Genomic DNA, 226647 nt, shown 5'->3' with positions numbered 1-226647 from the left:
AGAGACACAGAAACATAGGCAGGGGGAGCCACACAAGCAAACAGGCTCAATAGAGTGCTTTGCTGTTAGTATTGTTGCATTAATCTGTACATTAAAGATCTTAAATCACAGTTCTTCCACAACCATCCACTTTTCAGTAAATAAATGCCCAGCGAGCAGCTATTGAACAATATCCTCTTAATTAAATGTGAAGAGCACATGTTGCTGCTGCCTTAAATCATTTCCGTTTCTAGTAAATACAGCTCACTGTTGTAGGCTGTATGAACTACTCTAAATGATTGTTGATGATGTTGCTGTGTATTAAGAGTCCATTACACAGCGCACATGGTCCTCACGTGACGACTGTATCATGTGGCCAAACTGATCATGTACTCCTTCTCCCTTCATGACAAGGCTCCCTCCTCTTTGACTTCCCCCGCTGTACTGATAATGGATTTGTTTAAGAGTCCGTTTTATTCCTTCATTTCATTGTGAGAACAGCATGTGAAAAACACAATAATGAATGAATGAAGTTGATGGTAAATCTGAAACATTGATGTTTAAGATGCTTGTTTAAGAAAGGAGATGCACTTATGACTTCTGGTGACTAGTAGTTCTGTTGAATACCTCTATGTTGAATACACTTATTGGATAAGAGCGTCTGCTAAATGACTGTAATGTAATGTAATGTAATGTAATGTTATTAAGCCATAAGCTGATTCATTTCTTTCATTTGGATCATGACTTGTTTGTTTTGTAGAAAGATACATTTTTATTCTGATTCAGTTATTTGCTATTGGTGTTAATATGTATCATTAAAACATTTTTTTAGTTGTTCATTTGTTTGTTATATTATTGATGTGTGTTTTTTTGTGAAATAGGAACCTGTTTTCTATTTTGTTTGGTCTTGAAAAGCAGTTTGGTTTTGTGGTTGGCGAATCCAGGCAACCGTATTGATCACATGAGCATGATAATTATTCCCTGTTAGTCAGCCATTTAGTGTTACCTTCAGATGTCTGCAGCAAACAACGATGCTGAAGAACAGGAGAGAAGGAACTGAACAAACAAAACTAAGACTAATGTGTACAACAGCTTTCACTTGACATTCCTGCCCATTAGAAACACAGAGGAACTATACACCTATCACACACACACAAACAAAGGAGCACACACACTGGTGCAGCTCTGGCTAATGACATGCGGGTGACTGCTATGTTCACCATATGACCAGCAGCAAGCTGAGCTTCCTCATAACAGCACAAGATTAACAATGACAACTGCTGTCAGAGAGAGATATATGTTCAGTTTGTGTCTTCAGTTGTTCACATAATCAATTCCCCAAAGCCAACAGAAAGACAAAATAAATAATACAACTAAATAATGGGTTTTCATGAGAAAACCAGTATTGTGTTCTAAATAAATGATATATCAATAAAAGAAAAGCACTAATACTACTACAACACACAATACACATTGTTATAATAAACTTAATTAACATTCAGCCATTCTATCCTACTAACAACAAAACAATGAGACATAAAGGCATCAATAAAACAAATATTAATAATGGCAGGAGGCTATTAAAGGGGGGTAGCATACTGCATATGTGAGTAAGTGTTTATGTCATTGATGTAAAGTATAATGCTGAATCACTCCAACCAATCATACCAGAGCTCCCTAGACTGTGACGAAACACTTTTCTTACAGCTTACAGAAGAACTAGAAGACTGTCAACCATGTGTGCAAGAAGGCGTCAGCAATCAACATGAGGTTTGTCTTGTAAACCTAACTTAGAAAGTGTTTTACTGTGCTGACTCCACTTTGACTATATCCATTCACCTTCACTTGTAGAAATAGAATAAGAGTAGAATGGACATTGAACTGTTATCCACTGGTCATTTGACTAGTACAAAAGAAAATGGTCAGTTTATATGGTGATAACACACATGAGGGAAGCCGTACAGTGTGGTTGCAGCTAAGAAGAGAGCGGTAACAGCTCTGGAAACGGATGGCAGGCTAGTTAGCTTGCTAGCCTGTCCTTCTCTGGAGCAGCGGTGATTGAGTGAACAAATGAAGTGAACAGTAGGACCATTTTTATCGTGGACTTCTTTACAAAGGACTTCTTTTTGCAACCAGTGGGGTCGCCCCCTGCTGGCTATTAGATATATTGCAAGTTTAATGCAATTCCGCATTGGATTCATTTTTCAGAAACAGAGGTCGCCTCTTAGAGGTTACCGCAAAACTTCACCTCAATGAGTCCACAACTTGTCGTAAGCCGGTTTAGTTTATACGGAAGCCAGCCCACTACAACGGCCGCAAAGTCAACAGTACATAAAATGGCCAGTCTGACCATCCTGCTACGTTGATTTGATCACCTGCTCGAGTCTAATCACCTGTTAAATTCAGAGTACAAGCAAAACCTCATAAATGATAAATGCCAAAAATTGTTAAGGGACTATGGTATTATGGAAAACTTGTTTACTTATCTGGCAGTAACCAACATTTATCAGTACACGTAACACATTGCCTCTCCCTGATGGTCAGGTGGCTGTGAATTGTCAAGAATCTGGCGATACGATACGTATCAGCAACAGCTGGGATTCGATACGTATCGCCAGGGGTTACGATTCAATATACTGCAATAAGGCGATATATTGTGATTTTTTTAAATCTAATGTTAGGAAAACACATAGGAACACACTGTTCCTGGGGGTCAAACTGGTCAGGGAACAGTTTATGACAACATTTTATTATCTCAGTATACAGTTGAATCTAACCTTGAAGAAAAAAATCAACCTGTCTCTTTTTTTTTATTGTTTATTTTATGCAAGGGCTAATAATCCAATCAGTAAACTAATAGAAGTTACTATGCTGGCAAACAATCAGTGCTTCGTTTCCATATAGCTGGGAACTAACTTAACTGGTCCTGACAGAAAGGAAAACGAGAATGAAGACAATCCGAGGCCTCAGGACACGGAAAAGAAACCAGTTCTCAATCAGAGAGCAAAGATAACAGTAACCCTACAGGACTATGTCCTTTAAATGGAGGTACAATCATATGAAAGAAAGAAAAGGCATGACAACCAGCACAATGAGGAGAGTCTGCTGGATCCAGGATGTGCGTAGCATGCATTGTCTGAATAACTTCCCTGAACTTCAAGTCAGCTGAAATTCTGGGGTGATTTCTCCAGAGGACAACTTGTACAATGATGATCAGTATCAGCAGGCCACACACACACACACACACACACACACACACACACACACACACACACACACACACACACACACACACACACACACACACACACACACACACACACACACACACACACACACACACACACACACACACACACACACGTACAACTAAAAACAATTAGCACATAACCACTATTCATATACACACCCATGTATGTGCTCATGAAACCTACAATGCATACACACACACACACACACACACACACACACACACACACACACACACACACACACACACACACACACACACACACACACACACACACACACACACACACACACATTCTCACTCCTCCAAGAGTGACGAAGCATTAGTTTATCAACTGCAGTTGACAGAGCATTCACTACCTCAGTACAGCTGCTGTAAGACGTTTCACACGGCTCTGAGCTGTGACACAAAAGAGCCGATCTGCTTCTATAATAAAACGAGCGAGTTTATCCACATGCCTGAGGGTTACAGCAAGAACACACAAAAACAAAACCCTATGAGCTCTCTGACAGAGGCCAGCTGAATGACTGCCGGCAGCCAAACACGCAGCAAGTATCTTACCCATTTGACGGAGTCTCTTCCTCTTCTGACATTTTCATCTGACAAAAGTGTGTGTGTGTGTGTGTGTGTGTGTGTGTGTGTGTGTGTGTGTGTGTGTGTGTGTGTGTGTGTTTGTGTGTATGAAAAGATAGTCAGGGAGAGAGCTGTAAAAATGAATGTGAGCCTGAGGCCTTTTCAGCAGTGCGATGGTCTACGTCTGTTTCTGTAGCAGCAGCAGCAACAAGAGCAGAAGCAGCAGCAGAAGGACAGTCGGTGAAAGAGAGAGAGAGAGAGAGAGAGAGAGGGAAGAATGAAAGAGATAGGGAGGGAGGGAGATAGAGAGGAGGGGGAAGGACGCAGCAGCAACAGCAGATCTTAATAAGATTGGGATGACTATACACATGAGTGTACATAACACAGTCTATCTGTGCTGCCTCTATCACACACACACACACACACACACACACACACACACACACACACACACACACACACACACACACACACACACACACACACACACACACACACGCACGCGATAACATACAAAAGGCTGGTCCCACCTCTTCCGATCTTCACCATCATGCTACACACTGCAGTCTCTGCTCCAATTGGTTATTGCAAAGTCAGAGGCGGGGCTAAAGGCCCTCGATTCATGGCCTCAAGATTTTAAATAAGATGTGAAACAACAAATGTAAGAAACATAAAGAAAGACGGCGTGTCAGCTAAAAGAGGAACTTAAGTTACATGTAATTCATTCATCCCCGACACAGAACTTCAAAAGAGTGAAAGTGAGGTTTTAAAGACAAAGAGTGCTGGTGCGTAGTGAGACTCTCAGCTGGTCCAGCATGCTGCAGTGGCACAGACTAAACACCGCAGCGACCAGAGAGTCCAGAAATAGAAGACACAGACGCAGTACCGGAGCTCATTCTGTGGACGCACAAGACCTCATGTGAAATTATGAATGAAAAATTGGCACAGCGCCAATACTTATGGTGTTTGATCCCCAAAAACTGTAGCTCACCCCTCTATCGTAAGATGCGTACGAGTGTTTGACAAAATAAGCTCTATTTTTTATTAATTTTGACAAAATTGAATAGAGTTAAACGCCATTTGGCTTGACTGTTTCAAATCTATGCCACTGATCGTTCACATAAACTTAAAAGGGATGGGGTTGTTGTTACTGGTGTGTTTCCGGCTATGACAAATCAAAATTTCTGCTGTGAAAAAAGCTCCAATATCTAGTGTCAGAAAAGTGCTGAGATCATTTATGCTTTTGGAAAAGTGGCGAACAGGATTACATACATTGCTTTGAACAAAGCATGTGTAAACAATGAGAAACAATGTGCAAATTTTAGTGTTCAATCAGCCCATTTGAGTCTTGTTTTGGGCAAAGCAAGTGTTTTGAAAATTCACACTTTGCTCAAGGGGTTTTCAAATTCTAGACAATTTTAATAGCTTTTACTCTTCTCATAAGAGTGTTTTTTTATTCGCCTCAATCTGGTAGCTGTCAATTATTTTCATAATGAATCTCTTTGTTTTCTCCAGAAAATGTCAGAAAATAGTAAAACATACATGTCTGTAAAGTCAGAGCGGATGTCTTCGAATTGCTACTTTTGTCTAACTAACAGTCCAAAAGCTAAATATATTAATGTTTACATTCACATGTAACAAAGAAAGGAAGCAAATTCTTATATCAGAGAAGCTAAAACAAGGGAATGTTTGGTATTTTTGCTTGGAAAATTACATAAATGATAAAGTGATGATAACAATTAATTTTCTATCAACTGACCAATTCATTTATCATCTAATTAATTCTTAAAACTGGCAAGCACTTTCTTAAAATCACTTGCAAGACGATAATAATCCAAAACCCTGAAATTCTCTGTTTAGTTAGAGAAAATATAATTTCCCTCTGTGGAGTCAGCGGAAAACATGAGATGTACAGTAGCATGGCTCTATAGCACATGTACACATACACACTCTATTAGTAACACTGTTAACATCAAGAGAGCATAAACATCACGCTCATGTGACTGCAAAGCAGCACAGAAACATGAAGATCTTTATAAACTGTATAAAAGAAGCTGAATTGTTACTTCCATCGCTCTCATGTGTGGGCTGTGAGGAGCGGAGCCGGTCACGGGTTAAAGTTGGAGATAATTCAATTTGAATCGCTGCTGTCGTCATGGTGGAGAATTGGATTCGAAAAACAAGGATTATGACTCCAGAAATGTTGCCGCTTCAAATAATCTAGGCTTTAATTTTTTTTTTTATGTAATAATATTTTAAACTTTACTGCACTTATGCACCACAAAATAGTAAATCATACTAAATATGTGTGGTTATAACACTTGTATCAGTACATCTGTGTTGTAATGACCATTGATAACATATTTCTTCTAATGAGGTCAAATTTATTTAAATTTTAAAATATCTACTTAAAGACATGTATTAAAGATGATATATACAAGATTTGGACCATTTCTCTTGCTTCTAAACGGCAACGGCTGAACATGCGGCTTGCAGCTAACAGTGCTAACAGCGCCAACAGTGCAAAACATTACTCCATATATATTTAATTAGCAAAAAGTTATTTGCTGTTATATTAATGCTTTGAATACTGAATATAGCCAGACCAGTATCATGTAAGTTTATGAAATCGGGATGAAATTTAATCTATTGGTTCTTGTCCAGGGACAAGACTTTTCAGCTTTTTTCGTGTCGAAAAGAACAAAAATAATTCCAATGAAGAGTCAATTAGGAGCGTTATTCGTAGTGGAGACACAAATTAAATGCATCTACATGGAAAAAGTGCACCGTAGCTGTATCTTCACATTAAACTCTCAGCAAGAAAGCCAATAAGCTAATTTCCCAAAATGTCCAACTATTGCTTTAAATAGTAAGGGATATTTCCTACTAAACTGAAAATGAACATGACACGTGGAAGTGCTACCTTTAGCACCTTTAACCTGAATTATGTTCAACAAAAAAAATGATTGTGCTGATCCTCCATGCTCTTTCTCCTTAAGTTCCCTCCCTCAGATCCAAACAGACACAACTATCCTCCCCCTCAGGCTAACAATTCATTCTTCACATGCCTTGACAGAGAAGGTCGGATTAAACTATAAACTACTAATTCACCTTCAGCTGGTCATAACGTGAGAGAGAGAGAGCTGAGAGATGATGCTCAGGTTCTCTCTGTCTGAAGTACTTATGTGTCGAACATGTCACTAATTTGTCAAAAAGCCTTTTAAGTCAGCTGTAACGTGCACTTTGTTCACAGCAGCTCACTCAAATACAGGATTTTAAAAAGGTTAACAATTACTGTGAGAACTTCTCAAGGAGATTTTTTGCAAATAGCAGGACAGCAGCAGGTTTCTCAGAGCAGGTTTTTCTATTTTCTTGCTATCTAAACTTTGCTTTATGATAAGTCTTGAGTTCACTTGCCCATTTGATGGATTTTCTGATTGCAGAGCATCTTTGTTGTCCGATAGCTGTAACCTGAAACAGAGGAACATAATACAGTTTAGAGAAAGGAGGGAAACCTAATGGGACGAAAAACCAGCTGAAAGGCCAGCTATTGTTTGAGGAACATGATCGTGAAAGCCATAGAAACAGGGACAGGGATATACGTGGACACTCCCAGCTACTTATTTCTACTTGTTGACGACATTTCTGTTGATATTAACTTGACAGTTTTGGGAAAAAATGTCTGTAAATGTCTGTGGGAGAGCTTTGAACACAAATCAAGAGTCACAGAAAGACGCAAAACAGTTACTTTAAAAAAACAAAACACTAACAGTTTAAACTGTGACCTACAATATGGTTTTATCAGATTTGTTTTCTTTGTGTCCTTCATTGGTTTTCAATTCAAAGAAACTCACCTGAAGTCTGGGATGATGGGATCCAATTCTGGACTGTTTATGACTGACAACCTAGGAGAAAAATACAAGTCAGTTTGTTTATGACAGCTGTCTGTAGGAACTACATTACCAACAACTCAAATGTATAATTACACTGTTAATAAGTGTTTTATTAGCACTGTGAGCTCACAGAGTTTGTTGTTTTGTTACTAAGAATAAATAATGATAAATAATAATATGTCTACACAAAGTGAACGTACTGGTTTGGGGAGTCCGGGCCGTCAAGGATGTCTTCTGCCTGCTTGGCATCCCTGTGAAGAGGTCAGAGGTGAGTTTAGAGAGAACGTAAGAATGGATCTCATCATGGTGAGAAGAGCAGGTGTGCAAGGATACTGGAAGTCTGATCTGAAGAACTGAGTGGACTGAAGAGTTTCGTACAGACAGTTTAAATGTAAATTGTTACCAGCTTACTGTAGGGAAGCTACACAGTATGTGATGAATAAAAAGACACAAAATGTTAGATAAAAGGTCACGATAAGGTGAAAGGGAAGCATTATTTATGCTCAATGTGGAATCAATGACACTACTAATAATCAAGCCAACAACTGGGAAGCATGTGTCCAAAGTAACATAAGAATAAATGTATTCAAGCTGTTTATTCCTCATATTCTGTTCTGTATTTCTCATTATTATTATGATTTTCAAGTACAAAATACTTCTGACAGAAGTTTAGACAATGTTTTCAAGAGGTACACTATACATTTTAAAAAAGGATAAAGGAAAAAAATAATAGAAAAGCCAAAAGGTTATCTAATTTGGTGTAGAGAAATGGAGTTATTTTCACATGGGGACCTCTTAAATCCATTGTGTGACCACTTTAGGGCTCATGAGCCACTTGATTAGATCATCACACTTCTAAAGATATTTGAAACATTGCCTTTCATCCTACTTATTTATCATGTTATATTTACTCAAAGTAGTTTGGAAAAGTTATCTTACGAAAGCAGCTTCAGAGATGGGACTATATATGACAAAAAGACAAAAACAAAACAAAACATAAATGTATTTCAGTACACTGCTACTGAGCCTGCCTGACCACATCATGAATGTAATGTTGTCTAACAGGCTGCAGACTGCCAGCAACATACGAACAAAGACTTAATGAGAGCAGATGATGGATTATGATACCAGACTTCAACAGTACAGTAATACAAGATATCCCCTTTTGACTCACAGTGGTCACAATCACTTTTATTTTTTCCTACTGAATGATTTACAGTGGCAGCTTTTATAAGAGTGAGAATCACCATGTCTGACTTTCCTACAGTATAGAAACACATGACTGAACTTCACAGATGATCATATCCCAGGAGAGTGTGTGTTTGATCTGAAGAGGATCAATGAACAATCTCACTGTGATCACAGGATAAAGTGTGATGCAAAGTCAGTGCGATTAAATTCTTCCTGTTGGCCGCACTTTGAAAACAGACATGCACCGACAGTGTCAGGACTTGCACGGATTGTCGGGAGCTCTTCCCTTCTACTCACGTTTTGCTGTCATTTTTCTTCACGGTGCGTCTCCAGTTGGTAATAAAACTCATTCCACAGCTCTGAGATCCGGCAAAAGAGCAGAATACCCCGGACAGAGCAGGTTTACGCAGCGGGCATGGATGGACAGACGGACGGGGAGAAGGGAGGAGCAGATCACGCTGAGTTCACACTGACACAGATGACGGCAGCTACTGCGCGTCTTCCTCCTTCCTGCCGTGGAAAGGTGTGTTACTGCTGTCATGGGCCATAATAATTTGACTTTCTATTATAGTGCACGGCGATGTAGCGGCTGCAGGTCCCGGCTTCATGGTCCTAAAGCCATCCAGATTACACACGCAGAGTCTTTAAAATATGCTAAAATACAAACACGTTGCTAAATATATAAAGCACGATATTATAAATAATCCCCCCCAAAAAATATAGAATTAAATGTTACTCATCATAAGACTTATAATAGGAAGTTTTCATTTTTTTTTTAAATATTATATTTATATGCTGTAATGTATTTTAATTTTTTACTTTAAAACCAGCCTGGGTGAGAAGTACAAATAAAACAATGTACAATGCCAGTAAAAGTACTGCATCAAGAATTTAAAGAATTAAAAGCAGAAGTACCTGTTTTATCAGCAAACTGTACTTTGGCCCATGAGACTGTTACATTATTATGTGTTATTGGATCATTAATACACAAGCATCATTATTTATTGTCATTATTTCAATTTTGTTGGTTAAGGTAGAGCTCACTTTTGTAACCTTTTGTACTGTTTGGTAGTTTAATCTGGGGTACAGATTAAACTACCACTGTGTTTTAGATGTTTTAGATAGTGAAAAGTACAGTATATATGTCTTAAATGTAGTGGAGTACAAGTATAGGGTAGCATTTAACTGAAACTTTTGAATGCAGGACTTTTTCTTGTAATGGAGGTTTTTTAAAAAAAAGTGGTACTGCTACTTTTATAGTAAATTAACTGAAATTGGCTGTTTAAGACATGACTTGATCCCAGTAAGAACAAACAAACTGCAAAACTACACGTTTAATATTTATTCTTTTTCAATGAAATGCATTACATTTTCTGGCCAAATAATGTTTTTTTTTTCTCTACATGTTAGAAAATACAAAATAAAATACAATTAACTTGAGTTTTAAAAAGCCTTTATGGGTAGGCCTAGAAACATAAGTGGTTCTTGATTTGCAAAAGGAGTCTGTACAATTGAAAGTAAAGTGTCAGGTGGAATTAAACTGTAGTATGACAGACGGACGACTGCTGTTCTCTTGAGTTTAGAATACACGTGTACTGAAAGTTGGAAGTGCAGCTCTAACCACGGACAGTAAACTAGATAAACATGACAAGAGGAAACTATGACGATGCTCATTTTTCTCAGTGAGACGAAATAAGTCGGAACAGGAAGTTTGGTCAGAAATTTGGAAAGAAAATGAAAACGAAAGCCTCCTGCTGTAAAACAAAGCAATCACTTGTTCAGAAAACGATCACAATTTAGCACTCAGTGTTAAGTATCTCAGTTTCTGGGATAAAACACAAAATTACCCAGCAAGAACAGGAAGAATCACTGGCCGATAAACTGCTCTGTGGGTGTGAACTGCTGTGTTGTTGTGGAAGAGCAACTGCTCCACCGAAACGCAGGGATGCTAATCAACTTTTACTGACTTTGGTTAATCCACTTAGTCTCTCAGAGAGGAAGTATCTCCTAAAAAAAAAAAAACACCTGGGAAATATCAAAAGGTCATACAAAGGCAAACAAAAGAAGCACCAACAGTGGCTCACTTCAAAATGGAACCTGGTGTGAAATGGATTACTTGAGGAAGATGGTTTTTTTCAAAATACTTCTTTTTTTGTGTCTGCTTTAGGGAGACTGCTGAGTGCCTAAGCTTTGATCAGTGAGTGTTAACAATACTATTAACACTATTCATTTAATGTATGACTTCAGAGCAGCTAAAGTGGGCATACATCTACTTTTCCACATCATTTATTTATCTATGACATCCCAGTTTCTATTTTTAAGTTTGTCGAAAACTTGTCAAATTTCAGCCAAAACAACATTCTTAAATCGGAAACATTAACAAAGGTTTCATACTAATTCAAAGATACTAAGTATTTGGTGTTGGACTCAAAAAAAAATGTTTCTCATTGTGTTCAGTCCCTTGTAGTGTGCCCTGAAATGTAATGTTAATTAATATGTTATCATTACATGTAATAGTTGTAGTTACATTCCTTTCAGTATCTCCCAAAAAATGAATTGACAGAACAGAACAGTTGCTGGGCAAAGCAACACATTACTGAAATGTAAAAGCAATTAAAGTATCGAGAAGCTGAATGTGGTAACATGTGATGTATTTGTTAAATTTTAGTATAAATCTGCACATGCGTTTCACATATCAGAGGACTGGTCACTTCCAGTTAAACAAGTAGAAATGTCACCCTGTGCTGAACAAGTACGTTTTTAAAGATAATCTCATCGGCCTTCTGCCATCATACGGAACAATATAAGTACACGATCACTCCATTTTAAAAAAGACTGACTTGCACTTAAAATATTGTTATAGTGCCTCAAAAAACACTTTTTTCCCCCGTCCCACAGTTGAAAAAGTTATGGGGGATTTTTTGGGCTCAACAAAATTAGCAAGACTATTTCTAATTAAAGAGATCTCATGATTTTCTCAATATAACTTCAGAAGCTAGCGTGAGCCGTGTTTTCAGAAAGTGTAGTGAGATCTGTTAGTGGATAAAGACAGGACTTTTGACAAGGCCATTTCAATCTAGTTGTGAGTGCATTAAATAAATTACATTCTGGAGAGTTAATGGGACATTTGTAGCAATGATGTTGAAATCAACGGAGCGATCTCTAGATCCACATTCACTGCATTTCATTTTTCAACAATCCATTCTTCAGGACATACACTCCATCTGGGTCCTCTCCTCCGAAACAAGACCAGCAGGATGGAACAAACACAATACTGCATCGCCAGTGATCGGGTGAACACAGTCTGAGGTGAGAAGGAAGAAGATTCAGAGATGGGTTTGTTCTAAGAAAGTCTCTTCATGGGGTCAGCAGGTGCTGCTGAATCAGTCCTGTACAGTCCCCACTTTGCTTTGGTGCTTTCTGTGCTGGGCCAGGCTGTGCTGTGCCGTGCCGAGCCAGGTCAGTGGATGAGGGGGAGGGGGAGGTGAGGGGAAGGGGAAGGGGACGACGAGCTCCTCAAGAGAGTTCAGACTTGCTGAGTGCGATGGCCAGCTCCAGGTCCTCTTGTTCCTGCTGGGTGAGTCTGGCAAGTCGCTCCTTTTCCTCTCGCTCGCTCTCGCGCTTTGCCCACTCTATCATGTCTTCCTCCGTTGGATACGGCTTCTTAAACACACACACACACACACACACACACACACACACACATACACACATACACACACACACACACACACACACAAGGGGGAAGGAGAAAACAAACAAATGCAAAGAAATATGGGGGGAGAGGAGGAAAAACAAAGACAAACACGTATACAGTTAACAGATTCTCAAAGATAAATTAAGAAACGTGTTCTTAGAGCTTGCTGATACTAGACTGCAATAATATAATGCATGCTATGAATATTACGCATTTTTTGCTTCATTATGTAACTTCACAGTAAACAAGGATTCAAGGATTTATTATCGTTACTATACAATACAGGATTGCACATTTAAATGAAGATGTAGCATGTAATCATGATTAGAGGAATAATATCTAAAGAGGGATTTTTTGGCAACATTTTTGAAGCCAATTTCATATATCTGATCTAAAAATCTCTCAATTTAACTCATAACATATACATAATTTTAAAAAGAATCCCAAAATTTGATAATTATTATTATCATCATCATTACCTAACTTGTAAGAGCTGTGGTGGACACACCATTTAATAGTTATGTATTTCTAAATAACCGTAAACATATTTTTAGCATTTCTGTACTGCAGTTGCAGATGTTTGCAGATGTTATTTTAAATGAGAGGTTGTTGTGCAGCAGAGTTGATCTACATAATATTCTTAAGAAAACATCTTTATTTGTACAGATTGCTGAAAAATATAATAATTTGAATATCTTTTTCAATGAAAATGAGAATAATGATGTAAAAATGATTCCCTCTAATATTGCAAAACTGCATATTTTTTCAAAAATATTCTGCCCTTATTGGGGTTTTTAATGAGCACTTCTTGGTTACCTGCTGGTAATATTTCTAATGAGGTTAAAGTAGAGTCAGAGCTCTAAATGCCCAAACTGACATTCATCATGAACTCACTGACAGCTGACCTTTCTCAAAGGGAACATGTTGACATGTTCATTTTCAGAAGAAGCACACGTGTAACTAATAAGACTAATTTGCAGTCACTTCACGTTCATCTGTGTCAGTAAATCTGGAAATCAAAAATGTCAAAAATGTTTCAGTCCCCCAACCAAAACACAATAGAACTGACAAACAAGAAGCCATTTAAATCAAACGTTCATAGATCAAAGATGACCGTGAGCAGAGTGACGTTCTTTGACGCTCAGGTGTTTTATCATTAGACATGTTGTGGAGGCATGAAATCATGGAATTAAATCTGATAAAAGCGTGAAAGATGAGATCTCTGATGATGAATAAATGCAAAACACGTGACCAAAATCAATTTTGTAGGATCACAAAGACAAAAGGCGAAGGAAGAGAACTTTTAAATACACAGAACGCTGGTTAGGACAGTTAATCATTTAGATAGGACATGCACCGTGCCAACAGGTTTATTATTCCCAATGAATGACAGACAGAAACATCCAGTGTGTATTCACCCATGCAAATGAAAGTAGGCAGCGATGACGACGTTCACTAGCATGTTATAAGCTGAGGCTTTTGGCGCAGAACATGCACGATGAGAACATTTGAGAAACATCTAATGGATTTAGTAGAGAACATGCATTTATTACTTGTCGCTGGTACATCCCACTGCTGCTTTTAAATATAAGTGAAATCAGACATTGATAAAGTACTTATGTAACAGGAGGAATGATGCGTTTTATAACCTCGACTTAAAGAAAACCTTCACATAACTGGTCCTTTTGTCTTTACTTTCAGTTATTGAAGTGATTTAGTGAGATTCTGTCAAACTGTTTTTAAGGACCATACTGGTGCTTTTGCATGTTTCATCCCATTTTGTACTAAATCTTCTAAATCTTATATCATTGCCAAACATTTACCAAAGCATGTCACTGAAGAGTATTGGTTGAATAAAAATAAAAAATCTGTTTTTTATGAGGTCACTTTAGTGAAATGTTAACTTACATGCTTACGATAAAACTACCAAGATTAATAACTGTTCGACCTTCATTATCGTGTAGAATTAACATATATGTCCATGTTTACAATTTCACAACAAAGCAGCAATGACAGAACTGACAAATAAAAGTAGGATGCTTGAAAAGTAGAAAAACTAGAAAAACTTAAATTTCAAAGCATGCTTTGGAAAATGTCAGCAGTAATGTCAAAGTACAGTCACAGCTAAATGAAGTGAAAATGAAAAATGTTGGTGTGGTCCTTTAAAAGCTCAGGCATTTGCAGGTGATCATATCATGGATGCACATAGAAGCCAGAGATGGTGCCCTTGATTCAACACTTTATTCATCTTTTCTTGACAGAGGTGTAAAGACACAGACAGAGAGAATACAGGCGATCTGTTTCTCCACAACACACTGCTGACCGGACAAGAGCTGCACTGAACTGATAAGTGAAGAGTTGGGTGGATGAACAGATACATGGAGAAATAAATAGCGGCATGTGTAGAGGAAAAAAAAAAATATGACAGATGGGAGAGGCAGTGAGTACGAGTGAATGAGAGCCAAACACACAGTTAGTGAGTGCAGGTCGGGTTCAACAACAGGGACATGCAGGTGCAGATATGTGATGGGAGAGGCGCTAGAATCAATACAGCCTTTTAATAAAAGTCATCCATCACAAATCCACAGCGTCACAGTAAATGTCTATGAGGCATCACAAGAGGAAGAGTGGAGAGGATTTAAAACATGTTCCTTATACATTAACAAGGGTCCAACCAATGTTCCTGTTGTATTTTTTGAATGTCAGATATATTACTTTTTTCACATAATTTAATGAGTTGGAGTTGGGGGAAAAGATAGGGAAAAGTAATTCCATTTTTCTTCTTGGTTAAAGTAAAATATAATTATTACAACAACCTGGCTCTTGCTTCTGAGAAGAAATGATCAAAAGCATTACTTCCCCCAAAGAAGCATCTTATGTGGAGCTTAGCTGCTACAACTTTATCCTGGAGCATTTGAAATCTATGAGTTTGTAACAACGATAGCACTTCATGATACTTTAAGTTTATAGGCTGAAACCGTATGAAATAGGATCTCACTCAAGATGCAGCGGGCAACTCGTTAGTCATGGTCACTTGATATAATGCCTTTATGCCACAATTGTGTCGAGTCAGAAACATACTGACTCTGAGCCCAGTCACTGGTCAGACCTAGAACAGGCACTTTGGACCAATGGCAATCAGAAATTTACCTTTTTTAAAATTTAGGCATTTTAAATGTAAAAAGGTGCATTTATTGAAATGTTTTGCAATAGAATATACGTTGTATTGCAGAATGAAACATGCATATGCACAGGCTGTAATCTCAGTGTGCTGAGTTGGGATGGCTAACAAAGCCAAATACAAGCAGCCTCTCATCTCTCCATTCACTGCCAACCTTAATGAGGGACTTGGTATCACAGCGATAGATGTGTATAATCAACTCATTTGTTCCAGAACTTGTGTCCGTTAAATCAAATATGTTGCAGAGTTAATATATCAGTGTTTCTATAATTGCTATGATAACATTTCTGTACATTTCCTCAAAAAGTAAGGGGCATAAATTAAGTGCAATCCCAATATAAATCAGTAACAAAAAATAATTACAAGTATTAAGAATCTTTACATGGCCAAAAAAATATTGCATTCATAATTAAGAGATAAAATATACACCAGCAGCAGACAGAATGCAAGAAAATAAACTCAATTCTAGAAGCTTTTTAGCTTATGTCAGCGTAGCTCAAGAAAAACGAGGTTATCAAATGAACAGGTATGGCATCAGGAACCTGTGCGACTATGTGACAGTTTCTATGAGCCGATTAGTTCACTTCTTTGGGACTTTTTTATGGCAGTGGATGGAGTGATTTATAAAGCTGGCCTGATTTGCTTGGTGGTTGTGACTTTATTAATTATTAGCAGGAAAAAAAAGAGAGAAGAGGGCAGTGACTAGTCAGAGTCAGGTGAAGGTGAGGGAGAGGGCGAGGTGCTCACTTTGTCAAAGCTGGCAAATCGGTCAGCTTCCCGTGCGTTGTGACGAGGAGGGGAGGAAGGGGCGAAGGGGTCGGCTAAAGGATCCTTAGCAGGCAGGGATGAGGAGGAGGAGGAGAAGTCTCCCGGAGGCTGTTGGAGGAAGGGCCCTCGTCGCTGGAAGGATTCTGACGACTCCGTCCTGGAGATGGACGATCTCTTACCTGAGGCACAGACAGGCCGACACAAGTGTTAAAACATCCTGTTAGTACATGATGAAAATGACTAATAAGAGCACCACAATTTGCCAACAATTATAGAAAGTACTGACCTGGAGGTGGAGGCGGTGGTCTGGTTGGCGTACCCGTTTTAGGGGGCAGGGCTGGGGGAACATCGGGGCCGGCTGACTGGCTCTCTTCCTGGAACAGGTTCTTATTGTTGACGCCAAACTGGTCAGCACCGTTTGACTGCAACATAACGTTCATACCCAATCAAATACATAGAGTATTATAGTACAGTATATGGTACAGTAAAATGCTCAATAATAATTACAAAGCGCGTTGCTAATTTAGATCAGAGCTGGAATCACAGAAGCCTATTTTGTGATTGGTGAGGACTGTATTCAGGGTGCCATACAGAATCTATGCATATTTGAGGTTTTGCAAAATCACTTCGATTTGAAGGCATCGTTAATCAATTTATAGAGGCAACATTCCAATAATTATGTGTTTATAAAATATGGACGTAGTCTCTGTGACGTCACCCATAGGTTTCTGAAGAGACGTTGTGAAGCTAAAAGTGGGCTTCCTGGCTGTTGCCATATTGGCAGTGAAATAATATAATTTAACCAGGAGAGATATATTTTTTTAAAAATCAGTCCCTGAGCCAGCCTTAAGTGGCCAATTGAGCGACTGCAGTTTTTGGCACTTCCAACACACTCAACAACTCACCCACAGCCTCCCTGAATGTTCTAGTTTGACAGTAGAAACGAGTTTACTGTGTCCCACAATTACCACTTCCGCCAACTTAACAAAATGATATTCTGTGTGTTTCACTACTGAGTCTTTTTCAGCACCGTGTAGGTTTACAGGATATGAACACCACCTCTTGATTACCTTTGTCAAAGCACTGAAATCTGCAAAGCCTCCACCAAACGATTCATTGCCAAACACAGCCGCAAACGGATCTGAAACACACAAGCATATAAAAGTCACTGAGCATATCAAAATGGCAACACTCATATAGACACTGTTATTAGTGTATTTTATAATTTCAACAGCTGCAATGGCCTCTGTCCCCACAGGGTGGCGCTACACCACAAGTCATACCTGGATCTGAGCTGGCGTTTACTGTAGTACCACCTGGAGCGAACGGGTCATTGGATGCTGCAGTGTCCTTCTAAAAAACAGAACATATAGTACTTAGCATATTGTACAATACACTCTGCTGTGGAAGTGAATATCCCTAAACTTAATTTGATTAACTAGAACTATAAAGTGATGAGCATTAAACAAAATAAAACTGCTGCTGATCCATTTCATCACTTTTATCCAGACTTTGATTATCATTAATTATTATCATTCATTTTTTCTTGACTGACTTGTAACACAAAACCTAACTAATTGTTAATACCACGTTCAAACAGTTCCCTTGATAACGCTTTAGATAAGGGAGACATGGCTAAGATAACAGCCTAAACCCAGATATAATGATTAAACAATACTGTATACTACTACAATACTAGAAGCACATAATATGAAAATTTGTGTTAAAAACAAGGCTTCTGTTATTACTTCTTGTCATTTAAATACCTCTGAACCTCATACCTTTTTGCTCAACTGGTTGCAGTTAAAATAATAAGCCTGGGTACCGCCTTGTTTACAAAGATTACTGATTTCAACAAACCTTTTAAAGCATCAAAAAATATTAATGATTGATATTAAAATTGTAATATTCCTTTTATCAAGAATGCATTGGGACCCGGTTGTACAGCAGGACTACTCACCACGGCCAGATCAGAGGAGGGTAGAGAGCAGCTGAAGGGATCCCCCCCGCCGTCCTGAGAACCAAATGGATCCGCCTCCCCGGTGGCATTCATTTTGCCACCAAACGGGTCAGAGCTGGCCATATTGTTTGCTGTGGAGCTGAATGGATCCTTGGCTGCCACAGCTGGATTGGTAGGTTTGGAGGCGAAGGGATCTTGACCTGCTGCTGGTCCAGCTGCTACGTCACTCGGCTTGGTTGCAAACAGGTCTGGTTCTGGGACGCCAGCAGTGGTACCAAACAGATCGGCTGAGCTGGCAGTGAACGGGTCGCCTGAGGCGAAGGGGGCGCCGGAGGCCTGGAAGAAAGAGTCTGCAGCAAAGGGGTCGGACCCTTTGAACGGATCTCCACCAAATGGATCTGGTTTAACAGAAACAGCAGCAGATACAAAGTGTGAACATTTGATAATGTAGGATTGGTTCATGCTTGTCAGATAACACATCAAAAATATATTGATGCATTTTTGGGAATTTGTTTACTGTTTACCGTCATGCACAGATCACTAAGCCAAATTATTTTTATATGTATATATCTTACTTGGCAAAAAAACGTTTCTGATTCTGATCTGATTCTGATGAAAAGGATAAGTTTGCCTGTTAATCACTTTCAAATAGAGATGGAGAACTTACCTGCAACATCTGCTTTTCCAAATGGATCATCTTTGAATGGATCGTCTATAAGGCAAAAAACCCCCAAAAAAACATAAATCTGACTACATTGAGGCTCTGGTACAAAATGTAATCATATTAAAATATAGTTAACCACCTAATTCTGCAAGTTCCGGAAACTAATCTACAATAAATACAATTAAATCTGTAAAACGAATCACTTTGAAGGAGTAGGTCGACTCTTTCCAAACATAGGGAACCTCGGTATCACAACATTTTATTTGTAAGTAACTAAACTTAAGAGGTTAGTAGGGACTCACGGTCAGTAAAGGGGTCCGAATCGAAGAAGTCCATCTCAGGCAGCGAGGGAGGGCTGGTCTGAGGCGGCATAGAGCGAGGGCCGACTTGGGGTGGTAACGAGTTGTTTGGGGCTTCTGGGGACACTGCTGGCTCCTGTTCGCTCTCTGGCTCTGGCGATGCGACCTGTTGAAACAGCAACAGGGCTCTGCTGAATGTTGTGTTTACACTACACATGATTAATGAATCCCTGAAAACCTCAGAGATACATGTTTTGAACCAAGATCTGCAGTGTTAAAAACTAATTTGGCTAAATGATTCAAGTATACCTCAGTAACTCAGGGTCCTTACCTCTGGTGAGCTCTCTTTAGGGGGTTCCTCTGCATCATTTATAAGCTCCGGGGAGACATCGGGTATAGGGCTACTGTGTTCCTGGAGACATTAGAGGACAACACGTCAATGAATAGTGTTACTTAAAGAGACTTAATTAAAAAGAAGTAAAGAAGAGAAGGTCCTATTTTGTGTAATTTTGATGTTTTCACAACAAAAAGAGAAAACAACAGTTGTAGTAGGGAGTCATAGGTAGGCTTTGTACTGGTTTCTCTCCATCTATAAAAAGTACTGATAACTAAGGCAGGTGTATTCATTACCCTTGCCGTGTTCTCCTGTGGCATAGCGAGGGTTGACCGATTATTGTACAGCTCAGAGGAGGCTAGACTAGTATAGAGATCATCCAAGGCATCATGTTTCAACTTTTCCTCCTCTGTAGTCTTTGGACTTTCTTCCTCCTTCTCTTCTTCCTCTTCTCCCACTTTCAATTCTTCGTTCTCTTTCTGATCCGACTGTTCTTTCTGCTGATAGCAGACATCTGATGGATATTCCTCCTTCAGCTCTTTAGGCTGGTCCTCCTGGAAGAGGTCCTGCTGGAAGGGGTCCCCCTGGCGCAGCTCTGCAGTGAAGCCAGTTGATCCGTTGACCATGACAGGAGAGCTGTCCTCCAGGGCTCTTTTCCAGCTAAGCTGGGCGGTTACTGACCTCTCTTCCACCTGAAGGTTGTTCAGTTTCCGCTGAACCTAGGAGAGCACAGAGGTTCAAAGAATAACATGGAGAAAGAAAAATAAATAAAACAGAGCTCCTATTTTCTGCGGAGAAAGCAGACTCATATATATTCACACAAACCAACCTGTGCGACTTGTGTAAAGGAGTCGCGGACAGACTCTTGCAGAGGTGTGAGCTGCTCCTGAGCGGCCTGGACCTTCTCCTGCAGCTTCCTGCTCTCCTCCTGCAGAGCGAGGAGCTCCTCTCGGGCCTGGACCAGCTCCTCCTCAAACTGACATATCTTCTGTTCCTGGTCCTCATGCTCCGTCTGCAGCGATGAAATCTGTGAAGGAGGTTACCATTATGAAAAAGCTTATTCATTTATACAACTGATGTAAGTGGTGGTCAGTCATTTCAGTAGTTACATAGCTTTCCAGTATTGAAATAAATACATTTATTGTAAAGAAAATACTAATAGACCTACCAGATTGGTTTCTTGGTTGGTCTGCTGGCGAATATAAGTCAGTTGCTCCTCCAGAGTTCCTTTTTGTTGGTCCAGCTCGTCCAAGGCATCTTGGACCTTCTGTCGCTGAGACTGGAGCCGCTGCAGCTCCTCGCTCTCCTTCGCCACCTCAACCTGTAAGTCCTGCAGATATCAAGTTAAAAGAGGACAGTTTTTGTGTATTCTTTCACAGGCAAACTTTTGTAGAAAAACAAATAGAACAGCATAGAGATGAAGAGGGAGCTCAAATAACATTGATTATTTAATATATGGATAATTACAACAAGGGTCAACATCCTCTTGTAACGCTTTTGTTTTTCTAATTTTATGCCAGTAATGACATTCCTGAACAATTGTTATCTCTTAGAAATAATAATAATAGAAAAAAAAAGTAGGTTGCATAATTGCATGCATTATATGTCCAAATTGCACATTTGTGTAAGTGCAAGTGGATCTGTGTCTTTAGATGGAAGACGAAAATACTCCATAAAAGATTCTGAAAACTGGGACAGAAACGGAGGCGAGAAGGAGAATAAGATGGAACAAAATGATCTGGCTGAACTCAAATCAGGAATTTATCACCAACTATTGAATGCGTCATAATCACTATTTTTTTTACAGGTCAAGACGCCCGTTTAAACATCTTATACAGACAACTTGCCCAACTTTCATACCCACCAAAAAGATATTTGGTGGTTTTGTGTGCATTATTCCCCTTTTCAAACCTTTGTTTAAATGTAGCTGAGAACTCCTGTTGATTTAGTCTTTCAGTACGGTGCTTCCAGGTGCAAATGCACAGCAAAATTTCACAATGAAGCTTAGGAAAACAATGCCGATTGCAACCGACTTTCAAGTGATGGATGTCAGATATTGACACCATCATGTGAGACCGCCACAAATAAATTCTCCCCCTTGGAGAGGCACTGCAGGGGAAAGTCTTAATTTAGAGTCTGTGCAGTGGTAGTGGTACACATCACAACAACCAAAAGCACACAATATGAGATATCCAGGATATATTTAGAAAACACAATACAATATAAATTGCCAAAAGCACTTGAGGGAACCCTACAGTGCAGCTACGAAGTTCAGCTACATCACAGTTAGACTCCCTTGAGATCCACCCTCGCACTCCAACTGAATTCCTAGAAGCGGAGCAGACTAGCCCTTTAAGCCATCAGCTCCCAAAAATAGAGCCCATCTCTCAGGCTCAGAGCACACACGCCTACACAAGGACACCAGCCTCTCCTCTCTCTCTCTCTGAGAAACATAAACTGTGTTTATGAACAAGCGTCTACACCTGCTGGCCAAATGTATTATTGATCTTCTCCTCCTGTATATATACATCACAGCAAAAGTGAACAACCGCTTTAGCACCTACTGTCTTTTACCGTCTGCTTTGTCTGACCAGGAGTTTTATCAAGCACAAATACAAACATGCTTGCACACATACACCAGCTTTGTTCCAACACTAATCCTTTGAGAGGCACTGATTAAAGAGAAATGAGAGAAAAGCAGTCTTCCTCTTAAAAAATCTAAATGACCTTGTCATATCCATAAATTCCTTTTTTCTCTTTGTGGCCACCGTACTGAGAACAGAGATGAATCACAGACAAACACAGAAAGCGAGACTTTACCTGGACTTCGTTGCTGCGTTGTCTGATGGCCTCCTCCTTCTCCCTGATCTCATCTTCCACAGTGCTCTTCTCCCTGGGGGTCCAGCACAAGAGACAGGAGTATTTAGTCACCAAGGACAAAGCGGGAAGACCCGGTAGTCCAAGCCCACCCAGCCCCATCCAGTTCTCCACTGAGCCCGCTTTAACCTGCCCCTGAACCACCACCACCTCCTCTCCCTGAGCAACCATGGTGTCCTTAAATCACAACTCCACCGTACAGAGAGAGTTGCCTGAACGTCTGCAGCTACAGCAGGCGTGTGTGTGTGTGTGTGTGTGTGTGTGTGTGTGTGTGTGTGTGTGTGTGTGTGTGTGTGCACAGCGCTGTCTGCGTGGTGAGTGTTGTAGAAAGTGAGAATGTGCTTGCTCAGTCAAATGTGTGGGAGATGAGAAGTGAGAGGCAGATGGCTGCCTTTAGGATGGAGGGAGAAAGAAGAAAAGGAGGAGGGACGAGTGATGATGAGCAGACCTACAACATCCATCATTTGCTCTGCCTGTATGTTCATCCTCTCTACTTCACTCTTTCATCCACCCGGCCAGAGAGGAAATGGAAAAGGATGGGGAGAGGAGAAGGGAGGCATATTGACTTGTGTATTCCCGGCAATTAATAAATGGGCATTTTATTTTCCGCTATTACTAAGCATAAGAAGGCTTACCAGAAAACGACTTAGTGCGTTACAGTCAAGGTGCTGATACTGTGTAAGACACCAAAATGTCAGCCCATTTTCGTCTGATGCATTAAACATTATTATTAATCATGACTGACATAAATCATTATAACACGCAGGAAGATAACTGCAATTTTTGATATTAATGAAACCTTAATATAGAGATGTGGGTTCATTTTGCACCAGATTTTGATATCCAACATTGGATTGTGTTGGATTTCATTCACATACCTATCTAATATTTCAACTCAGACTTCTTGAACATTTTAAAAACAACGACACTAAAAGTATTTTATGTATAACAAATTTATATTAAAAAAAAAGGAATCAATGCAAAAATAAGAGGCAAAGGACCGACAACATTAAAAAAAACTTGTTGCAAATATATATCCTGACCGACACTTTATTTTTTATAATATTTGATTAGGAAAGCCTGATATGAAAAAATTATAATGACATTTTCTATTATTGTTTCAGTTCTGAAAACAGTACAAGTATCCTTAGCAAAAGGTAACATTCAATATGCATTATGTGCATTTGTTGTGTAAAAGCAACACAGAGCACAACACTCATTATTCAGAATGTTCAGTAACACATTTGGATGACTGAACAAAAAAACAGGCATCAACCTCAGAAAGCACTTATCTTTGCCTTTCTTTTCAAAACCGACTAAAAATAACAGCAGCTATTTTTATATTCTCCCTCTCCTCTCACATCAAAATGCACAATTCCCTTGATAACAGAACATTCCTCTCCCAGCTAACCTAGAGTCAACTCAAGCTGAGTATCATTCCTATTCTCCTCTTACCCATGATCCTCCTCATCTTGAGCAGAAGGCTGCTGCCACATTTTGAAGCAGTCACAAATATGAATCATCTTGTTTAGCTCCTCTCGATCTGCTGTCTCTCTGAAGCTCTGATCTTCACTTAGTTTCCTTTTCTATCCATCTTGCTTACCTCTACTTCGTTCCTACAACAGCTGTCCAGTGTGTGTTTCTGTGTGTTACTGTGTGTGTGTGTGTGTGTGTGTGTGTGTGTGTGTGTGTGTGTGTGTGTGTGTGTGTGTGTGTGTGTATGTATGTATGTATCGAAAGTTGGGGGGTGGGGTGGAAGGCCAACTTTCTCACTTCTCACTCTCAGCTTTCACGAAAAGGGAAGCTGAACTCCAAAGCAACTGAGACTGTGAAACCCAAATTACATGAAATTTTTTCCACCTAAATTTAAAGTGAACAAGAACAATAGGTAATAAAACACTCATATATACATAATATAACACAGTATTTACCTTTTTTTTGTAATATCAGTTAACATTTCTCTTTGGCTAGATGTTTTAGACCAAGAATATAAAATAGTGAAAATTGTGTATATATGAAGTCTCCTACCACCTCACTGTCAAACAGCAGCTACATAACAGAACTTTAGAGCCATCTGCTGTGTTTGATAGCCTGCAGCAAAAACACAAATGTTTATCTATTTTCTTTGTCTGAGAGAGTGTGAGCGAAATAATCTTGTATACTTGAACCAGTACTGAACTCTTTCACCCAGTGTGGTTTACAGACAACAACTTTAGCTTGTTCCAGATATATAGGATTTATTTGGGCAGCCCAGTTCCCTCAGTTTGTGTGAAACACTGCATCCTGCTGGTCAGTAGAGATAACCGAAAGTCCTGGGTTTTTATCCCGATTAGACATGGACCATGGTTACATTAAATGATTTTTGCCGAAATCTTTTTCCAAGAGTAAATTTCTCACAGCTGGGCCTCATCACACTAAAAATGTATCTTTACGTTTGATAATATTTTATGCACATCACAGTCAAAAACTGTACTTAATAACTGCTTTCATAGCATATCAACTAGTTCAGATGATGGAATTTAATTAGTGCAAACTCGAAACAAGTACAGGCTATCTATAGGCTACATCCTGTCCCCACCTGCTACATAACCTGCATCATTACGACTTCAGTAAGATGGCTTTTACCATTGTTTTTATGATGAAAATTAGAACAAAAGCTTACTTTTGTAGTTCGACAATCTCGTTGCTGAGAGAGTCCAGCTCCTTGATGGCAGAGAAGTCAGCTGCCAGGTTAGCCAGGTTGTTCTGAAGAGGAAGCGAGGAGGGAAGATACCAATGATTAAAGTCATGACTGAAGGTAACACATGGAAAAGACTCCCTTTGTAACACTAGAGAGAACAGTAAAATTACTACTATGTTGATGAAAAATCCTGGATAATTGGAACATGAACATGAGAGGAAATGAACAGAAGAGCAACACTGATGGCTTTACAAATACCACACATGATGCCACTGATGGAAACACAACATGACAGGATTGGGAGGGAGACTGACTAAAGAGTAATGCAACTGGATACTATATTACATAACATTCATTTAGCTGATCAATTTGCATCTACAGACCGGATGTTTTGCTGTCGCTACATCCCAAAATACTAAAAACATTAACTTCTGCTTTATTCAGCTTAACTACTATGCATATGATGATGACCTCAGGGAGGAATACAGATGTCAAATATGGTCTAGTTTTGGTAACAGAAACACAAATGAGTGAGACAAGGCATAAAGATGACAAAGAGAAGCCGCCTGTTCAAAGTAATGAGATGCCCTCGAGTCAGTAAACTATCACACACACTCACTCAGGATCATCCCACTGCATGTGTGAAGAGGATGCAATGTAAAAATGTAAAGACAGGACAAAGAGGTAAAAGCAAAAATGTGTTATACATGTTGGAGAAAAAAAGACACAGCTGCAACCTCAGAAAAAACACAGAGAAGACAGAGAAGGAACAATATCTACAAAGAATTATTGAAAACAAGTCTCAATTTATTCATGTTAGCATGCTAAAATAATAATATAGGAAAAATAAACCTAGTAAACACTTAAAAGAAAACATACTGCCAAAGACCATCAGTCATTATTAATGATGCATCGGTTCAGATTAGGGCTGGGCAATATGGTTAAAATCTTCTATCCCAATATAGGTAATGTCATATCTCAATATCTCTATACATATCATGATGTACCATGTTTTCTGGCAATTCAATAAATAAATAATCCATGTGAAATAACCACATGGTTTATTTACTATTGTGAATTAAATAGTTGACAAATAAAAAGTTCTGATTATTTTCTCAAGTGCAAAATGATTCGATTTTTTGAGAAATCTGAGTATGTGTTTGTTATTATCAATTTAGACAACATAATTGTGTATCACCATATCTCGCTATATAGTTTCATCACAATTGAAAGTCAATCAGAGTGACTCACCTGTTTGATGTTCTGTCTGTCAGAGGGAGGGATCATCTCTGGGGAGAGACTCTGCGGAGGTTCCAGGCCTTTAGTGAGCCTCTGATTGATTAGATGAAGCGCCAGGGCAAACTGCTCTCGGGTCAGTTTCCCGATGTCTCCAATGTCACAAAGCTCCCTGAGAACACAAACAGACACAGGTTACATAAGAGAGTAACGATCTACACCTCAGGCAACGACTATTTTTGACAGCCGGACTGAACGTCATGTTTAGTGATTATTGAAGGACAACACACAGGACAATCTGAACGGGACAGAAGCTAGCCGCGGAAAGATAATAATCCATATAATGTGACGTGTCAGCACGCACTTCAGCGCTGTTATCCTCCTGCACCAATATCAACTAGGATTATTTGTTCAATGTCATTAGATTAATAACCACAGCCACTATCATTTTCTTGTTTCAACCTTTATCAACACTGACAATTTTCCATTCCAATCCTTTGTGAAATTACATTTTTAATCTAATCAACTGTGGGAACAGCATGTGTGATTTAAGATGATTTGTCCAGCTTAATACCAATAAAATGTAGTCCAGCAACTGTAAGTTTGCACGCTGTTTCACTTAAGTGTTACATTACTGTTGCTATTTTCTTCTTTTTTTAAAGGACATATTTTGCATGAAGAGGGATCCCTACTCAGTTTTGTTTTTGGAAAAAAAAAATGCATAAAGATTTCATAAAGACCAAGCAAAAAAGTCTCAAATCTATCTACAAAAATAGCTACAAGGTGAGTGTGTTTAACAGAACTAGGCTTTATATGCTCCTGAAGGAGCTGAACGGGAGTTTTGCTGTCGCTACCTACCAGATACGTGCAAGTGTGGCGGAGGGAAGCCCGGTTTTCAGGAAGATGTCTCTGACTTCAGGTCCAGACACGAGGCCGTCCATGTCCCCATCAGTCTTGCTGAATAGCTCATCATACTTTGCTTTGTCTGCTGTCGACACCACCCACTGCATCGGCAATAAAAAAATATATATGTTTAATTAGCACCATAGCTGCTTCAATATAGAATTTAAAACAACCTAAACTTACAAAATAACGCTAACTCTTAGAACTTACCTTTAGACTCCCACTCGTCTTGTTCTTTTTAAAAAAAACACATTGAACTAACCTTTTTGAAATCATTTTAAATGTTTGTTGTTGCAGCTATGTGACAATCAAAAAAAGAATACACACAAAAGCTTTTCAGGCACTGCATGCACAGGAGAGACGGGTACTATACTCACAGGGGTGGCTGCTGGTGTCGGGACAGGAGCGGGGGCAGGTTTAGGGGGGTGGGGCATGGTCTTAGAGCCAGCGTGGGAGGAGCGACTGTCTTTGACTGAGGGGGGCGAGGGTAACAGGGGCATCACGGGAGGCACCGAGGGTTTTTTCCTCTTGGAGGGTGGAACCAGGGGAGGTGGTAGGGACATGGGAACAGGCTCCCCCTCCAGGGCTCTGTACACCAGATACATGGCCTGGGAAAGGGCAACAAAAATCAATGATGACAGGCAATTACCAATGAAGTTGTTGCTTTAGTTATTGCGTCCTCGCACTTCTTCCACGTGTCTTATTTGTTCCATTGAGGGATACAGAAATGATTTTACCATTGTGTAATAGCTTGCAAGATTGTACTGTAGAATATAAGCATACACATGTATAAAAAGTGTAGAAACATATTCCTAAAATTTTCAGATAGTGAAGACTGGAGCTAGAAAAGCGTGAAATTATTTAGATGCCTGGGGGATCAATGGTGTAATAAAATGAGAGTTTAGAGTTTAATATATAATTTCAAAAACAGCCTAAACTGAAACTAACTAACTATAACTGTATACTTTGTGGTTTATTTCTATTTGTGATATTGGCTCATTGCTTACCACAGAAAATTCATCTCTGTCCAACATGCCGTCTCTGTCGATGTCACTGAGCTCCCACACCTTCAACACAACATAAATACAGACATTATTGCTGAGCATGCATCATTCCAAAACTGTATGATATATAATAACAAGTGACCCTGACTTGCTACTGATTCTCACTTCCTCTCTGAATTTATTTTCTACCCAATTTGTTAATCTACATACTTTTTTTGCATTGTGTTTTCTCATTTTTTCTCATTTAGGCTGTAACATATGGAAACCATTGTGTTATATACAATATCATGTAACAGTCAGTCATATCATATCACAAGGAAGTTTTGATTAGCAAATTTCACTTTTTCTGTTATTAAAAGCATAGTATTTCTCTCTTAAGTTTGGTCTCTTGGCATTCATGATTATTTCTAATCACTTTGTCAATAGATTGAACTACAGTAAAAGTGTCCTGTTTGGTGATCATACCCTGCCGAGGATGTCCACTGGCAGTTTGGAGTTGAGCAGGACAGGCTTGACCTTGTCTCCTGTTAGAATCCCTCCTGCAGGACCCAGGCTGTCGAAGATGGCGTCAAACTTTAACTTCTCCTCAGGCTTGGGAAAAAGAAAACAGATGTAAAATCATTAGAGACAGATGATTCAAACTTGATGTATTCCTGATGCAGCTACTGTAAACAAAAACCCACTCTTAATAAAAGCTTGCATCACAGAGGAAGGATATGGGTGCGTTTCTTTCAAATATGATGCTCAGTTGTCAATTTGTTTAATTAATTGTAAAATCACTAATATACTCTCAAAATATGCATTTTTGTTTTAGTTTTACAGCCAATCTAATTAAATATAAATTATCCAGGTAGAGGGGGCCTCAATAACATTTCAGTAGTAAGTAAGCAGGGCTTAAATTCCCCACCACATGACTATTTTTTTTACATTCGACGACCTTCATTGAGGTCCAGGTGAGTAAATGACATTATGTATTGTACTTGATCACTTTAAAGGTCAATTTAATTTGTTCAAATAACATGCACTGTCTTTTATTAAAATGACCTTAATAAATCAATAAGTATTATTCCTTGAAGAAGGCTACAGTAACATATTTCTAGGAAGTTCAACAAGCAGAAGAGAAATTCAGGTTCATCAGCTGTGAAAATAAATCATCACAACTGTTTGTCGTGTCAAGCAGCACACATGCTGTAAAATGTTATAGGCACCTCTAGTTAATGTTTATGTGCAATTTGTCATATTGAGCAGAATTGATTTATTTGACATTTTACATGAACTCAACAGAAAAGATAAGGCTCTGTGATGAATGGATTCGATATTTTACTGCTATTATATATTCTACAACCACTATATTCTACTGTGGTTCTCTTAGGAGCAAGACAAAAATATCAAGGCACATTACGATGAAACATGGATCACTATCTTACATTAAGACAAAAAGATAATAAACTTGCAAATGCCTCACCTTGACGACCCAGGGAGTGTCAACAGCCCCTCCTCCTGCTAACTGCGGGCTGCTTGTATCATGCTGGAGATAAACAAAACTGAGTTATTCTTCATCTCCTCTAATAAATGCATTATTCCAATGTTCAAATAAAAAAAAAATGAAAAAGAGTTTGTTATGCACAGTAGCAGACTTACAAATTTCGGTGGAGGAACAGCCACATGAAGGCACTTGAGCGCCACCTCCAGGCCATTTTGAGCACAGGCCACCAACCGCAACGCTATGAAGAATTGCTAATGGAGAACAGAGATGTATCATGTGACGTGAAACTAGTGATCAAATCCACGTGATTCACATAAAACAAACAAATCCATCATGATGTGACTCCGCAGTGCATGTATACCTGCTTGTTAAGAGCACCTTTACGTTCAGAGTCTGCCAAATCCCAGACCTATGGAGACGCATACACAGTTGGTACATTTATTACCATCAACATAAACAGCAAAGACAACCAAAGCGTGATGATTCTGCACAGATCAGACTCTTTGCTCACCTTCCCCAAGACCAAGTCAGCCAAGCCAGACCTCTTCAGGAACAGAGCTGCATCGGCTGCCGCCACCCGCCCACTGCCAGACGGATCAACCTGCACACAAACACCAAACACAAACAGCCGGACACATAGTCATTATAGCTTATCCCATCTCAGAAAAAAAACAGTCTGCATCTGCACTGCTGAGAAAGTCAGCTAATGTCTTATTAGCCAAAAGCATTAGTTTGTATTGGAGAAAGAGGGAGGCAAATAAAGAACAAAAGAAAACTGTGAGAATTGCCCTGTGGGATAGCAGTCTCTGAATCAATTAAATCAAATCAAAGCCATTTTCTCAGCAGTCTTTTAGCTCAGTATTGGTTCTGCTAGCAATCTTTCATGAGGCTCACTGTGAGTTCCCCTGACATGTTAGGCAAAGGGAAACATTATTAATTCATGGAGATACTTCCTTTACTGGACACGGAAACCGGAACCCATAGGAGAGAAGAGAGATCACTGCTCACTGCTATGGCACACTACAGTTTATTGAAGCAGCTAAAGCTAGTTTACAAATTAAAGGCGCTCTAAATTACTATATCAAACAATAGTAATTGGCTCAACACTTAATGATATACTGTAGGAATAAAACAATAAACACGGAGCAAACAACACCAAAGTCAAAATAAAACATATTTGTTTTATTTTTGGGAAGATATACTTGCATACCTGCCGATAGTATTTGTCATAAATGGGATTTCCACTGGAGAGCTGTAAAGAAAGGAAAAATCATGAAATACACAAATCTGAGTTTACGGAATGAATTCAACCAGTACTGACTTTTACGATATTTAAATTCACCTTTTAAAACTGTCTGCTCATGAGGCTTCTTTAAGGTTTATGCATATAATTGATCAAATACCCCAAAAATCACCCTTTAAAATAGTCTGTCATAAAATAAACTAATATTTTAAAATGCTTTCTCAATTCTACTGTTTTCTGGCTACAGCAAGAGAGTTATTGATTGAGCCAAGGAAGCTGTCAAAATGGGGAAAAAAAGCCTGATCCATTACAGATGGCCGATGCAGACACACAGACTACAAGCAATATGTTAGATCCAGCTTTATTTTTCATCACCACTAAAACAGCTGCATTATTTGTCAACGGCCCAAAGCATCTGCCGGGGGAAATGAACAGTGGCTTTGATCACTGCTCAGACAACAAGAACAAATGCAAAGTTCTTTTTTGTTCAATATGCCAAAGAAAAGCTCTCGTAAGACATATTTTACCATTAAATAAAGTAATGAAGTCTGTTCTTTTGAGATAAGAGCTGCATTAATAATTGTTTTCCTTTTCAATTAATCTTTCTATTGTTTTTTTAATTAACCGAAAAATCATGAATTATATGAAAAGCCAGAAATTTGAGAAAAAGGTCCGTCACAAGACCAACACTGCAAAACATTCCTAAACCCAGATACATTCAACTAGTAAGTGTTTGGTATGTTTGCTTGATAAATGTGCTTTAAAAAAATCTAACTATTAGCAAACTTGTCTCAGCACTAGCGAGATCCGCCTATGATTATTTGAGAGGGTTACAATTGTATGCTTCCAGGCAAAGATGAGCACATTTTCTGGAGAAATACAAACATGTGTCATACACCATACAGTGAACATCGATGAGTCACAATGATAGAGAGGATTACAAATGAATTGCAAGCAGAGAGAGTAATGACTTCAGGATACAGGCTACCCCTCCCAAGACTACTGAATAGTGATGGTCAGCAGGACAGTTTCAACAGGACGTCACTCCACAGACAACAGCTAATTTTACCTTCCGTTATATCCTCTCTAAACACCTCCCTTTCCGGTGTTAACACGACTGTCCACTGCTGGGCAAGACAGCAAAAATAATCAGCATTTCCTTCTCCATATAGCTGAAACTGACAATTTGTTGTTGTGCTTTTAAAGCAACAGGTGCAGCAATGGAGGACAGGAGTGGACAGTAACCGTCTGAGCTGTGACTTAACTGGGGAGTGGCTATTCAACCGGTGATTAAAACTGTCATCATCTTTCCACCACAGAGGAACAAATTGACATGCAAAATCATTCCATAATGTAAAACAAGAGTATAGCAAAGATCTGTCAGTCTTTCTTACAGTCTTGCCCAAATAGCTTGGGCACGGACGAAAACTTGAAAACACACAGCTTGTGATTAGCAATGTTATCTGTCTGCTTTGCCAACTGCCAATTTAAAGCGAGATATCTGTGTTCACACACACACTCATCGTACTCTGGCCAACGCAACTTATTTTCTCTGACACACAATAGTGTGCCTGGAACTGTTGGCGACTGTAAACACTGTGGTCATTGTACTGATGACTCTTTAATTGAGCATTGAAAAAAAAAAAAAAAACAGCCCTCAATCATTCCCCAGACAGCCCGTACAAAAGTGGAGCAGATAGCGAGATACATTTCAGAGCAGGAATTGACCAACAGTCTAGTTTGTTCTAGAAATTTCAATTCCCTAATTCACCCTTGAAAATGAAAACACACTAATGTCACAAGTAACACCGGAAAGTAAGTCAGTGTGAGAATGATCAGGCTGTAACGCTGACAGCACACTTTAAAACAAGCATTACTGCCTGACATGAAGTTTCACAACACAGATGTACAAGCACAGGGTTTATGAACTCATCTGTGCGAGATCATAATGTCAAAGCTGTTGTTGAAGTGACAGTGGCTCAGGTAACAAGTCTGGGACTGTAACCTACTTATTACACCTGTATGCAAAATAACTCATTTAATATATTTCTGCACAAGTTGCATCACTTAACTTGGCAAGCAGCAGTCTGAGATTTTGTGACAGAAATGCTGACTGGTGGCTACTCAAGTTCACTTCCTCTTACTTAGTTGCAAAACAACTGTTAAACATTTTTGCAACAGTTCACGTTGTCCACTTCATAAAAAGGTCATGGAGAGAAACCACCAGCCCGGACAGTGAGGCGTGTTTACCTCCAACAACAGCAATAAACAGGCTGGTTATCCAGCCCAAACACAGATGAATCATTAAGAACAACATGCAATGAATGTACCTTCACGTGTTTGTTTTGTTTGTAAAACAGTGTTAGCAGAGGCTCCACTAGCACAGATATGACAGTAATATAGTACACATGACTACCTCGTATTATCATCTATTTGAACTAGCCTGCAGCAGAAACGAGTCAGCACAAAACATGATAACATGAGGCCGAGTAACGGCACACAGCTCGTCCCAAGTCTGACAAAAGCGGCTCTGAAACAGCGCAACACTGCACACAAACTAGCTGTGAGCTAACAGGCTAGCTAGCTAGCTACGCCCTTACGCAGTCCCCGAAGAGATCAGGCAGAAACTTTTCCCAGTCACAGCGGCTCTGAACTTCTCCAAAGAGAGACGAGGCTCGAGGTGAGCTCGCGTTTCTCTCCACTTATGTCCTCTAATATTCACGAAATGTCCCCGAGCGGAGCAGACAAGCGGACACGAGACGTTTGCTGTGGTTATATGTGAGTTGTGAGTCAGTGTTACCTGAGTGAGAGACAGAGTGGCAGCCATAGTGTTTCTGTTTCCCACTGCTTTCATTCTGCGCTGCTGCCAGACACAGACTGAGGCCGCTGGGAAAACCCGGCACCGGATCTCACGGACGGGAAGGAGTTCACGCACTAGGACCGGAATGCAGACTTTTACTCATAATAATGATAATAATAATAATAACTTTATTTATATAGCACCTTTTTAAAAAAAAAACAAGGTTTACAAAGCAGCAAAACAGTGCAATAGATGAAACATTAAAAAACAATCGTTAGGATAAAACTAAACTAAGGGATACAATGAAATAATCAAGTGATAATCAAATAAACAGACAAAATGAATAAAATCAAGTGGAATAGGTTCACATAAAATAGTAAACGAATATAAGATAAAATAGTAAATTCAATTAAAACGAAATATTAAAACGACGACATCACATAAAAGCCATTCGTGCATATGTATCATGTGTTATCCCAGGAGAAAAACTATATATATATGTACAGTACCAGTCAAAAGTTTGGACACACCTTCTCATTCAACTACTTTGAAGAATGTAAAATATAAAACATTCTGGTTTGTTGAGCATTTGTTTGTTTACCACATAATTCCATTCAATTTTTAAATAAAGAAAAACCATTGAATGAGAAGGTGTGTCCACATTTTTGACTGGTACTGTATAAAGCAGAGAGCTCTACAGTAACAGAAGAAACACAACAGTCAGAGCCAAAGTCTGTCCAATGCAATGTTTTTAATTCTTTTCTGCATTTTTTTTATATTTCATGTGATAATTTGCATTAAATAATAATAATCTCGGAGATTTTCATCCAAATAAATGTCTGTTGTACATTTCGTTGTACTCTGTGCAATGACAATAAAGTTGAATCTAATCTAATCTAATCTATTGTATGTGTTGTCAATGACCCCAATCGCACTGGCAAAAATGTTAAAATACACAATTACAAGTAAAAGTCCTGCATTCAAATTACATAAGTATGCTAAAATACCCTTTTCACATGTTTACTATTATATTATTATTACAACCAGTAGATGGAGCTAATTTTAACACCTTTCCATACTATTGGGTAGTTTAATCTATTCATAATGTCAGATAATGTGCTGTGTTACATAAAATCTGATTCTGCAAAGTAACAAGTAACTAAAGCAGTCAGATAAATGTAAAAAGTCCAATTCCCTCTGAAATGTTGTGGAGTAACAATATAAAGTAGCAAAAAATGAAAATACACAAGTACCTACAAAAGTATCTGCCAATTCTTTTTATGTACTTGGTTACTCTCCACCACCGTTATAAAGCTACTATCAATCAGTTTAAGGAACAGTAAACATATGTAAATGTCGTACAGGCCTGTTCTTTCTATGTAAAGTTATGTGTTCAAAATAAAGCCACTACGATAACAAAATTGAGGAAGACGTCTGCTTATTTTCCACTGGTTGATTTTATTGGACAGAACACCTGTCTTTGTTTTTTTTAAACACAGCAACATGGAAATCTTCCCACTTCAATTACTACCATTAGTACAAAATGTGTCTTTTACAAAAGGATCATCTCTCAGACTGTTTGGGACAGTGCGTTGGGGGACAGCAGTGCAGAGGTATCAGCATCAAAATATGAGGAAAACTGGTTGTGTACACCTACTATGAGTAAACCTAAAGTGAACATGTACCAACTGAACGTAAGCTTACCTGCTACTGGAGTGCTCTCAATGTACATCTGAGTTTGAGCACACTTTATTTAGACACACAAGACTACAGAATATGCATTGAAGTGAAAAAAAGTGTTAACTATACAGTACAAAACTATGCAAGGGATTTTACCTTAAAGCACCCTGTATTCCCATCCTATGGACGACGGCTTTTTTCAACAGGTTGTCAGATATGTTGTGTCAGTCCTGATGCACCATGCCATTAACCCTTGTTCAAATCAAGACATTTAAATAAAAGCAGGTAAAATAACCTTTGTACAGATGTCTAACCCTTTCGAATTGTTTGAGATTGACAAAGCTTTTTAAAGGGGGCCATGAGACATGAGTGACATGTTTGATTGCAAAAGATTAAAAAAAACAAAAAAACATGTGACACAGATTAATAAAACTAACACATGAGGTAAACAGAACATGTTCATGGTATCACCAACATACCAAATATAGCTTTTCATGTCACCACAACATTATACTTCATAAAAACCCAGATTTTTTTAAGAACCCAAATTATACATATTTTCCTATGGGCGAAACAATTTAGCTGATTGATTTGATTTCCTGGCTTGACATTCGTGACGTCGTCCTTCTTTCTATTACTATTCCTTGTTTAATAATAATAATAATAACAATAGTAGTAGTAGTAGTAGTAGTAGCACATAGAAACGGGAAATAGAACAATAATTGCCCTTTTTTTCACCTACTCCCTTGCTTTGTAAACAAACAAATGGAAAACCCCATCCCACCCAACCCCACCCCAGGGTGTCAGTCATGAGGGTCTATCATCTTTTCAGTCTCCAGCCTGGTTCCAATGGCTCATTGACACAGACAGTTAAGTTCCTGCATGGAGTTTATAACTCGTCCTTGAGTTTAGAGTCTGTTCCTTCATCGTCCTCTTCTTCCTCCTCCTGCTCTTCCCCTTCCTCCTCTTCCTCTTCTTCATCTCCTTCCTCCTCCTCCTCCTCCTCCTCATCCTTCTCCTCTTCCTCCTTTGCCTCCTCTCCCCTCTGCTTGTCATCTTCCTCACGTTTCTTTCTCTCCTCCTCCTCTTGACTTTCCTTCATCTTTTTCTCTGCGTCCTGGAGAGGATTCACGTGACGACAACAGATTAAAAAGTGATCATTTCTTCAAATAGGGATATTACACCACACAATACCCAAATGCATAAGCAGGATACAAGCATGGCTTAAGATAAACGTTTTGGGCTCACCTTAGTTGTACCCCATGTGTCGTTGCCGACTTCCTCGGCCAGGTTTGGGTCGTTGGTGATCAGGAAGTTATCGAAGATGGTACCAGACTTGACCTAAATCAAAAAGAAGTCCACATTTCACTGTCAGGTGCTTCATGCAAACAAAGACACAAATTTCACCTTTCACAAATATTGCGTCTTGTGTGATTATAAAACAGCAGTAAGCCATATTGTGATTTCAATAACATTTTGATTAATTGTGCAGCTGTCTAGATAAGACATTCAGCTGCAGTATGTTCTTACCTGCCACAAGTCGAGTCCAATCACGCCGATGCTGTCGTATTTATAGATCTCAGAATCGGCAGTGTACTCCGGGTTGTCAATCTCAGGGTGGGTCCACTTGCCCTTGTAGGCCGGATTGATGATCTCTCTGGGCTTCCACTCACCCTATAAACACGAACACAGAGTGGTTTATGTCAGAGGAATCACAAAAGCAAAATACATCTGCATTAAGATTGGATTGATTGATTGGAATGAATAATAAATAAATAATAAAATCAAAATCAAGCTTTATAGGTGTTGAAACAGGCTGTAGCCAAAATCACATCTTTATTTACTTATACTTCACTTGCAGATTGGGTAAGTGTAATTTTCATATCTATTGAACACTGAAAAATTGCAGGGTAGTGTACTTGCTCTGGAAAATATTTTTTTTGTTACACTGCGCGAATCTTTTAAGAAACTTTATACTGAGATATTATATGGTGTAAATATAGAGTATTAGGTTATTAGCCGTCAAAGAGTTATTTTGGACACAGCAGTAGTGTACCTATTGACTGAACAATATATATTAAGCGTTAACATTTTTTTGGTGTTACCTTGTATTCAGGGTTTGCAACCATAGGCGGCTCCCACTCTCCGTCCATCTCTTCATCCCAGTCATCAGGCTTCTTAGCATCGGGATCTGGGATGTTCTCTGGTTTGTCCCAGTCCTACCAAAGACATACAGGTGAAGACATAAAAAAATCTTTAAAACAACATATGGTTTCATACAAATGAAGCAAATGCTGCAAAAATCAAATATCTATCAGTGGGAGAAAAAATGTCCCCAAAAGAATTATGAGGAATACCTCTGGTTTGTTATCGTCAGGGTCGGGGATATTCTCCCGGTCATCCCAGTCCTCTGGCTTTTTGGCTTCAGGGTCCTTCATTTTCTTGGGAGGCAGGAAGTCCCAGTCATCCTCCAGATTGCCGGACTCAACCTTCTTATTGTCAATCTTTACCTCGTAAGTGTTGTCAGGGTTGACAATCAGTGTGTACAAGTGGGTGTACTCATCATCCTGTAAGGTGTAAAACAATTGTTATTCTGTTTGTTATATATTCATGACTGATTTACATGTAAAACTTTAGAATGTGATACAAAATGCTAATGAATGGAACAAACTTTTGGCGCAATGTCTTAATGCAACAGCAAATTAAATTTTTCCCAAGTAAATGTATAAACAAAGAACCATTTATTGATACCTCACCTTGCATCTGATGTCCTTGTTGATCAGATGGTTCTTGCCTTGGTAGTTGAAGATAACATGTACCTTCTTTGTGCCGGGGCCACAAATGTCGGGACCTGAACAAGCAGTCAAAGAAATAAGTAAAAATGTGGAATCAAATCCTTCAGAGTAAACCTAGCCAACCCTTAGGGGTTAGGGGAAAAGGAATATCTTAAAGCCATCTTAAATGAAAAATAACATTCAGTACAATTTGCAAGACAAAAACTCTAGGCAGTGGGGTGTTTATTTGAAGCCTATGTATCTGTTTGTACAACAAAACTAAGAGCTGTCAAAGTTTTTTTTGTGAAACATAATGAGAAGAAAAATGCCACCAGCGAAGATCTTCCAAAATTGTCAAGGTGACTTATGGATGACTTGTACTGTTCACTGAAAGAATAAACAAAAGAGCCCGAGTCCTTTGGTCCACTGTTGAAACTATCCACACTCACCGAACATGATGTTGTAGACGGAGTCTCCGTGCATGTCCTCCTGGTTGAGGCCAGAGGGGAACAGTTTAATGTAGCCTCCACCACAGTCAATGCTCTGCTCATGTTTCACAGTGAACTGGATGACTAGAGGCTCGTCCTGGTTGCTGAAGTCATCAAAACGGTACGATGACGCGTAGAAGCGGGCGTCCTGGCTCGTCTGCAGACCTGTGGCGACAAAAAAGAAAATCTTATTGCATTAAGGGAAGATCCAGCATTAAGTTTAAATCACCAACGTGGATTTGATCATATTATTCTGATCATCTTGAATGACTGAATTTCAACAAGTCAACAGCAGAGAGACAGCCTGCTGTGATGATGTCATGTCGAGAGGCAAGTCCTGGAACAGCTCCACAAAGAGCGAATAATGGAACAACTCTGAGACACTCTGACAGCACCCAGTGTGATTTCAGCGGGATGCAAGGCCATTTTCGGATTCACTGCTAGAAGCCCTACATTCAGAGTAATCTCATTTTGGTAGAATATCCAAAACAATAATTACATACTGTGTGAGCACACAGACTCACTCACTAGTTCAGTGTCATATGGTCTAGTACATCTAGTCACTCACTTCCAGCTCTAATCTCCAGGTCAGGGAGATAGAGTTGCATTGTAGATTTAGATTTTAATTAATATTAATCAAAATTAATATTTCCACTATCAATTGTCAGTAACAACTAAGGAATAAATGGTCCTTTAAAAACCACAATAAAACTTAATTGAATCCCGCCATATCCTTGTCAGTCTTAATCAAATATCTCACTAAACCTCAACACGGTACGCAGACAAACAGGATACACACCCTCAGTCTATAAAACACACCCAGAACAATGTGGGCGTTAACCATCTTGCACAGATCCACAGTGGGTGCAATCAAGGTCTCCACTCACCTTTGTCTTTCTCTGCATCTCCGTAGAACTTCCCTGCTGTCAGGACCAGCTTGCCGTAGTCTGTCTTGTGCTTGGATTCCATCCAGCGACTATTCCAGACATCTGCACAAACAATGGTAGGTTCAGCTGCACAGCAGTCACTGTTAACACACTCACACGTTCCTGAGCTAACACTGATGATGCATCAGTGCAGGTGCACTAGGAATGTGCTTTGCTGCAGGGACATGCTTAAGTGACTGCCTTCACTATCTACACCTATTGTTTTGCTGTGAGGCTGGTGATGAGAGAAAAAGTCAGATAGGTAAAGAAGGGTAACAGTGAGTGACCATGGGAGAGATGTGCAGGAGGGGGATGGGGGAGGCAGACAGGGTTTGATGATGGCTGTGGGGGGGTAAAATGGAGAGGAGGAAGAGGAAGGGAGGGGAGACAGGTCAAAAGATGAATGGTGTCAATGTAAATTGGACTAAATGCATCTCAAACCGAACAGAAGCAGACACACATAAATGGTCATATATAAAAAAAATCAAAAAAAAAATCCTTCCAACGTCCTAACATATAGAATAACCATCACACATGCACTGATTTAAAATGGTTTATATTTATAACTAGGTTCAACAAATCTCAGCTAAACAAATGCATGATGTTGCATTAGATACAGTCAAACACAAAAAGGACCTCACCCCCATCTTCAAATTGCTCTCGCATATACACAGTGGACTCGGCCAGTGCATATGCGGCCGACACGGCCATCAAAAGCAGCGACAGAGCTGTCATTGTGACGAGCTGAAGCACCCGGCGAGTACAAATAAAACGACTATGATTACAAATGAATATATATAATCTGTCTATGCGATAGAGCGGGCGTTGTTCGTCGGTCCAGTCTCTATTACAGTATGGTTACAGTGAAAACCGCTGAGACGATGCCGCTGCTCTCCTCTTGGCTCGGAACAGATGTCTGAATCTGATTGGACGAAGGCTTTGAACCTCAATAAGGAAGCATTACTCATTTTGGCCAATCAGAAGGGAGGAAATCTGGATGGATAATTGCTGTAGCCAATGGGAGCAGACCACGCGTTTGCTTGATACACACCCAAGGAAGGAGTGATGCGCCGTAAGTGAATCATATATTTGTATGGATTCACGGGTTAAAGCAATGTTAAATCAGTTATACAAGATTTTAAATGCATTGGAAGTCAGAGAAAATGTTATAAATCGACACATACTGCCTTGAAAAAAATAAATGTGCATTCTCATATGTTGAAAACCTTTCAGATCTTGATTTGTGTGTTTTTTATTTTTACCACCTTGCATATATGTTCTTGCACTATTTAAAGAAATAGGTAGATGGTAGGCAATTTGGACACATATATCATTCAGGTTGGTTAAGTTTATTCGACAAATGCATCCCTTAAATAATTGCAATGATGAAACTTCTGTTGGTTTACTGCAGATGTTTATTTTCACAAAACCATATCTGACATTTCTTTTCATGTTCTTCTTGTGCAGTGACCCTGAGCTTTGGCACCAAAAGCACTAAAGCAGACAACCTGTGTGAGAGTATGTGAAAGTGAATGCATGAGTGGAAGTGTTAAAGCAAGTCAGTTAATAAAATATATTTGTTAACTATGCCCAAAATTAACAGTAGTATATTATGTAATGATAAAAAAAAGACATGTGAAACACTAGTAACCGACACTGAAAAGTATATTAAAAGCACTGTTGATAAACATATTTACATAAAGAAAAAAACCCTCAAACTTTCAATAGATTCATTGCTTTTGTGTACTTCCACATTTTCAGTAACAATTTCCAGTAACATTTGCATCACAGTACCATGTAAGTTAGCTGTTACACATCAACACCGTTCACACTACAGTGCCATTTAATATTTACTTATACCTTACATTTCCCAACAAATGTATATTCAAACAACTCAAAATGTTTAACTATGGCACAACTGAAGTTAATAAATAATCAGTGCTAATTTTAGCACAATATCTGACAGGCATAAACCAACACATGAAGTATGAACTTAAACTTAAAATACAGTGCAACTAAGACTTTGGCCAAGGTGAACGGACATAAATAGTGAGACTAAAAGTGGATCAGGACCTCTCCATGAGATACATTGCAAAACCATTACTACTCGTCTTGATACTGTGAGGATTCAAACCGGGCAGGTGAAGAAGAGCAGCCACATTGCACACGATGAACGTCTGGCATTACTCATGTCTGCAGGATGAGTCGAGCTGCTTTCCCCCTTTTATGCTGGATCAGTCCTGCTGTCTGGCCTTCTCTGAGGGACCTGGACAGACACGTGTTGTATCTGTGGGGGGGGAGAGTACGTAGAGCAGAGCAGAGAGGACACATCTCCTCTGTGGCTCTGTACGCAGATGGGCTGGTAAATCAATCTCACCCCTCCTCCAGGTCTCTCTGTCTGTCTGTCTGTCTCCCCTTCTAAGGGAGAAAGAAGTTGATCCGCTGGGGGATTGACTTGCATCCCTGAGCTGAGAACAGTCTCTCCTCTTTGGGAACATACAGCATCGCCTTGGCCACCTCATCCAGCGTAGCTTCATCTGCCTCCAGCCCTCGTGCTGTGTAGGCGTCCCGTGCACAGAGCTTGACATGGCGGTACTCCAGAGGCAGGAACGGCACGAAGAAGTCGATCAAGTGGCCGGACATCAGCTCACTCTGAGCGAACCCACCTGGGAAAGAGCTCCGTGCTTAGAAATATCCAAACACAATTAAAGCTCCATCAATCAATGTTTTGTATTAATGTGAGAGGGCTGCTTATCACTGATCCCCGACAAGTATCAATCACTCCAGTCTGCAGCTATATACTTGTTTTTAAACTGATTATCCTGTGTCAGTTGAGTAACTTAAACTATCACCCACCAACACGTCACATAGAAAAAGGTTTGCAGCTAACACGGTAACACAAAAATGCTTCACTTCCTGCCCAGGGTGAAATGGCAGAGAGCTGAAGTTAAAAGTCAAACCACTGCTGAGGAGAGCTGAATGTCTGGAACCCAGCTGAGAGAGCTTACCATGGGACTCCATAGTTTCAGCTCGTAGCCGATGCTCCAGGTCTTCCATACCGATGTCCTCTCGATTTTGACCGGAGTGCCAGAAGTCCAGCGCTACATCATTGATCGTAGCTCCACCAATATTACTGTAGAGACAACAGGCAAGTAGAAAAAACATGATGGAAAAACTATGAGTTTATTGACGTTTATGGAGGATTTGATTTTTCTGGTTTTGTTCGCTGCATCAGTGCAGTGATCACAGTATCACAGATAAGGGTTGGCAAATAATGAAACTTTTTGTTTGCATACCCTCTTAAAATACAACTTCATACTTAAAGGGTCAGTGATTCGGATTTGGGGGGATTTATTAGCAGAAATGTAATATAATATTAATAACTATGTTTTCATTTATGTATAAACTTTACCTAAGCTTAGAGAATGAGATCTGAAAAATAATTCTACATGATTATTTAACATGTGATATTGCATATGTTACCATAGTGTTTTAGTGATCCAAGGCCTCTCCTACATTGTGAACTAAAAAATGCATTTCTATATTAGACTGAACAGATTATCCGTCGGCAGAAATCGGACATGAGTAATTGAAAACATGAAAAATCCATAAAGGGGGCTAATGGCGACAAGAGAAGGAACATCCTTCATCGCAGGTGAGCTGCCAGAACACCAGGGACGGAGGTGCAATACATCCTGAGTTTTTTGACCGAGCTTCAACAGACAGGATGTGCCCGATATATAAACCAACCTGAGGAAGAGGAAGATGGCTCTGCGGTAGCTGACTCCATCTACGTTGTCATAGTGATCCATGTAGGGTTTGATGGCATCGATGAGGCCCGGGTGAAGCTTCTCGGCCTCGTCGAAGATGAAGAGAGTCTGAGGGCAGCGCAACACCATGTCCCGGATCGCCTCTCTCAACTGGCCCTGAAACCAGAGAGGAAAGCCGAACCACAATGACTGTTAAGGTTTTGAATCGAATACAACGTCCAGTTTAAGTGAAAGTAAAAAAAAATAATAATCTAACTTTAAGGGAAATTTGAGATTCAGACTTATGTATTTACGATCATATATACTTATATGTGAGTTATTCAAGGGGCTGAATACAAAATTCAGAGCATATCTATTGCCTGGCAGTGAAAGACACATTTTCCACTGCTTTAGTCATGAGGTACAAAAGGTAATTTAAATGTTTTATGATTTTTTTTTCTATCATTAACCACCTAATTCTTCTTTATAAGGGAGAACTTGTCGGGTCACATAGCAGAAATGTCCACACGGGCAGATTCTGCAGACTAGTTCAGGGTTTAAAGGTTATCCTGCGTACTATACCCTGTGTACAGACATTATTTTGAAATCTAATGAAGTGATTGTGTAAAAATGTGTGTAGAAGGGACCTAGTTGGCTCCTGCGACCTGCTTGGACAAACACCAGGTTCCAAATCGCCAACCTTGTCAGTACTACAAATGTTTGATTTGAAGCATCAGTCCAGACTGTGATCGTTGTCATTGATACACTGAATTACAACACGCAGACTAAACCTCTGACTAAGCAAGCAGGGGTCCCAAGAACACTGCCAGCATGCCAAACTCTGTGCCAAGTGTCACCTTGTACGTGTCCACCAGCCGGGCATGTGGGAAGTGGAACGGTGCGATGAACAGTCGGACACACTCGCTCTTCACCCCGTCACGATACAGGTTATCGGCGATGATCCGGGCCACAAAGTTCTTGCCGGTGCCAGACCAGCCGTGGAAGGAGAGAGTCAGGGGCTTGTTGGACTCTGGGTTGTTGATGAAACCCTGGATGGCTTTCAGAACCACAGACTGAACCAGGTGCTGCCCGTGGAGCTTTGTCTGAAGGTCCCTTGCCAGACCTGCATGTTTGCACAGGAGAGTGTAAAAATGGCTGTACCTGATAGAGAATTAACCCTAGTGGTGTTACAGTGCTATTAAATTTAAGGTGGGGGGGGTTCTACAAAGCGCAGCAGTGATTTCATGTATCTCAGTCCTCATCTGCATGAACATCTCTTAGCATGCTTCTGCAGTTAAGCCAAGATATTCACTGGTATTACCACTAATGTTTCAACTGAAGTATTTGTCAGACAATATTTTGTGAGAATTCTCAATGTGTTTTATTTATTGTCAAAGGGCAATGATGGCATGAAACTAAATTATTTAACTATGCAGTAGAACAGCTTCTAAACTTGCTGACCTCTTATGGGTGAAACAGGACCACTAAAGAGCAAGGTATTCTGAATCCTTTCTGCAAAAAGTAGCTTTTACTCACTTTCCTAAATGTCTACAAAAAAAGGCATTTAAATGCCACAATAAAAACATTTTGTTTGTTCTCAGGATGGAAAAGGCTCTCAAACAGAATTAAACCTATTTATTGTCAGAGAGCCTTATCTGTATATCAAAATCAGTCCCACCATTTCAACCTTATAGCTACTGTATGGACATGGCTCATATTTACCTAAAAATATATTTTAATGTAAATGTTTATTGCCATTGAAAGAGGAAAATTTGCTGCCGTTTATATTGTATAAAGTTAATATGAAGTTGCAGAATCAAAAGTAATAATATTAAAGCAACTTGTATTACTGATATCATTGTTAGATAAACTTTCAGAAGCTGTATATGTAACATTGAAAACGACAAGCTGTATATCTATAGCTATAATAAAACAGATTAAGATTAAAGGCACCATGTCCAATGATCTTTATGCAATCTGCAACAGTACACATTGAGCTACTAACCCTGTTGTAAAAACACTGAAATAAAGACAAATCTATACATAGAGTACATGTGATTTACACTAATGTTTACACATGCACCCAGCTGGAGAGAGATACCTGTGATGTTGTTGGTCATCCTGCAGTCTCCGGATTCACAGCACTGGCCCAGACTACAGTACCACTGATGCATCAGGCTCGTGTAGTCCTGAGAAATAGCTGCCCAGACGTCCCTGGAAGGAACTGCACACACCATCTCAGTCATATATCAGAAATAATGAGTCAGGATAATCAATTGCTTGCATCAAGTGGAATGTGGCGCGCCTTCCGGATATATCTCCATTTGTGGTAAATGTGGCAAAGCATTAGATAAACAGCTTGTGATGATAAAATAATTGTCCCTTTACCTTGCTGTGTAGCATCGTCCTGGTTGGGCTGACACTCCCCCTCCCATATATTGCAATAAATGTAATTAAAATAGTAAGTAGAAACATTGGAAATGCTGTCGAGCTTAAAGAAGTCGGCCTCTGCGGACAGAGCGCAGAGCGCCGGCAGCAACCAGCGCAACAACATCGGGGATGAGGAAGGTCCGGGCCGGCCGAGAGCAGACTGAACACCGCTCTGCCGTCCTCTCCGCTTTATCCAAACACTGCCTTTCACCGTCGGCCTGCACGGACAACATCTACCCCTCTCCCCGTATGGGAGGTGTATGAACAGCGCATGCGTGCACCGAAGCTCCGCCCCATCCAAGGGAAGCACTAGTCTGCCTCAGGAGCATTAATACAATTTACACTTATAACAAGTTCATAATTTAAGCTCCTGTCTTAATGCATGGAGTATAATATGACAACCTAGTATATGTTATGGTCCCAGAAATATTAATTGGCAAAGGAGGCCAACTACATCATTTCCGGTAAAGGGAAACGTCACTTCCTTAAATAAACCCTGTTCATTACATGCCAGTATTAAGAGATGTGGACATGACTCAAAATGGCTTACTTTTATTGTTGCAGATTACTTTCAGAAGGAGAAAACACACGAACAAGCATTTCTTTTGATCATTTATTGCCACATATACAGTTTCTTTAGATTGACAGGTTTGCTGCTGGCTCTCCGGTCATCATAGAGGGCTGCACGGCTTCATTCTGAGGGAAAAAAGATTTCTCATTAAAATAAAGTGGAGAAAACAGCGACACTAAACAGGGTTTTGGACCACACAGCCTCAGAAATATATGGAACGGTAGGGGTATAATCATGGGATATCATTTGGCAGAATCTTTTCATCACAGGTAGTGGGTAGTTTATGGTAAAATATAATGAGGACATGTTTCTAGATTTAATAAAAATGCTTACCATGGTCACTCTGACAGAGCCAGCTATCCTAGAGGACAGGAAAATAAAAGAATGTCATTATAAGTCAATGACTGGTTGAATAGAAGTGAATTCACTGGGTTACTCAGTAACAGAAATTATCCACATTGAAGTTCAGGTTCTCATTAAAATAAAGTAGAGGAAACAGCGACACTAAACGCATGTTTATGGACCACACAGCCTCAGAAATATATGGAACGGTAGGAGTATAATCATGAGATATCATTTGGCAGAATCTTTTCATCACAGGTAGTGGTTAGTTTATGGTAACTAATATAATGAGGACATGTTTTCTAGATTTACAAATTAAAATGCTTACCATGGTCACTCTGACAGATCCAGCTTTCCTAGAGGATGGGAAAATAAAAGAACCTCATTATAAGTCAATGACTGGTTGATTAAGAGTTAATTCACTGGGTTACTCAGTAACAGAAATTATCCACATTGAAGTTCAGGTCAGACATTTGTTAAAACATCACTGAACCCAAGTCACTAAATGTCATCTTGTGGGAGGATTTTTATTCTCACCTCAGTGGATCTTGTCTTTTCAAACCAGCCTCCAAAGTCAATGATCATAACCTGGAGAGGTGTCACATCTTGTCCTCACGACAGTCACAACTGGACTCTACCTGCAAGGAGAACAACTTTGTGTAAATGAATGTGAATAAAAAGTTCAGTTCTTATCCTAGAAAATATTCAGATCAGATTAAATTAGAACTTCCTCAACTGGATCAGAGACCTGATTCATAGTCATCATATCTGAATGATATTAGCTGCAGAGCACCATTCTGACATGACACTTACCATCAGAGGGCTGTGAAGATTCTCCAACAGCAAAGTTTTACATATCTGGATGGGATGAGAAGAGATTCTTTATTACCTTTTAGATTTAACACCTCAGGGCTAAATTACAATTGCATCTGATACATCAGCTAGGAGCGAAAGACAATAGATGAATCTTCATGGTTTAATCTGCTGAACTATGCTGTCATCATTGTATCAGGCATCATTGGCACCTTAACCCAGCAACCATTATGACATGTCATTGCAGGGGCTTATTTATTTAAACCACCAGCAGTGTTTATTACCAAACAACTAGTCAAAATGGCTGCTGTGGAAAAGTGCCGTTTAAGGATCCTTGTACTTTAGCCTTTCAACTCACCTTCACTTGGCCTTTTGGACTGCTGGTGTTGTTCCTAAAAATTGAGAGAATTTACATTATAATAAAGCCATGTAGAAATCAAGTGGCCTCAATGGTTGTCAAGGCCAACACATCAGCTAGGAGCGAAAGACAATCGGGAAATCTTCATGGTTTAATCTGCTGAACTATGCTGTCATCATTGTATCAGACCAGTTTTTTTATTATCAAGTGTACTTTAACACAAAATACTCACCATTAACTGATCGAAGTAATGTCAAGCTGGAGCCAAGTACTGAGGACCACCTGCAAGTTAACACTGACATTAGCAAAAGCTTTCATTTTCATATGAAGGCATTTCCAAAGTCTGCACCGCATCAGTAGAAAGTTGTCTTTCACTCTTTTCAGAGAGATTCCCTTTTTGTTTTTTTAAACAAGTTCATCATTGACAGTTTAAAAAAGAAAGCTGTGTAAAATGACTGCATTACCTGCTGCAATGACATGTCATTGAACGGTCAACTCAAGCCACAGCTTGGCCTTCTGGACTGGCATCAATAATGTTCCTGAAAATTGAGAATTAACATTATTAAAAAGCCATATAGAAATCAAGTGGCCTCACTGGTTGTCAAGGCCGACACATCAGCTAGGAGCGAAAGACAATAGGGAAATCTTCATGGTTTAATCTGCTGAACTATGCTGTCATCATTGTATCGGATCAGTTTTGTTTTTATGAAAAAGGTTCTCAGATTTCACTCACCATTATCCAAGTAACTTCAAACTGGAGCCAAGTATTGCGGACCACCTGCAAGTTAACACTACACATTAGTAAAAACTCCCATTTTCATATGAAGGTATTTCAGAAGTCTGCACTGCATCAGTAGAAAGTTGTCTTTCACTCTTTTCAGAGAGATTCCCTTTTTGTTTTTTTAAACAAGTTCATCATTTACAGTTTTTTTAAAGAATACTGGGATAAAAGGACTGCATTACCTGCTGCAATGACATGATGTCATTGGACGGTCAACTCAAACCATGTTTGGCACACCTGAAGGAAGACAAAAATAATGAGCATAAAAATAATAAACTTGAATCTGAAGGCAACAAGTTCTGTGCCTCAGATAAATCAACTGGTGGGTTGAGAGTATCGTCATCCATCTTGTCGAGAGTAGCAAATAAATGTCATCAGCAGCACATGAGAATGTGAAAAATAAGGCAGACAGATGCTTCTCTGGGTGTGCCAGCTTTAGAAAGGCCATTCACAGCAGAAATCTCAACTGTTTGAGCACAGAATCTGCATGCTTATGGGGCCAAAAGCAAGTGTGGCTGGTGTATATCAAATCTAATTAAAAAGATTAAATCTCATTAATACTAGTAAAACTTTTAAATAAATTAAAGTAAGGAGTGAACCTCAGAGAAGCATAAATCCATCTCAAATGCCATTTTGAGTCAAACTGAGCCTCACCTCATTTGGTCTCAACCTTGCTTCCTGCATGGCTCTCAAGGTCCAAGACACCTGTTGATAAACACCTTTTAGTACAATACAGGTCATATTGAAACAAACAGGTATAGCTTAACTGAAAGTCTCAGGGTAAAATTTCTCAGAAATCACATCTGTCCACTACTCTTAAAACATCATAGACTTCCTGGTGGATTAGCACAAGTCATTTTATTAGGAGAAAAATAAGGATCTTACCATCTTTGTACACGATGTCGTTCACAACTTGAAGACATCTTTTTCAACCTGAAGGAAAGAAACACTTTAAGTTACATGGAACCCATAAGAAAAGTTTCAAAAGCTGAAAAGTTTCTCCTTCCACATGCTGTACCCAGCTAACGTTAAGCTAGACAAAACATTTTTTTAAGCCTTTTCCCATGAAGTCAGAAATGTTGGCATTCTTCACTATTAATCAGATGTCCCTACCAACATTTATATCATCATATAGTCATGGGAATGCTGCAGCAAAGTAGTAACCATTTCTTGTTGCTTACCATCTCATTTCCAGCTTCATTTTGCAGTGATCCCGTGGTTTACAGGCCTACAACAAAAAAAAAAATTTGAATACTAAAACCATAAAATGAGGCAGCTTCTCTGCAGGTAAGTCATAGTTTAAAGCATTACATTCCTCCACATGCTGCGCACGCAGCAGGTAACCCACACTAGTAAGCTAGACTAGAGCTGATGTTAAAGCTTCTACCATGCAGTCAGAAAAGTTGGCATTCTTCACTTTTAATCAGATGTCCCTACCAACATTATTTTCATCATATAGTCATGGGATTGCAGCAGCAAAGTTACACTTATCTCATTAAAGAGGGAGATTATCTAGCTGGCTAGTTAGCATCGCAACGAGACACGTGGTGGAGGCCTGCTGCTAAAGCTAAGATTAAGTCCATCAAGGAAGCATTTAAGCCAAATAAAGCCAGTAAAGGCGCACAATAATGAACATAAATGAGTATTAAGCTGCAGTCAAAGCTAAATAACAATAGTTTGACGACATGTAACTATGACAAATAGGTTCAGTAGGTTTCTGCGTCATCTTTACCTGGAGCGGGGCCGGAGAGTGAGAACTAACAGAGGGTGCGGATCGCTTTTATAGCCGGGGTCGCAATGGCTGATGGGAAAATAAATATTTCGACAGCTAGCGCCCCTGCTGGTCATTCGTGTCATTACAAATGACAAAAAAAATGACATTTGTAATCCCAATTTGTTTACTTAACATGCTGAATCTGAATCTTACACATCATCTTTTCGTTATGCCATCCTGTTGTGTGTATTGTATATTAATGTATTGATCTGATGTTATTGATCTTACTCACATGGATTTCCAAAAAGGCCAATTTAATCAGACCTCAATGGGCCCCAAAAGCCAGACCTTCAAAGTGTGTCAATTGTTTTCTCTTAATTTACTTAAGAAAACATAACATTTTTAAGTAATTAATGCATAATGCGTTTTTCCCAGCATATAGTACTGGTTGGTTTCTGGACGATTAATAAATCTGTCATGTTGTCTTTCCTCCCTGAAGTCTGTCACCATGTTCTGAGCAATAAGGTGAGACTTGAGGCAATGCTCATCTGAAATAACCAGGACAATATCTCGCAGGAATAAACTCATGGAGATTTAATATTATGCATCAATAAACAGGAAAATCTGGTACAATCAATGGTTATGATCAAAAATTTAAATAAAAAATACATTTTGATTGCTCTCTATTAGGCGATACTGAGTGATACTGAAATGTATGGCAAGGCCTCGATTCAATATAATTTACAAACACATACCATGGAGGAAAAAACTAAATAAAAACTAACAAATTTAGCTTGGACACTGAATTTAATTTGTCTCGTTTCTAAAGGCATTTTCTTATGCTTTAGAGGATTAAATTCACCAGCTGCATCTACATGCTGCATTTAAGTGTTTCATACATACAGCACCAGGAATATATACAACAGAGTTTAATACAGAACTCTGTTGTGAGCTCTCTACAGCACTGAGAGATATTCTTGAGCATCTTCAGGAGAAAATTGTTTTTTATTTCTGACTTTCATCCAAATATCATTGCATTTATATCCAATCTGTGTAGCTGTAAATAAGAGACTGAATGATGTTTAATAAAGCAGAGGTGTACAGTAGGATAAATATTGCCCTCTATGTGGTGATCTCAAAAGTTAGTGAACAAAAACAAAAATCAAGTTGACGAGAAAACAGAACCAGTAGAACACAGTCTGGTCTCAAAGCAGCTCTATGGAACCGCAGCAGTGTTTAAAATGTCTGCACTGGTTCCTCGTTTTCACACTCCTCACCCTGTGACAACACCTGAACCATCAAGTTGATCCACTCTGACATCTGTGCGTTTAGGAGAGGAAACCAGACTCCAAAATTGAGGAACAAAAAGGGAGACTTTACAGACTCAGTCCTTGTCTTAGGTCCTCATCATGAACCAGCAATCCACAATCCACAAACATGTAAACAATCATTTGTTCATAAATGCCTTCAGGTAACATGGAAACATTTTTAGAGGATTGTTTGTTCTCTGTTCAGAGGAAAGTCCCTTTAGCCTTTTATCTAAACCTTTTTTGGCATAACGGACACCAAAATTGGTCCTTTGAACAGGCAATGTCAATGATCATCTTTATTGCATATATTCCACAAATCTATCACAACTCTCCCAATCAGTGAGTTCAGATGCTATGGCTTATGTGGGGGCTTTGCTTGTGAACAGTGTGAAGGAACAAATAGACGCAGACGTTGACCTGAAATGGGAGCGCAACACCAAAAAGGGGTAAATGGAATGATTCCTAAAGATGTAAAGCCATCAAGTTCATATCCTCAAATATTTTTACACTATTGCCAGAAAGGAAAATAAACAAAAAGAGCATTGAAAATAAAAAAAAGAATATATATTTATATATCCATCATATGTATATCTATATATATATATATATAAACAACAGTTACAACTAGTTGCAGGCTTGCGGAGGATTCCTCCGCCGCCCCTTTAAGATTCATCCCTTCCACCGTTATAAGGCTGTCAGACTCTCGGAGGGGGCAGCAGCTTTCTTTCCTCAGTCACCAGATTCCCTGAGATGTAGAGCGCCGATTTATTATTCATAAGGTTTATTTGATTTGAACACCATCAATCACACATCCCTTGCCCCCTCCCACCCCCCAAAAAAACATTTGTGTAGGGAAACGTGCTCCTCTGGCTCGTCCTGTGGAGCTGATGTAGGGTGCTGTCGTGAAGCTGACGCAGAGAATTGAGAGAGGAGATGTGCCAACCCTCCCGTCCTCACTCTGCACTGCCGAGTCTTGTCTTGTCGGGTGGTGGGTATCGGTGGAGGTGGAAGGGAAATTGCCGAAAATAAGGAGAGAGAGCTTTTACCAGTTTTCACGTTTCATCTTAGAGGCTTTTCCATTTGATTTCATTCATTTCCATATTGTTGTTTTACAGTCAAATGCAAAGCTGTGTACATATTCAATCATCAGTCATTCCAAGGCTTGGTAAAGAAGTGGTTTTGCAAAAGAGTTCTTATGAAGACTCTGCTGTGTGTGCATTTCTTTATGCATATGTATGGTGTGTGTGTATCGTAGGAGTGTGCGTAGTCTTCTCAGGGCCTCTGAGAGGCAAATCTCTTTAATAGAGGCTCGTCATAGACCCAGCACTCGCCGTCCTCGTGGAATAGCTGCAGCAAGACACAAGGAAAAACATTGCTTACAATCAAATATTTGAACTGATCGTAAAATAAAACAAAATGATCTGACATTTCTAACACAGATTTTATCAAATAAATGTGTTGAATCGGTCAAATTTCAAGTTTAGAGATAGCTGCCTTCAATTTCCTGTTATATGACAACGACACAAACTGTGTACAATCTGGTAACTTGAAAATAATTGAATGTTTCCCTTTTGCTCATGTAACCCCATGCTGTGGTAAAAATATATTGAGCTTTACAGGTAAAAAGATGCATGTCAATGTCTCTGCATTTTGTGAAGTCCATTATCACACAGGGTTCATGTTCTTTTTGGTAGATGAAGAACAGACAGTCTCACCCTGGTCTCCCACTGCTGCTCGTTCTCCTTCCTCTCTCTGGCCTCGGCTCTCTGTTTCTCCTCCAGCCGGTGTTTGGCGTCTGTTGCTGCATCGATGTCTTTCTGCTTCAGGTTCAACGTCACATCTCGCCACAACCTGGTGAATGGAAGGGGTGAAAAGACAGAGTTTGTTTCTGAGGGAGAGCCCTTTTTTCGTGATCCTAGGTAGGTCCGCCAAGGTATGCAGGAGCAGTTTCATTTCTCACCTTCGGGACTCGTAGTCGAGCTGGTCCTCCAGCTTTCTCACTTTCTTCTTAATGATGCCTATCCTCCTAGTGTCTATGAACACTGTGTTCTCCTAGAAACACACACAAAACATATAGATGAATGTATTAATGTGTTTAGTCATAGCTAAACTCTCCCCAAGTGTAAGGAATGCCTACATTTTATTTCTGTTCAACTTATAAATTATGATGAATTTGCGTTATGTAATAATTGTCTAATTCTAAAAAGCCTCCGGGCCATTAAAAAAATGATAAGAGAAATGGGAATAGGAAGAGATAAAGAAAAGACTCACTCCAGTCGCCCACTTGGCATACATCACTCCGTTCCATTCTCCTTCAATGGAGCAGAAAGACTTCTTATCATTAGGTGCACTGAAAGAGAGATAGAAAAGAATTGTGGTATATGAAGTTAAAAAAGGTCAGACTCTTTGAACTGTGAATTAAAACTGTGCTGTGCAGCCGTTTTTCCTCTTACAAAATCTCTGCGGTGATCCTGTGCTTCTTTCCTCCGTAGAAGGGTTTAGTGTGGAACACGATGTTAGCACTGTAGCCCGACTTGGAGCAGGAGATGTTGCACTCTCCACCCAGCTCCACCCACGGCACAGTCAGAATCGACCTGGACAGACAGGATGAGGTCAGTGACGCATATATTAATGTCCAGAGAGAAGTTATTCAGTGGTGACACATACAGATGCAGGAGTACAGTAACACGCACCTGCCATATCCGTTTGGGAAGGTGAGGATGTAATGTTCATCGTGCTCCAAACACGACACACAACCTGAAACAACACCAGCAAATTAGTATTACAACTACATGAGGAGGTGACAGTAAAGGGTGTAAAAAATAATAATAACATTTTGGAGTGTATGAAGCAGGGGGCTTAAGTACCTTGGCCAATATTGTGGACACCGATGGACATGCCTAAGAACTTAGACTTAGTCCAGATGTGTGCGTTGAACTGGATCTTCCTATTTAAACATTCTGCGTAGAATGCAGAAACTGCAGAAAGGAGAGAGGAAGTTTTAGAAAAGTGACAAGGTCTCAGCAATAGTCCAGAAAATGAAGCAAACATGCATTAAGCTGGAGTCTTTAAAATGTAGTCAAAATATTTTATTTACATTTTAAAGATTAAGATATCTTAATTCAACAGCCTATACACTTTGCTATATATGTTTTGGTTTTTTTACCTCTAAAAGGCAATGAGAAATAATCAAACCCACACATTTTGAATATCCTGCCATTTAAAACAAATATGTTAACAAATTCTTAAGCTTTTAATACTCAGGCAAAACTATGGCTTTAGCATAGGCAAATCTGTGAACACTGAGATACATGGGTTTATACATTTTAATTTATTTTTGCTGTTTTTAATGGGCACTTTCAGTCATAGTTCTGAATTGTTGTTTTAATAACTGCCTGTATGGGTTGTTTATAGCGATTATTTGCTTATATCTGTTTTAATGTTAGTTTCTGTATTAGATGGTTCAATTATATTTATTTTATATATAAATATATTTTTTTCTAACCAAAGACAAGGTCTGCAAATTAGCTACGGCTGGAAGTCCTATATTCACTGCATCGATTGCACTTTATTTAAATGTTACAATGTCTACATGTATTGTCCCTATCCCCCAAAAAATCATAAACTATTAGGATCCACACTTACTGGGTGGGTGGTGAGAGACCTGCTCTGCCACAAAACACACACTGTTGGATGACGACCACGGTACTGGACCTTCTGATACGGTCTCCTGGAGGGTGGAGGAGAGGAAATAAAAGAAGGAGTTTTACCAGGTTACATATACACAAAACCTGAAAAACTAATTAATTGTTGTGACTATGTAAATAATATAAAATTGAAAGGTGTTGTGTGTGTAGCAATGTACATAAAAAAGAATCAGTTTCACGAGACAAGAACAGTTTGTTCAATTTAGTGTTATTTGTATAACCAAATACAGCGTCTCAATGAGCTTAACAAGCCAACAACTACATTTTAACCAAAGAGACAGCTTGTTTAAAAAAAAAAAAAAAAAAAAAAAAAAAAAGGCATAAATATGAACTTCTGTAAAGATGTGTTAAAGTTGTTTTTGTTGCGACATTAATCTAAAGCGTAGAAGTGGTCAAGCATAAGAAAAGGCTGCAGAGGCCTGGGCTCTCACCGTGGGTTGGGAAGGCTCCTCGGTTTCGCTGGGCAGATCCCAGTGGCAGTAGAAGACTTCTCCCAGTATGGGGTTGTAAGGTTTCTTGGCCACTGAACCTTTCCTCCCTGCATGGAAAGCTGACAGGTACCACTTCACCACGTGAACCATGCGGTCCCGGGCCTCCAGCTGCTCAGCGATACTAGAAGTCACACAAATGAGTTTAACCACTTAATATTTTACAGTTTCTGAATATATTTAAAAATCTGTGTGATGCGATAGCTTGCACCAGTGAGAGAGATGATCCTTACCTTACAAATACGTCTGGATGTGCAAAGAAGTCTGCGTACATTTCTAACAAAGATCTCCTCTCTAGGATGAAAGTAGGCAGGACCACCTGAGAAATATAACAAAGGAGAATTACTGAACAACTGCTGCTGCATGGGTTGTTCAAGACAAAACAGCTTGCACATGATGTTGGTGACTAAAAGGATAAAGGGACCACTGCAGTGAGAGAAATACAGACTTAACCAACAGATATATAACTAAATAATGTTGGTCAGGGCTCTTTACCTTCGTAAGGTCCATGCCCAAACGAACTTGAGAGAGAAGATGCATGATGACGCTCTTGTGCTCCTCCACAGACTCGCCCTCACCGTCATCATCGCGGTCATCGTGGTCAAACTGGTCTGCAGACAACAGCAGAGGACAAGTCTCACTTGGCTGTAAACCATTACGTTCCCTGTCTTTTCATGTGTAAGACATCAAAAGTGACAAATACTTGAAGCTACTGGGATGGTGGCGTATTGATGGGAAAAACTAAAGCAAGGGAGTAATAACTAATACCATAACAGCTCCAGCTTAGTCTTTTTGTTGTTATACATTTGTGTGTGCGCCGTCTTGTGTGCTTTTCCTTTTTACCTGCATCTGTGGTGCCGTTGGACATGGACGAGTTCAGGGACTCGGTGGTGTTTGGTCGTTTCAACGCTGTTCCTTCATTGGCGAGAGACGAGGCAGCTTGAGGCCCTGAGGGACTGAGGAGGAGATAGAGGGAGTGGAAAGGAGACAGGAAGCAGGAGAGAGAAGGGTGAGAGGGAATTTAAGACAAACAGTGTTGGAAACCTCTCTGACTTAATGTTTATTCGCACTAGGCAGCATTTTCCCCACTTAACCTGCTAAACGCCATCATTATAGTGTTGCTTTCAAGTTAAGAAACGATAGATCCACTGGATGTGGTGTTGGCTGCGGGGAGGTCAGATTTATACTGTACTCACTCTATGCAGTGTTTGGGGGAAGTGCTGCTCTGGTAGAATTCGTCAGCATCGTAGAACTCGTCCTCGCTGGAGGAATAAGAGAAGTCTGGCACCGAGTGCAAGGGGAGGGGCATGTGACTCGGGGAGGCGAGGCCGCTGCTGGGGTCTGACGGGAGACTCCCTGATAGATGGGGGGAAAAGAAAAAAAAAGAAAAAAATCAAACATTGTATGTCATGTCAGCTCTCTCTTGCAGCATTCCCATTGCATGGATCTAATCAATAAGGCTTCCTTGTTCATACACTATAGAGGTCAGGGTCGAAATCAACATTTTGCTGTTCAACTAAACTGTTCATTTCTGACCCTGGTCCAGCTGGCTGTGTAAAGTAACATCAAGCTGTCTTTGACATAGTGACGGCTTCCTCTGCAGGGGATATCGACGGTGCTCCTGAGCTCCCAGCCTGCCTCCTCAGTGCACAGCGCAGCATTTCTAATACTGCTGCCTCAGCACAGAAGACAAACACGAACCTTGCTGTGCTTTTCTTCTTGGCTTTTTAATTTAATATGTTCGTTGACACAGCACTCAGGGTTGGAGAAGTATAGTAATAGTTCCTGTTATTATTACTTTTTGCTCTTTTTGCCTGAGTTCTTGTTACATTAGCATCCAGTGGCTTGTACATTAGAGGATCCAACAATAAATTATAATTTTCCGATAAGGACCCACACTGTTCTTTCTCAAAATTATGATACAATCATATCTCCCTTCTGTTGAATCTGTTGATGTTTAACAGGGAATGAGCAATAAAACACATATCTATGCAACTTGTAGTGCAGGTAAGAAGATTTTCATTTTTAATGTAAGACTAAATAAAACGTTTGAAGTTGAAGAAACAACGTCACCTCCACCTCCTTAGGCACTTAACGGATCTTGAAGTATTGAATGTTAATTTTTAAGCCAACATGGATGAAAAGTTCTTGAAGTGCTAAGAAAAGATCAACATTTTAACAATCTTCAATCCAAAGAAAGCTTCATCTGCTAATGAAGATCATGAAAGATCACTGAAAGCACCAAACCAGACACAAATTAGTTGTTTATGTTGTAACTATAATAATATGCCATTAGGGACTGTACAAGAGCACCAAACCAGGAAAATAACAGCAGTCCCTAATATTTAATCTGGTTTAATAATAATTAGAGGAATGTATATTTCAAATGAATGAATACTGTGACAAACTATCTTTCCTTGTTGTGGCATAGTCACTAATACTTTGATTTGTGTGAAGTGAACTTTAACCTGTGCTGTTGGGAGTTGGGGTCTGCAGACTGCCCATCACCGTGACGACGGGACCAACGGGCAACGTGGAGGGGCGTTGGTCTGATTTACACACCTGAGAACCGTCTTCAGCAAAAAGAGAAAATAGATGATTTAGCACCGAAGCCTCAAAATGAAACATCACATTAAAAACAGCAGCCTGAAATCCAGGAGGCTGAGAAAATGATCTGAGACGCTGCAGACAGAAGCCCCAGCTGTGAGGGGATTACACAGTCTAATAAGATAATGAAATTAGCATGGCCTACTTTGCATGGTTCATTTTGAGAGCAGAGCTAGTCATAGTCGCTCGACCAAAACAGCCCAAAACTTTAGTCAGACCTTAATCATGCAATTAAATTCAGTCATTTATTTACTGAATAAAAATGAATTAAAACTAAATTACACTGAAGGACAAGAATCTGCTCAAAACAGTACATCAATACGTACATTTTCAGAAAGAATAATGTATGAAAAATGAAATATCATCACATTAACGCATGTTATAACCATAATAGATATTATGCGACTGGACCATGCTGTAGATCCTCAAGGAAGTTAACTTCTATTAATTTACTTTCAAAATACTGAAAGAACATTTTGTACATTTATTAAAACCCTGAATAATATCGATGTTCCCACATGGTCTTAAATATTACACGGGAACATAAGGATTTTAAAGTGACAGATTATCGGCCCATTACAGTCTTTGCTCTTGGATCAAAATGCCCCAAAAAGTCTGTGTCAGCAGACATTTCTGCAACAACATCAAGTGCGTTACACAGAGCAGGTCCATCAGTTGAAGGAGATTAATGTGTGAACAACAGGGGGCGCTGTTGTCAGCCTCTCTGGGATTAGTTGGGTCTGTATCAGTCTACATGCACATCAAGCAAATGATAACACGTGTATATAAATGTGTAAAAGTAACGGTGAGAATGCAGATGTTTGGTACCTGTGGGTAATGTGGTTTGTGTTGGCATCGTGGTGTTGACTACAGGATTGTCCAGAGGGGGTTGGTAGATCCCATCCACTGGGTTTATGGTGCTCTGGAGGGAGGAAACAAAAAAAACAACACCAGATCAGACACTTTCTGCAACCGTAGCAAACCCACGTCACTGCCTGCTTACTAATCTAAAATGTTGTCTAACAGACAATAACCCTTAAGATTAAAATCTTGTTGTGCAAAACAGAGTTTGGCCCAACCTTTAAACTGGCTGCAGTCATACAGGTTAACACCAACTTATTTCTGCACTAGCTTTTAACCAACTAACACCCACATGTTCACCACAATGAAACACCATGTTTATCAGCATTTCGGCCTCGACTGGGCACCAGGTTCACAGCTTGTGTATCGCTTATACATCAGCCTAATGGTCTGCCTACGCGACAACAAGAATACTGAAATAAAATATACACCACCCGGCCTATGCAGATCAATTTCCTTTCACTTCATTTCCTGGCAAGAGAGTTTCCAGGTCTCATTATCTAGATCAATATGAAACCAACGACACCGATTCAAATCCAAACAGCAGAAGCTCTACACAAACAACCAGCAGCGCCTCTGGACCTCTGAGCAACCTGCCGGTCTGAAAAGGAATGAATTAACTCCACTGGGTTCGCAGTCTAAATCTGTAACATGTTTTAACTCTCTAGCTTTTGATTTCCCTGTGGTAAAAAACCAGCGTTCTTCTCTGCAGCGGCCTGCCCTCATCAGTGCCACCTTGACATCATGCGTGTATGCATTTGAACATAGGCACAAACACACAAACGCACAGACACTGGCTCGGTGTAATGGGGTCACTGGCACCAATGACCCAACTGACGGGAACACGGATGACAACACCAGTTAAAGCAAAATCCTATCGACCCTTATTCCCCACAACATACCCTTAGGGCTCTTGGTGGCACTGAAATTAGATGTAATCAATGTGATGTTATCCTATGACTCAAACCTGACCTGCAGTCAAGGGACGTTCTGATTAAGTCATTTGATATCAACAGGAACAGTGAGTCAGAACATGACCTGACAAGGCTGTGAGGGCGAAAACGGAGCAGCTGGTGTACCAGAGTTGGACTAGAATACCTGGAAGTAGACAACAGGCCGCTCCACGATCCCATGATGCAACACTGAGCATGTTAGACAGAGATACTGCCTACAGAGGAAGGCGTGCTGTTGTGTGAAGTCATGGTTGTGTCATCAAAAGGCAATTTATGATAAGAGGTAGAAAATGTCAAGCAGAGAAGCTCATTTCCATTTCTCTCTGCACTGCCCGATGCTTGCCTGGTCCACGTGCCTCCATGAAAGCAAAACCAGGGCTAATAATTATAGTCAATTCCAGAATTATTGGTCGGCCATAGTGGGACCAGCCCGTGGCTTTGCAAACAGGAGCTAGAGCCAAAGCAGTCACAGAGAAAGAGTTCTAGTTTGAGACAGCTTCAAGCACTGTGTCAGGATCAATATTACATATATATATTTTTTTTTTTTGTGAATGTAATATTAATGCAGAAGGTAGCTTGAGGAGCAGGGCAAATCTAAACCAATCATAGCACATCAATTATTTTACAGGTTTAAATGATTCCTGCGCTGCAGTACTTGACACGATGCTGGTTTTTCAAGTATTTTAAACAAAAAGGTCTACAGTTCATTTATTATTTGCTCCACATTATAGGCATTCAGGCAACGTGACAGATGTTTAGATAAGTAAGCTGCAAAGATATCTTTAGTACAAAGCTTATGACATATAAAAACAGATGTATAGATAGAGCTTATGCAGTGGTATATATACTTTGTAATGCTATACTTAATGGCTGTGAGATTAAGTCGGCCATAAGAGCATCCCAGGCCGATGAGCTCTACAGCCCCCTCTGCGATTATTGCTTTGAGGACCACACTGATATTATTCCTCGTGTTAGTCCATTACCTTCAAAACATTTCACATTAGCTACTATTTTCAAAAGCATAATAAAAGTTTTTAGATTGATTTTTTTCCCTTGCCGGTATTGGGTTTTGTTCCTTGTCGGGTGGTCTAAGCTCTACATGTTTCATTTGCCCCTTAAGACTTCACTTTTCTTTCATTTTACAGTACACCTCACTGCCTCTCTCCTTTCTAGCAGACCACTTCTCACACCTTTGCATTGGAATAAAAATAAAGTTGTACAAATACTTATATAGATATGTAGCCTATCACAGAAAGTTTGGAAAAAATGTCATTGGTTGCAGAAAGCAATGCATTCCCAAGCTGTGCTGTCTGGAAATCAAACCCACAATTGAAAATTCAAGATGATAATATATGGTTGGTTGTTACTGATTCTAAAAATGTATTGTAATCCACTCTCAAGTTACAGGGGTCAGAGTATTATTTAAAATAAAGAAGACGACGTTGCTGGATTATCAATCAATTGAATTCTTCACGATATTCACAACATCCTAAAAGGACTGGAATCAAATTGCTCCCTGTAAGAACAGAAATTAATCTTAAAACGCATATCAAATGCTTTGGAAAATAATAGTCAGTAATTCAAAGTACTTGAGATTTGTTGTAAAAACATGCAAACCTCCGGGTAAAGCGACTCACATGAAGACAGGTCTCCTGCAGAGCCAGTAAAGCTCTCTCTGGATGGCTTTCCAGCTATAAGTGCTCGATAAGCAGGCAGTGTTTACACAATGAATCAATGGTGAATGGTCGACTAATTAGTGGATGAGTGCAACATTCTCTCACATACGGGCATGCAGACACACATGTAAAGTCTACGTACACATACATATTCTGCAACAGTCTTGATTTTCTGGGTTAAAAGTTTGCACACACGTTTACACATTTTGTAAAAAGAAAAGAATAGTTCCCAACCACTGCTAAAAGAATCTTAATCTGAAATCAGGAAATCATCGACTAAATCAACAGGATAGATTTGGAAGACATGAGGGAAAGAGCTTGAGATAGAGTTTATCACCAAATTAGACGGCATGCACTAAAGATATCTGATTTATCTGGTTTTCTACAGTGGAGAGTGAATTAAGCAAGAAAAGAAAGGTTAGCAGTCTGCTTGATTTAAATTTGTTGTCATGGACGGAGAATGTCAAACTTACTATAAGTCCGTTTGCGTGTTGCTGTTCGTTACTTTGGTCCTTAAAATTTTGAGAAGACAATGTTAGACTACTTGTGTAAGAAGGTTGAAGAGTCATTTCACAAAGCATCCTGAGCATCTGCAGTGTGGAGAGCGATGAGATCCATCCCTCTCATCACATGGAGCTTCATAATAGTCCCCGACTTGCCGCATGCAGTAATCCTTTCATCACATGGTAAAATCCTCCATCATTTCCTTTCAGTATCAATAACAGGATTGCTCTACCACGTCAATCTGCAAGCTAGAGGTTTCCTCGAACCTTTTCATGAGTAAGTGTTTTACAAGTGTCAACTAACAACCACATGAAGCAGAGGTGGTTGCTCCACTTCCTGGGGAGGAAGGGCTGGATGGAACACGTGATGAAACGAGTACTGGGCTACGCCCTCATCAACCACCGACCCAGATAGCAACTGTAAGCAGGGAACTAACCCTGGAGACACACGAAAGGTAACACACAGTGAAAACTGGTGTGGTCTCACAAGAACAATGGTAACGGTGAAGTAGCAAACCAGACTACAGAGAGAAGAATCAAACATGCTGGTGTTGTGGTTACCTTGGCGATTTGCAGCAGTACGATACAGTGCTTGATGGACTCTACCATGCTCTGAAAGACAAAGACAGAAAAGGAATTTAATAACAAGGAACTGCTTGTAAACTCAGAGACGGGGAGGGAAATGTGTTAAGATCTGACTTACACAAGTGGTCTCCTTCAAAATTTCAACTTTCTGTAAAAAGGAAAAAAAACAATCTTTAAATCCAACAGTATTTAAAAAGACAAACAATAGTTTAAAAGCTTACAGTTTGAAGCACAACTGGTAGATAACATCAAGGACTATATACAAGACATTTACCCAGACTGAGGACACTGGTGAAGTCACACAAACAACTCAGTGACCAAAAGCCAGCAGTAATCTCAGAGAGGAAGTGAATCACACAGCTGCTGGTAAAAACAACAAAACCAAAGACACCCTTCCTCCAACAACAAAAAAGGATGACTTACTCTAAACTAACATTTTAAGTTACATGGAAAACTCCTTTCGTGGACTTAATGGTCTTAAAAAGCCAGACAAAAAGAAATACAACTGTATTGTTTACACTAAACCAAATATTATCTGTACTTATTACAGTTTGGTTCTAACAATGGTCCTTCAATTACATACATTTCTACATTTCTTATACAAAAGCATGGCCTCTTGCTCATGAGCTACTGTCGATACCGTAACTGTGCCATATTAAGCTTTGGTGCTACTCTTATCGTGTCATTCTGTTGCAACTATTAGTCCATTAAATCAATAGACAGATATTAACCAGTGACCATATTGAAAATCTGTTAATAATGCCATTTTTCAACTTTTTCTAGCTTGTTCTGGCTTTCTTTAAATGCCGTTTTGATCAAATGGTAAATATTTTAAACAGCTGATTAGGCAAATGAGACATCTGAAGACATCGTATTTGGGCTCTGGGAAATGATTATGGAATATGTTATCATTTTGTGACATTGTGCAAACAAAACGTTTAATCAGTATGAACACAATCAGTAGTTTAACCTTTTGTTAGCTTTTCAAATGAAAAGGCAAATTCTTAAATCATCTTCTCAATGCAGATGCTGAGGAACAGGTCATAGTGGACAGTCATGTTTGAACCAGTGCGATAACCTTTTAAAATATTCTGATGGCTTTAAAACTGACAAGCGACTGATATCAAAGGTCTGCTCTGCATTACACAGACAGCTATCAGCGCTGTGTGTGTCAGCCGGCCTCCCCTGCTGTTAGCCTCGGCTCTAATGACAGCGAGAACAGCCGACCGGAGAGCCGAGACACGAGGACGGAGCAGCGCTGCTGGTACTCACTCTGCGTGACTCATCCTCTTTGCAGTCCTTGATCTTGTCATCAAACAGCTGTGTGAGAGTGACAGAGAACAAAAGATGAAAAGGGGAAAAAGTAAGATGGATAATAGGTTAAGATGGATACAGAGTCAAATGAGTTTTAAAATAATAAGAAGGTGAATCTGTACAGATGCTGCAGCTCTAGATGAAAGAAAGCTCCTCTCAACAAGGAAGGACACTTGCAGATATTTTGCCTTTGAGAATATGTTGCGGTTTCTTTAAATACATGATTGTCTGCTTTATCTCCGTGCTACCACAAATCTTTAATAACTTCTGCTTTGTTAAAGTCAAGCGTGAGAAGAAGCTCTCAAGAAGAGAGAATAAAATGAAGAACATGACAGATTTAAATGTGAACAATGCCATGTATATGATCAATTCACAGACACAGAGTCAATTTCAGTATATCATTTGCTCTATGTGGATTTTTTATATAACCTCTAGATGTTAAGCCAAATATGTCAAAGTGAGTGTCAGATATCCCACATTTCGAAAATCAACACAAAAGTGTGAAACATTCCAGATAAAATGTCGATGTCTGTTTGGTGTTGCTCCATTGAGTCTTACCTTCAACTGATCGATCAGGATCTGTAGGTAGGCGTCAGCTTCAGCAAGCTTCTTATCAAAGTCTTGAACACTCGGAACTAATCCTGTCTCTGCCTCCTGAGGACGGAGAAACAAACACAGCAAAGCATTAGTGCAGGGCCTAACCAAATGTAAAAAAATCCCGCCAGTATTTGCATATTCAAAGTATAATACACAGGCACAACCAATAATATAAGCCACGTAATCACCATTCATAAAAATCAAACAAAATCACGTCTCTGTCAGCTCTCGGTCAGCTAAGCTTTGAAAACTGTCACACAAAATGGTGGACAGAAACATCAACAGTTCAGGGGAATCTTCCAGCACCGTACTGTACTAGGGGAGATATGAATACTATTGTTTAAAGGCTAGCCAGTATAAAAGGCCAGCAGGTCTGTCTGCCCGCCTGCCTGCCTGCGAATTTCAGGCTTCAAAAAAACTGAATCAAGGAACTCGAGGATGGAAAATTCATTGTTTGGTAATTAGCTCTCTTTAATTGCTCCATCAGAATCACAAACACAGACTCCAAAGAGACACACACACAGAGAGAGAGAGAGAGAGAGAGAGAGAGAAAATCAGGCAAAAGACAATTTCATTACATAATATCCATTAAAAGGTAATTACTAGACTATTGGCAGAACAGACGTGACCGGGCATCGGTCTCTATCTGTCTGAGCTCGCCCAACCAACAACAATCCAGCTGGCTGTGTCACAAAATCAGGAAAATGAGCAGATAAGCTTACGCACAGACAAGACATGCTTCAGAGAAAGAAAAAAAAGAAAAAAATAGAAAAAAAATAAATAAATAAATAATCACCCCATATCTAATGCTGTATCCTGTGACTAGCAAGGACACTCAGCATGTATGACAACACAACAACACCTCTGTGCCAAGACAGACGAATCAGTAAGATAACTCAACACAGCGTGTGTCAGCAGCAACTCTGACATGGAAAAACAGAGAGGGTTATAGTAACGCTGATTACGCCTGTTAGGATTAACAGATGTCCTGTTAGTAAATCAGGCTCTTATCAAACCATGTTGGGTGCTACTGCCGCTTTGGATTCGCTGCGTCGCACAGGTCCGGTGTGTGTGGTGGCTTCTCTTCCTGCTACAGCGTACCTCATAGGAAAGTGAAGAAAAGCCATGAACAGCCGAACACCGTTAGCAGCCTGAGAACTGCTAAAGTTTTAACTGTAAAAAAAACATTCTGGCTTTATAGAGAACAAAAGTCTCAACTCAGCAGTTGTGAAGCCTGCATTTTCACTTGCCCAACTTCCTCAAAGGATCAAAGGTGCTTGCAATGTTAGCCTGACTACAAAACATAGCTGTCCACATGAGTGCCTGAGCAAAAATCCCAAAACAATTCTGATGCATATACTCTATCACTTTGTATACACACACACACACACACGTGTTGAGATGTGCACAGTCATTCCAGTGGGAGCAACTTCTCCTGTCTGCTTACTTGCGACACACTGGGAAATACCTCCAGTTAAGCAGAAAAGGAAATGCCATCTTTCTGGTTAGGCATTTAGTCAAATCAATTTTACTTTTAAGCAGCCAACAAAACAACACCAAATTCAGAGCAATGCCAAAATCTACAAGTTGTTATGTAAATAGAGGGAGTGGACAACCTCTGTGAATCTCATAATCTTCTAATGTCACAGTGAAGAGCTCACATTGCCATTCCTCCACTATTTACAGTGGGATTTAACTCCAACAACGTTATACTGCAAATACCACAAACACAAATGTAACACATAGATCTTAATCAAAACCTTAATGCATCAAACAAAAGGTATTATATACTACAAGGCTTGAATATAAGCCTGCATTTACTTAAATGTAAAGGTGTTATAGGGAAGATTTCTTTTTTTCTGTTGTCTTTTTTGTTTGGTTTTAAGCAGACAGAGCAGATACGTTTAGATGCAGAAACTCAGAGGCGTGTGGTTGTGTATCACCACCTCACAGTGCTTCACCGTGACTGAAATATTCCAAAACAGCTGCACCTCCATTATTTACAGCAGCCTGTAAAGTCACACACACAAACCCACCCTTCCTTCCATCCCAGACTAGACAAACAACCCACCCCCACCCTTGTTTCTATTCGTCTCCCCACGCAGGGTGACCCACTTTAACATTCTGCTGCCCAAGCAACGCACTGCAGCCGTTTAAAGTTATCCCTGCTCTGGTGCAGTGGCGTTTTGTGTATGAGTGTGTGTTTTTACTCACTGGGTGCCTCGTTCCAATTGACATGCTGCGTTAAACCTGGTACATCTCCCCTATCAGGCAGTTTTAGCCTGACACAAGCTTGTCTCTCCCCCTTTCTCTTCCTCGGTTAACTGGTTTTCTCTCCCTACAGCAACAAACCAGCAGCTCTGGTGAAGTAAGCGTCTTTTTTTCCCCCTCCTCCTCCTCCTCCTCCTCCTCCTCCTCCTCCTCCTCCTCACAGAAACAGAAAACAACCTCCTTCCTTTTCGCTCTCCACCGCAGTCTGCCAACATAAAAAACCTCAGCAGCAGTTGGCTTTGCAGTCAGTCTGGTAGTTATCAGCTGAGCGTTTTGGTATGGAGGCAGACAGAGCAGAGTTAATCCAGGACCCTCCCCTGGCAGGAAAGGCACACTTCCTCTCACGCAGGCAAAAGAGAAAACACACAAAGCAGCAGCGAGTGCTGACAGGGACAAGCATTAAGCTGCTCTCTGGTTGGCTGAGGCAGCACGGGCAGATGTTTGGTTGATCAAGCAAGCAGGTCTTGTATTGGCTGCTGCAGGGTCACATGATGCTACGACAGCGGCGCGCTATAACTGCACGGTGTGTGTGCGCGTGTGCGTGTGTGTGTGTGTGTGTGTGTGCGTGCGTCTACCAAGCTCAAGCAGGCACACGTAGCACATCAGAGGGATTTGCCAGAGGGAGGGAAGGCAGAAGGAAAAAGAGGAAGGAGGGAGGGAGGGAGGGCAAATTAAAAGGTTGGTCATGAGGGTGAAAAGGGAGGTGGAAAGAGATGATGATGATGGGAGGATACCAAGAAGGAAGGTTTAGGAAAAAACTGGAGGGCAGGACGAGCAGTGAAAAGACCTTGCTGAGACGCACTCAGTCGCAACACTCACAATAAAGAGAGAAAAATAATCATGGACAAAACAGGCTGCCAGCAGGTCAGCAGTAAATCAAACAGTCAAAACTTATCCTGGTCCCGATGCCAATCCAAAGCAGCCACTTATTGACAAAACATCCTCCATTTATGATGACATGAATGTCACCGTTATTTCCAGTTATACAGGCGAGACACATCAGTGACTCTCAACTGCTCTGTTGAGCAAAGCAATCAGGTGTGAGCAAAAAAAAAAAAAAAAAAAAAAAAAAGTGCTGATAACAAGACCTGAGATGCAAAGTCCTTTTCAAAGTCATTATATGAGTTTTGTGGTGCAGCCCAGTACATGATTTACAAAGCATGCAATTGCATTCAACCTGAGATTCAATAAAAATCACACAGGGAAAGCTTTGATATCTAGGTAACGTATTTATCTTCACTTATTGGTTGATAGCCTGCCCACCAATCCTCTATTTTTGACTAAATACACTCACTCTTCAAGTGTTACAAAGACTAGCATGCTTGCAAATGAATAGTAATATGTAAGTTAAATACATTTAGTATAAATATTAAACTATGTACCGTAGATGCTGTCAGGAATTGGTATATACAGGCAAACAGCAACTTTTTCTTGTAATTGCAGTTGAAGGATTAGACACACAGAAAAGTAGAAACTCACACATTTGCACACAAACACATATACAAAGAAGTGCATGGCTACATACTCGGAGCTGGAGGGTGTGACGGAGGATGGTTCCCTCTAAGGCGTGGATCCACTTCTCCCGCTCATCTGCATCTCGGGCTGAGGACATAAGCACACAGACACACCCAGTGAGCCTTGGGTTTCCATACAGACAGTCGTTACATCAGTAGCCTTAACACTTGTGTCACACATTAATGAGACCAAGACTCAACACTGAAATGACTGAAATGAGAACCAGTGACGCAGAGATGGACGCTGTGTATTCCTCTAGAAATAAGTTAGTTTAGTATACCTTAGTTAAAATACCTTAATTCTGCTTAACCCCCTGTTCATATGTATAAAAGCAAAGTAACCATTTGTGTTACTTGTAGACCATTTTATATATGAGAGAGGCAAACGATCTGCTTTACAGCTGAAGGTAGCAGCTTAGAATAGCAACTACCTAACGTCAGCTGTGCTACTGTACTGCTTTTTAAATTGTTAATTCTCAATTATTCTCCTAAACGCCAGTAGGCTTACAAACAAAATGAACTGTGAAGGATCATAAAAACAACGAGTGTAACCCAGAGATATGCCCCATAGACTGTAGTAGGTGTAACCGACAAAAAGCCATAAACTAACCTCCACAATCACTAAAGGGGATTGTAATTCTCTGTAAAGTCATATGTCATATTCATGGACTACTCTATTACCTTTGTACAAGCCCTGTAAAGAAACATGTTATAGAGAAAGAAAGGTTTAATATCCTGTAAACAATTTGATTTGGTTGCCAAAATATATACTTAAATGAAGGTTTATAAAACCTCCTGTTTCTAAATAATCTCAAAACGAATCAGTGAACTATTTGTGACAGTTACAAAATTCAGAGGAGCACGATCAACCATGGCGACCACTTGCATTGAGTATGTGCACAGCACGCCGGAGTGATTACGTCATTACGACGAGTATAAACTAACAGAGCTAATGGTGTTTACCTTTGGGGGGGGACCGGACGATGGGTGCAATGCTTCTGCAACGATTACCTAGCCAGTGGGGCACATATGGGACTTGCATGGTCCAAAATGGACGCGCAACCGGTGTTGTGCCAAGTAGTCCATGCAAATCCAACATACATAAACATAGTAATTATTTATGATTTATGGCAGTCGCTAATCATCGTGTTTTTCTTCTTCACATAGAGCCTCAGGGGTCAGAGTGTGAAATGGAGCTGGGCGAGGCCGCACCCTCAGAGCAAAGACAGAACAAACAGACTGCCAGTGACATTAAACAGTGACCCGACACTGGGCCCGACACGTGCACACACACACACACACACACACACACACACACACACACACACACACACACACACACACACACACACACACACACACACACACACACACACACACACACACACACACACACACACACACACACACACACACACACACACACACACACACACACACACACACACACACACACACACACACACTTTTTTTTGGTGTCAATGGCATAAGAGATACAATATTTTGTCCTCTACCAACACGTCCAGGATTGTATCCATCTAGTCAGGTTTATATCAGGTATGCATGTGTTTGTATGTATGTATTCATAGACTGCATTTCAAAGTATTTAGGATTTTCTTTTTTCCACAGAAAGTAGGTTTACATCTGTTCTGTGCATGTGGATCATGCAACAAAGCTGTGAAAGCAGGACTTGTATTTCATTGAATTAGCTGGCAAACTATATCCTGTGTAAAAGTCATTTTTTTTATTGAGCTGGAAACAAGAAGCAGATGAAAGGCTGTGCTAGCACATAGGCTGGGCAGTGCTACAGCAAAAAAGCTTTTAAAGACATTAAAAGGCAGCGGAGGCCAATCCACTCGGACAGCGCCTCGCTGGCCTCTCACTTTACGCTCAGCCAAACAGACTCTCCAGACCAACAGATTACTGCGGTTCATGTTGTTCAGCTCTCTTCATGACAGAGGACAGGTAGTAGCAGGACCATTCAACAAAAACACATACTTTAACTGTATGAACTGTGTCTCAAGTCCAGTCTTTGTCCTAGCTTGCAGCTCACACCTACACCATGATTTGTATTCCCAGGTAGGTATGAGCAGTTAGTCAACTCAGCGAATCTACAGCCTGTCGGCCAGCAGGCCAGTCACATGAGGCAACATACTGCAAGTCATGACAGTGGCCGTCATCTGATACGAACTTCCTTTGTTATACTGCAGAGTTATATAAAGAAAAAGTTGTTTGTCCTTCAAATACTTATTAGTGTTACAGACAAAGGGACGCAGGAAAAAGCCAAAGTTGGGGGAATATTCAGGAGAGGATAAGGTCAGGGTACGATTCAAGATATCAAGAATGTGTCATTCATTTATTTTGCACTATCAAGAGATTAGACATTTTGTAGATATTTCCAAGGTTTCTGAGTTCACAATGAATAAACTTTTAAATCTTTTACAGTGAAAAGGGTGTAGAGGATTTGTTACGTGCTGTTTTACAGCCAATTCTACAAGGAACAAAAAGGGCAAAAGTCTAACTGTTACTACATTTTTTCCCTATGACAGCAAAAACCTGACATTAATAGAACAATCTTTGACTTTTATGATGGTGTTTCAACCCTGTAAAACTGTAACACAGTCTCAAAGACCCAGCTGCAGAGTAATGTCATAAGAGATGGCGGTGTGCTGACTAAACCCTATTACAGTAGGCTGTGATGCTTCTCTTCTAGAGAAAAGCAGGAAGACACAAAGACTATTAGTAGACCAAGCACATACAGGAAGGAAGTAGTTTTCCTCACACCAATAAACCCCAACCCCACCACCTACACCCACACACCTTCCTAATAATTACAGACAGACCCTGGCAGATATTGGATCAAGACCCATGATAGATACAGACATACAGAGCAAGTTGCGAGCTGCAAACTGAAAGCAGAGCAGCAGTCCTCTGTCCGGCTGCGGTTCAGTACCCTGATGTCAACAGAGGCTGTAAAGGTCACCTCATATCAAGCACGGGGGAACTGATAACAGACTACAATATTCCGATAAAGGGTATGCATCGATGTCATTTGATCACATGATGCAACCCCTCCAAGTACGATTAAATGGCAAAACAATCCAAACAAGATATGGATGATATGATGAGTAGAGCTGCGATGTCAGGAGGAAAACCAACTAATATCTTTAACAATATAAAGTGAAGGCCACCAGAATCAAAAGTTATCCGTCTGACGTTTCAACCTGACTATATACACGAATAAACTAAACCCTCATACAGAGAATATTTAAAAAGGTGATAACTCAAAAGTATCCCATACCTTACACAAAACCACAATTGGATTTCCATGTTTGGAACCAGGATTTTCAAGTGTCTCACTGAATTGCAGTCTTCTCTTTAAGATTCAGTATGCTAAAAGTTATGCATGATTCATTACTCAAACTATTCATGACGTCAAAGGCCCAACAGCTCTTTTGTTTTTCAGTGCAGTTTTCCCTTGTGAATGCAGCCGGCAGATGCTAAATATTTGTCTGTTTGCTAGTCAGGGGGAAGTGCCTAACTTCCATGTACGTTGATATCGTGTACGTGACCTCTGTAAACTTGATTGTTTTACTTTTTTCACGTTTTTTGAGTTTTTCTTTGCCATGTTTGCTTTTATTACATAAAGTAAAGTATAGAACTAGATGTAATTGAGGGGAGTCAGAACACACTTTAAACCAAGAACATTGCTGTTATGTGGGGTCTTAAACCCCTTTGCTAGCAGACAGACCCTTTAGTTTTTTTTATTCTGTAACTGCATTCAGAAAATGCAAGGAATAACACTGTTATTATATATACACAAATATATTAGCAAACTGCTGGCGTTGGCTTATATCACTACGAGAAAAGTAATGTTATTTATGGTCATTATCATTTTATGCTGATACTTGGTCAAACCACCGATCAATGTTTCTATGAATATTTTACTTCATACTACTGCCAAATTAGTCACACACTTAACTATCTCTGCCGTGGACGAGCCTGAAAAGCTACATCCTTAATACTTCTGTAAGTGTTTCTTTAGCAGGTTATTAACTAGACAACCATCTTGTGCTCCACTGATTATACGTGCCTCTGGATACTGTTGTTTCTAACTTGCATCCTGCAGACTGTACTAGAAAGACTGAATTTTGAAATTAAATGTACGTTAATAAAGCTACTTTTAGTTCCAGCCACCTAGACTGCAGAACATAGCAAACACAGATGTTGCTAATTACAATTACAAAAATTTGTGTGGTAGTAAAAGTACCACACATACAGTAAACAGTCCGATACGAGGCCCAGAAAAATTAACAGCATCAATGATTTATCTCCCATCTAAAGTGGTCAGGGTATCCAATCACAAAGACTTCCCCTCTTCAATCCTCAGCCTCTCCCCATAATGCTGCTCCTCCTTTCTTCAAAAGGCCTCTGTGAATTATTCATCCATCCTCTCTTCTCTCTCCTCCTGCCATCTTCAGATCAGCTGATGAAATATGTCGGTACAAGCTCCAGAGGGAGTGCGCAGGACTTCAACATGTCAATAAAGCGTTAGCTACCCAAATGTGGTGCCATGACAATGCACAATGTGAAAAATTGTCAGTGAAGTAGTGTTTTCTTAGTGGTATCTGTTCAGTACTTTTGTTTGTTACATTAAATCTATGACTTCGCTCTTGCTGTGACAAAAAAATGTAAAAAGAACTCATCATATAGCGTTTCGATTGACTGACTGATGCATGATCTGCAATTGGGAATATATTTTAACTAAATACACAAGTACAGATGCAGTGCTGAGGAACACAGAGTGGGAAAAAAAAAAATGATGACCAATTTGGAATAAAAGTAAAACAGTAGACAGTGCAGGTGATACTGAGGTGAGGGAGGACCCTGGAGACATGAGGGGGTCTCTCATCGTGGACTGATGGTCTGAGCAGTCAGTGCGGCCTGACAAAGAGCGAGGAGATTGATAGCTACTGTAGATAAGAGGAGCGAGCGAGAGCAGGAGAGGGAGAAAGAGGAAAAGGAAAAAGCTAAAGGGCTCTCAGGCAACTCTGATGCACCACCGGGGGAGATGGGCCGATGAATAATGGATGCTTCTCTAAATAGAAAGACAGCACAGAGCTGAATTCCGGGTTAGCAGACGGGCCGGCCGGCTCAAAACCACAATTCAACCTCTGAGCTGGACCGTCCCGTAAGAGGAAGTATCATGGCTCAACCCTGGAAATTATTTTTACACCATAATAGTCAGTCTATAGCGCCCTTCTTTGCCTCTCTTAATCTTGGGAGTGAGGCCCTACCCATCACTCAGCCCATACCTTAGCGTGGTCACGCACCAGTCCATCCATAATGTAATATATAGACGGACACATTTCAGACGCTGCCGCCCTGGGAGACCGACTGCATAACATGCTTGGACAAGATCGTTTTCCAGCAACAGAGAAATTTCCTCTTGCCCAACATCCTGTGCATCTCTTGATACCAAAGCTAACAGCTGATGTATCCAGAGTGTTGTCAAATGTGTCTCACGGTGACATTTCATTGTTTTCTCGCAAACAAAAAGATGATCATGGTGGGATCAAACTGTGCTTCCAAGATTCAGATCGTCCTGTGCAAGGATATGCTGCTTCTAAAGTCAACTTATTGCCACACTGCTGATTTAGCTGAACAAAAAATAATATAATAATCTTCAATGCTTATATCTTGTAGCATTGCATTGTGAAATTATTATACATGTTGTATTGTATTTGCCGTCTCTGCTGCCTTTTCATGCAAGCTATACTGCCTGCCAATTGGCTTCTTTGAAAGCATTAATTAAGGTTTTTGAATAACGCTCTTAAATTTCGACTCATTAAAAAAAGAATATTATATGCATACACTGCATGCTGTTCGCCTATTCTTTGATGTAGAAGTCTGTCAGGCTCAGGTAATTCAGATAATATCAACCAGCGACTGCAAAATTACAAATATCAAACGAATGCACCTTGAACTCACTTTGGTATTACAGCTAATAACAAAGACTCAGCTCAAGTGTGGCACAGAAAGTTCCAGAACAAATTAAGACAGTAACATCTAAGCCATCATTATTTGACAAACACAACTCTATAAATAGGTGCACACAATTTTTCCTGACAGGAAAAGAAACATCACACTACACCTCTGTTTAGCCAAACCAGCGAAGAGCAGAACAAACAGCAGAATAAACAAACATCCTTTTTCTAAAGAACACTTCAGGTCTGTACAAACGTTTGACTAATTCAGGACACTGCACACGCTCCTCTCTGCTTCAAAATAACCTCACAGCCGACAGCCTCTAAACAGTCTGATTCACAGCGCCCTGAGCCGTCCTTGAACCTCGATAACAAACCGATACAGCCGAGCGCTACAGAACATATTGCTCCACCCAAACATCACATCCCAGAAGGCAAACAAACAACGCCTCCTCTCGATCCTTCTTGCCCCCGGGTCTGGCATGCATGCGGACCATGAGACGTGCACGGTTTTCTCCTTACCCTTCCGTTTGTAGAACCACAGCATACAGCTTCGGAACACAGACATGGGAGAGGGCATGGAGGAGGTGAGAGGGGCCCATGGACTGTGGCTGGTGACCCTCAAGAAGGAGGTGAATAGGGGGGGGGGTGCTGGTGTGATGGGTTAGGTGTTGGCAGGTGGGGGGAAAATGGACACAAATGGACAAATGGAAGGACAGAGATGGAGGAAAGGTGGAGAAGGTTAGTTAAAGACCTTGTGGAGTGATAGAGTTAAAAAAAAAAAAAAAAAAAAAAAAAAAAGAGTGTCTGCGGTGTACTGGACCGGACAGCTCCCTGTCAAAAATAGAGGGAAGGTGTTGGCAGGACGGGAGGGGGGGCGATGCTGTAGCCGGGGGCCAATCCTGTCCCTATGGAATGACCGGTTGTTAGAGAGCGAGAGAGGCGGCAGCAGAGCAGCGAAGGACGAACAGCGGCAGCAACCAGAAGAGACCTGAGCTCAGCCTCCAGCTCAGCAGTATTCCCTCATCGTTCCCAGAGGCTCAACTGCAGAGACACACAAGCAGCAATCTTCCTTTCTCAGCCACAGTCGGGTGGGCCAAGAGAGTTTTTTTTAAAAAAAAAAAAAAAAAAAAAAAAAAAAGAAAAAAAAGCCTTACTTGGTCGATATCTTCCAGAGAAATATGTCTAGCTTGCAGTCGAAAAATTCTCATTTATATACGGAAATATGTGTCACTCCAACTTCACAGAGCTTGATGAGATTCCACGGTAAAGGGAGGAAGGAGCTCAAATGCACGCAGCACGCTTTGACATTGTGTAAATGCCTGTGTGCATGTGTTTCCTGGCATTAGTGCGGACCAATCCAAGTCTTTAAAAGGTGGGGAGGAAGTGAGGGGGAGAGAGAGAGAGAGAGAGAGAGAGAGAGAGAAAGAGATGGAGAGAAAATGAACAGCTGGGATGGATGCAGAAGAGATCGGAGAAAGAAAGCCAGTGATGGCAGCACAGAGAAGAGGTGGCTTGAAGAGAACTAAATGAAAAAGGGAGACGTCTCACCTTGGAAATGAAAAGTCTTCTGGTCCACAGTGATGGTGAATGTGCTGTCGTCCTCGTCATCAATGCCGATCACAGCTCCCTGGGCCAACGAGAGAGAGAGGGAGAGAGAGAGGGAGAAAAAAGCAGGCAGTCAGGCAGCGGGACACGTCATATTCCACTCTCCGTTTCTATCCTCATGCCCTCCACATGTTCCAGCAAGCAACCCCTGACTGTTCCTCTGTTAGACATTACCCTCTCTCCTCTTCAAAAGCTCCATCTCCTCTCGCCTTGTCCCTTCTTTGCTCACACTCCCTCTGTGTTTCTCTCACACACACACACACACACACACACACACACACACACACACACACACAGACACATGCGAGTGCAGCCTTTTGGAACATGGCAGAGAGAAAAGGGGAGGGGAGGAGGAGAAGGTGGGATTTGGGAGAGTGAAGGAGGAGAAAAAGCAGGGAAGGGTGGAGAGAAGCAGACACCGGAGGGACCGGCAGCGAGCAGCCGACAGGGAAGAAAAGAACTGCAGAGAAAACGGCCGGCTGGGTAGCTGGGACGTCGGCTCCTAGCAACCGAAACAGGGTGTGTGACGACTCAGAGCTTCACACACACCTATACAGCAAACCTGAAACTAATAAAGATAACAACTTCTACACTGGGTGGATAAGATAATATCAACAGCGGTAAAATGTTTTGCAGTGCCGAAAAATAGCCCTTCATAAACACCAACCTTTTTTAAATCAATATGTAGTATCAGACTCTCTGTGAGCCATTAATGATTCAGACGAAATAGTATCATGGGATGTTTTATAGTAAATTAATGAAACACAAGATATATATTGTCAGATATGGCCTCATGCCTTTTATTCTGAACATCCCAAGATATCTTAGAGGAAAGACCCTACTATCTGAGACAAATTGATCTGTAATAAATGACTGAGAAGATGTCTATTGTATTATTATATGTATAACAAACTATTAATGTTACTCTACTCTGTTTGTGAATGTTTCTACATTGGACGTACAAAGAGACGTCTGAAAGACTGATAAAGTGAACATAATGATAGTCTTTTAAATCTGGAAACCTTTTACATTTTAAAATTTGGTACACATATCCAGGTCTGTTCATGGCTGTACATCAAGATGGGGATGCATTGTACTAAATGATTTGATTTGTAAAGTCATAGTCTAAATAGTTTGAATAATTTGACTCCATTAAAAACATAGTTTTCTTGTTGCACTTCAAAAACAATCCTACAAGAACCAGTTTAACACTACGTTAAAGATGTTGCAGTTATTTAAAAGAGCACTCTGCGGGTTTAGTGGGAGAACAGAAAGAGCCTCAGGGAAATTTACTTTGTAACAAAACTTAAAATGACACAGCAGCTCTGCATTTGGTACAATATACAGAGATCAGGGTTTGAGACATGCAACACATTTTTAAAAATGGAAAATAGGCATTATTTATCATTTCATATTATATATATTTTTAAAGAATTTATTTATCATGATACTTTGTAGATGTTTTGACATTAAATAGTGTTATTTCTTCTGCTAATCAGGGTCAAAAACTTAAAAAAAACATCCTGATTCAAAGTTGTAAAACAATAAAATAGAAGGCCAAGAGATTGTAGTGAACAGACTTTCAACGACGAAGAGGAAGTTTTCGGCTTCATGATACAGATCATCAAATCATTGTATCGCAATAAATTACATCACACAAATCCAACTGTAATGGAAGCCTCTGACCTCTATCTATGTGTCAATAAATGACCCTGGATCCTCTTTTTAGGTCGTTTCAGGAGATAGTTCCTTCCTTCAGTAAGATCAATGGAAACATGTTCAGCGTGCTCGGCAAGGCAATTTGTCGCAAAACAGGTAGAAAAGTGTCTCTGAAGACAATATAAAACATACAATATATTTTCAAAAATAGGCAGCTCATTCTCTCAGCACTGATGTAGGCTCAGTCCCTTGAAAATCCTACAGCGTTAACAGCCTTCACCTTTTCTCCTGTTAAATTGTAAAACAGGTTTTGCAGTAGGGCAGCTGCTGCCATCTAGTGGGCAGCACTGAATACTGAAAACACATTGTAAGGGCAAGTGCCAATCCTGGCAGAGCTAAAAAAGTGGGAGATTGATATTACATTACATTACATTACATTACATTACAGTCATTTAGCAGACGCTTTTATCCAAAGCGACTTACAATCAGTAGTATGTTACATATCATTCACCCATTCACACACTGATGACAGGGCTACCATGCAAGGTGCCACCATCAGACTCTAACTAACATTCATTCACATCCAGTCCACACCGATGGCAAGCCTTCGGGAGCAACTTGGGGTTAAGTATGTGGACTTAGCTGTGGGAAACTATTTACACCTGCTGAACAAGGCAAACAAATCAGGCATTCATATATCTGATAACAATTGCAGAATGCTGTGTATAGTGTTCCAGATTTCATTGACAAAGCAAACAAAAGAAATGAATGGGATTTGGTTACCGCACTCAGGACGACAATGCCCTGAACATGTGAAAACTCTTCCAAATACCTGGTAAAGCAGGGCAGCAAAAACTAAGCCAAGCAAAAAAAGAGTAGGCAGAGTTTTTAAAAAACAACCGTGAGTCAGGAAAAGGATGGGCTTGATCCTGAGAATCTTACCCTGAGTCGCACACAGCCTCTTCTGGATCCCCGCATCATCTTGTCCTTTGACTGAAAATCAACAACAGAACAAATTAGGGATTGTTACAGTCAGTATGTGGAGCAAACAGCATATGAACTACATAGGCAGGTTGTCCTGTATGCCATAAGGCTGGGGAGGCCAAACTATGGCAGAATCCTGTAAAACAGGATTTGTTTTTAAAAAGGGCCCGTGGTGAATTCTTAAAAATAATCTAGAATATGGCTTGAGCATATTTCTAACAAACTGCACTGTATGAACATTACATATAATAGTTAAAACACCCGACTACATTTAGTGAAATGATCTCCGTCTGTTGGCACAGAAACCAATATTTAACCATTTCTGACAGAATATTTTAAGTGGGCACTGAGGCCGTGCACTCTATTACAGTTTAAATGTACTGAAATAATTTTAAGTAAATGTAAGAGCCGCAGACACAAAAATACTTTTCGTAATATGTGGACACACCAATCAAGGACTGTAATGTCAGACGTTAAACTTTAGTTGTGTTGCATAATTATTATTTTTTTTAATGGCACTTTTTTTTGCAGTGTTACTGGTTGAAAACAAAGCATTCCTTGATGTTTGGTCCCTGGCTCCTTATATTTTTCTGTATATGGCCCACAATCCCCAAAATTTGGCCACCCCTCTCATAAGGCTATTAATATCTACGAGCGTTTTGATCCACCTATAGTCTCAAGAGTCTCTGCTATTAATAAGAGAGTTGAGAGACTCTTCTCTTTGCTCTGGTTTTGGATTTCAATGTAGTTGAGTTTTTATGAAATCATATTACAAAATAAAGCTCAAGATAATTTAACTAAAAATCATACACTGGCTGAGGGCAGTGTGAGGGCAGTGTAAGTCATATTAGTTGAAATCATCTCTAGAATGATTAGTGATGCAAGTTCAGCTCAGTTTTTTTTAATTCTATTAAACTTACTCAAATGAAAAATGTACATGCATATAGTTATCCGAATAGAACTGCAACTAATCATCACTTTTGTCGTCAATTATTTTCCCGATAAAAACCATTCTGTCAACAAGAATTGAATGTGACCTATAAAATTGCTTGATTTGTCCCATTTGAAAAGCTGAATGAGCAAATTTGAAGCTTGCAAAATGTTCTGTCAATCAACTTATTGTTTCAGCTCTTCATCAGGCAATGTGTGACATGCCTACTAGACCCTTGTTCTGCTTTGTCTTGATGGCCTACATTCATTAGACTCAGCAATCTGACTGGTTCACTCCTGTCTGTCAGTGGGGCATTGATTCATTGCCCTGAAATGTGCAACAACTGCAGGTTTATTGTCACATCTCAACAGGAAGCATATCTCTACCACAGTGATTACTTTCATGATACCATCCAAACAAACCTATTTTAGTTAACATTCCTTTAAGTCACCAACACAGTAACTATTGAACAATAAGATATGACATGCTTTGGTGTGCAGCTCTTCCTTACAACTTGTGTCACAAACAGCACCATTGACTGTTTTGTTTTTGTTTGTTTCTTATCAGAGTTCAATAAATCATTGACGTTGAATTTATCAGAAATCCAACTAGCAGCCAGTCTCCTCGCGCTGTGTCTTGTTAACCGTTTAGCTAGCAAACCAGCGAGCATATTGACTCTTTTTCAACTACCAGAGACAAAATGTCTTCTCGTTAACATACAAAATGATGTCTCTCTCTCTCTTTTAAACACACGCTGTTAACTATTCACAATCATGTTTCGCCGTGTTGGTGTATTTCAGCTCTTGGCTATGCTAGCTAGCCAGCTAGCTACAGTAGCGGAAGTGTGGTAAAGAAATACTGTCACTCTATTGGTCAGCGGGTGTTCGAGGGCCGTTGCTATAAAAATACTGTCACTCTATTGGTCAGCGGGTGTTCGAGGAGCGTTGCTATTGGCTAACGGACCGTTACGTCATCACCTAGACCCGCCTTTTTGAGCCAGCTGATACTCCCAACTCCTGACAAACACAAGGCCCTTTATCCCAGTTGGGTTTGACAACCAGTGACAACTTCTACCATCTAACCTCTTAAACGGATCAGCTCAGCGTCTATAAACCCTGGAGGTGAACGTACCGTGTAGTATGACAGTAGACCGGCATTGTAGTCCAACACGAACCAGCGGTACTGCCACCCCTTCATGACGTTAGTCCACTTGCTAAGCGGCCCCTCCATGATGGACGCCATCTTTACAATAGTCCACGAATGGGGAGGAGTCGGATAAGGTGTGGGCAGGCGTCACCGGCAGGAGGCTGCTGCTGATGAAGATGATGGTGATGATGATGCATATGATTGAGGTACCCAAGAATGTATTAAACAAGGGAAAAAGTGTGCTTTACTTGAGTAAAATAAGGATTAGCCCACTCAAATAGTTAATATTATTATTATATTCCTTTATTGAAATTCGGGTGTTGCAGGAGCTCAACTACATAGAAATAGATAATAAATACAACATATATTAAAAAATAAAATAAAAATAAAATGTACAGTATATTCACATGGGGGAAATTCGGGTGTTGCAGCAGCTCAACTACATAGAAACAGATAATAAATACAACATATTAAACAATAAAAATAAAATAAAAATAATAAAAATAAAAATGTAATAAATACAACATATATCCACATGGGGGGGGAAATTCGGGTGTTGCAGCTGCTCAACTACATAGAAACAGATAATAAATACAACATATTATACAATTAAAAAAAAATAAAAAAAAATGTACAGTATATCCACATGGGGGGTATGGTCAGCATGATGGCAGACTGTCGTCTCCGCTGTTGTTAGTTAATAGTTATAATAGTTTTTCTGTCTTTATATATAATATTTCAGTTATTGTGGATTCTTTACTGTTTTTATTGCTTATTTATAATACTTGTTTTTTATTTTATTTTATCTTGTTTTTCTTTTACTATGTCTCTTGTTTGCACTATAACCTATGCTGCTGTAATCCTGTAAATTTCCCCACTGCGGGACTAATAAAGGATTATCTTATTTTATCTTATCTTATCTTAAATACTCATTTTCAACTAAAACTCGTGCATTCCTGCAAATCCAATTAACATTTGTGTTTCTTTTTTTAAGGAAATAACAGATACCTTCTAAGAAAAGTGAGAGTAGCAGCAAAAAAAACAAAAAAAACAATCACTTGTAAATGGTTACAGACGGATCCATTTAAGGTAGATAACTGGCTTGTATTCATCAAATAGATTCATGAGATGGAATGACTGACTTTCTTACTAAGATTGAGACATTTTTTACTTATACATTGCAAAATGGACAAATATGGAACGTGCTTAGAGGTTTTCCCAACTCATCCTTAGAGTCTCAAATATAATTGACCTTCCTTTTACTGTCTGCTTTGACAATCATGGAAAATGATTCGCAGATTATGAAGTGCTGTATAAAGACCCCCTGCCCTTCATCCATTATATAGTAATAGTTGGTAATGATGTTGCTGTTCTGTATTATTGTTTTTGACCCAAAAAAGACCTAATCAAATCTAATTTTAATAGAAAATGAATAATAATCTTGTAAAAAAAAAAGGCTTGAAATCTTACTAAAGTAATCGTGTGAATGTAGGAGCAAAACAATGTACATGAAGTATCAAAACTAAAAGTATTAGTCAGTGTTTTATTATTGGATCATCATTGATATGCAAACATTTTAAGCTTAACTTCAATCTTGTAGTTGACCAAGGTGAAGCTAGTTTAACTATACTGCTGGTTAGTTGAATTTAAATTAATTTAAATATTAACTGATTATGACTTGTGTATAAATTCTTAATCTGAAAAGCAACCAGTGGTGACAGCTGTGTAACAAAGGTGGTGGAGTTAAAACGTACAATCTTTCCAGTTGAAATTTAGGGGAGAAATACTAAGTAAGGAACAAGAACCTCAAAATTGCACTTAAGTACAGTAAATGGACGAGATGTATAGCGACAACTTTCCCTACCACTATACAAATTCTGTAATCTTAAAAAATGTACTGTATTCAGAGTCTAGTAGAGTTGACTAGAAATTACAATAAAGTTCACTGGCTTTAAACACAGACTGTGGATTTATCTCAAATGATTTTATTTTCGTTTCACAGTCTGCACAGTTTTCTCACATTTACCTCTGCCTGCAACTTACCAACAAGGATAATGTGCCTTTGCTCTTGAGCCACCAACATTCATTTTAATAATTGTTTAAAACTGATTGAAATGTTTGGAGGCAGATAAACAACCAAAAACAGAGCAGTATTCATCAATATCTTTATTATTTACAATAGGCTTAACACTGATGAGCAAAACTTCACAGTAATATAACGTGAGCTTTAAATAAAAAAACAAAACAAAAACACAAAATATATATTTTGTACAATAAAAAAAAGTTCATGTTAACATCTCTGCCACTTTTATCCCTGTTTAGATTCACATATTCCATTATTTTGCGTGTTGGTTTACATTGCACTCGTACAACTGAAGAAGTGGCCTTTGGTATAATGATGTGTACACACGTTCTCCAGAGCTGTTCTCCAAAACAGAGACAGGAGAAAAGAAATAACAGATATACAGGATAAATGCAGGCAGCATAAATAAGGACAATGCAAAAGACTGATAATGAGAATAACCAAAAATGTGTGGTCAGTTCAAATACTTAAAAGCGTCGGTTCAGATATCAGATTTGAGGAAAAAACATTGGTACCAAAATCAATTTATTGACTCTGTAAATACTGATTGAAAATGTACATCTTTTATTTCTTTATAAAATAGTCCAGACTGGCAATGTGTTGATTCTGGGAGGTTACATTTTTTTCTTGATGAGGCTTTTTGGGAAAACCTGCTCGACAGAGATGCACTTTACATACACATCAACAGAAAAAAAGTTTCCTCGGCAATCTAAAGAGACATTTTTAGACAGAACTTTTGATTTGATCGGACTATGAGACAACACAGCAGCTTGGGTTTAGTGCAGCAGACTCATGTGTCATTTGCTAGAGAATCTGAATACATAATCATCAAAGACAAATTGCACCTTTTGGTTTCAAGTTTGCATCTGACCATTGACCTCCTGAAATGATGCATGATGTAGTGAAATGCTTATCACAATTTCATGGCAAAGGAGAAAAAAACACATGAATGTTTTAATGATGGACTTTAACATCGCCATACCTGTGTGTTCTTGCGTTGATATCGTACTGTACATAAATCATTTGTTCACAAAAAGGCACCAAGAATCATGAAAGAAAAAAAGATGATGGCATTTCTTTCCGTCCATGTTATTTGAAACTCACAGTGAATAGACATGAGTCATCAGTTTGTCTCAAAGGATCCTGTTTGGCAAGAAAATGGACATAAATACGGACACAACAACAACATGAAATGAGAATGTGAAACGCATCACAACACAAGTGGACAAAACATTTACTTGGCAATCCATCAAGTGTCATTAACAGGCATTTTTGAAAGTGTTATGGACCTGCAGTGTTGAGATTAGATCTTGTAGTATTCATATGCAACATGTGTCGATGAACCAATGTGTCTGAGGCCTTATCCAGTGTACATTAAGATGTGAGCCAAAGCAAGTTGCGTGAGTTGTGTGTGCGCTGTACACAGTTTTGTTTGTGCTCAAAAAAACAGAGCAGCTGTTTCTGGACTTAATTATTTAGTGTGACCAAAATTAAAGTATGGGCCAATAAAAAAAATAAAAAAAAGTTATAATAAATAATAAAAAAATGGCACTTTAAGAGATTAAAGATTCATGCAGATGAATATTCGACCGGGTTCAGAACGGAAGAATAATACATTCATAAAGCAGATATTCAGATCTGGGTGGATGAGCCTTTGTCTCGCAATACATCTCTTCAGTCAAAAACATTGCTCTTAATGCTGTAACTACACATAAATCTTTTGTTTCCTGGATATGAAATAAATCAAATATTTACATAACTTTTCTCTCAAAATAGGTCTGTGCTTTTAATAAAAGAAAAAGAAAAATAATCAGGAATAATTTAAAATTCAAGTTCATACATAGACATTCTAAAAAGCATTTTTCTTTGAACCAAATAATGTACAAATCACTCATGTGCTGAAGACATACTGCAGTTTGTTTGTTTTAGAGATCAGTACTGTGTGATTAGTGTAAAGTAGGTCTCTGCATTTCGCAGTGTTCACACGCGGAAGAAATTTGAGGCACTGAGGACACGACAAGGCTTCAGGGAATCCAGCACTGTCCATACTCAGAAGGACACTTTTAGAAATACTGTCCCAGTTCACCTGCTCATGCACTACCCTGTGCTCTCCCCTCCCACTCTTTTATGCTCCCTCATACCAGGAAGAAAGGTAATGTGCAACGATAACTGGACATAAATATTGAAATGCTTTAGGAGACTGGGGATTTTCCCCATTTATGTGGCACTGTGTTAAGGTGTGAACATGAGTCACGACACTGAAGCGAAGACAAATAGTGTGCATATGACAAAACAGCCCACATTCATTATGTTTCTAGAATGGTGGGGAATTAACAAAATGATTTATTAAAATCGTTTTGATTTGATAAGCCTGAATTTGGTAAAACTGAAACGTACACTTAACGTTTCATTTGAGCTTATTTACACGCCTGTCAAATGCACACGAGTTTCAATGAGGCAAGTGATCCCTTCAGTCTTTTTTCTCAACGGTCGCCTTGTGTGGACACGTGGGAATGTCTGCGTCAAAAAAGTTGATTATTCTTAAAAGATTATTCTCAGAAACGAGGCTTTAGTCTGATACCAACATGAGCAGTTTGTTATTTTTGTCCATCTACTACTAAGTAAAAACAAAACATCTGCACCCAGAATAAAAGTGTCAAATTGAGACCTCCAACCGTGAAGTTTGTTTCCAATCTTTTAGAATATAATGGCTTTTTAAAAAAATGGCTTATGGTCACTCAGTTCCCAAGACAGTGAGCAAAATACTCTACTGCAAAACACAGTACATCCAACTGATGATTCACTCCTTTGTGAAACACTGTTGGCGCTAAGTCAGTGAAAACAGTTGTCTAGTATTCTCAGTAAGGCTGAGCTCAGCCACCATCGTTCTCTCTCAGTATGTGACGGACTGACAGATGAGCAGAGTGAGCTTCCACTTTGCCTTCTCTCTGGGCTGGCTACACACAGCTGATACACTCGACATTCACTTAACGAAGAGGCCTTTATCACAGCAAGGTGGAGACGCGGGGGCTAAAAATGTCATAGTGTGTATTAAACCACATTTAGTTTGGTATAAATGTTTCTGAATATGTACAGGTCAGAGCAAAACTAGTGTCCACACTGGCATTTTATGAAAGAGTTGTTTGTAAACAGTAAAAAGAATACATTTTGTAGTGATTTCTCTGAGGTACTTTAGAGATTCATCTCATTTCGTCCCCCCCGAAAAAGCTGTCAAAAAGAACCAGAACATAAAGAAGGAATATGAGCAGTCTGTTGGGTAGTTGGGGGGGGGTGATGACGGTTGGTGTTGTCACAGTGGCTACCTCTGCACTACGTCACTAATCTCTTTAATGCAGCTGTGCAGGTTGTCCAGTACAGTGTTGGGCCCCACGCCACCCAGCCCTCCACCTCCTGAGGACGAGGCCCTCAGTTCCTGCAGGCTGAGCTCCAGCTTCCCCACTGCCTCTCGGAAGGCAAATTTGTTCCTCATCTGAGGGATGCAGTCCACGTAACCTGAGCAGTAGTCTAGCAGCTGGTGGCCGGCGTCCAGCACCTGGCTGCTGGAGGGGCTTTCCGAGCTGGCGTGGAGGGCGCTGCTCAGGCACTCGGCGCACTCCAGCATGGCCTCGCGGCTGACTCGCTCCAGGGGAACCCTCTCCGCCTGCTGCTGCCTGGTGCGCCGCAGGGCCACTTTGGAGCCGGCAGATGATGCTGTGTGTGAGGAGGCAGTGTTGGCGGCCCCGTTGGCCATTTTGGTGGGAGTCGTGTTGTTGGTGGCTGAGCAGGAGGAGGAAAAGGAGGAGGAGGAGGAAGATGCAGGAGGCACTTGTGGCGGTGGCACTGACGGTCTGCCCGTCGTTGCTCCACCGGACATTCGCCCCGACCTGTGACCTTTCAATGTGTCTCCATTTACTTCCACCGGTGGCGCTCCCCCTACCTGCTCCTCTCCGTCGCCGCTGTAGGAGTGTTGCAGGCTGCGCAGGGTGGGAGGCGGAGGAGGAGCACACTTGGGTTTTACAAGTCGCGGCCTGTCCCGGTCCGCTTGGTGCTCGGACAGCAGTTTGAAGCGGTTCCCCTGAGAGTCCAGCCCGACCAGGTGCACGTCGGCTGGGCTGTGCTTCAGCGTGGGGGAGATCAGGACCGGGACTTTGTGGTTGTGAGTTGGAGCACCTGCTGCGGCTGACGAAGCACTCGAACTAGAAGTCTTAGAGGGAGACGGCCAACTCTGCTGCCTGTCCAGCCCGCCCCCACCCTCCTCTCTACCCTCCTTGACCCGAGACAGACTGTCCGATTCCCCCACCTCCCCCCAACCCCTGGTCCCCTCACCCCTACGGCAGCGCCTCGGGGTAATAGCTTGGCTTTGGGCCTTTCCCTGATTTGTGCGGTCCCCTCATCCATCCTCCTCAGCAGAGTTTCTGAGGGCTTCGCTGCCCCGTTCTCTGGCTGGGAGGTGGTGGAGGAAGTCCTCTCTAGAGGGGGTTTAGCACTGCGGTTCCTGGGTAAAGTCAGAGCCATGCGCTCCAGGTCTGGCAGCCCAGATGACATTGAGGAGGTAGAATTGGACCTAGGAAAGGGTTTAGGCCCTCCAGCTATACTCCCACCCTCCTCTGAGGAGGTTGTCTTTCCTGTCCGTAGCCCCAGGGTCCTTTTGATGAGTCGAGGGGTAAAAAAACCAGCCAACCCACTCCAACTGCTTCCGCTCGTCACCTGTGAAGCGAGCCCCCCACCGGAGGGCTTCTGTCCAAAAGCAGCCCCACAGCAGCGTGACTGAGGCTGGGTGGGTTCTCCGTGGGAGTGAGAGGGAGAGGCAGAGAAGCCACCGAGACCGTCCGACTGGGGTTGGGGAGGAGGAGCGCTGAAGTCAGCGGTGGGCTCGTATTTCTTGTGAGGCTGCGTTTCCATCTCCCGGAAAGAACTGCTCCTCTTGGGTGGCGTCGGGAGGTTCTGTTGGAGCTGAGACGACGGCGAGGAGGAAGAAGAGGAGGAAGATTTCTTCTTAATGAAGGAGCTAAAGAAGCCAGTCTTGCGGTCTCGCGTAAATGTTCCCATATCCTGTGCGTCCTCTAAAAGGTTGCCGGGAGATTTATCTCTTGGCTGCTGTTTTCTGGGCAGAGCCGGGGAGCTGCCTGATCGGCCATCCCCTCCTAACAAAGTAGAAGCCCAGCCTGGAGAGAGAAAAGAGGGCTGGATTAAAACAATGCTACAGAGCTGGGCTGCACTCAGCATAAAAACACATCTTTGTTAAAAGGCTACTTAATACCTAGCAGGAAACAGATAATGAAGAATACTGAACTCTTAGTCTCTCAATATTCTTGCCTTTACATTATTGTCACTCATTGCATCAGGCAGCTGTGTGCTGTTGTGATAAAATGGACTATTCCCTCCCTCTCGCTCTCTCTAAAAGCTTTTCTTTCCTCCTCTGAGACTCGTGAGAAAGGAAAAAGCATTTCAGGAAAAGGGATGGAAAGTTTTCAGTCCATGTCGGTCATGCACATGCAAACACTAATTCAATGATTTACAAGCTGCTCTTGTAAAAGATGGGATGAGGAATACACTGCTAGGACTTGATGATCACACATTCCATACAGAAACTGCCCAACCTTAACTAGGAGGGCTGTTGCGTAACTTTGCAAAAAGGGGAAAATATGTTCACAGTTCTTCTGGCCTTTAATTAAATACAGAATGGTGCAGAATCTTCGCTAAACAGACAATGAATTATGACATGTGGAGGGGAAAACTGTAAACTTTATACCATTCCACAAAAGTTATGTGAAGTGAATAAGGGCACAAACAGTTCATTCAGTATTTCTTACTTGGCATGGATCTCTCTTCATTGATAGCATTTGCATGAAAATATAAATACAAACAAACAAGGAATATTAGTAAAACACAATAGACATGAACATTTAAATCAAAACTGTGGTTTCAATCTTTGTGGTTTCATTAATATCAAACATACACTTGGGGATGTTTTATGAGTCGTGCCTGGTGCTTAATGACATTGTGAAATGTTCTGCATGTTCACAGTAGCACTTTTATTGGATTTATGACTTAATGAAAGCTTCTGTTCACTTTATTGGTGATTACTTGTTGTTCACATGCCAAGACATAAAAGCTAAACAAAATGGTAGCAGTGGCAGAAGTAGGTGAGAAAAATCAAACCAAGACAAAGACAGGGACAGATGGTCTCCTTCACACACACCGAGTACACACACACAAATGAAACATTTTATTTTCAATATAAAACAAATAATTAAGCAATAAATTAAACGAGACAAGACAAACAACAGACGATATGGAAATTTAATATTAGGGTTAGCAAATATGAATACATGAAGCGTTACCAACTATTGATTGGGATGTGGGTAATAACAGGAATGCAACAAATAGGACAAGACAGGATATGAGCAAGACCTTCATTCCATTACAGATAACAAAAACAGTTTGTTCTCTCTCTCTCTCTCTCACTCTCTCTCGCTCTCTGCGTTTATGATTGACTTGAAGTGATTCCATGAATCACATGATAGAAGAGCTGAAACTACATTTAAAATGCTTGAGGATTCTGAAATCCTTTAATGTTAATGCTAAAAAAAATGTCATTCTTTGCAAGAGAATTGTGTAAGGCATAAAAAGAGGTTTGCTCATTTCATATATCATAGTATTTCACTCCACTGTCCCTCAGTTATACATGATATTGGTAAAGGTGTACTTTGCTGCAGATACTGCAGTATTTCAATATTTTTTTTAGTTGCTGCTTTATGGAGTGAATCTTTATTCTGTGTGCATTTATAATTTCTATTATAGAATCTTTAACATCTTTTCATTGGTGTTGGATGACGTGGAGATGAGCACTTAAGTTTCATGGCTGAACATAGATAACCTTGAACATTAGAAATCAAATACTTCTGAATGCTGAAACCATTGTAATACTAGGCCGGTGTATCGGGACTATGTCAGGCTGTGCTTGCAGATCTGCCTTGAGACAGCGCTGGATGATCGACCGGACGCTGGACAGATGCCGGCAGCAGTGGTCAGTTGGGAAGGAAAATGACAGCCCTCCTTTTCAGGCGGCGGGCTTGGCGGCGCTGCAGTTGACTCTGTGGATCGGTGTTCTCAGGCATACCTGCAGAATCATAATGTTGTGCATCTGACTGGTTGGAAGTAAGGTAGGCATGTCTGGCTGTACCTGAGTGACCGTGCGTGCCGTGGTCGGATCGTCCGTCGAGTCCACCCTCAATGTTTTCCTTGTTTTCTGTGTGCTTGAGTGTGCGAGATTTGGAAGGCAACAGGGGCATGTCGTGACTGAAAGGGTGCAGAGGTCCGCAGTGACCCGAGGAGGCCGTCTTACAGAGCTCCTCTGCTACCTCTGCAATGTACAAGAAAAAGATTGGAACCATTAGAAGAAAGTCACAATCATTTACCAATTAATTTACATGACAATATTTAATCCTCATCAAATGATTAGTCAAAACTCTCTCAGTTATAAACTTTTTGTTTTCTAATTTTCCACTTTACCCTGTTTTATACATGATGCTGCTCCATTGACACTGATTCTTAACAGGGATTGATAAAGTTTCATCTTATATAAGGTTTTCTAGCCGTCTCTCAAGGCAGCGAAATTGAACAGGCAGCTCTGCTGAGCTTAGTAAACGTCAGCTTTCTGAATGAGAATGAGAGTTTGCCTGTTCAGCTCAATCAGGAGCAGTGATTTAAGAAGCTTTATGAATGCCTGTTTTGAGATAAGACTGCCATCTGAGGATAAGCTACATGTTACCCTACCTTCAGAAATGCTTGAGTCATGGAACATTGTTTCAAAGGCTTGGTGGATCTCTGCAAACGAAGGCCGGTCCAATGGGCTCCACTGCCAGCCTGGTAGAGAGAGAGACAAAAAGACATGTTAATAAATAATTTTAATTATTATTATTCCAGACTATCGTTTGTAAGACCGTTTTCTTATTTCTTCTTACGGGATTGTGATTTTTAAGACAGTATGGAAGGGGCGAACTGTGATATGAAAAAGGTTTCGACAAGCATCTAGAAAAGATTAAAGCCCAAAGCAACTTTTTCAAAGCTGTCGACCTCTATTCATGTCTTCCCACTTTAGTGCAACCACTTGGTGAATAAGTAAAAGGCAGGTATGCTGGGTAATACTCACATGCTCTCATGAGTTCATAGACTTTGGGCGGGCATCCCTCGGGCTGTTCCATGCGGTAACCTTTCTCCAGGAGGTCATAGACCTGAGACAGATCGATGCCGGGGTATGGAGACATGCCATAGGTGGCAATTTCCCACAGCAGCACCCCGAAGGCTGGAAGGAAACGCATCAAACATTAGCACATGGAACAATGAGCTACAAGGGAGGAACACGTAGTATGAATGTACAATAATTTATTGCTCACCCCAGACATCAGACTTGATTGAGAAGGTGTTGTATGCAAGGCTCTCGGGTGCAGTCCATTTGATGGGGAACTTGGCCCCGGCGTGGGCCGTGTAAGTGTCACCAGTCATCAACCTGCTCAGTCCAAAGTCTGCAACCTTCACAACATGATTCTCCCCGACCAGGCAGTTCCTCGCTGCGAGATCCCTGAGGGAGGGATAGTGAGGATAGGAGGAGAGAGGGAGAGAAAGAAGGGGAAAGAGAGAGGAATTAGATTACTCTGACAAATGAGGCAATGCATCTATATATATATATATATATATATATATATATATACACACACACACACACAGAGACAGACGTGTCTAGAGTTTCCCCTCACCTGTGTATAAAGTTCTTCTTCTCCAGGTATTCCATGGCAGAGGAGATCTGTGTGGCCATGTAGAGCAGCACCACAGCGTTCACCTCCTCCTTCTCACAATCTCTCAAGTAGTCCAGGAGGTTGCCGTGTGGCATGTACTCCGTTACAATGTAGAACGGAGGCTCCAACGTACACACACCTGTGGGGAAGGCAGCAGTTAGAATACAGAAGCCAACCACCACGAAGAGTGAATGTGTCTGCCAAAGTCAGCTCAAGAGTTATTTAAAATGTACTTAGATACAATTTATAGGAAAATTGGTTTGGTTTTGTGGAGGCGTAGTAACATTTGTTCATAAATACTGACCTAGTAGTTGAACGAGGTTTGGGTGTTTAACCTCCTTCATAACTGCTGCTTCTTTCAGAAATTCTTCAACTTCCATGGTATCCTCCTGTCATCACGGAAAATGGGGGGAAAAAAGCAAAAAAAAAAAGGAATCTTGTCAGTGGGATGGAAAGAAATGGCAGCTGGGAACAAGTAACATGCAGCATGTAAAGAGATAAGCATGTGTTTTACCAAAGTCTGCCTGCAGGTGGCGATCTATGACCACTTTCACAAACCAGCTTTCCACAGTAAAGCTCAGTGCCATTAAATGAAGACAGGAGGGGCTTCTTACCTTTAGTGTCTTGACGGCCACCGTCAGGTTGTACTTCTTCCACACTCCCACGTACACCTCTCCATACTGGCCTCCTCCCAGCTTGTGCTTCATGGTGATATCCGTGCGTTCCATCTCCCACTTGTCGTGGATGGGGGACACACCGTACACTGTGGGCTTGTTACATTTGGGTGCTGGGTAGTGCAGGGTGGTGACCAGGCCATCGGCTACCGTGGAGTGATGGTGGACCAGCTCGGCCAGGGTGGCAAAACGACTCTCAGATGTCACATACACCTGAGGGGGGAATGGAAGGAGGAGGCGTGGAGGTGGGGGGGGAGGACAAAGGGAAAGGGTGAGGAGAGGGACAGAGTTAATAAATGCTGTCAAAGTCCTAACGCCAATTACAGAAAGAGCAGCACACAACTTGACCTTATTATGAACAGAAAATGAAAGTATGAATCATTCGTCCATTGTCAGCCTCTCTACCTTTCCATCAGAGGACGTGTTGATCCGGTAGTGGTAGACCCTCCCCTCATAGCGGAGAGAAATGGACAGCTGTCCGGGGCTGCTCTCGCTTTCCCGGACCAGGAAGCTGCCGTTGATGAGGGAGGAGAGCAGGTACTCGGCGGCGCTGCGTGACACGGGCCCATGGTACCAGCTGTGCTTCTCCAGACTGTTGACCGGCGTGATGTAGTTGGAGGGAACCCAACCCTGGCCGTTCTTAGAGCGCACTTCGCTCCATTCCCCATTCTGGTTGTAGCCCAGCACACGCAGCTTCTCACCTGGACAGAGAGGGGGGGGGCAACTTGTAAGAGTTGATCTCATGGTGACATGATCAGTGGCAGCGTGGACTGCTGGTTAACATGTTATCAAGGCTTTTATCTCACCCGTGCGTACTGTTCAAGTGACCTTTAAAAAGAGACTAAAGCAAGTCAGTACTTGAGTAAACCTTGCAAGCCATTTTGATAAGAAGATAAAAAAAAAAAAAAAAAAAAAAAAGGTTCTTATGTTTTATGATTAAATATCTGACGCTGTTTACAGGATTTCATTCAGTTTTTTCTATCACATTCCTAAGATAGAAACAACAAAGAAGATAATTTCTTATCAGGTCACAGCGTTGGTTAATAACAGGTCACACACAGGAGAGAGGAGTCACGTATTCGACGTGCCTCTCATTGAAACTACATCAAAAGCTATGGAACAATGATAGGGTTGGGTGAACTGCATATCCGTCATAGAGGGCTAGGCAAAGCCAGGCATGTAGTGACTTGGTCTGTTGTCTCTATCTCTTACGTCAGTGCTGGAGACATGTGTGAGCAGAACGGGCTGATGTTCTGGAGACAGGAGGAGTAACAGTGTAACAAATAAACACTGAATGAAGCAGTGATCTGTCTTGGCAGTTTCATTGAGGATTGGAGAAAGAAAAGAAACAGGGCAGAGTCTGGCTATGAGTGATGGTTTGGCAGAAAGTAGAGGCTCAGTCAGCCTGGGAGGGAAGGAGGAAGTATCCGTCTACCTACCTTTGATCTTCCACCACACATCCTCTAGGCTACCTTTTCTTCCAGTCCAAATCCGTCTATATCTCTCCAACCAGTCAGACTCAAAGTTTTAAACACAAAGTATCACTTAACCCCTTGAAATCTTTCATCTCTGAGGACTACATGGTATGTTACCTTTTAGGCTCAAATCAGCTGTGTGTTAAGACAACGCAAGGGGGTGCGATGGTGTGTGATTTTGCTTCATGTGCTGGCGAGACAAGGATTTTTGATCCAGGAAGTCCGGGGGAGTAAAAAATGATTGCATTTAAAGGCTTATCAGACGACAAAACACTGCACGGCAGTTTATGATACTCGCATAACATGGCGGCAACTATTTGATCTTTCGTCACAAGATAAACTGAAGAAACAAAACGTCCAGATTACAAAGATAACCAGCATTTCACACAGGGCTGGAGTGGATCTGAATGCAGCCATCATGACTCAGTTGCACGCCTTTGCACACAGACATTTAACTACAGTCAGTCCAGTGAGACAACCATGAGCCACTAATATGAAACCACTAACTAGAGCTGCAGGTCGAGCTCTTTAAGTGAAACACTATGCTAGCAATCCACAGAACTACATTAAACAGAGATGGTTATCCACATCCAGCCCACCAATCCATCAGTCTCCTCTGAGTCTGTAAGTTCTGTGGGAGTGGAAACACTGACTGCCTCCTTGCCTCACACACTTGGAGCCATGTGTGCTTGAAGCCGGGCCCTAGTCTGGCCTAGCCTGGTTCAACCTGGCACATAAAAGAGACAAAGATTAGCCCCAGACACAGGCCTGTAAAGTCCCTTCCTCTGATCAGCGCCTGCCTGCTGTGTTCACCCACCTGTTATTATTACAGTTGAACATATTTCATATCAACATGATCACATGGAAACACACACAGCATTAGAGGCATGCTGGGGTGTTTCAATGTGAAAGGGCAAAGAGCCGGACTGATAGGAAGCCTGGGAGTGCCCATGTGCTCGCATGTGGGCAAGAAATCTCAGATTCACTCCATGAGTCAGGGTCCAAACATCATTTCCATCCAAGGCAGCTGCCATGGAAGTCTTAAAACGATGGATAATTAACACTATGCCACGTTTTAATGGTTTAGATTGGTCGGGCACATGAGCCTGGCTGTCACGATCCTGGCTGTCTCTCATATTATGAGGATATTTTAAGCTCATTACTTTGGGGAACGATGGTTGAGCGGTTAACTGCTGCTGGGTTAGAGGAGGAGGTTTGGTATGAAGACAGCGTGTAATGGAGAAAGGAGTAACACGTAGTGAAAAGATTAAGACAAAGTATCAGCATCACTGGTATTTTAGTCTCTGTCTGCACAAGTTTTAGAAAAAATGTCCTTGTTACAAGCTCTGATATTATTGTTTCAACCCCTGGACCAGTAGATGATAAAGTGTAAAAACATTTCACACAGAGGTGGAGTAGGGATGAGAGGGGTTTGGGCAGTTGATAAAGAAAGCTTAAAGCTGGTGGTCAGATACGGGGTGATGTCACATCAGGGTGCAATTACAGTGATGGTTGACTAAGCTCTATCGACACACTACATTCCTCTGGCATAACTACACTTTTACTCATCAAACATCCTTTCAGGTAGGAGTTGCTGACCTGCCAATCACAGGGATTGTGTTCAGGATTTTATCAATGACTCTTTCCTACATGTGAGGAATCCCTCTCTTGTGTTGCAACAAATGTCAACAGTGCAGTTTAGGAGGGCGCGGCACGTGGCCAAGACACAACCTTCAGTGATGATTCACGGAAAAAAAGTGTACTGGAGGACAAGTCTTTCGAGTATGGTTTCGAGACATAACATCACGAAACCTCTTTTTTTTATGAATCAGAATTTGAAGTCGTTAGGCAGGTTTGTTGGTATCAATTTACAGTGAATCAGAGAAAGGAAATGAGTAATGAGTAATACGCTCTTGTTTACCTTTGGTGATGCTGAGCGTGTTGTCTCCGCTGGCAACAAAGTCATAAAGTGCAACGAAGAGGTTGGGGTCGCTCTCGGCCGCCCCCAGTAGGTTCTCCTTGGAGCTCCAGCGCACCGCCTCCGTCAGCGCTGCAGAGTCCAGGCCGAACGGCCGGTGGAGAGCTTCTGGAGGAAGAGAAGGAGAAACGGTCAGGGAGAGGGGAAGATAAGCCCGAGTCAAATGAGGGAATGCAACATCATTTACACAGGTGAACAACAGTGGAGGTAAAAAAAAAAAAAAAAAAGTTGCCTCAATCATACAGAAACCCACAACAATAATTTGTTTTGTGTCTAAACATCACCCGCAGAACAAACTGATTCACAAAAAGCGGTCCTATTCCAATACTGACTGAGGCAAAGAGTACTTGGTTAACAGAGTAGCTGAGGCAAAGATGTCCTCTAATGATACAGATTGAATTCTCCATGATCCCAAGTGTCCATTTCCCAGATTGTCTACCTGTCTGTCCAGACTGCTGCCCCTGTCTGAACCCTGTGTGGCGATGATGGCCGCTCAGAGCCGTCCACTCGTCCTCAAAACTGCTGCTTGCCTGCAGGCACCTCAAAAGCATTACTTTACTCAAACCACTCTCTGAAGAGCACTGTTATCAATGACTGAATACAGAAGCCTGTCGTGTCTAGCCCGAGCCAGGTGAGATCTGAGGTGGGAATGTTTGCTTAATTCCTACAGAGAGCGAGAGGGAGGAGCTAGGACATTGGGGTAGGAAAATGATCTCTCCCTCTGTGCACAAAATGCAGTGATTACCATAGCTACATAACACACACATACACCCACAGACACACCAAGAAGAACAAGTACATGCGTGGCTTACGCATACTAAACTCAACAGCTGCTGCCAAATTCACTGCGTGTCTGGACAGCTGCTGAGCAAGTGGGAGATCAGGGTGGCGAATCGGAAGGACGGAGAATGGAGAATGTGTTCTTCAATACAAGCGACTTTGAAAAGGAAAAGCTATTACTTAGCATGTTTTTTCTTGCCTCAAAAGAAGGTGAAAGCAATGGCATTGGCATAGTGATTAACCTTGTTAAATGTAGGCACAATTTAGTACAATTCAAAACAGAGCTTTGCAATAAGTCCTACATTTATGAACGTTTAAATATTTTACTCTACAGTTGTTTTGGGGCTGTAGTTTGGGGTATAACTGTAAAGGATTGCATTATAAAAGGAGTATAGTTTATATTATTTTCATGTGAGCAAAATATTAGAAACAAGCGGGCAATAAACCTGTTACAAATGCCAAGATCACAAACAGAGTTTATCTGGCTGCATTATTTTTAAAAAGCAGCTATATGACTTTTTAAGAAGCAGCTATATGACTTTTTAAGAAGCAGCTATATGACTTGACTAAAAAGTGGTTTGGCAGGGAACTACATCAGCACAGACTAGTCATTATTTCTCTATAATGCTGTAGGCTTGTACGCTGATTTTTATTTTAGTCAAAATGCAACTAAATGGTTAAAGTTGAAATCTAAGAAAATAATCACATGGTTATGATTTGGGGAACAGAAAGACAACATGAAGCACTGATCTTGTCTTCCGGTTTTCAACATGCTGCTATTGGCAAGGGTTTAACAAGGAAACTAGTTGATTCATAACAATTTGAGATGAAAGACGCTTTCTTTTGTAACTGTAATGCAGCTTTTAAAAAAGAGGGGAAAAAAATATATTTAAGCTAGTTAACAGTCTCAATTTAATACAGATGCCTCACTTTAACTTACTCAATAAACTAGACCATCAGTGAGGAGATTGGCTATTTCTATATAGTTATTCATAATGATTGTCATTAGTAAACAGGTTCAAATTGGAGAAAAATAATGTTTATAGTATATACATATAGAAATTAAGAGATTGGCCCCATTGTCACCAGTATCCGATTGATCAACTGAGTCAGTATCGGCCCAATATCGGTATCGTTGCATCCCCAGTAGATGTATGTTTTTGGTTTAGTAATAGAGCAGCCCACCAAACTAACAAATGCAAAAACAATGCCATTCAACCAAGCCAAATGGAAGCTGGTGTAAAAATCACAATTGTGATTGACAAGAGCACAAAAAAAGCTGCCTGTGAAAAACAGGACTCTAAAAGGTCAGCTAATGCGTAAACAATCTCACGCAGAATGCAACATTTCTTTCAGATTTGTTCTTTTATCTGAGAATTGAGAAACCCAAACTTGATCAGTGTTAGATGCCAGAAAACTTTGCATCATCAGACTGTAGTGAGCAAGTCAGAGAGACAGATGCCGGCTTTTAACTCTAAGCTTCTGAGACATCTCATGCAATAAAAACATGATAAATACTTGACTATTTCCTCAAACTAGTTGAGGTTCAAAGTACTGAGTGAAATCTGTGTGTCATTGCTCTGATCTCGCAAAGTTGGCAGAACATTATCAAGAAATTAAGCATTTTCCATTGTTAGTCTACACCATGTGGCGGGCACATGCCATGCATGCAGAGAGATTTCCTGAGTTCTGTTCAAATCTACACTCGTATCTTTCTCCTTTGCTAAACAATTTAGGTCAATATTGTCCAGTCTGTCCATATCTGCACACAATGCTTGCCCACCTTTGTTCTGGACCAGCATGCACTGCAGCGCGGCACTGGCCGTGACCTGGCTCAGCCACAGTTCCCAGTACATCTTCAGTCCTAGTATCCAAAGAAAACACTAAGGTTTCCTCGTTTCCGCTGCGCAGACCCCCAACAGTTGTTTTAGAGCTGGACCGCGTCTATGCAGACTGAAAGGCACAAGTGTACATTCTCCCGGAGCACGAGCTACTTCCTTCACTGCTGGAGAACAAATGCTGTACCCCGAGCAATCGGAGGGAGACGGAGACCCCCCCAGACAAAGTATTTACCCACGCTGTCCTTGAATCAAAACCACCTAAACTTCTGGAGTTACAGTAGTGACTAGCAGCCTCCTGCTGGGAACTCCCTGCTAGCTTTGATGTGGCCTAGGGGGAGTCAGGATTTCCAAGGTCCATCTGGCGAGAACAGACATCCATGACTGATGTTCACTGCGGTTTAACGCACTGTAAGAGATGGCAAAACGTGGCAGAGAGAGGGAGCAAGAAAAGTGTGTGGTAAAGGGGGGGGCATACAGAGGTTGCGGGGGTAGGGCTGGATGTATGGTATGGAGGAAAGTTGAGTTGAATGTGACGTGTGTGTGTGTGTGTGTGTGTGTGTGTGTGTGTGTGTGTGTGTGTGTGTGTGTGTGTGTGTGTGTGTGTGTGTGTGAGGCCTGGACCAGAGCTGTGGCCAACAGCAGATGGCTGGTCCTATTCCCCTAAGGGAGGTGGGGGGGGTTCCTATTGACCCACACTTTTCTTCTCTGTGTGTGTGTGTGTGTGTGTGTGTGTGTGTGTGTGTGTGTGTGTGTGTGTGTGTGTGTGTGTGTGTGTGTGTGTGTGTGTGTGTGTGTGTGTGTGTGTGTGTGTGTGTGTGTGCGTGCATGACTACAACTGCTGTAGTCCGGCTGAGCCAACTGTTAGAGCTGCTCCTCTTACATAGCTACATATCACATCACTCTTCTCAGGAATGTTTTTAATGAAATAGTAATAGTATGCTATTTGTCAAAGGTCTTGATTGTGGGAATCTCTATTCCAGTCATCCCAGACAAACAGCAAGAAACAAAAAGGCACTCGATCACTGATTAGTCAAGTACTCCAAGGCGCAAACCAAATAACCCGATAACATTAAATTGTTTTCCTAAAAGTATCCAGTTTCATTAAGTTGATCACGTTTCTTAAAAATGGCTTTTAAATCATTCTCATGCCAGACAAAAAACATGATGCTGTTCCACTTGGCCGAGCTCAGTCCTCATGTGCTGGACCGTTTGATTGAGGGAGCAGTTGGTCTGCGTTGGGTATGTCGTGTGCCCGTCCGGGTGCCTCAGAGTGTGTGTGTGCTGTGAAGTGTAGCACATGTGCGTTCTGAAGAAACGACGGCTTTGTGTTGAGCGAAGCAGAAAGGGTATTTGCAAGTCTGAGGGGCATGACAAGCTTGCACCCCCTAAGACAGCTGGGACAGAGGTGACCCTGGTCCTAAGGCACGCACACACACACACACACATCAATGGTGAGACTATCTCCTTGCTGTTTTCCCCTGCAGCTGTTTGTATGACAGCGTGCGCTTCCATGTGCCTTTAAAGCATTCCCTTCACCAACCAACCGTCTTGTGCCAAAGTATTAAACAACACGATAACATTACTTACACACTCTAATCAAAAAAACAATAGAGATCGTATCTGAAGCCCATGACCAGCGAGGTAAGGGTGTATTTTTAGACGCTGGAGAACAAAACATAGCAGCATGACATCCAGAAATAACTCTGCAGAGCAGAGCGCATAGTGTTGGTGGTGCCGAGATAGATGGCTAGCTGCATACAGGAAGACCTCACAAAAAACCTAAGACAATGCCGCGGATGAGACACACATACACAAGACGTTACACAATCCTAAAGGACAGGCCAGATCAGATCCAGTGGCAGACTCAGAGACAGTAAAGGTGAGGAATATGGGAGAGTCATATATATATATATACAAACAAGGAGGGCTGGAGAGCTACAGTGTGTTGTAATCTTGTAGCAGCCTTTCTGGTGATCACATTGCGACTCACTGATAAATCATGTGTTCACAGCTCTTTCTTTGTTCAAATTGTCTCGAAAACGCAAAAAAATTGACAAACAGTTTGTGATTTCACTCATTTTAGTGGATGAATACCATAGTGAAGGACTAAAGTGGAGGGCTTGGTTCAAGTCAGGTTTATTAATGTAGCCCCAAATATGTCTGATGGCTTTACAATCTGCTCAGCATAAGGCACTCTTCAGTCTGAAGAGTAAACACTCCACACATTTTTTTTTAAGGGAGAGCAACAAACAAGGGCACCAAGTAGTAATGAATAGACATTATTAAAAATATTACAGAATATTGTATTAGAGCTACAACAATAAATAAATTAGTAGATCAAAAGAAAAATAACCGGTAACTATTTGGACGAGCAAAAGATGATCGAGAAGATGATGATACCAGCTTCTGCTTTTCTCTTTTTTATACACAGAATATCTTTTGGTTTTGGTCTAAATGTGGGCAGGGATACCTGTCAAACAAACAAATACATTCTAAACAATACTTTACTTATAGTAATACAAGATTTAAGAAAAGTGTTCATAATCAACACCATGGGAAAACAATGTATGTTGACATGTTTTAGTTTTTTGGCGATATGTCATTACAGAGAACCTGTTTAATGGATTCATCAGTCAAGATTACTAATAAAAAAAAATATTAGTTGAACTGCAGGTAAGTTAACATGCTTGTCTCCAATATGTCACTAACAGGATTTATGAGCAACTCATCAACTGTTTAAGACGCAATCCATGACTGGAGACAAGAGAGGAGAGTCTGTTGTTGTTTAAGAGGACTGGACAAAGGACAATAGCTTAAATGCCCCATTGCAAGACTGTGTTTGTGTGCGTGTGCGTGTGCGTGTGTGTGTGTGTGTGTGTGTGTGTGTTTGTGTGCGTGTGCGTGTGCGTGTGTGTGTAGTGGCTCAGGAAGACATCCCCTTGTTTATGAGAACATAAGTTTATCATGCCAACACCGCTCTTCTACATGCAGATATCCGAAACACTCGATCGGTCCGAAACACTCGATCGGTTCATCAGCAGTGGAACTATTGAATACAGTATACACTCAAAAACCACATGCATGTATGCACTTGCCTTGAGCTCACACGATTCAGACGTCTTCTCTTCTTCTCCCTCAAATCAGACCTGGTGTTGCAAACCTCCCTGAGTAAGTAATTATACACGCACATACAGGCCGGTCGGCTGTCGGGAACGCCCGTCAACATCGTCTATTCAGCTCTGTGCTACACATCCACCACCTCGGCTGACTACATGGGAATACATCAATTAGGGAGTGGACAAACAGCAGTCTGGGCCTAAGAGCCAGAGGATCATCCTGGAATGGAGAAGGATGGAGACCTAACCCACAGCCTGCCCGGCCCTGCCCCTCTCAGGGCTTGTTATGGGTTAATAATGGGCTCTAAGTGCTTCCCTCTAGGTGTGCTGGCAACTAAGCTAAGTGCTCCTTTATGTGACAGCAGAGAGACTGGATGGCATATGATGACTTAAAAAAAAAACTAAAAAAAAAACTGGACTGATCTGCTTCACATATAGGGTAAATATACAGCTTGACATGCTAAAAGCCAATTCTATATTCTAATCGACTAATTATATCTGATTAAAAACAAAGTACAGAGTTAACCTTAAAGTCATCTGGGGACTCTGACCGGTCTGATGCATGTGCTTTAAAATCTTCAGTCCTTGCCATGTTAAATAAAATAAAAAGTAAATACATGCCTTTGTATCGTTAGTATTTATATTTTAGCCGCGCTCAATCCCCAAGACAACAGAAACTTGTGTTTTTCTGTCCAGCAGACGTCATAAATTCACACAAAAGCCCACTGACATGACAGTAGATTTCCTCACTGTAGATCCGCCTGGTCTTGTCCTACACACTATGCAATGGTATGTGTGGAAAAATGTCTGTCTGAGGTGTTTATGCTCTGATCTCCCAGCAGGTAAAGAGGTGTGTTCACCACAGCGGATCTCTCCTAAGCCTTAAGGAAGGACACTCTCCGTGCAGCCTACCCACTTTGTTTTTCTTCTGTCTTAGCGGTGAGGGTTTACAGAAGCATCCAAGGACTAATCTTGATGTCTGAACAGCTAATCTGTGTGTGGTGTGATTTAAACATGCTAGGGTGTAGGTTTAAGCTGCTTAACAATGACTCAATTTAAAGAACTGACCAGAGCCCGGGGGGGGGGGGGGATGATTGACTTTGAAGACGCTCTTAGTCAGGTAGCTGAGATGCCTCTGGCTGCCAGAACAGTCCAGTAGAGCCTCCACATTCAATGTCATTACTCTCTTATCAGGCTCTTTTACTCATCTTACATATACTGTCTCAAATTCACACTGGATTAAATGAATTATTTACCTTGTGTAAAGAAAACAAATAACATGACAGTGCAGCAGCAGGGTCACAGAGTTATACAATATTTGCAAAGAAAAACAAGAGACTGAAAAGGTTCCTGCAATTCTTCACCGAGCAAACGGCTTAAATCTCTGAATAATCACAGGCATTAAACTGGATATTTGAGGACAGCAGGGCCAAAGGGGTGTGAGATAATATCGATACACTTCAGTATCCTAATGTTTTGTGATACTATTATTGATTATTAAAAACACCAACCATTTTTTTTCCCCCCATAGTAGTGGTTCAGAGTACAAAAGTGGTGCTATGATGTTGGATGTTCAAGAGACTGTGATAAATGCCAATGCGGATCTCACTGTTCTGATTGCATTAATAACAAACTTTTGTATGAACTCAGATTTCATTCATGTAATATTCATTGTAATATATTGAATTGTAACCCCTGTCTCATGATGTGTATTGTATAACCGGTCAATGCCCAAACGCAGCCCTACATGGTCAGCAGGATGTGTTGGATTAACCTCAGAAAAGACTGCTTCACACATTATAACTTGACTTACAAACAAGGACAGAGAGAAAGAAAGTAAGTTTGTGTGTGCGTGTGTATATGTGTGGGTGTTGAAAGTAAGTGTGTGCAAGTGTGCATTTCTAGCCAAGTCTCCAGCCTGCAACCCAGAAGATAAGCAGCAGTGATAATGGCAGCTAAAGAGAGGAGGACTGATCCTGGAAGCGAATCAATGCTTAACAGACTTGGCACGGGGACTGCCCTCCTTTCCTACCCCATATCTAATTTTTTTTCCTGCTGCACCACTTCAGCTCATAACTGGGATTTAACCAGGAGCCACTCCAACAATTTGGCCAGGCTTCTTCACAAGTTTAAAACATTTGCTGTTTTTTTTAAACTGACAGATGCATGGAGTGTTTCTCACCATCTGCAGAGCCAATCGCTCACTGTTCTGATTAATCCTCGCTCTTTAATGATGTATGCTGCAGAGCGCTTAGGACAAGGAACAGAAACTAGGACTGTGGTTTTGGGAACGTTGACTGGTAGCAGATGCACAGGCTCAAGGCTACAACTGGGAGTCTGGGCACAGAAGCATGCAGTCACCAAAATTTGAAGAAAAAAAAAAAAACCCTCTTTAGTATCTTCAGGAAATATTTCTACAATATCTTTAAACTGCAAATCATATAAATCTCTGAATTGTGAGGTAACATTAGATTCTGTTGTGAAGCGTTATAAATTGAAGGGCATTTTACGGTTTTTAATAGGATGACTCTTAGTCAGGTTTTGGACAGAAACAAGGGTTTCAACTGAAGGGACTGACAGCAGAGGCTCAGACTCGGGGACAGAGAGGCTTGGCAGCCGGTCGTAGCACAGGGCAGGCTTGGGATGAGGACAGAGGTACTGAGAAACATAAATTATTTAACAAACAGCCATTACAGAGTGCACAATGGTATGCAGTCTTCAGACACAAACCATGTCTGATTGTGTTAACATTATCTGCACACTATTCTTCAAACACATCCATCTTAAAACACACATTTCCAATTTCTGAGACAATCAAGTCATACTCATCAGTTTTGCCCCAATTTCTAGCCAGTTTCACCCAGAGGAGGTGCGGCCATGGCTCCTCCTAGTGGTTATTAGCAGTCACTAGGAATGAATAACTAGTTTTTTTAGCAACAAATCATTTCACTCCATGATATTATCTTTTAAAGCCCAAAGCTGCTTAAGCGTTTAAACTTGATTGTCCTAAGATATCACATTGGCTGCTGTGGGACGTTTCCTGGTTTGTTGGGGGTTTTAAGCCCATGGAGTCCAAAGAAAAGTGGATTTGTCTCTAATCTAATTTCACCCGTGATGCAAATCAGCTTACGTTCTTGGATCCTGGATCCAGGCTTTTCTCTTCTCCTCCGGGCAGCTTTAACAGCGCTGCACTTTAGGTAGTCGGCTCTGTATTCACTATCAGCACTACTGCCAAAAAAATATATATACTCCAATCCGCTCATCTGCCCCAATTTCTATGATCTGCTCAGAGTAAAAATAGATTAGCTTATCGCTTTGGTGATTTATAGAAAGAAACGTCAGAAGTACCGGTTCCTAACAGAGTCAATACATCTATCACTCCAACCCATTCAGAGGTCTTACAAGCAAGATGTACATTTCATTTAAGAAAGACGAAATAGAAGACATGTGAAAGAGACAAATACTAAAAAAGAGACAGATTGTTGTGCTACCTTAATCAGGTCAATCTTTCCGCAGACTTGCCCCTCCATGTCAGATGCACCTCACTGCGGTGTGTGTCTCAGATAAACCCAGTGCAGAGATGGTGATCCCTGAACTCCTGACAAGGCTAAAGGTGTTCAACCATCAATAGGTTGCATCCTCTGATTCACCAATACTGCACTTTCCACAATACTCATAGCATCGGCTCCCTTTGCATCAGCACAGAGGCAGTCTGCTCCCTGTCTGTCCTTGTTTACCTCAGGGTTTTTTCTAGCTGGCCTGTCTGTCTAGTGGGGTCAACATTGTCTTGTTGGGAGACAGCGATGCTCAATTAGTGATGAGCCTAGGAGAACTGCTGCACACCTGAGCAGGGGACAGGAGCTGACTCGCCTTGTTCCAAAGTGGAGAAAGAGAAAGAGAAAGACGGCCCAAAGCTGGGAACTACAGACGGTTAAAAAAATGTCACTGACACTGAGGAGACAAGGAGGGAAAGAGGCCACTTGGCCAGGCATATTAACAGCCAATTTACACCAACGGCCTTCAGCCCCGTGTTTATCCCCCTAAAATGAATCAGTGGTTTAAGGCATACTGATAGAAACTCTAGTGGAAGCATGCGCACATGACACGCACTGATACTCACTGGAAAGACAGGCAGCAACACACAGGCATGAGTTCAACAGACAAAAATGCATTCCTTAAAAGACTGGCACCTTTCAATTACATCCCAAGAAGGCATCATTTAGTTTCTGAAGTATGCTACTCTGATATTAAGTGGTTAAAGCTGGATTAATAAAACCTCTTCAAACATGTTGAACTCTGGTAACTTTCAAGGGGAAAATCTCTGAAGCCATTCCTCCTATGGAAACACTAGTATATATTAAAATGACGCTAACACTGAATTATATCTGTTTTGTTAAACCAACACTTCGTCCCACTGGTTGACTCAGAATTATTCTGTCTGTTTTTGTACTTCCTTTTGCTGCTGTGGCACTTTAACTTCCCTGTATGGGATCATGGAAGCTAATCTTATCTCCACTTCCTCTTGACAAGACCTGGTCACATGGTGTCATTGTGAAATACACAGGAATCAGATCTGGACATCTTTTCAATTCAACCCCCTCAATTGCTAAACAGATTTGTCACTAGGAAAAAAAAATGGCTGTTTGGATGACAATAAATTCAATTTGAGTTTGTAAATTGGGAATTTTGTGCTGCTTGCCATTTTACAAACTAAACGATGAGGTACTTCGTAAGAAATATAACTGACAAATAATGAAAATATCTTTTAGTTTTCGCCCTAATTAACACTGACATTCCAACAACCAAAATAGACTTCTGAACAGAGCAAATTCAAATTTCTCCCTTGAAGATGTGCAAGACAAAGCTGCATCATTTTCACATAAATAGACAAGCAGAAAAAAGGCACTTTGATAGTCAGTGTAAGACAGAGTTCACAGTCCCAAGCTTCCTCGCTTAAGAGTCTTTGTTCTATTATTGTGTGCTTTGAAGAGTAGCAGTCTCTCTGCAGAGTGGCTGTGTGACTGCATCCTGGCTGCTATAAAAAGGCCAATCCTGCCCCGACATCGGAGAGAACAGACCAGTGCCGACGCTGAGCGGTGCTGCACTTAGTAGGTCTGTCTGTCTGTCTGTCTGTACATGTACTCCCCGCTGAGGAAGGTTACTTTTGAGATGTGCAAGCCATGAATTGAATATGTGTTCCATTCCCAAAAGCTTGCACCTACAATGTATCCTACCCACTGCGATGGTGCGACGATGTTGGGTCTGGGTCATCAGCGGTAAGGAAAGTTATTGCAGCAGTTTTACCTCTACGCAGCACATAACAAATATAAAGTGAGCATCCACCAGAAGACACATAGGAGTGAGAAACAAAGCCAACTGCAGGTAGACGGACATGAAACATCCCAAAAAATTCACACTTAAGAGTGTACAATAAATTCAAATGTGTCACAAACACACACCGAGAGAGAAGTAAAGCTGAACAGAGTACAGGGGCTTTTTTGATTGACATGTAAAACACTAAAATATGAAAAGCCCTAAAATGCATTATTATAATGATGATATTATGCATGTCACCAACTAGGCATCCTGTCATCACCATTACTTAAAAGGCGTGGATCGGCCACTAAGGGGAGAAGGCTGGGAGGACAGAGGCAGATCATCAAGGGAGTTACTGCTGGGCTATTCTTCTCTATGGCTCAGATCAGCACTGTTCTCCATGACTAACAGAGCAGATAACAGTATCGATGCATAGATATTGCTCTGAAACAGGAACATGGGTGACTGTCGGTACTGCCACACCTCTTTTTTCCTGAGTGTCTTTTAATGTATCACTCACAGTTCTCATGCTATACACAGATTACCTCATGGATGTACTGATCCTGTGAGAGGATGGACGGTAGGATATTAAAGTATAATAACATAAGTGTAGCTTTAAACGCTGATGATTGCATGAGCACAATCGTACTATGACAGAAGGTGACTCTAAATAATTCACATACATTTCCCCCACTGGATCAAACTGTGGAGTCAGCTTGCTGAGTGTGTTGTAACAGTAGACATTATCAGACAGAGGATGTAAGTGAGCATGTGAAAACCACTAGGTATTGTAATGCGAGCCTATAGTGAGTTAATGGGTCGGAATTGCTACCCAACCTCTGCAGGCAAGAATCCCTGTTTGCCCAACCAAGTGTCAGAGAAAACATACCTGACTAACCTCCAGTCATGACCCCTTAAGGCTGGGCAGAGAAAGACCCTTACTCTATGCGGAAACATGGGCTCTCCTTTGTGGAACATCAAGTCACATGCAGCACGTAAAGTAGCTGCATGTGCTCCAACACACTGCTGCATCCGGGTCAAATATGAGCAGTTTTGCTGTGCATCTTCTGAATAAACGTCCCCCTGTCTATATTACATTACATTACAGTCATTTAGCAGACGCTTTTATCCAATAAGTGTATTCAACATAGGTATTCAAGAGAACTACTAGTCATAAGTGAATCTCCTTTCTTAAACAAGCATCTAAGAGCATACACCAGAGCAACAGTACAGTGCAGAAACAATACGAAATTATGAAGACATATTAGAAACCCTTAATATTAGGACATCTTTCATGGTTTTTGCAATTCAGAAGGCGGCCCTAATTGCTGTGGCACTGGCTCTTGCTCTAGTTCTGCATGTCTTCCATTACATTACATTACATTACAGTCATTTAGCAGATGCTTTTATCCAAAGCGACTTACAATAAGTGTATTCAACATAGAGGTATTCAAGAGAACTACTAGTCACCAGAAGTCATAAGTGCATCTCCTTTCTTAAACAAGCATCTAAAAGCATAAACCAGAGCAAAAGTACAATGCAGAAACAAACTAATACCAATACAATAAGTGCAACAAACTAATACAAATACAATAAGTGCAGAAACAAACTAATACCAATACAATAAGTGCAAATATAAACAGTATAAGACAGTTGAAATAGTACATGGATGAGACATGGAAAACCAAGCTTGGTTGGCATGCACAGACTGGGCTCATCAGCAGCAAACACATATTTCATCCCCCTCTCTACCCCGTGGTGCTCTTCTTACCTGAATGCAGTGTGAAGACATTAATCCCGGGGTCGGGCACGTTGACCGCAGCAGCCCTGCCTGGCGGTGTCCCGGTGCCACTGCCGGGCTCCCGGGGTCTCCTCCCGGCGCCGCTCCCCCGGCTCCCCTTCCCTTGGTGCGGCTGGGACGCGTGCGGCTGCTGCGGTGGCTGCAGCCCGGTCGATGTGCTCTCACCGACGCGGCCTACCTGCTGCCCCATCCCGGCGGGGTTTTTGGGTGTAAGGACGAAGCGAGCAAACCCCCTGCTCAGCCCTGGCTCACATTCCCCCTAAGCTGTCTCGGCCTGGCCCGAAAGGTCTTCCTCAGCCCCTCCTCCTCCTCCTCTTCCTCGCTCTTCTTCACCGAGCTCACGTTGACTAGCTCCTATTAGCTCGCCTAGCTAGCCTGTTAGCACACGCTAGCAGAGAAACCCACCCACTCTGCCTTTAACAATACAATCGCAACCCCGGTGTGTGACAGCGTTAGTCTACGCTCCGGTGATCCACGTGGTGTCCAGCCTGATATTACCGGTGCTTGACGGGCGAGATTGGGGTTAAATCTGGAGCTTTTTCAGGATCGTGGTGCCGCTGTTCGGCCGCTACGCGCCCCCTCTGACGCCGCCATCTTTACCGCAGAATAGAAGATGTGTTGCACAAGGCGGGGGGTTCGCCGCGATCCCCTGTCACCGTGATCCTCCACCTCTCCAGCCCCGACACCAACCGGGTCCCAGCGATCCTCCAGCAGCAGCAGCAGCAGCAGCAGCACCCCGATTCCAGCGGGCGGGGGGTCCGACGTGGGCTGCCTGAACCCGGCGTCCTTGAGACAAATGCAGAAAGCCTTTAAAAAAAAAAAAAGAAAAAAAAGAAACCCTCTATCAGCTTTTTGTTTAATCAAACCAATGCACAGTGTTGATATCAAATAATCAGTGCTTCAATATCATCTATTATCTGCACTATAAAACTATAGGTTTGCAATTATTATTAAGTTTATTAAGTCCATGATAAATATTTGCCAACTCTGCAGATGTCAGACAGGCATGGTTCATCAATAATATGATTGGACACTTACAGTACCAGTCAAAAGTTTGGACACACCTTCTCATTCAATGGTTTTTCTTTATTTTTTATTTTTTTCTACATTGTAGATTAATATTGAAGACATCCAAACTATGAAGGAACACATATGGAATTATGTGGTAAACAAACAAATGCTCAACAAACCAGAATATGTTTTATATTTTACATTCTTCAAAGTAGTTGAATGAGAAGGTGTGTCCAAACTTTAGACTGGTACTGTAAGTGCAAATCATACTCATGAATCATATGTACTTTTTACACCTATTTCTATTCGACAGTTTAAACTTGTAGACTGCTTAACAGTACTTAACTCATGCATTACAATGATTATGTGCAAATCAACTCTACAATACGACTTTCAATACCAATTAATTGGCAAATTGTCCATATATACAACATTTATTGTATACAGCCCATTCGTAAAAGATGAAGTTGAATAAAAGAGGTAAAGGGAACCTACTTTTTTATTCTTATACTTTGATTTGTCTTTAAATAATGTATCAGACATTTGTCTACATCAGGAGACAGGATATACTCATTCATAACATTGTCACCTGACAATGATTTATGTAGGGCCAGAAAAAAAGATCACAATGAACACAAATATCACAGTAGACACAGGCAAAAGCTCCACTCCCAAAAAATAAACATCTCATTTCAATAAATGCATGTCTGCAGGTTGGCTCTTTTCACTACTATAAATAGTATCTTCAATAATCAAAGCTGAAAGGCATAAAGACAAATTAAGGCTTCGGCCAAATGTGGAATATTCTAGAGTTACTTAGTAGAAAGTACCACAGGGCATTCCAATATTTCTGCTATTATTTGTACATATAACAAAATACAAGTTGCTGGTACTTTTGTTTGTTGATATAACATTTGTAAGGGACTCTGGGGAAGCCTCAATGGCTCCTGAACACAATTCACAACCACAATGAGCAGAGAAAGAATCAAAAGTAAAAGCCTTTAATACAGTGCCACCTTGTGGTCATGACGTTTTTTGGAAGTGCTGAGATTTCCATTGCTGGTTTTTACTTCATATTGTGCATCTCAGTATTCACAAGTATAAATACAGTCTCCCTGGATTGAAATATATCAGGATTGACAACAATAACTGTGCATTAACTTTGTGATTTCCTTAAAAATAAAACCAATGTGTGGACACACTGTTTCAAGACCATGGTAAATAAAAGCACACTGTGCATATATGTTCCTTATTCCAGTAGTTTGAAATGGAGATTATTGTCCTGTAAAATGTTTATGATTAAAACAACAAAACACTGTTATTTCATTTACTCAGTATCGGACAAAGCAATCTGTAGCCCAAAGTGCTAATCAAGTATCATTACTATTTCAATCTTATACCATTCTAGCAGCCAGCTGCAACATTTATATGAGTTAGTTACTCTGTGGTGATTTCACCTTCACATAACGTTACATTGGTCATTACCAAACTAAAACATAATTTAGGTTCACAGGAAACTTTCTATCCATGACGCTAGATGTATGTTCAAACTAGTTGAATTAAACATATTAAAAACCATCAAGATTACATTCAGCAGTCAGAATAGATTTCCTCCATACAGCATAATAGTCATCTCTATTTTGTAAAAACATGTTTTCGTAAGTTTAGCATCAGGAATTCTCATTTCTATAGTGTCAGATTCACTATAAAATAATTTCAATGTGTCAAAATCCACCCTCATTTTCCTCTTTAGAGATGTTAAGTGCAATCTAGAAGCCGTAATACAGAGGCCACAGTTCCTCATATATTTATACAAAACATCAACCGTCGGCCATTTTTAAAAATAAATCTTATTGGCAGTGAAAATAAATAACATTGAAAGACTATCCAAACATTCTGAAATTGTATTTGCAAACTGTGTTAAATATTAACCATTACTGCATATGTGAATGATGTTTGTATAGTGTATTTGTTGTATTTCGCTGCCACCTCACATTTGCCACCATCATATTGGCACAATGAGTGGTTTTCACAGTTGATCAAGGCAAAAGTAAAGGGAGTACATCTGAAAATAAATAATACATAAAAATAAAAAATGTTCACATGGGATTTATGTGAACTTGTAATTTTGTAGGGTTTGTTTTTGAAAACATAAAACCAACATATAAGGCATCACTGTGACTTTTCTGTTAGAGTAAAGAACATTTTGGCACTGACACTTACTGGATCTCTTCCATACGTTCATACACACTCATTCACAACCATAATGCAATAAAAGAAACCAACTAGATGGATAAGAAATGATGGCAGAAACAGAAAGGCTGGTCAAATATGTACTGATGAGTGATGATCCTCAGCAGTAGTCCAAACATAGATCACAGCCTATCAGAGTCCTCCATCAGGCCCCTCTGACAGCTCCATGACCGAGGCTTCAATAAATCAAGGAATGAAGGCTGGAATAAAAGCAAATATTAAAAAAAACGTATGCTAAAATTGTATTCATGCTTTAGGTTGGCAAAGCAGAAACTAATTTGCTGCAGGTGTTACCTCCTTCAGGGGGCAGTAGCGCTGGGCATACCACTCCTGGGAGTACAGACAGATAATGACTCCCTGACCCAGGAAGAGGGACGTCCACATGATTACGTTCCAGATGGGACCTTTCCTTTGGTCATGTAGAATGAAGTTGAACATCACTGTGAGAGGGTGAAAAATTAAGACAAGCGTGAAAGCATCATGAGAAAAATAAATGCATTGAAACATAACTTGAGCACATTATTGTTTGTGTCATGACACAGACGGAATAATAATATTTATTAGATTTAACCGAAATTTCAAGGAGGTGTGAGAATACGTATAGTCTCTTACTTCCAAAGCACATAAAGAGGCAGAAGAGGACGGGATAGAAGAAACCAAAGCAGATTGCCAGGATGTACTCGTGGACCACTGCTGACACTGTAAACACAAACAGCATGGCTACCGGTCTGAAACGCTTCTGAGACATCTGGAATGACAACAAAGAAGAGAACAGGCAAGTCATTACAAAGTAGTAAATAAAAAATCCCTATAAACCTGACCTAACACAGAATGCAGCTGGTGTTCTTTAAAAATATATATATATATATCGTATCAATAGGAAAACCCCTCACCCACAGGAAGTCCCGGTACACATAGTAGTACAGCCAGTCATGGACCACTACATTCCAAGTCCGATAGTAATTAGCAAAAGAGGTCGAGTTCCACCAATCCTTAGATGTTAAAATCAAAATCAAAGAAATCAAGCATAAAGTACAACATAGGAACTTCATTTATATTTTGCTGTGGCTGGCAGCGACAGAAGAAGTACCTTGTAAAACATCCGGTCTGCAAATCGGAGCATCTCACCAAAAGCATTAAGCCAACAGTGGAGGAGGGCAAAGAATCCCAGGAAGAGAATCAACACTCCTGCAAGACGAACACACATTTTTTATCTGAGACTGAGTGAATAATGGTTGAATCAAAGGTTCATTGTGGATAAGGATGGCTGATCTTACCTGGCAAGATGGAGTTAAAGACACCGAGGACCATGGCCCTGAGGTCAAACAGCTGCAGGCTGATGCTGCGGAACTGAGGGATGCACAGCCGCACAAACACGTAATAGGCATAAAACATACAGCCTAGTACCTGTGGGGCGGGGATGGATCAAATAGTCAGAAAAAATGGGCTAACATCTTGTCTTTGCAATTTTAAATAAATGTTTGTCTTAAAATATGGGAGACGTCGGTACCTGAAGTAACTTTGTGGCTACGTAGCTCCATCTGATCACTGGGTTCCTGCATCAAGTGAGACACAATTTTTTACCAAACACATGAGCTACTGCATGGGAAAAAGACAAACAATGAGAAGGACTGCTCACCTGGGGTACTTGTCTCTGTAGATGAGTGTGGGTGCAAACAGAAAGTAGAGATACTGAGAGACCTGAGGGACCACTGGGCTGGGGCCTAAAGATGGAAGGAGAGACTGCTTATCAACAAAAGGACATAAGGAAACACGGTAGCTATGAGAAAGAAAGACTTTCAAAAAGGACAGATAAAAGGAAGTGACGTACTGGTCTTTTCTTTAGCCCAGGTCAAGACTCTTGGTACATTCTCCCGGACAAAAGAGTGGGCTTTCATCATTAGACGCACCTGGAAGTAGACAAATAACAAAAACGGACACAGCAGCTATTACAACTCTTTCCACAGAGTCAATTCAAGAAGGGAAAAATAATTTAAATATATTCCAAAAAGTATTTGAAGGTGCTTTACATAGGTCAAGAAATCCAGCCTACACAGCCATGCTCAACTCTTCACTTAAATATACACATGACAATAAAAGACTTGTTTTAACATGCTCCTAATTTGTTTGTTTATCATATTCTATTGTACATTTTCACAATTTTTTTTTTCCCCCACACCAAACACCAAGCCAAATTCCTTGTATGTGCAAACGTACTTGGCAATAAGATGTTTCTGATTCTGTTTTTACTAACTGTGGACAGCATTGGTAATCTACCTGTTCCAGGATGATGATGAAGCAGGATGCAGGTGGCAAACTGTTGGTCACCACCACGTATGTAGGTAGGAATCCCAAACCCAGAGCTTGGTAGAGCAGGAACACAGAGCCAAACAGCAAACTGCACAACCTGGGGTGAGTGTAAGACCCAGACTGGGTCTGCGCCCACAGGTTGAACAGAGCGTAAGGAACCAGCAACACAGACAGGAACATGCAGATCCACGTGCACACCACCAGAGGGAACTGTCCGAACGCATAGACCAGCAGGTCAAAGTGCAGCACCAGTCTGAGGCAAAGGAGATAAAGTAGAGAGGGGAAACTTGAGGGCTCTGCTCAGGTCAGATTATCTCACCAAGATATAAAAGTGACAACAGTTTAAGGCATTCATTACTTCAATTAAAGCTTAATAAAATCAATAGGCATTAAACATAGCAATCTTCTACATTACCTGCCTTCATCTATGAAATCTACCACCAGTGTACTGAGGATAAAGAGAATGAGCAGGGCAATAAACATGTGGTAGATAGTCCTGATGTGGTTCACCTCAAACAGCTCACTGCAGAAAAAAAAAAAAAGACAGCAGGCGATTAGAAACTGCACAGTCACACTAATGTCAACAAACAGTTTTCAAGCAGCAGAAATCTAAATTTAGTGCAATGTAATAAACAGATGTTGCAATACAATATTTGCTTTTCTTTCAGTTCAATGTGTCACCTTACTCTAAGAGGGACCTGCGACTGACAAACTGCTTGCCTTGGCCATGAGGAGCCCTGAAATGCCTGAAAGAAAACAGAGAGACATCAGTGACCAGCAAATACATTTTTGTTAGAGAAAAAGTGTGTATGACCAAGAGAGAAATGGGGAAATGTTTGTCCTATGTGCTGAAAAACCCCACACAGCTGTTTTTTAGTGAAACTTTGCTTTTTATAGACTAGTAGAAGTTTCAAGGGAGCACCTGAGTTTGCTCCTCTCCTTGTCGGACAGCGCTGGTGAGAATACAGCAGATACAGGTGAAGGCTCCAGAGTGGCCGACTCCTCAATAAGACTGTCCATGAAGTCATTGACCTGACTGTCAAACTGATGCATCAGGTCAGTCTTCAGGTGCTGAGCAATAGAGCAAAAAAACGCAGGAAGAGTTATCATTCACGGTCTGCAAATACTTGATAAATGTGGAATATTTTGTTGTTAAAGGTGAGGGGATTCATAGATACAGCGCCATAGTTTTTTATTTTGTCGGCACCACTCAAGAGAGCAAAGACTTGGGTTTAAAAATATATATTTCCTCAAGTGTCCTTGAACCCACTGAAAGACCTATCAGCAGTTCCAGTGTATAAAAGCTAATGCTTCATAGGTAAAATATGAATGTAGAAATGTTGAGGACATTTCACCAAGGCGGAACTTTATCCGACTATTTTGAAGAAAAACTTAAAAAATGGTCGGGATAAATTTGATTTAGATGTATTAATTAATTTTCATATCAACTGTAAATCAGTATTTTATCCTATTCATCACACCACCTTCTTAAGTTCTGAGATATATTACATATTTCTTACTGTCCGAACAACTTCAAAAGAGAACAAATTGTTGTTTATGATTCTGCTCATAGATTGAGAGGTTTAAATCAATCTAGTACACTTTAAAAAAAAATGTCTATCTAAGTGTAAGAACCCATTACATCATAGATAAACCCTATAATTAAAGTGAGTAGTAAATGACTACTACTGACTGAAATACCCTGTACGAATGCATTGAAATGCCCTTTATTTGTTGACTTTGGCAGTGTGTTAATCTAAAACTCAGATATTGATTAAGGGCAGGATGACAGAATCAACATATTAATTAGAGGAAATCTTAGATCACGTTCTAAAGACCCGTTCCAACATGCAGGAGGAGCCGTTTTCTAACCTAAATCACTGACTTACTAACCTCTGCTTTTCTTTTCAGTTGTAGCTTTTTGCTGATCACCTGTTCCACTTCAATTTTTCCTGAAATTGCAACGAGAACACACAAGTCTAAGAATATGGTCAAATTAAATTTAAAAAAAACACATGCTGCTTTGTAATCTTCCGATATCATTATAAAGCCGAGAGCTCTGGACGCAGCCAAATGAACAACAGTGCCAACAGCGTTGCCAGGTCACCCCTCGGCAGAACTTCAACCTGGTAAATGTAAACATCTATTCACGCCATGTCAAATGTTTGGACAAGGAACCCACAGATAAGCTATCTGTGGGGCATTTGAGGAGACAGCGCATGAAAAGCCTTCACTCCGAATGCAGCCTAATACAAAAGACTTTCTATTTAGAAATTGACATTTTTGTGACGGAAACATTTGTTGCTCATAGTTGAGTAATTTACATTCCAGTCAAAGTCTTGTAAAAGTGTAGCAGCCTGGGAAATAGCAGAAGTCATATGACATCCTCCTTAGATCCAATGTTGCAAAACCCAAAATGAGACACACCTATGACATCTATTTGACTGGTTAAGGTGACTTTAGGTTGTTAGACTTGAACGCTGTCTGATGACAAACAAGTTGGGAGAGTTATTGAAGTATATCAAACCAAAAAGAGACAAGCAGCAGTTAAGCGCTCCACCCATCTGTCAACAAAAGTACAGCAAAGAAAATAACAGACTGAACATGATACATTGCATTTTATTATGACAACTATTTTACACCATCCAAAACATTTTTTTTTTATTGGTCAGTATTTTTATTCAAATACAGAAAAGAGTTTTCCAAAGACATGTCTGCGGTTTCACAGTTCATTAACCATCACTTCTTGATGTTCCTGAATAACCACACCAACTGTACCACAGGTCACATCATACTGCTTCAGAAGAAAACCATGATCACATGTCATGACTTCACTGACTAATACTTCAGGGGAAAGGAATTGGAATTGAGGAAGAAAAAAAAAAGGGAGGTTGACTGTGTCCTTAAAATCAACATGCACCATGCAAATATAGATTTTCTTACCATTGCTGGTACCGTGGTTCCCTCCACTGCCCTGCTGGTGCTGTCCCTGATTACAGTCCCCATTCAGAGATCTATCTAAATCAGAGAAGGTGGGCATCTTCGGGACGGCTCTGCAGCGGAGGACACTGTCATCCCCGCTCTCCATCCTGCAGAAACAGGCAAATCAGTGTCAACATCCCCAGAGTAAAGCGTATCACATCTCCAGGACACATAAAGGAGCTCATGCCACAACCATGTGGGTGAGAATGCAAAGTATGTTGACTGAAAATCACTCTCACATGACAGACGGACGGCTATTGGTTAGCTGATAGACAAAGAGTCAGTGTGACTTCATGAGCTAAACACACGTCTTGATCACCTGGTTTAATGTTAACAGCAACGTTACTCTTACGGCAAAGCTGTCCTGTGACACTAACGACGGCTAGCAGTGAGGTCCAGTCCAATCAGCCCACTTGTTGACGTCCGTCGTTAGCTGCGGATGAAGGAGATGTACCACATGTCTCCGCAGACTTCCTGGATATACGTGCTCGCTTGTTGAGTCGACCTCCGACGCTGCAGAGTTAACACTCCTTTAATCACAGCAGTCCGGGGCTGCTGCTCACCTTCCACGTTGTATAAACAAGAGGAGGTGATGAGCAGGGCGGCCGACGCTGATTGGTCGAAAGTCTCTCCTTCTTTTGACGTCACAGAGCGCCCACAATGTTGACCATCGCTGACATTAGACAATAACTCATCAGCATGCCTGGTGACTAATCAGAAAACTTCTCATGCAAACCAAAATGAAAGAAATGAAAACATGTTTATTATAATCAGCTTACAAGACTATTAACAATAATATGTGAATACTCCCACTGACTGTGCAGTGTGTACATGATTCACACTGTATGCTGAACTATGACATGGCTCATAGTTGCTGTGTGGTCATTTCATTGAACACTCATTTATTGAACACTCATTTATTTATTGGTTTACTTGACACGGACGGATGCCTATTGATCAACAGAAACAAACAATTGTATTTAGGAGCTGAGTTCAGGAATAAGCATCATGCCTTAAAACTATATTTGGATCCAGGGACCCTGTTCAGGACTGGATTTAACTTTTCATATCAGAGGATATTGTACTTTAATAGAACATATTCCCCGTATTCACCTAAAAGGTTGATTGGTCCTCCCTTTATTTGAGAGGTGTATAAAAAATAGAAGGCTACTTCCTCAAATTCAGATTGAGAGTAAAACCTCACAAGAAGTAGAAAACATCAACTTAGTAAAACTGTTGCAAAACTTTAGTGCGTCACAAACGGAAAAAGCCACTGATGGAAAAGACGATTAACACAGGAAAACGTCTGTAATCTCAAAACTTAAATTACACATTTAATTAATATGTTCATGATTATCTCATATTCAATCTTTACACCACAGGCGCTTTATGCAAAAGGAAAATAAATGCTGCAAGAGTAAAGTTATTCTAATAAAGGCAATCTGATTGAAATAAAGTCCAAATAGCACGTAAGTAAAGCGTGATGAATCATAAATCATAAATTGAACAGGTCTTATGAGCTGAGTGTGGCCAATACAATTAACTGCAAAGACACAGGGATGCATTTATAAAAATCATTACCAACTGCATCATCTAATATGATTACAACCTTTCCGGCTGAGGACACATATAATCACAGATTTGTTTTTTAGACGGTGTTGTGCAAGATTAAATGACAAAAAAGGATCTTGTTTGAATTTTGTGAGAGTGGGGGTTAGGGGGTCTTAATACGCATGTGGTAAGAGGAAGTCGTGCTGGACAATTCTGTGATGCAGGCCACTTCAGATCACTTTGTGATTTGATCTGACATTTGTGCACAATCAAAAAAGTCATAATTTTTTTAAATGTTCCTATGTTCACCATATTGTGTGGGAACAGTTGCTTCTGAACATCTTGAACTTGGACTCTTGGGAAGTGTTTAATAAAACTCATCCTCTAAACACAAAGAATGAAGCAAACATAAAAACATTCATTGGGTAATGGTGTTTTCTATAACAACATGACAGCTTGGCATGTTCTGTGTCACAAGTGGAAAACTTTAATTTGATTGGCGTAAAATCTCAAACTACAAATTCTGTTTTTACGTTAAAAAAAAAATTGATACAGCTTAATGATCACAGAGGAAAGAGCAAAAATCTACATTACAAGCCAAATGCTTCATAATGTCCATTTTAAATTGAGCATCTACTGCATGTACAGGCAGGCTACGTAAAAAATACAACAGATGCACATATCTCGATTTTATTTCACATGTTCAAAGTCATAATTTTATTTTGATAGTGCTGCATATCTTCCACCTGTGAGGATATTGAGACACTTAATACACTGAGTTGTGATATAAACACTTTAAGTAAATTTCATATAAACAAATAAAATTAGGTGCTAAATAAAGATTTAAAAAATGATATAATGCTTCATATGATAAAATCTAACAATTCAATAAATACATATAAAAACAATACAGCAAAGAGCTAATTAATCCTGACAAAATTGTTCATTTGAAGTACCTTACCATCATATTTCTATATAAAAGAGATATTTACACACACTCCTCATAGGTCACAAGAAGCAGAGGGGTCCCAGAACAACAGTGATCTCAGGGACAAGAGGAGATAAAGACCTCATCTCTACACCCAGATCTCTGACAGGAAGTAACTCCATATCGCCTCGATGTAGCTCCGTGCTCCCCCGAACCATCACAACCACCTTCACCTGCAAAATGATCAGAAAGAAGAGACATGAAGAGAACAATTTTGAGCCTAATGCAAAGCGATGAAGGATTTATTTTACTGCAGAGAACAGGGGTCCCTGACCTTTTTCTTTAGGAGACCCCTTTTCTATCACAGAGTAAACTGACGACCGCTTTTTTCATATTATATTCATTACATGACAATAACAGTACAGGACTGATAAAGTGTATAATTAACCTAAAGAGTGAACACAATAACTGCAGGAAGTTTGTGTAAAACAAGCTATTTGGATGAATTTTTTGCAGATTATTAATAGTGAATATTGTATAAGTAATGAATTTTCCTTTTATTTTGAATACAATTCTCTGTCTGTGTTACGTATGTTTATTGTTATCAATCATACGTACTAAAAAGGCTTCTTTTTTTTGACAAATTCGGTGTTTTCTTCTTTCTGATGCTTGACCTTTTCGACTAGCTCAGGTTTTCACTGCATGCTTATTCTTATTATGTGTTAAACACTTTGTAAATTAAACCAAATAAATACATTTATTAAGAGTATACGGACATTCAGGGTTCACTGCAAATATAAATGCCTTCTTGTGGGTCCAGACCCAGTCTTTGGGAATGAGTGGAATAGAAGATCTACAAACAATTTATTAATTATCTTCTTTTCTTTTGTATAACATTTAGATTTACCTGGGAACATTCAGTGTGAATGCAGGAAGAAGATGGGATGTTAAGACAGTATTTGATTTGTTAATACTTGTACTACTGATTTATACTAGTTTGTAATCTGGTATTTTCTTTAACCCAAAAAGAAATGATTTGGGATAAAATACAACACCAGTATTGTCAATGGTGCCTGCTAATCTGTGTTTTTCAGTTTCATTACCTGAGATGCCCTCTGCATATCGCTATAACACTAACATGTTATTCATATTACAGTCTTTTTTACAGTTAGAGAGACTGAAATGAATGGTGCTTTTTGAAATGAAACAAAATATTTTATATAACTTACCTCACATCCTTTTCTGGTCACCGTGGTAACGTTTGAAATGATTTCCTTGCCAGAGTCTCCCAGGATGTGAATAATCCTATTGGCTGAATTAGTTCTTCCAGCTCTGGTGGAGTGGTTTCCTGTACAGCTGACAGTCATGTGCTGGAAAGATGAGTGGCTGTGCAACCGCAGGAACCTCAGCTGGACGACATCCACACCGGCGTAATCAAACTATCAGAGACAGAAATCATTCATTTAAAGTCTGAGGAAATGGCTCTCTGATGTTATATGTACTCAGTCAATCCAGAAGGTGTTACCTTGTTTCCACGGTGCTGCTGACTGAACCACTGAATAGACATTTTGGATTTCTTCTTTTCTGGTTCCCGTCTTAATTTAATCTAAAGAATAGAATATTAGCATTATTTTAAAGCCATCCTTTGTGCCATCTTAGTAGTAATACTACTACCTTTCTTTACCAGGAGTGTTTTTTATTCATGTATGCTGATTACTACACTTTAAATCTCTATTAGAATTTTTATTAGAATTGCAAACATCTCATCATCTTTTTAAGACATTTGAAATAATTGCTGTGGGAAATTGAGGCAATCCCATCTGACCAGCATCTTTAATTGTATGTTGTATAACCATACTCTTATGTAGTTGAAAACAAGAGTCAGAACAAGAAAGTGAGCCCATTCCTCACACAGCACTTAGCCTGCTAATGTATGTAATGTGTACCTGAGACTGTAAAGGGTCAATGCAGGTTGTTCCTCCAGCTGTGAAGTTACAGAACACCTTCACAGCATCAAAGGGACAGCCTTGGTTGGGGTCCATGTAAAAGTAACCTGAAAGATAATAGAATTGAGTGTCTAATCAGTCATTCTAATTTGGTTTGTGATTTACATAAGAACCTTTTCAGACTCTCACCATCATTCAGATGTGGGTGGATGAGTCCCAGCTCGTAGCAGGTGGTGGCAGGGTCATCTTTGGTTCCCTGAGGCCAACTGAAGGTTTCCTCATCTACTTCAGACCATCTCCTGGACACCAGCCTGGGCTGCGACAGAGGAATCCATCATGCAGTCATTCAACCATTCAAGTATCAATCATAATACAGCTCCTTGAATATAAAACATAATTTCACACAAAACAAGATTATTTTGTATATAATGTGTGTATGAAAGGAAAGCTTGTACAAACTTTTTGTTGTCCTTCTCTTTTCTTCAGGAGTCCTGGAGGCCCATTTTCCAGCTTTGATCTTATACTTGGTCTTGTTTTGGGCCTTAGTGGACTGTCCTGACCGGGTTTGGGTTCAGGCTTTGATCCTCGTCTTTGTGTAGGCCTGCGCCCGCCGGATGCACCTGGTTTTCCCTGTGAAACAAATTAATTTGCATTAAAAGCATGGTACAAACCTCATAGCAAATGAGCAATATTCACAGCCATCAAGCTTCTAATGCATCTTTAACTTAACAGTATGTTAAAGTTAACTATGTTGGTCAGGTCAAACTCTATATTTTTATTTGTTTACTAATATTGTAAGAGTAAAATGTCTTACTGGAGGTCCACGCTTGCCCTTTACTCCCTTTGGTCCTCTCCTGCCTTGGACACCTTTAATTCCCTGAAAAGGCCCAAACACAGTCAGGCTGCTGACTTTATCGAAAATAAATGAAAAAGCACTTTGACCAGATCAGGTCCAGGAAGACCCCAAAACTTGTAAAATCATAAATAAACATAAACAAAAACAGTCTCTCACCTTCTTTCCGAGCTGGCCCTGTAACAGAGACAGAACAGAAATAACTTCAATAAAATGTTTCAGTAACTATTTTATGTGTCAGAATATCAAATCAACGTACAGTGAGTCCAAGGAAGCCTTTTCGCCCACGTGGACCACGAGGACCAGCATCCCCCTGTGAAAATGAGTCAGTTGATTAGTATCCTTGCTACCTGCTAAAAACAATGTGAAATGAAAAGTCAAACACAACTTACCTGCTTTCCTTTATGACCTCTTTGACCTTTCAGCCCCTGCAAACCAGGATTCCCCTAAAATAAAAGTTAAAATTGTCTTAGACCAACTAAAATTATGCCTATTTTTTAATTTAAATTAATTCATTTTTGAAATCACTTCAACCAACCTTTAGCCCAGGTGGCCCAATTGGTCCCAGCATTCCCATGTCACCTGGGAGACCCTATAGGTGAAGAAAAGACGGAAGAGAATGGTTTAATGATTCTTGAGCAATGTGATTGTAATTTTGCCAGATTTCTAAAAGGTAAAAAACACATGTTAAAACTTAAAGAACCTGTCTCATCCGTATGAGGAGAGGTGGTGTACTGTGTGTCTGACTTTTACCTTCGGACCAGTAATTGCAGACTCGCCCTTCTCTCCTCTCAGTCCTGGAATTCCCTGTATCAAGACCAGAGATGATGACAGATGTTTACCAGAAGAGGTGTTATGTTTAGTCTATTGGGGATCTTATTATAATCCTGCTGAACAAACTTGTTTACCTTTGGCCCCATTGGTCCAGGTGGTCCTGGTTTTCCTTTCGGTCCAGCTTTACCCTGAGAGACACAATAGGACATCAGTGAGACATATGTTAAATAGCAGCACAGTGAACTAAATAAATGAAGGATAAACACAGGGAACATACTGAACATATAATTATTATAGTATTATATTAAATTAAAAAGAAAACATAACATAGTACCTTGAATCCTGGTTCTCCAGTGTTTCCCCTGATCCCTGGAGATCCAGGTATTCCCTAAAAGAATACATGTTTTAAATGTATTTATTATCACAAATGTATAGGCCAAACTAAAAAAGATATTTATAAATAAGGGTATATTCTCATGGTCTTATGGTTAAGGTTTGCACATTATCCATGTTTGTTTTGGAGCTTACCATTTTGCCGGGCCTGCCAGGTGATGCCGGAGCTCCTCTGAAGCCTATATCCCCCTTTGGGATGAGCAGGGGAGGGAAAGAATTTTGTAAAAAGGTTGAATAACAGACTAAATTGCAGTATGCAACATTTTTACTTACCGGATCTCCTTCATTACCCTCAACCCCTAGTAACCCATCCAAACCGCTTAAGCCCTGAGAACACATCACAAGGCGAGAAACCAATCGTCAACACATTCCTCACTTTAACCTTTAGTGTGCTAAAAATACAACTTTATCATAACAGCTTATCAGAGTAACTTTTTTTGGTTTTTATGTTATTTCAATCTGAATACTTGAAATGAACGGTGGTTTCAGGTAGTGGTAATTGATTTTGTGATACATGTAGGTATTTAATCCGTCATAAGGGATACTTGCAGGTTTTCCAGGTGGTCCAGCAGGTCCTGGTCTACCAGGCAGGCCTTCATCTCCCTACAAAACAGACTTCATTAGATGAAATCAATGTAAGACTGAGGCCTAGAGTAAAACTAAATCCTGACTTTAATTAAAATGAAAAATCAACAGAGAGATCAAAGACAGTGAACAGGATGTTTACATTAAGTGTAGGAAAGTGCATTTATTAGAAAGTGCAAATTAAATGATGTGAATGGAAAAAATATTTAAAATTTCAGATTGAAATGAAACTCACAGTTTTTCCAGAAGCTCCTTTGTTTCCTTTCTTTCCAGGCTGAGCTCTTTTCCCCTTTATAAATAACATTATCTCCATTATGACAGTTTGTTCCAGTTTTATATTTTAACCACTGAGCAATGGCTTCTTTTTACCTTTGGCCCATGGGTTCCTTTAAATCCTGGAGGCCTGGGAGGACCAGCAGGTCCAGGTAGACCTTTAGCACCTGGAGTGCCAACGAACCCAATCTTCCCTGGTGTCCCCTAAAAAATACATTCACACACATAAATAATACCATCACATGACCTCTATCTACTGAAGACATAGAATTAATAAAATACCAGATCATTCAGTTCATTTAATGATCTAATTAAAAAAACTGAGAATTGCAAACCCAATCCTTTTAAGTTCAAATGTGGTTTCACACCATTGTGCCTCTTGTCCCATGGTCTCCTTTTGCACCCTTTTGACCTCTTATGCCCTGGGGATGACAGATGGAGACAGTGCATCACTGTGGTTACATCTTCATGCATACGATTAAATATGCTGAACCAGATTAATGATGCAATAATGCACCACTTAATGACATCCCACCATGTCTCCTTTGATGCCTTGAAGGCCGAGGTGGCCCGTCTCTCCCTGACTGCCCTGAATTGCACAAATACACAGCAGAGACAGCATGAAATGTATTAATGAACCCCTTCAGCTGGACAGATCACACTTGCAGCACTGAAGCATTTCACTGCATCAGAATGAACAAATAGCAAATTACACCTTTGGTCCAGGGATTCCAGTTTTGCCCTCATGGCCTCTCTTGCCTGGCAGACCCTAAAACAATCATGAATAAAGTCAAATTAATAAAAAGCAATTAAGAAGGAAAGATACAAGATCAAGCATTAAGTTAATTAATATTTGTTTTGTGTACAGTTTATACAATCTTAATGTACACCATCAGTTCTTTGACACTGAATTGTAACTAAACATAAGGAGAGAGTGCTTTTGCTGCCATTTAGTGGTTCAAATTCTCAACATGGTGCATGGATAGTTACAAATCAGGGTGACTTGGAAGCATATAGGTTGAAATTTTCAGCGCATGAAAAGCCAACACAAACATTTTAATTATGCCACAATAATTGTGGAGTTTCTCTCATTAAATATGTTCATGCCACATAAATTCTAATGACACATACTGGTGTTGATGGTCCAATTTGTCCAGCGGGACCTAAACTGCCGGGGGGGCCCTGGAATGAGAAGGTGTAAAATGAATGTGTTTATGATTGTAACAACAGAATATATAGAATCTCTTAAAATAAATGATCTGAATCACAACTAGATGTAGAATACAAACAGAAGTTATAGTAACCACATGACACTGAAAAAAAAAGGCAAGCTTGATCCATGTTAACATGAAGCTCATAATAATTGGTATTATTCGTAATCATACAGAATTTTGGACATCATTAATCAAAGAATCTAACAGTGTTACTGACAGTGTGTCCCTGGAGCCCCTTCTCCCCTTTGGCCCGAGCGGCCCCAGTGTTTCCCCCTGGTCCGAACTGTCCAGGCATGCCTGATGAGCCTCTGGTACCTGGATCACCCTGTGAAAGCATCATCATCATCATCATCATCATCATCATCATCATCATCATCATCATCATCATCATCATCAACACACATTTTGGACTTTACATACTTTGACTGGAGCATAAGTTCAAGTTCAACATAACCTCTGACTGACCAAAATAACTGACCTTGAGCCCTGGAACTCCTTGTTTTCCTCTCTCCCCTGGTGAACCCCCGTATCCCTGGAAAAGAGGAGGTACAGAGCAGAGGGGACACATTGTGCTGTTTTAATTCAGACTTAGAAAATATTCAGCACAATCCAGTGGGGTTCAGTCTGCATTAATATTTGAGACATCAGTGACTGCAAGGCTGCCTGACTTTTGGATTTTGAGGATGATTCTAATGCATTTTCAGAGCAGAAGGAGACAAGGACACATGGTATTGTCATGATATTCTAGTAAACTATGGTGCATAAAATGCAGTCCTAACCACCTGTTTCCCTGGTGGCCCCTTTGCTCCCTGTGGCCCTTTGTTTCCTCTGTCGCCTTCAGCTCCCTTTGGCCCTTTCTGTCCAGGAGGCCCAGTGTTTCCCTTGTCACCCTGAAATGTTAGTTAAACAAATGGTTTCAAAAATTTGATTGATACATTTATGTTCCATCTACATGCAGTGTGTGTGTGTGTAATCAAAGCACTGGAAGTGTGTTGCTGAGGATGCTGCAGCACCGTCTGCTGGATTGCACGGATATGACAACGCACATTTGAGGTCATCGAGGAAGTCCTTAATGTTTATTTCCCCATTCTCTTTTGTCCGACTTCAATTGCAACATTGTTGCAATAGAGACATTTGAGTTTTGAGTTGCTGCAATCGGTACTGTTTGATACATTGTTATGGGACGCTCTAAAAAACCTAAGCACAATCCATGTTCCTCATAGAGGGTTGTTGTAATTTTTTAATTGGGGAGTACATCTACGGAGTACGTCCCATTGAGCTAAATTAACACTGGAGGAAGAAAATCATGGTTATTGAATAAAGTTACCTTCTATTTTTTGCGTATTCGGTGGCAGCATTCCAGCTCAAATTATTAGAGTTTGTAGTAAAAAATGACTTGTATCTCACAGAACTCACAGATAGTCCTTGGTGTCCAGTTGGCCCCTCAGGTCCCTTTAGACCAGCTGGACCCTAAACACAAAACCACTGGGTTACTCGTACACATCATCAAGCATAACATAAGGCTCAGTCAAACCTGCAGACTGCATAAGCCTCTAGTCCTGTGTTTTTAAAATATCAGACATTTTAGTGTCTTTGCATTCAGTTTAATAAGAAAAGATATAAATCAAATCTGTGACAAGCACAGTCTAATCAATATACCTCCTCACCATCGAGACCAGCAACTCCCTCCTGCCCCAAAGCTCCTCTGGATCCCTGAAAAGGAGACAGAAGCAACTGAGTGACGAATCATTGAACTGATTGTTTCTGAAATGGTTGCACAGACCGCTCCATCACTACGCTACTGAAGCGTGTTCTGAGCATCACAGTAAAATAAAAGCTTTACCTTTTCTCCTTTGACACCAGCTGATCCATTTGGTCCCTGAGGTCCATCTTTACCCTAAATATAAAGAAATTAAAGCAACAATTGCACACAAAATACTTCATATTCCTGCTCTATTACCTACTCTCAAACTCATCTTGGTGAGCTTGGTGCTTGGAACACTAAGTATGGTGAACCTTCAAATGTATTTGTGTTATGTTTACAAATAGTTACATGTAAAGGAAGTGGTTTTTTTGTGTGTGGCCTTTATCAAAATACATGCAAAATACTGTATGATTAGACAATTATATCATTAAATGCACAGGGAATAATACAAATGTCTGTGAGTGAATATAGTCAAAATATGCTTAAAATATCACAGTTTTTAAGGTATTCGTGCAGCAGAATTTTTTTTATCATGATTTATGATAATATGATAATGATGATATGATATATGATAATATGATTTCTAGTTTATTATTACAGACAGCAAGAACACTCAGTTTACACCAAAGAACACTTCTACCTCTGAGGTACAGTTTGTCCTCAAAGACAAATCTATCAAAATCAACAATATAATCAAAATTTGCAATATTTGATGTATCCTCTAAGACAGGTATTAAAAAAAGAATAATTACGAGGAAAATGTATTTTCCTATACAACATATAGTAATAAAAAAAAACTCTGAAGATTCTTCTGACGTCTGATTGATTATGATAAACCTCACAGACCATGAAATTAATCTTACATCTTGTGATGCAGCCCAATAAAATCTAAATGTAATCAGGATGACACTGAGGGAGTAATCTATGACACCCTGGATGAGCTCCGATCCCTAACCCAAACTCTGGCCCCATGCCAAACTGGAAAGAAAGACACTTCCTGTTCACTCATCACATCAAGCTTCTGTCAGCAGCTCTCACAAGAGGCCTGTCAGCCAAAAGATAAGTCAAACTCAAAAGTGATTTGTATAAACAATGTTTAACCTTTTCCATGGCTCACATTGTGACTCGTCAAACAAAAGAGTGAGTCAGGATAGCAAGCCTGGACCAGTTCTGCAGCACGCCGACTCACTGGCAGGGTTTACTGATGTAAGCAGATTGAGTTAACGGTTGAGCCCACTGTACATCCTGACTACGGTTTGATACATTGTTATGTTGGTTCATTGCAGATGAAATTACAAACAAAAGCATAAAAATAAACTTACTGGGTAACCCGTAACTCCAAGCGGGCCAACTGGACCTTGTGGCCCCTGGTCACCTGAAAGGCCACGGGGCCCAACCTCACCCCACGGTCCAATGTTACCATGAACACCCTAGAGGAAAAGAACAAGATATAAACCTTTGTGTATCAAGACAAATTTTAGGTCAAATCAAGTTTATTTGTGTATCATTTACAACGTCTCAATTGGCTTTCCAGAACCCCCTTTGGCTATGGATCCCAACAAAAACCAAGCTTTCTGGGAGAAAACAACTTCACAAAAACCTTAACACGTAAGTAAAGAGGAAAAATTATCTTAAAGTAAGGTGCACGTAAAGTAAGCCTATTGTTGCTTGAAGAGTTCCAAGTACTAGAAAGAGTTTCATTTGTACAGAAGTTTAAAGGAGTGTAGATGTACTCACAAAAAAGCTATTAGAAGAAGGGGAACGTGGTCAATCAATGATCAATTAAATACATACAGTAAATGCTACTAACAGTATGTATGGTGCAAATGTATGATCAAGACTCAGTCTTGACACAAAGCTTAAGATATAAAAGTAGCACCATGACACAGTGCTCATTGAAACGGCTGTTGGTGCAGCTCAACTTCTTTCTTTCTAAAAGGAGGATTTTAAACAAAGTACTTTTTTAATGTAATATCTCTTCAATTCGTTTGATTTTAATGCTTAAATAAACAAAAGTGACACAAAGGGAAGCACTTCTTGAATTTCCATTAAGAGACTTCAAATTGTATCAAATCTGAAGTACATCTCTGAGACCGGTGAGTAGGAGACTCTCACACAATCATCACATAAAATGTATTAAAAAGTCAACCACTTTTTTAAATGAGGAGAATTGTAAGTCTTTGTGGGACAATGGATGGACAGACAGACAGACAGATAGATAGATAGATAGATAGATAGATAGATAGATAGATAGATAGATAGATAGATAGATAGATAGATAGATAGATAGATAGATAGATAGATAGATAGATAGATAGATAGATAGATAGATAGATAGATGTGTTTGGAATGAGTGAAATCTTACAGGAGATCCTCTGTATCCCCGTGGTCCAGGCATGCCCATCTCACCCTGAATACAGAAAAAATATGTTTTCACATAAACACTTATGTGCAATTAGATACAGTAGCAGTCATCATTTATTAACTGCAGCAGTGAAACTAATAACAGGAAATAAATCACTTACTGGTCGGCCTTGTTTCCCCTTTGGTCCCTCATCACCTATCTTGCCCTTTTGCAAAATGATAACCATGAGTGAGTTACCAAGAGAAAACATTTGTCCAATATTACAGGATGATGCAGCTTATATTACAGACATATATGTATTTTTAGTAAAATGCATGCATTGACAAACATGAAGATTTTAACAAACAAATACCTTTAGGCCTTCACTTCCTGGAAACCCTGCAGAGCCTTCTTTACCTTTAACCCCCTAAACGAACCCAATAGTCCATTAATCTCAACTTCATAATAGCTGCATTAAAAATATTTTGGAGCCCAGTTATACCAAAAGATTGTGATGTATTATCCTTAAAAGCCAGGGGATGATGTTATAACTCACTCTCTCTCCTGGCTTTCCTGGTGTCCCCTTCATCCGTCTGCTGCCAGCTTCTCCCTGTTGATTGACACAAATGTACAGATGTATGAATCAACATATTCCATTAGCACCACATACTCATATAATCTGGAATGCCTAACCTACAGCAATGTGGTATAGATATGTAACTACATGTGGATGCATAAATAACTGTGAGCTTCTTGCCCTGCTGCAACTCATCCCATTTACGTTAAACAGAAATTATTTTGTTTCATTAAATAGGAGTTGAAACAAAGGTGATGAAAACTCACACTCCTCCCTACGGGTCCTTGGAGGCCAGGAGCTCCTGTCTTCCCAGGCAATCCCTGTGGAAAATATTAAGGAAACTATCATCATCTAACCATTCGTGACACAATAAAGGGAGCAAATACATTTTTTTTTATTGTTTATTATAGAGAGGTAAACTCACTTTACGTCCTGTAGGTCCAGTGTCCCCATCCATTCCATTAGAACCAATGTGTCCCTGACAGAAATATGATATTAGGTTATCACATATCTGCTTCTATTCTGTGTTACCCCTGATGTTATTAAGTGGGGCTGTAGGAGATGCTTATTCATAGTGTATTAGTTACATTCGATTACGGAGGGCATGTCCCGAGCTTGGAGGAATAGACAGGAGTACCAGCCCCGTTTGTTAGTTACAGGTTTATTAATACGGTAAATTTGGTTTTTTTCAATGTAGTCTGATAGTATACTAAGCCTTCAGTTCTCCGTAGGAAAGGGCTGTCTCACGCCAAGCTAAAGCGGTGAAAATAATCTTATTATAGCGTACACTTAAACCAATATTGATTTTTTACATAGTCCTGTGTTTAGGTGTCTAAAACACTTTTTGCTGCCTCCCCCATCCACAGCAGTACATTGCCTTGACTCCGTGCAGTAACGCCTTTCTATTTTCCAAGCTGGGTGCGTGCAGACCATCATCTATGACTCAATCAACCCACTTTGAAACATCCAAACTATCTCTTAAATGGTCCCACTGAAGAGTAATATCTGAGAAATATAGACCTATAGTTGAAAAAATAGAACACTAGTTTTTAACTTATAGGATATATATTGCAGCTGGCTATTTTGGCTTACTAATATTGGTATACTTATCAATAGTTTTTTTTCAGTTTGTGCTGTATATCTCCATGATTATCGGTCCCTTGGCACAAACATTTAAATTCTCACTTTGTTGATTTGGATAAATCTGTCCAGTGTACTAAGTAGAGAGGCTTTTCTCTTCTAGAGGCAAATGCTACATTTAAATGAACATAGAGTTTATGAATGTGATATGTGATTGAACAAAATCAAAGATGTTATTGTTACCATATTGTCGTTTGGTCTTACCAGAGCTCCAGGAGGTCCATCCTGTCCCCTGTTACCTACATGACCTTGAAATCCCTAAAATGAGACACAGATAATTTGAGATGTTTTGGTAGTTTTTTGGGATGAAATATATGACTAATTAAATTCCAAAATGTGCCTGTATCCGTGCTGGAGTAAACGTTACACCGTATTGTTTAACCAATACTTAAAATGACACAAAAAATGTAATCCTCTAAGTATTTCAATTTGAAATGAGACTCGTTATTTTAATAATCAAAAATATTTTACATTATTTATATAATTCTGATCACCTTCAGGCCTTTAGGTCCAGTCACTCCAGGGACTCCAGGCGATCCCTACACAAAAGGTTTAAATACATAAAACACAAGGCCTCCTTAACATCTATATAAGCAGCAATTTCAGAGAAACAATCCTAAATTGCATGAGCATTCTTTTTGTATAAACTAAAATGACTTAAAAATAGACGTTTAAATGTTAGTTTTGTAGATCATCATGAAATATTTTTTATGTTCTACAATCTACAGATATAATTGTAAAGGTATAGTAAAACAACTTCAAACTATGTTACTATGCTACAAGTATTATGAAAAACTATTAGAAAATAGTAATGAATAGTTACACTGTCTATATGTTTTGACTGGACACTGTAGTCACATAAGGACAGAATAAAAAGTGTAGCCACATAGGAACCTTAATACCAGGTTCTCCTTCACGTCCTCTCTCTCCAGATTTTCCCATCTCTCCCTGGAAGCAGAAAACACAAACAACATCAGAAGTGTAGATTTAACACAATGACCAACATCTAGAATAAACGTGATCTCCACTCATACTCACAATTGGACCTGGCAATCCAGAAAATCCTCCTCGACCTTCTCGACCCTTTGACAGGAGAAATAATTATAATTGATTAGGTTATATTGATCAGGATAAATGATCCACTCCATGAGTTCCATCTTTATGATCTATCACTAGAAATATTTACAAATTGAAATAACAAAAGAGACAATCAGCTGAGACACTATCACTTGAAGAATTGTAGCTTTCTGACATATCAATGACCAATGAAAGTGAAGCTAGTAGTCTACATATTATATATATCCAAAAATATCAAAATAAAGAAGAAATATTGGGTAATTTTTCCACTTATTCCACATGATTTAAGAAAATGCAGTATGCATCTTTGTCCCACCTTGTCGCCTCGAGGTCCAAGAACTCCCTGAATACCGATTGGCCCTCGATCTCCCTACAAAAAAAAAAAATACTTGTATACGCATGTTTCCATTCACACAAAATTTCACATTATTTCCCAACTATAAAACACATCTCATGATTCTTTCAACTTTCTCAAAACCCACCTTCAGTCCATCTTTTCCCTGCTTCCCTTGCTCCCCCATGATGCCATCAAAGCCCTACAAACATGATCGGGTATAAAACAATCCTCGACCGTCACCATAGCATCGTTAGTGAACGTGTCCTCACTCATCAAGTTTATTCCACTCACACTGGATCCAGGAAGTCCTGTTGGCCCTGTTGGTCCTTCATGTCCCTCAAGTCCTGAAGGGCCTCGACGCCCCTTAAATCCTTGTTTACCTGGAGGTCCTGGAGGTCCCTGTACACAAACAAAACAAGATGTTGAACTGAGCTACGGATCAGTCAATTAAATAATCAACAATCAACAGGAACTATCCATCTCACCAGGTCTCCCCTGAACCCTGGATCACCCTTCTGACCTCGCTTGGCTTTCGCCCCCTGGTAGAGAAAAGTGCACACACACACATGCAGACAGAGAACATCTGCACATTTAGCTCAGCCCTTAGGAACCAAAATAGTATAACTTGATATGATTAAGGTCATTAAATATTCCCACACTTTATAATTGAGGTAAAATTGCTTTAAGTAATCTTACGGGATCACCTGAGGGTCCAGGTTTTCCTGGATGCCCATTGGCTCCCTGAAATGAGAAAGAAAAAACAAACTGAAGCTTCAGCATGACTCACTACAGCACATCTGAGTTCATATCTTCTCTGGGAATTAATTTTGCTTGTGCAGAAGGTTTGGCCTTGTGGTCTCACATAAAGTCCAGGTGGTCCAGGTTCCCCAATGTCCCCTTCATCTCCTGCATCACCCTGGTGACACACACAGACCACAGATAACAGAGTGACCCTAAAATGATTCCGGCAATCTACTGCTCAATTGTTTCTGGTTGTTTTTCCTTAAAGTGTACTCACAATGTTTCCTTTAGGACCTGGAGGTCCATCTGGTCCTGGTTTTCCCTGTGGGAATAAGAAAATGAAGTAAAGCACATTATTGATCCCAATTGGGGGACAATCGGAGTAATAGTCGGAGTAATAGTCCTTTCCTTGTAAAGAATGAACTTCTTTTTTCTCATGTTTGTGGCCCCTTTGTCTCTGTTATACTATAAAAGGAAACTTTTCAAAGGGTTTTGTTTTACCTGGGGGCCACGGACACCTGGAAACGAAACTGCTCCATCAGGACCACGCTCTCCCTGTAGCAACACACACAGACACACAATATATATTTACAGGTTCAACATTTTTTTAAAGGAAGTAAATGCCATTAACTTCTCATTGTTTCATCCCTGTGAGAAAGAGTATATCTGTAAGTGTCTCGTCACCTGTGGTCCAGCTGCTCCTCTGGCGCCCAGTTGACCTTGATGACCCTGATGGCATTAAGTTTTGTTTCAATGCCTGTTTATCAATCAATTTAAATTATAACTTGACCAACTAGATGTTTTCTTACCGGAGGTCCTTTAACTCCTAGGACACCTTTTACTCCTCTGGGGCCCATTTTTCCCTGAGCAGAGAACGATAATAAATTAACTTCTAATTTCATTGTTTAATCTAACATCATTATTTTATTAATTTTATGAAGACATTGCAGTAGTACATTGTGTTAGAAAACTTACAGGTGGGCCTGATGGTCCACTAAAGCCTTGAGATCCAATCTCTCCCTGAAAATAATCATCAGTGTATAAACAAGAATATCAGTGGTATCACATTATAAGGGAACAGGGCTGTGTGTCTGATGATCAAAAGGAGTATATTTATATAATTTGTTTTATTAATACAGATTTAGATAGTTGTCACCCAGTGAGCTGTCTGGGACTGACCGGAGGTCCTGATAATCCTAGAAAACCAGGAGGACCCCTAGCTCCAGGCAGTCCCTAAAAACAAAGGAATGTTTAGATGTTGCATTGTAGGAATTCACTAGAAAAAGTAATTGTAAATAGTAAAGTGACCCGTACTTACTATGTAGCCAGGGACACCAACAACGCCTCTGACTCCTTTTTTCCCCTGGTAACAACAGACAGAAAAAACAGAATGACACACACCAGCACTCTACTCTAAAAAAAGTGTGCATGTGTGTATGTGTGTGTGTGTGTGTGTGTGTGTGTGTGTGTGTGTGTGTGTGTGTGTGTGTGTGTGTGTGTGTGTGTGTGTGTGTGTGTGTGTGTAATGTAATGTGTGTGTGTTCTTGTGTGTGGTGGAATCTAACCTTGTCCCCTTTTTGTCCTCTGTTTCCCTGCGGTCCAGCCTCCCCAAGATAACCCTAAAAACAGAGAAATAGGGGTTTGACAAATAACTATAAACAAAATGTTCCCGTCTGAAGCTACAGGGACAACTTCACAAAAGAATACCCGACACTTCTGTAATAGCAATTTGTCTCCAAGTGATTTTGAGCCACTAAAATAGTGTGAGGCTAAATGCAACAATAGTAAGACATTTTGGCAAATAGATAGATACACATGTAAAATTTGTCCTCCATAATTACAGTCCCCATAACATTAGAAGTCCAGGCCACTCTTACCCACTCACCCAGCTCCCCTTTGCTGCCCTTCTCTCCTCTGTAGCCTTGAGGACCCTATGGGGGCAAACACGGAAAACAGAAATGCATCGACATGTATGGTTGGAAATTATGTATAACATTTATACCATTACATTACCATTAAAATACACACATATTTAACATGTCTCTTAGCAGATTTACCTGTTCTCCAGGTACGCCTGGAGGGCCCGGATCAGCGTCCTTTTGTGGTGTGCCATCTTGCCCAGGTCGGCCCTCGGGGCCCGGCATACCTTGTGGTCCAGGATGGCCCTGTGGTACACAACGCAACATTAAATGCAGTTTTCCTGTTTTCATGGGAACTTTTGATCTGATAAAGAGATAATCCGAAAATATGTTTTCTTATTCGTATTACAAACCAGTGACGAAGTAGTAAATTGAATTGTATTGTACCATATTGTAGCATTCTTTCATCATATTGTTAGTGTGCTTGCTGTTGAACACATTATGATTAATGGTGTGTGTGTGTGTGTTGGGACATTGGAGCGGACGTGGTAGTGAAAATGGATATCCATGTTGTTCTAAATTAAATAAGTAAAGTAAATGCATTATCAATCAAAGCCAAAAATAAAATACTCCTCATTAAAGTAGTTTGTGATGAAGAGAGCTATAAGAAAGCACGCAAACCTCGCTGTAAACTTGAATAAGATGCAGATAAAGTAGAGATACCTACGATTTTCCCTTGAACTCCTTTTCTTCCTTGTTTCCCAGGAATTCCAGGTGGCCCCTGGAAAACCAAATAAGCCACAGGAGCCCTTTAACAATCCCTCGATGTTTGGTATTGTCATGGTTTGATAAAGATTAAACTTGGATAGCTTTTGCCTTTTTAAGTGATCAATCACACTTTTGTCTACTTACAATTGGTCCATCATCTCCAAGAGGTCCAGGAGGCCCCGGTGGCCCCTTACGTTTCTGAAAAAAAAAAAGAATATCCTCATGGTTTACCAGTACATGTGTAATTCTTTTTACACTACATTGTATTACAATGTAAATAAAGGAATAAAAGTTGTATATAAATCTTATATATATACAAATTTTACATGCTTTCAATTTTTTTTCTCCAAACAAAAACCCACCGGCCATGAAGAAATCAGCTTTTTGTAGATCTTCTTTTCCTGCATAAAAATGACAGACAAGACGCTTTTTATATTGTTATAATATATATTGTAAACCTTTTTCACGAACAAATTATCCTCAAACCAATATGCGTTGAATATATACTAAACTCAAAATAACTGAAACATGGCAAATGTCATTATAAGCAAAAAAATATGAACTAAACTGTCAAATTTCCATAAAAATGTTAAGATTAGATAAGGTAAAGTAAGACTTTTTAAATGTTGTAACACCTTTATCTGGTTTGTTGTATATTAAATGCTTTTAAATGAAATAAGTAAAGTCGACAATCGTCCAACATGAAAAACGTTATCACTATTGAAATATGCTTAACAATGCGACTGAGTAGTATTATACTAGCATATAAAAATCATACTGCAAAACTGCTATTTTGTGAAGGTGCAATAAACACACAAACAACCTCAATATTTATTGGAAAACAAATAAACAGGCAGGGTACTGTATGTGTTTCAGTAATTTGTAGTATATTTGCAAATAGTGTGTACCTTGAAAGCCTCCCACTCTTCCTCAGAGGTTTTAAATACAACAATGGCAGGTATCCCAGGAGGACCAATGGGGCCTCTATATCCTGTCTGCCCGGTCCTGCCCATAACGCCTTGATAACCCTGACAGGACAGAAAACAATGTCTCTTTGAGGGGGAAAACAAAGGATCAGTCTAGATTACATTGTCTACATTTTTATCAATGCGGACATAGATAAAAATCTGGCTTTTTCTTTTACAACTGATAATTCAGGGGTCCATTTGACCACTAGGGTGCAGAAGAAATCCACAAAAAGATGACAAAAAAAGCCTTGAGATTAACTAACTATTGAGCCCTGGTGTCAGTGGTTGTTTCATTTAACTTCAGTATACCTGAGGTTAATATTTTAAGTATTATATTTCTGGAATCTGGAAATAAATCTTTAATCTGATTGTGGTGCCCTCAGAAGCTTAAACTGCAGTTGTGGTCTGAACCAATTTGCTCTGTGTTGCAGAAATAATTTCACATGGCACCAAAACTTGCGGTATCTGAGGTTTAATCAGGGGCGGAGGTGTTATGCCTATCTGACAAAGTGAGCAGGCCAATTTCTATCAAACATGAATGAATTGATGAACTATCAGAAGTCATGTGTGTATGAAAACAGTACCCATGGTTTTGTTTGGTTTCAGTAAAGTCCTATAAGGGCTCACACAATTTAAAGTTATATTTAGTATTATATAGTTGGGGGAAATAAGTATACAATGTTATGTGTATTTAATTTATAGACTATCAACATTCATTGATTTTGTGAGAATTACACGTCGCCTAAATATAAAAAAGAAGGTAATAGAATGGAAGAATAAGAATGGGATTTATTGCTCTTAGACAGAAGACGAGATGATAATTACATAAAATAATAACCTATAATATTCAAAGAATATACAATTAAATTAATGTATTAATTGACAATGAAATAAATGAATAAGTGAAAAAATAATAATAAGAAATTACATAAATATCAAATGAAAAAGAAAAATGATCTCGCCCAGAATTAAATTAATAAGTAGCTTTAGTTTTCAATAGAATAATTGTCAAGCTGCAATTTAGATTAAGTTTAACTGTGTTTGATTTGACGTTACCCTGTTAGCCTCAGCTAAGCTAGCTAGTAAAAGATTAAGTCCATTCTGCTAAATGCTCATGTAGCTAGTTGACACAGAGCAACAAGAGCATCCTAGTTGGGTCATATTTCTTTCAAAACACCTGACAAATGTAATGTTAACCTCTTTTCGTCTGCTATTGCTTTCTTAACAGTCTTTATGTTATTTTTTAGCTATTTCAACTGTTTATCCATTACTTTAGGATAACTATTTTAACCATTTAGCTAACATTAACATTCAACATTATCTTTAGCAAACAGTTTTAACTGTCTACGTTAGCTAATCCATTACCTTTAGCTAACTGTTTCAACTGCTCTGCTTACGCGCTAGTTTTTAAACACTCTACACAAGGATATATTTTTATATATATTTCAAATATTTTATTTCTAATTCTTTGAGGTAACCCACAGTTTTTCCCCAAAGCAATTGCAGAAATACCCCATGGGGTACAAGCACCTTTACAGTTTCAACTGCACACAAGGGTGCAGAGTTGTGCAGTTTAAGAATTAAACTCAAATGCAATTAAACTCAAATGACAGTTCTTTGATTCAAGGTTTCATTTAAATCCTACTTTGTCTCCTTTAGGGCCTGCTGGTCCTGATAGCCCAGGTGGACCCTGTAACCCCTGATAAAAGAGAGGAAGAACAGTTAGATCTGGATAATCATCACTACCAAAAATAATGTACTGTACATATTAAGACTCTTTGATACTAGCAGGCAGGGCTAAACAACTAGGTTAAACTTTATCTGTGCTTATTCCCTAGACATAGAACCGTTCAACCAGAGCAGAACACATCCCAGGTTAACATGTCTTCATTCAGATTGATAAAGTGTTTGTTTTTTTCTGATATTTTTTGGTATAAAACCACTGTATACAGTCTTATAGTTTTTAGTGTGAAATACCAGAAGGATCACAGTACCACAGTTTAGCCAGAGGAGAGGGACAACTGCACAGACTTCCCCTCCCCTCTATCACACACACACTTGCATGTCTTTATAGGTGCTAGATTTGACACAGACGTATGTTGCCATCTCAGACATCGAATCAGCTCTGCGCAAACTCAATTTCATCCAAGGTCATAACCGTTAAATGAGATGAGAATATCACATAAATGTGATTAAAAAGTCCTACGTGGTTTGTTTATGCATTTATAACCGTATTAACACTCTGTTCTCAGTGTCACTGTGAATACATCTGAATTGTAAAGTATACCAAGTATCAAAAAATAACTTCAAATGTGAAATCCAGCTTTGATTATTGATTATGAATATTTACACAGGTACTGCTAAATGTAAACATGTCTTACCCTTTGACTTCTGATCCCAGGTCTTAATCCTGCCTCCTGACGTCTGAATGTGTACGTAGGCGGCTGATTGGCTGCTTTAACAGTCTGCTGTGGGGATTCGGCCTCTGAATTGAACTGGAAGATCCGATCAGGTGCTGACTGATTATAATCCTCAGAAATGGCAGTGTCATTATCATAACTTTCTTTTTCCATCTCTGCATGTCTTTGCACTTCTTCCTCTTCCTCTAAATCTACTCCGTCTGTCTCTGTTACACTCCCCTCCTCTTCACCTGGAAGTTGTTGTGGTGTTGATGTTTCTGTTCTGGGTGAAACAGTTTGATCCATTTCCTCTTTTTCTTTCATCTCACCGGCTGTAACATTACCCATCTCATCCTCCATGTTCCTGTTACTAAGTGCTTCTCTGCTTTGTAGTGTGGAAGTTAAAACAGTCAGGTTTGAGGCTGGATCTTTCTGAAGCGCAGCAAAGTCCTCAGTTACATTTACTTCTGTATGTCTTAAGAGTTGAGCTGGTGGAGCTTCTGAAACTGGAGGTATCATGACCGGTGGCGATGCCTCCTGTCTCGACTCCATTACTCCTCCTTCAGATGAAGGGTACACGCTGGAAGTGACGAACCCTGATTCTGTGATGGAGCCTGATATGAGAGTAGATCTAGTAGCAAACTGTGGCCTATTAACGAAAGCAATCTCTGTAATTGCTGTTTCTGCATCTTCTGATGAGACACCTGCTGCTGTGGGGTTCTCAGGTTGAACATTAAGGCTTGAAATGGCTGATTGGACACTTTCCTCGTTACTTGTTTGGGAATCTTTATTTGCTTCAGCGATCAGTTGATGAACTTGTCTCGGGTAGGGAGCAGTTTGAAGTGTGTGGACTGAAGGAGTACTTGTTATGATACTTCCTTTTGTGCTCCATGGTTCCTCCGTTGTCCTGAATAAGTCAGGGTGAACATTAGAAAACTGCTCATTTCCAGTCAGAGAGGGAGGCGGCAGTTCAGTACCTCCACCTTGATTTACCTCCTTACTCACAGCTGTTGGCTTATCCTTTTCTCTGTTAGTTGAGTTTACAGTCTGAGTGTCTGTGTCAGCCTGTGTTTTCACTACAGATTTGGTGTGCACCTCCTCTGGATCAGGATGTGACTTCAGAGGGGAAGCGCTGTTCACTGGATCCAGTTTTGGTTTCACCTCGGTGGGACCAGCCTGTGGAGTCGTGTCTTGGGGGGCTCTGGTGGGTGATACTCTGATCTCAGGCTGAACAGTTGCCTCATCAATAGCAGCAATCTCCTGGGAAAGGTTTACATAAGGGAAAAATATGACCCAACATGCACTGTGTGTGCTGAGCTCCTTTTAAAGTAACAGAGATATGAGAGCAGGAAATATTCAAAAAAACATGAGTCAATTCTGCTGTTTTGTAATTGCCTCCTCAGGTATCCCACGCCCAGCTATTAAATAGTTCCAAAGCAATTTAGCGATAAATCCATTCTAGGACTTTATTAAATTAATAAATATCAGCAGTTTAGTAATAACAATAATTAATCCCTAAGGGGTGCAATCAATCAAACAGCATACAAGAATGATTATCGTGCTTGTTATTGAAGAAATTACAGCTCAGTATTGTGTTTTCTCTTTGGCGATGTTAAAAGAGTCAGAGTTCAGAAATGGAAACCCTCACACACACAAGGATGGGATCCCACACAAGTATAACATGCAGTTAGTGTCCAAAACAAATCATATTTTTTATGATGTTAAACCTCTCTGGGACAAACACTACTGTAATGGCTTCCACAGACAGACAGGACTGGTGGATAAATACTTTGAAGGAGTTAACATTCACACTAGCATGTCATCAATGAATAAAAAGCACTTTTTTCCCTTATTCCTCCTAATACGACCTGTGTAATGACATTGCGTGGGCGTGCAAAGACTAAGATTCATTGCTATCTCCCTGAGCTGCCTATTAGTTTTGTTGATATAAGTTTAGTGTGCTCACATAATTCCCAGCAAAGCTCCTCCTGACTTTAACATGTCAAGGCGCCAGTTTCACAAAGACAGACTTTGACCGTGGCTTAGATAAAACTTAAAGTCAGAGTTCATATATAAATCCAATTATTACTATTTATAAAAAAAAAACACATTAACTCAGTTATATTCTGTAAACTAAATGCAAGGTTTTCTTTTCTCAGTCAGGAGGATGTCAACGAAAAGCAAGAACATTGATTTTTATGCATTTTTATTGTTTGTACAGTGTCAGATTTATTTAAAAAAACTCCCACTTTTACCTTAGAGGATAAAAATGTCCCCGCCCTAAAACTGATATAAAAATACTACATATTCATATTATTTTTCACTTACATTAAGTTACATTTTTTATAACTCCCAAATATTTATTAATTTTCAAAACTTTAACCTATCAAATGCCAGTTTGTATACATAATGTCATTGTTGTTTTTTAGGAGACAAAAACAGTTTTGGATATATCAATGATAAGCAGTAAACCAGAGAAAATGTCTCAAACTGGTGTAAAATAGTAAAAGCTAAAATGTTAAGCCAGGGATCATGTTTCAAGCCAGATATAATAGAATGTATGATTTTAAGCAGCAGTGGCAAAGGAATTAAACATTGTGGTTTCAATGTGTTTCAGTGGGTACATTTCTGTCCAAAAATATCAAAATGTCAATTAATTATAGACTTATTTTAGGAACAAAAAAAAACCCCCCAAAACTCACACCCCACTATAATATATGCCACATGCTAGACAAAGCCAAAAATGATTTAATAATTGTAACATTAAAAAGCCCAAAATGTTTCACTCCAGACTCATATGGCCTCAAATGCATTTCACTGGGTTTATAGCTCCAGTGAAATGCATTTGATTTTGCATTAGCATTCAGCACGTATTGCTGTCTGCTACAGTGTCTTTTTTTAAATAACCACTAGCAGGTTTAGAGGGCAAAAACATTCAAATCATACACGTACAGCTTTAAAGGTTGCATATCATTCCAACAGTGTTAAACTGCTCTTTTATAACTCTACAACTGTGGTGATACAGATACAAAATGTAGACATTAAGATTTTAAGTACCATAAATTAGATCTGGTAGAATGACTTAAGGATTTTTTTGGGGGAGAGAAACAATAATATAATGACTGCTGGAATCCTCCATACATTTCCCCTGGCCTCAGCTCCCAATGGTCCGACGGTTTTAGCACTTTTCATTCAGAATAAGTGGAGAAAAAATTGAGCACTGGAGAGAAGAAATGTAGGAAATTCTGGCTTGATCCTAGAGGTATAGGAATTGACTCATTGTTTATGTATTAGAGGAATATTGACTGACTAATAAACTAACAATTTAATTTAGCTAGTAACTATCTTGTAAAAAAAAGGTTAAGGTATGAATTGAAATAAGGACAAATGCATAATTTAAGTGGAATGTTTAAGTCAGTCATAACAATAAGCTGTCAGCTGTAAACATGTTGCTGAGTATGTTAGTTAAGATAACCCAACTGATTTGTAACAACATGCATCACTCCTTTTGAGCTTTTGAGGTTAAATTCATCTTTCTACAATTTCCCACAGTGACAGAACGGTGACATTTTCTGCACAGCTTTTTATGAGATTTACTAGTTGATGTGAAAATCTTCTCCTGCTTTTCATAATCTCACATGCACACGTAAGAAGCAGCTAAACCTGACGCAGAAATATGTGAGCTATAATGAAACACTGTGTACCTCACAAAGAAACTGACGCACGGTCAATCACATGTCCAACATTTACAGGAAAACATTAAACCTCATTAAATGCAACAGAAAAGCTGGTTGAAGATAAGAGAGAAAAGTGTGATTTCAAAGCTTATGAGATGATGTATCTTTTTACAGATGGCACAAGAAAACTAAAACTAAAAGATAACAATTCCAATACATTTTGAAGTAATCAAATTATCTGAAAAAAAAAATTCAGAAATGAAGCAAGTTTTTCAAAGTCCTTTGCTTTCATAATTTACGAAGAGATTAAAAAATCTAAACAGACAGTTCATCTTTAAGTTTCTACATTTTACCCCAACATTTTAACAGAGATTAATGATACAGACAATCAAACTCACGCAGCTCAGTAGCAGTAGCACCACCACGGCACTCTGCATGGCTTCTGATTAAGGTGACGTCTGGACTCCTCTGACAGAAGCTGCTTTACAAGTGGCTGAACTTGAAAAACACACACACCCTCCCTGGAGGACTGAGCCCAGCGCTGGGCTGGCTGATCGCACGTTTACTGCACAGAGAAATGATGAAACCAACAGTCCAAACCGTACACCCAAACTCTCATACAAACACACATCCACAGACGTACAAATCTCTCCTGCTTCCTGTGGCAACACAGTGCCAGACAGGTCAGTGTCCACCACTTAATACTCAGCAAGTTGGAACAGAGTGTGAACAACGGCAGACACTTAGGTGTGTTGTCTCCTGGGGCTGTTGCTGTTCAGTAGGTGTAAGTCCTTTGTGGTCAGGGCTGATTGGTGGTGAAGGTGAGACTTAGTAGAAAACACAGCTGTCACTGATGTGGGCTTTGGATGAGGGACAAGCTTTCTATCCTCATCAGCCTCCTTTCATTCTAGTTTTATTCCCACTGCACATTCAGCAGTCCACATGTAAGACCTACATTATAGATTTGTATTTGCATTTAGTGTAAGACAAGTAAGAACCATCTAAAGGTTTGCTGTGTTTCCTCCTTTTTCACAGAGAATATCATAAGATCGTTCATACAGATCCTGAGATTTTAATTATTTTAAGTGATTAAACCCATACTTGCCCTTCACTTGTAACAAATGAACCAACTGATGACTGTGCTGTGCTTAATTTGCCATTGAACTTCACATTGAGCCCCCCCCCCCATCTTTTTTTTTTTTTTTTTCCGGAGGGGAGGACTGTGGCCCAGGTGAGGAATGTGACATTGAGATCAGAAGAGCGAGGGGCTGCTGCACCAGGGCGTTTGTGTCGGGTGAGGTTGCGGCTTACGGTAAAGGGTGTGTGATGAGGACGGGAAGCTCCTCCCACCAGCGTCAGGCCTAAAAATGTTGACCTTTGGTTCCAGGTCGAGGCGCCAGGGGGTGCTCTCCTGTAGACAGCAGTCCAGGTACAACTCCAACCTGGGCGGAGAGATGGACAGGGAGAGGCTGTGCCACAGTCCATCCCACAGAGGAGCAGCAGGAAACCTGTGAGACAGACCTGTGAGAGTTTAACAGCAAACATGGCCAGATATTTAGTGTTTCAGCTGCTGAAATCTTACAGAGTATCTACAGCGTCACGCCAGGCGGAAAAGCAGTGTTTTACTGTCCTCTCTGATTGAAAGTCTGTCCACAGCCACAATGTGCTGACACACACTGGAGGACATTTATACATCACTGCAGCAAGGTGAAAAGTTAAACCACTAAAAGGCGGAGGTGTTAAAATGGTCTTAAAAGCCATTATGTGTAAAACTTGAAATCCCTGGTGTCCCTCAATGATAGGTTATGAATTTTGACCCTGAATAGAATCAAAACATTAATGTTTCCCACACATTCAATGGTGGATGTTTGTTTAAGGATCATTATGTCTTTGTGTGTGGTTGTGTGAGTGTTAATGTTAATGAGTGTGTTTTCTCAGTCATAGTGTTGTTTCCAGGCGCTGACCTCACCCTCAGCTGAAAAAGTTCCACCCCTTCCTGCCCAAAAATAACCAACAGTGGTGTCTCCTCTGACCAACGTTGACCCAGACGCATCAGAACACTCAGCTCATCTGGAAAACTGTCATGTAAACGTTAGAACACTCACAAATAAATGTACACATACAGAAGACTTTCCCCCCATACACACACACACACTGGTAAACGTGCTCACATGCACATTTTTCCTTGACCATTCACTGGACACGGACAGCTGTGAGATGAGAATACAGGACAGTATAGATTTTAAATCCACAGATGTGGCGTGGAGAAACTAAAGACGTTCCACAGAGAGACGCTTCACGTGGGAACGTAAACTGTATCACAAAGCTGACAGATTCAGACGGCATTAGCAACGTGTGTGTAAACAGTCAAGGTCAAGTTTAACACCAAAGCATTCAGCTAAATCGTTTCAACCTACACAGTATGGAAAGAAAAACCCTCCTAGATAAACAGGTTCACTGGCGTCACACACGACCTTGATAGCTCTGTGGGAAAAAAATTACCAAAACATGTACATTTACAGTACAAACTATAGACAACTAAAGACATATGGTCTTTGTTTGAAAACAATAAAGTGTTATTGCTGCCAAGACTGGTGAGATAATATTGCTAGTATGTAAGTAAGCAGTATAAGTATAACAGATGAGTATAGTTTGGGTCAGTGTGAAGTGGAGTGGGCCTGATGACGAAACTTCCTGTTGACTCAATGAAACCAAACCATGTTTACTCACTGAAAATGTCACCTGAGAAGTAAGGCAGTAGGTTTTTTTTTTACATTAGCTCCTGTGTTGAGCCTAATCAGTAATACTTACCGGGGGGCGAATACTGCAGCTGTTGGTAGGGAGACTGTGGCATATTGTCCGATCTGATATGCTGGGCATCCTCGGTCATCTTCTGTTGTTGACACATTGAAATGAGTCCAACAGCTGCAATAGATCCACTTCTGCAAACACAAGACAAAGAGATTATTAATGACACTAACTGGCATCATTTCTAACAAGATTCCCACTGAGAGAATACTGTAAATTGATAAATTTGACTAAAACGGATGAGTAATGCTCTAAATAAAAGGCAACATCTTGTTCTTTTGAGGCCTCTGTGTTTCACTGCTGTGGAAATACTGAATTAACTCGCAAAAACAATCTCAGCAACATTTTTCCCTACACACACACGGCCATCAGGAATTTACCTCACCTGCAAGTGTCACATTTCCTCTGTCCCTCCCATGATCCTTTGCTTTGGCGTGATGATAGCACTGCGGTGGCGTGCTCACTTTCCGAAACAGACCATCTGCATGTTTCACAACAAACAGATAGGCTTAAAACCAGAGCACTGAGACCAACATCTCTGTCATTCGGCTCACGTTCTGATCTCTCTGAAGCAAACTAGATATCTCACCTACCTCACCTCTGCTCTATTTATTATGGGAATATGTGGGCAAACACACAGAAACAAGCTAAAAAAGTTCCTGGGGGAGTCAGTGAGTATAATGAAAACTATATAATATCATGGTTTCATAAAATTCTGTGTATATAAAGCATTAATCTTTGTTATATATCCACTCACTGACTAATGGCTTCCTGACTTCTTTACTCACCATTTATTTGACACTTTTGTGTGTTTGTGCATTCAAACTCAAAAGGAACAACCACAAGATGTAATTGTTGCAGATAAATTCCATAAAGTGCAGTTATCTCTTATTGATATTATGGATTTTGTCTTCTTTTATGTCTACTAATGGGAGGATGTTTGCAGACAGTACAAATCTGTTGGTTTCCAGTTTCTAGAGCCGATTATACCCTTGAGGACCCCTGAGGTCACTTAGCCTTTGTAAATGACAGCAAATTTTTGACTTTAAAGATTTAAAAAAACACTATTGCTAAATATAAAGTTTTTAAATCCTGTAGCCAAGGGGTTTAAAGGTACGGGCCCTTATGTCCTATCATCTATGTTGTCAAATCTCCAAATAAGTCAAGAATTTCCCCCAAAATATTAGAAAAAGAAGAAAATATAGATTATTTAAAGGCAGTAATATCAGTCAGTACAGAAAGTGAATACAACAAGTGATCCCTCTTTAATGACCTCTTTAACAGATATGTAAACACTTATTTTGTTAAAGTCCTAGACAGGCTTCTTGATTCAAATAAAATATAAACGGCGCGATAAATTAAACATGGATTTATTTTGTACAGTTTATACTACATATTTACCAGAAAGTTTCTCATATCTATGAAATCCAGGCTTGATAGGGAACTCTTTGGGCGAGCTTCCCCAGGCACAGATTAGGTTGTTCTGTACAGAGACGGACATCGAGGTTAAGTCCTGGGCTGCATCGTACATGTTAAACGCCGTCCAATGAACTACAGGGTGAATCCTTAACCGAACCTGTACACTGTATGAATCCAGCTTCATAGTCAAACATTTCAAAGGTGGATTCTCTGCTGAAATACATATTTTTCAGTCCAGGACTTCCTGATTGGGACTCCAGCAGGGGAGCTTGACTTGTCTGGCCTGTGGATCCTCAGTCCAGATAAGTCCTGTGTTCACATTTCAGAAACATGTCAAACTCAACATATTACATTTACACAACAGCACGTGGTATAAATATACATCTTATTTAAGGGGAACAACAAATGGTTTGAAAGTTGGAATGTTCAAAGATATCCACAGTGGAACCTTTCTCTGCCTGCTGTTCCATCATTACTCATTTGGTGAGGTTGGTTTTAAATCACATTTAATATCATGGACACATTAAAAATTAGAACAATCAGGCAGCCCCTAAAACACATCTCTCTCCCACATCTCTCTTTGTCGCCATGATCATGCATGTGGAAATTACGATAACTCTAGAGCACAGAAAAATACCACAATGCTCGATTCTACTGATCAAAACAATGGGCCCCAATGTGACGGAAACGATGTGGCAGTTAACATGTAGACAAACCGTACTGTGCCTGTTATTCCTCTTTTGTAAAAGCATCCAAGTTGCATCACATGTAATAAAGGACATTTTTTTCTTTTTTCATCATCACATGAAAGAAGGCAACACATCCTGAAGGAGTCGCGTCCCTGGCTCTATGTACCGGAAGAAAATGGCTTTAGTCACCTCTCTGACACGACGTCGACAGCTGTTATCGAGAATCGAGAAGGATGAACAATCCGTTTGCCTTAACGAAGGCTGTCTGTCCTGCAGATGGTTGTCCCTCAGGCCAAAGTCATTATAGTTCACAGACAGAGTAGATACAGAACACTGGTTCTGTGTGAAATCCCCACTGGTCCAGTCCGTATGACAGTCTCGTCATCTTGGTTTAATGCTGACTGACCTGCAAGAGGCACTTTTAGTCCTTCTAATTTCACACGTCTTCACTTTTGGTTCCAATGACGAACATTTTTTTAAGAAGATTTCAGAAGGTGATATATTACAAATTCAGAGGTCCAGTATCCTGAGACAAAACATCTCTAATCCTGTGGATCTTCAGAATCATTTTCACACCACAGAGCCGACGTAAACTTATACTGTGCTGCTCCAGTTGAAGGTACAACATCATTAGTTTCACATGAGGACAGAAAATATAACCTTTACTAGAAGTTTTGCTCACTTTAAGGTCTGGAACATGACCCTCTGTATTGGCTTTCGATTGATTAGTGACTGTTTAATGCCCTTGAACCATGTGAATGCTCTTGTTGTAAACAGGAACTATGTTGAAGTCTAAAATTGGCAAAAATCTGACTGAATCCTTTTATCATTGCTACTCTTACAACGAGGCACAATCAACAAACAAAAGCTAAAGTACATTCATCGTATTACATTTTTACATGCTACCTCTATGTTCACCTACACAAAAACGCACTTAGATCAGTTTCTTGGATTCAACGAGAGGTTTTGAACATCTTGGATCGACGACTCACCGTATTTTGTTCAAAAAAAACAATCAAAACACCAACTTTTTGTGGAAAGGCTTGGCAATGCTTGGGTTTGCCTGCTGTGATCTACTTATAGTACAGTCAGTCTCTGCTGTTCTCTGGATTTGGCAACTTTTCTCTACTAAGAGCACACACGCACAAACACACTCTCGTGTCCACGCACACAGCCTCCCTCCAGCTAAAACAAACACACACACACAAACAAACACAGGAACACATTGCAGACAGACACCCAAGTGTCCGGATAAATAGCAGTGGAGTTTAGTCCTGCCTGTTATGCTACTGGTACTGAGAATACGAGTTCTCAGAGCCACAGAGGAGTTAAAGCCTTGTGGCGCCGTGTGGATCTTCTCCTGCATCCTCTCTGTCTCAGTTTGTTTTAGCAGCGGTCGTCCTCATCTGTGTCACTTAGCAGCTCGCTGGCTCCAGCCGGACCCGCTTGGCCCAGCTGCTTCCGTAAATGCCCGTTGGGAACCTGCCAGGAGTGTCTGAGCTGAGGAGCCGAGCTTATGGCGTTGGCCCGTCCCAGGCTGGTCGCCACGGCGGTCTCAAAAGTAAGTGTCTCCTGCCCGTCGCCTGCCTCTCCACCGCTGGCGTCCCCGTGGAATGGGAGGTAGGGCTCTGAGATGTAGCGATGAGGAGACGGGTTGCTTGGTCCTGAAACCTGACCGCCAGACGACCCCTGAGCTGCAGTTAGGGGGACGCCCTCCTTGTCAGCCCTCAGTGTGGACCCCGCGGAGCCACCAGCGCCATCCTGAGGCTGGGTCTGACCCTCAGAGGGGGCTGCTGGTGTGGGAGGGGTTTGGGCTTGGCAGACCAGAGGGGAGTAGGAAATGTACGGTCGCGGGCGAGAGGGTGTCTGCGGCAGCTGGCGTCGATTACGAGGAGTACCAGACTCTGAGGCTGAATGGGCGGGGCTGCCTGATGTGTTCACCTGCAAACAATAGAAGCACAACAATGAGGAAAGTTCTCCTTCTGCTACAATTTCAGTTATTACCCTCCTCCTGCAGAGGAGACAGACTGCTGCTGGTTTCCCTCCAGGTGTATTCACAGGTACAAAAAAGTCTGTCTTTTCATTGTGCGATACAAACCAGCACAACTTTGGGTCACAAAGTCTGAAAACTGCTGCTTTAGTGTGTATTTTACCCTGTTGCACTCCTACCTGTCTCTGTAAGGTGTGTGCGCGTCCTTCGCTAGGTGAACGGGACCGTCTCCTTTCACTCGATGGATCGCGGCTGCGCTCCTCAGAGTTGCAGCGGGACACGTCAGGAGACAGCAGGTGGCGCCGTTCTTTAGATCGCCCTCTCTCGTGACTGCTTGTCTCTCTGTGGTTGATTCGAGGACCTTTAGAGGCGGGTGGATTTTAGTTAGTCAAAAATAAAAAAAAAGGTCGGAAAAACATCTCTGCTTTAGGTCTGAGCATGTAAAACATCCTGGTGGATATCACAGTGCAAACCATATCCTAATACATCAAAATTATCCAGTTTAAAGGAAAATCTGTATTTCTTTCACTATAAAAATGATAGGGACATTGAAAAAATTTAAGGAAATTGCAGGAATTAACAATCTAAATAATGAATTATTAATACTGGTTCATTTTCATTCAATATAAATAAAACTAAATCCTCAGTTTGTAAAGAAGACTTTTCACTTCATCCTTGCAGTCACTTTAGCTTAAATGTGTTGATTCAGACATTGAAGTCAGCTGTGATTCAAAAGCAGCTAAATTCATACAGCAGATACTTTACATGAATTTTGCCCATTTTACTTCCATGACTTCTAAACATTACTATGAATATGTATCCGATTGTATGAGGTGCGATGTAATGCGACGTTTGTTCAGTGACCTCTGTAGCTCCTCTGACGAGGCCTGTATGTGCCGTCAGGACTGACTCGCTCCAAAGAGTGTTGCTCCTGCCAGAGGCCGTTCACACACTGGTCTCCGATGGTGGAGAAGGAGCGCTTCATCAGCTTACTGTCCGCTGACATCCCAGGCTACACACACATCAAACAACCAGGAAGGAATCACATAGTAAGTGACTGTGGATGACACCTTATATAAACACAAGCTCTCTCTCTCTCATAATTAAAAACATATATACATACAGGCATATAAACTGCACATTTCATTATGCGCTGAGCAAACTCTACAAACAAATTAAATTAATTAATCAAATTGTTAATTGATTTGAAAGCACTTTTAATACAATATTTGTTAGTTACTGAATATTGGTTTGAATAAAAGTAATTACTGTTTATTACCGGTGGATCAACAGCCAGTCTGGGCATGGAGGACGCTCTGATAGAAGCTGTCCGCTGAGGTGATTTAACAGCTGTTGCGTCCTGCCTGGCCTGCTGCATCACTTGGTTATACTCCACAACTTCTGGTACCTACACAAAGACCAGAGAGAAGAGGGCTGCTTGTTTCTCGTTTATTTCTCTTTCCAAGTCTCAAAAGTTGAAGTGAGTCTCTATTATGACGCTTGATAATGGATTAACTACAAAGTTAATTAATGAACAATGTATCCCAGTACAGATGTTGCATATTGTTCTTGTGTTCATTTAAATTATTTTGTAATTCTCTTGCAGTAGTAAAACCATATAATAAGAGGGTGGTTATTGCCATTAATGGACTTCTGGTCGACATGAAAATCATTATGTAACTTTCTCAATACTACGTGTAGGAGGTTACCAGTGTGTGTAAATGATGGTGGTGGTGGTATGGGTGGTAAGGTGAACGATAGTCGTCGTCATCCTCTTCCTCCTTCTCTTCCCTTGAGTGAGACAGCGGCTGCAGAAACATTTCTTGAGGAGAGATGGGGCTAAGAGCCACGAAACCTCCTCTGGTGCTGAAGGAGCACAAACAGACAAAAGCACTGCATTATGTACCCGCATACATGTGTAAATCATTGCTGATGATGATGATAAAGGAACAGAAGGCAACTGAAAAAGTCAGTCAGTGACCAGATCCTACCAGCATAAATAAACAATAAACCAATATAGACAATTGTGTGAGTTTTATATTTACAGAGCAGATCCGGCGCTGTGCCTGAGGAATGAAAGGGATTTGGCATTGCATAGGATTTCTTGAGGCAGAGAGGAGGCATCCATACGCTGGAACATGGGAGCATGTTTCTATGGGGGGAGATAAACATACACAGGGGTAAATGGGAAATTAAAACAGGCCCTCCTACAATTACAATTGGACATGGATCAGATTAAAACACATATCTCAGGCTGAATTTTGAACCAAAGAGGAAAACGGTACAAAATGTAAATTGCTAAATGATGACCAAGATGAAAATAACAGAATTATGCAATAAAACCACTGCACATCACGAGTACATTTAAATCAAAATTTGTCATCATACACCTAAATATAAAAAGAGAGAAGCACCTGTTCCTCCAGTTGCTGTCGGAGCTTCTTGGCCTTGCTCTGCTTGTAGTAGTCCATGATCATCATGGCGGCATAGATCTTCCCAATGGTCATGTCACTGGCTGAAAAAGGAGAAAGCATCAGACCACTGCCATGACCCTTCATATGATATATTCCATGTATATGTTTCCTTTCATTGAGATATGAGTTAGTCTACTGTCTGATGTGACCTTTGTGAATGGGAACCAGCACATCCAACGTCTTCTGAGAGAGATGAGGCCAGATGACACCGATCTCCTTCTGCAGGTCCAGGTCCATCTGATTTCTATCCTCCCCTCCTGGAGATTTATGAAAAAAATACATCAAGTGTGATTGAATGAGTTTTACATCACAGTGAATGTGTGCCTGTGAGGTTTTGATATTTGGTCTAACCTCTGGCTATCTTGATCTCCAGGGCGGTGCGGATGAGGGCCATGAGGGTGGAGGTGAAGTGAACGGACATTTCATCGTCCACAGGCATGTTCATCAGGACTAGTCTCTGATGGCGGCAGAGGAAGCATCATAGTCAGACACAACCACAACCCAGCACACAGTTATACAACATATTGCAATGTGGAAGCTCAGAGTGGCTGTGGTGGATCATAATGTCTTTATAAAGACATAAATATTTACAGTTTTTGTTTTTACAGTTTTCAAAGCCTGCTAGCCCAAGATTCTGATTAATTTAGCCTACAGACTTGACGATGAGCTGTTTGGATTTTAAATCATCAAGGGCAGCGACAGGCAGGAATGCCATTGTGTTAGTGTTTTATAAACAACATTTTGAAGTTTGAAGTTTCAGCTCAAAGAAAAACAACCCAGTTTGCCTACTCACCTTTAAATCTGTCTTAGAGATAATTAGATAATCAAATTATTATTATTTCAGGAAAACTAGCTTGAAATGTATAATGAACAACCATGGCCTTTCTGAGCTAATCCAAAAGAATGTCATATTGCATAGTTTGCTTTGTTTAAATGGATATAACTTTGAAATAAGATAACAGAGATACAGCAGATACAGAAGAATGGAGAGGACGACCTTGTAATTATTTGATGGTCACAAGAAAACTGTTTTGACAACTTGTTACTGAATTTCAAGATCGAGAAGTAATGACAGAGAATATTGTTTGGGATCTCAACAAACAATCTGAGGTCACAAAATAACACATTTTTTTTTAAATAAATGTTTTTTTCTTGCCCTCTCCTGTCCTTCTGTTAATTGAGGTCTAAACAGTATATGCTGTTTATCTAGATTTATAAAACCGGTAAAAACTCACACAACAATACCCTCACTGCTGAAAGAGAATAGTGTTCATCTGTGATGGAGCATGCAGGCAGGCTCACAAACTCACACACACAAACAACACAAACACACACACACACACACACACACACACACACACACACACACACACACACACACACACACACACACACACACACACACACACACACACACACACACACACACACACAGTACATTTCATATTACACATAGATGTAACACTGGGCTGTTGCAGGAGACACATGCAGACAGGTTAATGTAAGAAACAGAGAAGTAAGAAAGACATGGAGCACATCTGACAGCAGACTTCAACAAATGACAAGATTTAGCATGTAGATGTTTGACAACTTTCTGATTAATGTTCTGTAACTGGTTTAATAAATTAGACTCTTTCATCAGATAACAGCAAACAGATAATGACGTCTTATTTTTTACTGCCAAGATGCAAAGCCAAACAAGCAAATCTTTACTGTAGCACTTATCATCTGCCAATGAAAAAACACTTAAACTTCAACAAGCAATACTGGACCATATGCCGACAGAAAAATAATGGTTTGTTTTTCCAATGTGCAACACACAAAATGGGAGTTTACTGTGCCTGTCCTTGTTGAGTAAAACATGAAGGCAGTGCCAGTCAGGCTCTAGTGTTTAGTCTACCTTATATGCCAACTTGGAGGGGCATTTCTTGCCCAGGCCTAGAGGTGGCGACATGTTGGTCAACATCTCATACATGTCAGTGTAATGGATACGACCACTGGGGGCGCCAGGTAGCCATGAAGATGAGGATGAGAAAGAGGGAGAAGAAAGAGGAAAGAAGGGAGAGAGATGATGTTGGAGAAGAAAATTGAGGAGTTTGTTCCGAAGAAACGGAGTAGGAAAAGATCACAGGAGAGGAACAAGAATGAAGGAGATACAAGAGAAAGGGTTATTCCAACAAGGCATCACAAAGGAGTAGGGAGTAAAGTAGGGGAAAATAAAACAGGTTGTATTCTTTCTATGCTGCCATCAGGGCATAGAAATCTGGGAAAAGGAGAAAACATGATGAGCAAAGGAATGACTTCACTGGATCTGGTACAAATATCAAATACTTACGTTGTGTAGAGTTGTATGTGTGTGAGAGAGAACTAAAAACATCTCTAAAACCAGATCCAAAAGGTAGAAAGAGACAGGCCTCCCCCAAAATGCTCTAAAACTGCATCAAAAGTATGAATTTTAAGTGCCTTGATAAAATTGTAATCCTAAATGAGGGATGTCCTGTTCCTTAGTACCCTAAAACTCGAGTGTCGTCATTCTTTGACACGAGTAACACACCCCTAAAGGTCAAGCAGGGCGGTGACAGCTAGTGAAGGGAAGGAAAGGAGGGATAGGAGGAGGTTAGGAAGGATCCCACACAAAAGAGGCAGAGGGGTGGTGTTTGTTGATATGGGGGAACCAAACCTTGCATGCCACCCTGTGTGGGCAGTTCTTCCCAAAGCCCAGGGGAGGTGAGATAGTGCGTACAACTTTGTACATCTCCTTATAGTGGAGCCTACCACTGGAAAGAACATACATGTCTTTAGTTGTGAATCATTAAAACCTCGGAGGGGGAATGAGGCCTAAATGAAAAGTTTTAGGACACATTAACAGCATTAAATCAAACATTTTCTTCACTCTGTAATGAACACATGCACAAATATTTTACAGGAGGGAATGTGCTAGATAGACACCCCAAAACATCCATATATATGTGTGTAAAAGTGGCTGAAGTTGCTTTATTTGTAGAAAACATACAGTACCAGTCTAAAGTTTGGACACACCTTCTCATTCAACTACTTTGAAGAATGTAAAATATAAAACATATTCTGGTTTGTTGAGCATTTGTTTGTTTACCACATAATTCCATATGTGTTCCTTCATAGTTTGGATGTCTTCAATATTAATCTACAATGTAGAAAAAAAAATCTGTAGCATTGGTGTGTGCCTAATCTCGGAGCCCATCGGCTATTGGTCTGATGATGGATAAGCCTTTGGGGACTACATCTAGTATTTCGCAGGTTTTTTGTGTAGCCAGCGGATATCCGTGCAAAAACTTCCTCTTCTGTACACAGGCCATCGTTTACAGTTCGATTAGTAGCTCGAGACCTGAGAATCGAGTTTGAGTTGAGAGCCGAGGTCTACAGCTAATCTATATAAAATAATATCTGCAAATTAAAGTAAATGCATTTTTTTAAAAAGCTTAATCATAGTCAGACGATAGCCGATGGGTTTGAAGATTGCATTTCGCCTGATCTGTTGCGCCTCTTGTGCTCTAAACACGGACTGTTTACCTGCATACAACCCAAGCCTGCTCAAACATGACTGGTAAACACTTCTCTGACAAGAAAGGGACTAAAAAACAGAAACTACAACGCTCACAATCTTGGCCCCTTGCCCACAGATTCTGTATTCATATGCAGATATCTGTTTCATAGAGAGTAGTGTGTGTACAGCAGCACTTTTAATTCAAATTGAAATGTAGCAGAGAGACACTGACCAGGCAGCGCGGTCATACTCCCCCCAGATCCGGACAAACTCATCCAGGTGGTGAGGACCCAAGATGGAGGAGTCTCTCGTCAGATACTCAAAGTTATCCATGATCACAGCCACAAAAAGGTTCAGCATCTGGACAGGAGACAAGCAGTGGAGGAAAAGGAGAAGCCTTGACATTTATTCACATGAGAATGGAAAGTGCTTGAGGGTAGAATTATCATAGAGCTCAAAATGAAAAGCACAGCTGCTCTTTCTAAGAAAATTAATCAAATAACAACTGTTTTTTTTATTGTCTGCAATATAGAGGAATCATTTACTCTCCAGCTTCCCCGTCTTACCAGGAAGGAGCTGAAGAAGATGAACGAGACGAAGTAGAAATAAGCGAAGTCGGAGCCACAGCCACCCTCATGGTCGGACGAGGGTACTGTTGTAGAAAGCGAAGGGTCCGTCTCACACTTTTGTCCCCCCAGACAAGACAACATGATCTCCTGCCATGACTCCCCTGTGGCACTCCTGGACACGCACACATTACATCACACCAGGAGGGGGAGGGGTGAGGTAGGACACGAGCAGTCTAGCTCACAGTTTATTCACAGTTACTTCTGCCAACTGGTAGGTGCCATCAAACCATCGAGACCAATAGCTTCAGAAACAGCTTTTAGATACTTCAAATGTGAGACCTTGTTGTGTAGTCGTCTAATTCATACATTTACATTACATTCTCTATGCAATGGGGCTTAAATCTTAATGTCAATGTTTTAAACAGTTGGTTTTTTTTACGTTAGTTTTAGTGCAAGTGTAATGCATCTAGCAAGTTATTCTTCCATGTGTAGTTTTACAGATTTCAGAGCCAAAGAGATACGATTCTTATCACGTTTAAATTAACATTGTTTTTCTTCACAGCTTATAAAAACAAATTGAACCTCAACATGGATTCAACACTCAACACTGGTCTAGATAACCATTTAATTATTTAACCCACTCTGCTTTCTAAAACTTGGTGTGTTTTGCACGGCTATTTGCGAAGGAGGTAAGTGGAACACTGCAGCATCTATCACCGCTTGACACTGAGTAGCCCCTTGGGTACTTAGAAAGCAAAGCTTAACTACCATACCCTTGCAACATTATTTACACTACATCAAGCAAATGGGTTATTTCCAGACCAAGTGTAGCAAAGAGTGTAGTTTGGATCACTGCTGGATCTGAATTTAACTGAGACTAACTATTCTGGAGTACTGAAGCGATGCGACTGGATTTAGCAGAGAGTTGAGTTTCAAATTGGATCATGGAAAAGCTCCCACAATTGTTTCAATGTTGATCTGAAATAAACAACATATAGTGCAAAGCTACTTGAAAATCACTTGATGATCTCAAGGTCTCCTACCTGAACAGCAGCATCAGAGCACCAGAGAAGGTCTTGAAGTTGTTGTGCTGGGTAATGTGAGTCTCCTCGTTTAGCTTAATGTTCCCAAACACCTGATACACACAGATATACACACAAAATCCTTAAAAATGACAGAAATTATGTCATGCCCAGCCAAATTATGCCATGCCCAGCAAATGTAGTATATTAAACACCATCTCCACAGAGATACAGAGGCCTATCTACCATGTGTCTCTCTAACCTGCATGCCAATGATGGCGTAGATGAAGAAGAGCATGGCGATGAGCAGGCAGACGTAGGGCAAAGCCTTGAAGGACTGGACGAAGGTCCACAGAAGAATCCGGATGGTGTAACCTTGTCTGAGCAGTTTGATCAGACGAGCAGCTCTGAACAGCTTCAAGAAACTCATGTTGAACGTATCAACAAACTGGTGTGAGAACACGGGGGAGAAGAAGGAAACAGTTGATGCTGAGGGATGTCAGCTTGTTATACACAGGAATACAGAATAACTTTTCACAAAAATACTTAAAATCGAGGGAAACTGTGCAGAGAAGAAGAGAGAGGAAAAGAAACACTCTCTCTTTCAGTGTCAGTCTGTTGATTACTTAAATATTCTTATTACCTGCAAGTCTACAACAATCTCTGTGATGCTGCCCAACACAGTGATGAAGTCGAAAATGTTCCACGTGTCTCGAAAGTAGTTCTGTAGAAACAGGAAAGATGCTTTGAGCCATTTCTATAGAGTGACCTTAAATACACATTAGGTCGGGCTGTGTGTTGCTCTTTTCTCTCACCAGAAAGCCGAAGGCCATGATCTTGAGGACGCACTCAACAGAGAAGAGAACAGTGAAAGCTGTGTTCAGGTGCTTCAGTACAGCCTCGTATGCCGGCGGGGCAGAGTAATACTGAAAGTAGAGAGGCGGCAGGGGTTAAACCATGTGAAATCTGTGTTATGAGGAATATTAAAAAGCGGAATATTCCCTAATCAGTTCACTTGAACTTCAGCCCTGCACCCTGCTGATCTACTGGTTGATGGAAGATTCCTCCAGACCCATAAATAGTGCCTCAGTCTCCGCACCTCTCATCTGTCGCACTATAAAAGGAGTCATTCCTCTCGGGGCGGCCGCCACAGTTAATGAGGTCATGCTAAATAGCAGCCCCTGGACATTATAGATCAATATTTAATACAGGCTGAGTCACCCTCCGCCTGTCTGTCTGTCCTTCTCTCTGTCTGTCTGTACAAACAGCACAGCCAAAGAAAAGGCCAATTCGGAAAATAAACAGTGGTGAGGTAGGGGTAGGAAGAAATGAAAACATCACAGTGTGTTTCCCGTTAGGAGGGACACATCTTGGCTTATTTTAAAACCAAAGTGTTAACAGTCGCAAGTTCGTGGCAGAATATGTTTCTGAGAAGCGACACAAGGTGTGTTTTTTACCCATTAGCAATCAGGGATATGTGGAAAATGGCACATCCTCTTTAGGAGTGAGCGATAAGGGTAGAAACTGTCACACGGCTTGCTGTCCTCTCATTCTGGTCCTGCTGAGACCTACTGTTCTAGTCTTTGATTTCTCTCTCTTTTCTCTCTTCATTATCCTCACCTTCATCATCAGTACAATGGTGTTGAGAGCGATCATGGCCAGAACGGTGTACTCAAAAGAGGGAGACACCACAAAATGCCACAGACGGTACTGGAACGTGTGCCGGTTCTGGGGCATGTAACGGGTCAGGGGCTTGGCACTGATGGCAAAGTCTATACACGCCCTCTGAAATACAAAAAACAGGAGAAACTGCTTATTTTCTGTTTGCTCTAAATTACAAAGGAAAATAATAGATATTTCCCACAAGAACATTTATGGATTAACAAAGACAGTCAGACTACATTTAATCTGTTTGGGCTTCATTACTATACTGTAAATCTATACTTTGCATTAAGTAAAGAGACAGAGAAGGGGAGGCGGATCGAAAAAAAATGGATGAGACAAACTAGAAAGGAGCTTAAGGGTCATTAAACACATAAGAAAAAAGACAAGAGACAGGGAACATTTTTGTTAGAGGTTCCTTTATCACTTGCCCTTCACCTCATTTTTTTCAAGGCTGCACTCCTCCATCATCTTATCACCCTGTTCCTGGAAGGTGATGATGATGAGAGCCACGAAGATGTTGACGAAGAAGAAAGGAAAGACGACAAAGTAGATGACGTAGAAGATAGACATCTCCATCCTGTTGCCGTGGCTCGGACCTCTGTCCTCCTCTGTCACGTCCACTGAGTGCTGCAGAACCCTGGAGGAGCAGTGACACAATGCTAACTAATGCTAACACTAATGCTAATAAACGCTCGAGCAACAACTAAGAGGAACCTTCACTGTTTGGCAAGACAGACACAGTACAAGAACAGCAATAACTGTCCTGTAACACCCAATGAAAATATATTAAACTTCCTAAAATCATTCAGAAATTAAAGACTCTTTCATACTTACAGCTAATAACAGCAAATATTAGTTTAGGAAGAAACTTTTGTTCACTGGGGTGGGGATCAGAAGCCAATTTGCTACTTAAAGAGGATATCATTCATTTATTTCCACAGCAGCAGTCAATTAATGGGGCTGGAACAGAACAAACCCACAAGCACTGTCAGTGAAATGTTGGTATAACCTTATTGTGAGATGATAAATGGCTAAATCTTTGTTAAGTTAATCACATATATTTTATTTCCTTCATCAAAGGTCAGATTTGACCATTACCGAAGAATAAACCAGTTGTTAAAAGGTTATAACACTCATAAAAAGCTAATGAGCCCTCTAAGAATCGAAAATGATTTGCTGGAAAACTCCTGAATTTCCTCAAATATAACAAGAATTAGCACTCATCCACCAATTCCAGTCAGACACTCACTGAGGCCATCCCTCTCCAGTGGAAACGGTGAAGAGAGTGAGCAGAGCCCAGACCACGTTGTCGTAGTGAAACTCGTGTCTCTTCCAGTCTCTTCTCTTCACCTCTTTCTTGTCCTTAGTGTAGTCTATGTAGTAACCCCTGGAGGAGAAGGAGGAGACCAAATGAAAAAACATTAGGAGAAGTTAAGAATCATTTATAATTTGAAAGGATTTTGTTATATTTTGATCAGTTTTATTCATTTAAGTGTCTAGTTATCGGAGGACATGAAGCCAAAAAAAATATATCACTGACTGAAACAAGGGAGAAAGAAAAGAAGGAAGCAAATTAAAAAAAAATGAATGTAATTATTAAGATGGAAATGGAAAAGGAAAAAGGCCGGTAATAGGGGATGTGGAAAGATCATCTGAAGCCAAGAAAAAATAATTAAGAAAAAAGAAAAAAAAAAAGAAATCTGAATGCAACAATAAAAAAGGAGAAAAGAAAGAAAAAAGTGAACATTACTGGCAGTCCTTCTCTGTGTCCTTGGAGCTGTCCGTGCAGTAAAAAAACTTCCCCTTGAAGAGCTGCACAGCAATGACGGCAAAGATGAACATAAAAAGCTTATAGACGATCAGGATGTTGAAGACGTTTTTCAGAGACGTCACCACACAGTCAAACACCGCCTTGAAGAGAGAGACAAACAAGCAGGAAGTAAAGGAAGTGAGACATTATATTACCAGTATATTCTTTGATGCACATAACTATCTATCTATTTATCTATTGTGTCCAATTTATGGCATCAACACACAGTAAGGAAGTTAAAAATATGGTAAAGTAGGCAACAATCTGACACCTGAGACTAGTGTAGAGCTACCACTGATTTCATGCAAGAAAAACAAAACAAAATCACACTATGCTATTTACAATGCCAATATGTGCTTATGTTTTTCATCTAAATTTCTGACAACATAGCTCATTAATGAATCAGCTTTTAATGTCTCACACAGTAACACAGCAAGTTAGATTTTTAGTGTTAAAACCAATGGCTGCCTGGGAATGCAAGAAAGGAATCTAAAGAAAGCTGATATCCCCAAATGAGTACCTGATAGCTCACTGAGACAGTCCTCCAGCTGCCTCTCAGTCAGGATAATTCCCTGCCTTCACTTTTAACTCTGTCTCTTCCACTTATCATCTGATTTAGTTTTTATTCTCCTGTTTGCAAATCATTATGTCAGTTTCAATTTGGTACTATTTCTTTTTCCACCGGTGAGTGTATTTGGTGCATTAAAGCGTTATCCACCAATGTATGTATCAGCTTTTACACTTTTGTATGTCCTCTCCTCTCTACCTTGTGGACAGACTGCGTGTGATGTTTGTTTGACAACATGTCTTCAATGCTCAGAGTTTGTCACATTATGGTTTATCATCTCATCATTCAACAAGTTCTTTCTCTGCTCTCAAGTCTCAGCAGATGAAATCTTTAAGCTACAGGGTATGTCTCTGTCAGAGTGTGGACACTAAGATGAGAAATGTTAAATATGTAGGGGTATATACTTATACATCATTAGTAAAATAAATGGTTAAAAAAAGAGCGAATACGATGGAAAAACTGATGTGTGTCCTATACTTAAATGTCAAGTATGCAGTTACAGGCTTTATATCTTCTCTACCGTGCTCCCAACATCTTTGGACATGAGTCGCTTTTGTCCAAATTGGTCAAAATCTTACTGTGTCTTTTCATAGTTTAACTAAAAACTACAAATGGAGCATATTGGACAACTGGTGTCATCTTTGTCCCATCTTAATACCTCTTTATAAATAAGCTCATAATAACAGATATTGACAAAAAGATACAAATTATACAAGTATGGAAACACAACCAAGATATAAAAGACATCTCAGACCTTGAGTTTAGGAAGTCTCTTGATGGTCTTCAGAGGTCTGAGGACACGCAACACTCTCAGAGATTTGATGGTCTTAATGTCCCGCCCTTTGTTGTTTCTGTACAGAAAGACGGACAGTGTCAACATCACACCATTGCAGCTTATTAATTATCACATTTTTAGTCACTCCTTGATTTGTTTTTCCCACCTTATTCGGGCATCGTTAATTATGCTTTTTATCTGACATATTCACTATAGTAATCACTATAAGAGAGGAAGACTTTTTGTGTTTTTTACCCCATCACATTGCTGCTGGTCAATCCCACAGGGGCATCACCCATTGACGGAGGAAAACAGGAAAGAGGGACACGTATATCAACAGTTATAATAGAAACAAAATGGAGGAGATGACAACATTTACAGCAGAAAAGTGTCATTTACAACTGATTTAAAGACACTTTGACGTTTAGACATATGATTAGTGTTTGGACACAATCATTTAAATAAACATGTGACTGACGAGAGGGCGAAGGCCACCAACGCTCCCACCACGACGATGAAGTCCAGGATGTTCCAAAGGTCTCTGAAGTAGGAGCCATCATGGAGGATCAGACCCTGGTCAATCATCTGAGGACAAGACAAGAGTGTGAAGAATCATTCGTCTCCAGGATAGTTTTACAGGGATGGAGTCAACCTTGAATTCATATGTTTATCAAGAAGAAGTTTTTTCGAGGGTAACATGGCGCAGTGGTTACCAACTTGAGGACTGGAACCTCTACAATGAACGGCAATGTGATTAACAGCACAGGAACAAAGAAAAAACAATGATTATAAGTCAGCTATTTCTGCTGCGAAACAATACGCTTATTTTTTTAGACATTATTTGAATCTTTTCCCTTTTTTAGTAAATTACTTGTTAATTTAACTTTTTTGGGACTCAAATGAAGCAAAGATCTTTTTACTTAAACTGTTTACTACCAATGTACGTATACAACAGGAGATGAGGGGTCGCAAATATAGTTTCAATGGCATAACGGTTAAATGCGGTATTGAAATTGATGGTTATCATATCGTGTACATTTGTATCAACGATATGAGCTCAACTTATTTTTGTTATTTTTCAAGTATTTAATTTAACATGCTAGTGCTGCAAACATGTAAACAAACATGCTTCAGTGATATCACATGTTCTGTTAATAATAATAATAATAATAATAATAATAATAATAATAATAATAATAATAATAATAATAATAATAGAATACTGTGAAACTGATATTTTCTGATATGGTTATGTACCGTGAAAATCTCTGTTGAAAATACTGTTTCAACCCTTGTTGTAAATAAAATGTCACACCCCTCGCTCGCCCTCCACATAACCAGTGTGACACCACACTCTTCATATGTCCAATAAAAAACAAAATTCCCCCCAAAATTATCTTTAAAACGAAAAAGGTACATTTCTGTTAAACCACAATTTCTTGCAATTATTCACCACATTGTGACATATCATTATCATAACCTTTTCAACACTATAACCCACCTTGATAATCATTTCAAATGTGAAGACTCCGGTGAACACATAATCAAAATACCTCAGAACCTGCAGAAGGACAGTCAAAAATACAGATCAGAAAGTCAGATACATGTAAGATATAACACAGATAATAAAATTGTGTTCTTCACAAGCTTAAATTCTTCAACTTGTTGCGTTTATTTTATGACATTTAAGACTATTTTACTACACAAAATCTAATCTTGTATTTAAGTATAGACAGTCAATTAATGGCAGTACAACTCCCCCTAAACAAATCAAACCCCCCACAAAGTCACATTAGTTGTTCTCTCTGAAACAATTTAAGGTTTTATCTTAAGGTGCGTTTGCTGCTCTGTGTATATGAAGCCCAAGGCACAGATAAACAATGATTGGAATCGTATCTCAGAGTGATTCAGGAGATGGTGGAAACAACGTAAATATCCTGTCTTCTACTAAGTCATTAAATGTTACAGCTGTCCCTGAGTCAGCTGTGATATATACATGAATGTGAATACACAAACCTTATTCCAGTTAGAGGAGGTGGCTACAGGGTCCTCAGCAGCCAGTGCTATACTACTAGCGGCTATGACCAGCAGGATGGACATTTCAAAGTACCTGAGGTTCACCACGTAGTGACACGCTCGACGCACCCTGAGGGAGAGCAGATGGCAGAATGGAGATGTGAGGCAGAGGTCAGGTACCATATTTACTAAGAGTGACACTGTGGCCCAATCCCATATTGCCCCCTAAAGCCTCAAACCCTGAATCCTTAAGGACTTAACTGACATCACCTGTCAAATGGTTGAGTGTGAGAGGCTGCAGGGATTTCAAATAGTATTAACATGAATGGGACAGCACTTTGCTGGGACGGATCACGTTACCTTAACAATGTCTTAGCATGTTATCAACAATTGTGGGTATTTATTCTATATTATTTACTCCCAGGTTAAAACATTTTCCAGGCTCTTGCATTACGAGATGAGAGGAATTGTCAAGTAATCTACTTACTGGTTTCAGAAAAACAGCTTTAAAAACAAAATGAAAAGAAATGTTTGACCAATAAACCAGGTGTAAAAACAAAGGATCTGCTTGCATTCCTCTGATTTAATATGTTTTGATTTACCAATCTTCAATCCTTAATGTTTCTATGTCAATTTTAATATGCCAGGCTGAATACCCATGCGGCGTCCTCTTTGTTAACCTTTTAATTTTTATTACGCCTCCAGCTTCTCCTAGGTAAACCTGTGTTTAACGCCATAACGCTATTGATTGTGGGTAATTCCATCAATTATGGACTGAAATAAAATGGCAGCAGGTTTAAACAACAGGGATAAAATTCAATCTAGAGAGATTAAATGTCCCAGTAGTGGCAATTTCTTCCAAGAACATGTGATGTTTGGAGTATCACCATTCCCCTGTGTTATAAAGTTGATCCTCGTGGGTGCAACTTACGGGTTGTCAGGTTTGAAGATGAACATGCTGTCTGGATTCACAGTGTTGACAGGCTTTGTCTCATCTGCCTCCTCCATCTCTGATTTACAGGTTTCAGGGTCCTTACTGTTGACTGGAGAAGGTCAGGAGAAGTAGGTGATGTGTGTGACAAGTGTGAGGAGGAGAAGAGTAGGGTAGAACGAGAGGATGGTACAGTAAGGATTCAAACAAGGAAGGAGGATCTACAAAGACCCCTTGAACTTGCAATCTTAGTGTTCAAAATGGGATCTTAGTCTGGAAAATACCCACTGAGAATAGATGGAGCCCAGCAGTGCTAAACTGAATCAGTGATATATGGGTAGAGATGATCCATGCTGTGCCGAGGCTTTGTAGTTTGTATCGAGTAACGCAGGAAGTTTTCTGTGAAGCCTATCGAGGCTGGTATGGTTTTAGATTGATAGATGACGCCCTAATATGTTGAGAAATTATAGTTGCTGAATAAAAACGAAAAAAAGTCTACCCTGTTTATAATTTACAAGTACATTCACTGCCCTCTGCCCGTTTAAACCACTGACCCTTTACAGTTTTAGAACAATAATATTGCCCCTTATTAAACCAAAGGATTGATTAATACACATTGTATGCAAGACAATTTAGCCTAATGGGGCAAAATACAGTAGCCTTTATATCACAGAGTTCACCTGTAATATATCTGCCTGTTTTGCCACAGGTGTTTTTTTGTGTGAACATGAAGCTTCGACAAATGAACCCCTTTGCAAACCAATTTTCTGGAAAGCTTCAATGCTTCATGAAGCTTAGTCTCAGTCATAACTAGCTTTGGGGACTACAGTGCCTTAGACAAGAACATTACTCAGCTTTTAAAAAAAACCCATTTAGGTTAGGTACATAGAAACAGGCTGCAACCTTAGGGATTGAAAAGTAAAGGCAATGCGGAAGTGCCTTGAACTTGCATTCTCTTTGATATCCAGCAGGGGGCGACTCATCTGGTTGTACGATTGTATAGACTTCAATGCGAAAATTATCTTACTTCTTACCTGATTTCTTAGTAACTATTGAGGTTAAGGTCTCAATTGCTAGTTTCAAGTCTCCTAAAATACAGCATGATGATAATTTTGTAAATAACTGTCCCATTTAGAGTAAAAGAGACCATAAAACAGGGTATGCTTTAGGGCATGACTACCTTGTGATTGACAGGTTACTACCACAGCGTTGTCAAGGATGGGAGTTGTCTGTGTTTTTGTCTTAGAAAGTCCCCTAAATTGAGTGTTGGGTTGCACTAAGCTTCACACTTTCATGTAATTTCTAGTTGTAAAAAAACAAGATGGTAACGGCCAAAAAATCCAGACTGCAACGGCCAAAATGCTGAATTTGAGACCTAAAAATGGCAGTCCAAAAAAACAATGGTCGACGTCACTGTGACTGCGACCACTTCTAATAAACAGTCTATGAATAAATATGAAATAAAGCAAGACTCTGGCCTATTTCTTATATCAAATACCTGTAATTGTGGAGAGTTCCAGAGATGAATGAACATTTGGCATATCGATGATCACATTGGAGCTGAGCGTAGATTTGTCCTGGTCCTGGTCTGTCTCATTCTCTTCTTTGTTGCTCTCTGGGATGACAGGAGGAGACGGTTCTGATTGCTGAGGATGTTCTTCCTGCTTATGAGGACACGGGTCACCAGTGTGGCTCCGGTTGTCTGGTGGCTCCGTCTCTCCTCCCTCACTCAAGTCACTCTGTCTGAAAATACAGACACAAATACTTCACCTTCATAACATCTCCAGGTCATTGAAAGTCATTGGCATTAAACATATAAATGGGATGACTCTGACTGTTGACCTTTTCTTGCATCTTATTCCCCTTTTTTCTCTAAATCGTTCTTGTCTGTCCTCCCTTTGATTTCACCTCTTTACCAAATCTGAAATATACTACCAAACAAATACTTATACTAATACTAATAGCTGTTGATCTGTCTCACCTGCTCTCATCAGGTTTGGACAGTTCTTCCTCCTTTTTAGTCTCTGCCTCCTTCTCCTCTACTTTCCCTGGATTTCTCCTCCTCTCTCTGCTGACCGAGCGACTCGCCAAGTGGCTTCCATTCCCGGGTGATGACCCCTGACTTCTGGCCCCGCTCTGAAGATCGCAGTGATGCCGCGCCCTCCTTCCCCTGATCGCACCATGACCGCCCACCTCAGGAGTCAGTGTGTCAAGGTTATCTGGTGGTCTGAACTTCTTTACTGGTCTGTGTTGACGCTCGCCATTCAATCTGGGGCTTGGGCGCTCGGGGCTGTTGTGACTCTGAGTGACTAGTTTTCCGCTCTCAGTGATGGAGTCTGATTCGAGAGGTTCTGGTATGGCCACAGACACAGAAACATCACCAAGGGACACGTTCGGCGCATTCAACGACTCTGTTTCCAGAACCACTGGGGGTGCGGATATGTCACCAGAGACGGCGGCATCCAGAGGAGTTTCCACCGGCATGGAGGAGCCTGAAGCCTGGTTCTTGGATGGGGAGTCTAAGGGGTCCGTCAGTTGCTTCAAACTCCCAGTCTGTGTGTGCTCCATGGCCTTGCGGTGCAGAGACTGGGGACATCCGAGTTGGGTCTGGGCTGAAACAGGGGGCCCGTCGTTCTCCTCGCTGGGGCCGCTGTACAGGACCTCTCGGCTGGACATCTGTCGGTGTCTCCGCAGCTGGCTGGTCCTCTGCTCCCAAACTGACATGGTCATCCTTTTTCTTCTCTCTCTCCTGGACATGAAAGAGTTAGAGGAGTTGAGTGGTGGGGGTGGGCGGCCCTCCCTGATGCTGCCCTGGGCGTCATCCAGGGAGCAGGAGTAGGTAGGCCGGCTGCGGTGGATGGCTCTTTTCCTGTACAGGTAGGGCCGCCTCCTCCGGCTTCCCCTAAGAAGAGAAAGAAAAGGCCACATGTCAGCATAAAGAAGCAGACAAACTAGTAAATTCAGTGCCTTATTTAACATAGAAGGTTTAAGTTAAGGTTAATGTATTAGTGTTCTAGTGAATTTGGTCTGAGGCCAATCATTTTAGCTAGTATGGATATTTATTGATCCACCATGTATATAGCATGCAAACCATGTTTATTGAACAAAAGTTGAGTTTCTGAATTTGCATAAAAAGTTCGCTTTTCGTTTTATGAAATTTGATTAGCAATCAATACATGTGAACCAAAAAATGAATATCACAGCACATGTACTAACAAGAACTTTGGTTTGATGTTTGTATGGTTTATTAACAACAAAGAGCTATTTCATATCAACATGAAGCAATTGGCTGGATTGATGAAGATGTTAGGTGATAAATTAACCAAGCCAGGAATTGTTGTGTGACTATAATAACAAAAAGAGTAAGATGCAGAATGAAAACCAGTGGAATAGATATAGAAAAGGTGGAATAAAATAAGGTTGGAGAGTCTGGAGGTACAGGACAGAGCATGAACAGAAGACTAAACAGGATGAGTCTGGGACATTTTACCCATTTAAGAAAATCAGACAGGCGTTAGTGAGAGATTCAGAGAGCTGAACAGACAGTGTTACTTACTGGAACGTGGACTCTTGTGTGGTCCGTGTTATCAATGAGCGATTGGTTGAAAACAAGACATTAGTGCTTTTGTGAGCAGAGACAAAACAGACATGGAGACACACAGCGAGCGATCCTCAGCGATTAACACAAAGACCAAAATCCTCAAAACTATCCGTTCATAGTCTCTTAATGCCATTTACCGGCTTTTCTGAATTTGTTATTCATAAGTAAAAATGTTCTATTAGAAGAGTACAGATATTTTTTATTATTTAGTCAATATTCAGTTGAAACATCATGTATGCTGTCTGCAACAGAACATTTCCACTGTGCACATAACATCTTCAAATGTTTGCAATGATTAAATTTGGTCAAAACCGACTGGACTGTCGATGCTTTGCTGTGTGTCTCCGCAGGAGCCAAGTGGCACATTGACAGACAAGATGGTAGCAGTATTAGAAACAGTCAAACAACATTCATAAACAACAACAGTAAGCGCAACATTGATAAGAAGACATCTTGAGTAAGATTGAGATGTTAGACAGTCTGAGCTACGGTATGAGTACAGGTAGAAAACACAGAGATGGGCTCCATCAACAAACATAGGTCGAAAGAACATATTCAGATACCCTCTGAACAAGACCAGCACATTGGGATGCAGCTCTGAACACCACCCTCAACTCAGAGCACTCACACATTAGCATTCTGTAAGGACATGCTAGTACAGCTAAATGAGGCAATTCATGTGCAGAGCTTCAAAACATTGGTATAAAAATATTCAGAATATTCAAGAGCATTTGGGAGAGGGATTAAAGACTTCACAATGGAAGAAAAACTGTACACACACGGAACCAAACTATCCAAATATTCCAGTCTGCCAGTATCACTTGTTATACGGTTTGTGGAAAGCAGGGGTGTGTGTGTAATATCTGTTTTTCTTCCTTTGATCATGTCGACCAGATGCATGCGTTCCCAGAGAGAAATCATCATCAGCCTCCAACATGCTGCATCTCTTTTTTTTGTGAGCAAATGCTGTCATGCAAGTTTCTTCGAGGTCAGCGGGGGCAGGTACCGCCGGGGGTTTCATAGCTGACATCGGCAATGAGACCAGAGACCCTTAAAGTTTAGAGTGTCCTCTATGAATACAGATGCCGGCCTAGACGACCCTGTGGTATTCCTGTCTTTTCTATGGGCTCTGACAGGAGCCTGACCCTGGCTGGCTAAACCACAACTGATTCACATCTCTAGTTTTCTTTCTGCTCTGTTCAAATTACATTTCCGTTTGGTAAGTTTTAGGAAAATGACAAGGCCTCCAGAAAGAAAGAATTCAAGATAGACAGAAAAAAACAAAGAAGAATGTACATATTGTCATGTTAATTAAAGGTTTTCTTGTAAAATCCTCCACATGCCCATGCAACAAACTGCTTGTTTCTCAATACACGGCGTGCATACAGAGCCAGAGGTCCCCACTCTTCTGCATGCACATGCACCTCAATCACCTACGAAGAGGCACTGAGCAATCAATCCCTGAGAAAAAAACAAAAATCTATTCTGCGAGCTGGAAACCTGAGCATTGAGAAAACATGGTCACGTTATCAAATTGTGAGAACACTTCAACAGGTCAAAGCCTGCACACACTTTGTTTTACTTTTCTTTACAATATCAACAATATCCACTTTGCTGAACCCAGAAGTATATCACTGTTATGGACACAGCATGTTAATTTGGACACTAAGTAACCCTGTCTCCATGACAACATCATAGGCACCTCCCACCCTGAAGTAGAACCAGTAACCATGGAGACATAGACTTCAATTTGGATCAAATTACAGTGCTGGGGGCAGGCAGAGGCAAGATATTAGACCTTTCAGTAGAAGCGTATCAATAAGTATCGCATGGGACAGCATCAAAAACTGATTCTATCAAAAGGTCCTGAGTGACATTTAATTGAACAACTTGAAGTTTTGTATTGATGACCCTTAGCCTCCATCTATAACTACATGACGTGTAGTAAGCCAAATCTACTGCAACCTAATGATGGACTCGCTATATGCTGGAGGCTACAGCAACTCGTGCTAACTGTTGGCACTGCAGGTCAGTCCTATATAGACAATCCCTGGAGGAAAGAGAGGAAGGAAGGAGGGAGGGAGAGGAAGAGGGAGACAGAGGGAGGATTGGAGGAGGTCAAGCAGGGAGAGAAGCTGCATAGAGCACTTACTCTGATGACATGAAGGAGGACAACGGTCCGACCTCCTTTGCCTTTTGGAGAGCATGTTTCTGGTTGAACGCTGCCTCTGCTTCCTCTTCATCCTGATCAAAAGAGGAAAAGAGCACAAAGGCGACTGAACAACTGCAGTGTCTGCGAGTTTAAATAATTAAACAGAATCAAAGTGATGAGAGGAGATGATAGAAGGACAAGACACGGTGGAGTGGAAAGATTAATAAGACTTTCTAGCACTTAGTAACATAATCTACAAGAATAAAAGCAGATGAGACCAGGTTTGTTCTTTCATTTTCACCCGTTTATTACCTTGGTTAGTTCTTGTGCATTGGCGAGGTTATCCACAGCAATGGCCAAGAAGACATTCAGCAGTGTGTCTGGTCACAGCTCAGTTAAGGACGGGGGCAAAGTGCAACAGGACAAAGCTAATAATACCAACTGACAAAATGATTGATGTATAAAATATCAAGTTATGGTTCCTTTACTTTACTTTAGTTAAGGTAACTTTAGTTAGGTTACCTTAATTAAATTTTCTTTAACTATAGTAACCTACTTAAGGTATATGACATTTTGGAAGGAGACCTTTCATATTTAATTGAAAGAGGAGTAATGAAGGATACAGTTTCCAAACAGCGTGAGCACTATAAAGTAGATAGAGGACCACATTCCAGACTTCACTCCTCCTTGAGAGCGAATACCGTTGTACATCACCTCGTTCCAGTCCTCTCCAGTCAGGATCTGAGAAAACATACAACACACACAGAACATTATTCACTTAACCATCCGGAGCATCACTGTTGAGATTAGCTATAAACAGCACGCCTGATAAAATGTTGTTACACTCAAAAATAACATTTCCTTTATGTCGTCATTCACTGTATTAAAGCTGTGTGAAGTCAAGAGCCATAAATTGTCAGGTTTATTTCCAGACCTGAAAGACAGTCATGATGGCTGCAGGAAAGGTGTCAAAGTTTGTAGGGGTGTAGTCTTCAAAGATGAACCTGTGAGAAAGACACACATATGAAATGCACGTTTTTGTCTTTTTCAGGGGGGAGTCAGCAGGTCAAAAGTACATAGAAGTGGTGTACATCATATGAAAGCTGGGATCTTGAAGATTAACTTGAGTTGTTCTTGTCCTAAATCAGAACTAAAAAAATAATAAATTAATTGATTTCATTTAATTGTGAAAGTGTAAAAGGGCTTAGAACATTATGATGGATATATATGTGGCCACCCCCATGTTCTTTTATGTCTCATAAAATGTTGCAGCAATTCTGGGGATTATACCATTTATTACAGAGATTTGTAGCAAAAAACCCATGCTTTGATTTATCCAACTTTTGACATTTGGAGATTTCAGAAAGAATTGCCTTTCTTGGGTGGTGAGCACCTCTGTTCTGGAAACTGCTTAGAAACCACCTTATTGTCAATATATCCTCTGAATTCCCTAGGTCTCCAGTTTGTGGTTATAGAGTTTCATGAAGCTGTGATTATCCTAGAGGCCACAATAGGTCATTTTATACATTGACGTCAAGTTTTAAAAAATGGTCTTACTACAATGCACTGGCTATCATGGGAACTAACATCATCACACATTAATACAATTGACTCATTATATCCACAAATGTCTCAGCTTTCCAGTCATACCAAATTTATGAAATTCCAATACTGTTTAGGGACCCCAATATGCAGAAATATTTAATTACAACATTTTTGGAACAAGCAAAAATAAACATTGGTATCCAGCCGATATTTTTTATTTAATTCTTTTCTCAGTCAGAGAGAAATCAATTCTCTTCCTCTCTGACTGGCCAGCTGATGTTTTTTTATTTTTTTTTATTGTGTTCTGTATTCTTGTGGCCAGTTCAAACACAAGGCCAGCCTTTACTGAAGTGACAGCTTGTGAGAAACAGCCTTCGACTCAGGGGAGAACCAAGCAACAAAAGCTGTGACAAAGGCAGTCTGGAATCTCCAGTGAGCTCACACAGTCTATTGGAAAACAACTGTGAAGAGGCTGTAGGACAATCTGTTTCCCTAGACTGTGTGCAGTCAATAAAGACAAATCTACAGAATTAATGAACCATGAATTTTACTTTAGCCTTGTTCCTATGTATGTGAATGTGTCTATACTTGAACCACAGGAAATGAATAACGAGCCAAAACAGGAGACAAAAACAGTCTATCATTTCTGCCAGATGGATTAGATTCGTCTTTCTGCCTGGGTGGTTTCTCACTTGACTCAATTTCATTATGTACTCATATGGAGTGATGCACAGAACTATAAGCAATTTAATTAGACGACTGTGGGCGACTATTTAGTGTTACCTGCCACCGAAGAGCTGCATGCCAAGGAGTGCGAAAACAAGGATGAAGAGGAAGAGGAGGAAGATGAGGGAGATGATGGACTTCATGGAGTTCATCAGAGAAACGACCAAGTTTCTCAGAGACGCCCAATACCTAGACAGTCACAAAATATCACATTAGTGCCAAACAAATTTTTTAAATGTAAAAAAAAAGTAATACTTCACTTTTATTTTGAAAAGAAAACTTTAAGAGGAACTCCACAGATTTTTCACATCAAAGTCTGTTACCAAGTCTTACGTAGTACTGCTACAAATGTGAAAAGGACTAATGAATCGCCTCAAGTGATTCATTTGAGTTTGAAAACAGTGACTTCCGCTGATTTCTGTGGCCCGCTCTTAACCCTAACCCTAACGCATCTCTGGTCGTGTCTGGATGGTAACCCTAGATTTGCAAAAACATTCCTAACCTCAACCATCTTGTTGTCAGTTTTGCTGATCAAAGACTACCATCTATACATGAACTTCATTGCTGCTTGCGGATACATTAGCCAATTCTAGCATAGCTCTCCCAAATCTCCAACTGAACATTTCTTTTTAGTTTTTTTTTGTAGTTATTTATTGTAGTTTTTTGTAGTTACATTTCGCTGTATGTAACTTTCTTTTTGTTAGGAATTATTGAATGTCGTGGGCATATATCTTTAAATATTTAGGTTTCTGTCAGTCTTATTTTTTATTGATTTGTCTTGACTGCAAGAGTTTATTGTTTGATGCACTTGTTTGTTGCTGCATTAATATATTTATAAAAAAGAATGCATTTAAAGAAATGGAATAAAGAACCCCCACACAACACAAAGTATAGAAAACTGCATATCACAACAACATGACAAATTTAACCCGACTGCTATCTTTCAGTCAACAGTAAAATGCTTTGTGTAAATAATACAAAACATCTCAACAGATGGCAGAGAGTTAGGAAAACTGCGGCACTAACTTGGTGATCTTGAAGATCCTCAGCAGACGGAGAGCACGCAGGACACTGATGCCAAAGGAAGTGCCAGGCCTGAAGAAACCCCACAGCACTTCAAAGATGCTTCCAATGATCACCTACAGACAAACATAAAAACACACAATGAGTCTATACCAACAGCTATAACAGAGTGACAGAGACAAGTAAGAGAGACACAGAGGAAGTGAGGGTTAAAGCTGCATAATTTAAGAACACAAGCAGGATTTTTGGAAAAACAAATATGTAGGGAGGAAGAGTGAGTACTGACGCTGCAGTCAAAGCAGTTGAAGGAGGAATGGAAGTAGAGTCGTGGTCCCAAGCTGTACATCTTCAGGAACATCTCAGTCAGAAACAGTGCGAGGAACAGGAACTCTGCATAGTCTGCAACAACAAGAAAAAAAAGTTCTTGAATCTCAAAACTTACATATACAATTATATGATAAAGTAACAACTTTCAGGGCCATTCGACTGATTTACAGTGGTGACAAAAGTGTGTCTCACAGAGGAAGTTGGACAGCCAGAGAGGCTGGTTGTGGTGAACAATGGCTACACACAGCGTGTTGAGAGCCACAAGGCCCAGCACTGTCCAGTAGAAAGTGTGAGTCTTCACCACACGGCGGATGGAGATGCGCAGGAGACGCTCCTTGCGGCGGAAAAATGCTGTTGGACCTCGCTTGGCACTCCTGATACTTGCTCTGGCCATCGGGATGCCTGGAGACAGAGAGTGAAAGGTTACTAGCATGTTCCTGTTCTGGATCTTGAACTCTGCTCCCAACACTATTTACAACAAACATGCAATTCTACAGCTGCAGCAGTGCTCAATGTGCCCAACTGCCTTACACTTCATGTGCTCATATTCATCAGCCTGTGCCGACTCCCACTCACCCACAGAGGAGATGTCACCATATTGTTCCTCCCCTGGTTGCCCTCGATGCACCACATCCATCCCTCTCCTCTTGATGGTGGTGGCTCTCTTCAACACTGCGTACAGAGCAAGTGGAGCATAACAACAAAAGTCCCAGAACAAAATGTTCAAACTGTATAATCAACACATTCTGTGAAATTAGGGAGAAGATACTGTGAGGACAACGACACAAAAGACGATTTTTGGGCAACATTGACACAAAACACATTTTTTCTTTGCACTTTCTTCTTTTGATTAGAATTTTGCTGAATCAGTGAATAGAAGTTTGCATTTCTACTGGTAGTATGTTAATGTGGCCCAAAAAAACGACCTTGTGCATGACCACCCGTACATCTTTAAGACACTAATAGGTAGCCTCAGGCAGTATCCAAGTGTGGCAACTTAAAATGCAATATAGAGATAATGATGAAGCAAATGATAAGATGAAAATAACAACAAGGATTATTTTCATTACAAGCTAATGCCTGTGAAGTTTTAGCCCGGAGGGAAAGTTGAACAAATTAATACTGCAGTTGGATCAGATAAAAACATGATCATTTAACGTTAGTGTAATGATCCAAACAACTGAATTTCAGATTTCATGATCTCCGTCATGGCAAACCATGCTCCGAGGCGGCTTGACGGTCCATGCATTTCTCGTATTAGAGCTGCTGCCACACAGCATCAGGGAACATGCCGTGCAGTGCACACATGCTGAAGTGAGTGTGATGAGTATGTTTTGACCTTTTCACTGACTAATGTGTGTCCTACCTCCACTCATACCTTCCTGCTACCTTGTGATTTCTGATTTGTGTGAGGACTTTTTTAAATTTGAATCCTGTCAACACACGCACACACAGACCAACGGTTGCTTAGGCAACCGCAGTGCGCCACCTTTCTTTTTAATCAAAGCTCTCAGAGCTTCTGCATGTATTTCCATCACTACAGCTAGAGCCCCTATCTGCTTTAAATACAGATTTGCATCATTCAATTTACTTTTACCGTGTCAGAATGCCTTTGTTCTTACAGTGACATACTGAACAAGAAACATACTTCAGTGAGGATTTAACCTCTTTTTTTTTTTCTGTGTTTGTATGAGTGGCTGTGTGTGTGTTGGTGGGTGTGTGTGGCAAATGAGGTGGTGAAGTTGGTAAGGGAGCGAGCAGAACAGAGGACGGTTCTCACCATAGGCACCACCTGTACTCCAATCTGGGAGGCTCCTGAGAGCTGCCAATCAATCAACATTTAATAAAAAGCCCTGCTGGTTTAGCGAGGAGGGAAGGTCAAAGTAGAGTTGAGAGGGTCAGGGCAGACACAGTATCTGTCTGTGGGTCACTGTGTTTAGTGGATGGTTTACCACCATCAGTGCTAAATCTCTCTATGTGGCACCGAGAGTTGTAGAGCGACGTAATGGTGTAAAGTGATCTATGCAAGTGCACCACACTCAATACAACATGTCCTGAACAGATATCCTGTGCTGTACCTTTTTTGTTGCAATCTTCAATTCGGTGAAATTTAAACCATACTATGAGACTTCAACAATGCTTTGAGCTAGCCAGCATGCTAAACTGTTCACACTGACAGTGCTAAGATTTATGACAGCAAAGCCTGCTATCCACTGCTGCCTAATGATTTGTCACAACATCGTTAAACATTGAAAGGAATGCTCACCTGACTTTTGGCACATTGCACTATGACTTAATGCTGATGTTAAAAAAGGAATAATGTTTAACATGTTCACAATCTTAATTTTCATATTAGCATTTGCTATTGAACACAAGTAAGAATCAGCTGAGGCTGATGGGAAGGTCATAGTTTTGTAGGTGTTTGACCTTTGACCTAATGCACATTTGCATCAAGCGTACATGCCAGCATTAAACTGATTCAGTCAGAGAGAGACAGAATGTAAAGCAATGTGAGCATAGCAGAAAGGCAATGTGCACGATGAAACCAGGAAAAACAAAGATGGTTGCTGTCTTACCATCTAGGGCAGAAGGTCCTGAATTCTTATTCTCCTCTGCAAGCATCACTTCCTCTGGAAAGCAAAAAGTCAGAACATGATAAGATATGAGCAGCCGATGATGGCTCAGATGTAAAGAGACATACTGACATATTTTGTATAAATATCTATATCTCAAATGTGGTGTAACAAACAGGTTGCATCACATAGTCATATGTTCACCAATTGACAGGATTAGTCTTAAAGTGGCCCTATTATGCTTTTCCACTTTTTCCCTCTCCTTTAGTGTGTTATATATATTTTTGTACACGTAAAAGGTCTGTAGAGTGTAAAACCTGAAGTCCACGCCTTAAAGGAGTTACCCTCCCCCTCAGAAGCTCCTGAACTGCCTGAAACGGCTCGATTGAATTCTCTCCTTCACTTCCGTAACTTTATGAGGTCACAATGTTACGGAAGTGAAGTAAAACTCCTTCTGGCTAGTTTGGCCCTCAAACAACAAAAGAGAGAGACGGAGCTGAAGCTCCGGAGGAAGAGTTTTTTAAAATGTGAAACGTTGACCAATCACAACAGAGCGGGATAGCTGACCAATCAGAGCAGACTTTGCTTTCTGGAGGGAGGAGCAAGTGCTACAACGGAGCATTTCAGAGAGAGGGTGAGAAGAGGTGCTGCAGGACAGCCAGGATGAGAAAAACAAGGCGGATTATGAGCATTAACGCATGTAAACATGTTGAGATACAAATATGCACCCGGAAAATAGCATACTAGGGCCTGTTTAAAGCTTTAAGTGAAGTATCGATTTTTCTTTTCTCATCAAGAGCCAAATCCTTGGTCTCCCTGAACCGTGACTAAACCCACCTGCTCTGTCGATCCAGGCCCGGTAGCCGTTGAGCTCTCTCTCAATCTGCTGTTGGCGTCTCAGCTTCATGAAGGCCCTGCGGTTTTCCACCCTCTCCCTCTCCTTCGCAAATTCGCTGCAGAACAAAAATCAAACCGCAAAATCACGTATTTGCTCTTTGAGGGTACAAGGATTTATAGTCACATGGATAAAGAATTCCTTTTGGAGACAAACACCGGGGAAAATCTACTGTTGTCTTGGACTCTTGGTCATTGCTCATTCAACAAGAAGAGCAGAGGAGAGGGAGCAAGGCAAAGGAGATCTACCACTGTGAAGATCCCAATAGTGAGGAGTCCCCATGAACCTTTATGTGATACTAATTAACTTGTATAGACTTTCACACCACGTACTGAAATAGCACAATTTGACTTGACAGCAGCTAGTTTGCCAACCACTTAATTAGTCAGTTAAAAAGCAGCGTACAGTGTGTTGTCTGGCTCCCAGCCTATAGTCTGCCAGGTCCTACTGACAACAACACCGGCTGACTGTACTCTATGCTGTAACTGTAGCCAATTTAAAGGGCCTTCTACTTTGAAGGATGGGTTGTAGCCTTGGAAGGACCTGAAAAAAAAGTTGCTGAACCTGCGCCCACTCTTGAAAAAGAATCAGTGTATCTTGACAGTGACCAAAACTAATTGTGCTTTTGAGCAGGCCTTTGTACGTTAAGGCAAACCTTTTGTCTGCTGAGGGATATAAGGCCATAATGACATCTCTGACTAGTTTCGGTAACAGAATTTTATTACAGGGTGCTGTTGCTGGCTCTACGCCCAACCCCCTAAACCTGGAGTGTCGGTGTAATGTATTTTGTTAGCCCCCTAACCTGAGGCAAATCTGGTTTGCGAAATTTAACTCCCACCAGCATAGCTATCCAGCTTCAGCACAATGTCAAAGCTGTCATCATCAAGTCATAAAGTCAGAGTGCATCCCCTTTAAAATCAGCTTAAGACATACCTGTTTAGACAGGGGTTTGGTTAAATCATACTCCAGTTCTGTTTTTAATCAATGTTTTATTGTGTATTTTACTGTCTATTGTGCCTTTCTTAATACGTTTCTATGTTCTAAAAACTGACCTTGTAAATTGATGGCCCTTGTATGGCCACCGTGTTAATTATGTTCTCTTGTTAAGCACTTTGTGTCTGTGCGCTATTTAAATACATTTTACTTACTTACTTACTTACTTATTATAAGTGTCAAAGAACCACCTCAAGGTAACATTAAATAACCGACCACAATGCTATGGAATGTAATAGCAGCTAATGGCTATCAAGGACATGCAACACTATTTGTGTCTTGCAAATTCAGCAGGAAGATGGCTGCATTTCTTAAACACAATTAGGCAGCTTCTAAAATGGGATAGTTGTCTTACAGGCAATCAGACACCTCATCTTCGCAGAAAGTTGTATTAGTTCATATTTGGCTATGAGGTAAAAAAACAAACATAAATCTGTTACAAAAAGCTGAAACCTTGATGAGTTTAAAATGAGCCTGGATTGAACTTGTGAACTTGTGAACCTACCCAGAGAGAACTCCCAGCACAAGGTTCAGGACAAAGAAAGAGCCGATGATGATGAGAGGGATGAAGTAGAGCCAGTTCCAGTTGGGGCCCAAGGCATCGTCGGTCTGAAACATCAAAATAAATTCTAAAATCAGTAAAATCACATCAGGCTGGAGCAGATTTATGCTGACATTGACTGAAATACACAAGTGTAGGTATTCTGAAGGTTCAATTCAGAGTTCAGGCAGGGCATCGAACAGGACAAGTAACATGTATCAAAACTTTAATCAGAAACACTCAAAAAAGCTTTTGAAAATATTTCCTTCCAATCTGAGACAATAACAGATATTTTGGCAAAAGTAAATTACAGTAAAAATGCCCATATGTTTATAAAATGGTTCAGTCTTTTGTTCTGATAGCAACACTGCACTAGGCAGAATATATCCATGCATACTCGCATACTGCAGGGCAGGATTTTGTACACTGGCCCTAGCTGAACTGAATCTTACAATTCAACTAGAGGTGGACATGATTGGACTTGATTTGTTGGATGGTCATGCAGGCAACAAATATATCAAATGAGCAAATGGTGCCACCGCCTTCCACTGCTTGCCTCTCTGTCTACAGACTGTCTGTTTGTGTGTGTGTGTGTGTGTGTGTGTGTGTGTGTGTGTGTGTGTGTGTGTGTGTGTGTGTGTGTGTGTGTGTGTGTGTGTGTGTGTGTGTGTGTGTGTGTGTGTGTGTGTGTGTGTGTGTGTGTGTGTGTGTCTTCCTGCTCCTCTAACTCTGACGTAGACGCTCATGGAGGACATTGCAGCACCTCTATTCCTGTCTGAAGCAGAACATGACATTGTTACTCTTATTATGAACATGATGCAGTATTTTCCTGTTTCCTGTTGTATCACTGTCAGATAATTTAAAACATGTCCTCAAGCTTTTTCTCTTAGACTAAGAGTCCTTGAGCATGAAAGCATTCAGTTTCCTACAGAGTAACAGCATAGTTGACTCAGCCTGCTCTTATTCTGAATCAATCTTTGAACAATCAATCACTGCCCCACTATATCACATAAACATGGAGAAAATAAAATACTTTTAGAGACAAGGCTCAGGGAGACAATTTTCTGCTAAACTTGCCATTAAGATCCTGCATAAAGAAATGATTCACGTTGGCTCTGTGTATTTAAATATCGGTAAACAGAGGCAAAAATGTCCTTTTCTATCTGCTTTCCTCATGTTCATATTCACACAAAACATAGCAGAGGTTTACACTGTCATTAATCCTAGATTACATTTCTAAGAGATTCTGAAGCGTGCCATATTTCATAACTAGTAGGTGGGCAGTCTAATCTCTATTCAGCCCTTGCAGCATGTTGCAGCAGGTTTTACATTTCTCAGAATTGATGGAATAAAAATGGCAAGCTGGGAGCCAAACAGGAATCAACAGAGCACTCTGCACTTTCAACACTAAAATCACATAACAGCAACCCTGACCCCATATTCTCCATCCACAGGCAGACTGTCTGAGAGGAAGACGCAGACCTCCACTCAGCTACCATCAGTGTGTGAAAGCAGCTTCTGTTCTCTAAAGTCAAAGGAATCTAAATTGTGACAAAACACTGCTGTGCCTCAATAGTTTGCAGCAATCCAGAGAAACATTATGAGCGACACATGTGACTGTTCATTTGTGCGTGTGAGCTGTCTTACATTGTAGAGTACGGTGGTCCATCCCTCCATGGTGATGCACTGGAAGACTGTGAGAACAGCAAACAGGATGTTGTCAAACTGAGTGATGCCGTCATTCGGTCCGATCCAAGTATCGTTGCAGGTGTATTTGGCCGGACACTTGCGCACGCCACACGGGACCTCGTACTCAGAGGAGTCCACTGTCTCATTTTCTGTAAAGGTGCATAGTTAGAAGTTACCAACAACAGAAAACAGACCCTGCCTGGTCAATGAATGCCTGTATTTAATTTGAAAGCTATCATGCATTTAATAATTTTCACACAGAATCTGAGACGTTGATTTTCTTTTCTTTCACGCTTACTGCACAGTTTAAATCCATCCATGTACTCAGTGAGCAACGGTGCCCTTCATTATTGCTCTAAAATTGAGTTGTGTGACATTGAATTATTATCCTTGTAGATATGTTATTGGCCAAGTGTCACAATGTGCAGGAGGAATAAATTAGAGTCAAAAGCAATACAAAAGAACCCTCTCTATAGTGAATCAGTGGAGCAGCAGCTCACCTGTCAGAACAGTAACGTGACCATTCAATGACCGAAAATACGCACTTCAGTCCGCCTTGTTATCTCACTGTCCATCCAGCTTCAGTGTGACGGGAACAGCACGGAGGTTAATGACAGCTGTGAATGCACAATGGCCTTTGGTAGAGCACCGCGATCTTTTTAATTATACAGGACAACACTGACAGTTTGGTTTGATCAGGCCTGCAGGTGCAGCCTGGCGTGCCATTGTGCGTACGTGTGTGTGCATTTGTGATTATGACAATGGCGCTACTAGCTAAAGAGCAATGTACACAACGCGTAGACACATACATACAGTAGATACACACTCAGTAACAACAGCAACAGCATGAGCTCAGTCTCGACTCTTTGCTTTTCCTTCTCTGATGCAGTTTGCAGACAAAAATAAGTCTTAAATTTGTCTTGTATCTGTTCGCAACTTTTAATTATTCACAACCTTTTCAGGCCCTTTCTACAAATTGCTCTCTTTCGTTTTATCCATGCCATCAGTGTGTGTCAGAGTTGTATCCTGATTTGCAATGCAATTTAAAATAGATGTTGGCTTAAGATTAATAAATATCTGATTAACAGTAATTACAAAATGTCATATTGGCTACCAACACAGAGTAGTATGAATTATTGCATATTTTTATGTGTTTGTTTATCTGGTGTATCTGAACTGGAACACTGAATTAGTACAAATAAGTTATAACTAATGAACTCCCCAGTTCCTTATGTGAACTAAACTCCTAACACACACTATTTCCATCTCTTTGATTTCTGTCCGTGTAAAGTATTAGATAGAAGGGTGCTGTAATAAATCAATACAATGATCCCGTTCTTTTTAAAAAACAATTAGAGAACTGTCCATCATAATTCTATCCACTTTAAGCACTGAGACTTGCATAAAGATGTACATAATGTGCACATCCTGTACAGATGTACATCGGCGTATGTAAGCATCACTATGCATATACTGCATGTAATGTGCAGTATGTACCTGTGTGCTAGAGAGACATATATTTATATACATTGACTGTGTCTGTACCCAGTATTCCACGCTGTGGCGTGCAGGTGTAGTGCAGTTTGCCGCTGTAGAACTCGAGGCCGATGATGGCAAACATGAGGATTGCAAAGAAGAGCAGCAGGCCGATCTGCAGCAGAGGAACCATGGCCTTCATTATAGACTTCAAGACTATCTGCAGACCTAGAAGTAGAGCACACAGTGAGTTCAAATGAAAACAAATTAGTGAAACAGGTCATTAATAAAATGATATGGTCTTACTTTACAGAGATGGAAATAATACATATTTTCAAATAGAGCTGAAGCGCTTTGTCAATTAATTGATTAACAGGAAATGGCCATCTAAGAATTTGTGAAGGACATTTTCACACATTGATATTTTACTCTATTTTAATCGATCGGTTAGACCAATACCCTATTCTGATATTGGCCCGGAATTGAACAGAGGACATCGGTGATTCATAAATGAATTCAACCTTTATTTATACTGGGTATACTAATGACAGTTGCGAATGGACCTTACTTTAAATGTTTCACTCTCAAGTGTATCAAGCTACGCAGACAGTTTTGGTTTTATTTATTTCAAACTGCTTTCTGCTAAAAAAGTAGTCCCTTTGTCTGAGGTTCACAAACATTCAATTGGATTGGATTGGGGGATTCAATTACAGTGGGGATGTCTGAATACCTGACCGTATATCGCAAAAATATCTTCATGGCTAGATAAGGGGAGTGAGACAATATGTTTTCTTGGCTTAAGCAATAAAAGGAGATTGATGTAATGTGGTACTTACTCGGGATGCCTGAGACCAGTTTGAGGGGTCGCAGCACTCGCACCGCCCTCAGGGTCCTCAGGTCCACTGAGATGTTCATATGGGCCCCTGCAGCAGCCAGGATCCTGCAGAGGAGAACACAAACCCACACAAACAAGACACACAGAGTCACAGAGCCGAATCGTCACTATCTTGCAGATGCACATGGATGCTACAATTTTAACGCTTTATAATCTGTTGCGGAGTGGTGTCAATGAGGGGACTCAAACAAACAAAAACCCAGTAGGGCCATCACACACAGTGTTGGAGGATGGCTGCAGAGCTTAGATATGGAGTGTGAGGTCTTCAGCACGCAGGGAGAAAACAGAGAAAACAACAGGGGTGTTTTTTTTCGGGGCTTTTGGCTGTTTCGCTGTGTGTGTGGGAGGATGCCATGGCTGTGACAACTGCTATTTAGGAGAAGAACAAAGAAAGAAGCTCCGTCAAGGGAGGGCAAGACACCCTCAGGCTGGAGAGACATGAGGCTTGTGGCAAACAAATGCGTGGACACACACACACACACACACACACACACACACACACACACACACACACACACACACACACACACACACACACACACACACACACACACACACACACACACACACAGTGTCGCAATCACACTGACCTCTTATCTGCTACAGAAAGCCAGTCCAACAAAAGTTACATTTTTGCTTTGTCTTGTTTTCTCTCAGCTCTTCCCCTCCCTCTAAATACACCTTTGTGGCCTTCAGCCCTCAGACTGATGAGGAAAAAGAAGGACAGTGATCCCCCCCACCCTTGCTACCTCATTAGTCTGCCCTCCTGCCTCCCTTTTCTCTCTCCTCTCTCTACCCTCATATCGTGCTCTTTATCCCTAAACCTCTGTCCTCTTGCCGCTGTCTTCCTCCACCTGTTTTCACAACCTCCTTCCCAATTATACTGGCACCTTTGACTCTGTTTATCTATTTTCCACTGACCAGAGAACACATTTATTTCCCTTTCGCCTGGTTGCCAACTGAGAGAAAGACAAAGAGATGGATGGAAAAGTAAGATTTTGGCAAGGAGAGGAAGGAGTAGAGTATCAACTCCAAATCTTAAACTTATACTGTACACGACGAGTACTCATTGCTCTTCTGACCAGTTAAAAAACAATGATGGCTTAATATTTATAGTAATTAAATGTACTCCAATCATGACTAAAATGAAGGCACAATGAAAACACAAGAACGTCTGAGGTTATTGATAGGATTATGTGCAGCATTGTAAGCGTAGTATGATCTATGTGCAGTAAAATGTAAAAACATCATCTTACAGTTATTTAATGCAGACCCAGTTACTTTTCCTGTGACACAGTGGTGAGAATTAGTCCTGTCTATAGTGTTAGGAGACACATAGCGTCATCTGATTTAATTAACAGAAGAAGGAAATAGAGAGCGAGATGGAGTGTGCGTGAGAGGAAGAGAGAGAACGAGGTGAGAGAAAGATTAAAAATAGCTCACCATCATCCACACAAATACAGAAATAGAATTATTCTCACGAGTTTCACACCTCCCCTTCCCCGTTGGACTTTCTCTCTTTTCCATTTTCACCCTCAACACGCTACGTCTTTATACTTTTCTCCTTCCTTATTTTATACCAATCGCTCCCTCTGCATCCTCCTGCGACCTCTGTCATTTCATCCCCCACTTCCTCTATCTCTCAATCTTTCCTCAGACCATTAGTCAGTCCTGGCTGCTCTTTAGTTGTTATGGAGACGAAGGGATGGAGGGTCTAAAAATGGCTACCTCATTTAGTCCACTGTTACTCAGTGGATGTCCCTGGTCCCGTTTTCTAATAACGACCGTTTCCAGTTTAGAGTGTTTTTGCTCTTAACGTCCAACTGGGAAAACAAAGTCATGTTAGAGGAGTTTTAATTGTTTGCTTGTTTAAGCCAAGAAACTGTTTGTTCGTTACAGCTAGACATCGACTGTTAGCTGCTGGTTCTTGGTCTGTGCTTATTTTGTGTCTGTGTCTTGAGCTGCAGTCTGGAAGTCAGTATCATCATGCCAATAGAACTGTATCAGCTAACTAATATTTACACAATATATTATATATATATATATAAATATATATTATACGCACTAGATATAAATGATTTAGATTTGATGGATGGAAAGATATTCTCTGTACGTGTAGATGTATGCTGAAATATGCGCAGACAGAAAAATATGAATACATCTGTGTCCTGACACCGATGTGTATGATGTTGCAGTTGGACAAAATGTTTACGTTTGTTGTGTGAATTATGTATAAACTTTCCCCAAATTACAGTGAAGCATAAGTGATGCATACAGCTTCTAAGAGCTGTCCATGGTGCTGAAGATGATGACTAATTCATATAACAGTGAACTGGATTTTGAAATGTCAATCAGCCACCTTGTATTGTACATTTTTGAGGGTACATAAAATAAAAAGCTTCAATGAAACAAAAACCATAATAAACACTTAATAAAACATCACACTCTGCAAACTTACATTGCTCTTATAAAATGTAACCTTATTTACAGTGGGAGATGCTAGCTTGCTACATTATCAGCTGTATCTGGTCTGGTCTGATTGCCAATCTTATCAATACTTCTATTATAAGCTGCTTTGGTCAGGAACTGGACATTCTTTAGCAAAGAACAATAATAACTTCTTTACAAACACAATCCAGGCAGAAATTAGAATTACATCATGAATTTATATGAAAATATTGTCAAAATATCCAGTAACCTACACTGCAGTGCTTTCCAATCATCATTATGACAGCTATGCTGCACATTACTGCCGTCTGGACGTTGGCAGCCTCTATATGACTGAGATGAGGAAGGTGAACATTGGCATCAGAAACTGGCAGATGTAAATCATCCACGGGAAGCACAACACATGGCTGATTTGGCGCAAAAGAAAGATTTGGCAGACAGTTTATTTCCTCCCTGTAGTTTCCCTTCTCCTAAATGTAGGACAATTCATCTGTTGTTTGTATTAGGTTAGATCTATTTTATGACTGCAATGGAATCACTCAAGTGGTGATAAACTTATTATTACAAACATATTACTTAGTGATTATTTTAAACTAATATTAAACACTTCTTATTCATAGAGACTCTTAGTCGTTGTGATGAATAAAACATTAAATTAAATGAAAACAAATGATAAAGACGTTCTGTCTGTGTCTGGTTTCTAAACAATGTTTAACTTGTAGCTTTCTATTGGTGCACCAAATGTGATAATATGAGAATTTCTAAGACCCTAAGACCCTTTTAGAATTCCCTACAGTTCCCACATCTCTTCAAGTTTCTCTATCTTTTTTTGTCTGCCAACTAAACTAGATGGCTAAAATGTGCAGTTTAATCCTGATGGTGATGAGAGCGTCTTGGATTAATTAAACCCTGGCAGTCACTTCATGAACACCTTAACTGATCCCAGAGACAACACACATCTGACAGGTGCCTGGTGCATCTTCAAGTAAATCAAATAATCTTTAGTCACCAGGAGATGTCGCGCAGAAAAACATCTTTGTTCCCCCTGCATGTATCTGCAGGCTCTATATGAGAAACACAGTGTAGTGAACTGAGCTGATGCCCTGGTCAGAGTTGTCAGCATGATAAGTGAGTAACGATGACATACCGTGCAGAAGTGACAGCTCGCTGCGGCGTGACAAATCTGTTGTGACAAACCGTCATGCTGTGATACTGATAACGTTGTGACTTATTCTCCACGTCACTGTCAAGCTGATAACTAATATGATTTGAGCACACCTGACTATTGTTGTGATATCAATCCCACAGCAGGTGCTATTACCACCACTGGTTCTCAGCTCAGCTGTTACAGGAACATTTTGGTGCATCACAAGATCCTTTTTAATACAAAAGCATATTTCTGCAAGAACAATGTCTGTTTTTCATTGTTCTTTATGGCTATTATCAATATCATCATTTACAACTGCACTTTTGTCAAAATGTTAAAAGATCTGCTGTAAAAAAAGGTTTTCTGGTGATCTCTATGTTTAAAGGTCAGGAGGAGGACCTTTTTGTACACGCTGGTTGATACCAAAGAGTGGTGATAAAAGACATTAGTCTTGACTTCTGGGAGGTTGTCCACTCAACAAAGAGCAATATACCATACAGTATATAGTCATTAATCTGTTGAGGTCGACGTGTAAAATCCAGTAGCATGACTTGCAGTAGATTGTATCAGGAAGAGATTATCCAGGAGTACTAAGTAGTATGGAGAGACACACACAATGAGTTGGTAAAGCTAAGTTGGATAAAAACATGTTGATATAAACTCATACAGTATAACACTGTGCAACTCAACCATGGTAATTGCATAGCCTAAACACTAACTAAAGACAAAAGTAAACTTTCATACTGAGGACACTGTTGCCCCTCTTGTTTTGTTTTCAGGGGCATCTTGGTGTAACACTATGAAAGAATGTTTTACAGCAATAAGATGGTGCAGTTTTCCCTTCTCTGTCCTTCATTTAATTTTCTACACAGTGATTTCTTGGCATATCCCTTAACTGTTGGTTGTGTTGCTGATATCTTCTTATTCTTCAGGATGAATTCAGTTATTTTCTGATCATAATGCACTCCCCTTTGCTCACCCACAATGGACTGGGGAATCTGCTAGTCACTGACTCCCAAGACCGGATCAGTTTTTGCATTTAAATGTGACAATTTAGTGAAAGAGGTCTGACTAAGCTGTTCTTCTGCAGTTTGCCCCCAAGGCAACGATCGTTTCTGACCGATAACATCAGCAGCAGTAAGATGACTTGACAACTGTTTCTGTCCATAATACAGAAGTATGCTGAAGTGAACATTAAAAACTGTGACTGTAGATTTGGAGATATCGTTCTTAAAATAAAGCTTTACAGGTTGATTCAACAACATTTCCGTTTTCGGCATTGATAAAAAAAATAGTTATGAAGACCTGTACATCTGCAGGACCATGAATTCATATAACTCCTCTGGTGGACCAAAGTGCAGTGGGTGGTGTGTGTACAGCGGATCGTCTTGGCAGAATAAGGAATTGTGTGGAGGAACTCCTACAGTGCTGCTCTGGTTGGTTTAGTTAATATAAGCCTCTCCGCCTCCCACAGTGTGCTCTCTCATTTCTAACTCCCCCTTCATCCTTTTTACTCTCTCTCTCTGCAACACAACACACACACACACACACACACACACACACACACACACACACACACACACACACACACACACACACACACACACACACACACACACACACACAAACACACACACACACACACATTCACACAAAAGATATTCAAGTTGTTATGCAAGATCAAATGTTACTGCTCCTTATATCGTCAGCCTGAGATACTGGCCTGGCGTTATGTGAATCAGTTGAGTATCAGCCTGCTTATTGGTTTATGTGTCAGTTAGGTAAATATTTGCTCTTTGGCCAGAATGAATAATTGATTTGGGTAAATGATTTATTAGCCATCTGTTGGAATGGAGAGAGAGAGAGAGAGAGAGAGAGAGAGAGAGAGAGAGAGAGGAGGTAGAGAGATAAAGATAGAGAGCGAGTGAGTAAGAAATGTGAATTTAAGCAGGTGGTGGTAGAGGGAGTTTCTTGATTCTTTACAAATTATATTAGTACAAACAAAAGTCCTACATTCAAAATGTAACTTACGTACTATATAACAAAAAACACGTATTTTAGAATCAAAAGTAAAAGTAGTCATTTTGCAGCAGGATTGCTCCAGTTCTTTATTATTGTTGTAATAAGTGAGCAGCATTTTATGCCATTTTTAGTACTGTTCTTTCTTACTGTTGAATTGTTCAATCCATATCAATGTATCATATTTGATATCTAGTAGAGTAGCTTTTATAATTGTGTTTTGTATGTAAAGTCTCTCTATAGAAAGAGCAACAAGGAACAACAGCTGTCCTATTAATGCAGTGGAGCCTTTCTCTCTGAAAGGTAGAAGACTTCTAGGTGCTCATCAGGTTTGCTTTGTGAGATACCAGTCTCACAACATCTAAAGAAAATACATATCAATATCCCATTCAAGAACAATATATATTCTTAAAATAAAGGTGATTGTATTTTGGCTTGGAGCTCTGGTTTGTCTCATGAGGACAATGGAAGCCAAATGCAACACATTGATTGTTGGTAATAATACAACAAAACACAACTCAAGAAGCTACTTCAGCGCTGACTGTCGTGACAAAACATGTGACCTTAGAAAAGCATGTGCTTTATGTAATGCCACTCACATACTATATTATTATCTTAATACAAATGTCAAGTGTACATGATGGATGCAGAAGGATAGTAACTGATTGCATACATGCTTTTGCTGATGCTAATCTATGGTTTACAGAAGGAGAGATCCTTAGAGGATGTAATTTCCAGCCCAGTCGGACTCCTTCAGAGTCTCTATAGGTCAGGGTCTCTAAAGATAGACATACTATATTTGTATTTATCAGCTATAGTTTCTGCATTCAGGCTTAGGGTGTCGGTACTGATTTAAACCAATATATTGTAAGACTGAGGCTAACTGAGAGTTTTTGTTTCACTACATTGTGTAGTGATCTGTTACTAATTAAAACTCTTTAACGTTACTTAATTTTCTGCCATCGATATTTCAGCGCACTGGATCATGGTGCACTGAACACTGGGGATATTTCAAACTACCTGCAGTCTCTTGAGTTATCCCTGATTCACTTAACATCCCTCCCTCCTGGACACTCATCCATTCAATCTCGCTGCCTGTCAAAAGCACTCGCTCCAATAATTCTTAACATCCATGGCCGGTAACCACGTAAAGAGAGGATCACAGGTTTTAGCTGGTATCATAAAATGTCTAAAAACAGTTTCTCAAAATTAGCTCTGCTTGGGATTGTGACTGTGTAAAAAAAAAAAAAGCATTTTTCAGAGAAACTGTGGCTGTGACAGAGCACACTTTCCTCTTGCCAACAACACTGATGGTTTATTGTGTCGCCTCTCAGAAGACTTCTGATTCTGGTGACACAGAAACTGACTGCTATATAAATACTGCATCCCAAAGTGGGTTTTTTTAGTTCAGCCCAGGAAACAAGTTTTTATTTTAAATGAAAAAGAAGACAGAGAAAAAAAGGTTTTGTATTTAAGAATCAGGTTGAACAATGTCTTTACAGCTCAGTCTCAGTGTTTAGAGTGCAGTCTTCATGGCGCTGACACCTGCTGCGCCTCCATCCCTGTCTCTCTTTGAAACATTTCATTTTAAACTCCGTCTGTAAGTGGTGGGACTACTGTGTTCCCCTTGTATTTTGTTAAGCAAGTCTTTCAACCTGAGCCGGATCAAATTAAGAGTGAACTTACCAAAGGATGTCTGCCTGAAATTCATTTTGTAAGGATAAATTGACAGTTCAACGTTAAGAAATCTTCCTGTGAATTTCTATTCAACCCTTTTTTTCAGTTTTTGTAACTTTCCCTATTAATTGAACTAATTTAATGCGACGTGAGTTCCCGCCAAAAGCAGGACTGCTTTCATCTCAGTGTAGCACCTCTTCTACTCTGATCAGATCCCTGACTAGTCTGTATAAAGGCCCTTGACATATTCTTTGTTTCATGGCCTACTCTGCCTTTTTATAATGGCTCGAAACATGGAGAGAGAGAGAGAGAGAGAGGGAGAGAGAGAGAGAGAGAGAGAGAGAGAGAGAGAGAAGGTATACAAGGACACAGAGGGGAGCTTGTTAGACTGTCAATTCCTATCATCATTATTCACTCACTTAATTCAGGATCACAGATAAAACAGCACTTTTACTCTGAGGATGTCAGTTGAATGTCACTTGCTGCGCAGTCTGTATTCATCTTATCCACGTACATATTCCTGTTTCGTTTTTGTTTGAATCAAAAACAAAGGTTCGTTGAAAAGTGAAAGAAAAGTGTTCGCAACGCTCTGCCTGTTCCTTTTTCTGCACACACACAAACAAAAACACACACACCCCAAGCAGGTGGATAAGCACATTCCCCCATCACACTATAGGAAATGACAAATCTATCCTGGTCTGGACTAATTGTAGAGACATTGACCAGAGAAGCCTCAGGACTGGAGCCAGTGACAGCCTAACCTGGGGCGGGGTCCTTTGTCACCACGGTAACAGCTCAGGGGGACACATCCACATCGTGCTGTGTCTGAACTCATCAATCGATCAGACAACAGATGGGAAATGAGATCGGAGAGGACAGGTCTGTCTGTGTATCTGTATATGTGTGTGTGTGTGTGTGTGTGTTAATATCAGTGTGTGTGTGTGTGTGTGACAGTTTTACCGGGTGTATGTCTGCCAAACAGACAGAAGGTGCTGTTGGCTAAAAGACATGCTGTTGTAGCACACGGAGCCGAAGAGAGTCATAAGACATAAATGAAAATTTAAATACATAAATGATACAAAACTCATTATAGTCTTATATTTGTCTGGCTGGCTGATATTAAGGGCGGTGTGGTCGATGTGAAGCTCTCATGTTAGCTCTCCCTCCTGGCTAGCAGTGGTAATAGAGTAAAGTCCAGTCTTGACACCCAGTCAGGCATAAAGACTGATGGCTGCAGCGTCTATATGTTCAAAGAAAGAGGACGCTGGCTCTCTCTGTTAAGTAACACTGGAGGTCTAAAGGCTCCGACACAACTCCACCGATCAAAGTTTAGCCACATGATGAGGTAAGCACCAAAACTGACTAAAGCCAACTTAGGAGGACATATAACTGTTTGAAAAGCAGTAACATAAGGATATTTTTATTTTCAATTGAAAAGCAACAGACAATGAAAATCCTTTCAGAGTTTCATTAAAGGGATTTTTCTAATTTGCCCTATAAGAAGAATACAATAAGGAATTTCGGGTGTCCTCTCTATGTAATTGCAATGTCTCAGGTAGAACCATCATTCCCTCCCTTCACTAGACTGCATACCAAATAATAAAATGCCTAAAAGATATGCATTTTAAATAGGATTTTGGAATTGGAAATATTGTCTCATGGTCTGCAAGTTTAGTGTGTTTAACAACCAGTTAACTTTCCATATTATATCTATTTTAAAACTAAAAAAAATAATAATGAGACCTTTGAGACATGTTAAGACTCAAAAACAATGTCTTTAGATTCATGACAAACAAATGCTAAATTTTCACAAAGTCCTGAGAATAAATTATCTATTGTGTCATCTGACACATTCAGTATTTTACAAGCTTTTCTGAATGAGTCCTTAAAGCCTCTGTTTTTCCTCTCCTCTCTCCTTCTCATTTTCTTTCTTGATCTGGAATTAAACTTGTTTGGTATTTAGGGGATTTTAAAAGCAGAATTAGCTTCAATTTCCAAAGGAAAAAGGAAAAAGAACCATCTTGATTTAGCAGGAATGTCTGGTTTCCTAAAACGACCCTGTGGATACCATGAATGGAAAAAACTGAACTGCTCTGAGATGCTCTTTTTTCCAAATCTCGTCATCTTTACTCTCATCAACTCCCTCTGAGCTAACTCCATCTCTCCTCCACTCTCTCCCATCCCCCTCTAAGTGTCTGGCACATAGTGGTGATACAATCCTTTGGTGGGCGTCGCCCCCTGCCAACTCTTGCCAGTCTAATGGAGGGCTTGCCAGCGAATCAGACTGCCAAGGTGCCAATTAGTACGTACGATTACACATAGAGGCATCCTCCTCAATTCCTCCAGCTCTATCTCTTCTCTCATCTCTTTATCTTTACTTTGTTTCTCTCCTGTTATGTGTTACTGGTTTCAACCTCCTCTTTTCTCAGACTTCCCTTCACAACTTGCCATGTAGCAGGATAAACAGGCTGGTGAAGCATGTGTGATTTCCTGAGAAAAACCCACAGCCCCTCTATTTTGAGTTTCAGTCACAACAGTTCTCAGCTACACGATAACAGCCTTTCAGGAAACAGCAAAGGCAATCTGGTTTTTCATACGTGCCTCCCACTTACTCTGTGTGTGTGTGTGTGTGATACGGGCCATCTTGAAACACCAAGGCAGCTTGCTGAGGTAATCATGGCCTCAAGTGTTCGACACGTTGGAAATGGTTCCATAATTACACATGTTCAAACGCAATGTTGAGTGAGTCAGGGGTATCCACTGTGGAAAGGTTCACAGGCTTTATAGTCTGAGCTAAAAGTCGCTTATTCTGCCAAAGGAAACATTTCTCCCATACAGATCAATTAGAGTTTCTGCCTGTATGACTCAAGAGTAAACCTTCATTCAAAGTCAGCTCAGCTCAGTCGTGTGAGTTGAATCAACACCTCTTCGAGTATGTCAACAAGACTGAACATTATAAGCTTCACAGATGATAGGTTTTACTGCAGGGAAATAGTACTGAAGGTATAAGTAATAAACAGGTAGTCGGTGTTGTCTAAGCCTTTTTTGTTTACTTGCTGTACACCGAGCCTAAAGGGAGAAGTTACACCTGTGGATGTAACCAAAATTACCCCACCAGGTTAATAATCACTGGTGGCCACTGGACATTATTTTAATGATATCCAGAAAGTTTATTTTCACGTTTTTCTGGTTTTCTGCAGACCTAACCTCACCAGGGTTCATCAAAACATATTTCAAAATTCAATGACTGGCGAACAAAGAATGGATTGCAGACGCTGAAAGCACCAGGAATTGCAACCGCTATCTGCACCGTCTTACGGTCCGATTCACAAATTATATGGTTTTTGCACCTATACTGCATACTGCATGTGTGAGTAGGGGTTTGGGGAGTCTGTATCTGTATTTGTAACACAGTCTGTGACCCCTAATGTCTGCAGAGGCCATCTAATTACTAACTGATAGACTGCACTGTGACTCATCTAGTATTATCAGCAGTTCTCATAATCTTCATTCACTGTCTAATAAGATTGCAAACCTCGAGTGATGGCCTGCAGGTGAGTGAATGTGTCCTTTCGAGAGTGTGTGTTGGATTGTCTGTGTGTGTGTTATAGAGAAAGAGGGAGGGAGAGAGAGAGAGAGAGAACATTTTCATTAATTTGTCTTTGCTGTGGTCAGAATGATAATTTTCCAGGGGATCTATCTGCAGCTCACTTCATCATGCTGAATATTAATAAAAGGAGAGCAGGAAGGCTATTCCATCCCGATCAAGCACCTCTCCTCCCTAAGTCACAATCCATAGCTTAGAACCCACGAAACAGGCCTTCATTTAACTGCCATGTGAACATTTTGAGCGTATTTCCCTTTTAAAAACTGTTTCGGAAAATATTCAAATGCATTAGATGCATTATTTCGATCGATTTCAATGACTTCACCCTCGTCTCACACTGACCTCGGTACCAGGAGACGCCAGCCCACCAATACCTGCTTCCTGATCTATACACGACACTAACGGAAAGGTGAAGTGTGATTGCAGGATCTGTCACCCTTGGACAAGCCTTGGTGTCTTCTTCTCTGTCCCCATCCAGGCAGGTGATATTAGAACAATCCATTAGCATGTGTCTGTCTCACTGTGTTTTAAATTAAGCTTCTAATTTTGGTCGTATAATACCACGCCATGGGGTTCGGTGTCTTCAACTGCTATATCAGGCATCCACTGATCAACAGGCGAGAGGGGCGGGAGGCTCTATGGCCATATCCTTCCCTACTGTTTTACACAATAATTCTTCTTTATGTCATCCCTCTCTTATGCTCTCCTCTCCTCCTCCTTCCTCCCCCAACGTCGCACCCTTTCTCTCTCCAACAGCGGGTGGAGTATCGTTAAGGAGCCAGAGCTCGGCTCATTAATTATTGAACACCCAGAATCATGTAGAATTCTCTAAGAACCCTGTCTCCCAACCCTTTGTACTTCTGCGCTGTGAATTGATTAATATTTCATTTGTGTGTGTGTGTGTGTGAGAGAGGTTAATCTGCAAAATCAAAAACATTTCCTCTCTTTGCTCTGACGGTGAGGCTCGTACCTTTCTGGTAACTGCGGAAAAATGCCCTTTAATGTAACACCTTTCCGCCATAGAACAGACTAATGTAGCCATAAGCCCCCCCCGGGACTTTAACTACCATGTTATTGATGTACTGTGAGTACACAGAGTGAGGTGATGGTTTACAAGTTTTCTATATGATATAGATTTTTATTTGAGTTTTATTGAAGTTAATTTAATAATCTGTATTCGGGCCAAGGGTTGTCAATTTATAGTTGTGCCACAGCAAATAGAAATCTTTAAGAATATTTAATCTGAAATCAAACAATGACCCTCAATCGGTCTTTCTCTAACAGGAAATGAAGCGCAGACAGTAAACACCTGAAGTGGTCAAACAATGACAATCATTTAGGGAGCACTGATGCCACATAAACACACACACACACACACACTGTTTGACTTACCCACTGAGGACCACAATGAAGTCCATGACGTTCCATCCATTCCTGAGGTAGGAGCCTTTATGAAATACAAAGCCCAGGGCAATGATCTTGATTCCAGCCTCTAAACAGAACATCCCGATGAAGTAGGGCTCTGTCTTCTCCTGAAAGAGCAAAGCAGATAATCAGAGTGATAATTAGCTTACACTGAACTGAAATGGAAGCACTGTGCATGAAGGTGTCATGTTTGGTTTTCTTGAGGATCTACAGGCTCCATCAGAGGCAGTTTATATTTGGATTTCAGCAACTTGACCGAAAAGCATGAAGTGTAGTTGTGTGTGCAGATGTTTTCAATGTGTGAATAACTCACCAGTCTCTTGGACATGGGGGTTTTGTCCTCTCCAGGAAGATGCTGCTCCAGAGCCAAGACGATGCAGTTGGCGATGATGGTGGTGAGGATCATGTACTCAAACGGAGTGGAAGGACAAAGTTAAGGAACCTTTGATTTACCTAATATGTGAGGGTCTGGTAAAGTATGTTAATTTGAATGGATAAGGGTGGTGATGTTCTATGTTTGTGTCTTTGGAAACAAATTCCATTAAAAGATCAAAACCAAACATGTTAGTCAGTCTCTCAGAATGACCTACTCTGATAGTGGCTCTCAGCCCAAGTCCAAGTGAATCTCCAAGTGAATCTTTAAAAAGAGGTCATGAATATATATTTTCTTTATTTGATTGTTAATTTCCTAAAACAACAATGTTGTTTTTACCAAACATTACTCCACAAGGAGTAAATATTTCATTTGTTAAGGACTATTTTAAGCCGCTGATCTGGAACACTATTCAGTTTTTCCGGCATCAGGATGGGATCAACTCAAAATAAACTACAATGCCCATGTTCATGGTAATAAAGGAACGTGTCACCCAGTGCAACAATGGGGCTTATTTAATAGGTTTTGAGCAACAATGGGAGTTTAAACACAGAGGAATAAGCTATATCAGACATTGGATACAGCAGTTCATTGCTGGTTTTGGTCCTTCCATATAATTTGTTGATAGTAATTAATTTATAGTACATTGCCAGCCTCATCCTTTAAGTAAGTGATTATTTACAGAAAGGCAAATAGAGTCAAACACAAAGGAATTACACTAAAAATCTTTCTATGATGTCTATACACAGCACAGAAAGTGTTTGCTCTTAGAATAGAGACCAAAGACCAAATCACAGAAAAAGAAATCACAAACAATAATTCACTTAATCATAGTAAATCAAACCCAGCAGCCCTGCAATTACAATGTCATGTAAGCATTGATAGTCAGGCATTGATTCCTCTGTATGAAACGAAACAGAATTAACCTGTTATGAGCCTCAGGGGCTGAAGACACAACCGGACGCAGGCTCAACATTATCTGAGGTCAGCTGCAACAGACAGCAACACAGACATCTACATGCACACACACACACACACACACACACACACACACACACACACACACACACACACACACACACACACACACACACACACACACACACACACACACACACACACACACAGAGGCAAGAGGGCTTATCAAGGAGAGATGATCGGGTGTCCAAAGACGTGATCCCACTACAAGCTTCTCTGCCTGCTCTATGGGACCGGTGTTGGTTGTCGGTTCAACACCAGTGGCTCCGGGGTGGAGCTCAGCCAGCGATGTGCTCTTTATCTAATGCTCTGCGTGGGCAGTACCCATTCTGCTGGTTATGTGCAGAAGAGGTAGGAAGGAAGGGAGCTTAAATCTGCAGAGTGGAGACAGGGAGGGAGTGCTGAAGTAAGAAGGAGGCAGCGATAAGAGAAGGATGAAACAGGACAAAGTGATAAGGGGGATGAAGGGAGATCAGTGGTAGAGAAGACGATGGTTATTTAGAGTGTCAGCAGATTGCTAAACCAGTGGGTGAGGAGGAGGCAATGGGACCAAATAAGACTGACACCGGACATATTGATGTTGCAGCAGGGTTACTCAGGGATATGTGAGCGATGAGGAGCTAAATAAACAAAGCAAATATAATCCCACCAGCCCCCAGGGATTCTAACTTAAACCTAGACTGAGCCACAGATTCGAGTCAGTGATTGCAAGTTTATTACTGAGAGATTTTGAAAAATAATAAAACCACAGCAGCCATCAGCAACAAGTACATGATGAGCGTGGAAACAAGGGCGAGGGGTTGTTTTCAGGAAGTAAACTATTTATTTTGATTCACCCTCCTCCAATAACTAGCATCGCCTCAGCAGCAGCCAGCCACCACGCCCTGCATTCCCTCAAAAACATACAACGCAAACGGCAGGAGGGGGGATGCGAGACGGACGAAAGAGAGAGGTAAGAAAGGGGACGAAATGGAGAGAATATGAAGAAAGAAAAAGAGAGGTATCCAAGGCAACAGGGTTCTCTTCCAGACAAAAGTCAATCCTTCAAGACGGTTATTGGGTACTTGAACTATCTCTGTGGTTACACACAAACACACACACACACACACACACACACACACACACACACACACACACACACACACACACACACACACACACACACACACACACACACACACACACACACACACACACACACACACAAAGGCTACATCGTTATGCTGTATATCAGGCTAATTTTCACCGCTACATGACAAGTCTTGAAGAGCTACAACAGGTTAGTATCAGTCATATAGAAGACTTTAGCATTATTGTCAAAGGAAAGAAGTGTGGTCATTTCTTAAATAGTATTAAAAGTGATACATTAATATATATTTCTATTTTTCTAATCATTTCAAGATAAAAAATATTTTTGATGATGATTTGTGGTAGTTGATTGATTTGTACTTTTAAGTTAATTTAATTGTTTCTGGACTGCCGTTTTGAAGAAGTTCAGCATTTCGGCCTTTGCAAGCAAGATATCCATCATTGTGCCTCACTGGAGCGCTGGCATAGGGCCATGTTAGCCCAACAAATACTGAAGCTACGGCTCTGTGTAACTTTAACATTACAACAGATGTTAACGGAAGTTGTCAGTGCTAATATCAGCCGCTGTACAGCACTGAATCCACAGGCAACAATGCAATGAAAGCATTGAAAGTCAGAAAAAAAGCAAAGTTGTGGACTGGAAAACCAAATCAATGAACTGAAAGATGCTAAAGAGCTCCGTAGAGCTGAATTGCAGAGTAGGAGATATTCACAATGAGCAAAAGTAATTGCCTCCATTGTTAAATCTGATGTAGCCTCAGAAACCATTTTGCTAATGCACTCAAATGCATTGACAGTAGTGTGTTGACATATTTGCCCAAAGAGCTTCCAAACAACAGATGGGTTAATCCTGATGTAAATGATGTAACTGATGTTCCCTGACTCCAGACATTTCAATAACTTCTCTCCATTTATTACACTAAAATGCAATGTTGACTAAATTACATACTCAACAAGTGTCTTTAACCAAAACCCATCTCCCCTCCTCTGCGCTGCTCTGGAGTGTGACGGTGATCATGGATCGTCTACCAGCTTTAGCAGCGAGGCATCTCGTGAGCAATCCTGTGAGTCACAGTGACGCTGGCACTCTGCCTCGTCTCCTCAAACATGCGTGTAAAAATAGACATGGAGATGGAGTGTGATGCCCTGTGCATCTGTGAATACGCTCAGGCCCAGAGTGTAATCACCATTTGGACTAAAATTAACTCTACTTCCACCTGAGGATTGAAAAGACTGTTAAGCTACAACTTGCATTTATATTGCTGTGCTGTTATTCAATTATGCATGGGGTGAAAGATGTTGTCAGCTGAAAGGTTTTAACAGACTGCGGCATCAAACATTGTCCAATCTATCTTCAATCCCACATCACCTCCACACCTCAGTTGTCTGCTTGAGCCGGAAGATCAATCCTGAGGATAAATGTGGCCATAGTTCAGTTAGTCCTGTTTAGAGAAGGTTGAACATACCTCATGTGATGTTTTCTAGATTGGTTTTATTAAATTTCTGTAAGCAGATTTGAGACACCGTATACTCAGCATAGTTGAAGGCCACATTAACTAGTCTAATTTCTTCAGCCACATTCACTCGAAAAATATCTGCTCTGATTGAAGAAGTAAAAAAACGCAAGAAATAAGCGGAAAAACTGTTTTTTTTATTGGATACAAATGAGAGTAGGAGCATATCCACACTAGGGACACCAGGCTCATTTCCTTGCTAATTTTCCTTCTAGTTTTTACATGCAAGGATGCAACTTAGGGAGAAATGAATGTTCTTTCTCAGTTTAAAGCTGGCTCTAGAGACATTTGCAAAAGGATTTATAACCTTAAATGCACCCTTAATTAAATTAACATTCGTGCATTTCAAATCCTGGTTAGGCCTGACCAGGATTTAAAATGCATGGCAGGCCTCAAAAATAACAGTGACACATCCTGTTGAATACTTAAACTGTCGACCATTCATATTTAAAATCTCAAAGTCTGACAACCAGCAAGCACATGATTATTAGTGTGTGCCCTGATGAAACAAACTATTAAATCCATCTATCAATTATTTAGAGGTGTACCTTCTCAATGGGAAACTTCCCACTGCGGGGGATCCCAGTGGGGATCAGACAGGAGGAGCAGCTGTCAGTCCTCAACAGGCCTGCCACACAAAACTCAGGCTGGGACTTCATTTGGCCTGACTCTTCCCTGCCAGGCCTTGATCAGCCTTCCATCAGACATACACATACACATATTTAACCACCTCTTCTGAAACATATAAGAGAGAACATGTACTGTAAATATCAAAACAGAGTGTAATATGCTCTAATAAGCCCACACACAGCACTCTGGCTCTGGATAATTCCTGAATTGATCTGCTGTTAATTGAGCACTCAGAGAAAGAAAGAAAAGAGCCTCTTACAGCGAGGTAACAGCGGTAAGTTGTTTTCCCAACTCATGGCTGACCTTTAGGAGATGTCCTGCTGAGATAGTGAGAGTGTGTGTGTGTGCTCTTGTATTTCTCCTTCTGTGAGTACTGATTTGAGTTTTATACGATGAGAACAAGGTGGAAGTGAGGAGGTTTGAGGGTGGTTTTCACTTTTTTAAAGACTACGACGGTAACGGTTAATAATACAATAGGTTTATATTAAGTTTAAGTTAAGGGCTCAGGTTAAAGATTTAGAAGCCTAAATGCTAGATTTACCTCAGGAGTTGGTAATAAATACCAAAAAAAGGTAAAGGACTCGCTAGGTGATCAGGGAAAGTTGCTCCATAACTGTTGAATTTCAATGTCAATGTTTTGTTCACAACTTGTTTCTGTTGTCCCCAAGTGTTCAGTCTCTGCAGGTCTAAGTATAATTTTGCATGCAGGGTACTCTACTTTTACGTAAGTAATAGATCTGAATGTTTCTACAACCACTGGGCATTAAAGGTCAGGAAAGGGGCTAATGAATGCGTTCTGTCATCGAGGGTCCTCACAGGTAAAGAAATCTGTGTGTGTCATTGCTTACATGTTTATGTTTTTATATGAACTACGTGTGTTCTCATTTGTGCCTACTCATGTATTTACTGTGAATGAATCCTCCCACTCCAGACATGGTTCTCATCACAGTGATTCTCAACCAGAACACAGAAAGAGTCAGCTCAGCATCACTCCCTTCAAAACCATATTAGCAAACAATATAATATAGTAGGACTATAATAATGAGTAACGACTTGTTATAATAGTATATGACACTGTGATCATACACCATTACATATAATTCCTGTTAATGTCTGTTAATCAGATACAGTGGAGCTCATTAGATGTAATGAGACACTCCCTCCACGACAGCACATTAACCTGGAGGTTATTCAGTCTGGCTGCTTTCCTTCTGGTCACTGAAGCACGCATAATATTTGGATTAAAATTGTATCCCTGACACAGAAGATGTGCCTGTAGATGCAATTATACCATCACTATCGGTTATGACCCAACAGCTAAGGGGATGAAATATGATATGATAAATAACACACACTGCAACCCTTTTTTCCTCAACTGTTGATTGAAATGCATCCTGTCTCTATTTTTAATCACCTCAATAGATGGGAAAGCCCGGAGAAAAACAACAATAGACAGTGATCAACAATAGAGGCCCACTCTTTCTATTTGCTGGGTTTTTATGATCAGCAGTAGGCCAGTCAGTCAGTCAGGAAGCTGTTGAATGGAGCAGAACAATAGCAGAGAGGAGGCCACACCTGGCCGGGACACCTGGTGAGCTGCACAGCAGCAGCACAAACACTCCACCAACAGACATTTGAGTGTTGTCATCCTTGTAAGCGACAGGCAGAGGAAATAATATAATCTCTCCCCTTTTCAGTAAATAATGGCAGAGCAAGTCATTAGGTTTGAGAAAGTAGCAAAATAATCATTAATATAACATCATTATTGAAAATCAATAAAAATGTTACGTAATACAGATTTGGATAATGCCACTCTATAAATTAATAACAGTATTAGCACACTGAAGAGCGGCAGTCGTGAGCTAGCCATTGGGGAAAGCTAACATGCATGAATGCACTAAAAACAAGTGCAGCCGGCCCGGCTATTTCAACATAGCAAGGAGAAGCTTGGATTAACATTTTAAAACATAAAAGAAAAGGGCAAGCAACTTCACCTCTGCTCAGGTAGACTTGATTCCACTTTATCTTTACATAGCAAATAGTTGTTTGCTGCTATACTAATGCTCTGAATCCTGTATATTGCAACTTTAAGATTGTATTTGGTCAGGTTGTGATAAGTGGTTGAGTTTAAGGCTGCAACTCCCCACAACACAGCGGTAATAAGTGCAAAAACGCTAATCAGAGTTTCCAAAAGTCCAAGGTGATGTCTTCAATTGTGTCGTTTTGTCTGATCAACAGTCCAAAACGTAAAGATATTCAGTTTATATGTGATATAAAAAAGAAAAAGCAGAAAACAATCAAATTGAAGAAGTTGAAACCAGTGAATAATTGTTGTTTTTGCTTAACAATGACCAGAACAATTGATTTATTATCATAATAGTTGTTTACTAACTGTCCACCGACTACTCGCTTTATCGACCGATTGTTGCAGCTCTAGTTGATCTTGAAATATTCACTGAACATAACTCATAAAGAGGGATAGTGCATGTTGTGGCAACAGCATGTATGTATAGCCTTTGTTGACATAAAAGATTTACAACCATAAACAGTGAAACTCTTGTGTGTTCTTCTAATCCACTTTCCATTGACGTCTCCTCCCCTTCTGCACTAGTTTTGGTCTAGATACAGCTATCGTCATAACCTGAGTCATACCGCGATAGATAATTCCAATCCACTGTTGGATTACTGATGTAGAACATTTTAAAATAATGTCACTGGTACACTCGTTAACTCTGATTTAGTGCTTGTTGTTTCATGTCCTACTCTACTTTATCAATTCATAATTCCCTGTTGAACAGTATTGGATTAAATTCTAATTAATTAATCAATTAAGTAAACCCCCAAAAAAAGTAATTTATCACTCAAACAACTCCCTAGACTGAACTGTATCTCATTCTGTCTGAGTGTGTCTGTGAGTGTGTGATGGTTGGATTTCTCATGTCTTGCCCTGTGAGTGCTGTCCATGGTTCTGAAAGAGACACTGGGGGGGCAGACACTAAAGAGTTAGGCTGTTTAAGGACTTTGGTTTTCTGTGGAATTGTGTGCACTTGTGTTGAAGCAGATACATTTGTTCTTGTTTATTTCTGACACTGTGACACAGTTTACCCACCTGAAGTAATTCACCCCTACACGACTCCTTTCACATCTCGGATGAATTGCGTTTGTATATTTCACGCATCAGAGCCGCTTCATTTACACCATGAAGCAGAAAAAGGATATGGCCACTCAATGATTTTCTTGGCGTACTTCCGGACCATGTTGTCCTCGCCAAAGATGAAGAGGGACCTGTTGACGGTGAAGCAGTTCTCCCTGACCGGGATGGGGTTGTACAAGGCCATGGTGCGAGCACGCTGCGCTTTGGTCTGCTTGAAGGCAGGCGAGATGCCACCTGTGGACACGGCCGCCCCGTCGCGGTTCCGGTTGCGCTCGGACCCTCCATCACCCGAGCTCAACAAGCCCGGGACGTCGTCTCCGAACCGGGCCATTCTGTCGGGAGGGGGAAAGACGGGGGGAGGAAGGAAAAGGAGGTTATAGTCTCCTAGAAAGCGGCTACAGGGCGCGGTGCTGCGCGGGGCGTTACAGCGGCGGAGAGGCGAGATCCAGACCAGGTTTAGTCCAGCATCAGTTTGATTCGTAACAAAAAAAAAAAACTCAAAAAAAACTTTCAACTTCAAAAAACTTCAAAAATCGGCTCAAAACATTGTGTTCTCCAGTCGGTCCAGTTTAGAGGCGCTGGTCAATCCCAAGCGCGCTCTGCGTAAAACAAAAGGACCCAAATCCAAAAAGTAATTCAATTCCGCCTTATTTAACAAACCGTCCTCTTGAACTAGGCTTTGATTCAAAACCAAACACTTATATGTGGAAAATAAAGCTGCAACAGGTCACGTCTTCAGCCATCCTCAGTCCGCTGAGCGAGAGAGCAGGTTGATCCATGGGGGTTTTTAAATAAACTAGCAGCGGTCCTCTGAGATATTCAGAGCACATCACTCCTGTCTCCTGTCTCCTCTTCTCTGTTGACCAGCTACCACAAGAGCACTGTCCTATCGCGTGCGTAGGACGACCGGAAAAAAAAAACTTTGGCATTTTCCACGACATTTTTTCCCCCCCCGAAACAACGCGAACAAAACAAACAAACTGTCAACTACGTGTGACACGGAGGAAAAGAAAAAAAAATCCTCTATCCGTTTTTTTTTCAGCATGGGGGATAGTGAGAGAAGTGTGTCTACCTTCCCCACCGCACTGTTAGAGCAGCAGGAGAGAAGACAGCAGTGTCTCCTAATGCGACAGGCACCTTCTCCTACAACCTCGGTCCAACCCAACACATGCACGTAAATATGCACAGATGCAGTAAATAAACCATATGTTAACATACAGAAAAGGACAATCAGAGTTCAATTCACAAAAGTCACGATTTGATGAAGACAAATATTAGATGCCTCCATCTTGACAAGTAGAGATTATGTAAACCAATTAAATGGAACATTTGACAGCTTGTAAACCTGTTAGGCTATTCAAGATATTAATTGACTTTATGCTTTCGCTGAAAATGTGGGTACAGCTCTTGTTGAATACTAAAAGGTTTACTGTGGGATCACTTCAGCTTTTTTTGTGAGACTGGTCAGTATAGGCTACCGTTTGAAGAGTGGCCATGCTGTGATATTTTGATTTTTATGTTGTTCACCCTGCATGGTCGTCCGGACGAGCAAACTGAGAGCTGGTCACACATCGTGTCTGCAGGAGTAAACACCTGTTGTGAAATAAAAAAAACTCAGTGCCAGCAAGGAGGACAGCAGCAAACATCTTTGGCTAATTACAGTATTCAGAACCTACTAGTGCAAGGCTTGATAGTGAGGGGGAGTTGTGCTGCTGTGTGGATGCAGTCTTTTCACAATGTAGAGGGGGGAATGGAAGAGCAGGGACCCATGTTGGGTTCACTGTATATCCAGCCATCATTAAGAGAATTGGCTTTAAGAAGATAGGTCTGGTGATATTCTATATGTCTTTTATCATCAATAAATCCCTTGAAAAGGGCAAAACCAATGATTTTTTTTTTGATTTTTTTTTGTGTAGCCAAAGTCTCCAGTAGCTTCTTCCTCTGTGCACAATATACAAAGTAAAACTGAGGAAGTGAATGCAGGTATTAGGTCATAAACCAATGTCTGGGGACACATACACATTTGAACCTCAGGTCATCTCCATGGGGTATTTCTTCACCAAATTGTGTGACAATCCATCCAATAGCTGTTGAGAGATTTCACTCAAAACCACAAGTGTGAGCCTCACGGTAAATGGTAAACTGTAAATGGACTTGAACTTGAAGAGCTCTTTTCTGACAACTCAAAGCGCCTTAAAGCTACATGTCACACATCCACACCCATTCACATACACTGATGGCAAAGGCTACCATGCAAGGAGTCACCTGCCCATCAGGACTCTAACTAACCATTCATACCAATTCATGCATCACAGGCACAGTCTATGGGAGAATTTTTGGGTTAAGTGTCTTGCCCAAGGACACATCGACATGGTATAGCAGAGCTGGAGATCGAAACCGCCGATCCTCTGATTGAAAAAGCCGAGGGATTTTGCCATCTATCCAATAGTTGTTGAGATATGTTAGCTTAACTTTTCAGTGGATAAGATGTTTCTTCATTGTAATGAACATGGGCACTGTGCTGTTTGTTGGTGTGGAACATGTTATAATTGAGTCAATCATAAATACTGCCAACTGTCCTGCTCATGTGAATATTAAGTGTGTATTAATCCACGGCTAAAAACAGCCAATAAATGCACTATTTACCTTTATTTCAATACCATTTGCTGAAAACTACAGTACCCTGCTGTTTTAAGAAACTACTGAGCCTGCTTTTTATGAAAAAGAACAACTGTCCAAAAAGATGTAAAGCGTGAAGTAGATGCCTGAATAAATGCCTTTATTCTTCAACAGCATCAATCTGAGAAAAAATCAGTGTGAAGTAAAACTCACCAGTAAACTGATGTTGATGGAAACAGAAGTCAAAGAGAAGATGAACCACAGGAGAGATTAAGCCACAACGCTGACACTGATGGGTTCTTAGTGATAGTGGTATGACGAAGGCAGTGATCAATGGTGTGTGGCTTCCAACTCATTAGAGCTCCAACACATTATGGGCTTTAAAAATAGAACACACATAACAGACAGATTTCTGACATCTCCTAATTATAAGTGGGGAGAAGAGTCGTACAAATTGTCCTATAAAGGTCTCCTCCAGTTATGAGACAAAAAACTGTGGAAATATCACGTTTCACTTACTTTTTGTTATTTGAATCTGAGCTAAGTGTGATAGAAATGTGTCTCCTGCCACTTCCTCCTGACAGCAGTGATACCATTACATTGTTTTCTGCCAGGAGAAGATAGCAAATCAGCCACTGCTCCTTTGGCTGAGAGGTGAGAGATGAATTATGGTAATTAGACGTTAGCAAGAGGGATTATTAGGGTGGAAGGATCATGGTTCTTTCCAGTGAATTTTTTTTTGAAGGAGTACAACTGAACCCAACTGAAATTTGACTTTAATGTTTTTTGCTGGAAGGCTCAGATCAAATAATCTCTCCAGCTTTGATCAAACCGACAATAAATTCAAATTGACACCACTGGCCCTGAGGTTAATTGGTAGACATTGTTAATTATTGTTACTTTATTAAGAGCTTATTAGTTGTTATAGGTTGTCTGCAGTTATAAATATCAATAAGTGGTCATTGAGGCCTCTTCCTGATGAGTGATCTGAAAGATGAAGCAAGCATTGTCTGGTGGAGGATTTTTCACTACCTGGCAACCTAAAAGTTGTTCTTATCAACACAAAAATACATAAATCAAAACATTGCCTATTTGTCAATATTTCTAAGAGTCCATTCTAATTAGATTTTCAATACATGATTTTTATTTTTTTTAAATCCACAATGTGTTTTGCCCATTTTTTGGAATATGAATTACCCTCAAAATACAAGTTTAGGGAAGTGGAAAGATAATCTGTAACCATAACTGTATATATAAAATTATTTAAGAGCTAGATTTGTGGGTACCCACAAGAGGAGGCTGCTCTATAAACAGATGATGAAAAAACAATACAGTCAAACACTGTTATTATTATTTAAAATACTAAACAACTCTTCATAGAAGTTTTAATTGCTGACAAACACTATTACTGCATTAATAAACGCATAAAATGTTCTTATATCTGCTAATTGGCTTATTTGCCATTTATGAAATGTTCATATACCAATCGCTAATAATTGCTAAATAGGGGGACTTTTCCAACAAAAACAAGACTCCTACAGCTACAAGTGATACTTATAAAGGAGAAAGAACATATTTTGAAACATGTACAGATCTACAAAATAAACTGATATTTCTGAGGACTGAAAAATACAATAAAAGAACATATTTCTCATGGAGGGAACAAAAAAATGTACAGGATTTTTGAAAATGTATAGGAACCCTAAAATATTCAGCTGTATTGTGCTGTCTATACTTCTATACTTTTGAAGGTATATATTTGTGGAGACACTTGTTGATGTGTCGTTAATGTTGGAAAATCTATCTTCTCCTTGCAAAAATATATCCGAGGAACACAGGGTTACCAAGGTTACTTGCTGTCGTGACAGCGGGTTGACAGTGCTTGCTTCGTTAATGGGACTTAGAGACACAGGGCTGAGGTGAGAACAAAGATTTAAATTCAAAAATAGAACGAGTGAACAGAGATACCTGGCATGCTCATATCTGAAACATGGTCATTATCTGCCGTACGCTTAATAGTCCTGTAACTAAATTAGCTTCTTAACTCTGAGGAGAAGAACAGTCACGTGAAAGCACATGTTTGGTTGTCATATGTGAATATCTGCTGCCAACATCTTTACATCGAGCTTCTGCGCTCTGAATTCACATGCCTTTTCAGGTGGCTCATCCCACTTGCTGCAGTGTGACGTTTACTGTCCACACAAAACTATATAAATAGATTATAGCTACAACAGACGCAACCAGGATGGCCAATTTGTTGTTTGTGCACGTTTAGTCAACTAAGCTTTAATTGATAACGTAAGCTTGTTGGGGATTTTGCATTTGCTGATGTTTGTTTAAGGTTTAGTAAACCTTTTAGTTTGTATGATTAGTCTTGATGTTTCCAACCTAGTCCAACATAGATTTGACACATGAATAAGGTATTGTGCGGCTCAGTAATGCTAAAAATATCAGTTTCAGAAACACTTTGACAACTTTAGTTTCCTGAATGCCGCCCAGCACGAACAGAAGCAGCACATATACTGTGTAGTGCAGGACATACATTTGGAGCTATACCTAACCTAAAAGAGACATCAAAACAAGTAGACAAAATAAAATAAAATCTGCCCTTTTTAAAATGTTCAACAGCATAAACTAAAAGTAAACACTATTATCATTACTTCTTTGGTGACGCAATGAAGCTCACAGTCTCGGTCATATAAATCAGTTTTGAATTCAACAAAGTCTAAATGATGGACTTTTATTCACACACACCTCCGGCTGTTTATGTAGCTGTTTCTCATTTTTGTTGCTTTGTGGAGCCCTTTGGTTTGAAACCAAGTCATGTAGTTTAATAGCAATAAGAGAAAAGAAAAGGAAACATTAATCATTGACTAAATGACAAGTAGTGTAATTGGAGAAGTGTAAGTGCTGGCAGCAAGTATGGTGAGTAACACAGACAGCAGAAGACACAGTGTTTACACAGTGCTTTGAGACAGACAGACAGACAGACAGACAGACAGACAGACAGACAGACAGACAGACAGACAGACAGACAGACAGACAGACAGAGAGAGATGTCAGATAAGGAATCTGTGTGTATGTCTGAGTAAAACCTGTCAACACATTTTCATCAGAGTGGAGAATGACTTGTTTACAATCATGAGAAGGGGGGTTTACATGTGCAAGTACAATTTTAAAGAGTTTCATTATTGTTTAAGAGTGCTTCTCTCCAGGTATTTTGTTCCACTTTACCTGTTTTAAATAGATCTAATCTAAAAAAAAAAATCACATTTCAGTCTACATTTCATTTAGTTGGGAGGTTGGAAAACTACACAGGTCGAATAAGAATCTGTACCAAAGGATTCTGGGTAATGTGGTTTGTTATATAGTTCTCGATCCAGAAGCATGAGGGCCTTGACTGGGAGCAATTTTATTATTCAACTGGTTAAAACCATGTATTTTCAAGAAAACAAAGCTGGATTGAAAGGATTTTTGTGAATCTTGCCAGGTACGTAACATAAAATGTGAAATATCTGTCACTGTCAGAGTAGTCTCTATGGCAACAAGACATCCAAGAAGAATTGATGTTGTCCAAATCCACATACTGTTAAGATATGAGCAACAAAGTGAGCAAATAAGTTGTCTTACCCAATTTTGCTGCAACAACTGTTCACAAAACCCTTACCCATCAATGCCATGTCATCTGACAAGTCATCATTTATATATTTTATTACATTAACAGAGGACACTTTAAATAATGTCAAAATAGAAAAATAAAAACATCTGCACAAATGTATAATCTAAGCTTTTGCCCACAAACTGTGTGTGATAAGTACTGGGCTCCTCTCTCCTTTATGTTTCATGCATTTAAGACAGAGTGTGCAAATAACTGGACGGGAAAACTCTAGTTGACTCCACATTCTGTTGGATTTACTCGCTACACTTCACACAGTTTGCAAGGAACAGTTGCAAATGCAGCAGGTGTTGTGAGGAGGAGAAACTTTAATTTATAATCCATAGAAATTCAACTGACAGCAGAGTGGGTGCACCAAGAAAAACATGGAAGGGAGCTGTACTGAAAAAGTTAGAAAAAGATTGTTAGAAAGAGAACGGCTGACATTCACTGGGTTTTGAGCTTTTAAAAAAACATTATATGTCTTAAACAGGCCCTATTATGCTATTTTCCGGGTGCATATTTTTATCTCAAGTTACAGTTACAACATGTTTACATGTGTTAATGCTCATAATCCGCCTTGTTTTTCTCATCCTGGCTGTCCTGGAGCACCTCTCCTCACCCTCTCTCTGAAATGCTCCGTTGTAGCGCTTGCTCCTCCCTCCAGAAAGCAAAGTGTGCCCTGATTGGTCAGCTAGCCCGCTCTGTTGTGATTGGTCAACGTTTCACATTTCAAAAAACTCTCCCTCTGGAGCATGACAAATGAATGACCGGTCACAACAGAATTCAAACCCGGGCCACCTGGGTGAAAGACTGCTTTCATAACCACTATACCATGGTAGATGTGAACTTTAGCTCCGTCTCTCTCTTTTGTTGTTTGAGGGCCAAACTAGCCGGAGAGTTTTTCATTGACTTCCGTAACATTGTGACCTCATAAAGTTGCGGAAGTGAAGGAGATAATTCAATCGAGCTGTTTCAGGCAGCTCAGGAGCAGTTTGTCTGAGGGGGCGTGGACTTAATTTTCTGTGTAAATGATTGTGTTTTTCCCTGGCCAATAAATTGCATCATAAATGAGTTGCAAAATGTTTTGAAAACGTTGGCAAATACTGAGCCGTTGTCGGTTTTGCTATTTCATGCAGAGGCATAATTACAATTGACATAGACTGCAAGAAAACAGCGCACTTACAAATAAAGTTATTTATTAACCACAAAATAATCAAAACAAGTCAAACAAATAAATGGGAGCAGTCTATAAATAAAGTGTGCTGTTTGGGTATTGTACTGCAAAACGCAAGAAAAAGGAACCAAAAAGCCACAAGCGATCTGCCAACAAACTCACAGGCCTGAAGCAGTATCCATGCGGTACCATGAGACCAGGTGTGTCCCATTTCACTGATTACCTCAAACAATTCTGCAGCCCTTGAGCCAGAAAGGACCAGCAAACGCACCACACAAACGGGCCGTCACACAATGGATTCAATTTTAAATCAATCTTAATTTGATTCCTTGAGCGTGCAAAGATATCATTATGATTGGACTGAAATCAAGCCTGGTTTTTTCATAATTTCATAGACATGGTTTAATACACAATACTCATGGACTGCTGGTAAATGTAGAAATGCACCAGCACAAAAAACAATCTGTTCACACAGTCTGTCTGGGCAGCTGATGTATGCTGCTGCTGAATGTCTGACTAACGAATAAATATGAGGGAAAACATTTAACCATACTGGCAAATGTTAAAACGGAATATTTCCAGTAGAAATGAGTAGAAACACAGTTGGAGACGTGGATGACCACATGGTTTGAGCCACTGCTAAAACTGTTGAACTGAAATTTTGGGAAACTAATTTAAACTCACTTTTACTATAAAATAAATATTATTTGGGGTACTATTATTCACCTAAAACAACACCTACCTAACTGTAGCGTCAGTATGTGTCAAGGGCTGTGTTCTTATTTATTAACTTGTAAATCATGTTATCCTCAAATCCTTAAAAAAAAAAAGAAAGAAAGTAAACCTATAAAGTTGCCCCAAATAACCACTGTGCTGGGTCAGTGTGCCAGCGGCCAGACCCCAGAATTCAACATGACACAGAAAAGCCTCGAGCAAACAGAAGGACAGACAGGCGACAAAGCCAGACCTATTGATGTGGGGAGATGAAGGGGCCGGGGGAATGGACTATATTTAGATTCATTGAGATGGTAATGGTTGGAACATGAGAGGACTTTTTGTGTATGCGTGCGTGTCTGGGTGTCTTTGCATGTGTCTGGGTGTATGTTAATGATGAGCCGTACAAGAACCACTATTTTGAATGTCTGGGCTTTACATTGGGAGCCTGTATTTGATCATAGAAACAGGAATAATTACAAGTGGGCTTGACAGAATCAATAGTCGTCTCTCTCCTGTAACACTGCATTGAAATAGCAGCACTGCCGCTGTCTTTCCTGGCTTTGATCGACGCCCAAAGGAAATACGATGAAACATATTTACCCTGCGGCATGATTTCTTTGCCTGTCTCTCTCTCTCTTTCTGTCTCTCTCTTTCTCACCCTACTCTATCTTGCCAGCTGTCTTACCCTCTCCCCCCTTCTCTCTCTCTCTCTCTCTCTCTCTCTCTCTCTCTCTCTCTCTCTCGACCCAACACAGATTTCTGCCTTCGACTGTTGTCTTCCTCCTACTTGTTTCCTAGCAACTGAACTGACATGCCCCCTATTCTCAGCCCCGTGAATCTGTCGCTGTAACCCTAGATTTTATGGAATAAGCTATATAAATCACCGCTCCCCAAGGAGGGCTGAGTTATGATCCTTGTCTCCAGGCAAACGACTTTGGTACAAACATGTTGTTAACCTGGTTTCCGCCATATTGTAAGTTTAGAATGGTCAATGCAACAGTTGGGCGGTGAATGGTATGCTGCAATTATCAACCAGATAGCAAAACAAACATAAACGCTGACATTTATACGGCTGTCTGTGAAGCTACATTAATTTAAGTGACCTAATTTAGAAGATAAAGAGGATTTTTTTAGGATTTTACAAGATTAGTTGCAGATAGCTGGGTCTTTTCCCTCTCCATGTACTGAATCTGCTGTGGTGAACTCGTTGACTTTGAGGAGGAGTAGCCGTACTCTGACCAAAAGATTTTGAGAGATCCTTTCATACAGGCTTTACACAGCTTTGAGGCACTGGTGAGTTGAGCGGCAGATGAAAACACTGCAGTGCAGCCTCTGACAGCACACTGTTGAGTTAATGTAAAGATGAATGCCTTGATAATAATCGTGAGATGGAAAAACCTCTGAAATGGCCCTAACCCAAGCAATCATTTTTGATAAATGTCCTTCTAGTACAAAAATAAATAAATAATAATAATTGAATGATTTTGGGACAGAATTTGAATATCCCTGTGGGAACACTTTTGTTTACATTTGTATCAAAGATTGTACCTTTCAGTTCCTGTTTCTTAAGACTATGTGATACAGAAAACTCTGGGAAACATAACGTCTTTAAATGAAGAATCGAGTTATAAAAGACAATATTAAACAGTTAATGATGGAATCAATTGTGCAAAGAAAATGGAATGTCATGGCAGGTTTAGCAGCTACCTCGATTATAGAGCAGGAGGATGACATTTCCAGCTTATACATTATATTTAATGATAGGCCAATGACTGTTTTGTATTTAAGTATGACATTAAATTATATGTGTACTAACACAACTGTCACATTATGCCTCTTAAATGATGTCTACTGCTGCAGATCTCCTTGAATAAAGTCAAGGTGGGGGGAAATACGATTGCTGAGCAATTATCTCCATCTAGTGACAAACAGAGGTACTACATTATTTCATGGGACAGAAAATTCTCCAATTTAAATTTTCTATTTGGATATTTGGAGTTCAGAGAAGTACATGTGGTTTGACCAATTGAAAGGACAAGGCAAGTCTGACAGTTGATGCTATTGTCTGCTATTGTCACTTTTATATATTTTCATATAAACTATTAACAACTCTCTTCCCCAGGCCATTGATGCATTTCTTAGGATCTTACTAGACCTGCCTTTCTCCATCCATCCACCAGATGCCCTCAGAACTTCCTCACGGTTCCAGTCACCGGAGTCCTACATCCATCTGTTCCTTATTCCCCCAATTACCCTCCACAGTATCTATTCTAGTGCATCACCAAAGTTCCTGATGTCCTGTTAGATCTATTTGACTGTTTTGACTGCCATCCTGTGCAAACTTAGAAGCCAGCTCCGGATTATTGCCTTTAGTAAATTATCTTTCAACCTGCTTGCCTGTTATTGTGCTTGTCTGCATTTGAGTCCATCTCCACTATTACCTGAATTTACTAATCATAATATCTACGTATTTTCAGCCACTTTCGGCAACGCAAGCATTTATTTGAGGGTATAATTTATTGAACATATAAAAGATCTGAAAGTAGTTTAAGAGGAGAAAAACATGAGTTTGCAGAATAACCTGCAAGTAGAGAAAATTTTGTGGTTCAACGAAAATAACACATTTAGGTGATTTAGGGTATGTTCCTTCCCAGCATTTATGGTCAGTGGTTTGTAGACCTTTCCTATTACAAACATTTCAGAAACACAGTGCAAGAAAAAACAAAAAACATTAAATCCTGATGATGGAAATCCATCATAATATACAGAAAGGAAGCAGGTAGGTTAATCAAGAAAAGTAATGAATAAGGATTTCCCAATGACAGATTGGTGCTGCACCTATTTACTTTTTAAATTAAACCATCCATTGGTCCATATATCTATCTGGCTCAAAATTAGAGTGTTAATAATCGAACTGGCAGCTAGACCGATCAATACTGGCAACAGGCAGCTATATATTTATCACAGAGGTGTGCGTGGGCCTGCCAGTAATAACCAGAAGGCTGGTGGATACTTTATACTCAGATTACTAAAACCAGCAGCTGCACATTGGGTATGCTTGATTTTTCACTCTACAGGCCAGACTTTCCCCACATCATTACCTAATGGCTTCTTAAGTGGCAGCTGCTCTGATCTGGAAAAACATACTGTGCAGACAAGCTTGACTGAAGCTGCAGTGAATCACTAAGACTGTGGATTACGAATGGTCTCTGGTGGCCAAAACAAAGCTCATCTAACACGCGCTGGATCAAATCAAACTTTGGCTTGAGATGAATGAAATGGAAGAATGATTCATCAGTTCTTTGTGTGTTTGCAGTCACAGCCGCTGCTTCTCTTTATCAATGTTTCAGCATGTAAGGGAGTTAGAGTGTTCCAAAATAAACCCCAAAAGAGCTTTACTTATATGAGTAGTCACTTTTGTTCTCATTGTACATCTGCATGAATAATTCTGGAGAAAATCTGTTGAAAATATTCCTCTTCTCTTGCGAATCCCTTCAGTTGGATTTTGATGCCAAGTTTACCCATTTATTTTAAATAACATCATGATATAAACAGATGATTACTTCACAGGCTATAAACCAAACCATTTGTCTCATGAATGCTTGAATAAGCCTTTCTGTGCAGGAGGGAGTTCCCAGCAGCTCCACTAGGGGTCACAGCCACATCGTTGGAGCAGCAGTTTGCTGCTATGTTGGATATTGATGACGACTCAGTTTGCTTACCCAGCATCCTTCACCCCATTTGTCAAAACTACTACCCTCCTGGAGCAGCATAAGTCACCCAGCTGCAACATTTGGACTCCCTCTGTTTTTTTCAGGGGGGGAATGGATGTGATGAATATCTCGCACACACACTTCGGGCGTGTCTCTGGCTCGTTTCCCTACATATAACTCTCCAACAAGAGCTAATGTGTGTATCTTGATGCTGGCCACATACTCCACAACCCACTACCGAATTGTAATGTCAAAATAGTGGCCCAATAAGGCTATGAGATATAGCTAAGGCCCCCACTGATAAGCCGATTTGGCTTGAAAGCATCAGTGAATGAAAGAAATCCTGTTCTACTACAAAGGTATTATTTGCTCCAATAACCTAACAGCATTGATCTCTCAGAGCACAGCACAATCATCTTTGATATTTAAATCAGAAGCTTTGAATAAACGGATGGGAGTGAATTCATGGTCTATGACGGGGCACACACTCATCCTCTTCAGTGTGTCAGGACAACAATGTCGAAAGAAGCACATGACAGTTAAGCTAGTTTGAGCATACGCACACACACATAAACACGCCGTCTTTTCATACACACACAGCAATGGAAGTTAAGAAGTATTAAAGTTTTGTTCTTAAATGGGGAAATCAGCCTGAATACAGCTCAAAGGCATGATAAAAAGAATCATGGAGGACTGTTATCACATTTTCAGTGGATATTTTAAATCTAAATCCTGACATAAAATAATTAATTATAATAACTTTGCCAAAGAAGCGATTACTTTTAAAAAAAAGATTTCAGGAGAAATAATATTTTCTGAAATATGTGATTTGATTGTACTTCTGATTTATAACCTGACATTTTGCCACCTGTCAATCAAAGACTGACATCACTTCCTTCCTCATGTTAGCTAATAGCCTGTCCTTATTTTAAAAAGGGGGGTTAAAGGTGTCACTTCTCTGGCCAAACATCATTACATGAGGGTTTTTTTTATTTGTCGGTGTGCATGCGTACAGGTTGGCAGGTCCCATTGCTTCCAGTGCTAAATGGTTTAATATCAGAGGGCAGAGTGGAAGGTCAACACAAAGTGCTGCTTTTCCTCGCAGTAGCTGTTCAGCAAACCAGCTGCTCAGAAAATGTATCCTTCCAGAAACCTTTCTGTGAGTAAATCAAGTTAAATAGTTATCTAACATAAAGTAATTCTTTATTTGACAGGGGCTAATAGAAGATTCTTCTAAGTCAGTTAATAATGGATTTCTTAATAATGTTTCTCAGGCAGCTTTCTGTTTTATTTTTCAGAATTACAGTTCAGATCACTTCACTTCTTAGAGCTTTCTCGCATACAGAGAAATAAAACGAAAATGACACATTCAATTCCATCCAGCACAGAGCCTGAAACATTATTCCAAGATATTGCTTTAAGCAAGTGAGTAATCAGCACATCTATCGTGTTATCAATTATTAAACAGTAATAAATGCACTACGAAAGTGCCTGCAAACCAAATGCATTTAGACTCCAACTGCACTACGTGTATGTGTTTTTGGTGTGTGAGCACATCTGAATGTGAATGTGCAATAGTAAATTAGAGAGCAGGCGGCCGTTGTGTGGTGTTAAATGGGAGGACTGGAATACCATATTTCATAATGAAGTCCCTCAGGATATGTAGCCAGTGCCATAAAGCAGGGCAGGAGCCCAGAGATGCATGGTAGCAACATTTAGGGCTGTGATACTGAAAGAATGGGGAACAGGGAGTGGGGGCATGCAGATGATCCTCTGTGTTGAGTCAAAATATAGGGCATGTGAGGGGTGTTGAGCTCTGAACTAACATAACTTTAGAATTCAATCATAAAATGGCCACATCAATCTGTTGGTCCATCACTTTAGCTTTGGTCCAGATTGAAATATCTCAACATCGAAAAGATGAAGTGCCACAATCTTTTATAAAGACATTCATGATTCCCTGATGATGAATCAGGGAATCATGATTCAGACCGGCAACAAAGGTCCCTGTCCGACATTCTGATAATACAATATGTCAATAAAATATATGGTCACAAAAGCTTAAACACTAACTGTTTTTACTAATCGTTGCATAAGCGGTAATCATCAAAACCAAAACAGAAAAATTACTGCAATAATTAGAGCAATAAATTATAAATGCGATGCAATCACTCACAGACAGAAAACAAATTCTGTCAAAGAAAAGAGTTTCATACCACTTCCCTCTGTACTGGTCTGTTTTTGCTGCACTCCTAAACTCTTTCCAATTCCTTCAATGTCTTCATTGTACACCCCAGAGCAACATTTAGTCAGTCTCAGACACCATCATCTATTGACATATCACACAGCTTGGTAACTCATGATCTCTCTCCATCTCTGTGATGGTCATCAACAGTGTCAGTTTGCAGGTTTGTCATCCAAACACAGGAGGACAGACAGAGGGAGAGCAAAGAGAGAAACAAGTGCGGGAGGATGGAGACTGTGAAACTGAATGCAAACAGCAGTGTATCATTTTATCACTTAATGAGAAGCGCTTCGCCCTAAACCCAGTACAAAACAAATACATCCATGTCACAAAACAAATATGCCAGCTATGGATTAAATGAAAACATTATTACAGATTGTGTGAGTGAACAAACATTACCACACTTATCCCCCTCCCGATAACATATTCTGCCTCAAACACTTATCCCCCTCCCGATAACATATTCTGCCTCAATAACATTGCCTTCTCCATTCTGCATATTGTTTGACAGACACATGGTTTTGTGGCACTGAAAATGGCTTTTCAGCATGTCATCATTAATAATTCACTTATGACAAACAGCTCTGACATTTAGACTGTACTGGGTGTCTGTCTGACACCAAGATGGAGATAATAATGAAGGAGAAGAAGACAGATACAAGGAGAGACAGATAATCTCTCAGATGGCATTAGAAAGGGTCAGGCAGCAGGCCTAATAAAGTCTCAAACCTTGAGCAGTAAAACATTGATGGAAGAAGCAAAGTGGCCTAAGATGACCTTTTTAGAAATCCTCCATTGACCTCAAACTGATCTTAAGTAAGTAACTGTTGCACCAAGCTAATAGTGCAGTCGTGCCCCTTCAGCAAATCTTGTGAAATTGGTATGAATGAGCAAACAGGTTTTCATGACATTTAGATTGCATGCCTTGCTGCCTAATTATACCTCTGTTTGAGACATCAATCACACACTCCCGCAGTCTTTCAGAGAATGTGTGAATGAGCCGATGACACACTGGCCGGCTGACTAAATGACCAAATTTGTGAATCCCTGAGTCTTCTCTCCTGAAAATCCGTCTATCACACAGCTCAACAGGTTGACAAGAAACCAAAGTGTGAGGCGCTACGAGGGCAGCAGAGTGCACACTCTGTTTCAGAGCTAATGCTTTGTGGTTAGACAAACACTAAGAGAAGCAGACAGATTCAAAGCAGAGTGTGTGTCACTGCTTTCCTGGCAAGATTATCCAGTCTGTAGAGCAGCGTTGCAAACCAGTGAGTTCTATTAACGATAGGCCGACATGAAAGCAACAAATGTTATTTGAAGATAATGACAACATGAAAAAGAGGGCATAAAGTTATAGATTTTCTTTAACAGTGGCTGTGTTGTATTTTAGCCTGTATTGGCTAAAAAGGATTCTTCAAGACAAATCAAAACAAAATACAGAAAGAAAGAAAAGTTCTGTACACTTCGTATTATCAACATGGTTTGAATACACATCCAGTGTTTTTATGAAATGATGAATCTTTCTACCAAGACTCACAGGAGTCTGCAGCTAGGTAGTGGCTCTGTGAGGCTGTACTCAAACGTACTTTGAGCTAAATAACAAATCTTAGCTTGGCATGTTAGCATGCTAACATCTTCGAATTTGCATTACACACAAAGTATAACTGAGGCTGATGGAAATGTCCATAGTCCTGCAAGTATTTGGTCAAAACCAAAGTATTGGACAGATTAAAACACCTGATGATGCCACTAGATGAAAAATGAAGGGATCACCAACGTGATTACAATGTAAACATCGTGGTGGCACTAGAGGAACCATCAGGAGATCACCAAGGTCAGCAGGCTTCAACTTTTGAGGACCATGAAGGTCTGCATAAACAATGTAATGTCAATCCATCTATACAGTTAATAGAGGCAAGTCATTTGCCCATGGCCCATGCAGTCTTCAACTAAAACAAGAACCAAGAACCATGATCTTTGTACCGGTGGAAAAATAATGAGGCTTGTGCTTGGTGTCAATTTTCTAACTGCAGCTGTGAGCCATGAATGAAGACGGATGAAGACGCTTTGCAGATGGCCAGAGGCATAGCCAGTGTGCTCCAATCAGGTTGTGATCAGAAGAAATAAAGATCACACACTGAATCCAAGTCTGTAAACACACCCCTGCCGAGAATGGAGCCAACACGGACGGGAGGCACAGCCTTGCACGGATAACCACTGATAACACGATGCACATACAAACAGCACACACACACACACACACACACACACACACACACACACACACACACACACACACACACACACACACACACACACACACACACACACACACACACACACACACACACACACACACACACACACACACACACACACACACAGTGGCTACAGCAATGATGATGTGCTGGTGTCTTCATCTTTCATCTGTAACCACTGAGGCCTGCAGCATTTGCAGAATACATCACCTGTGAAGTATTACATGAATTGTTGATTTGACATCCTTTAATATGTCTTCACTGTGCAGAGTTTTAAATATGTGTATGTGAGTGTGTTGCCGGTCAGCGTGGAAGCCAAGGAACTACAACAACATACAGACAGGACATCAGGCTAAAAAAATATTTTAAAAAAATATCTGAGATTCCTGTGTCAGCTCAGAGTAATCAATTTGGGGACTAATGTGAATGTGGTGACATACTTTCTCTTAAAAATGAAATGAAACTCTGATGTGAAGCAGACAAATCTGAGCAGAGATATGAAGTATGAAGAGTATATGAAGAGTGTTTAACTGGTAGGAACCATTAGTTTTCACCCTGCTAGTCAAGTCAATTCTATTTATATATCCCAATATCACAAATTTGCCTCAAGGGGCTTTAAAAGGATACATTGGATCAATAAAATAGAATGTTGATACAGTAGTTTTTTTAAGAAAATGTCTAAATGTTTCGATGTTGGTCCTCCAGCTGGTTCCATCTCACAAAGTTAAACTGCTAATGAAACAAAAATGTACCTTTGGTCTCATTTTTTACATTGTCAAAGAACTTTCAAATATAAAATCTCAATGTACTAGTCTTTCTCAATGCTTTTAGTAAAACAAGTATTTGAACAAACTATAACAGATGTTTACTCTACACGTTAACATTTGTGTTTGCGGAAAGGAGAAAAACCAAGTGCCATTTACTCTTTTCTAAAATCCCCTTTAAGATGCTTCAGTAATTTCTGCACAATTGAATCGTCCAGAGACTGTGGAGAGCTGCAATTGTATCATCACTACACTAGGCCACTTCAGTCTCATTCATCCTGCATTCGTTTACTGTTAATGTGTGCCGACAGTGCTGAGGGGAGTGTAAGTGCCCTCAGACAGAGACAGAGTTATTCAGTGTAAAAGATGACGAGCACACAATGCAGGTGTGGCGTTGGACCCGGACGAATTGAAATCAATGCAAATCAAGAAAGTAATTTAAGACTCCGCAGTACGTCTACTCCTAGTACACAAACACAGACAATCTACATGCCACAAATTACCACTAGTTGTTCCTAGAACACATAAAAAATGAATCTTGGTGTAGAGTCTCATTCACAGTGCTGTCACTTAGAAACTAGCCTTGTGATCAGGCTTGATAGTCTTGCTGCTCTTTCAGAAGCCAGCTGTTGCTCATTTCCAAGTTCAGCTTAATGAGTAATGGATTTAGCATATTCTGCCATTCGTTTAACAACCAAAACTGCCTTGAAACTCTGGCTTGCACCAATTAAATTAAACACTACCCTACACAGGCAGCAGCTCCTCTTTTACTGATTGTCTCTTAACTTCTATGAAACCATTCTGGAATTTGCCTTATTTCCTGCAATACCTACAATGTGACAGGTTGAACACAAATAGCACAACAACAGGAATTGTATCCTGGCAGACCAGTTTTGTGTTATAAAGGAAAATATTAAAACTATTAAATCTGTAGAACTTTATTTTAAATACTGGTGTTGATACCAATGTTTCAAGAGATTTGTTATTCTGTCTAGGCAGATTTCTTTTTGTTGAAATTTGTATGATATAGTGCCCAAAACAGTATTTACTCTTCCTCTCTGCCTTTTCCCTCAGAAATACACAAAAAAATCCAACCAAACACACATACAGCACCAAAGTCAAATAGGGCCCAAAACATTTTTAATGTCCTTCTCTATTTGTGACCAACAGCTACTTCTGATGTTGTTGAAATGCCAGACTGATTCAGTTTGATTACTGTCATTAGTGCCGCGCTAAGGCCAAATCTAAGCACTGTTATTTCATCAGGCACTTCCTAAAGGATGTTTTTATCCAGACCGCCATGTGTCAAATGCACACACGCACAGAATCACACACACACGAAAACAGACACAGATACAAAACACTTTCAACCCCTGCCAAGAGGAGAACAAGATACCAGAATGTGAGACTTAATTGCTTCATTTACAAAGCGGTGTTTGCTGTTTCAACCTGTCTTTCAAGTGGAGCTCTGTATGACAAGCAAATGTTTCAGAATATCCTCATTGGAGGCACATAAAAAAACAAGACTAGAGACAAAGTCAGAGGCTCATGGAGGCTGTACTGCTCATTAATGTCCACGATTCAAAGGGTTTCAAAAGAAACAACTGATTGGCTCGTTATTCTTCGTGCAAACCAAACAGGCGGGCTGAAAATGTGCAGTCTGACAGGGTGACACTGCGGTCATGGAAAAGCCTGACTCAAACGGGTTCTTCCTCTGGGGAGTATGAGTACAGTCTGCAAAGGTTAACAAACTACAGAGTATATATCTCTGTCTGCTGCATGAAATAAGAAATGTTAATCTTAAACAGGCGCAAGAAGAAATTCACAGGGTCACAAAAGTTTATCCTCCAGAGGAATCTATATAATTTAATGGAACGCTAGCCAGAAGCTTTTTTCATTGCATTCTGGCAAGTTTGGCCCGACGATGACACTTAGGAAATCATCCGGGAATCAATAACCAATTAAGAATTGTCTTAAGAGAGTTGTGAATGTCCACAGCAACGTTTTCCAGATACCTTGTCATGTCTAAAAGATTAGATTGAGGGCAAATTCTAACGTGACGGTAGTGCTATAGGACAGGTCATGGGGTAACTATAACTTAAAAGTAGTTAATTGGGGACTATAAACATCCATCCATAACTTTATCTCACTCGACCAGCACTTGTAGATATCTTCCTAAAGGCTAAAGTGAACCAAGGGACAAACTGAGATATGAACTGAATAATATTACCATGAGCTCTGCTGATTGTTAGAAAAAAAACTCACATTAGCTTTCTTTTTCATAACATAATGCTCATGCTTGGTTTGAAAACAGACCAATTTCCTTTGAATAACAAAAGGAGGTGCACACTTTGGCTCAGGTGCAACATCTCATTTTCCATCCGCCTGTCAGGTGGCCTTGGGTTTGTTGCTAAGTGGCCCTGAGAGGTGGATGTTCATGGTCGTAACATATCCTGACTCACTCTGGTCATTGTTCTCTCAGCGGATGAAGTGTGGATACGTCATGAAGTATTGTAATAATCATATCAGGCAGGGGAGAGAATAGTTATCTGGTCCATGACTGAGCATCTCAACAAGCCTGGTGATCCGGTGATAAACCACATCAGTACCATTGTCACATGGGTTTAAATATCAAATGCAAATTAAAGCAGGAGGGGTTCTCATTCTGCAAATGACGCCTCTTATTTCAAATCTCTCTTCCCTCCTCATCTCTTCCCCTGGATTCATTGTATGTCATCATCCATCTCCTCTCAACCTCCCATCTATCCTCCCACTTTCTCTCCGCCGTCACGCTCCCCAAGCCTCTGTCTCTTTGGCCATAGACATAACTCAGTATGGGATGTGGCATCCTGTACCTGTGGTGAGGCAGGATGGAGGGGGGGCACAGAGGGTGCCAACACCACTAGAGGTGAAGCCACAGCTTCAGCAGGGAAACAGAGGGGGGCGTCACTGCTATAATCAGCTAGAAAATCCGCAACGCAGCAGGGCAGGAAACCAGTAAATACACACACAGCCAGCAGCCGGTTAGCTTAGCTTGGCTAAATGGAAGCAGGAGAAACAGCCAACAAAATCAACCTATCAGCACATTCTAAAGCTCACAAATTAAAACATAAAACAAAAAATTCCATTAATTTTAATAGACCCCCATTAAAGTAGCAAATTGGTATTCCTAAACTTTCGGGTTTTGCACATATTTAATGAAATAGATGTGTTAATTAGTGGTATTTACATACTGGTAGGTGGATTTTGTTACTGTTTGATGGAGGCAGGCTAGCTTTTAACCTGCACTCATACCAAAGCAGTGCTGTGAACATACGCAAACCCATGGATTGAATATTTTTCAACATCTTACCAACTGTGACTCCTGTCAACATCACACCACATTTTCTTTGTGTGTTTGACATTACTGATGAGAAAACGTGTGAAAACCTTTTTTTGTTTTTCATGCATCTTCTTTTCTAATTGTACAGTAAAGAGACCAATCTGAAGGCAGGAGCAAATGTGAGAATGGTTTTCAATGTTCTCTAACTGACCCTTTTTCTATATTCTCAATTAATTTTTTACAAAACAAAATCACAATAAAATCACTGTGATACCAGATTGTGTCCTTATCATCCAGCCCTACCTGACCCCAGGCCGAATACTATCATTTGAAAACACACATATGGTGTTATCCAAAGTGTAGCAAAAACAGAGCTTCTGGCTACATGCTGGGAACTGAGTTTTATCACAATGATGTTGAGTATAATAAAATTGTACTTTGAGATTCCAAAGCATCTCTATAGTAGATGTTTTAATTTTCACGAATGGTCAAGACAATATTTTATGCAGCTGTGTTGTTGTGGTCTGTTGCTACATTGCTATATTAGGGTTAAAACTCTGGATAATTTAACAGGTAAAAGAAATAGAGAGCCAGGGTTCTGTTTGTAAATCTGCATCATACTCACTCCCACTCCTTGCGTCGTGCCTGTGGTGTGCTTTGAATCTTATGAGCCTGGTGGGCTTTGACAATGTCCTTCTGCTCGATCAGGCCGCCCCGACGTCTCTTCATCACATTGGGACTGACCGCCAAATCTCCATCCACCCCTAACATTCCTGCTCCAACGTCAAAAGTCGAGGCCACATCGAGAGAGAGGCCGAGACGGTTCGGATCTAGAGGGGGAGCATGGCCGGACACGTGTGGGAGGTAGAGGGTGTCATAGCTGGTCGAGAGACTTCGGGGCTCCAGGAAGGAGTGAGACTCAGACAACACGCTCGACCCTGCGGCCAGTCCTGTCCGATGCTTCTGCCAGTTCTCACAGTCCGTCGGGGACGAGTGAAGGATGTGGTGCCTCGGGGTGCTGCTACCACACATCGACCCCATGCCCAGACCACCTCCTGAACACTCCAGTCCTGATGGGGCTCTCGGTAGCCCCAAAGCATTGTGGTCCTCTGTCAGAGACTGAGAGCTGACCGAACAGGAGCCCAGTTCCAGCATGGTGGGAAGGCTGCCCGGGATCTCAGCATAGTGCTGCAGGGAGGAGAGGGAGTAGAGAGGAAATGGGTAACAGGAATATTAATGGACAAACTTTAATTGACTTCAGAAATTCACAAAACAATTTTATTGGATCTTTTATTTGACAGGAGAGAGTAGTCAAGAAACTGACAGGCTGAAGTCAGGGAACGCATCAAAAGCGAATGCAAAATGGCAAAAAGTGTTTTTCAGATTTCTTCAATAGATTTATGTTTCTAGACCAACTTCACTTTCATCTGGGCCTCTTCCCATTATATGCACAACCACAGGCAACCGTGCAAAATGATCGATTGCAGTTCTGACTTGTGATTTCTGACTGTTCTGTGTCCATCCGAAACACACAAAAAGGCCCTTCTTT

General features: G+C 40.3%; 7 protein-coding genes, 1 long non-coding RNA gene and 11 other non-coding genes across 25 annotated transcripts; all 19 read right to left on the bottom strand.

The window, feature by feature from the left end:
• Positions 1 to 10221: 10221 nt before the first annotated feature.
• On the bottom strand, positions 10222 to 34063 carry eps15 (epidermal growth factor receptor pathway substrate 15). Of its 2 annotated transcripts, none has more exons than XM_054602313.1 (25): positions 34019 to 34063; positions 31186 to 31227; positions 30487 to 30576; positions 30337 to 30384; positions 30131 to 30226; positions 29955 to 30017; positions 28955 to 29080; positions 28493 to 28552; positions 27863 to 28093; positions 27441 to 27586; positions 26598 to 26754; positions 25329 to 25411; positions 22610 to 22682; positions 20958 to 21119; positions 20619 to 20816; positions 20086 to 20508; positions 19787 to 19867; positions 19459 to 19621; positions 19160 to 19204; positions 18493 to 18890; positions 17816 to 17885; positions 17603 to 17673; positions 16819 to 16954; positions 16512 to 16711; positions 10222 to 12549 (listed from the first exon to the last, which is right to left on the bottom strand). In XM_054602313.1, the coding sequence occupies exons 1-25, from the start codon at positions 34043 to 34045 to the stop codon at positions 12403 to 12405; spliced, it is 3336 nt and encodes a 1111-aa protein (XP_054458288.1). In that variant the 5' UTR covers positions 34046 to 34063; the 3' UTR covers positions 10222 to 12402. The 2 variants fall into 2 exon arrangements, with proteins under 2 accessions (XP_054458288.1, XP_054458289.1); XM_054602314.1 differs by having other exon boundaries at positions 10222 to 12546.
• Positions 34064 to 35456: 1393 nt separating this feature from the next.
• Positions 35457 to 40787, bottom strand: calr (calreticulin). Its single transcript, XM_054602385.1, has 9 exons — positions 40528 to 40787; positions 39848 to 39949; positions 38922 to 39125; positions 38455 to 38549; positions 38056 to 38265; positions 37804 to 37917; positions 37229 to 37372; positions 36947 to 37039; positions 35457 to 36815 (listed from the first exon to the last, which is right to left on the bottom strand). The coding sequence occupies exons 1-9, from the start codon at positions 40619 to 40621 to the stop codon at positions 36588 to 36590; spliced, it is 1284 nt and encodes a 427-aa protein (XP_054458360.1). The 5' UTR covers positions 40622 to 40787; the 3' UTR covers positions 35457 to 36587.
• A 501-nt stretch (positions 40788 to 41288) lies between these two features.
• On the bottom strand, positions 41289 to 46277 carry tor3a (torsin family 3, member A). Of its 2 annotated transcripts, none has more exons than XM_054603037.1 (6): positions 46024 to 46277; positions 45737 to 45859; positions 44493 to 44758; positions 43637 to 43812; positions 42895 to 43019; positions 41289 to 42570 (listed from the first exon to the last, which is right to left on the bottom strand). In XM_054603037.1, exons 1-6 carry the CDS (start codon positions 46187 to 46189, stop codon positions 42305 to 42307), a joined length of 1122 nt encoding a protein of 373 aa, XP_054459012.1. In that variant the 5' UTR covers positions 46190 to 46277; the 3' UTR covers positions 41289 to 42304. The 2 variants fall into 2 exon arrangements, with proteins under 2 accessions (XP_054459012.1, XP_054459013.1); XM_054603038.1 differs by having other exon boundaries at positions 41289 to 42552.
• A 396-nt stretch (positions 46278 to 46673) lies between these two features.
• Positions 46674 to 50702, bottom strand: LOC129094740 (uncharacterized). Its single transcript, XR_008531368.1, has 14 exons — positions 50663 to 50702; positions 50112 to 50158; positions 49816 to 49863; positions 49585 to 49635; positions 49113 to 49167; positions 48883 to 48927; positions 48614 to 48688; positions 48382 to 48431; positions 48150 to 48183; positions 47792 to 47836; positions 47516 to 47616; positions 47307 to 47334; positions 46970 to 46997; positions 46674 to 46761 (listed from the first exon to the last, which is right to left on the bottom strand). It is a non-coding gene; the product is annotated as an uncharacterized LOC129094740 (long non-coding RNA).
• On the bottom strand, positions 46835 to 46908 carry LOC129095177 (small nucleolar RNA SNORD47). The gene has a single exon (XR_008531385.1). It is a non-coding gene; the product is annotated as a small nucleolar RNA SNORD47 (small nucleolar RNA).
• Positions 47166 to 47239, bottom strand: LOC129095176 (small nucleolar RNA SNORD47). Its single transcript, XR_008531384.1, has one exon. It is a non-coding gene; the product is annotated as a small nucleolar RNA SNORD47 (small nucleolar RNA).
• Positions 47406 to 47471, bottom strand: LOC129095185 (small nucleolar RNA SNORD78). Its single transcript, XR_008531392.1, has one exon. It is a non-coding gene; the product is annotated as a small nucleolar RNA SNORD78 (small nucleolar RNA).
• On the bottom strand, positions 47908 to 47990 carry LOC129095181 (small nucleolar RNA snR60/Z15/Z230/Z193/J17). The gene has a single exon (XR_008531388.1). It is a non-coding gene; the product is annotated as a small nucleolar RNA snR60/Z15/Z230/Z193/J17 (small nucleolar RNA).
• On the bottom strand, positions 48254 to 48336 carry LOC129095183 (small nucleolar RNA snR60/Z15/Z230/Z193/J17). Its single transcript, XR_008531390.1, has one exon. It is a non-coding gene; the product is annotated as a small nucleolar RNA snR60/Z15/Z230/Z193/J17 (small nucleolar RNA).
• LOC129095170 (small nucleolar RNA SNORD79) lies at positions 48496 to 48579 on the bottom strand. The gene has a single exon (XR_008531379.1). It is a non-coding gene; the product is annotated as a small nucleolar RNA SNORD79 (small nucleolar RNA).
• Positions 48757 to 48839, bottom strand: LOC129095182 (small nucleolar RNA snR60/Z15/Z230/Z193/J17). The gene has a single exon (XR_008531389.1). It is a non-coding gene; the product is annotated as a small nucleolar RNA snR60/Z15/Z230/Z193/J17 (small nucleolar RNA).
• LOC129095169 (small nucleolar RNA SNORD79) lies at positions 48993 to 49076 on the bottom strand. Its single transcript, XR_008531378.1, has one exon. It is a non-coding gene; the product is annotated as a small nucleolar RNA SNORD79 (small nucleolar RNA).
• Positions 49702 to 49763, bottom strand: LOC129095186 (small nucleolar RNA SNORD75). The gene has a single exon (XR_008531393.1). It is a non-coding gene; the product is annotated as a small nucleolar RNA SNORD75 (small nucleolar RNA).
• Positions 49992 to 50072, bottom strand: LOC129095179 (small nucleolar RNA SNORD74). Its single transcript, XR_008531387.1, has one exon. It is a non-coding gene; the product is annotated as a small nucleolar RNA SNORD74 (small nucleolar RNA).
• LOC129095178 (small nucleolar RNA SNORD74) lies at positions 50316 to 50396 on the bottom strand. Its single transcript, XR_008531386.1, has one exon. It is a non-coding gene; the product is annotated as a small nucleolar RNA SNORD74 (small nucleolar RNA).
• Positions 50703 to 51630: 928 nt separating the features above from the next.
• Positions 51631 to 81474, bottom strand: osbpl9 (oxysterol binding protein-like 9). 3 transcript variants are annotated; one of them, XM_054602508.1, is made up of 24 exons: positions 81331 to 81474; positions 79227 to 79277; positions 76569 to 76647; positions 69042 to 69118; positions 65207 to 65302; positions 64607 to 64654; positions 63453 to 63482; positions 63311 to 63361; positions 62720 to 62758; positions 59585 to 59678; positions 58618 to 58722; positions 57346 to 57505; positions 56993 to 57105; positions 56645 to 56760; positions 56383 to 56468; positions 56093 to 56273; positions 55600 to 55684; positions 54822 to 54932; positions 54648 to 54711; positions 54408 to 54548; positions 54226 to 54304; positions 53915 to 54006; positions 53670 to 53805; positions 51631 to 53301 (listed from the first exon to the last, which is right to left on the bottom strand). In XM_054602508.1, the coding sequence occupies exons 1-24, from the start codon at positions 81439 to 81441 to the stop codon at positions 53227 to 53229; spliced, it is 2220 nt and encodes a 739-aa protein (XP_054458483.1). In that variant the 5' UTR covers positions 81442 to 81474; the 3' UTR covers positions 51631 to 53226. The 3 variants fall into 3 exon arrangements, with proteins under 3 accessions (XP_054458483.1, XP_054458484.1, XP_054458485.1); XM_054602509.1 differs by lacking the exons at positions 69042 to 69118; positions 76569 to 76647; positions 79227 to 79277; positions 81331 to 81474 and adding an exon at positions 67460 to 67850; XM_054602510.1 differs by lacking the exons at positions 69042 to 69118; positions 76569 to 76647; positions 79227 to 79277; positions 81331 to 81474 and adding an exon at positions 66262 to 66278.
• A 4308-nt stretch (positions 81475 to 85782) lies between these two features.
• On the bottom strand, positions 85783 to 109894 carry abl2 (c-abl oncogene 2, non-receptor tyrosine kinase). Its single transcript, XM_054602345.1, is given in 12 exon segments — positions 85783 to 87730; positions 87733 to 88593; positions 90615 to 90794; positions 91208 to 91297; positions 91584 to 91736; positions 91828 to 92012; positions 92188 to 92365; positions 92531 to 92615; positions 92841 to 93113; positions 93306 to 93601; positions 96297 to 96461; positions 109178 to 109894. Coding segments are annotated over 12 exon segments (3669 nt in total). The 5' UTR covers positions 109398 to 109894; the 3' UTR covers positions 85783 to 86747.
• Positions 109895 to 110699: 805 nt separating this feature from the next.
• soat1 (sterol O-acyltransferase 1) lies at positions 110700 to 118313 on the bottom strand. 3 transcript variants are annotated; one of them, XM_054602374.1, is made up of 16 exons: positions 118083 to 118313; positions 117725 to 117870; positions 116675 to 116733; positions 115704 to 115852; positions 115468 to 115527; positions 115197 to 115304; positions 114749 to 115034; positions 114303 to 114381; positions 114111 to 114195; positions 113982 to 114027; positions 113749 to 113878; positions 113562 to 113659; positions 113365 to 113463; positions 113084 to 113219; positions 112766 to 112911; positions 110700 to 112671 (listed from the first exon to the last, which is right to left on the bottom strand). In XM_054602374.1, exons 2-16 carry the CDS (start codon positions 117867 to 117869, stop codon positions 112594 to 112596), a joined length of 1704 nt encoding a protein of 567 aa, XP_054458349.1. In that variant the 5' UTR covers position 117870; positions 118083 to 118313; the 3' UTR covers positions 110700 to 112593. The 3 variants fall into 3 exon arrangements, with proteins under 3 accessions (XP_054458349.1, XP_054458350.1, XP_054458348.1); XM_054602375.1 differs by having other exon boundaries at positions 118116 to 118313; XM_054602373.1 differs by having other exon boundaries at positions 118003 to 118089.
• Positions 118314 to 150174: 31861 nt separating this feature from the next.
• LOC129094535 (voltage-dependent R-type calcium channel subunit alpha-1E) lies at positions 150175 to 204960 on the bottom strand. Its single transcript, XM_054602750.1, has 47 exons — positions 204694 to 204960; positions 197204 to 197309; positions 196858 to 196997; positions 184509 to 184612; positions 183742 to 183900; positions 182155 to 182345; positions 180472 to 180575; positions 178916 to 179031; positions 178082 to 178135; positions 177286 to 177327; positions 176082 to 176177; positions 175698 to 175907; positions 175465 to 175577; positions 175182 to 175294; positions 174213 to 174344; positions 172819 to 172888; positions 172508 to 172625; positions 172197 to 172264; positions 171885 to 171976; positions 168113 to 169033; positions 167630 to 167874; positions 166132 to 166243; positions 165201 to 165330; positions 164686 to 164745; positions 163663 to 163769; positions 163440 to 163451; positions 163164 to 163260; positions 161782 to 161942; positions 161281 to 161418; positions 160467 to 160668; positions 159987 to 160151; positions 159182 to 159292; positions 159010 to 159090; positions 158629 to 158814; positions 158388 to 158479; positions 157342 to 157516; positions 157008 to 157135; positions 155153 to 155249; positions 153604 to 153709; positions 153402 to 153509; positions 153193 to 153293; positions 152824 to 152930; positions 152488 to 152644; positions 152058 to 152186; positions 151643 to 151790; positions 150958 to 151139; positions 150175 to 150729 (listed from the first exon to the last, which is right to left on the bottom strand). Exons 1-47 carry the CDS (start codon positions 204957 to 204959, stop codon positions 150175 to 150177), a joined length of 7107 nt encoding a protein of 2368 aa, XP_054458725.1. The 5' UTR covers position 204960.
• Positions 204961 to 226647: the final 21687 nt, after the last annotated feature.

This window comes from Anoplopoma fimbria, chromosome 8 (assembly GCF_027596085.1).
Source record: "Anoplopoma fimbria isolate UVic2021 breed Golden Eagle Sablefish chromosome 8, Afim_UVic_2022, whole genome shotgun sequence".
NCBI classification, from domain to species: Eukaryota; Metazoa; Chordata; class Actinopteri; order Perciformes; family Anoplopomatidae; genus Anoplopoma; species Anoplopoma fimbria.
The sequence above is the reverse complement of the archived record's forward strand: the minus strand, read 5'-3'. Positions and strand labels throughout refer to the sequence as shown.

Bases quoted from the DNA above. Each gene is read 5' to 3' on its own strand.
- LOC129094535 (XM_054602750.1), bottom strand. From the start codon at position 204,959: ATGGCCCGGTTCGGAGACGACGTCCCGGGCTTGTTGAGCTCGGGTGAT. The intron at 196,998-197,203 runs GTGAGTTATTCA...TTGCTCTTTCAG, and splicing joins CCCCCATGTCCAAGAGACTG to GAGAAGACAGAGCCCTACTT. The intron at 152,187-152,487 runs GTAACCTCCTAC...GTCTTTGTGTAG, and splicing joins ACCATCATTTACACACACTG to GTACCAGAAGTTGTGGAGTA.
- osbpl9 (XM_054602508.1), bottom strand. From the start codon at position 81,441: ATGGCGTCCATCATGGAGGGGCCGCTTAGCAAGTGGACTAACGTCATG. The intron at 59,679-62,719 runs GTAAGTTTGACA...TCCTCCCTCCAG, and splicing joins AACACGCAAACGGACTTATA to AGCACCATAAACCCAGTGGA. The intron at 56,469-56,644 runs GTAAAGAGCCCT...TATATTTCTCAG, and splicing joins TGGGCATGGACCTTACGAAG to GTGGTCCTGCCTACTTTCAT.
- tor3a (XM_054603037.1), bottom strand. From the start codon at position 46,189: ATGTTGTTGCGCTGGTTGCTGCCGGCGCTCTGCGCTCTGTCCGCAGAG. The intron at 45,860-46,023 runs GTAAAGGGACAA...TGGTGTGTGCAG, and splicing joins GGACGATGCTACACAGCAAG to TTCCTTCCAGGGACGTCTGG. The intron at 42,571-42,894 runs GTAAGCTCTCTC...GATATTTCTAAG, and splicing joins TGAAACTATGGAGTCCCATG to CACGGAGCTCTTTCCCAGGT.
- eps15 (XM_054602313.1), bottom strand. From the start codon at position 34,045: ATGGCTGCCACTCTGTCTCTCACTCAG. The intron at 25,412-26,597 runs GTGAGTCACTCT...CTTCCTCTTCAG, and splicing joins ACAGACAGAACATCAAACAG to AACAACCTGGCTAACCTGGC. The intron at 16,955-17,602 runs GTAATCAAGAGG...GTTATGTTGCAG, and splicing joins ATTTCAGTGCTTTGACAAAG to TCAAACGGTGCTGACCAGTT.
- calr (XM_054602385.1), bottom strand. From the start codon at position 40,621: ATGACAGCTCTGTCGCTGCTTTTGATGGCCGTGTCGGCCGCATATGCA. The intron at 39,950-40,527 runs GTGAGGTCCTTT...TTGTTTGTGCAG, and splicing joins AGAGCAATTTGAAGATGGGG to ATGTCTGGAATAGTCGCTGG. The intron at 36,816-36,946 runs GTGAGCCCAAAA...AATCCTCTCCAG, and splicing joins ACACATGGGGTACAACTAAG to GACGCAGAGAAAAAGATGAA.
- soat1 (XM_054602373.1), bottom strand. The intron at 113,220-113,364 runs GTGAGGGGTTTT...TTGTCATTCCAG, and splicing joins TGTACCGGGACTTCCTGTGG to ATGTCTCAGAAGCGTTTCAG. The intron at 112,912-113,083 runs GTAAGAGACTAT...ACCCTCTCACAG, and splicing joins CCTCTTTATGTGCTTTGGAA to TGATGTTCAACTTCATTCTA.